The sequence below is a fragment of a genome, unplaced genomic scaffold, assembly GCF_019419815.1.
Source record: "Pyrus x bretschneideri cultivar Hongxiangsu unplaced genomic scaffold, Pyrus_bretschneideri_v1 Contig76, whole genome shotgun sequence".
Taxonomy (NCBI): Eukaryota; Viridiplantae; Streptophyta; class Magnoliopsida; order Rosales; family Rosaceae; genus Pyrus; species Pyrus x bretschneideri.
The window spans coordinates 489,617-700,419 of NW_025999816.1; the positions used below are offsets into that span (position 1 = coordinate 489,617).

Here is a 210,803-nt window from a genome sequence, read left to right on the forward strand (position 1 = left end):
TTTGAAAATAAATCAATCTTAAGTCTCGGCTGAGAGTTCTGCTTATGGATATATTGTACTGGGACGAACTCAACCTTCCCTTTCTCTTTGTTTTTAGGTAGATGAGCATCCACCATGCCAATTGTCATTGAAGGAAAGGGATTGATATCAATCGCCATCTGTTTCTCAGGAAATTTTAACTTACCTTTATCAATCCAACTTTGAATCACATCATGGAACATGACGCAATTATTGGTGGTATACTTGTTTGAATTATGATACTTGCAATATGTTTTGCCTTTCAACTCTTCGGCCTTAGGGATGTTGTGTCCTGGCCGAAGTTTTATGATCTTTGCTAACAACAACTGGTCAAAAATTGCATCGGCCTTGGTGATATCGAAAGTGTAGATTTCGATGTTTTAATCGTCTCTTCAGAGGCCGAGCAAGTTTTGGCATCCTTGGAATTGATTTGAGTTAATGCCTTGCAAACATATGGTTTATCTATGACTATTTCAGCCGCGTCGACATTGGCGTTTTGGGGATCCTCGTTTTCGGCCAATGCGTAACTAACTGTGGGATTCTTGTATATCGTTCCCCGGGATGGGAACTTTGAGATCTTTTTTTCTCGGAGAAAATAATCATACTGCTCAACGCACTGTGCCAGTTCGTACATATCTCAGATATTTTCCCCCAGGAATTTCTTTTTGTATTCCACATCCAAGCCGTTTCGAGTGATTCTAACGAATTCAACTTTAGGGAGAGGTACTCGGCACTAATTTCTGGCCGACTTGAACCTTGTCAAGTATTCAATTGGCGACTCGTTTGAGGCTTAAGCCATCCTAGCTAATGATGAGACTGACATTTCCATTCCCGGTTGATATAATTGTTCATGGAATTTTTCGACCAATTCCTCCCAACTCTGGACGGAGTTAGGTGGAAGGTTGATGTACCAAGCAAATGTTGAACCTGTTAGTAAGAAGTTGAATAGTCGTAGTTTATGGAAGTCGCTATTAACGTCTCCACATTGCGCAGTCAAACGAGCTACATGTTCTAACGAAGATAAGGATGATTCTCCAGCGAAAAGACTGAAGTCTGGGATCTTGAAGCCTTTAGGATATTCGAACTTCTCCACATAAGCCGGGTACGGATGGATGAACTTTGGGAACTTCGACCCCTTTTTTAAGGCTGAGTCTATCATCCTTTGGACCTCGATCATATTGACGGATGTTGTCTCTATTCCCTGGTCGAGCCCGTCTGTTTTACTACTAAATCCCCCTCTTTTTTTCCAAGTCAATTGGTTGGAGTCGAGCGAATTCTGTCTCGGCTTGTAGTAGAACATTCTTAAATGGAAGTTGTCGAGGTTGGCCGACATGGCCATCTTCGAAGGCTTTAATGACCAATAGTTCAAGCAATCTAGTCTGCGTATCACTATTGTTTTGTATTGCTTCGAGCAAATTGTTCATTTTCTGGCCAATTGGCTGTTCAACTTACCGACATTGCTCATCAAGTCGTCTTCGAAGAAACGACCTAGTCGGGGGATCAGAACCTTCCCCACCATCTTCATCGCAATCTTTCATTATTCCTTCGATGAAAATGCCTATAGTTTTGTTGGGAATTTCTGCGTTGCGAGGCTGGCTGCCGAGACAAACTTCCTATTCTCGGTGTGTCACACTTGCATCCTTGGGTGGCATAGTAATAAGGGGATTTTGCAACTGTAACAAATCTTGTCCAAGGCCTTGTACTGGCAAGTCTGTTGTTGACTTTCCTATGACTGTTTTCTTTTTACTGACCGTGTCTCGATAGTCATGAACTCCGAAGGTTTTAGCATTGGGTCCCACCGGGTGTGCCAAAATGTTGACCCTAAAAATTACAAAGCCTACGTGGCGCACATACCGAATAACTAATAAACTAACTATGTCCTTCGGTAGATGCGGGACATGACAACTAGTCGGCCGAGCTTAGCCAAGGAGTAAAATTTGTTAATGTTACGTTGAGCGCGTTGCTGACTCCTTGATTTTGCAACTGCGGCCGAGGAAGGAACAAATCTCGACCTTTGGGTTCTCGAGCCTGAAGGCAAGGCTGCTAGTTTTGCGAAGTTCACGAATCGTCGGTGCCGGATTCGGTCACAGTGATTATATTCGTAAGAGTATAAGCACGTCGAATCGACACCAGATTATATGGACACAAGTACTCAAAAGAGATGTATGTCTTGATGGTGAATGTGGTTCGGCTGTCAGAATGTCGAACTCTGAAACTCACTTGTGAGTATCCAATCATAAAATCACTCGGCGTTCAATGCGCTAAATGTAGTAACTTGTAACACCTTACTTCACTGGGAAGACTAATAAGATGACCTTTGCCAATAAAAATTCGGAAACCCTTCTCGACCGAGACTTGGATAGGTAACCAATCGGCCTCGACGCAATTCTGTTTATCTAAACTGAAGGTGCTCATCGGTCGGCTGATTCTACGGCAACAATGTTGTTTATCCAAACTGAAGATGTTCACTGGTTTCCTTCACATTGCTGTTTATCCAAACTAAAGATGTGTTGGAGGAAAAAGAAAATAAAAAATCTCAAGATGTTTGAGAGGTTTGCGCAGGGCAATTGTATGTTGAATTGGAGGTCGTCTGAATGATGCACTCTGCTCTTTATTTATAGCAACAAATCTTCCTTGAGATCAAGTTGAACCCACATTCGGATTAGAACTTCTTATTCTGTTCCAACTTTATCTCAACCATTCCTACTCCTATTAAGACTTTGAACTCACCCCCATTTTCAGGCCATATTCATTGCTGGTCAAGAATCCATATTGCACTAGGCCCCCTTATTGTATTGGGACTTCTTTGACCCATCTACTCATCCAAACTACTCTTTCTTGCAATAGGACTCGACCACCTTTACTGAACAGCCCGGGACCACCAGGCAGCCCATAGTATATCTGGAAAAGCTTTGGGTCGAACCTACGCTTGGCCTAAAAATATTATTTTGGGCCCAAACAAAAACTTATATAATTGAGTGGTATGTATAATTATAGGCAGGATGGTTTTTTTTTTTTTTTTTTTTTTTTTTTTTTGTCGTCGTCTTGAAATTCTAATTCATGATCAATGAACATGCTCATGAAGAAAAGATGTAGCATATTCATAATGAAGCTTGTGCATTACATGCTTATAAACCAATTTGTATGCAGAACCTATGCATACCTGCTCAACCAAATCCCTCAACTTTTTCCCGATCATACTTACACATTCAATTTCATCTAATGATGGCCAACTGCCTAGAGTGGACTTGCCCCAGCATGAGGTTCTCTATTGGAGCTTCATGTAAAAGAACTTCATATGTGAATAACACCCAAATGAAAACCCAAAAAAAAAAATTGACGGTCCATGAAACATTACTTAGACATCTTTAGGCTAGGCATTTCAAATATTATGACATATGTAGGACTAAACTATCACTAATTTATTTGAATTTTTGCACAAATGATATTGAAATGATGATTTAAGAAATAAACAGTTTTGATTATGACATATTGTTGACCTTAAAAATTACAAAGCCAACGTGGCACGCAGGCCAAGTAACTAATGAGTTAACTACGTCCTTCGGTTGATGCGGGGTGTGCCAACTCTTCGGGTTCTCGAGCCTGAAGACAAAGCTGCTAGTTCTGCGAAGTTCATGAATCGTCGATGCCGGATTCGGTCACAATTATTATATTCGTAAGAGTATAAGCACGTCGAATCGACACCATACTATATGGACACAAGTACTCAAATGAGATGTATGTCTTGATGATAAATATGGTTCGGTCGTCAGAATGCCGAACTCTGAAACTCACTTGTGAGTATCCAATCATAAAATCACTCAACGTTCAATGCACTTAATGTAAACTTGTAACACCTTACTTCGCTGGGAAGGCTAATAAGATGACATTTGCCAATAAGGATTCGGAAACCCTTCTCGACCGAGACTTGGATAGGTGACCGGTCGGCCTCGACATAGTGTTGTTTATCCAAACTGAAGGTGCTCCTCTGTCGGCTGATTCTACGGCAACAGTGTTGTTTATCCAAACTGAAGATGTGTTGGCGGAAAAAGAAAATAAAAAACCTCAAGATGTTTGAGAGGTTTGCATAGGGCAATTGTGTGTTGAATTAGAGGTGGCCTTCTCAGCATTCAAAGCCTTGTATTTATAGAATTCGTAGTGCCCCGTTGCCAAAATAGATTTCCCAATTCCACTCTAATTCTTCTACATCCGGATATTGTTAATAAAACCCTTTGATAATATCACTTCACCTTAGTCAAAGTGTCAATACTGTGCTCCAATTTGTATTATTAGCTTAACATATTAATTGGAAAGATAATTAATTGGAAAGACAGTTCACTTCCCAAAACAATCACCTTACTTTTCTCAAGAATCCGTATGCCCCACATGTTGGAAATGCCTATCCAATTTGCAATTCGAATTCATCCCATCTGCAAGTTACCCATGCATACATGAAGACCACGTATCCCAATTTTGATCAAATTGTATTGCCACCTTATCACCACCACGTGTAAAATCTTTTCCCATTGTTCCACGTGGCTTTGTACGCGAGTCCATTCAACCATAGACCCCATGCAGCCGACTAGATACCAAGCTGACATCCATCACCTAACCTTATTAGGTTTCCTATTCACCATTATCTTCGGCTTGCATATCCATGTTAGGCCATGTGAAGTGTCTAAGAATCTGTATAATTTATTTTGTATAAGAAAATTAAGATAATTTATTTAAAGATAATTATTATGATTAAAAACCATAATATTATCTCTTAACAATAGCAAATTATCCTAACTTTCTTATTCGACGATTAAGAACCATGCTTACTCAACGGCCTCGATCGCTTGGGCCGATTGTGTAAAATCGGGTCCAAACACATAGGTATAGGAAGGATTCGTTATGTAAAAGGAGGAGGATTGTCCCCTCCTATTTTTGTCTCCTCTCATCCCCAACTTTTAATTTTGACCATTTAAAAGCAATCTGATGGTTTAAAATTGTGCCAAATATTTAACGAGCCTTATTTAATTTTTCTTATTGAACAAAAACAATCAAATAAATAAAAAAAGGCTCATTAAATATGTGACATAGCTTCAAGTCATCAAATTTCTTTTGAACTGAAAGGAAGGGATGCAACGGGACAAAAATGGTAAGGAAGAGAATTTAAAAAAAAAAAAAATTGATCCATTTATAATCCTCCGTCATCAGTGGATGCCACGGGACAAAAATGGTAAGGAAGAGAATGTAAAAAAAAAATAAATTGATCCATTTATAATCCTCCATCAATTGGACTAATGGATCATCCAATTGGAAACGATAACCGAATGCATCCAATTAACCCAGCGACAGCCTTCCAATCCTCCAGCTTTAGACCATGGGCGAAAGCCTGGCGGAATAATGCCCCTTGGAGGTGGAAGGTCTACGAGTCATGAACTTCTTTTTCTTAGAGAATAAGCAATGAGGGTATCTGAGGACTTCATTTATAATTCTTATAATTAATTTGTTGTGACAATACATATCTTGTCTGAGCACTAAACTAGACGGTTGGTATCATAAAGTTACGGTTTTTTTTTTTTTTTTTCTCGATAAAAAAATGAGGGCTACCACGTTGACCCTTTCCGATCGACCGTTTAATCACTTTGGGGTTTAAGGTTTCTGTCGATATTAAATGTGGCATGATGTCTTTCGTCGTCGAGTTCAGTTCGTTGGGTCGGTTTAGTTGCAAGGTTTTGCTCCCTTGGTCAGTGGTAGGTCGAGAAGCTTTTCCTTATCAGCCGTAGTTCAGGTGCAAGTCCTATTAAAAAGGGTGGGACGAGGAGTTTCAATGGTATGATTTTAGTTTTTATTGTAAGCTTCTAGTCACACCCAATTTTAACTCTTGACGCTGAGCAATCTCTTCACATCCAACACCATTTTAAATGTATAACTTTTCATTAATTTCCTCAATATATTGGTAGTATGAGTTTACTAGGTTGGAGAGTTGATATTGGAGATCTTAAAACTTATAATTTAAATTCATATTAACGAGTTTGAGATTGGTTGGGTATGAATACAGCTTGGATTAATTATGTAATGTTTAGGATTGAGATAAAGTGAAAAATACTTGTTTGAACAAAAACTTGAAATCTAGTCGCCAAGGGCGTTCGGACCTGGTTGTGAAAACATATTGTTTGAATACATAACCAAAAATATATTGAACTTTATGAGGTGCCCCTTCAGATCTAAATTTGTGGCTCAACTCATTCCGATATATATAGGTCAAATTCACCTCTATTAGAGAGGCAGTCAATAAATATGGTACAAATAATTTACTAAAAATGGGTATAAAAATGATTCTATTTCCTTACTTCCCTAGTGTTTACAAACACATAAAATAAATACATAATTATCGACTCTTCCGTGAATTTCATAATATAATCCAGTTATAGAAGAGTTGGGAATTAGAGCAACTAGGAATGCTAATTGATTCATACTGATTCCTTCTTTTCCTTCTCCGAATCATGATTTTTTTTTCTATTTTAGATAAGTAAATATGAAATTAGTATCAGTTGAATATCATGCATGTATTCAGTAACTGATGGTGTGATTGAATTGGACTGCCGTCTTCGTGTAAGGAATATAATTCAAACTTCAAAAGTTGTAACATGTGATGAACCGAAAAAAAAAATGGTAGTAACATGTGTCATCTGGAGTATTGATTTTTATATTGAAACGTAAATCTGTGTGGAAAAAGGTTTATATGAACTTGTTGAATTTGGGGAGGTGGGATCTGCGACCAAAGAACAACCTATCAGTCAATTGAGAACAATATCACGGTTTCAAATCAAATCCGTCTCCCATGTCCATGTCATATGCCTAACTTAGAAACAACGTGGCACGTATTGGGCGGTGCGATTTTTGTAGTTTTGCTTGGTACCCATTTGCTTGGTACCCACGTTGCATGTAGATTTTAGCTAATGGTCTGCCTGGTACAAATTTAGAACCAAATTATGGCATATACCCTTTGACAGGTAGATCTCTTCTTTTCCTTTTCTTAATTTTTTTTTTTTTTTTTTTTTTTTGGTACAATTCAATAGCTTGAGTAGATTAATTTGTTCAATGGTGGAAGAGAGGAGGATCGGCAGGATGAAATCTACACTATAGTGCATAGATATTATTGTCCTCTGCTACTGCAGTAAAACGTCATTTGCCTTCTTTTCTTCCCTCTTCACTTTGATTTATACACACATATATAGGGAAGTGTTTTTCACATACCCTTTTTATCTTCTTTCACTCATGTTTAATTATTATCATTTATTTCGTTTAATTTGATCACACTCTCCTAATAAAATTTAATTTCTTAATTTATAGTTTCTTATGAATGCCCATGAGTTTTAACTTACGTAATCCACGAGATCTGATTTCTCTTATTTTGTTTTGCTGAGTGAGCCTCCAACTCATGAATCTAGACATTAGGACCAACCTAAAATCTAATAACATAAATTACAGACTTACGTTACAAGTCTAAGAAGCAAGCTAATAAGATAATTGTGCTTTCAAAATGTGATTTAACGAGGCTTGCTAAGCAGGTGTTGGTGACGAAACTTTTAAAATCTACAAGGTACATGAAATTTCTTTGTTAACGAAAACTTTCGACTACTTAGAAGCACCGCAGTCAAATCCATGAAATGAGATATTTTTCTTTTACCACTAGAGATATGCTATTTATGTTACAACCTTTGACCCGCTAGTCATAAGCCAAATGCAATACAAGCCAAGACAAAATTTCATACATCAGCAGCTTGGGCAACCATATATCCAGCTTTAACAGAATAAACACTCTTGCTTTGATGGTGCCTAATCAAATTTTCATAATTTTGTAAACTAGGCAAAGGAATTGACACGACAAAATGGAAGCGGTTTTAGAAAAACTTGGTATATAAGATATAAATCCCAACAACCATGAGCACTTGTAATATCATTAACACAAGTGTCAATCGGTAGGATCTAGGAAAGAAGAAACTCAAAAATTTCAAGATAGTGGTAGGTAAGGATCGGAACAAAGTCTATGGACTGACCATCTCCTACTTTACAAGGAAGCTCATGAGGATTCTCTTCGGATCTTCTTTGTGAGGATCTTCACATCCTAATCGTTTATTGTATATTGTGTGATCAGTTTTCGTTAGGTACTATATGTGTTTAATTTTAAATAAAAAATTCAAATGCCTTCTAACCACATAATGTACGATGAATGGTTATGATGTAAGGATCCTTAAGATCCTCACAATTTGGATTCGGATGGGATCCAAATCCGAGTTTAGAGCCACATTTGTATCCCACATCAGCTAAAAGGAGAGTTATTTAGTACTTTATGATCAATGATACCACACACATATATTGTCGAGGCCTTTTTGTGAAATTCCATACCTATTTCTCTCAGACGGTTAAAGTGGTGGGAATATCGTCAATACCAATGGGAGGAGATCCCCTCACGATCTCTCCTACCAAATCCTAGGGATTCGGAGATTTGGACTCTTGAAATTTGATGGGCTCCTTTAAACGTTATAATAATTGTAACCGTTAAATTAAATTTCAAGAATCCGGATCTCCGAATTCCTAGAACTTGATGGGAGAGATTTGGAGGGAATCTTTTCCCAATACCGACTTGTGTGTGCATGTGCGGTCCGTTGTGTGCTTCTGCACAATAAGCTCCTATTCAATAATTCATATCTTTCCACATGTCAACAAAATTTCATGATGGATGTATATCTCAAAAGTTGTACCTTGATGTGTGTTAACTTTTCTTTTATAGAAATTTATTAGGTAAACTTGTGGGTAATAACGTAAAGCACAATATTAATGTTAGGGAAGTTATCTATTTAGATCATATTTTGTAAAATTATATGATTTGATTATTGATGATTAAATTATTAATTAAGTGTTGATTAATGTGCTTATTTCATATTAGTAACAAATCACATTGTTTATAAATTTAGGCTATAGGTCCACCTGACATTACTCTAACATTAAAATAAACTTATAAAAGAGACTTGAAAAAAGCTAATTGTTGTTACAATGCACGTTTATCTTCAATCGTAGTTATTCAATTTTCTTTTGTTTTTTTAACAAAAAAAGTTATTCAATTTTCGTGTCATTCAAAACTAATTTATTTATTTTTTTCATTTTGTTATGTTTTTTGTTTTATTTGATTAAAGGGATGATTGATACGAATAAGAACTAGAAATAAAATGGTGCGAGGAACTAGTGGAGATCATTCGTGATAAATTCGGATATGAGTTTATTGAATTTGCGGTCCGTCGCCCATCATTATTTTCTAATTTTAGGTTTTTTTTTTTTTTTTTTTTTTTTTTTTCTTCCTTCGTGAATATGCAAGCATCTGTCATTGTTTGTCCTCTTCAAAGTTTCGGACAAAACAAATATTAAGGGAATTTCTTTTGCGAGCCCCGACTAATTTTGTGAATCGAAAAGAAGCGGAGAAAGGCGGAATCGGAGAAAAGTCCGAACAAACCAAAAATATCAGCAGCAAAACTAACTGATTAACAGGTGACCGGGAAATAAAGATAAAAATAATGACGGACAACAAGACAAGTCAAGAACTTGGCAGCTTCAATCATTTAAAAAATAATAAAAAAATAAAAGTGGAAGCAATCTACATCTACTCTTGCAATTGGCTTGTGATTGGACTCCAAAGATGAGTAAGTTCAACACACACACTCTCCCCCCTCCCTGTCTGTCACTCTCTCTCACTGTTATAGTGGTACAGTAGCAGTTGTAGTATTAGGAACTAGGAAGTTAGGAACCCTTTTTAAATGTTCATCTGTCCTTTAAATTAGTACATGAAATTCTGGTTGTGGGTGGGCTCCTGCTCAATTGTTTGACAATTGTCCAAGTTATCCAGAACTCAACTCAGTTGGTAGTTAGAGAGTGAGTGAAGTGGCTGACGGATGTTGAAGGGTTGTTGGCCAACTGCTTCTTAAACCCATCTCTCTCTCCCTCTGTTTCTCTTCTCTCTTCTCTCTAGATTGCTGTGGATCGATCTCGATTGAGAAAAGGAATCTGAGGAGCCATTCTGGATCTTAATCTGCAAATAATATTAGTAAAAAATTGCAAAACTTGAGGCTGGATTTGTCTCTATACCAAGATTCCGCCTAAGACCAGCCAGCTAGCCACCGAAGCCAGTCCTCACCCATCACCCATCACCCATCACCCATTTTTAGGATATTTACCCTGCTGCTCTGGAAGCACAGATTGCAGTGCGTACACACACACACTCACACACACACACACACACACACACACTCTCTCTCTCTCTCTCCAACGGCCCTTTTTATTGAACTCAGTAGTGAGTGATCTGACATAAAGGAAACTCTCTGACCCCCTGAAGGAAGAGGTAAGCATCAAGCATCTTACTTTGAAGTGCTTATGGGAGATGCAATTGCAGACCTATTTACCCTTTTGCAGTGAGGAGTGGCTACTTATGAGCGAGTTGGATCTGGGTCTTGTTTGAATGATTTTTCAAGTTCTCTGATGTGGCTACTTTTTCGTTTCAGGTAATTTTTGAGATTGGGGGTCTCATTCGTTCATTCGTTTGTTCATAATTCATTGGCGAAAAGATGAAGAAGGGAGCCGTGCTGGTGGCTGTTGCTGCTACAATCGGTAACCTGCTGCAAGGATGGGATAATGCCACAATTGCCGGTACTTATCCGCTACAGATTTTCGATATCAATATCTTTTCGAGTTTAAAACTAACCCGTGTTTGAAGTGAATTTTAAGCATTGCCCATTCACAGTCATTTTGCGTGGTTTGTTCATTCGAATCACAGTTTAGAGCCAATATATAGTTATTTCTTGCTTGTACGTTTCCAGGGGCTATTGTTTACATAACGGAAGATTTCTCCTTGGGGAGTTCTTTAGAAGGCCTTGTTGTGGCCATGTCACTCATCGGAGCAACATTTATTACAACTTGCTCAGGAGCCATATCAGATTGGATTGGTCGGCGACCAATGTTAATAGCATCCTCAGTCTTTTATTTTGTGAGTGGTTTGGTAATGGTGTGGTCACCCAATGTCTATGTACTATGTATAGCAAGGCTGTTAGATGGATTTGGAATCGGCCTAGCAGTTACTCTCGTCCCACTCTATATATCTGAAACTGCCCCACCAGATATAAGGGGATCCTTGAATACTCTTCCGCAGTTCCTTGGTTCAGGCGGCATGTTTCTGTCGTATTGTATGGTTTTTGGGATGTCACTAATGGACTCACCAAGCTGGAGATTGATGCTTGGGGTTCTTTCCATCCCCTCTTTGATCTACTTTGGGTTAACGGTGTTTTACTTGCCTGAATCTCCTCGATGGCTTGTGAGTAAGGGCAGGATGCTTGAGGCAAAGATTGTTCTCCAGCAGTTACGTGGCACTGAAGATGTTTCTGGTTTGTTCCTTACTATTGGCTTGCAATATTTTGTTTGTATGCATAGATCCGCTTCCAGATTGCATAGAATCTATCTCTTGTTACAGTGGACCACTTCTTAATTAGCGTTGACTCATTCATTGAATTGCGCTTGGTATTGCATGCTAAACTTCATCATATCACAAATTCATGCAGCATTCACTGAAATTTAGGACGATAAACCAGAACGTTTAAAAGGCTGCATAATATCTCTGTGTGTAAAAGATGCTCGGAGATGCCTTCATTACTTCCTTTGGTTTCCCATTTAATGCTATTTTTATTTAGACAAATAGTTTTTCACAAAATGATTTAGACATTTAGTTAATTTTTACTAATGCTCGTAGGAAACTGTGTTACTTATGAAGAAATTATGTTCTCAGATGTTTTCGTTTAGCATACCACAGCTCTCTGGTTGTTATATATAAACATAATAGAAAAACTAGTATAGGAAGGTATGCACATGTTCACAAGAAGGTCCAATGGTTTATTTCTTTTTTTTTGATCGAATCCAAACGCTTTCTTGAATAATGATCAGATTGTTATATGTTTGCTTCACATAAAAATCTGATTCGTCATCACTGTTTGTACTTTTTGTTTTCACTTTCTTTGCCACGTATAGATTAATGCTCAGATTGTTATATGTTTGCTTCACCTCAATATTGTTTTCGTAAACCTGTTGATATTGTGCTAGACTAGGAGTTTTAAGAGTGACAAGTACACTCTAATATAAGATTGAGCATTTATAGAAATGTCAAGCTTTTCTATTTGTGTAAATCTATGCCCCTTTATTGTAAATCTTGCTAACACATGGTTTATAGGTGAACTGGCTTTGCTGGTTGAAGGTCTTGGAATTGGGGGTGAAACATCGATAGAAGAGTACATAATAGGCCCAGCTGATGAGCTTGACGATAGTCAGGATCCAGCTGACAAAGATAAAATCAAGTTATATGGACCTGAAGAAGGCCTTTCCTGGGTTGCCAGACCTGTCACCGGACAGGGTTCTCTTATTAGTCTTGTTTCTCGCCAAGGAAGCATGGTAAACCAGGGCGTGCCTTTAATGGACCCTCTTGTCACTCTGTTTGGTAGTGTTCATGAAAATTTCCCAGAGACTGCAAGTACCCGAAGCATGCTTTTCCCTAATTTTGGCAGCATGTTCAGCACAGCAGATCGGCCTAAGACTGACCAATGGGATGAAGAGAGTTTGCACAGGGAAGGTGAGGGCTATGGATCTGATGGTGCTGGGGGAGACTCAGATGACAATTTGCATAGTCCATTGATTTCACGTCAGGCAACAAGTCTGGAAAAGGATTTAGTGCCCCCTGCTTCCCATGGCAGTGCTCTAAGCATGAGGCGGCACAGCAGTCTCATGCAAGGAACAGGGGAGACAGTTGGCAGCACAGGCATCGGTGGTGGATGGCAGTTGGCATGGAAGTGGTCTGAGAGAGAAGGCGAGGATGGAAAGAAGGAAGGAGGATTTAAAAGGGTATATTTGCATCAGGAGGGAGGCCCAGGCTCCCGTCGTGGGTCCCTTGTGTCACTTCCTGGTGGTGATGTTCCTGCAGAAGGTGAGTTTATCCAGGCTGCTGCTCTGGTTAGTCAGCCGGCTCTTTATTCGAAAGAGCTCATAGATAAGCATCCTGTTGGACCTGCAATGGTTCATCCAGCGGAAACAGCTTCAAAAGGACCAATATGGGCTGCTCTGCTTGAACCAGGAGTTAAGCATGCATTGTTAGTTGGAATGGGAATCCAGATTCTCCAGCAGGTAGTAAATCGTTACGGATAATTCTGAAGTTTTCATCTCTATCTTTTTATAAAGAATAATTCCAAATACATTCACGGTTAAAGTATCTCCCTTTTTGGGCAATTAGTTAAGTTAATCTCTTCTTTCAGTAGGTAATTAACCTCAATTTGTAATCTTCACTGGGTTAAAGCTAATGACTGAAGTGTTAAATAATTGTGCAGTTTTCTGGCATAAATGGGGTTCTCTACTACACTCCTCAAATTCTTGAAGAGGCAGGCGTTGAAGTACTCCTTTCAGACTTGGGCCTCAGTTCAACGTCTGCATCCTTCCTTATAAGTGCATTCACAACATTGTTGATGCTTCCTTGTATAGCTGTGGCCATAAAGCTCATGGATATCTCTGGTCGAAGGTGATTTATTCTTCTCTACTTTTATCTGTTTTTATAATCTGAGCTCAAACTCTTCGGTTAGGGGCTCACATTCGAGGTCATATCTTTAGCTACATCGCTTATAAATTGGAATAACTGACAAGGAACACGTGTAGAGTTCAAATCTTAACTGGTGCATTCCATGTTGCAGGATGCTGCTGCTGACTACGATTCCAGTGTTGATAGTATCACTCATCATTCTCGTCGTTACCAACCTTTTGAGCTTGGGTTCAGTTCTTCATGCAGCACTATCAACCATTTGTGTTGTCGTCTATTTCTGCGTCTTTGTCATGGCGTATGGCCCGATTCCAAATATCCTGTGCTCTGAAATATTTCCCACAAGGGTGCGTGGCCTGTGCATTGCCATCTGCGCCTTGGTGTACTGGATTGGGGACATCATCATCACTTACTCGCTACCTGTGATGCTTGATTCAATGGGCCTATCCGGTGCCTTTGGGATTTACGCAGTGGTTTGTGTCATTTCTTTTGTATTCGTCTTCTTGAAGGTTCCGGAAACCAAAGGCATGCCCCTCGAAGTCATCACCGAGTTCTTTTCTGTTGGTGCAAGACAAGTTGCGGCTGCCAAAAACGAGTGATTGCAAACTCGTGCAGTGTTTTTGTGGACGTCCATCTTGTTACTTGTAGCGCCTTAGAATATTCAAGCAGGTTTACCCTTCAATTTTGCTGTCTGTATGATAAAGTAGATTTGCCGAGTGTTTTTATATGGGGAGTCAGAGTTCTGGGGAATAGGGGAATGCGGGGTCTGGAGATTCTCCAGTGCAACCTGTCTTAATATGGAATAAATTAAGGGGAGTTTTAATGAAAATGATCTAGCACTATTCATTATTAATCAAAAGGATATTTTGTGTATGAAAAGTCCATAATTGATCAATTTCTTTTCTTTATTTACTTTTATGTCATTATTTTATTATTGTAGTAAGGTCCACCATGATGTTGATATTTTTGTTTGGAAATACATTATTTTACATGATGATATTCGATTTATGCTAATTTGCTGCCAACTTTTCATGCTTCCATCATGTTGTCGATGTTACGCAACTCTTCTTCTGTCAAATTGTTCCAGTATTGTTCATTGTCGTCTACTAGCTTTGTATTTCTTTCTCTATCTTCTTTCACCTTATAGTACATTTTTCTTCTTTGAAAATTTAAGGCTTCCAATAAGGCGAATGACTAAACCTTGTCTTACTGTAAATATGTATTTCTTCTTCTTTTGCTACTAATACCATATCATACCTAAAATCTTCAAACTCATGTAAAGCTAACATTTGGATTCCTCAAAATTTTAGAATATTTTTGTATGAAAGAGTCCATCTATGCGAGGAGATAGGGGATAGTCTAAATGACTCCTCATTAATCATGGATACGTACCAATCTGGAGAACTACTAATAAAGCTTATGCAAATTTCTTTCCACCTTTCCAGATAATGTTCTGTTACTTTTATAAGTTTTTTAGGAAATGATTTTAGTTTGGAAATATGCTTAATGAATATTTTATCAAGATAGTCAAACTCTAATAGTAAGGTCGAGGTAACTTCTATCACGTTATGCTTTTTCTGATGCTCATAACTAAAATGTCATGGTCTAAAATCTCACATGTTAATCCTGACCACAGTTATACTAATTTCTGATTTACAAATACAATTTTGTGTACTATCACAAAGACATGATGGATACATTTTTGTAATAATATTCATTCCTGGTTTTGGATCAAAGATGGACTGATACAAAACACATTGTTATTGTAATTGTAATTGTAATTGTAACTTTCATAGACTGTGATGCTCTACTCAGAATCTCATTTTGCATATCTAGTGACATTATTCTTAATTTTTCTTTTGAAATTTCTTCTAATAGGATATCATCTGTTATTAAGTCTAAACATATATTCCTAAGAAAACTTTCATATATTTTTTTGTTTTTCTTTGTTACTCAGATGTTGATGCTGCTCCATTTCAATGTATTCTTCTAAGAGCTCAATCTTAATCTCTTCTTTGGTCTCATTTGTAACATCCCGTCCCGAAACTAACGAGACGTACATTTAAAATGACAATTTTACCCTAATTTGTTTGTGTACGTTAAGTGTTGTGTAGTGTGGTGTTGTAGGACCACACACACACTCACACCTCACCCTCACTTTCCCGGGATTCCCTCCCTCATTCCCTCACTCTTTGTCTCTCTGTCTCTGTCTCAGTCTCTCTCTCTCTCTCTCTCCCCGAATCCGTCTTCTTCTTCTTCCTTCAACACACACGGCCACACATACAAACATACTCAAACCTGCACCAATTAAGAAACCAAGACCACCCTCGTGCTCGTGAGGTTGTGAGGAGCACAACCATACCAATTCCAGGTAAGAATTCGAACGTTTTCACGTCGTTTCAACAATGGCCGAATTTTACACTGTTCATGCAAACCTAAACTAGCTTGTTTTTGGAATTTCTAAGCTTGTAGATGTGTTTGTGAGGTCCCAAGGAGCCTCGGAGTAGTTCGTTGGGTGAATTTGGACGTCACGATCGTCCTGTGCAAAGTTGGCCGAGTTTTGACCTTGAAGACAGGTGAGATTCTTTAATTTTTAGGTCTTAAAACTAGTCTAACGTTGTTCTACTAGTTCTAAGCTTCATTTTGGTATAAAGAACGTGAAATTTGGTTGAAAAACGAGTGAGAAAACAAAGTTGGAAAATTTCCCAGTTTTCCGGCCACCGGCGCCGGCGACGGCGCCGGCGAAGGCTCGACGGAGAAGACAGGGGAATATTCCGTTAAGTCTAACGGAATATTCCTAACGGCAGTGGACGGAATCTGGTTAGCTTTGACGGAATATTCCGTCAGTTAACGGAATATTCCTGACGGCGTCAGTTGACGCCGTCAGTGTGCAGTGCACGTGGGCCGCGCGTGGGGGCGCGTAGGTCCGTGCGGGGTCAGGCGCGTGGGGGCGCGTGCGTGGTCCAAAAATTTTTCTAAAAATATGGGTGTGATCCTGAGGTTGTGTAGATCACATTGGTATATTCATTTGTCCAATTTGAGCAATGTATGAGAAGTTATTACGAGAAGTTGCTTAGGTGCTTTTAAATTAATGTTTTCGTAACTTTGTCGCGTATAGGTGATTCGTTTTCCGAAGACGAGCGTACACACTCGAGGCAGGGGGGCTACGACCCTTCTAATTATCAGTGAGTGGGCTTTTGTTTTCCGTATATACCTATATACATATTAATTCCCAGAAATTAAATAGAAAAGGTTATATGTTTTATGCCATGCATCATTTGAATATTGTTTACGCATCATTGCATGTATTATTGGTGACATACATACATATATACATGTGTATTTGGTGCTGTGGACGCACAGGTAAGTGCCAGGTAAGCGGTATTCATGTGGTTATACATTTCTGTTTATTATGCGATGGTAGTTTGAGAGGTTTAGAGAGCTCATAATCTGCACCCCCGGTGTTAGTGCTCCCGCCCAGGGCCAGGGCACAGCCTTCACGTGTATGTTCACCAGCACCGCATGCTCGCCTTGGATCCAAGATAGGTGCAAGCCTGTCGTACAGACCACATTAGGTGGTTCCGACTTGTAGGTGACCCGCGATTATCGCACAGCTTCACGTGATCGTAGCACTAGAGCATACATATATATTACACCCAGCTTGTCGTACAGACCACGTTAGGTGGTTCCGACTCGTGTGCAGATTCAGTGATTGAGTTGAGCGTGGAGCTCTAGGTGCAGCGGTACATGTCACGTTAGGTGACTCCCGGCTGCCAGATTATATATTGTGATGTGAATTACGCTTGAGCATTCATATTTGATTATGAGATTCTGAATGGCATATTATGGAGCATGAATGGCATATTGTGGAGCATGATTGGCATACCTATACATACGTATATATGTTCATTTTCTGGGAAGTATACAGGTTTTACGGCGAGGGGTTAGAATGTGTTTTGCTAAAGAGTTTTCAAAGAACTTTGTTTTTGCCCACTCACGCTTTTGTTTTTGCGCCCCTCCAGGTTCTAGTGGTCTAGCAAGTGCGGTGGTTTATCCCAGAGGGCGTCCCGGCATTTCTGACAGACATTCACCATTGTAAGGTCACCTTCGGGTGTAAATTTGTCGTATCTTTTCCTTTTGGACTGTTGTAGACTTGCTCTGAATTGTGTCTCACATACACTAGTACTTTGTATGATGTTAGGTTTTTAATTATTAGTACTTTTATATTACCTTCTTATTAGCTTCCGCACGCGCACATGGCTACGTCACCTTCGTGTGACGGCCAGCATGCCCTGATCTCGGTCGGGGTGTGTCAGCTTGGTATCAGAGCCTAGGTTTGGCAGTCCTGTGTCTTTGTGAGTATTCTAATAGTTGGTGTCTTCTGTCAGAATCATGCCGCCTCGTCGGGAACCACGTCGCTCAGATGAGTCTAGTTTTCCTGATCTTACTCAGTTGGGGGAAGTGATTGCCACAGCCCTTCAAACAGTGATGCGCCCTCCCCAGAGGACTCCTCTGGAGACTATGTATAACCTAAAGTTGGATAAGTTTAAAGGTAACGAGGGTCACGAAGGCGCAGAACGTTGGTTGGAACACCTAGAGAAGACTTTCCGGGTGTTACATAACCAAGGGAACCTTCCGATGGAAAGGTGGGTTGAGACAACCTCTTGGTTCCTGGAGATGGAGTCTGCAGCTTGGTGGGAGCAAGAACTTCGTAGGTTGACTCCAGCTCAGAGGACCGATTGGAATGTTTTCAAGGATGTATTTCAAAGGAGGTTTGTACCCCCTGAGTATATTGACCGTAAGAAACAGGAATTCACTGAGTTGAAACAGCGAAAGATGACGGCTAACGAGTATTATCGTAAGTTCACTGATTTGTCTCGTTACTATCCTGATGTCGCTGGTAATCCGGCGGAGATGCTTCGTCGTTTTCGCTTGGGCACTAGAAAGAGATGGCGTTCTATGGTAACTACTACTCACTGTGAGTCATATCAGGAGTTCTATGAGATATTGTTGAGGGTAGAGGACTCTGAGAATATGTCAAGTGATAGTGACGAAGAGAAAAACGGCAATCGGAAGAAAGACGACAAAGGAAAAGGTCAAACATCGTTGGGGCCTCGCCAAACTCAGAACTTTAAAAGGGGTGGTGCAAGTTCAAGTTCGTCTAGTGGTGGTTTCAGTGCCTCTGGACAAGGACGTGGAGGTAGGTTTTATGGAGGTACTCGAGGCCAGAGACAAGGTGATGGTGGCCGAAACCGACTCCCATTTTGCCGTAGATGTAATAACCGACATTTCGGCGAGTGCAGGCAGATTGGCGGTGCTTGTTTCACGTGTGGGCAGATGGGACATAGAGCGGTGAATTGTCCCCAGGGTCAGCAACAGAAGCCGCAGCAGACCTTTATGCCGCCACCTGCACCGATTCGGCAAATCCAAGGTCCGAGTAATTATGGTCAAGCAGGTAGAGGTGGTGCCTATCACTATCAGGGTGATGTTGTTCCCTATGCTCCAGGACAGTACCAATACCCCCAGGACCCGTATTCACAAGGTGGTTATCCCCCGTATCCCAGCAACTACATGCCGTATCCTCCAGCTCCAACGGGTGGTTCTCAATGGTACCAAGGAGGACAGTATCAACAGGGTGAGAATGCCACTAGTAGTGCCGGGTCTTCGAGGCAGATGGGTCAGCCCAGTCAGGGGCGTGGAGCTCAAGGTCGCGGTGTTCAAGCGAGCAGAGGTCGTGGCGGACGACAGCAGGGCCAGGGGCGTATTCACAATATTTCCCTGCAGGATGCTCAGAACAACCCGGACTTGATAATGGGTACGTTAAACATTCTTGGTTATTTTGCTAGAGTCTTAATTGATTGTGGAGCTACACATTCCGTTATTTCTCATACATTTGCTCAAGTAACGCAACCTCGCCCCACACCTCTAGGGTACGATTTAGAGTTCGCTATGCCTAGAGGAGAGAGGTGTGTTGTAGATCGTATGTACCCAGGATGTCCAGTGATAGTAGAGGGTGTTGTTATGCCCGCTGATCTTATCCCGTTAGATATTGTCGATTTTGATGTGATTTTGGGCAATGATTGGTTGCACTTCTATCGTGCCAACATTGATTGTTACGGGAAAGTAGTTACGTTTCACCGTCCTGGATTACCTGAGGTTACTTTTGTGGGTGAGCAAAGTGGAGTAAGACATGGTGTTATTTCGGCTTTGCAAGCGAAGAAACTGTTGACTAAAGGTTGTCAGGGGTATCTAGCTCATGTGGTGCTAGAAGAGACCGTTCCTAGCAGAATTGAGGATGTGAGAGTGGTTAGACACTTCCCTGATGTTTTTCCTGAAGATTTACCTGGTTTACCCCCAGATCGAGATGTGGATTTCACTGTTGAGTTGCTTCCAGGTACAAATCCTATTTCTTTAACTCCTTATCGTATGGCTCCTGCTGAGTTAAGGGAATTGAAAGTGCAGTTACAGGAATTAGTGGATAAGGGATTTATTCAGCCTAGTACTTCACCTTGGGGCGCTCCAGTGTTGTTTGTGAGGAAGAAAGACGGGACTTTGAGGCTATGTATCGATTATAGACAATTGAATCGGGTGACGATTAAAAACCGTTATCCATTGCCTCGTATTGACGATTTGTTTGATCAGCTGAGAGGTGCTTGTGTATTTTCTAAGATAGACTTGAGGTCTGGGTACTATCAGCTGAAGATTAGTAGGGATGATGTTTCTAAGACGGCGTTCAGAACTCGTTACGGTCATTACGAGTTTCTGGTTATGCCATTTGGGTTGACGAATGCACCAGCAGCTTTTATGGATTTAATGAACCGGGTATTTCAGCCTTACCTGGATAGATTTGTCATTGTCTTCATTGACGATATTCTGGTGTATTCTAAGTCCAAAGCGGAACATGTCCGACATCTTACTTTGGTGTTGAAAAGGTTGAGGGAACACCAATTGTATGCTAAGTTTAGCAAATGCCAGTTCTGGTTAGATCAAGTCGCATTTTTGGGGCACATCATTTCTGCTCAAGGTATTCTAGTTGATCCTCAAAAGGTTGCAGCTGTGGAGAGTTGGGAGCAACCACGAACCGTCACTGAGGTGAGAAGTTTCATTGGTTTGGCAGGATATTATCGGAGATTCGTTAAGGATTTTTCGGTGATTGCCTTGCCACTGACGAGGTTAACAAGGAAAGATGTTAAGTTTGAGTGGAATGATAAGTGTGAGCAAAGTTTCCAGCAGTTGAAGCATTGTCTCACTCATGCACCTGTTTTGGCACTCCCGGACGATAGTGGTGATTTCGAGGTTTATAGCGATGCTTCCTTGAATGGTCTGGGATGTGTGTTGATGCAGCATGGTAGGGTGATTGCTTATGCTTCGCGGCAGTTGAAAACCCATGAGATGAATTACCCTACACATGATTTGGAGTTGGCTGCTATCATCTTTGCGTTGAAGTTGTGGAGACATTATCTTTACGGAGAGAAGTGTAGGATCTTCACAGATCACAAGAGTCTTCAGTATCTTTTCACCCAGAAGGAACTTAATCTTCGTCAACGGAGGTGGTTGGAGTTGCTCAGCGACTACGATTGCACGATTGATTATCACCCTGGTCGTGCGAACGTAGTAGCCGATGCACTTAGCAGGAAGCCACATGGCCGTATTAATGCGTTGTACGCTAGTCGTATTCCTCTTTTGGTGGACTTGCGTGCTACGGGAGTAAGGTTAGAAGCAGAAGATCGAGAAGTGGCATTACTTGCTAATTTTCAAGTTAGGCCAATCTTGGTTGATCGGGTGCTTGAAGCTCAGGTAGCTGATGAACAGATTCAAGAACTAATTCGAGCTCGAGATCAAGGAAGGAGGCGAGATCTCAGAGTTCGTGATTCTGATGGCATGTTGATGTTAGAGGGTAGAATGTTCGTGCCTAGTAATGTGGAGTTGAAGAAGGAAATTCTTGATGAAGCACATATCTCGGCTTATGCCATGCACCAGGGGCAACCAAAATGTATCATACTATTCGACCATTTTACTATTGGCCGGGTATGAAAAGGGAGATAGCTGAGTATGTGAGCAGTTGTGCTGTTTGTCAGCAGGTTAAAGCAGAAAGAAAGAAGCCGTTTGGATTGTTACAGCCGCTTCCCGTTCCAGAGTGGAAATGGGAAAATATCACTATGGATTTCGTGTACAAGTTGCCGCGTACACATAATGGCTTTGATGGCATTTGGGTGATCGTTGATCGGCTCACTAAGTCGGCACATTTCATTCCAGTGAGAGAGAAGAATTCTTTGAGCCGGTTAGCGGAATTGTTTATCTCAAAGGTTGTAAAGTACCATGGTGTCCCTGTAAGTATTGTCTCAGATCGTGATCCACGATTCACATCAAAGTTTTGGGTAGCTTTTCAGGAAGCTTTGGGTACGAGACTACTTTACAGTACGGCATATCATCCACAAACGGACGGACAGTCTGAGAGAACTATTCAGACCTTGGAAGATATGCTGCGAGCATCAGTGTTACAGTTCAGTGATGCTTGGCACCAGCGATTAGATTTGATGGAATTTGCTTACAATAACAGTTTTCATTCGAGCATTGGCATGGCGCCATTCGAAGCTTTGTATGGTAGATCTTGTCGCACTCCGTTATGTTGGTCGGAGGTTGGCGAAAGAGTTTTAGTAGGTCCGGAGATTGTCGAGGAGACTACTCAAAATGTTCAGGTAATTAGGTCTAACCTGAAAGCAGCTCAGGACAGGCAGAAAAGTTTAGCAGATCGACATACTACGGACAGAACGTATGAGGTCGGAGATTGGGTATTTTTGAAGCTTTCACCGTGGAGAGGTGTTGTGCGGTTTGGAAAGAAAGGGAAGTTGAGTCCCAGGTATATCGGACCGTACCTAGTCACAGAAAGAGTTAGTGAGGTAGCTTACAGGTTGGAGTTGCCTCCGGAGTTGGCTAAAGTGCATAACGTTTTTCACGTGTCTATGCTCCGACATTACGTTGCTGATCCATTGCATGTGATACCTCCTCAACCGTTAGAGATAAATCCAGATTTGACGTACGACGAGGAACCGTTAACGATCTTAGATTGGAAAGAGAAGGTTCTAAGGAACAAAACAGTGAATTTGGTGAAAGTCTTGTGGAGGAATCACTCGGTTGAAGAAGCGACATGGGAGACAGAAAATAGAATGAGGGACTTGTATCCTAGATTGTTCTTTGACCAGTAAGGGTGTATTTTGGTTGTTTTGAATTTCGGGACGAAATTCTATTAAGGAGGGTAGGTTGTAACATCCCGTCCCGAAACTAACGAGACGTACATTTAAAATGACAATTTTACCCTAATTTGTTTGTGTACGTTAAGTGTTGTGTAGTGTGGTGTTGTAGGACCACACACACACTCACACCTCACCCTCACTTTCCCGGGATTCCCTCCCTCATTCCCTCACTCTTTGTCTCTCTGTCTCTGTCTCAGTCTCTCTCTCTCTCTCTCTCCCCGAATCCGTCTTCTTCTTCTTCCTTCAACACACACGGCCACACATACAAACATACTCAAACCTGCACCAATTAAGAAACCAAGACCACCCTCGTGCTCGTGAGGTTGTGAGGAGCACAACCATACCAATTCCAGGTAAGAATTCGAACGTTTTCACGTCGTTTCAACAATGGCCGAATTTTACACTGTTCATGCAAACCTAAACTAGCTTGTTTTTGGAATTTCTAAGCTTGTAGATGTGTTTGTGAGGTCCCAAGGAGCCTCGGAGTAGTTCGTTGGGTGAATTTGGACGTCACGATCGTCCTGTGCAAAGTTGGCCGAGTTTTGACCTTGAAGACAGGTGAGATTCTTTAATTTTTAGGTCTTAAAACTAGTCTAACGTTGTTCTACTAGTTCTAAGCTTCATTTTGGTATAAAGAACGTGAAATTTGGTTGAAAAACGAGTGAGAAAACAAAGTTGGAAAATTTCCCAGTTTTCCGGCCACCGGCGCCGGCGAAGGCTCGACGGAGAAGACAGGGGAATATTCCGTTAAGTCTAACGGAATATTCCTAACGGCAGTGGACGGAATCTGGTTAGCTTTGACGGAATATTCCGTCAGTTAACGGAATATTCCTGACGGCGTCAGTTGACGCCGTCAGTGTGCAGTGCACGTGGGCCGCGCGTGGGGGCGCGTAGGTCCGTGCGGGGTCAGGCGCGTGGGGGCGCGTGCGTGGTCCAAAAATTTTTCTAAAAATATGGGTGTGATCCTGAGGTTGTGTAGATCACATTGGTATATTCATTTGTCCAATTTGAGCAATGTATGAGAAGTTATTACGAGAAGTTGCTTAGGTGCTTTTAAATTAATGTTTTCGTAACTTTGTCGCGTATAGGTGATTCGTTTTCCGAAGACGAGCGTACACACTCGAGGCAGGGGGGCTACGACCCTTCTAATTATCAGTGAGTGGGCTTTTGTTTTCCGTATATACCTATATACATATTAATTCCCAGAAATTAAATAGAAAAGGTTATATGTTTTATGCCATGCATCATTTGAATATTGTTTACGCATCATTGCATGTATTATTGGTGACATACATACATATATACATGTGTATTTGGTGCTGTGGACGCACAGGTAAGTGCCAGGTAAGCGGTATTCATGTGGTTATACATTTCTGTTTATTATGCGATGGTAGTTTGAGAGGTTTAGAGAGCTCATAATCTGCACCCCCGGTGTTAGTGCTCCCGCCCAGGGCCAGGGCACAGCCTTCACGTGTATGTTCACCAGCACCGCATGCTCGCCTTGGATCCAAGATAGGTGCAAGCCTGTCGTACAGACCACATTAGGTGGTTCCGACTTGTAGGTGACCCGCGATTATCGCACAGCTTCACGTGATCGTAGCACTAGAGCATACATATATATTACACCCAGCTTGTCGTACAGACCACGTTAGGTGGTTCCGACTCGTGTGCAGATTCAGTGATTGAGTTGAGCGTGGAGCTCTAGGTGCAGCGGTACATGTCACGTTAGGTGACTCCCGGCTGCCAGATTATATATTGTGATGTGAATTACGCTTGAGCATTCATATTTGATTATGAGATTCTGAATGGCATATTATGGAGCATGAATGGCATATTGTGGAGCATGATTGGCATACCTATACATACGTATATATGTTCATTTTCTGGGAAGTATACAGGTTTTACGGCGAGGGGTTAGAATGTGTTTTGCTAAAGAGTTTTCAAAGAACTTTGTTTTTGCCCACTCACGCTTTTGTTTTTGCGCCCCTCCAGGTTCTAGTGGTCTAGCAAGTGCGGTGGTTTATCCCAGAGGGCGTCCCGGCATTTCTGACAGACATTCACCATTGTAGGGTCACCTTCGGGTGTAAATTTGTCGTATCTTTTCCTTTTGGACTGTTGTAGACTTGCTCTGAATTGTGTCTCACATACACTAGTACTTTGTATGATGTTAGGTTTTTAATTATTAGTACTTTTATATTACCTTCTTATTAGCTTCCGCACGCGCACATGGCTACGTCACCTTCGTGTGACGGCCAGCATGCCCTGATCTCGGTCGGGGTGTGTCATCATTAGCCACTTGTTCTATAGGTTCAATAATTTTTTTTTTTTATTATTTTTTTTTATTCTTATGCTGATCAATTTTCAAACCTATTTTTAATTCTCTTTTCAAGGTGTCACTTGCATGTTGTTGTATTCTAAGAGATTGAAGTTCTTGGTTCATTTTGGTAAACTTACTAAGTAATGACTCATGGTCTCTAAAAATGACTTGAAGGTTATGCTCAAGAGAATGAATATGATGCTTGCTTTGATGGAAATTAAAATTAAAGCTATCAAACTCTTATTCTAAGGTTCTTATTAGTTTTTCATGATCTAACTTTATGTTTGGCTGTTTGATTTGGATATTCCAAAAATTATATAGAAGAATCTGCTGCCTATCAGAAAGCCCTGGTATTCTTGACCTATACCTCAGAGTTTGATTTTTGATTCCTTCAACAATATTGCCATTAAAGTTGAAAGTTGGTACTCGTGGTAATGCTAATCTGCTTATACTATTTTAGAATCCATTAAATGGTGGAAGTCCATAGTGCATCATTATGCTATTGACAGATGTCCTTCTGCCTTGTGGTCTTGTGCCAATTGAGGATGATGGTTCATGATATTTCATTCCTATTCAACAAATTAATCTTGATAAGATATCAGCTAATGTATTGTCATTATCTTTTATATGTTCAAAAATTGGTTTAAAACCATTTCTTGTAATTGAATCAACAAAATTAACACATCTTCGGATTGCCTGTTTATTAGCATGTATCTTGTTATAATGAGCAACTATATTTTGACAACCTATTCTAATAGTAAATACTTCATTATGTAAAAACAAAGAAAATGCCTCAAGCGAGTTAATTATTCCTAAAATTTCTAAACTGTTGATGGTAATCTTGATTGTAAATCACTAAATTTTCCTGATGAATATCTAGAAACTTGTTCGTCAGGCTTTGGTGACTCCTTATGCTTTTTTCTGGTATAGTATATATGCTCATCCTAATGATGAAATATCTGTTTCAACTATTTTGTAATTATCATCTAATGATAATGTTAATGGCTTAAGTTTAGTAATTTCTTCTTTTATATTTTGAACTAATTTAATATCTTCACTATTAAAATACTTTTGTCTAGTTTTGCTAGTTTTACTGTGTAATACTGTTATTTTTCTTCCTAATTCAGGAATAAAATTTCTTGCATAATTTAACAATCCTAAGAATGCTTGTAACTGTTTTTTATTTTCTAACTTATCTAGAAATTCTAAGACCTTTTTAGTTATATGATCTTATAATTGTATTGTACCTGACTTGATATACATTCCTAAAAATTCTATATCTTGCTTTTCTAATGCTATTTTATTTTTGCTAATCACAATTCCATTATTAATAAATTCTTGTAAAACTATCTCTTAGTGCTTTCTATGTTCATTTCTATTTTTACTATGTACTAAAATATCATCTACATAAACACTACAAAAATTATCATATTTCTTAAAAATTTGATCTATCTTTCTTTGAAAGATCGATGAAGCATTTTTAAGTCCAAATGGCATAATAAGGCACTCAAAATGTCCTTCTGAACAAGTAAAAGATGTCCACTCAATTGATTCTTCTGCTAATCGTCTTTGTTAAAATCCTGATTTACAATCAAATTTACTAAAATATTTACCCTCTTGAATTTTATTTATAAATCCATCCTTATTCAAGAACTTATAACTATCTTCATATGTATTATAATTTAATCTCTTATAATTATAAACTATTCTAGCCTTACCTCTTTTTAGTTCTGAATGTTTTCTCACAATAAATGTTGCTGATCTATGTCTAGACTTAGAGGATCTAATTACTTTTAAATTTAACAACTCTTTAATTTGTTGCTCAAACTCTTGTTTATCTATTAAACTACAAGGCATGTCAGTTGTCTTAATGGTCAAATCTAGATTAATTATATCTAATTTTGCTATTATTTTATTTTTACTCCAATGTAACTGTGGGTCTTCTCCTATAATCCTAGTTTGTTCTGCTAATTATAATAATTCTTCCAAACTCTTTGATTATTATAGTTCCTTGATCTATCTAATTGTAATGTTTCTATACGGGTTCCTTCTTCTAAAATTGGACATTCATGTTCAAATATTTCTTCATCAAACTCTTCTATATTATTATGCTCATCATTTACTTTTGAGTTTTCTAAATAATAATTATCTTGACTACTAGATTCTTCTATACTTATGCTTTGAGTGCATTTTTGCTCACCACCCTATTTATTACCGTTAGATGAGTTTAAATTTTGAGATTTGTGCTTATCCACTACACGAATATCCAAATTCAAACTCATCTAATAATGATAAATAGGGTAGTGAGTATACACCACACTAAATGGTGGTGAGCAAAAATGCTCCCTTATAGGGTGGTGAGCATACACCACACTAAATTGTGCTTATCCTCTTTTGAAAAATGTTATGTTAGGATTCATAAATAAAAAACCTTGCAAACTTCTCAAAAAATTTAAACCTAAAATGAATGGATATAATCATACTGGTGAAACAAATGTTAATGGTACTCATTATTAATACAATGTGCTAAATAAATTGGTCTTTTATCAAATTATGTTATTCTCATTGGTTTTGCTAATTTTTGTTTATATTTTTCTGGTACTAACTCTTCTTTTATGATACTCTTTGTACTCCATGTATCTATCATGGCTGTTGTTTGTATCTTATGTTCTTTTGCTAATTCTATTTCACAATTTATAGTAATTAAAGAACTATTTTTTTGCTTTTCTATACAATAAACAATATTTCCTAATATTTCAGTACTTTCTTGTGATTCTGCTGAATTAACTTCTAATAACCTATTACTATAACACTTTTCACATAATATCGAATATGTATTATAGTATTTATTTGCAACTAACTTGCTACACTTATGACATTTTTCTGGCCAACCTAAATTAATGTATTTATATTCTTCTTCATGTTATTCTTCTATGAATGCACACATATACTCTTCTAAATCACTATTTGTGCTACTTGAATCTTCCGAGTCTGAATCTATCATATTTATACTCTCTATACTATAAATACTCTCATTATCACGTAAATTATCTAAGCTATATATTGACTGTATATCTTCATCTTCTTCTAACTTAAACAACTCCATTAAATGTATTTTTTCTCTCGGCTGTTTTCCTAATTTTGGACATTTAGGTCTAATGTGTCCAGTCTCTCCCCATGAATAACATTTACAACTACTCTTATCTTTTGGTGCTTTATATTTTCTAATACAAGGTCTGCCATTTCTTTTTCTAAATTGTTTTGGAATATATTGTCTCTTTCTATATGCTCTTGAAGGTCTTATGCTATTTGTAGTGTTTATATGACCTATATTTCTTTTTGTATATTTTCTTATGCTTATTTTTCTTTTGACAACCATATTGTTGTGGTAAATCTATATTTTTACAGCTCATATAAAATTGCTTCCTAATTTGTCTTTTAGCTTTTATTTGACTACTCTTTTGTCTAAGTATATCATATACATGTTGAATTCTAGATCGTATTGCGATATCATTTTTCTTTGGATGCTTTTGTCATTCATTCCAAACTTTTTCACCTATTGGTCTTTTAATTTTTGACATATAAGTATTTAATAAATTAGTATCACTAATTCTACTTATTCTTCCTAAATATTTAAATGAAATATGTAGTATACTCAGCTATATACAGTAAATCACAAATTTGTAATTATTCTAAATTTCTAATTGCTCTTATTTGTTCTTGTTCACTTCTGCCATCTAACCTATTATGACACATCTCGACCTAAATCGAGGCATGCTGGCCGTCACGTGAGAGTGATGTAGCCATGAGCGCAGTGCGGAAGTGATAGTGATATGGAAATGTGGGTAAATAAAAACCAAACTAGCTAATCTATACTAGATAAATATATAAGTGCGAGGGAAAGTGTTTAAGGTGTAAATACACATATTCAGAGCACAGGTAACCAAAGTGCAGTCCAGCATGCTAAATATTAATTATACAGAATATGAAAGAAGTAAAGTTCCTACATTATTTGAAGTCTGTCAGAACCGCCGTAGAATCCTCGTAAGCCACCAACATGAACTTCTACCTAAAACCTGGAGGAACGCAAAACAGAAAGTGTGAGTGGGTAAAAACAAAGCTTTTCAAAACCATTTCTCTTTCCAAAAGTAATAACCCCTCACCGTAAAACCTGTATAATTTCCCAGAAAATAGTAATACATATGTATTTATAGAAATCAAGCTCAAAAGTAACGAAAATCAAGTATATGCCATGTTACTATCTCAGCAGTAAATATGTAAGCCAAGTGATGTAAATCAATGTAAAAGTGATATGCAAACCGGAGTCACCTAATGTGACCTGTGTGGCTGAACCTATTGCTCATCAATCCAGCCGAAGTCACCTAATGTGACATGTACGGCACTAAACTTGCACACAAGTCGGAACCACCTAATGTGTTTTGTACGCATGTTGGGTGTAAATAAGTACGCTCAAGTGCTACGATCATGTGAAGGCTGTGCGACAAATCGCAGGTCACTTATGAGTCGGAACCACCTAATGTGGTCTGTACAACAGGCTGTCACCTGACTTGGATCCAAGTTGAGCATGCGGTGTGGGAGGTGAACGATCACGTGAAGGCTAGGCCCTGGGTACGGGCGGAGCACTAACACCTGGGTGCAGGACAATAAGCTCTACGTGCATCAACTCATAATCAACTACCATGCAACCATACCATCAATATATACTCACCTGAACTTACCTGGGCCTCCGTAGCATCATGCAAAATTATGCAAAGCTATACTAATGCATATGCTAAAATGTAAAGCAAACATGACATAACATTTTAAACGAAATTCCATTTAAAAACAGTTTCTGGGAAACGCATATATATAAACCAAAAGCCTACTCATTAGTATGTAGCAGGGTCGTAACCCCCAAGTCTCGCCTAGCTACGCTTATCCTCCGGGAACGTCTCACCTATATGTGAAAACAATTAATCTAACGTTAATTTTAAGCACATAACCAAAATCGTGCAATAACTTCTCATACGTTGCTCAATTGGTATGTTTGAATATACCATCATGGCCTACTCAACACCACGAGTATCCCTATATTTTTAGAATAATTTTTCAATGTTCCACGCACCCTCACACGTTGGACAAGGCACAGCCACATGCGTCGGCTATTCGCAAGCATGTGCTTGACACACTGACGAAATCCCTAACGGCATTAAGGAATATTCCGTTAAATATTAGAATATTCTATTTAAAACTAATGGTGTTACTTGATGCCGTCAGCATATTCCGCCAAAGTGGACGGAATATTCCCCTTCTTCTCTGGTGGATTCGTCGGATCCACCGGGGCCGCCGTTTGTGTCGCCGATTTCTGGAAAAAACTTCAAACTTCAATATCTCACTCATTTTTCAACCAAAATTCATGAATTTTATATGGATTTGAAGCTCTTAGAGAGTAAAACCTAACCTTACCTATTTGAAGCCCTATAACCGATGAGAAGTTATCGAAAAATTCCTCGAAATTTCGGCTAAACCTAGAAACCCACAGTCGAGCTTATTCTGACGTCAAAACTTAACCAAAACTAGTCTAAAACACCAAGGGAGTTGTGTTGATACCTTTTTGAGTTTCAAAAGCAAGTGGAACCTCGATGATCACGTCGGGGAAATAGGGTACCCCGCGGAGCTCCTAAGTTCTCGAGTTCCCGTGAACTTTTCTTCGTTCCAAAGGTGTCACTAGACTCGTGGAGCCGCAAGGAAGATGATGATTACCTCCAATCACTCGATCCGTGAGTGTTTGATGGTGTTTGAAGGCTGGAGGGGTTGGATTGTAATTACAAACTTGACTTGGCCCTAACTCGCGTCAACACTCTCGTGACGTCGAGTACAATTCAATTACATCCACGGGAAAAATAATTTAAAATTATGTACATGCATCCCCGTCACCAAGTCTCGAGGGCATAATCGTCATTTCCACGCATTCGAGAATAAAATATATATATTAATTCCAGACGGGCCGTCACATATTATGATGTAAAAATTCTTGTTTAATCAAAGTAACAAAACCATCAATATTAAAATGTGTTTTAGCTGCCTGATGCTGTTCTGGATTTTGAACTTTCCATGACTGGAAATAATAAAAAACCAAGCCATCTAAAGTATGTTCAAAATAATCTAACATATTTTATGAATTACTAAAATCTAACATTAATGCTGCATGTACGCAACCTTTTTCCCATCTTTCAATTGTTCTCTCCCAATCTTGTGGATCTGCATTATCTAAATTTAATATATTTCCTGTTATATTAATTTGTTCTAACCCTCTCAAATATGGAATCCTATTTCTTCTAGGTGGTTTTATCATACTTTCGTCTATATAATCTACTCTTGCTTTTTCATTATATTGTTCATTTGTTGGTCTAAAAAATTGTTGATCAATTCTACTTGAGTGTCTTGGATTTTCTACTCTTGATGTACTACTTTCTTCTGCTGGATTACATTCTTCTTTCAATTCTAATAAATTATTATATTCTTTTGATCCTAAAATATGTTATACTCCTATTTCTAAAATTAATTTTTTTCACCTCTTCATCTGAAATTTTATGTAATCCTAAATCATATGTCTTATATTTTTCTAAGTACTCTTCTTCATCTAAATGATCAATATCTTCTATAAGTTTATCTACAAAATGATCAAAATTTTGCTCAACTAAATTAATATCTAAATTATCAAAAGTCATATGAATACTCTCATTTTTTATCTCTCTCATCCTCTTCTATATTTTCTAGTTTCTTGTAATTACTAAACCTAATTGTTGCTTGACCTGTACTAATTTCATATATTTGTACTTTATCTGGCTGTCTATTTCTTGCTATTTGTAAATTAGGTAATGTCCACTGAGTTCCTTTTAAAAAGCTATTATTTACGGGTTTTGCTTCTATTATATTTACATGTTTACTACCAAATGTTTGAATTAAATTTTGAAATTCTAAATTAAACTTATGATTATATCTATTAGACACTTTACCAATATACATTAAGCTAATACACAAATTTTTATACTTTCATTTCATATTATAATTTTTTGTTCTTATACTTACTTTAATATATTTACTAAATTCACTAATTGTCATCACATAATTTGGAATACATCCTATGACTGCTAAGTTTGAACTTAAGTCTACTTCAGCTGTTACTATTGCTGCTTGTTGGTGATTATCCCATCTATCATATATATACACACACACTAAAGTTTTTGTGTATACTTGTGCTCTGGTTAATCTTGCTAGTCCAATTAATATTGTTCCTATATGAATCTGACTAAAATATGATTTTCTCAAATGAGTAACTGCTTCTTTACTAATTAAATTAAGTGTAACTTTTTTATCAATATAGCTAACTTCATGTTGACTGATGCTACTTACAATTCTGCTTCTATTTTCAAATAAACCTAATTGATACGAACTATATTTATTTTTATGTGTTCTTTCAAAACCTCTTCTAATAAATTCTTGTGCTTCTTCTTCATTTGGTAAATATCTTCAGCTCTAACAACTTCTTTTCCTTTTCTCTTAAAGAGTTTCATTTTCTGTTATCAAAAGGATTTATCTTAGGTCTTCTAATATGATTATTTGTACTTAAAGTTAAATTTTCTAATTTTTCTAACAAAGATAGTGGAAGTGATGAAGATGTTTTATGTAAAACTTGGTTTATTTCAGCTATATGTTCTTCAACTTGATCTAATTTTTCAGCCAAACTTAAAAGTTGTCACATCGACAAAAATTTAATCAGTAATCTGAAGAGTTACTCACGAATCGATACGTATAACTTGAAATCATATATGATTAATAATTAAGATTTAATTATGATAAGGTGTCTTATGAACTAAAATCTTATGTGGAATCTTGCTAAATGGTTCTCAATTCTACACGTGTCATATCTGAAATCATATGTTGAATGTATGAGTAATACATAATAGTAGTTTAATTATTTTAAATAATACATAGTAGTTGAATCACGTGAATAATACATAATAGTAGAATGTATAAGTGTTTTACCATAGTTTTTCTCAATATACTAAAAATCAACAAATATTGAAAAGACTAAAATATAGCTCCTACATAATTGGAAATGAAATTATAATCCGGCACTTATTCTTTAAAATATATATATTTTGATGAAGTAAAATGAAAAAGAGCTCGGTTCTATATTTAGCTTGGCACTGTTGGAGACGTAAAGATTTAAGGGAATTTTTATGAAAAGGATTTGGGTTAAGTTTATTTTAATAAAAAACAATGCTATAGTTTTATTTAATGAAAAAGACATAATTTTAATATTAAAAAAATTAAAACAAAAAAAATTGACGTGTACAAACTGTTTATGAAACTTACTAAATTGTTTAGGAAACTTAACAGTACTACACTGTTTATGAAACTTAATACACTGTTTATAAAACTTAATACATTGTTTATGAAATTTAACAGTAATATACTATTCATGAAACTTAACGGTACTCCTCTGTCGGTAGATGAAGATTAATTATATATGTAGTTATATAATAATATATATGTGTAAAAACAATAGAAAATTCCTAATCCTCCTTTAGTGTATGTAATCTACAAGGGACGAATGTGACTAAATTCTTGCACAAGCAGTCTAAACACATTGAATGTCGCTTTTGTTCCCGTTGTTCTTCAACATACACCTCTTTCCCCCGCTTCACATTATGGGCAGTTTGGTTTAGACCATTTCAAAACACCCGAAGATGGAACTGATAAAACATTACGTATCTTTGTACAAGATTGCAGGTTATCAATTTCGTAGTTGGGATCAACGACATAAACGTGATGGCCGGGGCCATTTTAAAAGTAAATGTACTGTCGTCTTTCCAGATCTAAAGAACAGTTGAATAAGGTAATGTTCTCCTAAAACTCTTTTGAGAAGTGGAAATGAGAGATTGAAATGTTGAGGATCTTTGAAACTTTTACCAGCAAGCAATTATCTGAGTCGTATAGATGGACTATACTTATAATCAATGATTTTGATAGAGAATTTGGCCGGAATTGGAGGAGAAAGGAGATGAAGAATAATGAGGCGATGATGAAGTATTGCACACGCTGTACTTAGGTTTTTTTTTTAATTATTTTACTCTTATTATTAAATAAAGTTATAGGATGACTTTTGATTAAAACTCAAAGTTTAGAAACCATTTTCATTATTTTTCCTAAGATTGGATTTTTAATCCTTTCTTCTTTTTTTTTTTTATTGAATCCCAACTTCAAATGATTCAACAATCTAACATTTCATCTAACAAATCTATCGTTTGACGAGAAAAAAAAAAAAAAAAACACGATTCAACGATTGCTCAATACACCAAATTAATGCTTTATATAATTAGCTAGCTCGCGGCATGTGCATATTTTTAAGAAACTCGACCCTTATCTGGTCATGAAAACCTTCCTCTTTGATCTTCTCGTAGCTCCATCTCATCCAAAGCATGTCAAAATGGCAAAGCAAATCGTTCTAAGGCCGGCAAGGCCATCATTATATCGAGGTCAAAACAACAATAAACATGTGGATGGTTCAGTTTCACCTTCGCTGTATTCAAGCACGGAAATCAGTAATTTTAAAGACATAAGATAAAGTAAGGGAGTACGCAGCGTTCAATACTGTGATCTACGAGAACAGTAAGAAATGAAACTACAACACCGTTCAATATACATTTCATCCTTTACTTTAAAACCGGTATCTGAACTAGCTACATCATATCCCAAAACTTGAAATTCAATTAACATCTAGACCTGCTAATTACATTCAATTCAGAATTCCAGCTTGTTTAGCAATTTGACGGACGACAAATACAAACACAAGCCAAGATCATATTCAGTCATGCATTTCCTCAGAAGGCGGCACACTGCGAGATGAATTTGGGGCATGTTCTGATAATGGTGGATTGAAGTTACCTGCTTGCTTATTGATGCGGCTTTCTTCTCCACGGTCAGGTGACTTTGGACCTGACTTGAACGCATTCGTAAAATCACTAGCATCGGTAGAGTCATTCACTAGCCTGTTCAACTTTTGCTCCTACAAAAAGAAAATCCGGAAATTGGCAAGATGAATTATTGCAATATTAGTCGAAGCAATGGAAATTCCTTTCCCCTTGTGCTGAAAACTGTGATGATGTATTACAGATACATACCCTCTGCAGTGCTTCATGCTCAGCTTGAATTCGAAATGGAACACCATGTTTTTGATACACATTGTTTTGTGCCAAGTCTTCGTCAATGTCACCAACTGTGGTTGCAAAAGGATGATTGGCAGGAATCCACCTAACCGTATCAGGGTCAACATCCGGCGGTATTGAATCCCCTTCCTTAAGGAAAATTGTAGGTCTCTTCCACTGGTAAGCGCGCGACCTCCTTTTCTGATGGACAACTTGCTGCTCTTTTGTGAGCGTAACAGGGGCTAGGCGGTAAACCTTTCCGCACATCTCTACAGTTGAATTTCCTTTACCAAGCTTGACCAGTGGATTATTGAATGGGTCATCATACTTGAGAGGCGTTGAACTGTGAAATAAACAATCGGAATTTAAGTCTTCAAAGTTATCGTCTCAACAAAGATTATTATACAAAGACCATGAGAAAACAAGTGTGATAAGGATTGAAATCATACATGCCTCTTCTATCAGACCTAAGCTGACCGCGTCTAACAAGATCAGCGACAGAGCCAGGGCGGTCGTACTTAGATTTCCTAACCACAAACACTCTCACGGCAATGACCACAAATGCAGTTGCTATACACAAACCAATTGCCAAATCGAATCCCTCTCGTTGTCGCATCTGATCATTATCCCGAAAAGAAAGCATATTACAGTTAAACCGGTTGCAATGCATAGACCGCAAGCCAATGTACACGTTGTACAGACACTGAAACAAAAACCCAGCAAGAAAAAAACATTCCCATAACAGAAACCCTAAAATTAGTAATGAAAATGTTACCGAAAGGACCAAGGGGGTGACGGAGCTGATCATTCCCTGCAATTTTCCCATTGAGTCTTTGTGATTTGTTATGGTAATTTTGTTCTCAGTCTTCGCTACCTCACCATTAGGAGATGTGTGGTCGTCACCAGCAGAACCAACCGAGCCGTCAATGGCTCTCAGTCGAAACCTCTCACTGGATTTCAGTCGCCGAACCCGGCCGAATTCGGGCCTAACTTTCAGTAGGAGTGAAGGGGTCCGATGGTTTGAGTCTGAGCCCCAAATCGAGGGCTATTATTCGGAATTCAAAGCCAAAATTAAAACGGTGAGAAATTGAAACAAATAAATTTGTGAAATTTGGTATCGTGACTGCAAAAAGCGCCATGTATGACAGAGGAAATGAAAGCGTGTTCAGAAACATACCTGAAAGGATAGCAACTGGAATTGGAGAGAAGAAATGGAAGCCATTACATTAGAGGATGACTGGGTCTAGTGCTTCAGTATCATATCTGAGAATCAATTAGAGCAATTTATTTTAATTTTTGCTAAATTAGCTAGTAAATAGTGTAAAAATATATATACATATATATCTTGGCTAAGTATTTAATTAGGAGTTTAAAATTTTTAAACAACTTTACACATATTAATCAATTCCCACGATTCTATATGCATTCAATTATGATTGAATTTTAAGACATTTTTAAAAAGAAAAACTTTAAATATAGAGATTTTATAATGTTTTTCAAACGTTTAGAAAATTACACCTCAACTTTTAGTAATTTTACTTAAAGTTCACATAAAATGTACGAAACTTCATTAAACTTTATGAATTTATAAATCTTTCATAATCTTTCAAAATCTTAAAACATCTCCATCATTGAAACACGGAGATTTAACTGAATAATTTTTAGGTATTAACTAATTTTTTTCTCAAAAAAATAATAAATTTATTAAAGGAAAAAAAAAAATCTAGGGCCAAGAATAAATACTTGATCAAATCACTTAATTTTAAATAAATCAGTTAGCTTTAATTATAAAGATTCACCAAAAGCACCTTTTTCCTTTCTAGACCTCCCAAATGAATTTTTATCTTAAGATAAATAAAGAATATTAGTGAATTTTTATCTTAACAGTGGAGTTGATTTTTTTAATTCTTTCTAAATTATAAGTAAAAACTCATTTAGAGAGCCTATTAGAGATTTAAAAATGGAGAAAAGTTACCAAAATAACACAGGGCGGCCAATCCTTTGAGATAAATTTTAAGCTTCTATTATACATGGTACGATAATAGTTAAGAGAGGTTGAAATGCCCTAATAAATTCTTCTTAGCCTCTTAAAAAGTTGGACTGATTTGCCGAGTCCCCCAGCTAATCTTTTTTTTTCTTTTTTCTTTTGAACAAATAATATCATCTACACTAACTTAACGTGATTCAAATTTGTTGTTTCGAAATTGTGTTTTGGGAAATTGACAGTAATTCTCCGAAAAATTACCGCGAAGCAAAGTTTAGCAAACACCGATTTTTGTATGTTTACCACCACCGTCGCTGAAGCTGTCTCCTTCTCCTTCTCCCTCAGATTCAAAGTAATAATTCTACTTCCTTGAGATTCAATATCAAACCTTGAGAAGCCTAGAGGGCCCAAAAGCCATGGCAGCTACTTACACTGCTCCTTCCTCGCTTATGCATTTGCTATAAACCCTAATCCCAATTTCCTCCTCACCCACTCAAATTAATTGTTTCTCCCTCAAAATTCAAACCCTTCTGAATTTCCTTCTCTGCTACACGAACTTATGGGCACAGGTATCTCCTATAAACCCTAATTATTCGTTGCTTTTTCTTCATACCCATTTGCTTTTACTTCTTCGCATTTAGATGCTATAATTTGGTAATGTATTTTGATGATTTTTCGAAACAAAATTTGTGGTTCTAATTGCATCAATCATTTGCTTACTCTTGCTTTAATTTTTTATTATAAACATTTTCTAATTTGGTTGATGAATTCCAGCTCGTAGTTTGACGGAGGAAGAGAGAAAGAGGGGCAGGGAAATTACTTGGGATGATAAGGAAGTCTGCGGGCACTATTTAGTTCGGTTTTGTCCGTTCCATCTCTTCGCCAATACTCGAAGCAATCTAGGTGCATTGCTTTTAAATTTCGTGTTGAATTGCACCTGTTTAAACTATTTAGTTGCTGAGAAAGAGCAAGCAAGAAATGTTTGAATTGGGATTCGATTCCCATTTCATTTGCTTTTCGGATTTTTGGAGAGTATAACACATCACTGACACCAAATCTTTTGTTTATGAATCAGGACAGTGCCCTAAAATCCATGACCCGAAGTTGAAGGAAAGGTGACTAACTGGACATTTTATTTAGATTAGGATTTTCTTGTGGGAAGTGATTCTTGAGGTGTCATATTGCCCCTTTTTTATACATCTAGATCGAATGCAATTAAAGGAATTATCTTTTCTTCTTTCATGTTAAGTTAATTGGTTGTACTGGATTGGCTACAAAATATCCATTTTATGCATGCAGATTCATACGTGTGAAGTAAAACTTCAAATTACTTAAACCAATTGCATGTCGCAATACTTCAATGTCGCTCCAATGTATGCATACTTAGCAGGTTCATACATGTGTGTACAATTGCTTTCATTAAGCGTTTATAAGAGTATGCAAGACTGTTTGTTGAAACTCAAAGTTTAGTTTTCAAAATCAGATGATAATCTGAGGTCATTAAATACTCTTTCTTCCATTTTATCAGAAATTTACAAACTTACTGACTGCCTTTTCATCATAAATCCATCAGCTGCTGCGTTTTATTTTCCTTCAAGGACCCCCTTTTTCTACCTGCTATTGGACTGATTATTTTCTCCCTTCTAGTTTTAAGTGTTACTTTTTATTTTCTTATTATAGTTTTGAGAAGTCACCACAGCATGATGCATATGTGCCCAAGTTTGAAGCCGAACTTGCTCAGTTTTGTGAGATGTTGGTAAGTTGCACTTCTTTCCATTGGGTGATGATCAGAAATTATTCACCTATATTTATGCTCAATGAAAATAAAAATATTCACCAGTATTTCTTTGTCATATCGCAGGTGATCGATTTGGATAGAAGAGTAAGGCGTGAGCAAGAACACCGTCACCAAGAGGTGGAACCTGCACTACCACATCCACTGTCAATTGAAAAGTCCAAACATTTGTTTATTCTGGAGGAAAAGTTAAAGAAGTTGCTTGAACAAGTGGAGGCCCTTGGTGAATCCAGCAAGATGGATGAAGCTGAAGTGTCCATGAGAGAGGTGTTGCTATTCTTTCCTGATGTATATTTTATAATGTTAAGCATTTGTTTCCGAGTTTTGGAAAAAAAATAAAAGAATAAAAAATGGTGTGGACTAACAAATATTTTAATCCTATGACAGATGTCTAATAAAATTGTTGTGGAGAATCCTCAAGTTGGTCAGGGCCGTCAGGCTCAGGGTGGTTCAAGTGCCCCTACTCTTTTTGGTAATATCCAAACAAACTGGTCCAGTGTTATACTCCAGCAGATCTCAGTCTACGGTATAGCTGCTGGTTACTGCTTATCTGCCTCATTGCTTTCCATTATCAACAAGTGGGCTGTCGTGAAATTTCCTTATCCTGGGGCCCTAACTGCTTTACAGTATTTTACAAGTGCTATGGGGGTCCTTGTATGTGGCTGGCTTAAGTTGCTAGAACATGATTCACTTGACCTTCTTACTATGTGGCGCTTCCTACCAGCAGCAGTTATATTCTACCTCTCTCTCTTCACCAACAGTGAGCTCCTTCTTCATGCTAACGTTGACACTTTTATTGTCTTCCGTTCAGTTGTCCCAATCTTTGTTGCAATAGGAGAGACTCTCTTCTTGCACCAACCATGGCCATCAATAAGGACATGGGCCTCACTTGCCACTATTTTTGGAGGAAGTGTGATTTATGTGCTTACAGATTACCAGTTCACAGTCACGGCTTATAGTTGGGCTCTAGCTTACTTGGTAAGCATGTCCATAGATTTTGTCTACATAAAGCATGTGGTAATGACCATCGGCTTAAACACATGGGGTCTTGTATTGTATAACAATCTTGAGGCTCTTCTATTGTTCCCGCTGGAACTACTTGTAATGGGTGAATTGAAGAAGATTAAGCATGAAATCACGGACGAATCAGATTGGTATTCTTTTGATGTGCTTTTGCCAGTGGGGTTATCATGTTTATTTGGTTTGTCTATCTCTTTCTTTGGGTTTTCTTGCCGAAGGGCAATTTCTGCAACTGGATTTACGGTTCTTGGTATAGTGAATAAGCTATTGACTGTCGTGATTAATCTGATTATTTGGGACAAGCATTCAACCATAGTTGGTACAGTGGGGCTGTTAATATGTATGCTAGGCGGTGTTATGTATCAGCAATCTACAAGCAACAAGCCTAAGGTTGTAAATCAGGTGAAAGCACAAGAGGCGGAGGAAGAACAACAAAAGTTAATTGAGATGAACTCCAGCTTAGAAAGCAATAGCAATGAGAAATGGAATGCTGAATCGGAACAGGGAAATTGAGAGAAGGAATTTTCAAGAGGTAATATTGTTCTATACTTTGCTTCTGGGTTTTAATTTCCTCTGGTCCAAAATTTATTGATTAGTAATTCTCCGGTGGGAACTTCTCATCGAGATGACTTGAGTTTCAAGTTTCACAGAATGCCTGTGATGGATATGTGGACAAAGATAAGCATTGTTATGACAACTTGGTTAATTGAATTAGTTGTTAGCCAGAAACCTCTCTGTACTGATAAATTTATTGCTCAAGTCCAGTATACTACATTTATTCGCCTTGGGAACACGCTGTCAGACAAAATTTTGCGTTCTTTTGTTTTGTAAACTTGTATTCATCAGATCAGATAGTCTCGTCTCAATAGCAATACCATATTTCTTTCCTATCATCATAGATTCATAGCTTATTGCTTTTAACTGTGTACTTGTTAAAGTTACTGAAGACAGTGTTGGCTTTTAACTGTCTTTAATTCGATTAAAAGTTTTGAGTCAGCATGAACGGGCGTAGTTAACTAGTTTTAAATTACCAATTTGTAATTGAGAGGGAATTTTTTGTTATATTTCCGAATATGTTTTTGTTTACATTTTTCGTTGTCAAATTTCAAATCTTCCTCTCCTCCCCTACATAAAGATAATTAGACAAAGGCTTGGTAAAATTGTTAATGTCATAAATTATTTGCACTACCCTATCTATAAAACTAGTACTTTCAAATGTTTTTAATTCAAAAGGTGATTTGCTACCTCCGTTGGGGGTGGGGCCATGTCCTACTGAGGGCTTAGGATGTAATTGTATCTCCACATGAGGGGAAATTTTTTATTATGACGGGAACACGGATGTTACATCACGTGTTTTTCTATAAACGATGGAAAATTTTATTTTTTAAGTTATTAACTTTTTAACACATATATCCTATCATTTGTATAGTGATATATAATGTACCATCTCGTATGTCGGTCACACTGAAAAATCTCTTCAACATTTGGTGACAATGAATTGTTCATTCATCATATGACCGGTCATTTTAAATTCTACTAGTTACAAGCCTACTCGACTCGGCATTCATAAAACCCAGGTCCATTTAACCCATTTATTTTCAATAAATATCCATGGGCAATGATCACAGAAAATAAAAGAAGAAAAGGAGAAACAAGAGGCGGCCACTGACCCTGGCTGGCGACGGAAGGGGGGCGGGAGGAATTTAATTGGAACTTCGGAAGCTGGTTAGGTTTATCTTTATTATTCTTATTTATTGAAAAAAATGTTTCATTCTTAAAATCATAAGATAGTACAAAACTCAACTGTGATTATTTTTGTTTTATTTAAATGTCGAAAACTGGTTAGTTCATTTTTTTTTTAAGGAAAATTAATGAAAAATGTTTGAAATATTTACGTTTTAATGACAAAGACAAAATAAAGAATAAAGTGAATAGTATCAAGATTGACTTTTTAGTGTAAAAATATAGTTTTCCGTTAAAATGAACAATACCGATGTTTTTTTGTTAAAGTTCCAATTTTGACATTCCGGGCGTTCAATACACTATCTATATATTGTAGATAAGATATTGTGCATCATTCCATTTCAACTATTCACTTTTGTTTTCTTGTGTTTCTAGAGTGGCTAATTTCTCTTGTTTTAAAGGGTGTTCTAGAGAAGATGTCAAAATAATGGGGTTACTTTGATAAGTTGGGTGGGTCATAAAGCTTGTTTACTCAACGGTTCCGAAGAGAAGGGAATAAATGGCTTGTGAATAAAGAACTGTTAGCATAATATAGAGGATCTGCTTAATTTTGTCTGTTTTAGGATAAATATGCCTTCTAAGTTAGTGGATTAGCGAATATTAACACATGGACATATCGTTGAGTTGTTGCCTTGTATCATTGGAAGAAATTTCTAAGTTAGAATTTAACATATAACTCATACAATGTAATTGATTTGCATGATTTGGCTTATTTTAAAATTTAAGTGAAAACACGGCAATAAGTAAAGAAACTTCAAATTTAAACACAAACCAAACTGATAAAACACAAAATGGAAAAAAGGTAGGGTTTTCAAAACTTTCAATGTGAGGGTGATTCGCTTCAGAATGTGGAAGCGCCGAATGATCCATCTCTCAATCTGTCTTTGGTTAGACAAATTGTGGAGGACATCAAGGTGTTATTCCCAACAATCACTGAGGCTACCTTTTTTTCGTTCTCGCCGTCAAGCTAACGTTGTTGCCCAAAAGCTCGCACGTTTGGTCTTTCTTTGAGTCAAGTTTGTGAATGGTATACAAGTTTAATCTTAGATTTACTTGTTGAGGAAAATTTGTTACCTTGATTTGGCTTTTGTAATGAATCTCTGTAATGTGTTTTGATTAATGAATCTACTATCGTTTCCTTAAAATAAAAGAAAAAAAAAACCTTGATATTGGACTGATTCTGAACAAAGAATATTAGCTCTTCACTAATGGTCCTAGCTTCTGATTTGAACAATACCAAGGAGTGGGTTGTATCAATACAAATACTGAAATACAATAGGCCCACATTTGTTTTTCTTTTTGAAATGAATATAGCAATCACGTTGAGTCATGTTCGAAAAATCAATCATTTGTCCAAAAGAAGTTTGCATGAGAGAGTATCTCTCATTATTTTGGTAAGTGTAACTTTCAGTGTTAATTAATTTGTAGCAGCTAATTACAATTAACATTAGATCAAATCAAATGTCTTCTTAATTCGGTACACGAAAAGATAAACTTAAAAAAAAAAAAATTAATTCACTAACGCCGTCGTTCTGTTAAACAAATATTCAGTACTTTAACCATTTCACTAGGAAAAAAGAGATTTTAAATAACAAACTGAACTTTACAAATTGAGAATAAGATGATCAATTGTAGTGAACATGAAAAATTGAATTAAATTAAATAATAGAAAAATAGAATTGGGTAGAATAATTTTTATTACTTTATACAGAGATTCCTATGATCGAGTACACTGTACAACAAACAATGGAAATAAAATATCACAAATCAATTACAACAAAATGAGGTCTAATTAAACTCCTTGAATGGTGGGATTATGATTTTGATCATCATCACCTTCCAACGGATCTGAGTGTTAAAAGCAAATTAATTAAGAGTAACCCCCACACTTGTGGCACTTACTAGAGATCTCCGGAACCTGACGGCAGGACGGGCAGGACGAGTGCGATCGGAGCCACGTGTCGATGCACGCAACGTGGAAGCCGTGGCCACACTGCGGAAGCTCCCGGATCTCGTCCCCGGAGGCGAACTCGGTGAGGCAGATGGCGCACTCCGTGAATTTGGAAGTGCAGTCCGCCGTGTACGTAAGCTTCGGGAGAGAGCGTAGGACCTTTTTCTTCAGGCCCTTATTTGGCGGCTGTGGCGGAGGAAGAGGAGGTGTGGTAGTTGTGGCGGCAGCGGTGAGGCGGCGAAGCCAGACGCAGCGAGCGATGACGACGAGGCCGAGGACGCAGACGAGAGCGCAGAAGAGGGCGAGGAGGACTAAAGCGGAGTCTGAGCCCGTGGTGGCGGAGGACGAGGGTTCATCTTCCGGTCCGGAAAACAGCGAGGAAGACTTGAAGCCGCTTAACAATCTCAAAGGACGAGTCATGTCGAGAGATGGGGTTTGTTGAGTCAGTTGGTAGTTGCGATAGTGTACGAGAAACGTTTTTATAGGTAACAATCAGCTTTGGCTGTTGAGTCCTTGTCAACATGCCTTGTCAACATGTCGGAGCTGGATCCTTCCTATTGCGACAAATAAGAAAATAAATGAAATCATAGAGACAAACTGACCTACTTCTATCATTTTCGATATCACACTTTACTGCTTCTAATTATGAACTAGTGACATAGCTGTCTTCGGATTTTACTAGCGAGTAATGTTTTTCAGACACACAATGGTAACATTAAAATAGAATTCAACATTTCTAAATTTCAAATCGAAGAATCATACAAATGGATGAACCAAGCCGATTTGGAGTTAATATTTATTCACTTCGGATGAAAAACCATAGCAAATGATATATCAAACTGTAGATGATACAAAAATATAATCAGAACGGTACAATTTCTTATCATCATTTATAGATGATCCTTACAAAAGAAAATATCCGAACCATAGATTTGTAGTCTTCAAAATGTATAGAACGAAATAATGGTGTTAGTGCCAAATAACATACTCTCGATGAATAGTTCATTTATTTTATATATTTAGATAATGAGTAACAACTGAAAAGTTACATGTATGAAATCAGTACTGTAAAAATAAGTTATTTGCAAAGGGTGAATATGCATTGAACATCAATTTATTTGATATATTTAGATGACTAAATGATTTTCGATTCGAATTGAATTATTTTTTGCAAAAATGATCTGAAGATGATGATTAAGAAATTGAACAGTTCTGATAATTTAATTTTTGCGACAGAAATACCTAATTCACAAAGTATAAATATTGTAACATGTCGGTGTCAACTATTTCAGTGTATTCAATGACTTGATCATTTTCCAAATGAACTAAGCACGTTTTTTTCATTTTATACTTCAAATACATGGATTTCTTACGTGAGCTATTTTGTATACAAGAGAATACCATCTCCCCAGTCTCCACTAGCATTCTATCCTTTTATCTCACTTATTAATTTAATTATATTAGGTACAGAGTTATCTGACTTATTAATTTAATTATATTACGTACAGAGTTAATGGTACCGAATAAGTGTAAAAGGAGAATGTATTTGTTTTATATACAAAAAAGACAAGGCAAGGCGTCTCCACCATCCCTTCCCTTCCCTGGTGTTTGGGAAGTGGACAATAGTATAATACGATTCGTCTTTGTATCCCAATGTGGTTTGGAATGCAGCTGGACCGTTAAATGTGCTCAATTACGAGTGCTGTTTGGTTCAAAACCATTTGGGATCCTTTGGACGGTTTGGTGGCATGAATAAGTGCATTTTTGCTCCCTACCCTAATTTATAAATGGTGATAATGCTTATTATTATACTAATTATCATTATATTAGTTTAAATTTTAAAATTTGCTCACTACCCTAAATTATAAACGTGCTCCATGGCCCAAGAGTTGGGTACCAATCAGCTCGAATTGGAATATAATTATGAATAGTTAGTGCTTGTTATTGCTGTTTTGATCTTAGCTTTGTTGTCTGTTTTTCTTATTGTTGCAGCTCTCTTTGTTGCGTGTTTGTATTTTCAGCTACTCTTTGCTACTTGTATTCTCTTTTTCTTATCGATACATTTTACTTATCCAAAAAATAAAATAAAATTTCCTCTCGAATTGGAGGGATATGCAGCCTTCGTTGTTGCTGCGCTCTCTCTTCAAAAGGATGATAATATGTCTTTGTGGGGAGCTATAATTCAGGAGACGCGTTATTACCTACACTCCATTCCTCAAACCACAATCAAGCATACGCGGAGAGGGTCAAACAAGGTTGCTCACAGATTGACGCAACTGGGATTTACTCTAGATCAAAGATGAGTTTGGTTCGAGGAACCGCCTGATGTACAATTTTGTCTGGGTTGAAATCTCCGACAAAGTTTTTATCGAGGCCTATTAAATATGCACCCTATCCTACTATTTGTACGACTTCTATATTATATCAATTAACACTGTACTCTTTATCAAAAATAGATAGATTAAATTGAACTCATCCAACAATAATTAACAGGGTGATGAACAAAAATATTTCCACAAATATAATATGAATAGAGAAATTAAAATGGACTAGAATATCGGAGATGTTGTTTGGTAGTGTTAAAGTCCCACTCTCTCTCATCCACTTGAGTCGAATGGATGGCGATTGCAATCGATTCGGCAATTGATTCAATTGAGAGTTTCAAACAACGAGTTTCGAGATTTTGAATTTCTTTATTAACATATATGAGATTATTTACACTAAGAGGTGAAGAAGTGAGCTAAGCCTCACAATCGGATAGCCATAATAATTTAGTTCGAATTACCTTTGACGATAATCGAACCTAAAATCTTTCACTTACAAGTGAAAAATAATATCACATGATGGTAGTACTAATTGACTTTTAAGGAGTTACACATGACCTCAGTACCTGTGTGCACCAAACACAGGACAAGACTTCCCATCTTAGCACTCCAACACTAACCCATCCCTTCCAAAATGGAGGTGAAATCGAATCAAACAGAAAGTATGAGAAATCAAAATCAAATTGAAACTCCGTCACCAAACAATAAAATGGAAACTTCATCGCCAGCCAGACCATTCTGTTTTCTAGGGTACAGCTACAATCAAATTTTCAATCCTAGCCCAAACTCACAATCCGGTTGAGTTGCCTGCACGAAATTGAAACTCTCAGCCGAATCCCAACCTAATTGGTCCGAAATACAGTCTGATCCCTATCGAGACCGAACCAATTCTTTGGTTTAGTGCGTGTTATTGGGACTCCAAAAATCTCATTTTACACTTCTCACAAGTGTATTTTTCTTTCCAAATATAGAAAGTTTGAAATGTAAAATGAGATTTTTGAAGTACCAATAACAATTCCCTAGCGCTTTTACCATCAGTGGATTCCAATATGGTAACTCAATTGAACTTTCAGCAACTATGGTATGGCAAAAGCTATGAATATAAAAAATATAAGCCAAAAGAATCGGATAATTGACCACTAAATGTTGCACTTTGCTTTTCAATGTCAAGTTTTAGCACAATAGCCTGCCAATTATAAGTAAATACAGTACAACAACGTTTTGCAACAACACATCTGACCTACAAAAGTTCCCCCTTCTCACAAGTCAAACCTCACATTCCATTTACCATTACCATTGGCATTGAATGTCCAATTGTTTTCCCTGATCTGCATATATGGAACCTGAAAAAGGCGGAAAAATAATAAATACGAAGTGGAAAGTTCAATGTCGCCTTTAACTACAATTTACAAGGAAATGATTCAAAACTGGAACTGAGTTTTTTGACAAGCAATAGGATAATTAATTAAATTCATCTAACCTACAGGGATGGGTATTCGATATTGGGAACTGAGATTGATCAAATTAGCTCTAATATTTCATTCAGTCCACCAAAAGTGAAATACAAAGAGAAGATGTATACTAATCTTCTAGCATAAACGTAAAATTCGTTCGTTGCTGTTGTCTTATGATATTAGTAATTATCTATTCAATAGAAGATCTATTGATAAGAAACAAGATATTGTTGAATATATGAGTTCATATGAAATGATTCCAACAATGTAAACAAGACCCGCACAACAAGTCATAACCAAGTTTGAGCTAAGTAACAATACCTTGTCCAACAAGTCATAACCAAGTTTGAGCCTGACATCTTGGTCATTTTGAAAGTTCAAAATGCACCACGAAAATTCAGCAGCTCCAGTGGAGTTTCTCTGTGGAAGAATTAGAGCCAACATCAACATACAAAGGTTCTAACTTCTAACTCTAAGAAGGGATGACAAACACGCTAGAGAGCAGAGATAGAGAATAGAGAGCATATATTTTATTTTTCCGGTCTCAAGAGAGCGCATGTTTTGATTCAGCAATCATATAAAACGGGCACAACCGCACAAGTGTTTGCAAAGGTCAAAATAAAAGCAATTGAACTAGTACCAACCTCTTTAAATTCTTTGTCAAGATGACATCTTCCCTTAACATTGAAGCTGAACAGGCCATCTGTTGTCACAGGGAATGACTTCTTCGCACGGATAGTGTAGTGCAGTTTCTCGCGCTTATCATATTGCAATCCCACTCCAAGGCTTGCTGAAAACTACAATTGATTGTCATTGTCATTGCCAAATTCGCCAAGCATATCAACTATCCATTATTAATGATTAAATTTCAAAAAAGGAACAACATCGATGTTAGCCTAGCCTGGCCATAAATTGCACAAATAGATAATTCTATTTGATTGTTCTTGAGCTGCAATTCTAAATAAACTGCTGTAACCAGAACTTGGATATTGGAAAAATTGACATACGTCGGGGTAGAAGCGCCTCACTACCGCTCTCAAAAATGTTGGAACTCCAAATTTAGTATCTAACTCTCCAAGAATCTGACACACACGCACAGAAAAAAAAGGTCAAGCATTTGAGCACTGAATTGAATTCCCCAACATTGTATTACAACTCTAATGGCTACAAACTGGGAAATTTACTAATATTCAGTGACCACAGAAAAATGCATGAAAATTTCAACAGCAAAGCAATCAACCAAGAAAGCAAAACAGAGAGAGATTAAAAATTGAAGAAAATCGGGAGAAGAGAGGACCTGCAAGTGGGTTTTGGAATCGAGGGCGAGCTTCTGCTTGGCGTGGATTCTCAAAGCTTTGGCATCGCCGCCATATCTCAGAGAGGTCTCCATTTCACCACCGAAATACGAATCCGAAACCCTAGCTGGATATGGCGGAGAAGTCAAGTGAAGAGAGGACAGTCACCTACTCACACTACTCTCCCCACTCATCCCCGTTATCTTAAGGATTTTGGAGAGAAGACCATCACGTGCGTTTTTCGTTTCACACCCAATCATTGACGGCCACGCCATGTTTCAGCACGTGTTCTGCTTCAAAATTGGGCGAATTGGGCCTTGTCAAAGTGAGATGGGCTCAACTGGTTCCAGGATTTCTTCATCTGTTTTCCCATCCTCAGAGACGACGTACTTTGGAGACTGAAGAAACCCAAAACCTCTGCGAACGGCTGCTGCATTTGCTTTGGGGAGAGAGGGAAGGAAGAGAGAGATGCGAGAAATGGGTTTGAGAGTGGATGTGTTTCTGCTGGCACTCGCCGTCGTGTGGGCGCCTGTGTTGTCGGATCTGGTGATCTCCAAGGTTGACCGACGCGTAAGTCTCGTCTCCCTCCCTCCTTTCTCTGCAATTCAGCCTTACTCCATTCCCAGAATCCCTGATTCCATGAATTGGATTGTGTTTTTAATGTTTGCCTGATCAATGTTGTTGGAGATCTCCAGCTTCTCATTTATTGTTTCATGTTCTAAATCGAAAATTCTAGTTTTCATTCATCGAAGTTTGTTTGTTTTTTTTTTTTTGAGGTTGTATTTGGTCTTCGTTCGTGTTTGAATTTGACATTGAGCTTTGGTTGTTGGTTGGTTGGTTGGCTGCAGATTGATTTGACATCACAAATTGCGCGGATCACTTCCACGCTGAAGGTGACCCATCACTACCCTTTCATTAATTGAATTGTTAACATTTAATTGATTATTCTTGAATTTATTTGAGACTTAATGAAATTAGTTTCTCGGCTCGATTCGACGGGTGTAGGAATCACGCCAAGAATGTTTGGAAAGTTTTGCTCCTTCAAAAAATGAATAACAGATAAGAAACCATGTTTGCATATATCTTGAATTTGAATTGTGTGCCTTTCATGCTCTGCAGGTGGTAAATGAGGGAAGCAGTTTGGTTACAGAAGTTCTGTTGGCGTTTCCCGAGAATCAGGCTAAACATTTGGCACATCTGACGGCAACCCCCACCGAAGGCAAAGGAAAAGCGAAAGGTTCTAGTATTGGCTACCCAGTTCAAAATGTTCATCCGAAAGACATGCCTCCTGCTTTGACATTTTATTCTGTTGCTTTACCAAAGGGACTGGGCAAGGGGGACAGCTTCACTTTTGATCTATTGGCTGTTTTCACCCATGTATTGAAGCCGTTTCCAGAGAAAATTACTCAGGCTGACATTCAACTCCTAGTGTTTCAGGAAAGCGCATACTACCTCTCTCCTTATGCGGTCAAGGTGCAAACACTCAGTGTTAAATTGCCTGATGCGAGAATTGAGTCTTATACAAAAGTAGAAAATACAAAGAGTGTTGGTTCAGAGATCAAATATGGTCCTTATGAGAATCTTTCTCCCCTTTCCTACTCACCCATAGTTGTTCATTTTGAGAGCAATCAACCTTTTGCTGTTGCTGAAGAGTTGGTGCGAGAGATAGAGATTTCCCATTGGGGTAATATTCAAGTAACAGAGCATTACAAGCTTGTCCATGGAGGTGCTCAAAGCAAGGGAGAATTCTCAAGGTCCCTTTTTCTTTTACTTTTAATTGTCTTGTTGGTCATTTGGTGCTGTGCCATTCGGGAGCTTAAATTTAACTTTTGTTCATTTCTTCTGCAGACTTGATTATCAAGTCAGACCTCATGTCAGAGGTCAATCAGCCATTAGGCGTCTTGTTGCGAAATTGCCACCAAGAGCTCATTCTGTTTACTATAGGGATGAAATAGGCAATGTTTCAACATCCAACTTATGGAGTGATTCTAAGAAGGTAACTATTTTACCTCGCGTGGACTAATATTCCCAGTTGTTATTCCTGATTGTACTCAACTTGTATGTATGATTGCAGACAGAACTGGAAATCGAACCTAGATACCCTATGTTTGGTGGTTGGAGAACTGCGTTTACCATTGGATATGGCTTGCCGCTTCATGAATATCTGTTTGAATCAGATGGAAAACGTGTCCTTAATATTAGTTTTGGTTGTCCCGTGAATGAGATGGTCATTGACACCCTCATTGTGAAGGTTGGTAATGTGATGATTTATTGATACTATGTCCTTTGACCCTTTAATTCTTTTTTCTTCAGCTTGTGTACTTATTTGTTAGATAGTCATACTGAGTTGCTTTCATATTACTTCCTTTTAATGTGTAGGATGTGGTATATCAGAAGAATGTTTAAAAAGCATGATTTAGAGTCAGATTATGTGAAAAGAATTAATTTCCTCCTGCATTTTTTTTTATTTTTTATTTTTGACTGTGAACTGCAGGTTGTTCTACCTGAGGGCTCTAGAGATATATCTGTATCTACTCAATTTCCTCTGAAACAAGGGCGAGAGGTATTATTACTATTATAGACCAAGTTATAATTTATTATTTCTCTTTTGCCTCATCTTTTTTTTCTATTTGGAAAAAAAGCTTCATTTTCCTTTTCTTTCCTTTTTTTTTTTTTTTTTTTTTTTTTATTCTGATTAAATATGTGTACGACTCTTACAGACAAAATTTTCCCACTTGGATCTTGTTGGGAGACCAGTGGTTGTACTCGAAAAGACTAATGCTGTGCCTGAGCATAATCAGAAATTCCAGGTAACTATATTACATTTTCTCATAAAAGAGGAGATGACTGAGAATATCAAATTAGAATGTTTTTTTATTTTTGTTTGCTAAAATATTACATTTACTTAGTTTCTAATGTTGATTATTGTTTTCGACACCAATGTACATTTCTAGCGGTCTATAGGAAACAAGACGTGACATTTAAGTTTCCAGTATTGCTTAAATGAGATTGCAAGTGTCTAGCGATGCTTGTAGTGGTATCAGTTGTGGATATATTTTCCAAGCTTTCTGCTTCATCTTAGTCAGATTTAGTTTCTGTTTTAGGTGCCTGATTTTCTTTACCCTCTCTCTGGTAATTATGAATTTATCATGTATAATCAATCATCATTTTAATACTTTATTTATCTATTTTATAGAAAAAGTTGTCAAAAATAAAAATGTTGGTCAGCTGCTGTGTTGCCTGCCATGTAGTGTGTCATCTTCCCTGTCTTCCCACTGTTATCCTGCTACTCTTTTGAGGTTCCTAGTAATATATCATTTCCGTGAATGTTGAGATCGTAGTTCATAGATTTCATAATTTCTGCATGATGTATTATGTATTATGTTGGACTGTCTAATATTAACTTTCATGCTTCTTTTCTGAAATTAAGGGTGAAGTGAATCTCCGTACATGTGTTAAGACTTTGTCCTCAATTTTCTCTCAACTTTATTATCCTTCCTTTGCAGGTCTATTACAAATTCAACAGCCTCGCAATGCTTACTGAACCGTTGATGTTGATTTCTGGATTTTTCTTTCTTTTCATTGCTGGCATTGTATACATGCATGTGGACATGTCAATATCCAAGTCTTCTCCGTCTTATTTGGCCAAACTGCAGTGGGATGAAGTAAGTTTTTGTCTTGTATTTTTCTTTCTTAAATAATTTCAATAAGAAAACAGTAATTATTGTCTTGTTCTAGGTGCAAGCAGCAATTCAGAAGATCCAAAATATCATCAACCGATGCCTGCTGATACATGATAAGCTGGAAGCATCATTACGTAATCTTTCCCGGACAGGGGATGTCCAAGCTTGTAAAGCTGCTCGGAAAGCAGCTGATGGTTCGTTGAAAGAGCTTTCAAAAGAGATGAAGCCCTTGTTGGCATTCTTGCAATCTTCTCAGCAGGCTGCACAGATACTACCCAAGGTTGGTTCGCCTTTTAGTTGTAATTATAATATCTTTTTGTTTATGTACTGCCAACCACCGAATTAATTGGAACACTTCTCGATACACCGGGTTTTCGTGGCATGCAGAGTGTTATCACAGTACTGCTATGCATCTTTTAATTATAGCATTTATTATTTGGTTGCTCAAACAGGTGGAGGAGCTAGTTGTGAAGGAGAAAGATTTAGAAGAAAGGTTAATGGCGAAACACTCTACAGTTGTGGATTGCTATGAGAAGAAGTATGGCGGAAGGGAAATCGAGAGCCGGGTTGCTTCACATCTGCAGAAAATTACCGCCTTGAGGCAGGAGGTTGACGATCTTCTGGAGTTTATTGACGAGATATAAGAAATAGGCATATTTTGCGCTTGTTATAATATTCTCCGGAACTTTAAAGTGAGTGAAACCCAAGACTAGTTGCTTGTAGTTTTGTTTTGACAATGCATTGTATTACGAGTGCGATGGACTTGATTAAATTTAGCTTTGATCATATTTATTCGCATAAGTTACAACACGAATGATTAGGTACGATGAAGTTCAAACTAAGTTGTTCTGTTAGCAACTCGAAATGTCTGCATGTTTTTAAGGTGTAGGTTTCTGCAAAGCTCAGTCGACCGCGCTTATTTTTGACAGGTCAAGAAGAATTCTTTGTGCTATATACTGAATTCATTCAAACGATTTTTCGAATTAATCGACACAAATATGTTGCGTTACCATTTTAACCAAACGAGCCAGTTTCATACAGCAATGACAAATTGCTATAGTCGTCCAGATTACGTATTGAAAATGCAGATTCAATTGATATGAGCCATATGACCTTTACAAACTTTCCGTTGCGTACACAAGTCTCTCTCAAGTTTATCCCTACTCTTTGAAAATGGCGGTTTCAACTTCCAACTCATCCCCATTCTCCCACCGAAACATGAGACGGGAGATTGTCGAGCGAAAATAAACTACTGTAATCAACCTGTGCCAGGCTCACTTTCCGTCTGGCTGAATTACTTGCAAAAGCTCCAGATTTAGCTCAAACGTTGCACCAGGCTGCAGATTTGTGTGGAAAACATTCATTGTCAAATCTATGCTCAACATATTTGTTATATACAGCAAGTGATTTGCACATGTACGTAGCACTACAAGCTAGCTAGTACACATTATAACATGATCGATCAGGACTGTCTAAGAAACAAACAACGCTTCAGATCTTTTGAAGATTTGTCCAAAATTAACAAAGATTCGAGTTAAGCAGTGTATTAGACAATAACGATAGCACTGCAGTACGAAAATGCTCTCATGAACGAATAAAAGAATGATAGATGTTGTGATGCCTAGCCCTAGGGTAAGGTCTTGGAGTCAACTGTCAAGACTAATAAACGGAACAAATGATCGATGTTTAGAGGCGCTTACAGGGATCTCATTCATGCCCCTTTGGCCATAGCCAGCCTCTGGAGGAACAATCACAGTTCGCTGCAAGGATACCAGAAAACAATGACAAAAATTCAAGGAAACGATGAAACTAGATGGAATAAGTACCACATTTGTTGTATTTAGGCATAAAAGGAGGATTCCATCACCTTTCCCCCGACTTTCATCCCCTCAGTTACCGAGTACATTGCTTGAGGGGGTTTTGGTGCAGCTTGTGCAGAAAATAGACCATTGGCATTGTCCACAAACTCACGCTTTCGTTCTTTCCCCGGAGTAGCTCCAACTTTGAACACGTATGGCTAGTACAAAACAAGGAATTACGCGTTGGTAATTCATTCAAAAAGAGGCTGTGCATGATATGAACACACAGAACACACCCACAAAACAAAGAATAGAGTTGAGAACCTGCGCGATACTACGATTTCCGGCCAAGAGTTTAGATTCCCTGCTTGACACGGCTGTAATCCCCCGATACAAGCAGTCAAAGTGGACCTGCATTCAAGTACTTTATTGAATAAGAAAATTAACATCAATCAATCTACTTAAATTAGAAACACAAATGCATGTATGCACCTCAACTGTTGATCCTTTCTCAGCTACTGGACCCCTTCCCTCAACCAAATCATAATATTTTAATCCATCAGCTGCTGAAGGAACAAGAAATCAAGCAAGCAAAGATGGGTTAAACTTGTTTGGTAACTGTTCAGTTTGCAATTTTCATATTGCGGAATAAATTGTGGGTTGACCATTGCACCTAAATATAATCAACCAATTTTACCAATGGATAAATACAACTTTGTACATAATTATCCTTCAAAATCAACAACAAAATTCAAGAAATTGAAACAGTTAGATATGAGAAAGTGAGTAATTAAGTAACTTACGGGTTGTGCGGTAGTCTTCAAGGGGGATGATTTTCCTGTTGCGTCGCTCTCTCGCAAGTGAAGGCGGAGGAGGAGACGCTGCTGAAATGAGGGTGATAGGCAGCCAAGTACTAATGAGAATGGCAGCACATCTTCTTGAACAAGAAATCAATGACGAGGAAATGGGCAGCACTTTTTGTACTACTGAAACTTGCTCTACTTGCCCTTTAGTACTGCTGCCGCCACCTTTTGAATGAGAATGATGACGACTGAGACGCTGATTAACGGTCAAGCACCTTACTGATGCCATGGCCGTTGGAAATATAGCAGCAGGATGCCTGTTTTTTCAACCGCCCTTTCTATACCATATCCATATCCTTTTTTCTTCAATTTACCATAATACCCATACTACACTCTTTCTTTATTTGGCAAAAGAATATGGGATGAAATATTTTGTTTTATTAAGTAGGCAAAAGTGAGAGAGAACCTTTGTTGGGATTGGAGTGGAACAAGATCATATCCCATTGTCTTGCTATTTTTACTTGTTTTGGATATGGAAGATGAATACAAAAGAAAAGGAGTGAAAAAAAACTTATATGATTTCTTTCTGCTATTATTTGCGCTTTGTGTTCACAAAGGAAAAAGTAGAGTTGGCTTTTCGATCGTGTTTGGGGTCTCAAAGTGACCCCTTCATATAGAAAAGTTCACTGACAAAACATGTACAAACTTACACAACCATACACCAAACTTGTTGTAGTAAAATAGTGAAAACCATCTCATCGTGTGCAAAAGACTTCAGTGAATAGTGAAGACTCAGATGACATCCATTCTTACAACATTTGTTATCTTTTAAACGATGGTATGAATCTGACTTTCATCCCCTGGAAATTACTTTGACTTTAAACCCCCCCTAAGTCGAGTTTGCGAGTCTCACATTATCCTCTACTCTTAATGTATTTTTTGCCCAATGTAACGTGATACATGAGTGACCGTTTCTTTTTTCTTTAAACTTGATGTTGGAAAATGATTCATAGAACACTAGCTAATGGACAATTTAAATTACTATATTTAAAACTTTATTAGGGAACATTCGTATGATCTAAAATAGAACATGCTAAATTTCAGGTGTTTGTGTTAATAACTCTAAAATTTAAAGAACACGAAATCAATGTAGTTGATTGATACTTTTGGTTTTAAAACAAAACATTGAATGAAGAAATAATATTACATAGAAAGAGAAGGGGATCTTTTCACCAGAGTCTTGAGCTGATGGATTGTTCTGGCCTACTACTTGTACAAGATTAAGTTCATGTTAACTTCGGAGAATTTGCAAGATGTCATGATGTGACAAATCATATGCACACAGTTACTCATAAACAATAGGGATATTTGGTATTCTTGCCGGCCTTAAGTTGCTTGCCGGAGCCTCAAGTTTTGCAATGTTTTATTTCTCCCACATTCACCGCCACAATTGCGAAAATCACGGTCCTGATAGGAGGTCAGCGTTGTTGCCTTGAATATCTACGCTGGCCGTGATGTTTGCTGTCTGTTCAGGAGTTGATGCGTTTTTGTCCATCTTAGCCTTTGGTGGTGGCTTTGTTACTGAGTCGCCACCCGAAGATGCTTTACCTCCCGACTTCCCACCAGCCTTCTTTGCAGCAGCATTTTTTTGCCATATCTTTAAAGCCTTGTTAGTTTGTTCATCAAAGATCGACTTCTTCATTGTTGATCCCATCTGCGAATGTAATTTTAACGTCTTGGTATAAGTTGAATTCCACATGAAGAATCATAAAAAGAGTAAAAACGGCACGGAGAGGAATCAATGATTAGTGATTGTACCTGCGTAACCAATGCATATAGCGGAAGTGTGATGTAGCTGCACATAAACTGAACTGCTACCCTGCTCACATACCGTTCATTATTCATTATTTTGTATACGTAATGATACTCTCTTTGTTCACTACAAATTAATTCAAATGATATTCTGCGCTCTACACATGAAATGAATAAGATATCGCCATAGCACCTTGGATAGAACATGTTGAGGATAATGATAAATGTTCTCTTTTTAAATTAGTTTGTCCAGAATATGTTCTTTAAATTCACAGTCAAACAACATAAGCATATGTTTGGCGCGAGTTACTCTAAATATATAATGTATTGCGAGAAGTTTATGATCAAGGGATATTCTTCGTTTAGTGCATTCTCGCTGTAGAATTAGCAACGAGGAAGAAAAAAGAGAGAAGGTCGACGTACCCAAGTGCAACTCTAAGTGCTGTGAGAACGAAATTGTCATGGAAACAAGATCTCAGCCCAAACTCGTACTGCATTAGGATTCAAGAGAAAGCTTTTAATTTAGAATGCTGTTAGTGACATATATAATATAATATAAACATATATATACAAAAAAACAAAATACAGAAAGAGGCGATTAGCTTGATTATTACCCATATCCAGAAAAAATATGTAATCTCAAATGCATTCTGCACAAGTATAATGCAAAATTAGAAATCTTTATTATGAAAAATTAACCCACAAAGAATTTGCAGAGACTTAAGACATAAAAAATGTACCTGAAAGAGGACAAAATGGATCAGATGAAGAACTAACTGAGGCCAGCCGAACCAAAAATGCTCGTCTGAGACTTGCACCAGAGGTATTCCTTGGACTACAGCATGCCTTTCTTGGATTTCAAGTGCCATTTGTGTTATAATTGCTTGCAGCTTTGTTCCAACAGCTAAGATTATCTTCAACCAATCAAATAGTTAGTCAGTTTTTAATCTTTTTAGAGGGCAATTACCTCCCATAAAGAATAAATCATCATAAATATTCCTCGATCCGAAGGCAATTTCTCCAAGATAACTTTTTTGAAGTGCCAATAACAGTTCATATTTTACTTGTGTTGCAAGGAAGAATATTTTAATGAAATCATCTATATTAAAGAATACTTACAATTAGAGGAAGTATGGATAGCACAAACATAGCTTCCCATCCTGAAACAAAGAAAAGGCAAACTCAGTTAATTACCTAAAAGAAGAAAGAAGAAAGAGACATACATATACATATATATATATACATATATATATATATAAAATATGAATAACTTACCATGAACATTGAGAAGCAAGTAGAGAGTCATTGTAGTCCATAAGAGTGGACTGTCAGCATCAAGAGAATATATATATATAGTTAAGAAACAAAACATTTGAGATTAATTGCACAAATTTGAAGAAATTAAGAAATTTTAGTAGTAATTTTCTTACGTGATTCCCACAACCACCTTAAAGTCATCTTCTAATGACCTTTTGATATATTTTTGAAAGTCAAACTTACTTCCAGGTGCTAAATGAACCTATATAACAACAGACCAGCAGCCAGTCACCTTAATTGTTAAAGATTAATACAGTATTTCAAGTGCAAAATTCTTAATTTCAAATAATCAAAATTATTAAGCTAATTAATACTAATTAAGAGTAAAGAAGCTTACAGCGATGAACCCATGCCGCATGGTCAAGTAGTCAGCCCTACGAACAGACCTAAAGAATTGTCTGAAAAAGCTTACCTGAACAAATTCAATATTCAAGAACCACCCAATAATCAAGAGTATGTTATGATCTTGTTAAACAACAAACCAAATTAAGTTATATTGAAGCTCCTTCCTGCGTTGATTACATAAAAGTGGGAGAAAGTTGTCATCATTTAAAAACAAATGCGCACATCCTCCCTAGAGCTACTTCAAATGCAGTTCAGTAGTCGGAGCCGTCTATGTTAAAATAATTTTCTTTCAAAGATCACATATCTATGGATGAAAAAAATTTCATGTCGGAAACTATTTGGTCATCCAAAAACTAGTTTGCCGGAAAAATGAAATGACAAGTATGATAATCAAATAGCTAAAAGCCTAAATGATTTCTCATTTCACGGACTCATTAGATGGATGATGATCCTTGAAGGAGAATCTAAAGTACAGACGGTTCTAATCATTAGATTGCAAGCTGGAATACTTGAAACTTCCTATATCAAAGGGTATACGTAATCGTATGATTGTAAGCCCTTAATTTAATTACCAAAATTCGGTTTCCATGAAAAGAATTCTGAAAAGAGGAGTTAGTAAACTATTCTTACAAGATAGAAGGTGACTGGTGTTTTAGTCCAACACTTGGTGTGGTCTCTCACAAAAGATGTCTCGTGAGTGAGCCTGAATTTTGTAGGATCTGATTAAAACATAAAGTTCCAATTTTAGAACTCAACACAGAGAAGTCAGAAATATGACTAATGATGATTTATAGCAAATTATGGAAGACACTTAATTGTAATTAGTAGAGGTTGTGTTGTGGAATGATTTACCATTGAATTCATTATCATTTTCCATCTCTCGTTCCCACACCTTCCAAGCACGAATCTGCAGAAGTTAAGGGGATTCAGAATTATACTACTCCTGAAGATATACAAGAATTCAATATAATTCCCTCAAAAAATAAAAAGGAACTGAATAACGATCAAGTGACACAATCTCCAGCATCATCTGGAATCATATTCGATAATCCCATAATTCCACTGGGGGTAGGGATAAGAGAAGAACTTAATTTGTGCCCCCTTGCACTATATCTATATTCAAAGGAAGTTTGATTCTCAATATGTATACGAAATTTTGGGAAACTGGCCACTTAGACGCACAAGAAGATTTTTGCCTCTATTTTCAAAATTCATCAAAATTTGCCCTCTTTCAAGCGTGAAAAAGTTTGACTGATCCTATCGATTAAATGCATTCGAAACATAGCTCCCATTGCTCAAGAGTCAAGATCCTCCGACAACAACTTGAGCTCCTTCTCGAGAACAACTCGAGTGCCTGTCGAGCCACCTCTCTTTTCTCGAGTATTATATCTGTTTGCTGCAATATTACTCAAATGGTGTCGACATGAGCTCGAGTTATTGTGGGGGTGATCTTGAGCATTGAAACCTCAGAAATAGTTTTAAATGCAATTCTAAGAATAGGGTTTGCAAAATTTTCATATACAAAAATTAAAGGGCAAATTTTTTCAAACTTCTAAAAGTGGCATAATATTTCTCGAAATTTTCCAAAATTCCTATCCTTATTCCTTAAGGCCTCATTTGGTAGATATGGAGGATTGAATTGGAATGAATAAAACACTATTCTCAATGTATGCTGAAGGAAGACATATGGAAAAAATTGTGACAAACTTGTAGGTATACAGGAGATGGATTAATCAAGAAGAAAATTTATCCATTCAATCATCCCCAAAATGCTAGGAGTAGAAGAGAGGAATTCTCGTAATGTCTAATCCTCTTCACCTATAAGTGAGAGGTCTTAGATTTGAATGGGGTGATGGCAAGTTTAATTAATACCAATTTATTCCCTCACCCCTTAGTGTAAATATAACAAAAACTCTTCTTTTAATCCCCTCAAATACTAAATCATTTTATTTTACCTTCAAGCTGTCTGGAATTTAAAAATATTCTATTCCAGTCAATTTCTCTATACCAAACAAGGCCTAACTTCTATCTTCATGTCCATTAGAAATATGACGGTTCAAACTAATTCTATTCTGGGTTTTAGTAGTAAAACTTCCAAACAAAAAGTTATGACTTTAAATATCTGATGAACATATCTTCAGAAAAACAAAAATTTTCCTGTAAGGAAAATTTCAAATATAGATAGAAAGGTAAATGTATATACCCACCTTTAATCTTCCAAGGGTCATTGTTAACGCACCGTAAAAAACGTGAAATATTGCTAAAAAGAATATGAAGATGTGAAGTTGGTGTAATCCATTTAAAGATATCAATGGCACTTTTCCCTGCATCACAAAAAATTAAAAAAATTAAAAAATCCAACATTTCGATTAGGCAGAAGAAATGAGTGCATTACATTTAGCAGTAGCGTTATTATGTTTATCATTTTTTATCGACAAAATGTTGTGTGTTAAATTTTATCTCGTGACCTTCTTCAATAAATTAGAGATTGGGTGTCACTTATGTTGTACGTTATCAACAAAGGTAAGGATTCAAATATGTGCATGGTTTGAGCATATTTCAAGTAAAACATGCGTATTTAATTCAAGTATAAGAAGGTATTCATTTGTTATGAAGAAATTGTTTTATCAATTGTTGGGGTAATAAACTTATTAAATTGAAATGAAAGGAGGAGAAAGAAAAAGAAATGAGTAATATAGATTTGGTGTGTTACCGCTTTGCAGCCAGGACCTGCGCTACCACCAGCTAAATATCTGCGTTCATACCATAACAGCCTACGACGATGGTCACCCCCACCACCACCTGCTTCTTCGTCAGGGTCTCTGTACGGGCAAGGCAACATTGTGTCTGCAGCCTCTATGGGAATACACACTTGAGATATATACTTTTGCCCAAATGTCAATAACAGAGATATAAATCCCAAAACCATAAGCTCTGCGTGATGAAAGCAAAAGACAAATCAGAAACAAAATGAACGAAATTAGATTACTGATTATTTCATTCAGGACTTAATTACAAACACATATATATACATAATACATGAAATGAAAGCGTAAGATGTTTATATTGTCAGAATGGCAAGCAATTAAACATTGTCAAATATATGTATTACATACCCCCTTTCACTTTCTCAAGAGCTTCAAGCAACCCCACCTTCTTTTTATGATGAAAAAACTGCAATTGAAAGACGGGATAAGTGTATGCATGAAACCCTCCAAACGTTTGAATAAGAAGGTAAATTGAAATATAAAATCAACCGCGCTGTTTGAACCTCGATCGTGTCCTTGCGTTAATACAGAGTTGGAATTAACAATGAAGATGAACATATTTTAAAAGGAAATGATTAAATTAAATGACAATTTAATAATTGCATACATATATATATATATATATATGGATGCATGCATGCATGCATGGTACGTACCTCTCCAACCATGTGAAGAACCTTTTCCAAAACGATAGAAATAATAATGATAAGGAAGCAGACGGCGGCCAGAGCCCATGTTGGCGTCTGATCGAGTTCTCTGCCGGCATTACCCCCTCCTCCACCCGCCATTTCAAACTCAACCCTACGCCGCGGTACCTAGCGTGCCTTTAATTGTGACCTTAATTATTTAATCTCTTGTTAATTCAAACAACAACCAAACCCGGAGGATTTGTTAATATAACTACTGTTATATTATCAGAAATTAATGAACAAATGATCGGAAAATCAAAACTAGCTCTCTCTTTATCTCCATATACATATATATAATACAAATTAATTCAGGTCACGAATTAAAACGCCTATATATAAAGCTAAGAATATGACCTGAGGAGGAAGGAATTAGGAAAAGAAGAAGAAGAAAGATTATGTAATATGGTCGTCACAATCAGCAGAGGTACAAGCCAGGCTTCTAACGGTCTTGAACCGGAGAGGAAATGTACGGAAGGCTGGCCGTTACTCAACTGGCGCAACGCATGGCGGTGTGGCGCGTAAATTGGGATTCTTTGCCTTAAAATCTTTTGAGGCCGAGACCCTGCCACGAGAACCACAAGTCAATGGTCAGTAATCAAACAACAAAAAACCAAGTGGCAATGCTGACTTATGCCACCCTCCTATAAAATCATTTAAACAATAGGATCGTTACACTATATTTAGGGTTGGGGATAATACACGTAATTCATCTAAATTATTACGAGTAGGGAGATTTTAATTTGAAAGCAGAAGATAGGGAACACTACTTTAGTCAACTTGGTTAAATTCATGTCTATGCTAACTTCACAGATGACGTGAACGTGAAAACCGACTTCAATTTATTATCGATGTCATTACTTAATGCTAATAACCTAATTGAAATTGAATTTTCAAACCATTAGATTGTTATTTGAAGTATTTAAAAGATTGACATCAATTTGGAATAATGCCTAAAGAGTGGGTTGTTATCTATAAACTCTTTAAAATACTTCGCTAATTTTAACAGTAATTTAAGGTTGCGAGAAATGGCATTGGATAGTATATGATCTCTATATATAGTTCAATAAATTTCAGTTTAGAGTGTACAAGACCATTGAATTAGGGATGCTCCTAACCTCATATAAGGTGTAAACGTCCGCTAAACGAATGTGTCACGGAAGCAATTCATCTTAATTTGTCCCAACAATTGAATCGATGGAAGAAACAAAAGATAAAAAAAGCTCGCAACTAAGGTCAACAACACTTAACAGTGGAAAGGGTGTTTATAGTTGTTTGTATGACTATTTCTTATTGAAAGATAAATAACAAAAAAAAAGTAAAAGAAAAGCATTGACTTTTTTATTTAAAAACTTTCTTCCTTTTTCTTTTGTCGAACGATACATTTTTGTTACATTAGGAGCATGTTTACCAAAGGGGGATGAAACGATGGGAATCAGAATTGCACATATCCCCAACCATTCCAGCGTTTACTAAACCATCAGGAATCAAAATGATTGTGGGACCCGCATAAAATCAGGAATTCAACTTCTGGCCGGAGTCCAATTCTTGAGTGGGAGGAGCTATATGGATTCCTGGAAATGGCTTTCATCAAGAATCCAAATTTTATACCGGTAATACACTCAAACTCCAAAGATGAGAACAGTCTCAGTGTTTGCAGCCCTTGCGATGGTGATGGCTGGCCATAGGTGCTGCCTTCAAGCCCTTGCTTGACAAGGCTCGCGTTCCTGACGAAGACCAAAGAACAGGGAAGATGGTGGTCTCGCGATCAGGGGTGGGTCGACAACAGAGAAAGATGGGGAAGAGACGGGGACGAGAGAGAGATGCCTGGAGAATTTTAGAAAGGGGTGGGTTAGCAGAGAAAGATAGGGAAGATAGGGGAAGAGAGAGAGGTGCTGGGAAATTTCAGAAATGGATGGGTCGGCACGGCATCGAAGAGATGGGGGAGAAAGAGGACAGGAAATGAATTTTTTTCTTTTTTCTCTTTTTTTTTTGGGTTTGTTTTATGTTGGTAACTAGTAAGGAGCAATGAAAGAATAAAAGTTACTAGAAAATAAAAAAATAGTTATTCTCTCTACTGAAAAATGAAAGAATATAAATTTTATTAAAAATAATTAGATATAAAATAAATTAGTTACAAAAGGGGTATTTTAGTAATCACATTAATTTTCATTCCGATTCATGTGAATTAGTAAACAGTTTATATAAATCAATATCATTTATACTCCGATTCCAGCCAATTTTAGTAAACATCTTTAACAAGAATTTGATTCTGATTCCACCTCATTCCAATTCCTCCTCAATCCAATTCCTTATCAATTCAATTCCTCTCAATCTGATTACGGATTAGTAAATGAGCCATAGGTGTTAAATTAGACACTGATGGAGTTGAAATCACGACGTCATGTAAGAGCTTAACACATTTCCACCACTCTGTGATAAGGGGTCACTTGCTTTTTATTTAAAAACTTTCAACTAACCAGTAAAGCAACAAGGTCGTTGTAGTGTAGTATACTGGTAAGTATTTCCGCCTGTCACGCGATCGTGATTTCTGCCCATATTCTTTGCATCTTTTTGAATAGATGTACGCTATTATTCATTAAGTACTTTTTCCGGCAATTAGTACAGGAATTACCTCCAAAAGAACAGAAATTCATACACACATCTCTAATAAGTTACACCATTTCGGAATCTAGTCAAAGAAAAATGCCGAGACTGATGTGTTCATTTAGTACAACATGATGCAAACGATGCACTGCACATGATAGATGCTGTGAAACGAAAATCGAAAAACGAAGAAAAATCCTGGGTCCAAACTCTATGCATGAATAAAAAAGGTGTACTCAAAAGTCAAACCAATCTTGAAGAAGAAAAAAACTGGTTTGTTATGAATCGCTTGGGACAAAGACAGGAAGCTGGCCACCCCTCTATGCTCTACCCTGCTGGTAGATCCCCTCTCCAGACCAGAAGCCAATGAACTGATATTCCTTGTTCCTCTGCTTGGCTGTTCATTCAGAACAGGCCCCCAAAAGACTAAGATCTCGCTTTTTTTGGCAAGACCCAAGTTACCCTTTTTCATAGGAAGTTGTCCTATGTTTCCATTCCCATTGCTTTGTTCTGCTGACCGCGGAGATTGATCTGTCGATGACAGATAAATGGGATTGAACTGATCTATGTTTGAAGCTTTCGGCTCTAGCGGCGACGTGGTGAGGCTAGAGATTGGTCTGTTTGACTATCTTACAACAGCACAACCCTAAGTTATTTTCTTGCTGGCCTTGATCCTGTGTTCTGTGAGTGACATTCTTAGGAAGACACCAGTGCCCGGGATTGAAGAATGATACAACATAATCCGATGCGAAGCCCAACGACAAGTCACTATGCTTGGAACCAAAGCTTTGGCAACGGGACATGGTCTCTAAGACACCGTCCGCTACAGCTTCTCGTTAATCCCGCATTGAAAAGGCATACAGAAGAAACATGCTTCAAACTCCCTGGTTTCCCCTGGTTTCCTGGAGTGGATTGTTGTACAATTCAATTGTACCATGTGGATGATTTGGCATCAGGGCGTGTCAATCAGCTTCGTAGTGGTGACAGGAACAAGATCAAGACAATTTCGATATGCCATCACCGACTGAGACATGCATTTTTTGGTCATTTAAGAAAGTTACTCTCGTCATTATTTAGTGATGTTTCAAACTATACATTTTAATGTAGTGATTGTATTTTAGCTGAAAGCCATCGTGCTTCGTACTAGTTAAGATTCAATAAAATAACCACACCATTTGAGTTAATACATTCCGACGTGTGGGCCCCTCCTCTGTTACTACACAACACAGAATACGTTGGTTTGTAATATTTACGGGCCTCTACCATTGACCGTTTCGGGAAAATTGGAAGGGACCCTATACCCCTGTTCCAATTTGTAAACAGGCGCGACCTCGTCTTCGTAAAAGTCGTCGCATCGATCAAACCTCCAGTACAACTCCACAGCTCTTCGACTCGAATCATGGTGTCGGGGCAACGGTCCAAATTTATTCAAATAAGATTTTTCGTATTCCACAATTTCCAGATCCAAACCCAATAACTAATCAAAGCTTGAATTAAACACGAATTGGATGAAACCCAGAAGATGAAAAGAGGGTTACGCATTGGAACTGCATGATAAAATAACACAAATAAAGGGAAGAATAGTAAAACCATCATCGGCCAGCTTTGCCAACAACAATAAAAGCTTATGGTTCAGCAAACTTACCAACACCACCATAATTACATTTACAACCAAATGAATGGGAAGAATAACAACTCCGGAAAGCACAGGTTCCGCGGGCATTCTGATAGGCGGGGTTGCTAGAAGGTTTCAAACTTCTACCTTTATTCACCAGTGGTGTTAGATTGAACTCTCTCAAACAAGCGATATATCAGAGTAGATCTCGACATCTGAGGTTCTCTCTCTAGGACAGCAATCACATCCTTAACAGATATACTACGAGCCACCTTCGTTTGAGGCACATTAACTTGGTTCTTTCCACATTTTCTAATAGTCCCAGCTACGGAAAATAATTTAAATAAATTAATATATAGCTCAAACATGCCTAATGAGAATAATTGTCCAAAATATAAAAAGAAGAAAGAATAGAAAGAACATATAATTAGCGAAGAGAATGCAGAAGGTCTCAAGTTAGAAGAGAAACACCGCCAGCCTCAAGCTTCCGTAATATCCTATCCACAGCCTCCACAGTGTTGAAAATTTAATGGGCATATAGCACTTTATATGCTTTTGTATTTTGATTACTTCATACCTAGGGATATGCTTGTAAATGCAACTCAGGATATGCTAATTAAGGCACTTAAATACAATGACTATTTAAATTATGTTACTTGTGCAGAACCAAGGTGACGCAGGGCAAAAGCGTTAAGCTAATGGCCATCTGTTGTAGTGGTGTCAAATCACAGAGGAAAAATTCCGGCAATATATAGAAAAATAGAGATAGAAGGCAAAACTGAAGTTGGAATGAAGATACTTGAGTTCTAGGGAAAACGGGACCCAAAAGATCATTTTAATATGATTTTCTGGAATAAACTTATAAAAACTGCATGTACAAAGCGTCTTGATAGATTAGTTATACTAGGACAATAACCAAAACACTTAATAAATCCTACCCCTCCTAAGTATTTAAAAATGTCACATGACCCATGAGAAAGATAAGGGATATAACTTAGGGTATGTTTTAACGAAGGAATGGGTATGAGAAGGAATGGCATGGGATGAAGAAACCCCCCTTGGTTATCGCATACCTTCATTTTTCAGATATTGTCAACCCAAAATCAATGGGACCCACCTACTTTTTTCATTCCGGTGGTTGTTAATAAACACACGAACAAGAATGGTACCCATTCCTTATCATCTACCAAAACACAAGAGGCTAAAGAAGTGAAAAAGAGAAGAAAATAACTAAAATCCCAAACTAATTAGAACCCTAGCCTAGTTGGCTAGCTGGCCCTATTAGCAGTCTTGTAAAGCCTTTTAGACACTCCTGGTGCAGGCATTCTCTACTAGCATCAATCTCATGACCTTTGCCAATATAATTCATATTAGCACTGACACAGTAGTACAGTACCAACTACAGTGGCATACTCTATAGTACTTCGAATCTTGTTTGGTGCAGCAGTATCCCAGGTAATGGCTATGGATACTACAAACTATAAAATCAAGATCAGACAAATGTTCAAGCTTAATGAAACTTACCAGCTGAAGCAACAGGAGTTCCACCGCTCCTTTTCTCTGCTTCTTGATTGTCCTTCATAGTTCTTCCAGCTGATAATGTAGGCTTGCGGTTTACATCTTTACCTGGCTGGGACCCAGATGCTACATCAATCCCACCTTCACGTTTTTGCCGGGCTTGCTCAGCCATAAGTTGCCATTTTGACAACATGTCATCTCCTCCAACAGCAGCTCGGGCAGCAACATTTGCTGCTGTTGTCCTCATTTTGTCATCTTCCTCTTTGTTTGGCTATCAAATAGAAAGTTACAGAAGATTAATTTCTCTATTTATTGTAGAGGTAAGCATATAAATGCTGTTCAGGATTTTAATACCTTAAATGATTTCGAACGACCTTCATCTTTGTCCTTATCACCATCAACTCCGTTGCTAACCTCAGGCTGTATGTAGTCAAATCAAATACTTATGAAAAATAAAACACACCTACACTCCTACAAAAATATTTTGTGTGTGTGTTTAGCACACTAGCAGTTTACACCATGGTTGCCTAGTAAGAATAGCAATGTAGGATGCATACAAGATACTCACTTCATTAAGCTTTCGAAGCTTTTCTGCCTCGGCTTGCTTTTTTTCAAATTCTTCCCTGGCATTCTGGTTGAGATTCATAACTTGCTGCCGAACATCAGAGGTAATAATAGTGCAGTGTCTCGGCTTCTCAGCATCAACTCGCTAGCGGAAGGAGATTCACTCAAAGTCAGGAATTATTATGATGCAAGAGAATTCATGTTCAGCAGAAGGAAAAAATAAAAAACAAACCTGCTTTGACAGTCTGATCAGATTATTTATTAGTCCCCTCATTCTTTCCTCCACACACTGAAGATTCATTTGTCTTAAGAGTTAGATAACATGGAAGTTTATCACAATAGAAAAGAATATAGCAGCTAGCACCTCACCAGTGACAAGCACCGCTCCACATCATTGCTTACACTTTTCAATCCACATTTGATCACTGCAAGACCAACCAGCATAAATTCCAGATCAATTTCCTTTGTGAGATGAACAAATATGGAATTTTAACATGGGAACTGTTATTGGCACTCCAAAAAGGCAAAATATGCCTTATACAATTATAAAAAGTGCAGGATGACTTTTTGGTGTGCCAAGCGCCCTTTCAACATCTAAATGATAAAAAGATAGTGTCTTAACTAATTTCTGCCAACTTTTTCTGCAAGGGTTCCTTCTGCAAAATCAACCTCTCTTCTTCTTCTTGCACAAACTTTCGAGATGCTTCTGAAGCTCGACTATCCTCCTTGGGCCCAGAAAACAGCTGCTCTTCCTCTTCCTGTTTAAATCAAGAATTCAAAAGGTTCTGAGCATGTTACTTAAAGAGAGAAACTGTTCATTTAATTAGCTTATCCTCCATAGTAAGATGATTTGAAAGGACACAATACTGTACCCTAAGATTAACTCCACTAACAGCAGTCACATCATTCAGTTGTTCAATGCTTTGATCCAAAAAGGTCCCGGATACCTTTTGCTTCTTACTGAAAAAGATCCAAATGTGTAAGGGTTTAACAGAAAGTTATGCTGAAGAAGCAATGAAATCAATCATCCACAAGATACGACACAACAATATGGATTTATTTTACCTTGACGGAGGTGGAGAAGAACCAAGTGCTTCAAGAGGCTTCTTTTGGCCAACAGAAGGCTTTTTTGGAGGTGCTCTATTACTAATCCCAGCAGGAGAAGTTCCAGAGGGTATTCGATGGCCTAACTGGCATAAATAGATAAGTACGAAAATGAAAAGACAATCAACATATCAAGTAACACATGATTTTATAAAATACATACATTTCAGCACAAAGCAAATGAGGCAAAAATGGATTCAACATGAAATTAGTCCATCCAACCATTTTTTCATGTTACATTTTAAGGCTGGGACTGATTGTGATGTAAAAGTAGAACAATAACCAGAATTTAGAATATAGACAGGGATTCCAGAACAAAACTAGAACTAGGATTCAAGATACGAGAAATACAGGAACTTTAAGACTAGAAGACAGAAAGAAATAGATAGGCCGACAAGAATCCAAAAAAAGATACAGGATTAGAAACAGAACTGTTGAGAAGAAGATCAAGATGGAATAGACTCAGAGACCAAGATACTCGGGGAGAAAATTTGTTTAATCAATCATTCAAGTCTGTCTATAGAACTACAAAGCACATTAATAAAGTAATCCTAAATCTACTAGGAACAAGAAAGTAATCTTAATTCTATTACAAACTGGAAACTAAATAATATATAAATGAAGTTAAAACAATCCCATTTCAATTCCCTAACCCGTCCAGCATCAGAGAGGCACAATAAAACAACATAATGTGGCCACAAAGCATATTGTTATGGATTAACATATAACAAAGCCTGCGCAAGTGGATAAATTACAAGACACTGTAACAAAATAGAATAACTCTTGTTTTTCCACAATTAGTTTTAAATAGAGTACTACTTAACAACATAACAATGCATATTTAGCAGAGAACCATAGATGAGTCAGCAACACGACATAACAATGCATATTTAGCAGAGAACCATAGATGAGAAGAATGAAAGTACCAAGACATTGGGATCAGCTTGCGTTGTTACGGAAGAAGAAACAGAATTCGGGGGCACTGTGCTTGTAGAAGATGAAGCCCCAATGCTTACAGATGCTGGAAACCCCATTCTTGAAGATTGCTTATCTAACGGCTCGTCCATTGAAATTCCAGGTGACCCATTCCCCTGTTCAAGTTTCGCAGCAGAAGGCAATTCCTGTGAATTAGATAATGGGGGTTTGTGCTGCTGCTCGGCAGTCTGATCAGTCAGTTCCTGTTTTGCAAAAGGAATTGATGACAAAGGACCAGAATGTGGCTCTTTATTTGAGGATTGCCAAGGAGCTATATTCTGTTGTAAAGTTGAATTATTTGTAAAGTGCGAAAGAGATCCACCCTGCAGTCTACTAGGGTCCTTCATCGAATTTTGCCTCTCCAAATTGGACACACCCATGACGTTCCCTCCCTTTGCTTCCCCACCTGACTGAGCTGAACCCATGCTTTGATGTTGTGGTATTTGTCTAAGTTGTGAATCATGAGGTTGCTGTTTGAGAGGCAATGTATTGATACTTGTCCCCGTATATGGGTGATAATTACCACCAGTGCTTCCATACATGGAATAGGATGATTGTGGATACTGCAACTGTTGTTGCTGTTTATTAAGTATTTGCATAGGACCTGATGAGCGCTCCCTTTCTTGATTCCCAGCTACCACACTAGAAGAAGACATTTGGCTTACTTGCATTCCATGAGAGTCTGACTGACGTTCTGCCTCCCGCAGTTTTTTAGCACTGTTTTCAATGACTGAATGGCTTGAATCAGACTGCAGTTGAACTGTTGAAGATGGAATGTGCGATGGGTCTGTCGGAGAGTTGGTGCCTCTCTGATTAAGTGCAAATGAACGAGGATCAGCGAACTGTGTGGAACCTGCACTAGCGGATGGCATCCTAGGAGACTGTTGCTGCACTGAAGCCTGAGGCAGTAACTGGTGTTTAGGACCTGGCTGCAAAGTTTTTGTATGCTGGTTTTCAGTTTATCAAAAAAGGATACATTATAACATTTTTCAAATTATATTAATTAAACCCATGATACACATACCTGCGATTGTACTTTCATTACTGCCAATTTGAGCATCTGGTCCCCAACAACACTTCTAATGTGCCGAACAAAAGCGTCTTTTGAGATTTCATTATTCTAGAATAGAGAAACAGTCAAAAACCAGAAGATTTAATAAAACACCCAACACCTTGATATAGAAGTGTAGGACCAACCTTGAGTTTGCCAAATAGAGTATTAAGTTGCATGGCCCTGTCCTTATCAAGCTGGGGCAATAGGACAGGTAGTAACAGGCCAAATGGTACTTGTTTACTACGATTCATTGGGTTGCTTGGCTGCTCAGTGATCATTGACTGTTGACTGCTCATCCTCTGAAGCTTTAAGTACTGAGATTCGCTTTGCGAAGTAGATGTAATGTCCTGCTCCTGTTTGGAGACGGGAATTTTTCCAGAAATCGGCGTGCCAGTTGTTTCATGTACCTGGAGGGATTTTTGTTCTGCTTGCCCTTGTTGAAGATCACCTTGGGGTTGCTTCTGGGACAAAGAAAAGTGACTAAGTTCCTGTGAGGCATCACTTTTTAGCTGCATATTTTCAGCAACAGATCCTTGTTGCTTTAGCTCCATTTCATATGAATGCAGTTCTCGTGGTTGTGCAATTTTTTCGTCATGTTGCATTTCGCAAGCTGTACTTTCATCCTGACCAGTTGTTTGGAACTGTGGTAATGGCTGACTAGAAGTATTATTGCTTCCTTGAGACAAAATCGCTGCATTATTCAGTTGCACACATTATTCTGGGTATGAATATATGCAAACTTCATGACAATTAACTAGAGATTATGGGCGCAACAGTTGATATTTTAGGGTCAGAAAATGCCCATAATAAATTGATAATGATGTAATAAGTAGAAGTTGAATAGATTGACAAAATAGAACTAATGGTCAAGGTACATTAATATCAGTGTCAATGGAAATATCGAAGGTTCTACACTGACACTGACAAATATTATTAAAAAAGTGTGGACATTTAAAATAAAGAATCAAATGATGCTTACCTAATTAGTTATCTATAATTTTTACCCAAAAATATTTAGAAAACATTTAGATGCATATATATGAACTTTACATGATTTAAGACAAATATAACGAACAACGGTAATCCTTGTTATTCAGAAAATGTTTCTTTAGGTCTATAATAATGTAATAGAAGTCAACATTTTACCTTTCATGAAGACATCCCCAATTTTTTCATGTAATTTTTTTCATCACGATCTTTTTTAAAAGAACATTACCTTTTTTCTAAGTGAAAAACGACACATTAATACTACAGAAACTACTGGAATCCCTAAGAAAGTTGTTCCATCATCGTTTTTGAACTATCTGTTCAAAATTTGAAACATGATAAATGAACTTCTAAAAGCTATGATCATAATCTTTGGGTCAATCAATGTAAATAAAACTTGTGGCCACTGTAGAGGCAAACTTCAAACTATAGCAACTTACTTTATTTTAGGGAAATAAATTTAACACACCCTTTTTCTCCCCATGAACACCCTGCTTATTTGTGGCGTTTAGACCAAATAAAACAAAGGTGAATCAAGGGGCAAATATAAACAAGTGTGTGGAGAAGGAGAAAAGGGGAGTGCAGAAATCATTTCCCTTATTTTATAGCTGGATAATACTCTGTCCCATGAAAAAAGTGTCTCTGTCCAAGCTCATTTATGACTCCTAAGCTTTGCCCTGATACCACTTTGGATTATAGTACTTCAACTTGTCCAAGCTCATTTATGTTTGCTGATTACTAGTATTCTTTCAAGTAGTGTATTGGGTGATGCATATTTGTTCTGTTCTCTACGTTATATAGTGCATTCATGTTATTATGAGTAAAAATTTCTGGTGTTTTTCCAAAAATGCTGATTGGCTTAAAGAAAAAAAAAAACCCTTGTTCTGGATTTTTCATTTGGTGCTTATAAAACAAGGGTGCTGTTATAGGCACTCCAAAAATCTCACAGTGCACTCCAAACTTTCTATATCTAGGAAGAAAAGGTACACTTATGAGGAGTGCATGAGTTTTTGGAGTGCCAATAACATCACCCTAAAACAAAAGTGAAAAAGATCATACTTCACTCAAAGCGGCTTAACTTCAAGGTCTTTTGGATCTTTGTAAGTAACTAAAGAATGAATTACTTTAGCTGATTACCTTTATATTCTTAAGACAAAATTAAAAGTTTGTCTTTTTTTCATTTCATCTTTAGAAAAGAAAAAAAAATTAACTTCTTTTTCTATTTGAAGTTAGGTTAAAAGAACTATCTTGACCAATCCAGAGAAAATCTGCATCATTTATTCAAAATATGATTCGATCCTTCCATGCAAGTGCAACCCGTAAGAAAAGTCAGAATACCCACATAATTCATGTTCCAACATGGATATGGTGTTTCGGGAAAAAAAAAATGTGGAAGCTCTAAAAAACGGAAGTGTTTAATCAACAACTGGGTATGAAATCTATAAAATATGCACCGTAATGTCTGGCCAATTACATAGGGCCCTAGATAATCCAAAACATACTAATTCAAAATAAGTTGTCATAAGTTTAAGTTCCAGGAGTAAAAGTGAGATATAGAAGAAAGTTTGAGAGGCATTGATGAGAGGAGTACAAGATGAGAATTTCAAGGCATTGACCCTATTGGACACTGACAGAAAGATGAAGATGTTTAGTTTCAATTTTCAATTGATAACCACTTACAGTAGAAGAACCAAGGATCCAAGTAGAAGTAAAGATGGCAAGTTACACTATACGGCTTAAATTAAATAGCGAAGGTAGAATGAGGGTGAAGAGTAACTTCAACTCAACTCTGTCGTAAACCAAAAGAAAAAAGGATGGAAAGTTGCAACCTTTTCCATACTGATGTAAAAAAATGCCTTCTCCAGGACCTTGTTTTCGATAGACTATCATGACTCACAATTAACCAAGCACAAAGAATAAACAAACAACCAAAACACCACACACAAAAGAAAAGGCATACACCATGAACCCAGAATTATAGTGGTTCGGCCAAAACTTGCCTACGTCCACTCCGGTGATTACTGAGATACTCCACTAGTATGAAAGCCCCTTTGGTTTACAAGAAAAACCCCATTTGCTGTTACAAATCCAGGTCTTAATATCTCTTGCCCCTCACACTCTCTCAAAGTGTTTCACTCTACCGTTCATGTTAACAGTCAGTCCCCAACAAGCCTATTTATAGTACATAGACCGATGGTTACATGCCTATTTTCTGATTAAGTTTCCTATTCTATATGGAATAGGAAAGTACACTTTCTTTTTCTGATTAGGCTTCTCAAATTCCTAATCTAAATTGTACAAGGAAACTTAATCTTTCCTAATTCTTTTAGGACAAGAATCTCTGCACCTAGCTTCCCTAATACAATCCTAAACAAATTAGGACACCATCATTCACGAGACAAATTCCTAACACATACAGACCCAAGTTTCGGTCTACAATTTATGGGGTCTGCACAAAATAAAAAATGGAAATGAATACTATCCTTCCTAAGATCATATTTGAATAACTCATGCTGAACACTATTAACATAAAAAGAACCATGCAAGCAGGATCAATTAGAGTGGAAAATCTGACCTAAATTTTGTTCCAAGAGATATTAGAATCGAAACAAAAATCAAGTGGAAAATTGAAGCTTTTCTATCCAATCCAAGATACTCATGCTTTCCAAAAGACAAACACCAAAGCTAACAAATTATGAAAAGTAATAAAATTGTAACAAAGTGTTGAGAGTAATCAGCAAAAGGTTATGATTAAGGTGTTTGAGTGAGAAAAAAGGTTAAGGAGATACCGGAGTCGGAATCAGATGGCTGGGAAGCAGAGGCATCTCCTTCAATGTCCCTATTGAGGGCAGCCTGGAAGGCCTCCACATCCGCCCCCGAATGCATGGTTTCGTCCTTCGCACAATTCAAACCAGAAAAAAGAAAAGAAAAGAAAAGCTTCAAAATTTAACACATGTAGAGACTTAAATTAAGAGCTACAGATGTGACAGAGACACAGAGAGAGAGAGAGAGAAGAGAACCTCATCGTCTTCGAGCAGCTTCTTCATAATGGAGGGGTCCATGATGAGATTAAGATATATGCTGCTGGTTCCCCACTACTCAAAGAATCAAAACCTCTCTCTCTCTCTCTCTCTCTCTCTATATATATATATATATATATATATATATGCTGTTAGCACTGTGAAGGCAATCGAGCACGGCCACAAAGGCAACCTGTAGATTTAGAAGAAAAAAAGCAAAGGAGTTATCGAAAATAAGATGGTCATAGAAAGACAAGCAACGAAGCAATTGAATTGGAGCTGCAACGGATTTACCTCTCCAATTCAGCAAATGTTGATATTTACAGCCACATCAATCAAGCATCGACTATCGAAGAAGAAGAAGAAGAGAAGGAGGGAGGGCGGCCGGCCGGCTGCGTAACTGGGTCCCACAGCTCGCGGGTGAGGAATTGAACAGAAAAAATCAAAGCAAGGAAGAAGAAGAAGTGAAAGAAAAGAATTCAAAACACTGATTCTGTTTAATCGAAGAAGGAGAAGGAGTAGAAGAGCAAATCAAAAGGAGGAATGGAGGAGGAGGAGGAGAGAGGGCTGTTAAAGGGTTAACACGCGGTTGGGCTCTGCGTCTCACAGATGGGCCGGGGGTTGGCTTTGGAGGTGGGCTATGGGCTGTTGCATTTAATTTTATTTTATGGGCTGGGTTTGGTTTTTTTTGTTATGACCTCCACTGCTTATGACTTGGTCGATAAAACCGGTGAAATTGAAATTCGTCTCGGTGATTTTCGGAAGGATCGGGTAGGAAACAAGGTTTTTAATAGAGTTCATTGATGCAATGTCAATAGTGCTCTTTTCGTGTTTGTTTGAATGTGCTTTTAAAATTATTGAAAGCGTTTTTAGTGAAAATGTTTTTAGAACCAATCCTTAGTAAAAAAAGCAAGTAAATTCTGGAAAATCACTTAAAGTGCTTCCTAGAATAAGCACATAACTAGTGGTTCTTGCAGAAAGCACTTTACGTGCTTTTGGAACCAAAAAACATTTTCACTAAAAGCGCTTTCAGTCATTTTAAAAGTACATACAAACAAGTTCTTATTTATGTTGTGGAAGTTCTTCAGAGTCTATTGTGAATTTGTTTCGTGATTGTGCCCATGTGATTTGCTTTCGGCTTGCTAGTCTCTTGGACCTACGATCGAGTGGATATGGCAAAAATTTATTACAAAAGATTAAATGATGTTGATCAAAAGACGCAAGATAGAGCAATGTTATACTTACAATCTATTTGTACCACGGTCTTATAATCTTAGATGGCATTCAATGTGAAATTTTAGATGGATAGCCACATTATTTAAAACAAGGGGCATTTAGATTCAGGTCCAAAAAATCAGCTACTTTTGGATTGAGTCCAGTTAGATATTCTTCCTAGTTTAGGTCTAATTGATCTCATCTTATTCCCGTTTTGCCCTTTATAGTAAAAATAAATATATATTTAAATTTCCTAATTTATGTATTATTTACTCAAATTTGAATTTCAAAATTTGATTCTTCGAATTCCTCAGTCTAGCCACAATTTAAGGAAAAAAAATTTAAAAGTAAGTTCATGTGTATGACTATAAACCCACGACTTAAGTTGAAATGAATGATATATATAAAACATATGAAAAAACCTATGAACAAAAACCTGTGATATAGGTAGACTATGAACAAAAACTTGTAATATAAGCAATGAACAAAAACCTATGGTATAGGTAGATAAATACTTTTAATTTGAATTAGAATATCAAGAATTAATGTGTGTGTGCACTATTAATCCATGGTATAAGGTAGATAGAACAAGATAACCTATGATACAGGTAGATAAACACAATTAACTTGAGACAAATTATCAATAATGTGTGATAGGTAGATAATACAATTTATCCATGACACAGGTAGTATAAAACACACAGAGGTAGATAAGAAAAAAGATGTGATATATATACCAAGAAGATCCATAGAAAATGATGAATAACAAGATGATGCTAAGGGAGTAAAACACGAAGAGGTTTAGAATAGAAAAAAAAAAAAAAAAAAAAAAAAAGAACAGAGAAACATGGAAAAAAAAAAAAAAAAAGAATTAAAGCATACAAGATTGGCTAAATTCTACAAATCAAACCAACAATAGAAATTTGAGGTTGGACATCTTTGATCATCTACGCTTGGGAGCAGGGAGGAGGGAAAAAAAGAAGATATCATGAGGGATGAGAAGGAGACATCGTGAGGGAGAAAGAGAAGGAAGAATAGGAAACGTTTTAAAGAGAATTAAATTCCTATACTTAATCCGATCATTAAGCATAAGATAATCCTATGAACAAGGATTAAAAATCATCATAAATATAAAAAAAGTAATAATATATTAATTACTTAATTAGTCAATTTAGGGATAAATTTGGCAAGAGAATAAAAATAAGTTGATGTGTACAATGAGCCATTGGACCTAAGTCAATAATCAAGCAAAATTGGACTATACCTCATAAAGGCTCACAAAATTGGACTCATGTCAAATTTTCCCTTAAACACAATCGATTTTTTAATTTAATTAGAAATTAAAAACCTAAAGAAAAATAAAAAATAAAAAGAAACCCTAAAACCTAGCAATGTGAAGCCCGTTTGCTTCTGTCGTCCTCCTCATCCCTTCCCCTCCTCCTTCCTTCCTTCCTTCGCATACCCTTTCATAGTCACCATTTTCATAGTCAATATCACTACCTTATTATTCTATGGAACATCAATCGATATGTAAATATGCCAAGAATAAATATAAAAAGCTAAGGATATTAAACTACATGCAAAGTCTAATATATATATCGTTATACAAACAAGTTCTTTTGAACATCATCTAACTTTAAGGGTTGATCAACAAGTATATTGTACATCAAAATGACTTGGAGTATTTACTCATAAACTCAAAGTTAGAGTTCGAATGTTCACATCCGCTCTATCCTCTTTTGTATAAAATTTGAAGAGTACTTAATTATTCATTGTTTTAAGGACAAAAATATCAAGGTCGACTAGCAAATGTAAAATCAACAGTATGTGATCCTTCTTTCATTTCTATTGCTGTTGCAGGTTGGTCTCCTTGTCTTCTAAAACCATTCCCTTCATGTGCGGAACCTTCCATCTCCGAGAGCTCAGCGTCAGATTGGTAAGATCTTGGGGAATTGAGGACGCTTTCAAGGTCGGATTGATTGGACCTGAGCTTTTGGTTGTGAAGCAGATGCAAGGGTGATGTACCCCGACTTGGGGTATTTTCCCCGCTTACAAATCCTGAGGAAGAAGCATCTCCTTTAGTATTCCTCAACTTCTTTCTTTGCTTTGCAGCCTTTTGCCAGTTCTTAAGAGCCTTCGCCGTTTGCTCCTCAAAAATTGCTTTCTTCATATGAGATCCCATCTGCAATTTAACATAATATGCATGCATGCATGCATGCATACACATAGGTTACTAAATAAAATATAAAATTCTTAATTTTGAACAATAAAGGGCAAAAAGAAACGTCTTTTTTTCTTTTTTTCCTTTGGAAATTAAAGTTGAAACTTTTAATCAAATTCCTCAAATTTAGAGGCTGTTATTTGAAAGAGTCCTCACTTAACTAGCTGGTGTAATATATGGTCGAATCAAAGCATGAAGAAATGTTACAAAAGGGCAGTTAACTCACTTGTGTAATCAAACAATAAAGAGGGAAGGTAATGTAACTGCATAGGATCTGTAGGGCTACCCCAAGGAAAACCCTTATCAATATCAGAGGCAAGTTGTCGTGGAAGCATGATGTGAACCCAAATTCAGACTGCATCCATACATATATAAATATTAGTTATAGTATATACATAGTTGGGAGGTGCAATAAGATATAAATATAATTTTATATGGGATTGTGGTAACTTACAGATATCCAGACGAAGTACGCCATTTGGAATGCGTTCTGTGCAACAAAAAAATGAGTTCTTAGATATCATATTGGGCGGTAGCTTCTTATACGACTATATACATATGGGGTTAGATTGAACGACACAAGCTTTTCACACATTTTGACACAAATTTTGTAGGCTCACTTTGTAATGTATTTCAACCATTCGAATTGTTCATATTTTAGTACATATTTATAGATCATGTTTGCAAAAAAAAAAATTAGACAAATCCAAAAACTAAACATGCAAAAAATCATGGTTCATTAGATAAAATTGAAATGAAATGTATGCAATCAAACAACTAAGTACTATTGATTTAATCGCTTTCTGGCATGGATATTTCTTTTAAAAGAGAATCCAAAAAATAAATTGTTCCAATTATTAAACCACATCACAAATTTAGAAGAAGCATTCTTATCTTGTTGTTTTTTTTTTTTTGTCAAAATTCTTATGTTATTGTTTGATGACTGAATGTTTTGTTGTTGGAGATCCAACGACCGCTATTCAAAATTTCAATCTTTTTTTATTTAATTCTTATAGAGATTCTAATTCTTCAATTGAAGTACTTTTAGGACCCCTAAGATTCCCCTGACAACCTAAAAGAGTCTTTTAAAGTAGTGGTGGAGACCCTATTACCTTAGGGTCTTCCATTGTATATGCCTAAGAAGCTTAATTTTGTAAGATAATTTGCCTAAAAGAAGATGATAGGTAATTTGACATGAAAAAATAACCAACTCTAAGCTTACCTGAAATAATGTAAAATGAATTAAGAGAAGAGTCCACTCAGGTCGGTTAAACCAAAAGTACTTGTTGTTTGGCTCCACAACGGGAGCGCCTTTAACAACTGTATTCCGATCATGCATTTCTTGAGCCATCTCCACGATGATAAGCTCAAGCTTTGTACCTACCAGAAGAAGAATCTGCACGAACAAAATTAAATAATTATTAATCAGATCATCTCCATATATAAAAGATGAGAATATGAACAGGAACTTGCAGCTAGCACACTACAGAGCTTTGTACTTCCGCTTTCGAAAAACTAAGGGATTGTTTGGTATCTTTCTTGAAACTAATGATTACTACATAGTTTAATTGCATTCATTTTCAAATTGAATACCAAACAACATATAATATATATTAACTCGATCGTTGCTAATGTGATGATATCATTGTCTTACAATGAGAGGAGCCAACGACAACCAAGTGAGCGTGTACCATTCTGTTGCATTAACAAAGTAGAACAAGATACCAATTGATCAGTATTTAACGATATTCGATTTTCATGGCCAGTAAGAAATCAAAATGTGCGGTTCATGATCTTGGTCTGTGTGTGCTAAAGAGAAGCAGCTTAGAGAGATAGAGAGGGAAAGAGATTACTGTAAACGTTTAGAAGCAAAAAAACGACGGCAAAAATCCATAGTGGTAAACTGCATGCAAAATAAAGAAATTAAATAATTAATACGTTGTTATTAGCGTAAGAACATTATCAAGAAGTTAACAAACACATCATATATTTAGGAGAGAGACCTGATTCCCACGACGACCTTAAAGTCATCTTCCATGGATCTCTTAATATACTTATGGAAGTCAAATTTGCTATTTGGAGCAAAATGTGCCTGCATGCATGCATTAGCCTATTAATGCCAGAAAGAGAGCGAGCAAGGTTCGACAAATGAGTGCATACTAATTTTGAAAAAATAATAATAATAATGCTACACTTAATACATTTTTTTTTATATTTTTTTTGTATCAACTCTCTAATATAGGTAAAGCCTACCAACACACATAGGTCTAATATGGTAAAAGTAATGTGGAGACCGTTTAGCTATCAATATGTGTCAAACAAATTGGTGCTATGGTAACAAGTAATATCCCTCATGATTAACTGTCAACTTTGTTTGATCCATATGGATGAATAAACGGTCTCCAAATTAAATGAAATTTTCTTAAGATGATCTTTAGATAATGATAAGAATTGAACAATTGAAATTTTGATGTTTGTATAATAAATGATGTCACATTGTTATATAAGTTGAAATGACACTTTAGTTACACGTAAGGTGCCAAGCTGTGGAGAAATGTTTTAGAGTATCCAAAACATGGATCAGTACATCACGTATTATAATAAAAAGGGAGGAACACTTGAAAGAAAAAAAACTCTACTACACTTATATTTTGACAAATAATATACCGACTCAAGCTCCAAAAACACTGAAAAGTTTCTCCAAGCTGTGTCCATGTTACATTTAAGCTTTAATTATTACTTACATTAATAAATCCGTGGCGCATGGTCAAATAGTCCACCCTTGTTACTGAACCAAAGAATTGCCTGAAGAATGCCACCTACAATGCACGAAAGAGGCTCTCATAAGGGGGGAGCTTTGATCAAGGTTTTTTCTTCTTTTTGTTTTTTCGTTTGATTTTTGGTGGGTGTGTGTAGTAATTTAGGACAATTTTCTCAACAAGTTTATCCAAATAACATTACTCAAATATTATACACATGAATCAACTCACAATCCATCTTATTCCAGGCATTGTAGAAAAGCCAGAGTGACGCTTCACAAACGAAGTTTGTCGAGTAAACCTGAATCTTGAAGGATCTGCAACATGATCACTATGTCATTCTCAACTCTTTAATCACATTAGTTTACACTAATTAATAATGTTAAATGTTCTAATATTCGTTGTGGCCAGAAGGCCTATAGAGTAAACCACCAAAAAGAAGCATATGCATATATATACATATATATAGGGAAGTGTTATTGGCACTTCAAAAATCTCATTCTACACTCTTAAGAAGTGTATTTTTGTTTCCTAATATAGAAAGTTTGGAATGTAGAATGAGATTTTTGAAGTGCTAATAACAATTCCCTATATAAATATATATATATATATATATATATATATATATATTACATATATAGAAGTATATATATGTTGGCCAGCAGAATAAACTAAGAAATAAAATATTGATACCATTTGTAAACTGATATTCCAAGGACGATGTCTCTGATTCCCAAGCTTTCCATTTCTTCATCTGGTCAACACTCATACAGTAAGAGCATTGTTAAAGCTGATTAATTGATTTTGATTTTGATTAATTAATTAATTAATTAAGAAATATATAATTGTAATTAACGCTGGCTTTATCGTTTCTTCTTCATCTTCTTTTTGAGGTAGGTGGTCCTCATCTCATATCATGATTTCCATTAATTTTTATGGATGAAGTACTGGCCGGCTGGCCGGATACCAAGCCGCAGAAGAAATTACGAGTAGAGAAGGCCAAATGTAAACATGTTTTGACATACATGATTTCATATTATATGATTGATCCCATTCAACTATTTTACAATATTAATAGGCTAATTAAATAAGATTTTATTTAAAAAAAAATTAATATGCTAATTAAGTATTTTTAAACTTGCAAGTTAGACTACCTCCATCCTCTTGTTAGATTTGTCTGACAGACCAATCTTTATATTGCGAGTGAACTTGGACCATATATATCTCCAGGAAACAATTAACATCATCAATGAGAATTTAAACAGTAATTAGGTTGGCACTTTGGTAAAGGAACATATTTCTTTATGCAAGTTACAACTAGCAGCTTCCAAATATGTTATGCTTGTGCTAAGGTACAAGTTCTGTAGTGGAGAATAAGTGAGAAAAACAGTCGGGGAAAAACGTGAGGTAAAGTTGAAATTGAGTAAGTACCCTTGTTTTTTAAATAAATAAATAAATAAACTAAAACTCGATCCTTTAATTATAGGTTATAATATACATTGAACTCTTTTTTATTGATAAGGAGAATTCTCTTTATACTTTTATATAGATAAAAGATTTAGACACTTACGCGTAAAAAAAATTAAAATGTTTCTTTTACGCAATGCCTGGGTATATATAACCACACCAATAAGTGATGCATATATGGATGGAACTTACTTTGGCCTGCGCAAGTGCCATAGTGATGACACTGTAGAAAACATGAAAAACAGCAAGCACGAAGATGAATATATGCAATTGGTGCATCCCAGATGCAGATATCAATGGTACTTTACCCTGCACAGTACATGCATGGACAAATCAATATGGAAATTATATTTAAAAATTAATTGAAGAGTACACATTATATAGCAACTAATAATGATTAATTACGTGTTGTGTTAATATGTAATTAATGACGTACTCCTGCGCAAGAAGATGAATCTCCTGCACTAGGGGCTAAAACCCGACGCCAGATCACGTTTTCAGCATGTGACAGTAACTTTCGTCGTCGATCATCGTCGCCTCCTCCTTTATTACCTTTATCCTTGCCGCCATTGTCACTATACTTAGACTCGTTTAACTGACACGGAAGCATGGTATCACCATACTTGGTTGAGATGCATATTTTTGGAAGAAATCGTGTTCCAACAGTAAGCAGTAGAGATATGAACCCCAAAAGCATTAGCTCTGCATGCACACACAATATACATATAAGCAAATATTTTCAGTTTCTAACAGAGATATCATCACATATCACAACATGTCATCAGATTATGTAATTAATTAAATTCTTGTTTGAATATATATAAACATGTGTGTGGGCTTGTGGGGAGTGGGTGTGGTGTCTAGAGAGAGAAGACATACGACATAAGAAAAAGAAAAAAAAACTTTAATTAGCATAGTGTATCTAATGATAGTAATTAAATTTGAACTGACCAGCTTTTATTTTCTCCAAAGCTTCAAGCATAGCTTTCTTATTGCGTTTCTGGAACCACTGTCATTGTAAAATTAAATTTTATATACAGTTCTCCATGACCATATATGTATTAGTAAATAACTAATAGTAAGAAATATTTCTGGCATATACTGCACGTGACGTATATACATAGGTACATACCTTTCCAAGAGCATGAATTGCTTGTTCTATGATAACAGAAATAACTATGAAAACTGCACAGGCGATGGCAACAGCCCATGTTGGCGTCTCCTTTAAACTTCTTTCTCCCGCAGCTGCTGGTGCCATGTCTGCCTTAAGAAGCGTTTGAGTATGTACTCGATCTCAATCCCGTTATAAATTAAACAGTACTTCTTACACTTGAATGATCAAACTAATTAATCCTTTCTAGCCAGCTTGGCAACTGTTAAGGATAATGAATGTTAGTATATATATACTAGCTAGCAAAACGACCAGTTCAAATTTCTGGGACAGATTTCCTTTAGCTAGGTTAGGGAGGGAGAGAGAGAGAGAGAGAGAGATCACTTTGTAAATCTATATGTGCTTTGTTAGCTTACGAATTAAATAAGCCAACTTAGTGTGATACAACATATGTGTAGCTCATTTTGGTTAATTCAATATGTATAGAATCAATCCCAAAGCTATATAAACTTGTCACATGCTTAATGTTTGTTTGTGCCTTGTCCTAAATGGTAGGTTATCAGTAGTCCGGTTGTGGAACAATCCACTTCATAGTTTTAAATGTCAAATTAATTGTAAATATGGAACAATTTAAAATATTGCCGGCCGGCTTATTGGAGCCAAAAGGAGAATGCATGCATGACATTTATCTTCACTTAATATTATAGTTTACTGATATTTATCTTCACTTTAAGGGGTAGGTTTGAATCTCTTGAATAACAATTAATTTTAATACGAATTTAGCCCCACACATCTTAGTATAAATATGTATATTGTTGCCTCTTGAAATAAAAAAATAAAAAAATAAAAAAATAAAAAATAAAAAGAAGAAGAAGAAGAAGAAGAAGAATACGCGTATCCGAAAATGATATATGTTGCTAATAAAACCAAAACCTATTAGTTTCATTTTCAATTAAAAAGATTCCTTAAATTTGCTCAAAGAATGTAAGTGACATGGCGGAGAGATATTTCTAAATTTTTATGTTTTCGGAACATGAGTTGATACAACACATATCATGTTATAAGTAGAGAAAAAAATTTTCAAGTGTTTATCTACCTGTATTTTTTTTTTTTCGATAATATAAACTAAAAAATCTAATGAGTATATAAACTCACAATGCACTAATTAATTGTTAGATTGCGCTTATATGCATGTGTAGGCAACTCACAATAGCAAAAGCGTATCTTATTGCAAGCACTTAATTAGAAACAAATGAATTCAGAATAATCTAAAAATGCGACACTTAAGGAGTATTGGAGTAAGGTTGGTTTGGGATTGTGGTGTTTGAAAAAAAAACAGCTTATTAAAAAATTTAGAACATAAAATGTGTTTGGTAAAACAAAAAAATAATTTTTTATTAATTGTTGTCGGTGACAATAAAAAAATAGAAGCAATGTATACCATACTTCTAAAAAAAGTGTTTTTGCTTTCAAAACGTAGTGTTCAGTGCCCATTTTGTAAGATCCCACATCACCCAGGGGAATGGATCTTGTAAGCCTTATATGTATATTTCCATCTCTACCTAGCACGAGGCCTTTTGGGAGCTCACTGGCTTCAGGTTCCATCGGAACTCCGAAGTTAAGCGAGTTCGCCCGAGAGTATTCCCAGGATGGATGACCCCCTTGGGAAGTTGCTCGTGAGTTCCCAAAAACAAAACCGTGAAGGTGTGGTCGGGACCTAAAGCGAACAATATCGTGCTACGGTGGAGTCGAGTCCGGGATGTGGTGGGGGGCCGGGCCGGGATGTGACACATTTAATGAAATTTTCAAATAACAAGTATACTCCCACATAATTTACAAAATTATAACCTTTGCCCCTACATTATTCTTTAAGTGCTACTAGACCCACTCCAGTGTCTTATTTTCCCACCCACATGATAATCCCACCCACCATAGAAAATTAAAAAAGTAAAATGTTATTTCCCCACCCACCATTATTCCCAAAATAATCATAATATATTTTTTTAAATAACTCTAATATATCTTTAAATAATATTATAAATAAATAAATAAAAATAGAAAAAAAAATGAAAGAAAATGCAAGACCTAAGACCTAGACATTCATCATCTCCTTCACACCTAATGCCGCTCTGTAGAGACGCCGGATCCCTAAACCACTCTTCTTCCTCCAAAACCGCAGATCTCACACCCAATTCTCTTTTCTCTCCATTGAAGTTTCTCGCCTTCATCTAGCACACGCCCATTCCTTCCTCCAACCTTTTCGTTGATTCTAACCCAAATCTTTCCCAACCTCTTTCCACCAAAGATATCACACCCCACCCACCATTATTTATTTATTATTTTAAACTTTTTTTTTTTTTTCAAAATTTTAGTACTAAATTAAATAGGGGTTTAAGAGTCTTCTTTTAAAATGATAAATATGTTATTAACTTTTTCATTAAATGGTGGGTGGGGAAATAAGACACCGGAGTGGGAATATCACCACTCTATTCTTTTTGACAATTATTATATCATATTAAATACTATATCATTTTTAGTCATTTAACATAGTTACAACATATAAATAAAAGGTTACCAATATATAACTTTCCAAAAAATGCTTGCATTTCCCCACTGGGGGAATGAGCTCACTCCACTACTTTCAAATAATGTATCTTTTCTATAGAATTTTATAATTGAAGTCGTCCAAATATTTAATCTTCATTAAAAGATCATTCTTACAAAAAAAAAATATGAATCGGAGTTCGTTTAGTCATTCAAAATATATCATATACATTAACAATATATTTACCAATTAAAATATTTATTAATAATTATCTATTTATTTGATATATTTAAATGACTAAACGAATTCTGATTTGAATGATTTTTTGTAATCTTCTAATCAAAATTAAGAAATTGATCGGTGATTATAAAATTTTCACGAAAAAGATATGTTATTTGAAAGCCAGCTCATTCCTCCAAAGGAAGAACGCAAGCATAATTCTAATTGTTCACAGTGTTTCCTTCGTTCAATTATTTAATTAATGGTTATGTATAACGATTATTTTTTCTTTTCCATTTTCTCCTTTCTTGATGGATGATGGTTTTAGAACTTCGAAACTACCGAAGTGATGAAGAATATTTCATGAGTAGACCTGTTTTGTTATTTGACCCAGTCTTCTTCCCAAATTTTGTAGTTGGAGTTTTGTTTGCGTATCGTCACTTTGCTGAGTCCACCATGAATCGTTCAAACTATATAGTAATTACATGAGCTTTTTCTCCAAGCATTGTAAAACAAACTTTATATGTCCGATTATAATTGCAAACGTTTCGTCACGTTTCCATTTCTTTCTTTACAATGATTAGGGAGACGTTAAGTACAAGCTAGTGAGCTCGATGTTGATTTATTTTTGGTGATCAAAGTATTTTTTTTGTTTCTGTTTGTTAGATATTTAAAAATCAATTCCATGGAGGAGATTCTGATTTTATAGAGCCATAGATGAAGTGTAACATGGTGTTAACTAAACCCCCATTCATTATAATGTTAATCCTTTGAAAACAATCGTAAAAAACACTTCATTTATAACAAATATTCAACCCATTAGTTTGTTATTGGGAGTTCGTCATAAAATAGTTCTTGAAATTTACTAAAATCTTCTCTTTGATTCTTCAAGTATAAATTTGATCAATGTTGTCCTTAAAATATAGCGCAAGACAAATTCATGTCATCCTTTCGTTAAAAATTATGTTAGTTTGGTCACATGACACGCGGATGAGAGGCCTACTGTTTCAATAATTCAGTGCAACGTGGATTACACCAAATATAAATTTTATACAGAACTTTCAGGGAGCATTTGTGATGAAAATCAAATTATGGCCTCCTGTTTTTGGGAAAAAAAAAACATAGGCGCTCTCTTCTTCTCTCTACCAAAATCCTAGATCTACAAAATTCATAGTCGTCACCCTCTTGCTTCGGCCTGGTTTAGTGGCAACCCACTCCCCCTTTTCCTAGTCTTCATCCATCATCTTCCCATGGATTGTTGCAGATCTATTTTTCGTTTTAGTATTTCAATCAATAAGTGCTTTCTTGTGAGATTATTTGTGAGTATTTTAAATTTGTATTGGTGTATTATTAGCTTCTCCTAGGTCTACTTAATTGTTCATGGTAGCTTCATGAATGGTGTTGAGCACACAATTCATGTTGGTATGGACATTGTCACATCCCGGCCCAGGTGGGACCACTTCCTGGGCCCGACTCCAACGTAACATGATATTATCCGCTTTGGGCTTACCATTCCCTCACGGTTTTATTTCTGGGAACTCACACGAGAACTTCCTGATGGGTCACCCATCCTGGGAATGCTCTCACGCACTACTCGCTTAACTTCGGAGTTCCCATGGAACCCGAAGCCAGTGAGCACCCAAAATGTCTCCTGCTAGGTAGGGATGAGAATATACATATAAGGATCACTCCCCTGGACGATGTGGGATGTCACAATCCACCCCCCTTAGGGGCCCAACGTCCTCGTCGACACACCACGGCCAGGGTTAGGCTCTGATACCAAATTGTCACATCCCGGCCTGGGGCGGATCCACTTCCCGGGCCCGACTCTACCGTAGCACGATATTGTCCACTTTGGGCTTACCATTCCCTCACGGTTTTGTTTCTGGGAATTCACACGAGAACTTCCCAATGGGTCACCCATCCTGGGAATGCTCTCGCGCGCTACTCGCTTAACTTCAGAATTCCCATAGAACCCGAAGCCAGTGAGCTCCCAAAATGCTTTATGCTAGGTAGGGATGTGAATATACATATAAGGATCACTCCCCTAGGCAATGTGGGATATCACAGACATTAGTTTGTTCGTTATAAAATATTTTTTTTGGAGTCATCATTGCTCGTTGTGAAAGGATATCTTCATGTTAGTTACTAGATAAAATCATAGAAAATTAAAAATACATCATTAATTAGATATTGCTAGTAATATGTTCACCCAAAACCACAAATGCATTAAAAACATAATACCCTCTTTATTCCAACAAATAAAAGTATCTCCAAACATGGTCTCTATTTTTTGTTAAATTTTAGCTAAAAGGACTATAAAATTATTTTAGAAGCTTCTTAAAATAATTTTACTCCAATCATACTCACTAGTTAGAGTTATAATGATTGTGAACCAATAAGAATAAAGCGTTTATTTAAAATATTAATTAAATATTGGTAATTAATGTTGTGAGCTCCTTCCTCACTCCCTAGATTTAAGAGCTCCTAAGAGAATCTCTATCTCAAGAGGTGGATAGGGAGCATGATTGGAGATGAATTTTTCCAAATCCTCCCTAAAATTTAGCTAGTAGCTCATTTGGCGAGCTCATTAAAGATGCTATAAATGCCACTAATTGGTAATAATTCGCTTTATCTCAGAGCTCCATAAATACATTTGCGAATACATATGCATCAGAAATTCTTTTGGCTTTAGAGTGTCATCTCAGTCTTTTGAGTTTGGATGTGCATGATTTCAAGACTTGGAAGTGTTACTTTGCTTATTCTTGGGCCAGTCTGGCTCTCAATTCCACCAGTATGGTGACAACTAGTTTAGCCAAGTTGACTTTTTATCTTCTTTGAATAAAAAAACCTATTGGATATTATTCACAAAATCCTCTTTGATATTTGCCCAAGTTGGCCCCGTTCTGCTCAAAATCAAGCCTAACGGCCCCATAAGAAATTTCAAACCCAATTCATGATCAAGTGTTTATTTTTTCTTAAGATCATGATTATTTGTGGTGCAATTCAATCCCTATTAAACCAGGACTCACCAAATTCTTGAGATTCCATCATAATCAAGATCTAATTAAGTTTTCCATTCTTGGTAGGCAAGTAATATCCTCAATGGAATTAGCTTCATCAATCACTTTAGACCTATTGGATCTCCCAAATTTGTGTAGTCTGGTGAGCCATATCCAGCACTGCTTACAACTAAGGGTATTCCTAGTTGTTTTGACCATAGCAATTGCCACGTGTCATGATCCCAAAAAAAACAATTGTCCAATAGACGATGAGCTAACTCCAAAAACTCGTTGTCAATTCAAATTGTAGGCTCTAACTCAGCTAAATGAAGTCGAAATCACTAGTAATCGCCAGTTAGTCATGCGATGGTGATTTCATTCCTAAGCCTTGTACACACCGTTCATCACACTATGGGAGTTGGCCTACTTGAAACTTTTTTCTCAATTCTTAACCACAAGAATGGGGAAGACATCAAAGGCAGAGCTAGTGATCAGAGTGAAGTCGTAACAAGCTAGTCATATTGCAAGGTGCAGCTAGATCACCATAGTCGGGTTTCTTGCACAATGGATCTCTCTCTTTCTTTGGATCAACGAAGTGCAACCTGCCAACGACTATTGATTGATGGAGGGTGATGATGGACTACGATCCTAGAGTGTATATGATCTCCACCAAACATACGTAACACTTTAACTAGTACACGAAAGTGTATACCATGATTCTTCTGTCATACAAGTAGAGAGATTCATTCATTGATAAGAAAAAGAAAAAAAACGTGAACACAAATAAATAGCACAACTCTCTAAGTTTTACAACCCCTTATACAATTGAAACATCATTGTATGGAAATATTTAGAATATTCTAGGCCTTTAACCAGTGATCGTTGTTCACATTCGCTAGGTGTACTATATCGGGTCACTTTTAATCAACGTGTGCCTTTACTCCTTGTTTCATTTCACTTGTCTCATTTCAATCAAATGGTACTAGGAACCCCCAAAAATTATTGATGAGTCGTTATTATTATTGTATATCTTACCCTAATCTTAGTTTTAATTTATTGATTATTTTGTGAGAACTTTGATCTTTTGAATTATATTTCCAATGTAGGACATGCGACTTCCTCTTGAGCAAAGAGTGATCAAACAGATGAATTTTGGAGTGATTCCAATTATAGGATGTTCGTGAGTCTCCCAACTTGTTCGTGTCAAAGTTTTAGATTGTATCTTTTGGTGATGGGCCTTATGGAGATATGTTTAGGACATCTCAAGCTTTAAAAAGTCATGTTGGGCATGTTTTGGAGCTATTTTGAGCCTAGAACATGACTGATCAGTTTGCTGGGCATTTCTCCATGTTTGACTTGGAGATTATTTCCTAGTTTCTAACTTATTATGTTTCTTAGTTTTTAGAAGACCTTTTATAGGAAGGATTTTATTTTGTAGTATAAATAAGGCTAATTATCCATTAGGGTTCTCAACGCATTACTTTGAAGAATTCAAGTTTATTTTCAAAGTGTTTTCTATCCATATTCTTAATAGTATTTTGCGTTATGGTTGTGCGTAACTAATCTCTTTTGGCGAGGCCACGATCCTTAGCAATAATATGTAGTTTATTTTCAATTTACTTACGATATTTCTAGATTGGAGGTCCAAGTAGAGCATGCTTTAGGAAAATCTAAATATGCATAGAATGAGGGTGAGCTTAGCTTCACAATGGGCTAGGAATAATGTGATTCAAATTCACTTTTAGCGAGAATTGAATCTAAGACCTCTCACTTATAAGTAAAGAGAAATATCACTAGACCGTTGTACTAAATAACAATAATTAATAGATTTGATTTTTATATAAATTGTTTAGAATAATCATGTGGAGAACAACCTTGCTAAAACTGTTTATACTACAATTACTTTGTTCTCTTGCAAGTATTTTTATTTTAACAGGTGGTAAAAATCCCAACAATTAACCCACCCACCCCCACATGCCACCCACCACTCCCCACTCCCCAACCCTAGGGTGCGAAAGGAAAAAAAAAAAAAAGTCTTAACGAAACACTCTTTATACTGTTTACTTTTAATGTTAAATACATTTTTATTTTAAAAATTCACTTACAACACATTTTTATCATTCTGATTAAAACTCAAAGATTTCAACATCTTTTTATTAGTTTTCTTTAAAAAAAAAACTCCCTTGTCGAAGGGCATAACGTTTGTTAGTTGAGTAATGTTATTCATATCATGTTTTTATATTACATTTCTATATCATTTTAGATGACGTTTGATGTGAACAGCTAAATCAAATAGCATCACACTGGCCAGTTGCCCGTTGCCATTTGCCATAGCGGCAGAGCCCGTCTCCTTTATAATCGTTAGTCACTACCGATAATTAATAATTAATTTCTTAATCAACATTGGAGAGAAGCAGCATTGCATTGTTATTACCGAACCAATTAAACAAGTCGTCTTCTTCTTCTCCTCCCAACACAAGAGTCGAACAACACTCGTTTCCACTCTCTTTGTTGGTGAGGTGTGGCGTGCAAAATCCAGACCTCAAAGCATTAAGCATGGCTGCGGTTTCGAATTCGCTGGCTTTGACAGGTAAACTCCGCCCCATGATCTAACCACCGCTTTCTTTGTTGTTTTCTTTGCTCATTTTTTCCCATCTTTTTATCGATTTATGATTACTAAATCTTAGTTGTAGAATTAACGATTAATGTGCTTTCTGACAACCGTTCTTGAATTCGATTGAATGATTAATGTTCTTGAGTTCGATTGAATTATTAATGTTGGGTTAGTGTATATGTTTTGGAACATTGCACATTCATAAACTACGGATTCCCCGATGTGTTCTGTCATGTTTCAAGGTTTTTGCTTGAACCCAAAAACAACAACAGGACGAAATCTGAAATCATATGTTTCCCAGTTTTGGTGGTGCATTGGTTTGGTAGCCCCGGAGAAGGCCAAGTTTGTCTACAGCTCTACTGAGCTCCTTTTTTTTTTTGGCCAAGCCTTTCCTGAGCTCCTATTAAATTAATAAGCATTGCACAGGACTTTATGGCTACTGCTTTTGCATCTAACCTGAAACTAATCGGAAATTTGCCGAGAGACCCATGATCTTATACCTTATTATGCTAGGTTTAGAGTTCTCGATGCGATATTCTGTAATCTGGGAGTAAACTGATGTAGCTAACTGGTATGAACATGGTAGTCTAGTTTATTTAAAATATCCCCACCTGGTCTAAGGGTTTTAAATAATATTGGTTTCCATTATCTAAGTCATTAGAATTAGAACTCGTTTAAAGTTTTTTGTGACATTTTCGCTGTCAGAAATAAGTTGATTTGTGCACCGTGTGTCTGTTTTTGAGCTGGATTTGGAATGATGTTTCCTTTTCTGTTCCTGTGAAATTCTTCACCAGGATCTTCTCTGAAACCATCACAACAGTATCTTGGGAGTGTGACCCCGACAAACTTTTCACTGAATGCAAAGCTTATTGGGAAAGTTCAACTTTCTAACTCCAAGCGGTCCATCTCAGTTCAGGCTGCATATAGGTATTCTGTTTGGTCTTGCGTTGTGATCACTAGTATTTTTCAGGGCACGTGCTAGTAGTTTAATGCAAAATGCATGGTTGCTGCTGATTTAATTTCCTTAAGCATGACTTGCTCAGTGATCATACGAAAGTCCATTATTGTATGTCACATTGTGTCCTCCTCTTGTGATCATGGCCCTGTAACCCTGTTTAATTTCATTTTCTCATCATCCGATTTAGTATTCAGTAGTGAATAGTATTATTTTGATTTCCCATCCGTCAGTTGGTGGTGTTTTCATGATCGCAATGTTGAAATCTAATTGGTCCTTCGAAAATCAATTATGTATTTTTAACCTTTATGTAATATTCAATTATATCACATTTTCTTTCAGTAATATTCTAATGTCAATCTCTAATTGTGTAATTACAGTGATGGTGGCAGGTCAAACAGTTCAAGCATCTTTGTCAGTGGCTTTGTATTGGGAGGACTTATAGTTGGCACACTGGGTGCTGTGTATGCACCTCAGGTTACTTTTCTTCTGTGATTAAAAAATTGTTTTTTTTTTTTAAATTTTGAAAATTCAATCATTATTTTGCTCCATGCTACTTTGTGTCTATGTTATTCATCAGTCAATTTTTTTTACTTTTCTTAATGTTTACATTTTGTGAGTAATGACTCATGAGTTATCCACTTTAACGAAATGTAAATGTATACTCTACCGCACAATTTTGCAGTGGATGGTGCTCTGTGATGCGTAAATGTTGCAGTTTGTGGGCTTTTGCATTAAGCTAATGAAACCATTTTTTCCCACTGAGCTTTTTCCTTTTTAATCAACAGATCAGTAAAGCACTGGCTGGAGCTGACCGAAAGGATCTGATGAGAAAATTGCCCAAGTTCATATATGATGAAGACAAAGCTCTGGAGGTGAGAAGTTTCGGTTGAATGGTTTACCCTTTCTTTCCATAATCAGTTACAAGGATTATTTGAAATGGCCGTTTTCCGTTTGATATTTTTTCTTTGGTTTTCCATATGTTTTAAGCATTTGTTGGAAATGCTGAAAAGCTAGTTTGTTGTTATTGTGGGTTTGTTCGATCAATTATCTTCACTGACCATTACTTGCGAAAACGTTTGGTTAATGTTGGCTATAGGGAGACAGACCATTGTGATTCTAGTCTCATAACGGTCATTTTTTATTTATGTATTTGTAAACTCACAACATGCATGTGTTTTTGCACCACAGAAAACACGAAAAGTACTGGCTGAGAAGATAGCGCAGCTAAACTCTGCAATTGATGATGTTTCTGGTCAGCTCCGACCAGAGGATGACCCAGATGAAGTACCTGTGAACTCGGAAGAAGTTGAAGCTTACCTGTGAACTCGGAAGAAGTTGAAGCCGTCGTATGAGTCCTCTGAATTTCGTGTATTTCAGCGTTTCGATATTTTTCTCAATAATCAGTGTAGTGTTTCTTTTCTGTGGGAGCTCATAGTTCTGGTAATGTAATTGTACCCGCTGTGATCCTAAGATTGCTAATATTTGGACAACGCCAAATATAGGATTCTTCTCCTTTTCAATTGTATTTTGGTTAGCTTGTAATTTGTACTGTAAAAATAATATTTGGGATAAGGCTTTGTTGTTGATGTAGTAATTCGTACCGTAAAATAATACCATATCCTTTTTACAAAAACAAGAAACAAAATAGTGATGCTGAACTCAATTCAATGGTTCATGCTCTTCTGAAATTAGTTATCCATGATTTGTGGTTGAGATTTTCAACCCTTAGTGTTGTGGCTATTACGTGTCTTTTTTTATATAAGCAAGACTGTAAATTCATATAAACTACGGAGAGGGAAATTCGAACTCAAGTGCAAAGGAGAGCATACTGCTCTAACTAACTTGGTTGCATGCATTTTTCTTTCTTTTCTTTTTTGGGAAATATGTTTTCTCCTCTTTTTGCCTGTTTTTCGGTCGGATTTATATTCATCTCGTGACAAAAGAAATTCGACGGAAGGGCATTTTAGGAAGGGACGGGTGGAAATAATTTGCGGTTCATATTTTGAAAGTGTTAGCCATAGACATGATCTTATCTCCTATATCTTCATGTACCATGCTATAACCACAAGTTCCTTTAATCCAATTGCAACCATAATTTAAAACAAGGTAAAGTCCACAATGCCAATGGCAAGGAGTTCAACTGTATATATATGTTGGCAAAGTCAGTCCATTAGCTCTAGTTGCTTGCAGCCATGGCCTCACACGCAGCTCTCGCCTCTTCGCGAGTCCCGGCTAACACCAGGCTTCCCTCCAAGCCCTCCCACTCATTTCCCACCCAATGCTTCTCCAAGGTCTCTCTCTTTCTCTTGAACGGAGTTCATCGCATCGTGTTATTTATTGGCTTTGCTAGTTTGGTATAATTTGCAAACTTTTTTTTTTTTTGGCTGTGCAGAGGCTTGAAGTTGGTGAGTTTTCAGGACTAAGATCGAGTTCATGTGTGACCTATGCAAGCAATGGCAGAGAGCAATCCTTCTTCGATACTGTCGCTGCCCAGCTTACTCCCAAGGTTTTATCTTCCCATATTCTTTCATTTCATAAGGCAATATATACAATCTGTTTTGCATTTCATTAGAACATCTCGTATAGATATGATTCCTTCGAATTCTTAGCATGCTTCTAAGCTTCAGTTGATTGACTAGACCAGTACCACAAGCACGATAAAGCCATGTCTGAAAACCTTCACTCATATGAGCACTTAACAAACTGAAATGAAGGTGTGGTAACACAGTACAAACTATAAGTGCTACCTATGCCATGCTTACTAATCGGCTACAGCACGTTGGTTCATTACAAGAGGGTTACGTTTCCAGAAAATGCATTTGTGGACTCTCGGCAATGACCAGTATATTCCAAGAATGCTAACGTTTGATCAACGCTATGTTATTGAGTGGTTTTTCTGCTATGTACTTTATTAACTGTTGTTTGTTCATAGCAGACTGCAGGACCAACTCCTGTCAGGGGAGAAACAGTGGCAAAATTGAAGGTGGCAATCAACGGATTTGGACGTATTGGCAGAAACTTCCTCCGATGCTGGCATGGCCGCAAGGACTCACCCCTCGAAGTCATTGTTGTTAATGACAGTGGTGGTGTCAAGAATGTAAGGGAACTTATGACTATTATTTCCATTTAATATCCTTCTGGAGAGTGGAGAGCCAAAGTACTGGAAAATGCATTACTGAAATTTAATTCAATCCGAATGCAGGCTTCACACTTGCTGAAATACGACTCAATGCTGGGTACTTTCAAAGCAGATGTGAAAATCGTTGACAATGAGACCATCAGCGTTGATGGTAAGCCCGTCAAGGTTGTCTCTAGCAGAGATCCCCTGAAGCTTCCATGGGCTGAGATGGGCATTGACATTGTTATCGAGGTAACCGAATGCTCTACTTAATACTTGAATATCAATACTGAGGATGCCTTGGATAATATTGTAAATAGCAACTTATATAACAGAATTTGAAAACATACAGGGAACAGGAGTCTTTGTCGATGGCCCTGGTGCCGGCAAACATATCCAAGCCGGTGCCAAGAAAGTCATCATTACAGCTCCAGCAAAAGGTGCTGACATTCCTACCTATGTTGTCGGGGTGAATGAAAAAGACTACGGCCACGACGTTGCCAACATTGTAAGGTCAGTATTCTCGGATAGATTAGCAAGACAGAGAGGGGGAAATGCAAAAAGGAAACAGGAGTAAATTCACTTCATATTGTAAAGGTATAAAAGTTATATATTTGTGTATCTGCAGCAATGCTTCTTGCACCACAAACTGCCTGGCTCCTTTCGTAAAGATCCTGGATGAAGAATTTGGTAAGACGTCATTTGTATGTTCAGCGTGAATCGAACAGCACACCTTCTAGGACTAATAATTTGCTCCTCATGGAACTTGCAGGCATTGTCAAGGGAACCATGACAACTACTCATTCCTACACTGGAGACCAGGTAATGGATGGCGCCTACATTCTCCTCTGCTTACAGATTCCATTCTTTCGTTTACGATCAAGCATTGACATTTTGATATCGTTAAATCTTATGATATTGGAGTTATGTGTTATTTAATGCTTATTCCAATTTCAGAGGCTCTTGGACGCTTCACACCGGGACTTAAGGAGAGCCAGAGCGGCAGCACTAAACATAGTCCCCACAAGCACTGGTGCAGCAAAGGCTGTGTCCCTTGTGCTGCCTCAACTCAAAGGCAAGCTCAACGGCATTGCCCTCCGTGTGCCAACACCTAATGTATCAGTGGTTGACCTTGTGATCAACGTTGCAAAGAAAGGTATTTCAGCAGAAGATGTCAATGCAGCCTTCAGAAAGGCAGCGGACGGACCACTTAAGGGCATATTGGCAGTATGCGACGTTCCTCTTGTGTCTGTGGACTTCAGGTGCACTGATGTTTCCTCCACCATAGACTCCTCCTTGACCATGGTCATGGGTGATGATATGGTCAAGGTGGTGGCCTGGTACGACAACGAATGGGGATACAGGTGAGGTCACTAGTTACAAATCTACAAAGGGTTTTCCATTAAACAAAGCTAATGTTGCATTGAATGCCAAGTCTAGTTCGCTCTTCACTATTTATGCGATTGAGTCTTGATCTTTCATGTCGATTATTATTTTTCGCAGCCAAAGGGTTGTGGATTTGGCACATTTGGTTGCAAGCAAGTGGCCAGGCGCGGCAGTAGTGGGAAGCGGAGACCCATTGGAGGATTTCTGCAAGACAAACCCGGCAGACGAGGAGTGCAAAGTCTATGAAGCATAGACTAATGTTTTCGGCAGGGTTTAGCAGCATTTGTTATCAGCAAATGCTTAATTTGTAATGACAATTGAGGAGGGGGAACAAAATCATCAAGTAAATTACAAATTAAGACAATTCTCTGAATGATTATCTTATAAAATAATGATTATCATCATCATCAGAGTTTTCTGTGCAAAACTTTGATCAGATTTTGCACACCAGAGAGAATGAATGACTTTGTCCTGTAGTTCAAGTTAATAAAAAGATTTCTCACATCTCAATGTCTTCTAAGCTAAATCTTCTTGAGCAGCCTAAAACTGATGGGAGCAATTGAGCACAAGCAGTCTACAAAGTATAGGCTAGCTATTTTGTTTTGATAAATTATTGACTTGAGACCTCCGACGTATAAATGGAGAAGAATATCAGTGCTAGTTACAGTTCTTTAATTAGACTTTATAGACTTTGATTGCTCTCCTCATGATTACTTACCAGGAATGTTTGCTTCTCACAGCTAATATTCTATGTTTACTTGCCAGGATTGGGAGGAACTCCATAAATCTGGGCCCTTTCACGAAATTTCGTGTTTATGATCGGAAACGTTCATATTGTAAATTACACTGTAGATATCATCTCTACAAAAAAATTAATTAAAATTAAGATCATTTAATTATTGAACTGTGTAAAATCAATGGATGTATTTGGTTAAACAAATATGAACCGTATATTTATTTACTAAAATTGATTAACTAAATGATCTTAATTTTAATCGGATTTTTTTTTTTTTTTTTTTTGTAAAAATTATTTTTATTGAGTAATTTACAATATAAATAGTTCAAATTATGATTAAAAAGTTCTTTCAATAAGCCAATAAGTATTTTGATAACTCCTCCTCAACTTTAAGGTGTCAAGCTTTTCTCGCGAGTGTCAGGAAAAGAAAAAAAAAAAAAAAAGGCAATTTATAACACGTGAACGACTTTATCTTTGGAGAGTAACAGTGAAAGCATATGGGCCGAGATCTTGGCCCATTGGTCAGCCTTAAAAAGATACTCGATCTGGAGAGAGAGGGAGACTGAAAGCGGAAGAAGTGTAAGAAAATGAGAGGGTCAATGGTGGTGAGGTTGGCTTTGATCTTCACCATTTTGTCGATGGCTGCTTCCATCGACGACAAATGCACTGCTTGCAATGCGGTCGCGGTAAAGTCGGAATCCTTTCCTTCCTTGTCTTCTTCTTCTTCTTTCCCTCTTTTTGTTGGTCAAAATCTTCTTTCTCATTTCCTTGATCTGAAAAATGGAAAGAAAAAGTAGAAAAAAAAGTAGTAAAGATTTCTTGGAATGGAATTTAATTCGGGTTTGAAATTGGGTTGCAGGAGGAGCTTGAGCTGGGACTTTCCAACGTAAGATTTTCGATTATCCTATGTTTTTCGATTTCGCAATTCTACACATTACATCATTAGTTACCGGATGCAGTTTCATAAGATTTGTTTTCCAGGAAAAACCCAGAAACCATTTGGATATGAGACACCGTTTGGACTCAACCGGTCAACGGAGAGGAAGGGTAATCGATTACAGGTACTACCTGCTCTGCATTGCCTTCTCACTCTCAATTTTACGCTCGCTCTTGTATAATTTGTCATGAATTTACAGCCCAAATGCCCCACATCCCCAAATTAGTATTAAAACCCTGAATTTAAGGGGGTGTATTCAATTGGGAATTTGGGAGATTTTAATGGATTTATAAATCCATGGATTTTTATGGAATTTAACTGATTTGTAGAGATTCTATGTAAAATTTTGATTCAATTCCTTCGAAATTTCATGGGAAGATGTGAGATTTGTAGATATTTAAAATACACTACAAAATCTCTCCAATTCCCTCTAATTCCTCAACTTTTCCAAGTTCTTTAAATTCAAATTTTAATTGAATACACCTGGAATGTTATAAACTTCTTTAAAATTCTAATTGAATACATCCAGATTTCTAAGGATTTTAATAAATTATCTTAAAATTCTGATTGAATACACATTAAATTTTAGAGAATATTGAATACCCCTAGATTCATTAAAAGATTTAAAATCCATACACGCCCAAAGTTTCGAGTTTTGCCTATACTTCTTAACATGTGGTGTCAAACTTCGTGAATGGGGTGATCTATGGACTGATTGCATTTAAATGCGTTTGGTGAAATTGTATATATGTACATAGTGCTTAGTCTTATAGCATTGGTTGGCGAGATCATGACGATGACTATTTGTAGTACAAGTTGTTTTTACTTCACTTTCTTTTACAAGTGGTTGGTGACTATTTCCGCAATTGTTTCCAACAGAGTCAGCGAGCTAAGAGCGGTTGAACTCCTCGATGGACTTTGCGATAAGATGCAGGAATACACTCTTCACAAGGTCAATGCAACTAAAAGGTTGCTTTCTTCTTATTTATTTTCGTATTTTGTTGGGAAACATCCAACTCTTGTTTTTGTTTGTAGAAAGAGTGGGTCAAAGTGGATAGCTGGGATAACCTCACGATAAGTAAGTATTTCTTCGTCTATATAATCCATTCTATAGCTGTTGTTTTTTTCCTGATTCATATTTGCATTCTACATGTTATCTTTGTGACTGACATATCGATTCAGTAAGCAACAAGCGGATGTGCTGCCTTTTATTTTAGTCAAAGCGAACAAACTAATGGTCCAAGGGAATGATTAAATAGATCCTAGAATAGTAGAAAATGCAGAAAAGTTTGAAATAAATTTAGATCCAACGTTGCGAGTTGATTATCTGTACCATACATAAAACGAAGGGAGTTCTTATTGATTCAAAGATGAACCATTTCATGAGATTATGATATTCTGAACAGTGTATGTGTGTTTTTCAGGTAAACAAGAAGCTAAAGCATATTCAAAGGATTTGTCGACCTATTGTGGAAGGTGAGATTCCAACTTTTTTCCCAATACCTATCGTTTACGGAAATTTTAATATTTTATCTTTCAAAACTCTAAACTGATTGTACTCTTATGAACAATGAGCATTTTTATAAGCCAGTTAAGGCTCCCATGATTCAGAAGCCTAACCAGTGTATTTATTTTGGACAGATTACTTGAGGATACAGAAGACGAGGTGACTTAATACTCCTATATTTTTGGTGTTGATGAAACAAATAATTAATGGTTATCTGTATTGTACATTTAACATCAATGCTTTTTGTCTGCTAATTTTAAATTATGCTTGCAGTTGACTGAATTGATAAAGAAAGGGTCTGTTAGAGTAGGGGATGTAAGCAAGGTCCTATGTCAAGATCTGAGTAAACACTGCAGCAGGGCAAGGTACACTTTGTTTGCCATTCATCGTTCGGTAAAAAATATGAGTAGCAAAATTAGATAACTTCTAACTCCTCCCAGGCCCCCAATCATATCATACCATGATATCAACAATAGATGCTAACAGTTTTCTTTTAACACTGGGCCCTTACTTAAGGGCCAGCTTGACAACCATTTTGTTTTTAATTTTTGGTTTCACTTTTCGTGCTTGAGACAATAGGAAAGTGTATGGGGGGAAAGGAAGAATGAAGAAGGGTGATGGGAGAAAGGGGAAGAAAATGAAGAAAGGAATGGAAACAAAATCTTGTGAGAACAACGTAAAATAGCTTTTGGTTTTTAGTTTTCATTTTGTGTGCCTTTCCGTGTACATGTCTTCTACAATTCTACCATCATCCTTCATCAACTTTTTCTTCGTCCCTCCTTTCCTCTATGTAACCAAAAGCGAAATGGTTATCAAATTGGCCCTAAATTTCTTTTGTTTTCGATTTTGGGTAACGTGAGCTTAAAGGTTTTGACCACAGAAACTCATCTGCTTTCTGGAATTATTATTAATCCTGACTTTGTCTGGGGATTGTCCCCGGTTAGAAGGTTATTCTCGATAGCAGGCTTCCCCTTTTGTATAATATCCTGAAATTTTTATGGTGTCTGTGTGCAGTGTATCAAATGGATCAGATGGAGAACTTTGAGTTAACCGAGTTTACATACTTCACCAGCAAGCAGAGACGATGAGCCAGTTAACTTTTACACAATGTTTCGTCAGTTTAAGTTGGCTTTGTTTATGAAGTGTTATGCTTGAGAGACATTTTGTTATTCTGTAATACCAGCAAATTTTGCTTCTGAACTTATGCCATTATGTACCAATTTGTGTCAACTAATACAAGACACCAAGTCAATGCATCTCTTATACAACTGAATTTGAGTTGGATTTTTGTCTCGTCAGTCGCACTAGTTCTTTATATAACCAACATCTGCAGTGATTTTAACACGTTTTAGCTTTGTAAACTACTGCATGAACATCCCTGTCAACTTTCGTTTCTCATGACGAAAAAGGTCGAACAAACGGAGAATAGCAAGCAACCTATTTGCCAGAAATCAAACAACGAAGATGAATACTTCCCATTCGTAGAACATAGCTTTGTTAGATGTACAGAATATGCAGCATTACAAACAACCTGACTTTTAGTAACACAACAATCAGCAGCTTATGCCTTCGGGTTGAGAAAAAAAGAGCCCCCCCATGTCCGTTTCAGGCCCTTTCGCTTCTGTACAGAACTCACTCATTGGACCATGTCTTTATTTCATGAGTTACAGTCCAGTACACCCTTCAGTAAATTGAGCCCTTCTAAAGATATGCTCCTTCGAACTCTGGTTTGCGGTATCTCTATTTTAGGGGGAGGGTCCGGTAGGAAACAAACCACAATAACAGTTAAATTATCACATGTGTTGCGCATGAGCGCCTCCCTGACCAGTTCTCTTGAGCATCTCTCAGGATCATTGTGGACCATCAATTCTTTCCTCGTCATTGTGACAGCGCATTGGCTGCTCATTACGTCCCACAAGCCATCACACCCCATTATCAAAAACTCATCATCTTCAGTTAGGCGTGTCTCCTGCAACTCTGGCTCTGCACTTAGAGGACAGGCAGAACCTTTTGCACCCTTCATGTGCCAGTCTCCTAGAGCACGGGCCACAGATAACTGGCCATTGAGATAGCCGTCATATATGACACCGCCAAGATTCTCAATTCTTAGTCTTTCAGATTTACAATTTGGTTTGTGGTCTTTTGACATCTCTACTGCTCTACCCCGCCTCCCCAACACGGCTCGACAATCCCCAGCATTAGCAACTATCAGGGACCTACAAAAGTACAAAGTATGTAAGACTAAGACATGAAACCTAATTAAGATTCACGACTTCTAAATGCAAGGTATTTAGAAGCAATTCTACGCAAACCCAATGCTCATCATTCAATTTCTTTCTTCTTTCATAAGTTACGTAGAGAACTATCACAAACATAGTCAGATAAAGTACGCCTTATCTATAGAAATCAGTATAAGCACGAGATGTCCTAGAACCTGGGAGTTAAACTTGTGCCTAATTAAAACAACTGTAAGAAAAACTAGCAAAATGTTCATCAGCACCAGTAGCATCCCAAATGCAAATATATACTTAAAAAGTAGCAAAAGAGCGGCCTTACCTTCCCCAAATCAGGGAAGTCAGAGCAGTAGTGCCAGAGGAGATGTCAAGAGAATTCGCATCTGCAAATGCATAATCAGCTTTCAGATAAGCACTCTTAATGGCCCTGTTCAAACACCTTGGAAAATGGGAATCCTCAACTATGTATTTAAGGATGTTTTTTCTGATAAACGATGCTGCATCTGTGCCTCCATGACCATCAAATACCTGTTTACATGTGTATAAATTAATATCACGGAAAAAAGCTGTATAAACCGCAATGTACGCCACTTTTCAAGATCACTGTTCAAATTTACAAGAGAGGGAATGGCAGACACCATTGAATTTAATAAAGTATGTAAAAACGTAAAAAAAGACTATTAACAATTGAAAGTCCAGTATACTAATTTCTCAATCCATGGATTCAGCCAGTTTATCTCCAATTAACATATACTAATCTCTCACTACAGGGAAAATATTCATTACAACAATATTAACGACAACATTTTGTGTAAGGGAGATGAAATAAATCATTGGAAGTCAGTGATACTACAGAGTAAAAAATTGTTTAACTTGGAAAAAGACTGATGATGATCAAATACTTCTTGGGCGAAGCTATATGGTGGTGGCCAGGGGAGCACGTGCCCCCTCACATTTATTGCAAAGTAAACTTCTCCTAATATGCTGTCTTTCTAACCATTTTGATGATTTTTATTTGGTCTTTTTTCTAAAAAAATTATTCTTTTTATCTTTTGCAGACAGCAACCTTCCTTGGTCCAATATATTTACATTTCCTAGTTCGCAATTTTTTCTCTTCCTACACATCTCTGTTTATTTTTGGGCGTTGAACTGGAGAAATCATTTAAAAATCAAGGGAAATAATAAAACAAAGGTGTGCAAAATGATAAAGGGTGTACGAAAACCATTTCCCTTAGGAAAACTTGAGTTTTTTTCCCTTCTGAAAATTGATTTATATTAGGGATACAAGTTGAGGGTGCCCCCTATGTATAAAACTCCTGGCTTCGCCCCTGCTTTTCAGTACGGACTAACAAGAAACAACCCTGCCATATACTCTACAGGAACCACAATGATAAAGAAGCAGACAAATTACCAATGTTACCATCAACTATCCTGCCTTAAGAAGGGCATTAAAATGTCTTCTGACTAATGAGCAGTTAAAGTGGTATGGTAAGAAGGGGACACTCACCCCATAGAAAGCTCCAGGTGAAGAGAAGTCATCAGTTTCACCAAAATGATCAATAAGATTATCTATGCATACGTGTTCATCCTCCATGTACTGTTTAGGTCCTCTTTCAGCACAACGTCCTGAACGGAACACAGGGAGAAACCCTGACTTTTGATTGGAGGGCGACTTAGTGGATAAGCTATCATCATCCAACTGGACAAAGGTGATAAAGTCAGTTCAAATGAAGTCCTGAAATTTGATGCCAAAAGAAAACAGAAGGGAATACTGAATACAATAAAAAGAAATTCACTCTTTTAGATGCGAAAAGACAGTGGAAAAGAAAAACAGAACTTGGATTCTTACAATTTTTGGAATTGCATCAGTATTATAAAGATTCCAAGCATGACTTTCCTTTTCAAGTTAATTGCACAAAAACAGAAATCAAAGCAAAACATTACAAGAACGATATGCAAGGATGAAAAACGAGCTCACAGTAACCTTTACATTATCCAAAACACCAATCTCATGAAGCAATTTTATCAAAGACAAGTTTTTACACACAAACCACATACTGCAAAACGAAGTTTGGGTCCTTTTGCATGTGATGAAAAGATATAGTTATTGATCTTTGTTTCATGCTAAAAATGAACAAATTTGTACTCCTATTTTGTTCAAAGAATCTGTGACACAAAGTTGACACTAGGGCTACATGCAAGTTATGATACGGGCATAATGCCGTGACATTTGTGAGCTTGTGGACATGGTTATTTCATTAAGCACACATTAACAAGTAGAAGTAATCATATCGAACCCAACCACTATGAAAGCGTGATTTTACCAGTCTATGTTGAATATTTATGATGACATTGGCTTCCAAACTTCTACTCTCCAGTACACAATTTCTGTAAATTTAATATTTGACCTATCCATCGATTAAAGCTCAAATCTGAAGCCAATTTTGATTAACCTGTTATGTTTTTTCTCTCTTTTAAAGCCAATTTTGATTGACCTATCCATCTATCCGCCTAATTGTTAGATTCTAGACATTCAATACATATTGTGGATAAAATGGATCACCAAAAGTCAAAATTTACGCGAATTTGACATTAGATTTGTTGAGTGATTAACCCATTCTTTTCTTATGTTCTTGTTGTTTGGTAAAAAAAAGGTTTCGGGGGAGGGGAAGCTACCCCATCCAAGGCCAGGGCACGCCACAAACCTCATTGAGGACTTTCAGAGGGGGTCTTAGCCCTTTTTTTTGGTTTTTACAGATCGCCCACCAGGATTGTCGACAGCGGATCTCGAACCTAGGCCTTGGATTGCTTTTGTTTTTGGTAAAAATGACCTTGGATTGCTTTCAATAGGCTACAATTTCTTGTTTCTTATATGAAAGCTTTTTACGGACTCTGTTTGCTCGTATATACTCTATCCATTTACAGTAATCATACACTAGAACAGGAGTTACTCTATGCATTTACTTCAACCATATGAATATTGATAACTTAGCAACCAAGAAAACAAAATGCTTACCAAATCATCTGCTGTCCGATGCCCGATGGAGCTCATGCTGTGCCGCAAGGCTGAGGAATACCGCGGAGGCTTTCGATTTGTCATTTGTTTCAAATCACTCAAACTATCAGAAACCTCATCTTCCAATGCCGCTGCATTATCCTTATTGCACCCAACTTCCAGCACGCTAGAAGGAGCCGAAAATTCAGTACCGGCCGCCATGCTCACAGGCAGATCAAAAGTCATATCACATATGCTTCAATTCAACACAAACCCCCGAAAACGATTCCTTCCAGAATTTTGCAAATGGAAGCAAATACGCAGCAGAAAATTGTTGACACAAATGTCCCAAATTAGAAGCAATAATTACCAAGCTAGCAAACCAAAAGCATCAACAATTTACCATGTACCATTTACTGAAAGGATTCCAGTTTCATCCAATAACCAGAGAGAATTCTCAAAGTAAACGCAATACTTGACAGAGAAATTGGACAAGGCAATTGCTTTGAAGAATGTGAAAGAAATTGGAAAGATATCTGAGCTTTTTTAGAATGATGGAGGAGAGAGAACGTTGAGTTGGTTAACTTTGCTGGTGTATTGTTGGCCACCGGCGATTCTAGGTAATCCACCGGATCTCGTAGCTGGACGTACGAGTACGGGGAAGGATACCGACACGTACGTTTTGCATTCAATTCAAAGATCTGTTTGTTGACGTGGATGTTACCGACAAAATGACCCCAACCAAATTAATTCGGTTTTACAATTTAAACTTAAGAAAATTGAACCGGACAATAATTTCGGTTCAGTTTTAAGCTAGAAGCCAGACCCATATGAACCAAACTCGGCCCTATGGCCTGATTGGTTTGAGATTGCTCCTCCAACCGACAAAAATATTTATACGGAAACGACTCGGCTACAGTCTCAGTGGTGTTGGTTCTGCTAAAACAATGTCATGTATAAATTTATCAACATTTGAAATTGCATTGGATCATGGCGTCACGCAACGGTGAATTTATTCAATGTAAATGTAAATCGTTCTCCTTCCAATAATGTTCAAGTTGTACCTGTGGAAAGGATGTGTTGTTTTCATTGTCTTCTACTCAAAAAGCCTCGTTCATATTATGCTCAATTTAGCTACATGTATAATTTAATAGATGTGGAGTTTTATAATAAGGGACGTCAATTTAATTAGAAACAAAACACTTCAATATGAGTCTTATATATATACTTCTTTTTTCTTTTTGAAAATTTGGCTGTTATAGAAACATTTCAAATATTGGTTGCTACAATAGAAATAGTACATGCCCACACACAAAGCGTGCGTGAAATATTTTTTGTTTTTAAAATCGAAGGAGTGAGGAAGAGAGAGAGAGAGAGAAGTGGGAGTGGGGAGAGAGGGAGAGAAGTTTATTTGTTTATTTGTTTATTTCTTTAAATTAGACATGATATAATCACTTGTAGGTAAGGTTTAAAAAAAATCGCAAAATTTTGTTTTGTAAAATTACGTTACTGTTCTTAACTTTTTTTTGTTGTGATAGAAGACAAAAATGTCTTTTCACTCTCTTTTGATTGACAAAGTGGATTTCATTAATATTATTGGGAGATTACAATGCCGTTTATGGAAGAGGAATTGGATATCACGGAGATCACCTTACATAAAAGTAATTTAATTATGGTTAGACTCGGAGATGACAAAGAATATAAAAGGAATTCTCATTATGGTTTAAGAGGATTGGGTCATGTTGAATTTGATCTTCAAGCCTTTGTTAGGATGTGCGATGTGGAGAGAGAAAAAAGTTTGTGAAAAAACCTTGAGGTTTAACCATAACTAGTTTTAATTAAGAATCGATTAATAAGAGTTTTTCTCACACTATCTCACTAATTAGTATTTAATGAAATGAATTGCACATATATTAACGTGAAATTTTGGAAAAACTAATGAAAATGATATCAACTCAATTAGTTTTTTTTTTTTTTTTATCGAACTGAATTAGTTAATTAAATAGGTTATGATTGACCAAGTTTTTTACTTAATTTTATGAATGAAAGACGCTGTATTGGGCCTTAAAATTAGTATCAGGTTTCTAGGCCTATTGAGCTTGTTAACTTAAGTTGTGTATGACAACTTAAATAAAATGGATCTAAAGGCCCAAGGACACCATTGACCCATTATACGGGTTTTAGATGGCTAGAATTTCACATATGACTCATCTATATAAGTAACTTTATGGCTCCATTTAGACTCAGGAGTTTTTGTAGAGAAAAATGAGAAGGATGTAATTCAGTATCTTAGTAGATTAGATGCTGAGTTTCTACTCTTGATTTCGAGTTCGAAACTCTCCTTCCCTGAAATAATATAATAGTTTTAAACTTTCTCCCTTTCTCTTAAATCATCTTCAGCCCTTAAATTAAAGGAAGTTTTAACGAAAATGCCACTGTACTGTTCACTTTAACGAAAAACAACATTTTTACACTGAAAAATCAAACCTGCTATATTCACTTTACCTTTTATTTTAAGGAAAACTAATGAAAAGGGTTTGAAAACTTTGAGTTTTAACGATAAGGATAAAATAAAGGGTAAAGTGAATAGTGCCAGGATTGACTTTTAGTGTAAAAATATGGTTTTTCGTTAAAGTAAACAGTACCATGACCTTTTCGATAAAACTCTCTTTATTTTATTATTTTCGTTAAAACTTAAAATTTTCAAACATTTTTTATTAGTTTTATTTAAATTAAAATCTAAAATATTTTTCTTCTCCATGTTGTCCAATCAAAATGGAGCTATTGAGATTGCATATGGGTGGCTGGCAACCCATCAGGCTGGGCCCCACTTCCACATTACACTGTTCCCTTTGCCTTACTTTTGGTGCGCTCCCTTGCGTTTGGTGCGTTCCCTTGCATTTTCTCCCGCTTTTCTGGCGCGTCCACGCGCAGGCAGTGCGCCAGGCCATTTACCCTTGACGGTTTCTTTGGTTAAATTTAACCAAAACTAATAAAAATGATTTGAAATTTTGAATTTGAACGATAAGGATAAAATAAAAGGTAAAGTAAATAAAATCAAAATTGACTTTTTAGTGTAAAAATATAGTTTTTTGTTAAAGTGAACAGTACCGCAGACTTTTCGTTAAAACTTCCTTAAATTTACCCCATAAATCAGTTTTGGAGGGTTGGAGTAAATTGGGGGTTTATAACCTAAATTTTAGATTCTAATTCAAGGATTGGAGTGAGTCTATCTACACTTTTTTTTGAACAAATGATATTATATAAACTAAAAGAGGGAAGAGAGATGAGTTTAGCGTCATAATAGACTAGTAATAAATGGTTTAAATTCGCAAATTAAGGGGGGAGGGGTGGGCTTAAACCTTACAATGACCTAGCAATAATGTGGTTTAAATTCATTTTCAATGAAAACGAAACTTAAAACATTTTATTTACAAATAAAAAAATACAACTATATTATAGTACTAATTGACAATCAAACTCCTTTATTTACAAAAAGAAAAGTTAAAAAAATGCAAGCACAGTTTTTACACAAAGTAAAATTTCCCTCTTTTCTATGGGCCCGCGTGAACTTTCACTTTAAGACTTTAAGTCCAAACCCAAAAGTACTGGTGGAGGATTCTTTCCCTCTTTTAGCCTCTCTCTCATTCTCTCCCTTTATATTTGAATTATCATGCTTCAACCATTTTAATATTTTATATTAATTTTTTTTTTAGAAGAAGACGTAAATAGGAGGAGACAAATTCTACTCCAAAGTATAGGCAAACAGGTAGGCCTTTTCGTCAGAGAAAGGAAATTCGTTGATTGGCGAGGAAGAGAAGAACAATTCCCTCCTCTCTACACTATTGATTTCACTTGGCTGGGAGCTTTACTTGTCAGGTTAAAGCATGATTCTCTTCTGCACATCAACCGGTTGAGATTTAATTAAATTAAATTTTTAAGTTAAATCTCAATTGCTTTTTATCGTTTTTTGATGCTTAGACCATCTCCAATGGTTTGGTTAAAAGCCAAATATTTTAGTCCGGAAAATTTAGCTTTTAGCCCAGAAGCAACTTTTCTGCTCCAACCGTTATAGTCTAAAATTTTAGCCCGGAATTATTAAAGAATGAACTTAGGCTATTTTTTTTCTTAAATTAATTTTTTTTAAAATTAAATATGAAGACTATCGTAAATTAATTTTATGAACATTTTAATCTAAAAAAATTTAAATTCCGATAAATATTGAAAAATCACTAAATTTTCTACAAAGCAAGCCTTCAACTTTTACCAATCTTTCAACCCTGGGCTAACTTTCAATTTACCAACTTTCAACACCAAATTTTCAATTCACCAACCGTTCAACACCAAACTTTCAACTTTCACCAACCATTCAACACCAAACTTTCATCAATCATCCTCTATATAAACATATGTCCAATATTTGTTGATCACACAACATTTCAACCTTCAATCATCCTCTATATTCACCAATATTTCAACTTTCAAAGAGTTTTTGTTTCCTAAAAATCCTCAATATCTCATCAATGGGGGATAGAAGAAGGCGTAGTACAGCAATGCAGATGACATAATACCAAGCAAGGATGGAGATTGAGGATGCAGAATTGTTCAACGCTGAAGTTGAACTTATCAACTCGTTTATGCAATATGAGCACCATAGCGAATCTAGCCATCGTGGTTCTGTCACAGGACGTTCATATGTGCAGCGTGATAGAGAAGAGTGTTACGATCGAATGATGAAAGATTATTTCATCAAGCGTCCGAGATTTCCTGCTCATGATTTTCGGAGGCGGCTTCGGATGAGGAGAGAGCTTTTTGAAAGCATCTTGAATGCCGTTGTCAATCATAACCACTACTTTGAAAGGAGGGTAGATGTCGCAGGCCGACAAGGTCTATCACCTCATCAGAAGCTCACATCTGCTTTTCACATGCTAGCTAATGGATGCTTTGCAGACTCAACTGACGAGTATTGTCGACTTGCAAAAAGTATTGCTATTGAGAACCTGAAGTGCTTCTGTAAGGCAATTGAAGACATATATGGAGCCACATACCTCCGCAACCCAAATCGTGAAGACTTGAAGAGGCTTCTACGCAAGGCAGAAAAAAGAGGCTTCCCTGCCAAGCATAGAGCAACATCTTCCTCACAAGTCCAATGGAAAGAAATGGTAGAAAGATATATTGAAAGAATTGTAAGAGAAATTTGAGTTTTTAAATTATTTTAGCCGTTAGATTTAAATTTGGGCTGTTAGATTTTTTTTTTTTACTATTAGATTTGATTATATTTGATCTCAGCCGTTGGATTCAATGTATTTTAAAATAACATATTTTAAAAAATCAAATTTGAATCTGGACCGTTGGATCAACCAACGGTCCTTGAAAAGCAGCCATCGGATTGAAAATGTAGCCATTGGAGGTGGTCTGGGTGGCCAACAAACCGCTGACAGCGGGGCCCACCCTGTCGGGAACAAATTGCATGCGCTTCGCGTGGGGCGCGTTGAAGCGTGAACGGGCCGAGACTGGCCCAATGGCCAGCGAGTCCAGTCGCGCGGGGAGGGGGTGGGGAGAATTCTGGGGGGTATTTGGCCCAACTTTACCTTTTGGCATTTAGCCAAATGTCTTAGCATGAGTTGGAGATGGCTTGGGGGGGAAAATTTGGGGGGTAATTTAGCATTTAGCCCACCATTAGAGGTGGTCTTAGACCATCTCTAATAGTTGGGCTAAAAACCAAATATTTTAGCCCGAAAAATTTAGCTTTTAGCTTAGAAACAACTTTTCTACTCCAATCGTTCTAACCTAAAATTTTAGTCTGGGATTATTAAAGAATGAACTTAGGCTATTTTTTTGTTAAATTAATTTTTTTTAAATAAATATGTAGACTATCGTAAATTAATTTTATGAACATTTTTATCTAAAAAAATTTAAATTTTGATAAATATTGGGTGGAGTCCACTCCGATTTCTGGGCTAAATTTTGGGGAGAATTTGGCATTAGTTTAGCATTTAGCATTTAATCCAAATTTTCCCCTTGGGTTGGAGTGGGATTGGGGGAAATTTTGGGAGGTAATTTGGCTTTTAGTCCTGAGAGGGTAAAACTCCAGTGTAATTATAATCAGTACTAGCAGCAGAGTAGACATTGGGATTCTCTTGTTTAATCCGATTACTTATGGCCGAATCAATCACTGTGTTTTTATAAGTGCTTTTCCCGAAAGCTGTTTCCCATGTAGTTGTAGTGGTTTTGAGTTTGGGTTTTTGATTCTCCTCAAAATCAAAGACTCAGAGCAGAGCTTTCTCTTTAGTGGGAAATCCAAATTCTTCATAGAAATAGTTCATTCCCAATGAATTTAGGTTTTAGGGTCTTTCATTTGGTGTTTGTGTGTGTTGTTTGTTGGGTTTTGCCATTTGGATTTGGGTCTTCAAATTCAAGTTCAAGACCAGCGGTCGTGAACATTGGAGCAATTTTCACCTTTGACTCCACCATTGGAAGAGTTGCCAAGCTTGCCATCCAGGAAGCGGTCAGAGATGTCAACTCCAATTCCAGCATTCTCCATGGCACCGAGCTTGTTGTACATATGCGGACCTCCAATTGCAGTGGCTTTCTTGGAATGGTTCAAGGTGACCACTTTTTTACGCAATTTTTGGTTGGTTTTTTTCTGTTTTCTAGATTTTGATAGTCAAGAATTCTATTTCAGAAATTGCTTTGAGATTGTACGTAATTCGTTGTTGTGCTGCTAATTAAAACTTGTGCTAATTACAGCTTTGCAATTCATGGAGACTGATATTGTGGCCATTATAGGCCCACAATCCTCTGTTGTTGCCCATATCATATCCCATGTTTCAAATGAACTCCAAGTTCCCTTATTGTCATTTGCAGCCACAGACCCTACTCTCTCGTCCTTTCAGTTCCCCTTTTTCGTTAGGACTACACACAGTGATTTATATCAAATGACTGCTGTGGCTGAAATCGTTGATTATTATGGTTGGAAGGAGGTTATTGCCATTTATATTGATGATGATTACGGACGCAATGGAGTTTCAACTTTAGATGATAAACTTGCCGAAAGGCGCTGTAGAATTTCATACAAGTTAGGAATTCCCCCTGGACATGGAGCTACCCGGGGTGAGCTCATGGATCTTCTTGTTAAGGTCTCCCAATTGGAATCTCGAGTTATAGTTCTTCATGTCAATCCTGATTTAGGTCTCAATGTTCTCTCTGTGGCACAATATCTTCAAATGATGGGTGATGGATTTGTGTGGATAGCTACAGATTGGCTATCGTCTCTTTTGGATTCTGCTCTTCCTCTTTCTCCTGAGATCATGGATACGATGCAAGGAGTTCTTGTGCTGCGCCAACACACACCGGATTCTGATAGAAAGAGGGCCTTTTTCTCCAAGTGGAACAAGCTAACTGGTGGTTCCTTGGGACTGCATTCTTATGGGCTTTATGCTTATGATTCCGTTTGGCTGGTTGCTCATGCTATTGATGCATTTTTTAACCAGGGTGGGATTATTTCGTTCTCTAATGATTCTAGGATAAATTCTGTAGACAAAGGTGGTAGTCTTCACCTTGCGGCAATGAGCATATTTGATGATGGTCCGCTCCTATTGAAAAATATATTGCAGAGTAGTTTTCTTGGGTTGACAGGCCCTGTGAAGTTTGATTCAGAGAGGTCTCTTGCTCTTCCAGCATATGATATTATTAACGTGCTTGGTACTGGGTTTCGACGAATTGGTTACTGGTGCAACTATTCTGGTTTATCAACTGTCCCCCCTGAGATGCTCTATTCAAAGCCACCTAATCGTTCAAGTGCAAGCCAAAAATTATACAGCGTTGTCTGGCCAGGCGAGATGGTGTCAAAGCCCCGTGGTTGGGTTTTCCCAAACAATGGGAAACAACTAAGAATTGGTGTGCCTATCCGGGTCAGTTACCGAGAATTTGTATCACAAGTTCGGGGGACTGATAACATGTTCAAGGGTTTCTGCATAGATGTATTCACAGCTGCTGTAAACTTGTTGCCATATGCTGTTCCATATCGATTTATCCCTTTTGGAGATGGCAAGGAAAACCCAAGCTACACAGAGCTTGTGACTTCCATTGCAACGGGTGTGAGTAAATATATTATGCATTTGGTATTTGAATTTTAACTCATAAAAGGGCAAGTTTAATCAGCTAATGCACTTATGTATATGTGTGTGCATTCATTAGCTATTTCTCTCTTATACTAATTGCAGGTCTTTGATGCCGCTGTTGGTGACATTGCCATTGTTACAAATCGTACAAAGAATGTGGATTTTTCACAGCCATACGCTGCATCTGGACTTGTTGTAGTTGCTCCGTTTAAGAAATTGAACTCCAGCGCTTGGGCTTTCTTTCGGCCATTTACTGCACGTATGTGGGTTGTCACTGCTGCTTCCTTTCTTGTTGTTGGTATAGTTGTGTGGATTTTGGAGCACAGGATAAATGATGACTTCAGAGGTCCGCCTAAAAAGCAATTAATAACCATCTTGTGGTAAGTTCTATATTTAAGTTTCTCATCATGATATTTGCTAACTTGCGCAAACTCTTTTATGTTTTTTGGCCAACTTACAAACTGATTACCTGGTTAGTTTTTCCTTTGCTATCTCACTATATCACTGCTTAGAGCACTACTATCTTCAGGTTGTCTGTGATATATGACGGAAAAGAAAATTTCGGAAATTTAAATATGATAGATATATGGAGGACATGGCAGCTGATGATTTGATGTTTATTTGAAGCCAAAATAATGATTTTGGTGCACTTTCTCTGTCACTTCGGTAACTCTCACTATTCCATTGCTTAGAACACTACTATCTTCATGGTTATGTGTATATATTATGAAAATTGGAGCACTTTCCCTCTAAATGCCTTCAGCAGTCATGATGTTTCCAACCCCTGTAACCACAGTGGGTCGGTATTAATGGACTTGCCTCAACCCATTTGGGATTGCTTTTGTAGTAAGCAATTCTGCTCATAAGCACTTGCGATAAAAGTGCTTTTATTAGAAACACGTTGAAACTAAAAGACCTTTCCCTTAGAGCTTGTTAGAAACTGTTTTCCATGCTGAAACTTTTCATGGAATCTTCGAGTAGGTTGTGGAACTTAATGTTCCTCAAAAGAATGGAGGCAACAGAGGAAGCTAGTGATGGTAGGAGTCAATCGTAGAAAGCTTCTGTACAAGAGATGAATTTCAATTTTCTGTAAAGGTTTTTTTCCCTTTCTAAAACGGAAGAGGGCTGAGGTCAATATGTGTTTAATCAGAGCTGTGTTAAAATTTGTGAGCGCAGAAACACCTCAAATGTGACTACATACCTCCTTGATGTACCATTTTTTTTATTTGGTCAGGGTGTGTGATTCGTTTTGCTTCTTATTGGAAGAATCCTGAGTGTTTGCATGGGTTTTGGCCTCCGTTTGCGAATCTGTCCATTGTATATGTCTAGAGCATGTTATAGTGCTAAGCCAATAATTTGTTTTTCACCTGAAGTCCAAGACACTTGCTTCAACATCAAATATTGGTTTCTTTTCTAATTTACTGACTTGTTTCTTAACCTTGCAGGTTTAGCATCTCTACTCTGTTCTTTTCCCATAGTAAGTGAGGCTTAGATTCTTTCTTCAAAATCCGGCTTATTTGGGCTTTATTGAAACAAATTTTCATTTATTATCTGACTTGCTTCTGTGCCCCTTCCATAGGAGAGAACACTGTGAGCACCCTTGGTCGCGTAGTGCTAATCATATGGCTCTTTGTGGTTTTGATAATCAACTCAAGTTACACCGCTAGTCTGACATCAATACTCACAGTGCAGCACCTATCTTCTCCTATTAAAGGAATTGAATCCTTGAAAAGTAGCAATGAGCCAATTGGTTATCAAGTTGGTTCCTTTGCTGAACAGTATTTGAGTGAGGAACTTGGGATACCCAAGAACAGGCTTATCGCTCTTGGGTCTCCTCAAGCATATGCGCTGGCGCTCCAGCTTGGTCCTAAAAAGGGAGGTGTTGCTGCTGTGGTTGATGAACGCCCTTATGTTGAACTCTTCCTCTCATCCCAGTGCAAATTTAGGGTTGTAGGACCAGAGTTCACCAAAAGCGGATGGGGATTTGTAAGTATTCTTTCTTAGAACATTCTTATTTTGAAAACAGGAGCATTAGATCTTTTCGAAGTTAGCCGAAATGAGAAACACAAAGTTTTGACATGTCTTCCTTTTCTTTGCCATAATAGGCATTTCCGCGGGACTCTCCATTAGCTGTTGACATGTCAACTGCAATTCTACAACTATCAGAGAATGGAGATCTGCAGCGTATCCATGATAAGTGGCTAATGCAAAGCTCTTGCAGTTTAGATACCACTGAACTTGAGTCAGACCGGCTTCATCTTAAAAGTTTTTGGGGCCTCTTTCTCATATGTGGAATTGCTTGCTCCGTTTCTCTCTTCATATATCTTTTGCAAGTTTTGAACAAGTTACGCCATGCTGAAGTCACACAACATATTTCAACTAGTCCAGGCAACTCCCAATCTGGGCGTCTCAAGAGATTTTTATCCATAATTGACGAGCGGAAAGATCAGTCCAATAGTGGAAGCAAAAGAAAGAAAATAGTTAGATCATTCTCCGACAATGTTACTGATGGCAAGTTGGAATTAAAACAAACAGAAATGACTGCTAGGAGTGACATTAATTCCGACAACTAACTCGTTCATTAGATCATCATAACTGTATCAATACATGTAAGTTCTCATCTTAACCATACCTAAGCATTAATATTATTTTGAACCATCTGCAGTGTATAATTTGTATTCTAGGAACATATTCTGGATCTATATTTATTCACTGAAATGGAAGGAATTCTGCCGTATCTCTCAATCATCGCTATGATTGTTTATATGTAATATTTGGTGTCCAAATTCAAGTTTTTGTTTCTTGATATCTCATGTTTCGTCTAGCTTTGCTTTCAGTTTTGAATCCTTGTTCTTATTTAGTTAAACATCCAGATTCAGTACCACCAGGAAAAGAAACGAAAGTTAAATATTCTGAAAAGAGTTCGTCTGCAATGTTTATTAGTCTAGATGCTGTCAGTATAAACTTACATTTTACTCGTGCACCGTTTATCCGTCGCCGTATTTGTTATATAACCTTAAGAACTACAGATCTTGTTGTATAGTTATTTTGAATCATCCAATTGTCGTAAGTTGAGTTGATCAATAGCATGACTTGTAAACTCGAGATCTTCAGATTTCGAAACTCTTTAAATATTTACCGTAGCATTACTCTTTGATGAAATCCGAATGCCAGATCAAAACATACAATTCGTTATCCTGGAAATTACTTTCTCGCTCGCTTTCGTGTGAATTCATGTTTTTTCTTCCCTTTGAATTTGCGGACTTTTTCAGAAATTCTCATTTGGTTTCAGATGAGGATTTAAGACCAGAAACTCACTTCCCTTGAAAAAGTACACAGTGAAAAAAGATTCCAAATCACAAAAGAGGCAGGACTTTATCCGGACAGAAAAGCCTTTGATTGGGGGGGCATGTCACTTTTAACCATGTGCGGTTGTGCACCCAAAGAAAAAGACCCCTCCTTTTTAGGACAAAACCAAAACCTGAACCCACCCTCAAATTTCAAACTCCTCCTCCTTTTCTTCTGTTTTACATTGGGATGGGATGGTGACATAACAAAGGCTGTGTCCTCATCATGAACATAAAAAACCAAATAAGTCTTAAACCCTAATTTTAGAAATCACAAATAGTACTCAGCATTGAAGAGTGAAAAGTCAAGATCTAGCTGTCTCTGTGTTGTAAACCACATTGTGCCCTCCTGTCATTCCTCCCTTGTTCATTTACTGTTGAGGATACCGGCATGTCCCGTAAGCTGATCGGAAATCGGAAATCACAAATCACATAATCAGTTAATAACAAGGAGGGAGATTCGAACTTAGATGCAAGGGAACGGTCACATTTGGCGTTAGTTAAAATTGTGATATGAAAATGGTAAATACTTACTTGGATCACTGAAAGTAACCAAGCCAGTGCCCTTGAAGTCACAATTCCAGTAGTTCCTGCCATGCATCTGATAGTAAGCATTCATAGCATACGATGCATGAGCAAGCAGCTTATCAGGCTCGAAACAATCACCGTGCTCGTAAATCTCCCTGCAGTCCACACCACCTGCTCCGCAGCAAAAATCCAACACAGCTTGAAGCACCTTATCATCGGCGTGTGGCTTAGCCACGCACCAAACTGACGGTCCCCTCAACACTCCCGCTACTTTCTCACCAAATCCAGAGCCTCCACCGGATCCACTTCCGTCGGTGTTGCTGCAGAATTGGCAGCTCAAATCCACATTGTACACCTTCGATCCGTCCCCATTGAAAATCCCAAAATTTCTCTCCGTCACACCCCCGTCTTTTTTGTTCTCGTTGAACAAAGCAAACACAAATATTTCAACCTTGTCATTAGGCTTCATAGGCGTCCCTTTGTTGGACTGGGCACGCTCAATCAACCTCGTGTTGTAAGTCTTGGCATTATCTGGCGTAGCCGCCATATCTCCGGAGTCACCTTTGGACGGCCACCCGGATTCCGACACCATGATCTCCACCTTCCGGTGGCCAAGTCCCAGTGCATCAATGGCAGATCGAACAGCATCAATTTGTGCATCCAGCATGTTGGTGTATACATAGCCCTTGGGGTCACGCACGCTGGTCGAGGTTGAGTTACCCAGTAATGCGTACTGTAGATTGACCATGTCGGGGTTGTCCCGGTAGGCGAAATAAGGGTAGGCATTGACCATGAAAGGGGCGTTAGTGTCAGCCAAGAAGGCGGCTATAGAGGTCATAGTTGGCACGAGATTTGTAGTGAAAGTGGAGGCTGAAGGAGGAAATGAGGATGCCAAAACCGCCATGCTGTGCGGCGTGGTGACCTTGATCTTGCGGTCCAGCCCTCGGGCTATAAGCACCGAGTGCAAGTTCTGCATTGCTTGGACCAGAGCTGCTGGGTCCGATGGGTTTGGGTCCTTCTCATCGTTTCTTGCGGCAGCCCCAGTTGTTAAGTACTCGTTTCCTACGGCAATGGCAGTGATGGAAGTGGCGGGAATGAATGGCAGGACGCGAGTGGCGAACCACTCGTCCGCGGCGGCCACTTCCGTGCTGATGTTGGGGACATGGCTGTTCTCCACAGCGACAATGAGGTCGATCCCGGTGTTGGAAAAGGCCTGGAGGATTTCGGGGTTGGTGTCGTAGATTTTGACCTTGTCTATGAGAGTGGCTTGGAGGAGCTGAGCTACTCTCTTTGGCGGTGGCAGGTTGTTTCCGAGAGTGCCGTAGTTTATGCCTACAGCTGAAACAACGGCGTTGGGGAATGGGCTGAAAATCAAAGGGTGGAGGAGGAGGAGGAGGAAGAGCGAGAGAGAGGTGGCCATGGCGGTTCAAGTTCAAGCAAGTATTGTGTTTAGGCGCTGCGGCATGAATTGTGGTGCATTGATTCATATAATATGCATCGGATCCCAATTTTGCACTTTTTACTTTGCAGTGGAAATTGTCTCACACTGTTATTTTTACAAAATTACAAGATTAGCCCTGCTATTTCAATTTTATATTACATAGGAAATGGATAGCTTGGACATTTCAGCTCGGAATATCTTCTGGACATGTCACGTGGTAGGAAGTCAGGAAGACAAATCTTTGTTGCAGGCTCCCTTCCTAAATGCGTGAGCTTGACTGATTCCAGGATTATGATATTTTTACCAATTTAATTAAGAGAGGTTTAACAAAAAGCCCACAGTTTACTTTAACGAAAAATCATATTTTTATACTAAAAAGTCAATCCTAGTACTATTCACTTTACCCTTTATTTTGTCATTATCATTAAAACTCAAAGTTTTCAAACTTTTTTCATTAGTTTTCCTTTTAATTAAGTGTTTATTTTTCCCTTTTAACTCTGAATGAGCAGCCACAGTAGCATTTCCGTTGCAACAAAGTTCTTCTCCTTCTCGTGGAGTAGACATCGATTCATGCTTCAATTTCTGTTTTTCGTTTTTTTCGGTTTTATTTTTGTTTCAATTAAGCCATTCCAAATAGACTTAAAGTAGCAGATAGAAAATCGGGAGGGTGAGACAAAAAGGCCTAGAAGTAGGAGAAGGATTTGCATAAAATATATTTATCGCCACAGCAAAATTCTGATCTAATAATACAATATCATATGTAAATTTCTTCTCACATAACATTACATTTCTGGTCCAATAATACAATATCATATGTAAATTTCTCCTCACATAACACTACATTATCGGATAAGGAGTCACAACACCACAGTGGGAGTAAATCCCTTCCATAACTTTTGCTTAATGCTTTCAAATTATAGCTCTCTAGCAACGAAATGCTATAACTAGTAATAATTAATAATCACGTTCATTCATCGTGGCACTGTTAGTGTTTATACATATGATGCAATTTCCAGCTACAATTTTTAAGTTAATTCATGGAAACAGGTCAACAATGTGGAAGGTTGAAGACAGCTTTTCTAGAGAGCAGTTACATCTGATTGCCTTTTATATACTTACAGAAGAACTCTTCCTCTTTGCAGTACCTGTATAACACTATATACACCTCGATTAACAGTTTGGGAAATCGACTTGAAAAATATCCGTCAAACCCCTCAGGAACTGGACCCAATATCTCCTTAACTTCCTCAGGGAGTTCCCTGTAGTGATTTAACTTGTTCCGTATCACTCGTAGTAAATCACGAACGCTATCAAACTTGTAACGCCTGTATCGTCCAATGTTATTTATAAATGCAGATTCCATCTTTTCATCCCACTTCCCATTTAAAGCCACCGCTGCAGTACTTTCTAATGAATTTAGTAGTTCAGACTCATTCTCCCTATCTTCCAATTCAACCCGATCACTAGCATCTCGAAGGAATGAAAGTCTTGTCTCCGAACTCCAGAAGAAAGGATGATGCAACACATCCATGGATGTTGGCCTGGAGATCATTAATTCAGTGAGAATGAACGATTTAGAGCCAAAAGGGTGTCCACATGGATGTAATGTGTCTAGACTCTAGGGGTGTGTGCGTAAGAAGAGGGGGTACTCTACATAAAATTTAGTTTTAAGTTGATGGATAGTGAATAAAGAATCTTACCGAAGATCAGGGTTGGGATTCAAGAGACGAGTAAAAAGGTCTACAGCTTCTGGTATAGTGTCTACTAAGAACAAGTCTTTGCGGTCATTCACTATATTTACATCACGCTCGATGCTATCACCATAAGGGTGTTTGCCCCCAGTGACGCAGAAAAAGAGTAGACAGCCTAAACTAAACAAATCCACTGCACGCGTTTGGCGCAGATGGAGAAGTTGTTCAGGTGCTTGCCAGCCTGAACTACCATAACCTGCAGCCAACAAACAAGTAAAGAAATAGAAGGAAATTTTAGTATCAATTAGAACACAAACAATGAGTCGAGGTTCATCAGTAAGAAAGTCTACCCAAATACTAACAGAAGTGATAATGTTGAACCAAAAGGCCATGGAAAATAAACATCAATAAAAGGTTAACTAATGGATAATTCCGGGTTGTTTTCAAATTCAAACTCACCACATTTCATCATTAGAACTCATTCATACGGGCCTAATAACCATATCTAGCACATGTTTGCCTCGAACTCAATGAACATGACCATTCAAATAGTTCCTACACTTACCAGTAGCATGCTGGGTTATGGAAGACTTGTCCCCTTGTAGGCGCTTGCTGATACCCATATCTGAAAGCTTGGCACATAAAGACCTGCCCTTTATTATCAAAACATTTTGAGGCTTTAAGTCCCGATGTATAATTCCAAGTTCATGTAAATGGGCAAGCCCAGAAACCAGATCACTGCAGAAAAAATGATTATGTCAAAATCTTGAGTACTTTATTCAGCTCTTTTCAAGACTTTTCTTTTTTCAGAATAAATCTTCACAAGATTCAAGGAACACATCAATATTAATGGGATCAAATTTCTTCATGAGCTATTACTGAAAATCAAATCTAAGATGTGCTTTCACTAAATAGGAGCAAGTACAAACTTCAATCCCTCACTTAAAACAACAATTTCAAAGGGAAATAAATTGGGAAAACAAAAATGCTGCTCTTACCACATTTTTCATACCACATTTGTACCACCTATCTGATAGAGATGGGACCCACATGTGTTGGTGGGCCCTACCTCTATTAGAGAGGTGTTACAAACGTGGTAAGTGTAGCATTACTCTTGGGAAAATAAGTTTCGATACGACAAAATTACACTAAGTCCCCTTATGTAAGTTGCCAACATTTTAAGGGATGAAGCATTAGCTGGAACAGTTTGATAAAATGAAAGATGAAGGCTATTGCAAGACATTAAACTAACCTCATTAATTTTAACAACTGGGGTGAAGGGTATCCATTTGCCTTCCACAATTCAATGTCCTTGTTATTTCCCATCATGGAATGCAATCGAGTGTTATACTCAGTCCAAAAGCGGGGTTCCTGATCCGTGGTGATTTGGCTTTGAATGGACCCAGAGTGAAAATAAATAAGATCATATAAGCTACATGTACAACGCTCCAAGGATAGATAAACAAAATCTTGATCATACTCCACTCCATGCCAACGTACAATATTTGGATGCTGATCAGAAGCAATAAGATTCTGAACCTCTTTGGAAGCCACATCATGATGAGTCCTCACAAGACGCTTAACAGCTACTGGACGACCATCATAGATTCCCTCAAGTACAATGGTACCATTACTTCCCTGAGCAATTTCATTGTTGGAAACACACAACTTGCCAATCCTGCGTCCCTCTATTTGACCATCAAGATGATCAGCTGAGGTCAAGAGAAACTTCATTTCACTTCTTTCATTTTGTATGAAAAATTTAGATTCTCCAACCTTATCTTCATGTGACGTATTGCTCATGTTCTTAACATCAATGGAATTTCTCTTATTGTTTCCCAGTCTACGGGTTCTCTTCTTCTTTGGAACCCCAGCTTGCATCTTAGTTTCCTCAGCCACCTGTTTGAGTTTATGTTGTTTTCGAAATGCTCTTGGATAGCGAAAGATACAGACCACAATGGACAATAGTGTGAGACAGAGAGACAGTAATTTTGTTACAGCTTGAGCCATTATGCCTTCATTGCCGCCAGATGGATGATTCTCGTCAATAATCGCAGGAACATGAGATGGATGATTCTCATCAATAATCACAGGAACATGAGATGGATGATTCTCTTCAATAATCGCAGGAACATTGACATTAGGGGAACGATCATAGGCAGAACTGTCTCCAGAATGGCTATCATTTATCCCAGCATATTTTGAAAGATACTCTGTCAATATGGGATCAAGAGTACGGGAGATATAAGTTTTGTTCTGACTAGGCAAAATTGAGTCGGAAACCCTGCTGTGTCTTAAAGCAAGCTCATTTCCAGCATTAGATATTTGAGGGCGAGATTCAAATGTAGCAAATGTCACGGTCCAAACAACCTTACCAGAAGAATAATGTGTGATTTCATAATCTGTTCTCACGATGTAAAGCATATGTTCAACGGTTTCCAAGCCTATGGAACCGGACTCTACCAACCCGTGAGCATCTTTCACTTTCGGAGACAGATCACTTTCAGTACTCCAAACCACTAACTTGGACGGAGTGTCAGCGGATTTATACATGTGAATTAGTTTTCCGGTTTTGGCATCAACAAGGAACACAGTGTTCCTCCTTGATCCCGTTGTGACTCCTCCCTTTGACCAATACGGAGCACCTCCTATGAATTCTTCTACACTCGATGACAATTTCTGTCATATAATGAACCATAATCAGATATAAAACAATGCAACCACAACAAAGATATTACTACAACAGAGATCCAAGCTGTGGAAAACCATCCAATTTACTGACGCTTGAATGCTGCCCACATAATCTTGGCAAAGATTGAGATCACGACTATACAAATGATTACCATAAATCATCAACGTAAAAACTAAATATCCATTACATTACATTACAAGCAAAAAAGACATATTCGAATATAATAGAAGTAAAAAATGAAACGAAAAAACGGAACACGGATTATCAAAGGTGATACTGTGAGCCGGCATACCTCTTTTCCGCTGCGGGTATGGCTATAGAGCGCCCCGTCTTCGCCCAAATCAATGAAGTGATCATCACTCCTAGTATTGTTTAAAAAACTGGCATCCTGATACGAAGTATGAATTGGGGCCCCAGAAGAGAAGCCCCACAGGATACTCCATGGGTTAGTGTTGACCATATATATGGTCCCATCCAATGCAACAACCAGCGTTATATCATTTCCACTGCATCAAATTTCAGAATTCAAAAGTTTAGGAATTTCCTTGAAATTCGACAAATTAAGCCGAAAAAATTGAGACTTTGAGAGCAGTATGTGCTTACAGCTTCGGCAGGAGAGAATTGAAGCGGTTGGAAGGCGAGGAATGTGGAATGGAGAGGGCAGTCGCGGTCTCTGGTTCTGGGACTGTGATGGCTGCTTGTCTGGTCAAACATTCAATTAGCGGAGCAAATAGGAGAAGGAAGATGAGAGGTCGTCTCATTTCTTAGATCCAAACGAATCGAGTAAATCAGAGATCTTTCAATTGGAGATTTAGGGTTTTGTGGTGACCTGGGAAACCAATTGGGAAATGGAAATTGGTGACGACAGACAGCTAAGAGGCCAATTTCAGTACGCGTATTTTGACATTTACGATTTTGATGTTTGGGTTGGATTTATTTTGTGTTTTTTTCCAACTAGGAATTTGATTAAAATAAGTGAAATTTTATTTAAATTCATATAACTTCTATCTACATTTAATTTAAATTTTAAATGTTAATTGTCTATTTCATCTTATTGCATAATTACTAAGGGTGTAAATTTTTACCAAATTACCATACCAACCGCCCTACCAACCATACTATATCAAATTATTACCAAATGGTAATGGTACGGTATTTGTACCGTACCATATTGTTTCGGTACGATACTTGTGACAGCCCGTCCCGAATTATTTGTACCGTAGGTGTGAAATGACGATTTTGCCCCTAGTGGTTATTTCTTAATTGTGTGGTTGTTTTGAGTGCTTGGTTGGTTGTATCTGAGCCACACATCCATTCTCATCTCCATCACCTTCTCCCGTATACTTTCCCTGTCCCGAAGACTCTCTCTTTCCCTCTTCTTCCTCTTTCGGACGGACAAGTACCAAAACCTTTGAAAACGTTGCGGATCGAGGTAGAAAATTATACCTTTGTGTTCGTGAGGACCATACGAGTTCAACCATACCAATTTCAGGTAAGGAATCCTTCGATTTCACGTCGAACCATGAATCTCCGTTTTGGTCACTGTTCATGCACACATGAAATGTTGTGTTTCAAGGAATTTGAAGCCTGTATGAAGCTTAGTGAGGTCCTTAGGAAGCTCGGGGTGGTTCGTTGGAAGGATTTGGACATCGGGATCGTGAGTTGCAGGTTTGGCCGGATTTTGTGAAATTTCTTCGGCGAGATTCCGTGAATTTCAGGGCTTGAAAGTGGCAAGGTTTTGTTCTACTTATTATAAGCTTCATTTTGGTACCAATTTCATGGAATTTGGTTGCAAAAACGAGTGAGAAACGAAGGTTTGAAAATTTTCATGTTTTTCAGCGACAGCGACGGCACAGGAGGTGTGCCGGAGAAGAAGACGAAATATTCCGTCAGTTTGGACGGAATATTCTTAACGGCGTCAGGTTAACTTTAATGGAATCTGTTAGTTTTAATGGAATATTCTGTTAGTTTTAATGGAATATTCCTGACGGCGTTAACTGACGCCGTCAGTGTGCCTAGCATGTGGCCGCGCGTGGCTAGCGCGTCTAGTCGTGCCTTGGCCGGCGCGTGAGATGTCAGAAAATTATTTTAAAAATATGGGGATGTTCGTGAGGTTGAGTAGATCACGTTGGTGTATTCGCATACCCTATTTGAGCATTGTATGAGAATTTATTACCTAATTTTGGTTATGTGCTTTAAATTGACGTTTTTATAGTTGTTTCGCATATAGGTGAGACCTATCTCAAGGACAAGTGCAGTCACTCGAGGCAAGGGGTTACGACCCTTCCACATACCAGTGAGTGGGCTTTTGGTTTTCCGTATATACCTATATACTTGTGGTTTTTTCCAGAAAATGAAATAGAATATTTATATGTTTTAAAATGCCATGCTTAGTGTGTGCCTATTTATTTATGCATAAGTAGTTGCATATATGTATGTTTGGTGTTGCAGACGTATAGGTAAGTGCTAGGTAAGTTATAGTTTATAGTTGTGACGTAGTAATTATGTGATATGCATAGAGAGCTTTTAACATGCACCCCCAGTGTTAGTGCTCCTGCCCAGAGTAGGGCACAGTCCTTCACGTGATGTTCACCTCCCGCACTACACACTCATCTTGGATTCAAGTTAGGTGCACAGTCCTGTCGTACAGACCACTATAAGTGGTTCCGACTCGTAGGTGACCCGCGATTATTCGCCCAGTCTTCACGTGATCGTAGCACTTGAGCGTATTTATTTACACCCAATCCTATCGTACAGACCACTTTAGGTGGTTCAGACTCGTGTGCAGGTAGTTAGTGAGTTGGGGATTTGAGCTCTAGATTCAGCCGTACAGGTCACATTAGGTGACTTCGGCTAACATGTTATGTGCATTGTTTGACATTACGTGAGTTACTTACAGTTTATGTAGAGGCATTCGACATGGCATATTTCTGAGCCTGTTTTCGATATATGTGTATATTCTATTTTCTGGGAAACTATACAGGTTTTACGGCGAGGGGTTAGAACTTTTGTTAATAAAATAATTTTGAAAAACTTTGTTTTTGCCTACTTACACTTTCTGTTTTGCGTCCCTCCAGGTTCTAGTTTGGGTTGCTCTTTTGGTGGCTTACGAGGAATCCACAGCATATCTGCAGATTATCACTAGTGTAGGACCACCTCTGGGTTTGATTAGTTAGTATTTTTCTTCTGGACTGCACTTAGACTTTCTGTGCTCTGAATATTGTTTTTCAAACTTACACTTGCACTTGCATGTTAACTACATTGTTTAGTAGTTTGGTTTTATTTATTCATACTTTTATTATTATATTTTGCTTCCGCACTGTGCACATGACTACGTCACCCTCACGTGACGGTCAGCACGCCTTGATTTCCGTCGGGGTGTGTCAGTACTGGTATCCAAAACCAGTACCGGTGGTATACTGTACCTACCAATATTATTAAAATTATATTACGTATTTATTCATATAATTATTTGAGGGCAAAATTAATAAAATTAATAATAATTATTGTAGAAGTGTAAAAAATGTAAATATATATATATATATATATATGTATGTATGTATGTATATACAATCACTCATAGTGACAATCTTTACAACTTTCATGAAGAGGTCAAACTTCAAAATCCAACACTTTAATCCATAAACCTTAAATTTATATTTAATCGTCAATTGTCATTTACGCTTTATTCTTCTTACTGAATTTTATTTTTTAAATTTTATTTTTTGAAAACATGATCATCCGGCTGATGTAAGAAGATGAACGGTTTAGATATTTGATATCACGTTTCGATAGTTACGGTTAACTGAAATATGAGTTGATGTCATATAGTTTGTAGAAACTTTATAAACATCAAGCAATATTTTCACTAACCATAAAACTCTGAACATAATATCAACAATCCAAACTGTTCATCTTCTTGCATCTTCTAATAGATCATGTTTTCAAAAAACAAAATCCGAAAAAAACAAATTTTGATGAGAAAAATGAAGAGTAAATGTAAACAACAATCAACGGTTAAATTTTGATCTATGATTTATATGATTATAATGGCGAATTTCAAAGTTAAGCTTCTCACGAAAGTTGTAAAGCTTGTTATTACGAACGTTTATATATTTTTTCTACATTTTTTACACTTCTACATTAATTAAAAAAATATTAGATTTTGGGCAAACTAAGTGGTGTAAAACAAAGTGGCAATTACCATTGGCATACTATACCAACCAAACCATTTGGTATACCGATATTTGGTATAGCGAAAGTTTGGTACGGTAATAGTAATAGATTTTGCCGTACCAAATATTTGGTATGGTAATTGGTACAGAGATTTTGGTACGGTAATGTACCAAAACCACCCCTAATAATTACTATTAAGCACAAAATGAAATTAATAATAAAACTCAAATTTCTCAATAAATCCAGACACTATAATTAAACCATAGCATCACTCTTTGTTTATCACATGTTCATTCTGGTTAAAACCCTAATAGTTTTGATAGAGAAGAACAAGTTTTTCTATTGATAGATAGTAATTTTGAAGTTTTAAATCCTCCAAGTGTGACTCGATTTATGAATGTTTTGTTTCTTCTTTAGATTAAATTTTGTACTTATTATATTTTATTGTATTTGTTTTTCTTTGCCTTCTATCTGCGCCCCAAAACACTATTGCAAGGACTTTTGATTAGTAGTGCAAAGACATATAACTTGATTCTTGGTGTAAATAAAGATTGCACAACCTCATAAACCTTGACCACTAACTAGCGGGTGACATGTCTCCATCCAAATCCAAAGCATCAAAGTCAAATGTTTTTGGCAAAGTGATGGACTAAACTGGAGCTTGCATTGCATTCTTTGGCAATTTCAAATCTATGGAAGGATCTCTTGGATCCTAAGTCTATGGATGAGTTTGGTAGCAGAAAAAAAAACAAAAAAAAAAAAGCCATGGAAATACTAGTCATATGCAATTATACAGGGGCAAAGGACGCCTCTTTGAATAAAAGAAAAAACATTCAATTAGAGATGTTATTTTATAAAGGGAATGGGTATAAAAATAACTTTACATTTTGAATTGGGTTTGAGAGGGTAGTTTAGGTAATAAATTTGGGTTTAAAGAGATATTAATTCTTTACTAAAAAAAAAAAAACAATATGGGTGAAAATAGTAAGTTGGGTGTAGAAATAAGTTAAATGGGTTCAAATAAAATTTCTCTTAAAATAAATAAGTAATTTTGTTTTATTTTTTATGGAACAGATTTGTGACACTATTTTTTTTACACAAATTTTACTTGATTTTGTGGAGCACATTTCGTAATGTATTTTTTAATGACTCAAACCGTCTGTCTTTTGAGTCCTCTCTAAAAGATCATGTCAAAAAAAAAAAACACCTAAATCTGAAACTAAATGACTATTAGATTAAGTGTTTTGTTTTCTTTGTAGAACCATATTCCTTTATTTTTTTTATTTCACTACAAATGAATGTGTTAATGGTTTTGAATTTGTTTAATTTTTTGCAAACATAATCTATAAATGATGTTCTAAAAGATAAACTGCTCAAATCCTTAAAATACAATAAGAAGTGGGCGTTACAAAAAATATGTGTAAAAAGTTAAGTAAAAAATAGTTTCATAGATCCGCTTATATATATCTTTATATATAAAGCCAAGGGTCCAATGAACAATGTTTTTTTGGTGTCACAAGCTTTACAAAAAAAAAAAAAAAAAAATTAGCCAAAAATGCCCCTTAAACAAAAAACTTCAAAAGCAATCCAAAATAATGCTTCAAATGTGGCAGGGCTAATTGACACACCCCGAATCTAAATGTGGAGCGTGCTGGCCGTCACGTGAGGGTGACGTAGCCAAATGCACAGTGCGGAAGCAAGAGAGTGAAAATAAAGAGAGAAAAAAAAAAAAGTCGCCAATATAATTAACAATAAAAGATCAGTGAGTGCTAGTGACAAACATAGAAGGAAAAATGCAAAGTAAGAGTTCAAGTATCCTATGTGCAGTCCAGAACAAACAAACACTATACAAGTGACTACTAGAAAATCCTACATGAAGGGTGCTCTGTCAGAACTGACTCGATGCCTCTTCCGTCACCCACATCTTTGCTACCTAAAACCTAGAGGGGCGCAAAACAGAAAACGTGAGTGGGCAAAAACAAAGTTGTTTTTCAAACCATTTCAATGTCAAATACTAACTCCTCTCTGTAAAACCCGTGTACTTTCCAGAAAATATTATACATACTCGTATATCAAATCATGCTAAAAACGATAAAACTCATATATGCCATGCCAGATATATGCCGTGCCAAAATATCCGATCGACAATATAAGCATCAAGCAGGTAAGATAACACAAATCATAATATGTTGATAATATTAACACGTCAGCCGGAGTCACCTAAAGTGACATGTACGGCTGAATTTATAGCTCCTTAACCACTATCCTGCACACGAGTCAGAACCACCTAAAGTGGTCTGTACGACAGGCTAGCGCCTGCCTTGGATCCAAGGTGAGCGTACGGTGGTGGAGGTGAACGATCACGTGAAGGCTAGGCCCTACTCTGGTGGAGCACAATCACCGAGGTGCAGGAATATAAGCTATAACTCAATCTCATCAACACCACATCTATCACTAACAAACATACTCACCTGACTTACCTGAGCGTCCGCGGCACCAAAGCATACATATATGCAACTACTAATGCATAACTAAATATGCAAACACTATGCATGGCATTTTAAAAACATATAAACGTTTAATTGCATTTTCTGGAAAATTCTCAAGTATATAGGTATATACGGAAAACCAAAAGCCCACTCACTGATACGTAGAAGGATCGTAAGCCCCGAGCCTCGCGTGGCTGCAGTCGTCCTCCAGATAGTCCTCACCTATATGCGAAACAACTATAAAAACGTCAATTTAACGCATATAACCAACCTTAGATAATAACTTCTCATACATTACTCAATTGGGGTGTTTGAATATACCAACGTGATCTACTCAATCCCACGAACATCCCCATATTTTTAAAATAATTTTCTGACCTCCCACGCGCCGGCACGCGTGTGGAACCCTAACGGCGTTAAGGAATATTCCGTTAAAACCCTAACAGATGTTAACGGGCATTACCTGACGCCGTTAGAATATTCCATTAACCCTGACGAAATATTCTCCTCCTTCTCCGGTGAGCCTCGCTGGTCGCCGCCGTCTGTAACTCGATTTCTTACCGGAAAACTGGAAAATTTTCAAACTTTAATATCTTCTTCATTTCTCAACCAAATTATACGAAATTGGTACCAAAATAAAGCTTACAACGAGTAGAAAAAAAACCTTACCACTTTGGAGATCCAAAACTAATAAAATCTCACCGGAAAAACTCACAATATTCCCGCCAAACCTGCAACTTCCTGAAACTGGGCTTCTCGACGTCTAAAACACTTCAAAATTTTTTTTCGAGCTTCGTGAGAAGGTTCCAAAGCTTCCTAGAACCTTAAAAACTTCTAAAAACCTCACAATCACGTGTGCATGAACAATGCACCAAAACTGGGTTCACGGGTTCTAGGGTTTTCGAAGGTCTCACGTCAATTTAAGGGTATGGATGAGCTTCTGAGCTCACAAGGAACACAAAGGTAACCTCCTCGATGTCGATCCGTGACAGTAGAAGATAGTTTGGGGTTCGTCCGTACCTTTGCAAAAGAAATGGAAGAAACTGGAAGAAAATTCGAGAGAGAAAAGGTCCACGGGTGTGTGTGATCCAGATGACAGCCACAAACAAAAACAATTCAAACAACACCCTACAATGCTAAATAACGTCCAGGGGCAAAATCGTTATTTCACACTAATGGTACAAAAATTGGGACGGGCTATCACAATATTTTCATCATTTAAACAATATTTTTTTAATAATTAATTTCTTTTGTATAGTTTTATTTAAGGAAAACTAATGAAAAAGGGCTTGAAAACTTTGAGTTTTAACGATAAGGACAAAATAAAGGGTAAAGTGAATAGTACCAGGTTTGACTTTTTAATGTAAAAATATGGTTTTTTGTTAAAGTGAATAGTACCGCGGGCTTTTAGTTAAAACTCCCTTTTATTTATTTATTAATAATTAGTACCTCACTATAGGCTAGCAATAATGTGATTCAATCAATTTTTCATTAAATATTATTTTCTCTATTTTTAAATATGTTCAAAACATCTTAAGAGGAGTGTAATGCCGATTATAAAAAAGTCTTTCGCACACGGATAATAATGTGATTAAATTAGTTGTCTAATAATTGTTTTTTCTTTTTTGAACAAACAATATTATCTACACTAAGGAGAAGGGGGTGGACTTAGTCTCACAATAAGCTAGCAACAATATGATTCAATCAGTTGTTTATTAAATATTATTTTCTCTATTCTTAATATAAATTCAATAGAGACCGATTTTATTATGTGGATTTAGCTGCTTTAATTGGTTTATGAGGGATTTCTTCTAGCATGATCTAAGATTATTCATTTACTTCAAATATTTAACTTTTCTTTTGTCAATTTACCTATATAAATACATTTAAAATATGTAAATCTCTTATAGCATGTCATGATTCGAAAAATGTTTTCTACACACACTCATACGTGTACATGAATTCTAATACACACACACATACACTAATTACTAACTTTTATGTTTAATAGTTGCAACTTGAATTCTTTAACATTGATTTGATTTATGACCCTAACTTTTATCTTTCTGCATGATTTGACTTTCTAAATGTGTGTGAATAATGAAATTAAGCAAAAATCGGTTGGGCTAAAAATCAGATTTGGGCCCCCAAAAACGCATAATATCGAATTGATAAAATCCAACTATCGTACCACGCCAACTAAATTTTGTGACATACTGAAATTTAGCATACCAAAAACTTAGAATAGCAGTGGTACTAGATTTTGTCACATCAAGGGGTTGGTATTGTAATTGAAACCGAAGTTAGGTTACAGTAATTGTACTGTACCCACCCTTTTTCTATAAAAAATGACATCAATTTTACCAAAAAAATTAATTTAAGAACTGAATTTTTAACTAAATTGTTAAAACTACTTAAGAATAAATAACTTATATTGAATGGTTTCACTTTTAATTGTACCGAGTCTTATGGTGTAAATTCCTACACTTACCTACTTGCGCAAGTAGTAAAGTTATAGATTGTTGTATATGTCAATTAGTAATAGATTATTAACCTGATTTTGAAGTTTGGACATAATTATTTATATAGATTATTAACCAGACTCTAAAATTTAAACATAACTATTTTATAAACACGTGAATGAGTAATGCCATTAAAATTATATCTTAATTGCAATCTAAAAAAAATAAAAAATTGATTCAATTCCATCGTAAGTTATTAAAAAAATAAAAAATAAAAATAAAAAACACGAAAATAATACACTTAAATCTTTTGGATCTCTTTTGATTAAAAAAATTCGAAAAATTGAATTTGATAATCCGAGAATCTCATCTGCTTTTTCTTTCTTCCTCGCTTTACCTTCTTCACCATCATTCAATCCCATTGAATAGCGCTCAGATCGCTCACTGCAACAGTGCTGCGCTCAATTGCCCGTTTGCTTTTCAAATCTTTTCCTTTCCCTTTCTTTTCTCCATTTCTTTTTTAGCTTTTCAATTTATTCCATATCAGTCGATTCCAAATTCGAAATCACTCCTCCCTTCTCTCGTTTCTCGGCAGCCAAACCCATTCGTATCTGCAAATTTCGATCTCATTAGGGTGTTGATTCCCGGTATGTTGCAAAATTCCAGCTCCTATTTTATTTATGTAATTATCAGCAACCAAATGAGCTATATATATATGTGTATATTTGTTCATTCAATTGGATTTAAATGCTATCGGGTAATCTGGTGAATTGGAATTATTGATTCGATGTATTGTTGCCTGTATTTTCTTTGCCTTTCTGTTTTAGTATTATACTGGAGTCCTTCTATGGTGATTTTGACTAAATATGGTATTCTACCCATTGTTTATTTCGATTTTGTAATTCTTTGCTCTATGTTTGGTTGCCCAGAAAATTGAGGGAGAACTTTGCTCTGTGTTTGGTTGCCCAGAAAACTGAGGGAAAACTTTGCTCTGTGTTTTCTCACTTTATGCAAGTGTAAGTATCTGTCTTTTATCGGTTAATGAGATGGAAATGACTTTAGGAGGATTCTTGTTGCAAAGATTTGCGAGGTTGTAAAATTTGAGAAATCAAATTTCTTTTCTTGTGATTAGAAAAGGAAATGCTGAAAATTAATCTCTTATTTTTCAAGGGCATAGTTTTAAATAACCTAACCAAATCTTAAGTATGCTGCTGCACATGATTTCACCGCTCGTGTTCTATATGAGTTTCTGGGAGTGCCAAACTTATATGGATATGCATGCTTATGTTCACTCTTATGCACTCTTGATTTGTATCTTATACTTGTGGTTTTGCTTCTTCTTTTAGGGTTCATGACTCTTGCAAGAGAGTGCTTTTGCTTGCTAATGACTATAGAACAGAATGTACTCTGGGAGACCGTCTGGTGAAGAATCTCTTCATCAAGATTTTGAAGCTTTGAGTGTATCGAAGTGTCTGATGAGAAATGTTAGCCAGAAGTTGAGGAAGAAGAATCAGAGGTCTGTAGGAGATGAGGACGATGGTGTGAGGGGAATAGCTTTGAGATGTCTTACTCTGTATGGAAGGGGTGGAGGTTGCAAAGTAGGTGCTGACACATGTGATGATTTTGGAGATACGAGTAACAGGAGGAGGTCAAGTGCCAGCGATGAAGGCAAGGGATACAGACCAATATGTGGTACCGAGGAATCTGGAGTGGATTGCTTCTCGTATGGGGTGAGGGAGAAATTTTGGAAGAAACATAACAGAAAGGATTTTGAGCTTGAAGAATCAATTAGAAATAGCAGGATGCACATTTTTCTTCCAGACGACATACTGGAAATGTGCTTGGTGAGGCTCCCACTAACCAGTCTCATGACTGCACGCCTCGTGTGCAAGAAATGGAAACACTTGACTACTACTACTCGGTTCCTGCAGATGAGACAGGAAGGCTCACATCAGACCCCATGGTTGTTTCATTTTGGTGCTGTTAAAGATGGTTATTGCTCTGGTGAGATACATGCATTGGATGTGTCTCTAAATCAATGGCATAGTATAGATGCTGAAATCCTAAAGGGAAGGTTCATGTTTTCTGTTGCTAGTGTCCAGGATGATATTTATGTTGTTGGGGGTTGTTCGAGCTTGAACAACTTTGGGAGGGTGGATAGGAGCTCATTTAAGACACACAAAGGGGTGATGCTGTTTAGTCCCTTAACAAAATCTTGGCGCAAAGTTGCTCCAATGAAGCATGCAAGATCAATGCCTATTTTAGGAGTCTCAGAGGTCACTTCAGATTTTTCCACCAGTCAAAGTTATCAAAGTCGCCAAGATAGACGTATTCCCAGATCACGGGTAGGTGGAGTGTCAGAGGTCTATGAAGATCCTCACAGGCTTTCTCTTAGGCGTCAACACAGACATTCTGCTGATGACAATGAGTCTTTGGTGTTGCCCAATAGAAAGTCGTATAAATTTATGAAACAAAAAAGTGATCACTCATCCATGAAGGGTTGTAGAAGGTTTGTGCTCGTTGCTGTTGGTGGTCTTGGCTCCTGGGATGAACCTTTGGATTCTGGAGAAATATATGATTCTGTTTCAAGGAAATGGACAGAAATTCAGGGGTTCCCTGTGGACTTTGGGATTGCTTGTTCTGGGGTTGTTTGTAATGGGATGTTTTATGTTTATTCTGAAACTGACAAGCTCGCAGGATATGACATAGAAAGGGGTTTCTGGATTGGAATCCAAACCACTCCCTTCCCACCCCGTGTTCATGAATATTACCCAAAACTGGTATCTTGTAATGGCCGGCTCTTCATGCTTTCTGTCTTCTGGTGCGAAGGGGATGGTCAGATAGGCCGGAGAAACAAGGCTGTTAGAAAGGTATGGGAGCTGGATCTCATGCACCTTAACTGGACCGAGGTCTCAGTACATCCTGATGCTCCAATGGACTGGAATGCTGCGTTTGTGTCAGACGGAAACATGATATTTGGTATTGAGATGTTCAAAATATTTGGTCAAGTATTGGATTTTTTTACTGTATGTGATGTGTCTGATACGGGGATGAAATGGAGTCATATCTCAAGGAACCATGTAACTCGCGAGCTGGATGCCTCTTCATGCTTGACCAAGTCAATGGCTGTGCTACATCTGTAAGTTAAAGACTGTAAAGTCCTCTGTACGTTGTAACTCACAGAAACAAAGTATTACACACAACACATGATCATCATTGGTCAATGCTCTCGTTCTCCCTCCCTTCTCAAGAGCATTTTGGGCGTACCTGCTACCGTCAAGTTCAGTGTTGAATCCATTGGGCAAAGCATTTTGTGGTGAAAAGATTTGAATGGAGATTCTTAATAAAAACCCCGACCATTGGAGAAATACGGTATGCTCGCTCATTCACTCGCTCATGTAGTCTCGGATGTAATGTAATTTGTTCACCAACATTCATGAAATTGATTCTGTAATTTAAATCTCACGTCTTTGTTAATTATTCCCACCTCATCATATTCATATGTTGCAACTCTATTGAATTGAATTTGGTCCCTCCTGCTGTTAATGATTTTGAATGGTGGATATCCTATTACTTCTAAATTGATCGACGGTTGGTCAATCTTAAAGAAGCGGTTGTTGAAATGCACTGTTAAGTTTTCCGTTGAGCATTCTGATTCTTTTTCAACATTGTATTCACTCGATCGCGCCATCAAGAAACTGAAAAAAATGATTTGAGCAAACCTCTCTTTGTAACACTTCAACCGAACCAGCAAGATTTCCCGATGGTGAGAACCAAATTCGCCTAGTTATGTATTACGGTTCGTATCATGCCGATAATTGGGCGAATTTGTGAAGATGTGGGTGCAGAGGCTCCGTGGAGGGATTATCAGAAGAACCCAAACAAGCAGACTATGCGGTCCTGGGTTGGCGAGTGTATGCGATGGTGGCGCCTCAAGCAGACAAAGCAAGCAGAGTGAGGAGAGAGGGGATGCGACTTGATTTTGGGTTCTTCGAGATTTGAAACGAGCAGACAAAGAGATTCTGGGTTCTCCCTCTGCGATTTTGGGTTGGCAAGTGTAGGCGATGTTGGCGACGCGAGCAGAGAGGAGAGAGAGAACGCGACGCGAGCAGACGTAGCAAAGATCTTAGCAATCCCATGGTTTTCAGGGGTCTTGCTAAGACCTTCTAGTGAAAGAGTCCATGCGAGTCCCATTTTATCCCATTAAACTTAGTCCGTATACATGACAAACGTAAGATTTCTTGTTCAGTTCAGTCCAGTCCAGTGAGAGTTAACGAGTCCAAACAAACGCACCATTAGTACACTTAAATTTGATGATTAAAATTCCATCCTCAAATGAAAAAATTATAATCTGAGTTTCAAGACCTTTTCAATATAATCGCCTGAAAAGAGAGTTTCTAGGTTCCGATTAATCCATTTTCAAATTTTCCTAAACTTTCTCGGTGACCAAACAGCAGAACGGAGACTCAAAACAACGATCTTTATCAACTTCTACTCCATATATATAGAATAGCCAAGAAAATAAAGAATTTAAAAGAAAGGATCGGAATAGTTACCGTTACGGGGATCGGTAAACGCTTCCGGCTTCGGACATCAGAATCGCGGAGTTGACAAATACTAAGCACACCCACCCATAGACTGTCCTATTTGGCAGCCATGTTCAGGAGAATAACTGCGGCAATCAATCAAGAAAAAAAATCGTAAGAGAAACATGTATGAATGAAGTTACAATGCATGCGTTGTCTTTTGTTTTTCCCGCTTTTTCCCGGGAACCAACCAAACAGGAACGGAAAGTGTACGAGAAACTGACCGAAATGAAGTTCAAATGTAGAGACGGACGACGTCGGAGCTGCGCTGTGGATTAAAAATATAGAAAAGCTAGGGTTTGTAGATTGACCTTTGGAAGGAGGAAGCAGAGAGAGGCTCGTTAGGTCGTCGGTCCATCTTGCATGTTGCACCACTCCCTTTTTCATGAATGGAGGAAGGACTGAATGGCTTGCACATGGGGATTGGGGCCACTCTTTTTATTTAATCTTTCCAAATAAAAAATTATTTCCTTTCAAATTTGTTTATTTTTTCGCACCACCACTTAACAATCAGTTTGATAATTGATTAACGGAGATCTATTATTGCAAGAAATTTTTAAATTGATGTATGACATTGCAATGTTTAAGATGTAAGGTATGAAATTATTATGCGGTCAAAAATTAAGATGATAAAATGTAATTTAAATAAGTAAACTCTAGTTTAGGGTCAAATTTGGAATATTTTGAGTTGCAATGGGTTTCAAAAAACTTGCAAATTCAAATAAGTGTTCAAGAGTCACTTAGTACTTCTTCACTTAGAAGTGAGATATCTTAAATTCGAATCTTATAGATGACGAATTCAATAGCAAATAAGGTTGTCCATCGTGTAGTTTAGCCGAACTCCTCCTCTCCTTAATATAAAAATGCTAAAAAAAGTGTTTTGAGAAGTACGTGTTCCAGAATTGAAATCTGGGTGTAACAGAATTTTCCTTAACAATTTGTACACAAAATGCAGCTGATTAACAGAAACCAAGTAGATGGAGACACCACCATCCTTAAAAACAAATGAAAAATCTGCATACAACAAATATATACCCCCTCCAATTGCAGCTTTGCAAACTATAACAATAAAAACCACCGGGGAAGATGCCTATCCTGCGTTCGGAAAGACACCAGAGAAGTTTGGTAACCTGTCAATGTGCTTCAGGGCACGTTCAGCAGTCTGCCGGGTTCGATAGTCACCATGCTGGAAGGCGTCAACAAGTGCGGTGCTCACGTTCGGATCTCCAGAAACTTCATAGGCTATCTCATCACTCCGCAATAGTCTTTCAACTACCCAGACTGCCCTCCTCCTCAGATTCTCTGTCCGTTTCTCTAACAACACGTCAAGAATAGGCTTCACCCCCTCTGCCTCACACAACACCATAACCCCTTGTTCGATATCAAGCCCATCATCCAACAGAGTAGAGAGTGCTGCAAGTGCTGCTTCGACCACCTTCTCGTTTGTGTGGTCGAGAAGAGCTACCAACTTTTCCACAGCATGTCCCTCCAAGAGACAAAAACTATCTCTAAGTGAACATGTCCCACGATGAAGCCGACACAAACCATTTATGGCAGGTGGGTTACTAAAACAGGAAAAAACTGAAGCACAGAAACCAGGTGTAGGCAACTCAGGCAATCTTGTCAAATTTTTGGATTCTTGTGATAAATTCTCCAATGCTGCTGCTGAACTCATCTGTACATTCTCCAGTCCGTTGGCCTGTAGAAGTTCAATGAAAAGTGCAGCAAGATTAAGTTCACGGCACAGAGAAACTGCACCTTGCTCATCAGCCAACACAAGTGTAACCCTTGCTAAAACTCGTACAAGTCCTTCTAGAAATGGCGTCACAAAGCGGCCACCCTTACTCCCCCCTTGGCGGATCTTAAGTACTCTAGAATGTACCAGCTCAAAGGCACCGTCATCTAGCATCTGCCTGGCAAGGCCTAGATCCCTCTCCGGAAGTTCAGCTAAGATGCCAATGGCTGCTGCTTGCTCTTCAGTGATTGAAATATTCTCTGATATGACTTTTATTAGGCTTCCAAGTTGGCCCACTGTGCCACGTAGGGCGTCAGCTAGCTCCTGGCCCACATGTGGGGAGAGGTTCTGGAGAAGTTTAATGGAAGCCACACGTAATTCCTTTTGTGAAGCCTCAATAAACTGCACCAAACTAATAATGGCACCGGAGCTTTTAATGGCGGCAACAACACTCAAAACAGTTGAAGGAGAGCTAGTGAGTCCAACAAGAACCTGGAGAAGCTTGCTCTCGATTGCTGGTCCAGTGTTGCTAATGAGATGTAGTAGGTTATGGACAATGTCTTCTGAGACTAGCGTTTGCTGATCAGGTCCAACCAAGATGGAATCAAAATCATAGTCTGTGCTAACAACATTAGCAAGAATTGTTGCAGCAACCTCTTTCAGTCGCATAGGAAGCTGGTTAGCCCCAACGATAAAAAGATCTTTGACCAGAGACGGAAGTATTCCTGCCTCTATCAGTACCTTGGCACTTGCCTCACAAGATGAAATTTGGTTGAGAGCTTTCAAAGCTGCTTCTCTTGACTGCATATCACCACTTCTCATGATGTTAATCAAAGCTGAGCCCACACTTTTAGCCACTATCACCTTTACATCATTGTCCAAAACTAACTCACCAAGGAAATTAGACATCGAAAGTTGGGTTTCTGGAGGGCCTGCGATCATATCAGCAAGGAAAATTGAGTTATGCTCAACATTTTTTTTTAAATTTTTGAGAGAGAAAAAAATTATCTTCATTTGAAACAATAAAAGAGAAGTATAGATCAAACTAATACCAACAGTCCACTAAATAGTAAAGCCCCCCATAAACTAAAATAATCAGAGGTGGAGGTAGAGAAAATTAATCTGTACTCGAGTTTAGACCAAGAAGTCATAGGCGGGACAGCTACATTTAATTATTAAAAAAAATAACGAATGGATAGTTGTCTCATAAGTAGGAAAACTCGTCTTGGATCAAACACTAGCAGAATCATGCAAGCTGCGGTGGACTCGAGACGCTAAGCAAGGTGCAGAAACTACAATAGTTCAATTTAGCAGTTAGCACGGTTTTTTGTTTTGTCTTTGAAAAAAAAAAATTACAAAAATGAATGTTTACCATATTTGCAGGACATGTAGTGCGAAATAAATTATCCAAAGAGCATTGGCTGTTTGGTTGTCCTACTTCTAGCAACATGCTAAGTGTAAAGATAAGAGAAAGTACAAGTACCTTCACGAATTTGTGTCAGAAGAGGCTGCAGTCTACCATTTTCAGCCATCTGTCTCACATTGTTCTCACACTTCTCCAGATTCTGTAATGTTTTATTAGCGTTCTCAACAGTCAAAATGTTATCTGATTTGCTGCTTGTCATTCCAACCAAAATAAGAATCGCTCCATTAATTGAACCAATCTTCTCACATAAGGCTTCAGATTTGGATAGTTCATACAGCAAAGAGACAGCTTTCTCCCTCTCTTTGGATTGCTCGTGATACAAGAACTTCACTATAGTTCGTACTGTATCCCCATCAGCCAATAATTCCTACAACCAAACAAATATTAATATGAGGCCCTAGAAACATCCATGTTAGCAATTTCATGGAAAATGACGAGAGAAACAGAAAAATCTAGGACTACCTTATTATCGGAATCATCCTCCACCACAGTTTTAAGGGTTTCCAAAGCTTTGCACCTTACTTTACGACTGCTCTTCAACATGTCAACTATCATAGGAATCAGCCCTGCATTGCGTGCAACGTGCTTATTTGATCTTGTTTTTTGGCAGATTTGCTGGACAAACTTCAAGGCCAAAAGAACTTCACTTTCTGAGCTGCTCAGATTCAATGACTTACGAGCCATATCAAGCTGAGCAGCTTCATTTCTGGCATTCCACTCTTCAATGGTGTTCCTCAAAGCTATGCTAGGCTTTAGATCAGCGCATTTCAATTCTTTTAGTGTCAGTGGGCAGACCAACTTCCTTCCACTCTCCTTGCATTCCCTAAACCACTTTTCAATTGCTTCTCGCTCAAATGTTTGACCGTTTTCTAAGGTAACAGGATCACGCATAACTTGCTTTGTTAAAGGACAAAAAAATGCATCATAAATAGGCTCAATGTGCAATCGCTCAAACTTATGGCTGTCATCTGATGGACTGCCGGTGTCATAATTTCCATGCCAACTTTCAGCCATCTGACCTAAATCCTCCTACTGCACCAAAGTAATACAGCATACGGTTAGAACAGCACACCAACAATCACAAACTAGCGGTAAAACCGAATCAGCTCTAAAATCAAATGGGGAACCAAAATGAACGCGTGCAAAGAGTATCGGAAATGAACTGAACTGTTTTCTAACTCCATTTCAATGCAAAAAGGATTACTTTGGATGTGCAGTATACTACAAGTGTTGCATTGCACGAATGTTCTATACAAATTATAATAGATTGGGTCAGTAAGATACACTAGAGCAGCACATTTGCAGCAAATTATCATGTTCGACTAAGAACTGGACGTCAGAATCAAACATTCAAAATTTCCTATATCCTGCAGATCATCAAAACTAATATGTGGAATCTCTAAAATCCAGGTGTTGGACGAAACACCAACAGCTTGATGTCAGCTTCTAAGGAAGAAGCTACAAAATCCAATATTTACATTTCCCACTTGAACTACAAGCGGTAGAAATAGGGAGCAAACTAAAGTAAAACACAATAAGAGGATTGGATCGATAAGATAAAGCACAACAACACAATAACAGTAACCCAGATAGAATGTGGTCTAAGAAACTGCAAATTAATGATCTTTATGTTAGTTTCTTCCACAGGGCCGAAGCGGATACAGATTGATCTCCGCGCAAATCAGGGTTTCGATTAGATTAGATAAGATTAGATTAGGGAATTACATATTTATGAATGAAAATCATGCCCAACTATTAAATTTAGTAAAAGGTTTATGCTTTCAACTAAATTACCGGGGAAAAAAAAAAGAAAAAAAAAAAAAAGAGCACAAGAAAAGAAACAAGTGCATACCTTTGAGTAGTTATGGAGTTGTTGTGGCCAAAGATGGTGTTCTAATTTAGGTCTGAGAATTGCTGACAAAATTTGAATAAGGGTTGAGGAAAGCATGAGCAAATACAAACCTAATCTTCTTCCATGGATCAAAAAATCAGATAATTTCTTCTTTTTCATTAAAATAAAAAATAAAAGAAATGGAATTGGGGTTTTCTTTTATTGTAATATGTGGTTGTTGATGATGGTGCAGTGTGAAAGTATGAAGTTCGATGATCTGAGGAAAAGGGAGAGGGAGAGAGAGAAAGAGGAGAGAGAGAGAGAGAAAAGAAGCAAAAGCTAAAAACCCAAAGGCAAGAAATCAACGAGAAGAACAACAGCAGCAAATACCAACAAGAAAAAAAAATAAAAGGAAGACAAAAATTAAATTTGATATTAGTACGCAACAATTGAAGAGAGAGAGAAGGTTGACTCGATGAGAATAGTCGTCTCTAATCTTCCAGCTTCTGCGTGTGAGAACCAGAGCCTCACCCGCCGCCCGACCCCACTTTAACCAGGCTGGCTGGCTGGCGACTTCACCCGGATGCCAACGACTATTTAACTACCGGTTAAAATTAGAACGCCAAACGGTGCCGTTGTGTCATTTTATTTTTCTACACAAGCAAACAATACTTTATTACGGGATCGAATGAACTTGTCATCTATAAAAATTGAACCCAAAATACCTTACTTATAATTTACAAATGAAATATCACTAAACGGTAATGTAATTGTCGCTTACTTTTGCATTTTCAATTGAAAAATAATATACGTTTTTCTATTTGTGAAATTTTTTCCTTCTTATTGTCACCACACCGTAAGAGGCAAAAAGGAGTATTAGGTACGTGACTTGACTTGGTTTCGAATTGGAGTAGAGTGGGTGAGTAGAAGTGGAAGGAGAATAGAAAACTTTAGCAAGACTATCAGAAATTGAAATTTTTTGAAAGTAGAATGAATACGTATATCATAGATTTTATTAAATTAAATGTTAAATTAGTTATCGATGGGTTCGAACCCACACCGTCGTGCAAGAGTGCAACTCTTTTCCACCGTTGTGATAAAGAGGCACTTGCCATCAGTCAAATAATTGAATATATATGATTGCTAAAAGGCTAAATTGAGTGGCAAAATTTAAACCTAAGTAAAGTCTGGGAAGAAGCGTATAATTTGGACGACAGCAGGACCCCAGACAGGCCAAACTTAAACTTTGTTTTTATTGGGGCTTACATATTACACCCTTTAAGTTGGGATTGATTTGAATCATGAGATTTTAAATTTTTCACATTTTAAAACTTTATCTATTTATGCCTTTTTTCTAACGAATTATTTAAATCTCAATTAAATTGATTATACGGTGAGCATGAAACATTGAAACTCTTAATTTGGGTGGACATATATAAGCCACATATGTACCAAGTTTACTAAAAAACTCATCAATTTAATGAAGAAATAGACATCAAACAGACAAAAGATGTAAACGGATACAAATTACAAAATTTTAGGCTGCATTGTGAGGAAATTGAAACCTCATGGCCATTCTAAACATTCAAAAATGCAGTTTTATTTCTTTTGCCTTTATGTAGATGTAATAAAAAAATAAAAAATAAAATAGAATTATGGAACTTGATTGAATGAATTAACTGGTGTGCCCTCAAATAAGCAACACCAGCAAATTCATCTCCATCTTAATTATTTCAAAATATTCATGTCAAACAACCAGGTCACGAATGGACAATCTTATACCATTGATCCTATCTCTAAGGAGTACATCAAGGAGATTTATGGAGAAAGAAATGACGTGTGAACGGGAAAATATAAAAGGAAAATTTCGGGATAAACAGTGTGCATCGCTGTCATAAAATTGCTTCAGCATAGGAAATCATGGCTCCGGTTGCATCTTCTCACATTCTTCTCTGATTGACTGGAAAAGAATTGTGGAGAGATAACGTTCACCAAAGCTCGGAAAGACTACCTGGAAGCAGTAAAATTCTCAAGTGCATTAATACACACAGAATTGAAAGCAATATAGTTTTGAGTGCGTGCAGATCAGACAACAAACAGCCCGAGAAAGTAGTGATAGTGTGAACAACCAGGACTACCAGCCCGTCATTATATCATGCTTCTCTATTCCATAAGCGAGATTTTACCTTGACTGCGTAGAATCCAACCAACAAGCACACATGCAAAACATGGAGTGACTTTTATCTATTTTACCAAACTGGTAAAAAGTAAGATGTCACGTGCACAATCGAATTAATTCCTCTGGGAATTCCCTAGTTTTGACTCTACATGAATTCCACAGACCTCTTGTGACAAGCTAAGTAAGATCCATGGCCTCTTTTTCTGGACAAGATCTAATCTAATATAAGAGCCAGCAACAATTGTAGGAACTATGCATCCAGGGAAACCATCTCAAGCCATCTCACATGAAAAAATTCGAAGAAAAAGTCTACATTTTCATAGTCCCACCTCAGTTGTAGGATATAAATTCTAGAGCCTATGCAATCTTCTGCACTCGGTATAATGTTGTGTGTGCGTGGTCTAAAATGAACACCTTTTATATCTTCCCAACTTGCAGTACGTAAATTCTATGCAAAAAGAATTACTTTAAGAGAAAATAGAGAGAGGATGATATACCGCTATAAGCTTCCCTGCATTCTCAGGCCTCTTACCAACCTTGATTGCAGCAGCAGCAGCTGCTCCTGAAGAAATCCCAACCTGATATGAAATAATTATTAGAAAATATTCTGAAATTGGATCTCAACTCTACATTCTACTCCATGGACTTTTTCCCTACTTGGTTTCATTCATGGGCTGTGAAAGAATGTCGCAGATGGAGAGGTTGAGGAAAGAAAGTTCATTTTTGCTCCATTGACAATGAAAAAGGTTTCATATTGTCCACTGAATGTGCTAAAATGTGCTGAAATGTGTGCAAAAAAGTGTCCCTTTAATCTAATCGTCTAAAATGTGCTTCCAATTCTTCTCCGGTTGTAATCTAAAACCTATGTGTGCAAAAAAGCATCCCTTTAATCCAATCGTCCAAAATGTGATCTCCCACTTAAGGTGATTAATCCCAACACCCAAGAATGAGGATTAAGTTAATTTTTCCTTCGTCTAAATATAAATTTAGATGAAAAGTAGAAAACACATACCAACAAGCCTTCCTGGAGTGCTAATTGCTTTGCAGTTTCAACAGCTTCATCACTTGAGATCTGCCAAAACCACAATCTGTGAGAAACAACTAGAAAGCAATTCCAAACAGACCTGATGTAATTAATGATACATAGACAAATGACAAGAAAAATAACATTTGATAGGATCAATTACAGAGTAAACATGATTTGTATTGCAAACGTCAACGTAAGCACAATTGATTGTGTAACTTGGAAAGCTAGCTTTCATGCAAGGATATTTATTTCAAGTGTAAAGAGAGAAACAAGTATAAAGAATGTAACTAGATTGAGTTGGAATAAGATCTTAGACCTCTATAATTTCATCGACAACATCCTGGTGCAAATTTCTAGGTATAAATCCAGCTCCAATCCCTTGAATCTTGTGGGGACCTACATTTTCGACAATGAATAGTAAACAAGCATGTAATTAACGAACAAATGACAGAATATTTTAGGAAAAAACACTGCATTAAGACGATCAGAATGCTGCTCTACTATCTTACCTGGCTTTCCACCTGAAAGGATGTTGCTTTCCGTTGGTTCTACGCCAATAATCTGTTAATTTTTAAGATCAGATGGTGGAAACAAAAATAACAGAATGGAAAACAAAGAAAGGCGGCGAAAAAGAAAAGGAATGCAAATGAAGAAAAATCCTCTGTTTAAAAACAATTTTCCCTCCAGCCAATACAGATATAAACCAGGATATGATTCGAGTTAACTCTTCCTTATAATTGACACATTTAAGGTGAAGCTATCAGATCCTGGTTGGTCAGCATGTTTGCGTGTATGTCTTGGAAACTGTGAATCAGAAAAACAACATACCTTTACTTTAGGATTTTTCTCTTTAAGGAACCGTCCTACACCAGAAATGGTTCCACCTGTTCCAATTCCTCCGACAAATATATCCACCTTGCCTTTTGTATCTTCCCAGATCTCTGGACCAGTTGTCTCATAGTGTATCTGCATATAGAACATCCGATATAAATATAGACATCTAACTGTATTGGAAGCCAGAATGTCATTACACTACAACTAGTTAGAAGATCTCTCTGCCAATTTGCTATCCTTATGGAAAGGTGACAAAGGTCAAACTCACATGCTTCTGGATGCCAAAAAAAGTAAAGTAGGATGCAAATGATCAAAACATATAAAAGAAGAGTGAACGTATCTACTATCTAATAAGAAAAATAATCTCCCAAGAGACAATTTTCTCTTTCTTGTGAATATCTCTGGGATTTGAGTTGAATATTATCCAATTTTCCAACTCCATATACTTCCAAGGTTAAGCTCATACACAATGTTCTTTCCAAGGTTAAGCAAAGCACTATTCTGCTTTTTGACATATAATGAACAAAATTTGGGCCGCAGGTGTTTCAGTATACTTATGCATCAAGATCAGCACTGTACAAATATTCCCATGGACAGGATATAAACACCACGTCCACCATCACTGTGGATATGTAAAACGAAACTAACATGAATTCTCTGGTCTTTTGCGTAGGCATATGACAATTACAAAAAGACAAAGAAAGAAAACCAAAACTGAAACCTGGCAGTAAATGCAAATGCAAGTGGCCGAATAGCCTAGATGCTAAAACGACCCGTGTTAAATAATAAACAGAGAAGAGATAGGAAGCCAAGACACCTTAGGATTAGCAGGGTTGTCGAACTGTTGAAGCATGTATGCATTTGGAGTACTATTGCATATTTCTTCAGCTTTCTGAACTGCTCCCTTCATTCCCTTTGCTGAATCAGTCAAAACAAGCTCAGCTCCAAATGCCTTTAAAAGAACCCTTCTCTCCAAACTCATTGAAGCTGGCATTGTTAAGATGAGTCTATATCCTTTAGTTGCAGCTATAAATGCAAGGCCAATGCCTGTGTTTCCACTCGTGGGTTCCACCAAGACACTCTAAAAAAATACGGGAATAAAACGATGTCAAGAATGTAAAGAAACTATGAAAAGGAAACAAAGTGAAGCATCACAGGCATGTCTGATTTTACATGAACCAAAACAACAAATAGCTAAACATGTGAACCATGCACTCATTTCAAGTTTTAAACAGCCAAGACTAAATTATGGGAAAAAGACCATTGCTACATGATTCCATGATTTTTTTTATAAATTTTGTTCAACACAAGTCTACACTCCACCAAGACATGGCAACGAAAAGCAGCCAATATTTGAAGGACATCCAATTACAGGTGGAAAATATAGCATGAAGCATGCACAGAAGGCCAGCATTGCAATTATGAATTATGATACTATTTAGTATATAGGCATCTTTTAGAACTAACCCTCTGCAACAGGAACCCTAATTTGAATTGAAATCAGAACCAAAGAACTAATGGCTGGTCAGAGAGCAAAAACTTAGGGAATAACCAAGGAGCCAATTAGCAATGCAACCTAATTAAAAACCATCTTACACATTAGCGCACATGCATAAGAGCTATATTCTTTTCTTAGTCTTAAAACATCATGAGATTTATATCCATAATAAGCCACCTGTCCAGGCTTTATGAGTCCTCTTTGCTCAGCATCAGTTATCATACTGTAACCTATTCTGAAGATGAACATCAAACACATTAGTAATAGTAGGAATATAAAACATATGATATTTACAATAATCAAAAGACAAATAAACACATTAGCTTTCATCATAACAAGATGTGCCATTACACAATACTCATACAAACACGACTAGGGAGAAGGCCAGTAGTGCACATTTATTGCCATAAGCTTTTGAGTTTTTTAAACCAGCAATTATTATATATGGAAATTTGCTCTCCATAACTGCTATTTATTGAAAGCTAAGCAATGAAATGTAGAGTTCATTATCAAGTAACTATGTCATTTCACATATCAATCCAGGGGTTTGTTTCTCTCATATCAGTCTGAGAATAATGTTTCAGAATCACGTTAAAAAACCAAAATAATCCTAGTGCTGAGTACCCAGACTAACAGTCAATGCTTCCTCACCTGTCCTTGACACTGCAACATGGCTCCATAATCTCAAGCTTGGCAGCAATATTTGCAACTGACCCCTTTACAATATTATTCAGGTACACCATTGGTGTTTTCCCAATAAGCTGCATCACCAAAGTAGCGATTGTAACAAATGAATTAAAAAGAAACATAAGCACTTCAAATTTAGAACAAAAAAACACATACACGTTGTAGTCACATGATTTCTAGTTATGTCTATTAACCAGAAAATGGAACGTTCAGTACTACAGTACTCAGTGTTAAGAAGGGAAATAGCATTTCCAACAAAATTCAAATAATACCATCACATAGATCAGCACTTCAACTCAACCCAAGTAACTACATTTTCAAGACTCACACCACATCAAAAAATTTCACTCATTCTCAGCTATTTGTGTTTGGTATGACATAAGGCAAAAGAACTGCCATGCTTTACTTTGAATCTTGATAAAAATATAGAAGAAAGAGATGAGTGCTTTTCTACGAACTATGAATTCTCATATTGGATTTTAGGGTGGACTGGAACAGGCCTCATCAAGGGAGACAAAACTAATCCTTTTCAGTATACTATACGTATTGAAATTTTCTTTCCCCGACAAAGACTTCTCGGTAAGAAAAACAGCTTGAAGCATCTGATATAGTGATTGAAAATATTCTGTCCCTGCACAAGAATAAATCTAAACGATATAATCACATGAAGAAACATAGTTTAAGTTTCTCAGATTTTAAAGTTCAATGAACTCCAATTTTTTTAGAGCCAATATTTATATAGAAATATAAAATAAGCATACGATTCTAATTTCCATGCAGCTAAACTAAATACTCTGACTTCCATGGATTATTCCAGAACTTCCTTGTATAACTAGATCTTGCAGCCTATTTAAGCATGTTCCAGATTTTCACAAAAGGCGATGTCTATTCATTTATTCAATCAAAAAGCAAATGCTACCCTAATCTCAGCAAGGGCCGACCTTCTCAATTCCTAATAAATTCAATTTCTAAAATGTCATAACTTTTAAATTTTTCTGATTTAAAAAAAAAAAAACAATATTGCCCATTTATAGTTTGAGAGAATTATTTACTCACCAAGTGACAGTTGATGGCATGGGAATTATCATCAAGTAGTTTAAAGGGGTAGAACCCCATTGGTGCTTTCATTAAAATTTATTTAGTTATCAGGAATATAGATAACTACATAATTTGGCACAATGCTGATTAAAATTATTTCGAACTTCATCCTTCTTTGTCTAGTGTGAGTAATCACACAGTTACCACTCTCCAGAAAGATCTCGATATTGACGATAATAACAATGAAATGGATTCACTTTCAAGCAAAACAGCTACAAAGATGACATGCTCCATCAACCTTCTGAATTTTCTTGGAGATCACGAAACTGTGCAACCTAAATAGTGGGTTAATTGAATAAAACAAAACATGAAAGATACTTTATTTGGCTATCTGTATCAAATTAACATTCCTAAGTAAGAGTTGACCATATCAAGTACACTAAATAAAAATGAAAAACAAAACTAGAAGGGCGAAAAGTACCTCTCTCTTGTTCTTACAAATGATCCTAGTCCTAGATATTGTCAAGTTTTTCAAGTTAATTAAAAGGTATCCACAGTGAATAGTAGACCTGAAGTAACTCACAACATCGTTTCTTCTCTCCACAAGGAAATCAAACCCCAAGTGAATCCACAGTGAGAGTTGACCTCACAAGCATCAATCAAAGCATCCCAAAAGTAAATAAAAACAATAACAAAACCAGTGTAAGAAAGGTAGATATTCCTAACTTCCTTATTCCGAACTTGTAATGGAGAGAAATTTAACCTTGCCATCTACAGTTTCAACAAAGCAAACCGACCATCTTCACAATTTCGATCAATTGCATGGAAAAAATGACAGTAATTCGTGACCGTTGAGCTTCACACGTGGACAACCTTGCTCTGATACCACCGTAAAACCAATTGGCAATATAAGGAGTAGCCTAAGATCATATAAGCACATGGCAAACCTTGTCCCTCACCGATATGGGACAACTCTCAACAAGTAACAAGTAAGCAGATTAAACTAATTAAATTTTAAATCAAGAATCGCATTCGAATATTGACAACAAACGTAGCAGCCAATTACCCACTGGAATTCGCATTTCGCAGAGAAAAAAAAAAAGTGAAAAATGGTTATACCTGAGTGACATCTTCGGCAATGTTGAGACCTTCAACGGCAGTTTGCGGCTTCACAGACACAGCCTTGCACACCACAGACGAAGACCAAGACTTGCCTTTCAGCCTCAAACCATTCATCTTGGTTATACTGGTGGACCTTAGGCCGGTAGTCATGGTGGGGCACGCCGCCCAGAACCGTATGGGAGCAGCGACCTCCGAGGGGCCGGAGAGGGAGGATGATGTCAGCGGATTGATCAGAGAAGCGGAAGAAGAACCCATCTTTCGTTGCTTTCGCTTGTGAGCTTCTCTGTGTGCGCGTCAACTTGCTGAGTGGTGTGGGTGCGGATTAAGGTTGTATTTAAAACCCATTAAGCCAGGCCAGCAACAAAGTTCTTGACCCTTTTGCCCTTTGAAAAACTACAATTAACTCCAAACCCAGCAGACTTTTCATTTCGTCCACGACCATTTTTTTCCATGTTGATAATGATTAAGACAGAAAATAAAACCGGAAAGAACCGAACTGCTCGAACTGTGCCGAAATTGACCCGATAAACCGGTCTAACCCGCATTGCAAGGCTGAGAATTCAAGATTGTCTTTATTTTACGAAAATTGTTATTAACACTCCAAACTTTATTGTACACTCAAGTAAACCGGTCCAGGCTAAGAATTCAAGATTGTCTATATTTTTACAGAAATTATTATTAGCACTCCAAACTTTGATATACAACAAGATTGATTATTCTCGTCAATTATTTCATATCAAATGAGAGTAATAAATTGTACACCGTATTGAACAAATATAAATGGTCTGTCATCAAATAATACAAGGCCATACAAACAACAATACAGGTTCTTCCAAGCCATACACTTACACAGAATTTATCACACAAAAATTTGGCTACCATCAACAAACCCTCAACCCTCAAACAAAATGGAGAAAACAAGTAACGAATTTTCGGCTTTTTTCACGAGGTACAGTGGATTTCCCGTTAGAAAGCGCTCCAGTTATCAGATCCTTTCTTCGATGTTTGACTCTCTGATGAGACCTTAAATGGCCCAGAAGAGCCGAATGGATCTGTCTCGTCAAAAGAATATGCACCCTGGCCAAAATCTTTGGTGCTGTCTATGGAGTCGAACCTTGTGAGCTGCGGCTCGCGACCATGACCAAAGTCCCTGCTGCTGCTCATGGAGTCAAACCGACCAAAGTCCTTGCTGCTGCTTATGGAGTCGAACCGTGTGTGGCCCCCAAAATCTCTAGTGCTATTTATGGAATCGAACCTCGAGAACCTCTCAGGCTGGGAAGAAAAGCCAACGTCATGCCTGTTGCTGCTGAAGGAATCAAACCTTGATAAATTGTCAAAGTGGTAGTCCCCAGCCTCGCTGTATCTTGGAGAGTTCTGAAATTTGGAGAGCGGAGTGCTGGGAACAGAGTCTTCAAAGAACAGGCTCTTTTTCTGAAAGCTGGTTTCTGCGTGGGGGGAACCAGTTCTTATTGGGTTGAGACCAAAGTCATCCGATCCAAAGAAATCCTTATGCTTCTCAGCCTCTGAGCCCTGCAGGTTGACATCAAATATGGGAAAGATTAGTATGTTTGGTGTAATCTAATAATCAGGAGCTAGAATGGTGTGCTTCAGCATGTCCAGGAGTACCTTGGTGTTAAAACCCCAGACGGAGTCAGTATCATCATTATTGTCAAAGGCGCCACCCCAGGTCGATTCATCAAAACTTCTGTCACCAGAAATTTATAAAATCAGCGTCAGGACTTATGGGGGAGAGAGAGTGATAAGTAAAGAAATGAATTAATTCCATACCCATGTGTTTCTGCATCTGCTTCAGAACTTTTAGCATAATGGATGTCAGAGAACTCTCCTGACGGGCTTTCTGGAGCATTCCTGGCAGCTGGACTGCCATTTGAGCTTCTTCCATATTCATCTTCACCATGGGCGAAAACAGATTCACTTCCAAAGGCATGTTCCCCATTCCTTGATTTGCCATCAGCAAATGATGATGTATCAGGAGTGGAACTACGATCAGGGGAAGTATGTTCCCTCTGAACAGATGCAGATTGTGCTTTTGCCGAGGCATCAATTTTCAGATCATTGCCAAATCCTGAAAAAGTTGTTGACATGTCCACATATAAGAATGAACAAGTATTTCTGTAACATCTCTGTTGGATTACCATGCTTTAAGTGCATCTGATCTACATATTGGAGAATAATTACTAGATACTAACTCATTAAAAAAACAAAAAATAAAAATAAAAAATCTGTGAACAATAGGACGAACCTTCATCTTCAAACTTATCCCAATCTTCATCCCAAACAGCGGCTCCCTCTTGAATTCCAGGTTGCCAGCCTTAAGAACCATCCCATGCAAAAAATGTCAGTTAAAAAAAAACCAAAATACAAAGGCTAAATTTTGGGACTTCGTAATGAACACATCAATAATGATAAATTCAAGCATAAGTGCAAAGGGTTGAACAATATATAAAGTTAGTTTCTCATATAAAAAGGGTGTGAGATTAAAGCAACTCGGAGTTTTCTTCCTTGGAAGTTTCCACAAAACTTTCCCATGCACAGGGCCACATTACACGTGCACTTTTTTTAAGGCATTAAGACTTCCATGTAGATAAACCCACATGGATAATTGTGTTATATACTAACAAACAGGCTAGTGCATCTCTTAAACTCAGTTGATGGTCTTAAGCGGGTTAAATGAGTTGGAAGATCTATGATTGCACTTGACTTGTGGAGTGGTCTTACAAGAGTGTCCCTCAAGTAAGCTTATTTGAAGGATCCCTGAACCGAAGCTCACTCTAAATATATCTGATTAGGTTATTCCTTTTCTTTATTATGAGTATACAGTGATATACTAGATTATTTGTATTCTCCTTGAATATGGGACATTGCTTAAGTGAAATAATAGAGTACAGGAAAACGAATGTGACTGTAGTACCAGTTGGAAGCTCAATTATTGCACTTGACTTCATGTTTAATCCATGTTTCTTGCATCGTTCTGTAAGAGCCTTTACTAGCTCCTCAAGATCATATTGTATACGATCAGCACGGACCTATCGTAGACACAATGCATCAGAGACAAACAAAGTTACACGCATAGTTCACCATAGCTAATGAGAAGGAGTTTACCTGAAGAATACCGTCTGCACTACCTCCTTGCTCCATTTTAACAATTGCTTGATGCAATTCCATTTTCCTCTCCTGAGAATGAGTCGAGTAATATATAAGCAATGAAATTGAAGGTTGTTGTAAAAAAGGCACGCTTCAAAGTAATAAAAGCACTCATTATACAACAAAACATTTGAATAAAGCAGCTACTGGGGGGAACTGCGTATTATTACTCGTGTATGAAAACAGCAGAAGAAAGAAAAAGAAATACATATATATGCCTGCAACAAATGGCATGGCTGCAATAAACCAATACTCCTGAAGCAAGAATATAAATACCTGAACTTCGCGAAACGTGGCCTCTTCAATGGTTAACTTAGATGCTATTTCTGCCACTTGTTTGTACTTCTCCTCATATTTTTTGGCCAGTAACTCAGCCTGCAATACAACTCATTAACATGAATTAACGGGAAACCATTCTTGCTAAATGTTAGTAGTACAATTCATCTTTGTAAGAAAATACCTCACGCTTGTCAGCAATTGCCCTTTCTGTGATCTCATTTAATCTGTTATCACATCTGCTTTTATACAGAACCTGTAAGAAATGACCAAAAGAAAGTTAAGAGAGGCAGAAACCATGCACTATGGCCAAAATTCCACTGCTTTAGAAGCTTATAACAATACCAAGCAGAAACATAGAACCAGAGGCAATGCCTGAATATTATACCTCAGAACTTAAAAGTGGACAAAGTCACTTGATTGAATTCAAGGATCCCAGTAGGAAGGTTACTAAAATCACTTTCTATAGCAATTTGTTATTTATGATCCCACACTACCATAACTAACATTATAGAATCACTAGACACCAATATAATGTGAAACAGAAGGCATTTCAACTACCCCCATGAACAAGCCCTCTATTGTCAGATCCTACGGACAAATCAATATATCAACATATACAATTGAACAACTGAGCTATACTGTAAGGAAATTTAACAGTACTCTAGACCAATGACCAGAAGAAAAACAGCCAAGGACAGAGCTACTAACAAGTTCCTGCATTTTTGTGCGATAGAACTCCATCTTCTCTCTCGAGTCCAAAATCACATTCTCAGTTTCTTCAACCTGCCATGATTAAAAGAATGATTTCTAATCCCATGAAGACAAAAATTAAAAATCTGAGAAGAAAATATAATTATCAAATTATCAATAATATGAAACCTGACAAAGCACATAATTTTCTGCAAAATCATATAAAAATTCCTCCATTCTAAGACGGGTTGGGAGAGGAATAAGAATGATTGAGTAGTGAGTACTCACAAATTTAAAGGCAAGAGACACTCAACTCCAAAAATATGTCAACACCAACAATATTGCAGGAAAATAAACAAAAAGCAAATACACGAAGCATGTAAAATAAAGAAAAATCAAGGTTGAAACAATAACCAACTTCAAGATGTTATTCTTAAACTGTTTGACTGAGGATTAATTATTTTAACGAGGAGCAACTTCCAAGACTGTTGTGCTTCATCTCCTCTTTTTTTCCAAGACTGGAGGTATATCAGATGATTCAACAAAATATTCTGTCTACAAAATATTCCTGAGATCATTTCCACATAAACAAATTTTATGAGGTTCAAAATGATATTAAGATAACAGTAATATCTCTGGTCTTTCCTTGTTCAAGATGTTGGATTGAACTGGAAATTTAGAGTGGACTCAATTTGCAATCTAACTGTTGAACAGCGTTCTATACAATATAGGACTGTACTGTGCATAATATTGACCTAATGTGATCAGGTAGGACGCTTATTGTTTTCTCATTTAGATCTCATAAAGATACTTTTGCGTATTAGAATGGCTATATGCTAGTCTTTCAATTTATAAGTTACTTAGACTTTCAAAACTGAATAAACCTTAGGCTTTCTGTCTCTGTAAAAACTAAGTTTCTTAAGTGAAAATTTTGCTTCAATGAAATGATTTATCATGCTTAGGACTTAGGAGAAAAGGAAGAAGGAAACTTGTTCGGGACAACATGACCCACTTCGAGGGGAAGGAGAGGCGGGTTATGAACTTCCTGTCTGAGATTGTTGAGTAATTCATATTTGTATTACCAATATATCAAATGACACCGCAGAAAATAAAAGAGACTGTTAAAACTTGAAGCAAGACTCTGTACGTTGGAATAAAAAGAAGAAAGGAAATTGCCTTTTTCCCTGCATCTTTAGGCTCTTTAGCTGAATCATGCTTCCCATTATCATGTTGGGTTGTATTCAAACCCTCCATCCCTCGCACTCTCAAATTCTGCTGATTTGGTTGCAATGCACCATCAGCCTGGGGAAGACTTCGTTGCATTGGTGGCCTCAAACCTGCAGCAGGTGCCACACCCTGCATTCCTTGATGTTGTCCACCTTGCATCCCTTGATGTTGTCCAAAACCTAATTTCAAGGAGAATGTGTATCTAATGAGAATCTAACGAGGCGAACACTAAATGTAAAAAGAGAAATCTAGCCATTACCAGGGTTGGGACTCCAAGCTGCATTTCCATAAGCCACTTTGGGTTGACCAGTCATTGAGAGTAGAGTCTCATCATGCATCACATTATGTGGAAGTGTGTCTGGAAGAGGACGACCTTCCCTGTAACGTTCCATCAAATAGAGAGAAAAGCAGAACTCCCTCAAGGAAAGCATGCTGTCATTATCTTGATCAGATAAGTCCCACACCTGCTTTAAAACCTCTGAGAAATGCAAAAATGGACATTATTGAGCATTTGTTGAACCAAACAGAGTCTTCAAAAAGATTGTCCAATTACATGTAAAACAAAAAGCATAATTCCATCGATACAAACATCTTGAGGGTAACGAAGATCTTGGATCAAAATTAAATTTGGCCACTGTATAAATGTAAATTAAGTGCTTGACCTGTCCAATGACGAACAGTTAAATTACTGTAAAAGTAAATTGAATGTCCATTCATAGATGAATGGAAAACTGATTTGAATCAACCACATCACCACCAAAATGTACACCTTCATCCTGAATATTTTCAACGCTTTTACTAATATAATTTTTCACATATGAAAATCCACCACGTCACCTACACAGTTTACCACTACTGAACCCCAAATATCCTATTCAAATCAGTCCCTTCACACATGTTCAATGATCACGAGGTTGAAATGTGATCTACACATTACCAATTTGATCCACTAATTCCAAGAAACTCTAACAAATAACCATATGAAATGCTGAATGATGGACTTCATTTAAAGAAAAATTAAATGGGTTACTTATTCTCCTTTTTCAAATTGTTAAATTAAAGATTAGTCATCTGACCTAGTGCATTAGTTATGCTTACATTCAAATCAAAAAAACCTTACCTCTTGGTAACCTCCAACTCAGAAACAGATTCCGTGCCTGCTCACCAGTGATTCTCCCATCTCTGTCAGTGTCTACTTCCATAAACACTTTTGTATATTTCTGGATATCAGATGGCTTCATCTTTGGCCAAGGAATCTGCGAATTTCCAGACGTAGAGTTTCCTGCTCCCACTGAACTCCCAGATGATGGAAAAGAGGAAGAAGCTGGAGCTGAAACCTGCTGGCTTGGGTTCGAAGGTCCCTGCGGCCGCTGAAACTGACTGCCAGAAGGCTGCATGGTGAATGCACTCAATGAATCAAGTGCATTGAGCTTACTGGAAGATTGGGGCCCACTGGAAACTGGAAGAGTGGCTGATGGGGTAGGTATGCTTCTAGCAGAATATATAGACCCAGAAGATTCCTGTTTCGGTTGACTGGGAGTTGCAGAAAATAAATCACCTGATAAAGCCGAACTGGATGCAATTCCATTGCCAGAAACAACTAATGCTTTGGAGTCACCAGTTGTCGGCAGGGAAGGCATGGAAACTGGACGCTGTGAGTTTGGTGTAGATGAGGGCATGGAAGGACTAACCCCTCTGGGCCCAGCAGGAGATGCACCAGCGCTTCCACCAAGCCAATTATTTGAGATGTTTGCGTTTGGAACATTGGGAGGCCCCATACCACCACCAACACCTTGTTGGGGTGGACGAGAATTCACGCCAGTAGGCATTCCAGTCGGCATGGCTTGAGGAGGTCTCATGGACTGATTTTGCTGGGGTGGAAAATAATTCTGGTTCGAGGATGCATTAGGAACTCCTGGTCCTCTAAATCCAAAATTTTGAGATGTTGGCGGGGTTCCCATACCCATCGGTGGCCTAGATGCTGCAGCCACTGGATTTGATTGAGGTGCAGATGTGGGTGGAAGATTAATCTGAGGAGCAGGAATTTTTGCAGCAGCTGGACCATATAATGCCGCCTTGACAATATCCGGAGTTAAATCTCTCTTACTCTGTGCAACAGTCACAAGTCTGAGTGCATTGTAAAATTCTGGCCGACCAAGAAAACCAGTTTTGTTCTGATCAGCATGCATCCATATCTGCAGCTCGTAAACATACAACATTTGGTCAGCCAGACGTACCATGCTAAATCAAATTCTGAATTCTATAGATTAAATAAGTCCGAATATAAGCACAAGCAAGAGCAACACAGAAAACTTTCCAACAATCTTAAGCTGTTACAACACCGTGATGTATAATACTAACAATAAGATGAACAGAACACAGAGACATATGACCAACTAGGCACAATGTTCACTGAATATCAAGTAGGACAAATAATAAACTCGTTCCAAAACAATGAAGTCGTAAAACTGTCAATTAGAACAGGGTGAGAGGAATGTGAAGTTGGTCTATAGCAATCCATTCTCTGTAACTTCCCTAGTTTCTCAAACGACAGAATTCATGCACTAATTACTATTTGTGGTAATTCAGATAGATATTCAATCTTATGAATCCACATATACACACACAGATGGATGATGATTCAAATATATATATACATAAATAGAGAGAGAGAGAGAGAGAGAGAGAGAGAGAGAGGAACCTGAGCAAGAACTGGTTTGGGCAAATTGGAACCCTGGAAGAAAGCGACGGCTTCAGCTCCGCTGATCCTGCCATCTCCATCCAAATCTGCTCTCCTGAAGTAGGCTTCCAGCTGATCCGCATACGGACCCGCCATTTTCCTCCGATCTCACACCAGATCACCACCACACCCGCTCAACACAATCGCAATCCCCGAATCCCAAATCAAATCATACAGGACGTATACCACACATATACATATAGATACACAGTGGATAGAAATTGAATCTCTCTCTCAAAAATTTCTTACAGAAAGAAACAATGGCAAGTCGAATCGAATGCGTGGGAACCAGAGGTTGGTACTTGCAGGCTGGATCGAAGAGACGACGGAGAGAGAGATTTGGATATTTATTTCTATTTAAAAATATAAACAAAAAATATTGAGAGAAAAATGTAACTACAATGCTTAGCCATGCTGGGTTGACCTCGCCCGACCCGAGACCCCGTGGGTCTTCCTTGCTTCTACAGACAGTTGGGGCGGGGCTTATTGGGCCCACTGGACCTGCAGTCCAGAACTCAGAAGAAAAAAACAATTTTATTTGTTGGGCCACGAGCCCCAATAGTTTTTGGGCCCGCTACCCGCCTTATATTTTGATCTAATATTTTATTCTTTTTCTTTAGACCGTGACGTATATCTAATAGTCCTCTAGATACTCATTCTAGAGTCTGAAAGCTACCCAAATTCACTCTACTTGTACTATACTGTATATTGTGTTTGCTTGCAGGTCATTAAAGTCAAATTGAAGTTTCGAATAAGCGTCGTTGAAATCTGAAGTTTTTGTAAATCAATATATTCATGAAAACTTGAAGATTTTCATGCTAAAATTAAACCAAACATGTATAATAGAATCGGAGTGTTCAATTTTTTTTATCTATAGATATCTTTTTTAGTACTATCCACAATCTTATTCCTTAGTCACAACGATATGTCAAACCTTACCAAACTTAATTTTACCGCTCCAAAAGTCTTTGGCAGAAACTTGCTCAAATACCTGAGGAATTTGTGGCCTCCTTGACATTTACATGTTCCTGGTTCTTATGCAGGGTTCCAATTACAGATAGGAAGCCTAACATGGGAACTTGGCAGGTATTTAAAAGTTAAAAACAATAATTTTACTTTTCCCAGTTTTCTAATTGTAAATTGCTTGGATCTCTCAACCTTGTAATCATGGTTTATACTAGGGGTTTTTGAACATTAGTCCTTGCAAAAGATTAAAATTTTAAAAAAACTTGGTGCTAGATTACATATTCAATTTAATCCATTAAAGTGTACTTTTATCAAAATTTATATTCAATTTTTGTTATTTAATGTATATTTTTATTTAATCTCTCCACATTAAATTTGAATTTTATTAATATGCACATATTTAGTTCTTTAATTATAAATGAACATAAATGAGAAAATATTAAAAGAAATTTGTGATACAAAATATATAAATACATGATTGTGCTGTGCCGAAATATATATAATTGACTTTTTTGTACCTACATGATTGTATCGAAAAATATTATAATGAACCTAAATGTGTAACATTCCACATCGCCCAGGGGAGTGGATCATGTAAGCCTTATATGTATATTCCCATCTCTACCTAGCACGAGGCCTTTTGGGAGTTCACTGGCTTCGGAGTTCATCGGAACTCCGAAGTTAAGCGAGTTCGTGCGAGAGCAATCCCAAGATGGGTGACCCACTAGGAAGTTGCTTGTGAGTTCCCAGGAACAAAATCGTGAGGGTGTGGTCGAGGCCCAAAGCGGACAATATCGTGCTACCGTGGAGTCTAGCCCAGGATGTGGTGGGGGCCCGGGCCGGGATGTGACAATATGAACTCCGAAGCCAGTGAGCTCCCAAAAGACCTCGTGCTAGATAGAGATGGGAATATACATATAAGGCTTACAGGATCCACTCCCATGAGCGATGTGGGATGTTACAAAATGTATGTACCGAAATGTATTATATTGAATTAATGTACCTAAATATCAATATTGAAATGTACGTACCGAAATGTATTATATTGAATTAATGTACCTAACTGTCAATACCAAAATGTATGTACCAAAATGTACATACCGAAATGTATGTACCGAAATATAGTATCATTGAATTAATGTACCTGAAAGTCAATACTCAAATGAGAGGTATTATGTTTGAATCTCGTGGATGGCAAATTCGATACCAAATTAAGTTGTTCATTGTGTGGCTTAGCCAAACCCCCCCTCGCCTTAGTGTAAAATATATCGTTATACTAAAAAAATAAAAACTCAAATGTGTGTACCAAAATGTATGTACCGAAATGCATATATATGTTTAATGTACCTATATGTTTGTATCAATGGATATACTGAAATATTCAAATATATTAATGTACCTAAATGAAGAGAATGCAAAATTGTTATTGGACTATATATTATAAAAATAAAAATAAAATTAGTTGCCTAAATGTAGACATTAAAATATTATGATAAATTAAATTTAAATGTAATTAATACATTAAAATAGGAATAAAAAGATAAATACAACATCAAAATATAACTAATAAATGAGATGATTAAATGTATTAGGGACTAAAATTGGATTTTAATCTTACACAACGTTAAAGTTTAAAACTCATCTTTTTTAAGGATTAAAATGAAGTTTTCTATTTATATATTATATGTGTGTCTGAATATGTTCAATTTTTCTATATATTCTTTGGTTCGTTTGTTCATGTTGAGGTATGTTGTTATTGTTGTTTCCGTAAAAGCAAATTCAAATTATGTGCCTTTGTTTCGTATGGAATCAATCAAAATATTTCAAGATTTTAGTTTCGTATAGTAAATCGTGTTTTCTCTTTAAGCATGTTGTAATGTGTAATGTATTGCTATCATCATGTGTTTTGATCAAATTTCAAGTTTTGCACCATCACCGTCAGCCTATCTTATGCAAACTTCACCTCTAAGCCTGCAACAAAAAATATCAATGTCAAGAAGCTTACAAACTTTTAGTTTATTGGGAACAAACTCGCGGATTTAACCTTTGCATATATTCTTAGCCCATTCTGTGCAATATAATTTTTGCGGTCTTTCACTTTGATGATGCTTTTTATTATTACTGTTGTTTCTAACAATGTATTTCCGTTGCCTTCCCTACCACATTCTCATTCCCAGTCCATTTCATTAAATTGCTACATCATGGTTCGGATCCTTGCTTTCCACTACCATGGAATTTGCATAACTTCTTTTGCAAGATCAACTTGTAATTTGTATATGTGATAGGTTTTGATTAAATTGATTGATTTCTGTAAATGATGTTGCCTTTCTATTGATTAAAGTCTTATTTTTTTGCTACCTCCCTTGTAACTCGAACTTAATGTTTCTTTTTTAAATTAAAATATCGCCACTTTATACCTAAAACTCAATGTTCACTTCATTGTGATGGGATTTCGTCAATTCCTGTTACATATTTGTTAAGTTGCTTAGTTGACACAAGTCTAATGCTGACTTATGATACCATCCAATAAAAAAAGCTACCTGTCATACTAAAAAGGAAAAGTATAAACACCCCATTAAACCCAAAAATCTTTTAGCACCACCACCCCTCACTGTCGAAAGTCAAGGACATAACAAAGAACAACGTCAACTTTCTCAAGTTTTTGATTACCAAAGATGAAATTTTTAGTTTTTCAAACTTTTTTAGGTAGGGGTCTGTACCCTGTGATGTTTTCTATTTTATATGAAGAAAGTGTTAGTACCTTCAAGGAAATATTAAACTTGGAAACAAAGAGAGAGAGAGAGAGAGAAGGCATGGATGAGAGAGGAAGAAGGGTTCATCGAAAAGGATGGCGTCTGAATCATGAAACAAACATGATTACATATCTTGTTTTTGTCTATTTATTCGCCTTTAATTTATTCAAACTTACTAATATTAAAACAAGAACGAAAGTAAGACGACAACAAAGGAAGAGCGGAAAAATCAATTCCTTGCTTTTAAACCGTATCGTGCCAATGTTAAATTAGGTTATTCCAATTCCAAAAAATAAAATGAAACTTGCACGTATCATGGGGCTGGCAATATACAAGTACACCGGACTTGATTTTGAGATTGTGGTAATAAATTAGAGGGGAGGAAGGAAAGCAAAAGGGAGTATAAGTGATATTTATGATATACAGCTACTTATCTGAGGATTCAATGGTTGAAAATGATGTGTAATAAGTGTCTTAGTTTTGTTTCATTTCGATGCATGTGGATGTGGTTGCCATTTTTACCAATTGTAATTAAGGATGGTATTGGTACGATTATCATACCAAAATTCATGTACCAATTACCATACCAAAATTTTGATATGACAAACTATATTACCATTACCGTGCCAAATTTTCGGTATACCGAATTTCAACATGCCAAATAGTTCGGTTGGCATGGTATGATAATGGTAATTACTATTTTGTTTTGGACCATTCTTTTGGGCGAAATTTTGATTTTTTTTTTTTAACAACCCAATTTAAGGCCCAAACGTGTTTTGGCCACTCCCTTTGGGTATCTAAATTTTTTTTATTTAATTATGAGAATTTTATAGAGATTCATTTAAGAAATAAGAAGTAAATAGATAAAAGAATTGCTAAAAGAATCTAGTATCCCCATAAAAATGGTACAAAAATTCCTAAATTCCATCTCTACATTCTTTAAAATTGTACAAAAATTAACTTTATAGACGAAGCCAGGGAGAGACATCCCAATTTGATGAAGGAGAAGATGAGATGGACTCCGGAGAGAGAGAAAGAGAGTCGCCAGAACTGGAGCAACAAAGATGAAGTTGGTGGCTAGATGAGTGAAAAGATGAAGAGTCGCAAAACAAGAAGGCTAAGGTTTTTTTATTGGGAAAGCAGGGATTAGAGTGTGAGATGATTGGATAAATGACTAGGAAAAAAATATAAAGTGCATATATAATGATAATAATACCTAATTATATATAAATAAATAAATAAATGATATAATATTAATAGTAGTGGTATGGTACGGTATACCACTGATAATGATTTTAAATACCATTACTGTACAAAAAATGTATGGTATGGTACAAATACTGTACCATTACCAATGGTACAAATTTTTTGGCACAACTTTGGTATGGTATGGTTGGTAAAACTTTTTTATTTAATTATGAGAATTTTGTAGAGATTCATTTAAGAAACAAGAAGTAAATGGATGGAAGAATTGCTGAAAGAATCCAATATCCCTAAAAAAAATATTGCAAAGATTCCTCAATTCCATCTCTACATTCTTTAAAATTGTACAAAAATTAACTTGATAGACGAAGTCAGGGAGAAAGACATCCCAATTTGATGAAGGAGAAGATGAGATGGACTCCGAAGAGAGAGTCGCTGTAACTGGAGCAACAGAGATGAAGTCGGTGGCTAGATGAGTGAAAAGATGAAGAGTCACAGTGCAAGAAGGCTTAGGTTTTTTTATTGGGAAAGTAGAGGTTAGAGGGTGAGATGATTGGATCAATGACTAGAAAAAAATATAAAGTGCATATATAATGATAATAATACCTAATTATATATAAATGAATAAATAAATGATATAATATTAATAGTAGTGGTACGGTACGGTATACCACTGGTAATGATTTTGAATACCATTACTGTACCAAAAATGTATGGTACAGTACAAATATCGTACCATTACCAATGGTACAAATTTTTTGGCACAACTATGGTATGGTACGGTTGGTATGATAACTTAGCAAAAAATTCCACCCCTAATTATCATATAATTTCAGCATTGTATCCTTATAATTTTTTAGAGGAAAGACACATGCAATTTTGACCTAAAAGTGAGTAAGTCATATGTGCTAAAAATTTTCAAGACAAACACATCCACTCAAATTTTCACAAATTCACCTCAAACTCAATTTTGGCATTCGCCGTCGTATATCTAAAAAATACAACACTTTCACTACAATGTGACGGTTGAAACTAAATATTAACACACTACAAAGTCTGAAGGTAGATCGAACTTGAAATTTCTTCTCCTTAGAAACATCCGTTGTGAGATCAAAATCAAGCTAATTGATGAACTATATAGTTGTGGCATGTTTTTTATTTAAATATTTTTTCCTAAAGTATAGCATGTTTTTTACTTGAAGACACTGCACATTGCCCTTCACCCAAAACAGCCATTTTTGCCAATAATAGCAAAAACGAGCTGTTGGTTTCTGATTGTCATTTCCGGCAATCGAATTGAAGTAAAAATGGCAATCATGGAGCACTTGAAACCATACCCTTCACCTACATTCTTCCGTCTCCACCGAATTCTCCTCCACTTTGTCCAAAGGCCATGGAGCATTCGAAATTCTGTGAAAGGGAACCTACTGCTCCCTGCACAGAAATTCTTTTGTCTCCTCCGAATTCTCCTCCACTATGTCCAAAAGCCATGGAGCACTTGAAATTCTGCGGAGGGGAACTTACTGCTCCTTGCACAGAATCTGGGGAGAAGATGAAAGGTATCGACTTGGATGATGAACGTGCTGATGCAGAGCACTTTCACACTGCTCTTGCAACATGCAATTCATCCGCTTTGCACTCTTTGAGGAAAGGCGATACATTCACTCTCGGGAGTCTAACGTTCAAGGTCACTAAAACTTTCGGAGAACGTTGTGTGGTTTCCCCTAAGATCTTTTGTCAGGGGGAACCAGTGAGAAGGGAGGATGACGTCGATGGTGTTTTGAACATTAGTCCTTGCAAAAGATTAAAATTTAAAAAAAAAACTGGTGCTAGATTACATATTCAATTTAATCCCTTGAAGTGTACTTTTATCAAAATTTATATTCAATTTTTGTTACTTCATGTGTATTTTTATTTAATTTCTCCACATTAAATTTTAATTTTATTAATATGCACATATTTAGTTCTTTAATTATAAATGAACATAAATGAGAAAATATTAAAAGAAATTTGTGATACAAAATATATAAATACATGATTGTACTGTGCCGAAATATATATAATTGAGTTTTTTTGTACCTACATTGTACCGAAATATATTATAATAAACCTAAATGTATGTACCGAAATGTATTATATTGAATAAATATACCTAAATATCAATACCGAAATGTATGTACCAAAATGTACGTATCGAAATGTATGTACCGAAACATACGTACTGAAATGTACATACCGAAATGTACGTATCGAAATATACATACCAAAATGTATTATATTGAATTAATATAATTAAATGTCAATGCTGAAATGTATGTACCAAAATGTACGTACCAAAATGTATGTACCGAAATATAATATATTGAATTAATGTACCTGAAAGTCAATACTCAAATGAAAGGTATTAGGTTCGAATCTCGTGGAAGACGAATTCGATACCAAATTAAGTTGTCTATTGTATGACTTAACCGAACCCCTCTCACCTTAGTGTAAAATATATCGTGTACTCATATAAAAAAAAAACAATGAAATGTGTATACCAAAATGTATGTACTGAAATGCATGTATATGTTTGTATCAATGGATATACCGAAATATTCAAATATATTAATGTACCTAAATGAGGAACATACAAAATTGTTATCGGACTATATATTATAAAAAAAATTAGTTAACTAAATGTAGACATTAAAATATTATGATAAATGAAAAAAAATAAAAATAAATGTAATTAATACATTAAAATAGGAATAAAAAGATAAACAAAACATCAAAATAGAACTAATAAATGAGATGATTAAATGTACTAGGGACTAAAATTGGATTTTAATCTTACACAAAGTTATAGTCTAAAACTCATCTTTTTTTAAGGATTAAAATGAAGTTTTCGATTTTTTCTTTCTTTTTATTTACATTTCTTTCAAATTTACCTTTTTTAATATTGCACCGAGAAGTGTTATTGATATTCCAAAAATCTCATTCTACACTCATCACAAGTGTATTTTTCTTTTCAAATATAAAAAATTAGGAGTGTAGAATAAAAATTTTGGAGTGCTAATAACAATTCTCTATTGCACCATCGACAATATCTTATGCTATCCTCATACCCTAATTACTTGAAAAAAAATAAACAAGCCACAACTATAGGGTTCATCAATTAGCTTGCTTTTGATCTCACAACGGATGTTTCTAAAGAGAAGAGATCTCAAATTCGATCTACGTTCAGATTTTGTAGTGAAAATTTCGACGGGGAATACTTCAAGTTTGACCCACCTCAAGAGATCTCAAGTTGTTGTATTTTTTTTTTAAAATATCTGACAGGAAGTACCAAAATTGAGTTCGAGGTGAATTTGTGAAACGTTGAGTGGATATTTTTGTCTTGAAATTCTTCAGCATGCATGATTCGCTTACTTTTAGGTCAAAATTGCATGTGTCTTTCCTCTAAAAATGATAACGAGACAACGCTGAAATTATATGACAATTGGTGAATGGTAACCACATCCACATGCATGTAAAGGAAACAAAACTAGGCACTTACTGCACCTTGATATGTGGAAGTTTTATTTATTTTTTATTTTTTTGGTATTGGAATAGTCTAATTTAACATTGGCACAATACTGTTTAAAAGCAAGGAACTGATTTATGCGCTCCTGATTTGTTGTCCTCCTACTCTCATTCTTGTTTTAATATTAATAAGTTTGAATAGAATAAAGGCTAATAAGTAGACAAAAACAAGATGAGTAGTAATACAAGCACAACATTGATCCACCTTTGGCGGGATTTGATAATCAGGAAATTAAACATTACAAATATATTACAAAGATAATTCTGAATAGAATAAAGGAGATTTTAAAATAATTACCAAAGCTTTCCAAGCTACAGGTTACCACGATATGTAATCATGTTCGTTTCAAGATTCAGACCCCATCCTTTTCAATGAACCCCTTCTTCCTTTATCATCCCCGCCTTCTCTTCTCCCCCATTATCTTGAGCTTATTTTATTGGGTGGTATCATAAGTCAGCATATGCTTGTGCCACATCAAGAAGTGAGCCCCACTTATGCAACATAAGCAAACGTAGCATATATGTAACGAAATTGACAAAATCTCGCCCAAATGAAGCGATTGAGTTTCCAGTTGTAAGTTGGGGATATTTAAGTTTTAAGGAAGAAAGTGAGATCAAGTTCGAGTTTCAGAAGAGATAACAAAAAATAAGACTTTGATCAAGAGAAAGGCATCATCATGCACAAAAATCAGTCAATTTAATCAAAATCTATCAAATATACAAATTACAAGTTGATCTTGCAAAGAAGTTATGCAAATTCCATGGTGGTGGGAAGCAAGGATCCGAACCTAACTTAATCTTCTCATGTAGATCTTATAACGTACATAACAAGTTACAAGTTGAGAGCTCTAACAATTTCAATCTAAGTAGGAGTATTCATTCTGAGAGCGTCGACAGCCATGTCTATTTCAGACCCACAAAGGATTTAGAAATGTAGCCCCTCAGATTCAGACGGCTTGTAAATCCAACCTTGACATGGTTTCATAATGAATCCAGCCTGAGAAACTTCGGAAAACTCATTGATCAAAGATCTACATGCAGCATCAAGTAGCTCCCCATCATCGGGATCAGGTAGATATACTCTTCCACACTCTGCAGATGTCTGAAATTCCTCAAGCAAGCCTTCAACGCTTCCAAACTGATAGCCTTGTACCCACAAGGTACGATCCAACGAAAAGGGCGTCTGTGTTCACATTCACTGCTACGCCATGTTATGTTATCCACTGGTTGACTCCTATTGCAATGGCTGCCAATTTCTGGTTTCCTGAAGAAAAATTCAAATATAAACATCACAGAAAAATTCCAGCCGCCAGTTCGAGTACCAATATTCTTGGGGTTTTTTTTTTTTTTTTTCCCTCTCTAAACACGACTAAATTAGGGAACAAGGAACCGTTACTTGTAAGGGAAGCTATGAGAGCAAAAACTCGGTACTGGCAATGATAATAAGCTATAATACAAAAGGAAGGAAATACATAATGCCTTTGTTTTAATAAGCATACCATGCCAAACACCAGCATGAGGCCCTCAAGCCGCGAAGCCTTGACGCAGAATGTCTTTGAAAGTGCACGGATGATCACCTCCTCAGTCAAAGGCGAAGCCTGTGATTTACTGATATGGCACTAGCACTACTAAATTAAACACTTTGAGCGACAAGGGACACTTTGTCGTGCAAAGCATCTTGAGGTCGCACAAAACCTATGGCGACGGATCAATCGTCGCGCAAAAGTCGTGAAAAAAGACCTTGCGCGACAATGAAGTGGACATTCGTCGCGTACTATGCACCGCTTTAGTACAAGTCGTGCGAAAGGTATACGGACAAAGGCTTTCGTCACACGACATAAAAGGGTACAAGATTGCTTTGTGACAAGAGAAAATTCTTGGGACGTCTACAATTCGTTTTTAAATATTTGCGCGACGAAAAACCTTAGACGCTCGTGATTTTGAGTGATGATTGCACTTGACTTGTGAAGTGGGTCTTAAAAGAGTATCCCTCAAGCAAGCTTACCTGAAGGATCCCTGAACTGATGCTCACTCTATATATATCTGATTAAGTTATTCCTTTTCCTTATTATGAGTATACAATGATATACTAGATTATTTGTATCCTCGTTGAATATGGGACATTGCTTAAGTGAAACAATAGAGTACAGGAAAAAGAATGTGACTGTAGTACCGGTTGGAAGCTCAATTATTGCACTTGATTTCATGTTTAATCCATGTTTCTTGCAACGTTCTGTAAGAGCCTTTACTAGCTCCTCAAGATCATATTGTATACAATCAGCACGAACCTATAGTAGACACAATGCATCAGAGACAAACAAAGTTACAGACAGTATTGTTCATCATAGCTAATGGGAAGGAGTTTACCTGAAGAATACCATCTGCACTACCTCCTTGCTCCATTTTAACAATTGCTTGATGCAATTCCATTTTCCTCTCCTGAGAATGAATCGAGTAAAATCTAAGCTATGAAATTTAAGGTTGTTGTGAAAAAAGGCACACTTCAAAGTAATAAAAGCACTCATTATAGAAAACATTCGAATAAAGCAGCTACTGGGGAGAACTGAGTATTATTTCTCGTGTACGAAAACAGCAGAAGAAAGAAAAAGCAATACATGTATATGCCCGCAACATATGGCATGACTGCAATAAACCAATACTCCTGAAGCAAGAATATAAATACCTGAACTTCGCGAAACGAGGCCTCTTCAATAGTTAACTTAGATGCTATTTCTGCCACTTGTTTGTACTTCTCCTCATATTTTTTTGCCAGTAACTCAGCCTGCAATACAACTCATTAACATGAATTAATGGGAAACCATTCTTGCTAAATGTTAGTGGTACAACTCATCTTTGTAAGAAAATACCTCACGCTTGTCAGCAATTCAAGGATCAATTGAGCCAGATGTCTCCCGGTAGGAAGGTTACTAAAATCACTTCCTATAGCAATTTGTTTTTTATGATCCCACGCTAACATAACTAACATTATACAATCACTAGACACCAATATAATGTTAAACAGAATGCATTTCAACGATCCCCATGAACAAGCCCTCTATTGTCGTATCGTATGGACAAATCAATATATCAATACATACAACTGAACAACTGAGCTATACTGTAAGGAAATTTAACAGTGCTCTAGACCAATGACCAGACAAAAAACAGCCAAAGACAGAAGCTACTAACAAGTTCCTGCATTTTTGTGTGATAGAACTCCATCTTCTCTCTTGAGTCCAAAATCGCGTTCTCAGTTTCTTCAACCTGCCATGATTAAAAGAATGATTTCTTATCCCATGAAAAAAAAAAGATTAAAAATCTTTGAGAAGAAAATATAAATATCAAAGTATCAATGATAACCTGACAAAGCACATTATTTTCTGCAAAATCGTATAAAAGTTCCTCCATCTCTAATATGGGTAGGGAGAGGAATAAGAATAATTGAGTACTCATAAATTCAAAGGCAAGAGACACTCAACTCCAAAAATATGTCAACACCAACAATATTGCAGGAAAATAAAAAAAGCAAATACACGAAGCATGGAAAACAAAGAAAAATCAAGGTTGAAAAATAACAGTCGTTGGTCCCTTTCAGACAAAACCTTTTTTCATGTTTAAACAATAAGCAACTTCACGATGTTATTCTTAAATTGTTTGACTGAGAATTAATAATTTTAACGAGGAGCAACTTCCAAGACTGTTGTGCTTCATCTCCTTTTTTTTCCAAGACTGGAGGTATATCAGATGATTCAACAAAATATTCTGTCTATGACATATTCATGAGATCGTTTCCGCATAAACAAATTTTATGAAGTTCAAAATGATATTAAGATAACAGTAATATCTCTGGTCTTTCCTTGTTCAAGATATTGGATTGAACTGGAAATTTAGAGTGGACTCAATTTGCAATCTAACTGTTGAACAGCGTTCTATACAATATAGGACTGTACGGTGCATAATATTGACCCAATGAGATCAGGTAGGACGCTTATTATTTTCTCATTTAAATCTCATAAAGATACTTTTGCGTATTACAATGGCCATGCTGGTCTTTCAATTTATAAGTTACTTAGACTTGCAAAACTGAATAAACCTTAGGCTTTGTGTCTCTGTAAAAACTAAGTTTCTTAAGTGAAAATTTTACTTCAAAGAAGTGATTTATCATGCTTGGGAGAATACGATTCGGGACAACATGACCACTTCGAGGGGAAGGGGAGGGCGGGTTATGAACTTCCTGTCTGAGATTGTTAGAGTAATTCATATTTGTATTACCAATATATCAAATGACACCCCAGAAAATAAAAGAGACTGTTGACACTTGAAGCAAGATTGTGTACGTAGGAATAAAAAGAAGAAAGGAAATTGCCTTTTTCCCTGCATCTTCTTCAGGTTTTGAGTTAGCTGAATCCTGCTTCCCATTATCATGTTGGGTTGTATTCAAACCCTCCATCCCTCGCACTCTCAAATTCTGCTGATTCGGTTGCAATGCACCATCAGCCTGGGGAAGACTTTGTTGCATTGGTGGCCTCAAACCTGCAGCAGGTGCCACACCCTGCATCCCTTGATGTTGTCCACCTTGCATCCCTTGATGTTGTCCAAAACCTAAATTCAAGGAGAACATGTATCTAATGAGCAATCTAACGAGGCAAACACTAAATATAAAAAGAGAAATTTATCAATTACCAGGGTTGGGACTCCAAGCAGCATTTCCATAAGCCTCTTTGGGTTGACCAGTCATTGAGAGTAGAGTCTCATCATGCATCACATTATGTGGAAGTGTGTCTGGAAGAGGACGACCTTCCCTGTAATGTTCCATCAAACAGAGAGAAAAACAGAAGTCCCTCAAGGAAAGCATGCTGTCATTATCTTGATCAGATAAGTCCCACACCTGCTTTAAAACCTCTGAGAAGGGAAAAAATGGACATCATTGAGCATTTGTTGAACCAAACAAAGTCTTCAAAAAGATTGTCCAATTACATGTAAAACAAAAAGCATAATTCCATCGATACAAACATCTTAAGGGTGACAAAGATCTTGGGTCAAAATTAATTTGGCCACCGTATAAATGTAAATTAAGTGCTTAACCTGTCCAATAACAAACACATTCATTAGTGTAAAAGTAAATTGAATGCCCATTCATAGGCGAATGGGAAACTGATTTGAATCAGCCACATCACCACAAAAATGTACACCTTCATCCTGAACATGTTCAACGATTTTACTAATATAATTTTTGACATATGAAAATCCACCATATCACCTAGACAGTTTACCACTACTGAACCTCAAAGATACTATTCAAATCAGTCCCTTATCACATGTTCAATGATCACAAGGTTGAAATGTGATATATTTGATCCACTAATTCCACGAAACTCTTAACAAATAACCATATGAAATGCCGAATGATGGACTTCATTTAAAGAAGAATTTAATGGGTTACTTATTCTCTTTTTCAAATTGTTAAATCAAAGATTAGTCATCTGACCTAGTGCATTGGTTATGCTTACATGTAAATGAAAAACCTTACCTCTTGGTAACCTCCAACTCAGAAACAGATTCCGCGCCTGCTCACCAGTGATTCTCCCATCTCTGTCAGTGTCTACTTCCATAAACACTTTTGTATATTTCTGAACATCAGATGGCTTCATCTGTGGCCAAGGAATCTGCGAATTTCCAGACGTAGAGTTTCCTGCTCCAACTGAACTCCCAGATGATGGAAAAGAGGAAGAAGCTGGAGCTGAAACCTGCTGGCTTGGGTTCGAAGGTCCCTGCGGCCGCTGAACCTGACAGAAAGAAACAATGGGCAGGTCGAATTTAACGCTAGATGCGCGGGAACCAGAAGTTGGTACTTGCAGGCTGGATCGAAGAGATGACCGAGAGAGAAATTTGGATCCTTATTTCTGTTTAAAATATAACCAGAAAATGTAACTACGATGCTTAGCCATGCTGGGTTTACCTCGCCCGACCCGAGACCCCGTGGGCTCTTCTTTGCTTCTACAGCCAGTTGGGGCTGGGCTTATTGGGCCCACTGAACCTCCAGTCCAGAACCCAGAAGAAAAAAAATCAATTTATTAGTTGGGCCAGCAGCCCCAATAGCTTTTGGGCCCGCAACCCGCCTTGTATTCCGATCTAATATTTTATTCTTTTTCTTTGGACCGTGACGTATTTCTAATAGCCCTGTAGCTATGAGGATCCTCGGCGGATTCTCTTTGTGAGGATCCTGAGAATCTTCAAATCACATCTGTTCATTATACATCATGCGGTCAGAAATATTGTAAATTTTTTTATTTAAAATTGAATATAAACAATATTTGACGAAAATTGACCGCACGATATACGATGAACGAATGTGATTGGAGGATCTCCGGGATCCTCTCTCGTCATGTAGATACTCATTCTAGAGTCCGAAAGCTACCCAAATTCACTATACTTGTTATAGATTGTATATTGTGTTTGCTTGCAAGTACCCAATGAACTGGCTCATTAAAATCGAATTCGAAGTTTTGAATAATCATCATTGAAACCTGAAGTTTTTGTAAAACAACACACCTATGAAAACCTGAAGATTCTCATGCTAAAATTAAACCAAACATGTATAGTAGAACCCAAATGTTCTGCCTTTTTGTCCATCGATATCTTTTTCCATAGTACTATCCACAATCTTGTTCCTTTTATTACAATGATATGTCAAATCTTACCAAATTCAATTTTACCGCTCTTGAAGTCTTTGGCAGAAACTTCCTCAATTACATGAGGAATTTGTGGCCTCGTTGACTTTTACATGTTCTTGGTTCTCATGCAGGGTTAAGGATGGGAAGCTTAACATGGGAACTTGGCAGGTATTTAAAAGTTAAAAACAATTATTTTACTTTCCCCAGTTTTCTAATTGTAAATTGCTTGGATCTCTCAACCTTGTAATCATGGATTATACTTGGAAAGATTTTCACTTATGCTATACTTATTACATATTTGGAGAATGGCTCATTATATCGAAGGAATAGAACTTAGAAGTAAATTATGGAATAGAACTAAATAAGAATATATTGCTAAAATATTTCAGTTATACAATGAATAAAAAGTGCAGTACGAGAGTGATAAAACCGAGTGAAGAGTAAACACTGGGCGGAGCATTATTTGGTGTACTCGCCCTATCCTCAATAGTGAAGTTCTTGTAGAAATTTTCCCACACCTTGGTATCAAGGGTGAAGGAAAAGATGCCGTAGTCATTTATTTGCCACTTGCAACGATGCATGCAACGTTTTTGATCCCTCTTCGGCTTGTATATGTTAAAAGCGGCCTTTACCCATTTCCCATCAGACCTTCGCCACTGCATGTAGCAAAAGAAGAGGGTTCTGTCCCAGAAATCGTCGTGGAACGTAAAGTTGTACGCGCCGCCGTGTGGAATTACATGGTTGCCCAAGTCGTCACTCTTGGATTTGCAGTGAAGTTCAATAACAGTGTTTGATACTAGTGTGTTCTCTACGTCAATATGGATTTTTCCGAAAAAAATTGCTGAAACAAATTGGCCTAGGGCAAGCACGGCAACAATAATGAAAATGGTCCTTGCAGCCATTAGAGTCTCTCAAACAGCTTCGTTAGGCTATTTGAACGTAAACCAGGAACAAATCAGAACAAATTGGAAACAAAAGTAAACCACACCAAAATATATATATATATATATTCTGAGAACAAAAAAAGCCAAATTCAAAGAAAGACAGAAAAAAAAAAAAAAAGAAGCTAAGTGATTGGCCAGCAAAAAACATGCACGTCCTAATTTATATTTTACTAAAGCCCAAATCTGACTGAAACCCACAAAACAAAACCCAAAACATTGCAAAATGCCCCAGACTAGGGATGGAACCGAAATTCCCAAACCGAATTGAAAATCCCAAATCGTTCGGTACCCAATCCCGAAAGGTTCTGTATTATTCGGATCTCAAACTAAACCAATCAATATTTTAATATAATTTTATATATAGTTGAATTAATAATAGTCGTTAGATTTAGTTGAGATTCAATCTCAACCGTTGGCTTAAAACTTAACTCTCTCTCCCCACTTCCTCAGAGACCTCAGAATCTCCGTTCTCTCAAACTTGGAAGACAAGTCCTGCCAAACCCCAAAACCCTAGATCCCCAACCCTCCTCATCTCCTTCTAGTGCCCAATCGCCGCCAAGAGATGCCACGCCGTGGCCAATCTGCTCAGTTCAATCTGGAGTTTTATCAACTCTATATGTCTTTTAATTCTTTCGTTGAAGCCTCCTTGCTGAATTTATACAAATTCTGACTTCTCTGCAAATGGTATGAAATGCCTAATTTTCTGGGTTGATAGAAAATCCCGAATCGTCCCAAAATCCCAAAAAAAGACACTCTCCTCTCCTCACCGATCCATTCATCAAAAAGCAAATTAAAAACACAGAGAGGTAATAGGAATAGGAAAGAGACAGAGAGATAGAGAAAAAAGCATTACCGGCGGAGAAGAAGGCCGAAGAAACAGTCGGAAGAAACAGTCGGAGTCGGCGATTCCACACCAGGCAAACAATAACAAAGGCGAAGCCGAGTGGGAGGCAGGAGAAGAATAGAGAAAGTGTGCGAGAGTGAGTAGACTGAGAAGAGAAAGTAGTCATGAATGCCAGTTTTTACGAGTTCAATTAGGTTGCCGGAAATGGCAATCACAAAGCCACCGATCTGTTTTTTTTGCTGTTATCGGCAAAAACTCTGCGCGCTTCCTTCCCTAACACCCTGACATTACATCACTCCTCTACCCTTGTGGTCCGCGTTGGCAGCATGCATTGGCATCACGCAACCAGTTTATCTGACCATGCATTGGCATCATGCCAAATTTAGGATATTTTGCTCTGTAATTACACTATCAAAATGCCCTAATTTAAATATTTGTATGTACATTGGTCACCTCCTCAAGTGATACAGAATGTCTTTGCAAGAGCACTGATGATCTCCTCAAGTGACCTGAGGTACCGACAAAGATCCATCTTGTGATTTGGTAGATTCAAAATGCATGCATCCAAGGTTAGGAAAACAGACCCTGTAACCAATTAAGTCACATGTTCCAACGGATTCTAATTCCTACTTGACCACCGTGGGCTAACAAGTTCAAATTGCAGTAAGGAACCTTCTCTTCTGCCTAGCCCATGCCTGACTAGAAGGAACCTTCTCTTCTCCTCGCACAAATCGTAGTCGACCTGGTGGGTTCCATGGGACATTACGACTATATGAAATGATTTGGAAACTGAGTCTCTAGTCTCCAGAGAGTATAAGATGTGGACAGCAGAGTTTGAACGTCTGAAACTTTATTCGATTTGGATAAGATGCGCAGAGAGAGAGTGAGAAGGAGTTGAGGAGCGGAGGAGTCGAGCAAGAACAATAAGACAATTTCCATACTAACCTTTACCATGTGGGTTTGATTATCAATTTTTGTAAGTGATATGAGAAATTTGTTGATGATTTAATTATTAATTAAGTGTTGATTAGCTGGTTTTTTTCTATTAATGAGTTGAGGAATTGTTGGAGAGAGAAGCATGATTTAAAAGAGGAGTAATGTTATTCATACTATATTCTTATTCCACATTTTTATACAACCTTAGATGTCACCCAAGAAAATGAAGGAGAAAGACTTCTCGTATACCACAATCATAATTTAATTAACTAGTTTTTCTTAATTATTAGTTTATTAAATGATGAACTAAATTTAAAATTTTGATTAATTTAAATGATGTGGCTGTCCATATCAAATGCCACCTAAGGTGGTATGAAAATGTGGTACAAAAACATGGTATGGATAGCATTACTCTTAAAAGAGTAAAAGGTCCCAAACAATGTAGACAACCAAATTCTTTTACACTATATTTGGATGAGGGAAATAAACTTGGAATTTGGATAAAAGTCAGAATTTATAAATTGACATATATTAATTCCCTTGTTTGGATTCATAAACATAGAAATTTAGAATTTTGGAAAAAAAATTGGAATTTGAAACCTCCAATTCCCAAGTTTAAATTTCATGTAAATAGGTGTCATTTCTCAATTTCTATGATTAAGAGTTTAAAAATAACAAATTATATGTTCAATTCCATTGTTTTTTTAACAAATTATATGTTCAATTCCATTATTCTTTTAGGTTAACCAAAACCAGAAAATTCCCAAATTCTAGAAAATAAAATCTCGTCATTTCAATTTCCGTCATTTTAAAATTTCTTAGTAATTTTAAATTTCTTCATCCAAACATAATGTTAGGGAATTGTAGACAATATTAATGTTTTTCATAATTTTTCAATACAACGTAACCATTTAGAGTCCAACTGATGACATTCCATTTATTTGTATTCCCAGTTGGATCAATTGACTCATAGGCTTATGCAAAAACATCCGTCAAGACACAGTTCAATTCATCAATCCTCAAATCTCCAAGATGTTGACTGTATTCTAAGTACATGATTTATTAGTCAAAATTTCACAAAAAATTCACCTATCATCTAATGACTTCTTCAAAAATTCGATTCTTTCAGATCGAAAAAAGTTTTTGGGTAAATTAACGAAACTCCACACACAACCAAATTTCGAAAATACATTATGCACTATTCGAACATCGGATTGAAGCCTAGCACCTTAGTCGGACCGATATAGGTCTTAAAAGAAAAAAAAAAAAGAAGTAAGAGAATAAATAAAACTTGAGAGAGAGAGAGAGAGAGAGAGAGATAAGAAGAACAGGTAGAGAAAAAAGGGGCGAAATGGAACAATCGAGGAACAAAAAAACAAAAAAGAGAGTGGTGCGGTTGGGAAAGAAGAAAAAACAGGCTGATAAAGAAAGATGGTGGGGTGTGTACCCAAAAGTCCAATATTTTTTGACAGACAATATTATTTAAGACCTCTCATAATAGGTTATTATTAGTATTTTAAAAAGTTTATTCTACATTTCAAATTTTCTATATTAGGAAAGAAAAATACACTTGTGAGGAGTGTAGAATAAGATTTTTGGAGTGACAATAATACTTCCCTAGTAATAATGTGGGTCAAATTTACTTTTAGCGAGAATTGAACCTAAGACCCCTCACTTGCAAAGAAAGAGAAATACAACTAGACTGTAATACGAAGTGGTAAAAGTTAACATATGTAAAAATGGGGATTTTGTAAAACGCCGTGATGAAGCTTCATCAGCTTCACCAGATAAGAAACATAGATAAAGTCGATGCCAAGATGGGAGAGATTAAGTCACAATACAAAGATGAGGGCTTTTCTTTTGAGATTTTAAATTAGTTTCTAAAAGTAATCGCGGCGTTCAACCGGGATTCCAAATAAGTTATTGTAATGTTTTGTAATATTTCAATTTCTATCATTATCATTAGTGCATTTTTTTTATGTGTGATGCTAGGGACATTAAATTTTTAAATTAAATTTGTAAACCAAATGATGTAGTGGAAAATAATTAGATTATTATTTAAGTGTTGATGCTTATTTTCTATTTATGACACATTATTTGATTTAAAAATTTAGTATTCTTAACATTATCATTTTTTTAATTCTAATATGTTTCGAGGTTAACACCCTATTCCTTCAAAATTTTACTTAAAAACAATTGATGACCCACCTGCCACCTTGGAGAGAGTTAAACCTTGCACAGCCCTTGCTTGATTTTAGGGTCAGAGAAATAGTCCAAAAAACTTGGACAAATGAATCATAGGAACCGAATCTATTACCCATTTAGAAGTTGATCAGTAAATTACAAACACCTTTTTAATTACAAGGAAGGAAACCCAAAAAATGGATGTTAGCAATGTTCAAGGGATGTATCATGGAAGAACATTTGAATTTGAATGGTGTGAAGAAAAGAATGAACTATGATTTTGTTCTTTGTTGGGAGAATAAGATGAACAATATTTTCTTTTTATTGTAAGAAATTTGTTACTCAGTACTATGGTCTGGTAGTATTCATCTTCATTTGGAAGTAAGAGGTCTTACTTTTGAATCTTGGATGACGAATTCAATATCAAATTAAGCTGCTCATTGTGTAGCTTAACCGAATTTCCCATTCCCTTAGTGTAAAAAGGTTGACGTACTACAAAAAAGAAACTATTATGATTTGTGTGGCGCACATTGAAACATTATATTGAGGTTGAACTGTTGAAGTATATGCCTTCATTCGTATGTTCACACAGTTTAAAAAAAAAAAACTAAAATTAAATTTAAATGGTGAGGTGAATTTAATTGGTCAGAATAAAATTAATGAAGATATAAAAATAGAGATGGGTCGAATTGCGCATGCATCCCAAAGGTTTATTTATTTATTTATTATTGATCATTTGGGAATTAATTACATGCATATTTTTTATGACTAAATAGAAATTAATTAAATTCTCTCATTTCTGCCACTCATATCCAATATCCCATGCTCCGTTGAATTCATTATACGTAAAAGCTGCAAGTTGACGAATGCTCCACCAACAGTGAGTTATACACCGCTTTTCATCTCTCAGGGCATTGTACACCTCAAAGCTTCCGGTGACATCTTCCCACCACATGGTGCAAAAGAACAATGTGGTGAGCGAGTTAGTTTTGAACTTCCATGAAAACGAGTCTTCAAACATTAAGTCATGCTGGCCAAGGTTATCGTCTCCGGATTTGCAGCTAATCCTCAAAACGATCCCTGGACCTAAATCATTAGTTATAACCACCACTCTCTCCAAATTACCGCTGCATAACATCAGCAATGGCAAGAAAAAGAGCAAGACGAGCAGCATTATCTTCAACATTGCCGGAATTGTATTTCGAATATATGCACACAAGTTTTGTTTGGTCCGCACCCTTTAAATATTTCACGACAATATCTGTTTATGGAATATGACAATTATTGACAAGCGTTATACATTTTTTTTTTCATTTTTGAGAAAGTACGATTTTCTATTGGGGGATCCTAGAGATATTGTTTATTTAGAATATATTGATTTTGTATACCACGTGTTGTTATGATTGATGGTTGAATTCTCTTTTAAAATTATTAAAAAATTAATTTAAGAATTAACCGCTACATTATGTGATTTAGAAAATATATATCAAATAAATGGCCCCTATATCATTTATCAATTTTCTATTGGAAGAAATATATGTTGAAGGAATATGACAATATCTTTTTATACTTTAATTGGAGCTTGGAAGATTCCTGTTGCACAAGGATTGGGGCGTTGGAATTTCAGTGATCTAAAATTAAAAATATTTATTTAAAAGTAGAGGGAAAATGTTGTCATTTAGTATTACAGTCTGATAATATTCCTATTTAATTGTTAGTGAGTTAAATACGTGTTAGAGGAAGAAAATTGGGTTTACTACATTAACACACTAGAGGTTTATCTAGTTTTCACAAAACTGTCTGACGTTTGAGATATTATACTAACACCCATTTAGGTTTTAGTTCACTTTCAAATAACACCTTAAGTAAAAAAATCTAATAATAAATAGACAACTTTACCCCTTATTAATTACTTAAAACTCATAAACAAAAGCTTTATAATTATATATATAAATTGTAAAACATTAATGGTTTCACAGCTGCCAGCATTGCCAATGCCGCTGCAATTATAAAAATCTGATTTCAAGTAAACTTATAGTTATAAAAATTCGATTTTAAGATGGTTACTAAAATTTGTTGGCTCTGGTTTTTTTTCATATCTGGGCATTGTTCTTCAAAGGTATTAATTTGGTTTCACTTTTTCATTCGATTTAGTGGGTTCATTGAAATTTTTGTGTTTTTTTGGGTACTGTTTGCTCTCCACAGTTCTACTCCCAGCTCGAATAGTGGAGGCTCTGAACTGTGTACTGTCTGTCTGCATTTTATTTTTAATTTTTGTTTTTTTTTTAATATTTAATGTTTTAATGTAATATTCTTTTTCAATATATTTATAAATTTTTTGTTTAATTATAAGGGTAAGTTAGTAAACTCATAAGCAGATATTTCACTTAAGGGGTTATTTGAAAAGTGAATTAAAACCTAAGGGGGTATTAATGAAATATCTCAAATGTGAGGGGTTTTGTGAAATCTCAATTATCCTCAGAGGTGTTAGTATATATTTTTTTTAAGAGTACAATATTTCATATATTTCATTCATTAATAAAAAGGCATTACAAATAAATATCACGAAGAATTCGGCCCCAAAATGATCATTGCAAACTAAATCTAAAAATATTACACTAAAGCATCACTAATCGCAAAGTAATAAGTAAACTTCAAGCACTTGTTCAAGTTCTTCCAAAACTGCATGACTACACAGATTAATAAACTTGTTAAACTTTGTGTTACAAGGAGATCATGTGAAAACAAATTCTCAAACCATAAATTGGGATAGAGAGTACGATACCCATGGATCTATCGCATCACTTAATCACCGCCACAATCATAGAACACCATATGAGGTATATTCAACAAATCAAACTGCTCCACCTTTCACACAAGACCCAAAAGGGATAGCACACCAAAACAAAACTTAAAATCAAGCACTCTCCTATAGAAAGCAATCAAACTAGCAAACTCTCATACAAAGATAAATCAAACCAAACTCCAAGATAATTCTTGGAAATTATTAAACATAAAGAAAATAAAAGGATAAAATCAAATGCTCCACGTCCTCCGGACATTCAGAAGGCATATCACTACATCAGCTAAACCCAAAGTGTCGTAGTGGCTAAAATCGTTCTCGACACAATTTGACATCTTCCATGGCACACCGGCAAAACCTAAAAGAGTGTTAGTGTAATTAACCCGAAGCAAATTAGTTGAAATCGAACATGTGCATCAGGTTATATACGAATGACTAAGCAATAAAGCGCAATTTGCAAAATAATATTTATTTTTATTTACATTTGTTTGGTGGTTACATCTAAATTCTAATTAATCAATTTGATTACTTGCAAGTGACTCTTTACCAATAGTGGTGGAAATATCCCCACTTTGCACACTGGAACTCAATATTCGCTCACTTTTATGAGGTTCCGTCAATTCTGTTAAAAGATCGTGACAAAATTGAGGATATTTTAGTTTTAAGAGGAATGTGAGACTAAGTTCTGAGTTCTTGGGACATAACAAAAAATAAGCCTTTAATCAATAGAAAGACATAATCATGCACAGGAATCAGTCAACTTAATCAATATCTATCAAATATACAGATTACAAGTTGTTCTTGCAAAGAACTTGTGCAAATTCCATGGTCGTGGGAAGCAAGGATTCGAACCTTAATCTTCTCATGTAGTTATATCACGTGCATAACAAACTACAAGTTGAGAGCTCTACCAATTTCAATCTAAGTACGCCTAAGTATTCATTCATACGGCGGTTTCTATTAATACTGTTGCGGCAAAAGTTGTTACAACGGTATTAAGAACATCCATCAGGAATTGAATGCTATCTGTATGACCTTATGCTGGGTTGTGACTTCTAAGGAGAGCGTCGACAGCCATGTCTATTTCCAACCTTGACATGGTTTCGTAATTGATTCTAACCTGAAGAACTTCTGAAAACTCATTGATCAAAGATCTACAAGCAATGTCAAGTAGCTGGCCATCATCGGGGATCTGGTAGATCTGCTATTTCAGTCTGCTATTTCATTGAGCACTGATGATCACCACCTCAAGTGACCTGGGGTGCCAATGAAGATCCATCTTGTGATTTCGTAGATTCATAATAGGCAACATCTCCAAAAACATAAATGTTAAATTCAGCCATTGAAGTACCTGATCCAGACCATGATATGTAACCTCCCCGCCACATTCAGTTCGATAAATTTAGAAAGGTGCGTCCTTGAAATCGAAATTAAGAAACTGTTCTGAACTAGCAGTTCCCAAGGTACGACCAAAATCCGTTACAATTGACAACTTACAGAAAGGAACTAAAAGTATATGCAAAAGGTTCAGTCCGCCAGTCTGTTCCCAATAAACTAATAGTTTGAAAGCTTCTTGACATTGATATTTAAGTTAATCCAACTAATATTTCTTGCTGGAGGCTTAGAGGTGAAGTCTGTATAAGATAGGCTGGCCGTGACAGTGCAAAACTTGAACTTTGATAAAAACACATGATGTAGCAATACATTATACATTACAACATGCTTAAAGAGAAAACCCCATTTGCTCTACGAAGCTAAAATCTTGAAATATTTTGAACAAAGGCACAAAATAAGATGAACAATATTTTCTTTTTATTATAAGAAATTTGTCATTCGGTACTATGGTCTGATGGTATTCATCTTTATTTGGAAGTAAGAGGTCTTACTTTTGAATCTTGAATGACGAATTCAATATCAAATTAAGCTGCTTATTATGTGGCTTAGCCGAACTCCTCATTTCCTTAATGTAAAAAGGTTGACGTACTAAAAAACAGAAACTATTATGATTTGTGTGGCGCACTTTGAAACATTATATTGAGGTTGAACTGTTGAAGTATATGCCTTCTTTCGTCCGTTCACACAGTTTGAAAAAAAAAAAAACTAAAATTAAATTTAAATGGTGAGGTGAATTTAATTGGTCAGAATAAAATTAATGAAGATATAAAAATAGAGATGGATCGAATTGCGCATGCAACCAAAAGGTTTATTTATTTATTTATTTATTATTGATCACTTGGGAATTAATTACATGCATATTTTTTTATGACTAAATAGAAATTAATTAATTTTTTCTCATTTCTGCCACTCATATCCAATATCCCATGCTCCGTTGAATTCATTATACGTAAAAGCTGCAAGTTGACGAATGCTCCACCAACAGTGAGTTATACACCGCTTTTCATCTCTCAGGGCATTGTACACCTCAAAGCTTCCGGTGACATCTTCCCACCACATGGTGCAAAAGAACAATGTGGTGAGCGAATTAGTTTTGAACTTCCATGAAAACGAGTCTTCAAACATTAAGCAATGCTGGCAAAGGTTATCGTCTCCGGATTTGCAGCTAATCCTCAAAACGATCCCTGGACCTAAATCATTAGTTATAACCACCACTCTCTCCAAATTACCGCTGCATAACATCAGCAATGGCAACAAAATGAGCAAGACGAGCAGCGTTATCTTCAACATTGCCGGAATTGTATTTCGAATACATGCACACAAGTTTCGTTTGGCCCGCACCCTTCAAATATTTCATGACAATATCTGTTTATGGAATATGACAATTATGGATAAGCATTATACATATTTTTTTTTTTTTTCATTTTTGAGAATGTACGATTTTCTGTTGGGGGATCCGAGAGATATTATTTATTTAGAATATATTGATTTTGTATACCACGTGTTGATATGATTGATGGTTGAATTCTTTTTTAAAATTATTAAAAAATTAGTTCAAGAATTAACTGCTACATTATGTGGTTTAGAAAATATATATCAAATAAATGGCCCCTATATCATTTATCAAATTTCTATTGGAAGAAACATATGTTGAAGGAATATGTAAATATCTTTTTATACTTTAATTGGAGCTTGGAAGATTCCTGTTGCACAAGGATAGGGGTGTTGGAATTTTGGTGATCTAAAATAAATTTTTTTTTTTCAAGTAGAGGGAAAATGTTGTCACTCAGTATTACAGTTTGGTGATATTCCTTTTTAATTGTTAGTGAGTTAAATACATGTTAGAGGAAGAAAATTGGGTTAACTACACTAATACACCTGAGGTCTATCTAGTTTTTACAAAACCCCCTCACATTTGAGATATTACACTAACACCCATTTAGGTTTTAGTTCACTTTCAAATAACACCTTAAGTAAAAAAATCTAATAATAAATAAACTGTTGTAGACCTATTTAATTGAACGATCTAGGGTTTTGAGAGAGAGAGAGAGAGAGGAGTTTGGCGATATTGAGACAGAAGAGAGATTGATTTAATTGCAAGGTATGTTTGATTCATCCCATTTGGCTTTATTTATAGTAGTAGAGAGGGTAAAACATTTCCCTTTAGGATTACAATATTTAATAGATAATCTAATCCTAATAGGAATATTTAATACTTTCTCAAATTCCCTAGGATTTACACAATTACATTCCTATTCTAAATATGATTGCAACACTCCCCCTTGAGTGTGTAAATACTCAACAAACCATCGCATCAGATCTTCAGCAGATAAGGTAGAATAGTTGATGAAGTCATCAGTATAACAGGTGATCGCGAGTCTCAAATTTACTTTGAAGTATGCATTTGTAAAAACTCACAAAAACCTTGCTATGGTAAAACCCAAGGAATGGGGAAAACCCATAAACTAAGGAGAAAAGTAAGAAAATATGCATAATGTCTAAAACACTCGTCAAATTGGAGAAAGGTAGTGAACTCAATGGAGTATGATCATCCCGGGATGGATGCTTTATTAAAACCTAGTTAGGTAGCAAAAACCCAGTGGGAAAAATGCTCCTAATCGTAAGGAAAAAGAGTACATTAAGATCATGTGAGTATGCTTCAATATACTCCCGCTGAGTTAGACATAACTTCTAAATAAGAGAACTACAAGCGATTCAACTAAGATAATTTACGCATATCGATTCTTTGGACGAGCTTCTGAAATGTAGACTTGGGCAATGACTTGGTAAAGAAATCGGCCAAGTTGTCTTGGGAACGGATTTGCTTAACTTCAATGTTCTGATGCTACTATTGCTGGTGTGAGTAAAAGAACTTCGACCCTATGTGCTTGATGTTGTCTCCCTTGATGTATCTCTTCTTCAGCTGCTCAATACATGCTGCATTGTCTTCAAAGATCATCGTAGGAAGGTCTAGACCACTAGTGCTTTGAATATGTCCCATAACTTCTCTCAGCCAAAAACACTCACGCGATGCTTCATGCATGGCGAGAATCTCAGCATGGTTAGACGAAGTCGCAACTAGCGTTTGCTTGGTAGACCTCTAAGATATATTGGTGTCTCCAATGGTAAAGACATAGCCTGTTTGAGAATGTGTTCTATGTGGGTCAGACAGATATCCAGCATTTGCGTAACCAACAAGGCGATAATCAATCTGAGGGCCATAGGGGGCGGTAACATTTGGAGATTCGCGGGTATAGAATAAACCCAAATCCTTAGTACATTTGAGGTAGTGGAAAATGTCTTTAATACCATTCCAGTGTCTGCGTGTGGATGCGTTGCTATATCTACCTAATAGATTCACAGCGAATGAGATGTCGGGTCTAGTGCATTGAGCCAAGTACAATAAAGCCCCAATTGCACTTAGGTAAGAAACTTCGGGTTCCAAAATCTCATCCTTATCCTCTTTTAGACGGAAAGGGTCTTGTATAACATCTAGAGTTCGAACGACCATGGGGGTATTCTCATTAAAATGACACAACACCTTTTGGGTGTAGTTCGATTGATGTACTAGGATTCCATCCAAACAATGCTTGATTTCTAGGTCGAGACAATATCGAGTTTTCCTAAGATCCTTCATCTCAAATTCCGATTTCAGGTGTGCAACAATTTCCTCAAGCTCTGCAGGAGTCCTAATGAGGTTCATGTCATCGACATAAACTACAATAATTGCAAATCCGGAATATGACTTCTTTATGAACACGCATGGGATAGTTCGTTGTTCACATAACCCTGACTTGTCAAATATTCAATCAGACGGTTATATCATATCCGCCCGGATTGTTTCAATTGGTAAAGTAACATCCTCAACCTAATTGAGAGAGTGTTCCGTGGTCTAAAACTATTTGAACCAGTCAATGGAAGTCCTTCTAGAGCTTTCATATAGATTTCTGTATCTAGATCCTTATAGAGATACGCGGTTTCCACATCCATAAGCTGCATATTTAGTTTTTCAGAAACTACCAAACTGATTAGGTAGCGAAACGTTATAATGTCCATTACGGGGGAATACGTTTCCTCGTAATCGATCCTAGGACGCTAAGAGAAGCCTTGCGCTACGAGGCGTGCTTTGTATGGCACTATTTCATTCTTCTCATTACGCTTCTTCACGAAAACTCACTTGTAGCCAACAGGCTTTACACATGGTGGTGTAGGAACGATAGGTCTAAACACTTTACGTTTCACGAACGAATTGAGTTTGACCTGGATTGCTTGTTTCCAGTTTGAAATAACGATTCTACGTCGGCATTCATCGACGGAACGTGGTTCAATGTCATCGCTAAACATGATGTCAATAGCTACTGAGTACGTGAATGCATCGTTGATGATCATCTCATTCCTATTCCAAACCTCATCTAATACTGTGTAGTGGACCAAAATTTCACGACTTTCTGGAGACCGGCATGTTTCGTCTGAAGCATCACCGTAATCTAGAATAACCCCATGCGTTGGAACAGATGAGTGAGCGATGGTCGAATTCAAACTAGGATCACTAGTTAGTGCCATTTTCCTTTTCCAGGTTGTAAATCTTTTAAACTAGAGGGTCTGCCATGCTTCAGGGTCGGAGCAGATGATTTGCTAGTCGCCAATGTACCTTATCGTGTAGAGGGTGCGGCCTCCCCACCTTCGGGGACGGTCTGGCCTTCCCAGACGGGCAATTGATGTACATGGGGTACATCTATCCTTGCAGATGTGTTTGCAGCGGGTATATGTGATCTTGTCACCTTTGCTAGATCATTAAAAACATCTGACATGCTTTGAGCAATGCTTTAAAGATTTATAATTTATCGCACCTCAGTTTCAGACTGGGCAGTGCGGGGATCTAAATGAGAAATAGTGGGAGTATACCACGATAATTCGCGACGTTCTACGAGAACATTAACATGCTTATCTCCCCCTAACGACTCATCAAAGTGACAATCCACAAAACGTGTGGTAAAGAGATCTCCTGTCAAGGGTTATAAGTATCAAATAATTGATGATGAATCATAACCGACATAGATTCCTATTTTTCTCTGAGGACCCATTTTGGTACGTAATGGCATGCTATTAGCACATAAATGGTGCACCTAAACACCCGTAAATGTAAGACGTCAGGCTCGTATCTAGTGACCAACTATAACGGTAAATGTGGTTGGGTAGCGGTGGGCCTCAAGCGAACCAACATAGCTGCATGCAATATTGCATAGCCTCAGCCAGGCAGTTTGGTTCTTATAACCAAAGTCCGAGCTATCAATTAAAGGCGCTTTATGAAAGTTTTTGCCATGCCGTTTTAGGTGTGAACATGAAGGACATGATGTTCCACATCAATCCCTACTGACATACAATAATCGTCGAAAGTCTATGATGTAAACTCTCCAGCGTTATCCAGTCGAATCGACTTCATCGGATAATCATGGTGGTGAGCCCTTAACTTAATGATTTGAGCTAAGAGTTTAACAAATGCTGCATTGCGTGTGGACAATAAGCAAACATGTGACCATATTGTCGATGCATCAACCAACACTATACAATATTTAAATGGTCCACATGTTGGTTGGATAGATCCACAAATGTCCCCTTGAATCCTCTGAAGAAATTTAGGGGGGTCGTGAATAATCTTTGTATGGGAGGGTTGAATATTCAACTTCCCTAAAGAACACACTTTGCATGACGGAAATCCAACATAGGGATGTAATTTATGCTCGTGAGAAGATTTGAGGATACGACGCATCATGTCACGTCCAGGATGTCCAAAACAATCATGCCAAAGCAACAAAGTGTCCTGGAACTCACTGTGGGCTTCTATGCCGCGAATGGTTATGATGTACAACCCACTCGGCAGATGTTCCAACTTTTCATGAATATGCTTCTGGCCATATTTGTATGATGTGATTCAAAGAAATTTAGAACCATGATCTTCAGTGGTTTCAAGATGATATTTATTATCTCGAATATCTCTAAAACTCAGCAACGTTCTGCTGGAACGTGGAGAATAGATTGTCTCCTTAATGGTCAAGATTGTACCATTAGAGAACATGATATGTGCCTTTCTGTATCCTTCAATTAGGTTGGATGGGCCTGAGAGAGTTGTCAAATGAGCTTTCTTGAGTATTAAGTTAGTAAAATAGTGTCGTTCACGCAAGATGGTGTGCGTGGTTGCACTATCTGCCAGACAACTAACTTATCCACTAGATATACCTAGAAATAAATTGATTGAATTGGTCACATGCAAAAATATAAGTCCATTCATTCAATTAAGCAATTCGAGAGAATAATATCCATTCAAATAACAATCCATAATTCAAAACAAACCAAAACCAAACAAATTATTCCAAATACATAGAAAAATTGTTCAAAATTAAACCATAAACCTAACAAAAGAGGGGGGTAGGGCCGGCTACTCCTAGTGGGTTCAGCCACTAGGGGTAAAACACCCTAAAAACATGTCTAATTTATTCATCCATAAGCGCTGATGCCTTCTGAAAGTCCGATATCTCTATGGATGTAGTTGCATCTTCTGGATGATCCACATGTGCAAAGTTAGACTCACGATGAGAATGATACTTGGCAATAGCCTCAGGGGAAGCTCGGCATACGCGTGACCAATGATCCTTGGATCCACAATGATAGCACATGTTCAATTCAGTAGAAGCAACTTGAACGGGAGCTTTGCCCTTGTTCTTAAAGTTTGAGGCCTTAGGGGCGAGTGGTGGACGCTGCTGGGTCACATTTCTTCCCTCAGGTGCGGCACTCTGTTGACCTTAGGCCCATGGTTGGGCTTGTGATGCGATAATTACTTGACACTCAAATTAAACCCTCGTTTGACAATTGTAGTAGAATGGATAAGTGAGGGATCGTTCTAGACCGGGGATTATGAGGGCTTGCTAAAACCTTCTAAATTTTCTTAAGAACGTAAAAACAATATAAAACACTAAACGAGACTCAAAGAATGCAAAACTAAAATTTAAAACATTAAGACAAACCAAAAGACTCAAAACTAATTTTGGACGAATTTAAGATTATGGCTTGATTTAAAATACTTTAAAACATAAACTAAACAGATTCTAAGCACTAAAGAACAAGAAAGTAAAAGGGGGGGGGGGAAGAGTTTTGATTTGACGAAAATTGAAATAACAAAACAAGTTAATAAACTAAGCGGAATGTAAATATGAATTTGTGATGGAATGAATAGAATGAAGGCTAGCTAAGGGGTTCTTCTCCACACATGTTATACTTGCATACAAGATTGATTCTCAGTTGGTCTTTCGATAAATTATGAAACTCAACACTCCGGATTAATTAAGTCCGCTTAAATTAACCGTCAAGTTTTCCTTAAGTTAATGAATTGGATGGGTTTGCGCAACGCAATTCACAACATTCTCCAAAAGTCCTTTACGTGAACAGCACAATAAAGATACAATCAAAGATCATTAAGCATTATGAAAACTATAAGTGTTGACGAGGCATTCGTTACTATGATGAGCATGAAACTCGTGCCAAGAATTCATTTAACGCGATTGTTTATAAGCAACCTCCACTACTTGTGAATATAAGTTCATAACGATTAGGTGAAATTCACTTATATTCTAGCGTCATATTTATGCATGAAAATTAAGCGCGCATTCTTAATAAACATTCATAAATAAGTTATCAATCAAACGGTTAAACAAATTGAATCCAAAACTTATGAAATTCCAACGAAAGTTAATCAATTCATATTGCAAATATAAACATAGTTTCGAATCACCCCCTAGCTAAAGGGGGTTTAGTTCCTCATAACTTTGAAATCAAAGAAACACCTAAACATCCCAACAACTCAAAACTTGAATTGTATGAACGTTTAAGCACTCTTTTCTTCCATTTCTCATACGTACAAAACAAAGAGAATTAAAATGAAACTTTGAAATCAAAGAAACACCTAAACATTCCAACAACTCAAAACTTGAATTGTATGAACGTTTAGGCACTCTTCTCTTCCTCGTTGTTGTAGCACAAGGTTTAAGGATAGGTTGGTTGGGGGGATGGAAGTGTGGAATGGAGTGGAAATGGAGGAAATGGAGAAGGGGAAGTGTTTGTGTATTACAATGGAAAATGAGATGATTTGGTGAATGGAATGAATGGGTATTTATAGGAAGAGAATGGGTGTTAATGGATGTTTGTTTAAGGTATTTGGTGGATGGGAAAAGGTGTGGATGGTGGGAATTATGGTGGATGGATGGTTTAGTGGATGTAATTTAGGGTTTATTTAGGTGAATGTGGATGCATGGTTTAGTGGATGTAAAGGATAATGGGATGGTGTGGAATTAAAAGCTAAAAAAAATGGGATAATGGGCATTTAAGTGTGAATGGAATGGTGGGATGCACTAATGGAAATTATGGAATGGAATGGTGGGATGCACTAATTAGGAGGAAGAATTAGGGTGAAGGGCTTAATGCATGGATTTGGGCCAATTAGGGTGAAGGGCTTAATGCATGGATTTGGGCCTAAAATGCCCCCCCTTGCATGGCAAGGGAAAGGACTTGGGCTAAAGCCCATGGCAATGGCTCTAAAATGGGCTAAGGTTAGGGTTTAGGTCATCTAAAAGCCCAAAGCCAAGAATAGAAACTCACGACAATGGAAACCTCCAAGAATAGAAACTTCCAACTTTAGAAACTTTGGTTACCAATTCCGACTTCCTTGCTCTTCACTTTCATTTCTTCATTTCTTAAGCTCCTTTGACCTTCAACCTCGTTCATTCCTCGTGCTCCATTTGCATACACCACATTCCAGCTCAGTTTTGCTCCAAAAGCTCCCAATTGCATCATTTCATGTAATATGTCCTTTAAACCTGAAAACACATGAAAGTAGCTTAAAAGACTACTTTAACGAATAAAACATAACAAAAATGCATAAGAACTAGCTAACTAAGGCGCATAAATATGCTCCTATCAGCTTGCCACCCATTGCCATGGCCATGACGGTTCATTCATCGTATATGGCTGATAGAATTGGTCGCATGCGCTTCAGGCCTGGCATTCGAGCCAGTGGGTCGAGCTTGATAATTCTTCATCAAAAACCGGTTCTGCTTTTCAGTGAGAAGTAAAACAGAGATCAAATCTGAGAACTTGGTGAATCTCTGTGCTCGATATTATTACTACAGGACAATATTGGTGGCATGGAAGGTCGAATAGGTATTCTCCAGGAGATCTGATTCGATTAGTTCCACATTCCAGAATTTCAACAAAGAACGGATTCTACAAATTTCAGAGTTGTATTCATTCACGGACTTAAAGTCTTGGAAATGCAAATGCTGCCAGTCGTGTCTTGCTTCAGGCAAGTATATGTCTTTCTGGTGATCGAAAAGATCGACCAGAGTAACCTAGATGGTGCGTGGGTCTTCCTCAGCGAGATACTCGTTCTGTAGTGCATCATGGATGTGTCTTCGGATGAAGATTATTGTAGTAGCCTTATGAGCTTCGTTAACAAGTTTATCGGTAATAGGTGCCTCGATGGTGGCTCTAATACCCTTTGCAGTGAGATGGAGCTTCACGTCTTGAACCCACTTTAGATAGTTTCTTCCAGATACTTCTAGAGTGGAGAAATTGAGCTTGTTCAAGTTTGACATGTCCCTAAAACGGAGGGAGAAAACGTGATTAGTCATATGGTAAGTCATAGACATATATCGTAGAACATATAGGTTCTATAGACATGTAGTGGTTTAATTTATGCATGAAAACTTTAGGTTTCATGTGGTATGTTTTGAATGAAAACTTAAGGTTTCAAAGGCACTAAATTTGAAATTACAGGTTCAATTTAGTTTTATGAACAATTAGTTCATAATGAGAAGTTCCTGCAAGAAACACAGAATGCAATATGCTGATTTAAGTATAGTGGATTTGAGTTTCTTCAAGAACTCAAGTGTGAAAGCTTCGTTATTACGAAAGTATGTGACGGTTCAAAGTATAAAAATAAATTATTGAATCATTAATGTCCAAAGTGATCTTCAGGTCAATAATGTTGGATTCATTATCAGATTAATGGACTGCAGGTCACTTTTAATTAATTTAATAAATCAGGCCATACTAGGTCGATTGTAGAAGCAAAATAATATTAAAATAATATTATTGGATCGAAAATATAGCCCCAAAATAATATTTGGCTTGGTGCCGTGGGTTAAGTGGCACGGATTTGGGTGCCTTAAGTATAAGGCAAAGCCCAAAAGACCTCATGGGTGGGCTGCAGGCCACATAAGTGAGGGAGAAGCCCCAGCCGTAACTAGGTTTCAGTTTGGGCTGAAGGGGGTGCACGGGACAAAGCCCATTAGGTGCTGGCATTGTGGGTATGCACGGGGGAACAAAACCCAACCCCATGGGCTGGCGTGTAAGTTCGAATGGGAGCCCAGCTGCATAGGCTGGCTTCCTATGCTGTGAGTCGCAAGGAAACAAAGCCCAATCGAGTGGGCTGGCACCAGCGAGAGTAGGTTTGCAGGCCTGGATATATGCGAGACAAGGACCCAGCAAACAAGGCTTGCCGTGGGTTTGGTCTGGATCCATGAAGGCTGCGGGCCTCCTCAGTGATAGAATTAGGGCTGCAGGCCTATTCTAATCTATCAGGCTGAAGGCTTGGGGGTCCAAGTAGGTGCAGCAAAGCCCAGAGGGCTTCTACCGATGTTGTATCGCAGGGATGGTCCCATCCAATGTCCAATTTCCCTTTTTTAAAAAAATAAAAATAAAAAATAAAAACCCTTAGGGTTTAGGAAACCCTAATATGCTTCGAATTTATTTTATATAATTTAACTCACAAATTTCATATAACAATTTAATTGTGCAATGCATAAAACAAATATATATATATATATATATATATTGAAACATATATGAACATATACAATATATATATATATATATATATATATTGGAAGGAAAATGTAAACATAAGGGGGTTCATGCATCATGTGGAATGTTTTCATGCTTCGTGGACATTTCAAATATCTTCCTTTATTTTAAGCATACCTGATTAGTAAAAAACGAATAAGCCTTTGAATGTGGTGAATGATAGCCTCCTCCTACTGATGCGAGATTTATACACACACAAATTAAACCCTCTTTTTGTCAATTGTAGTAAGGATGCAAGTAGGGATCGTTCTAAACCGGGGATTAGGAGGGCTTGCTAAAACCTCTAAATTGACTCAAAAACATAAAAACAAAGTTAAAAACGTTCACAAAGACTCAAAGGACTCAAAACTGCCTAAAAACACTAACTAGGCAGTTTCTGACCTTAAACACAAATTTGGACGAATTTAAGATTAAAGGTTGATTCAAAACACTTTAAAACACAAATTAAGATACTTTAACACTAAACTAATTTGGACATTAAAGTAAGGGGGGATTGAGTTTTGGACGAAATTAAACTAATTGCACAGATTGTAAAGATGAATGTGATGGAATTGAATGGATGGGATGGCTAGCTAAGGGGTTCATCTCCACACATGTTACACTTGCATAATAAAAAGATATCCAATTGCATTTCAATAAATTATGAAACTCATCACCCCGGGTTAATTAGGTCCGCTTAAATTAACCTTCAAATCTTCCTAACGTTATTGAATTGGATGATTGCATACGACAACCCAAAACATTTCCCACAAGTCCCCTACATGATTGCATAATAGAGATACAAGCAAGAATCATTACGCTCTATGAAAATTATAAGTGTTGACGAGACATTCGTTACTATGATTGCATGAAACTTATGCCAAGAATTCGTTTAACGCGATTGTTTATAAGCAACCTCCACTACTTGTGAATATAAGTTCGTAACTATTAGGTGAAACTCACTTATATTCTAGCGTCATATTCATGCATGAAAATTAAGCGTGCACTCTCAATAAACATACATAAATAAGTTATCAATCAAACAGTTAAACAAATTGAATCCACGACTTATGAAACGCAATTAGAAGTAATCAAATCAAAATGCAAGCATAAACATATATTTCAAATCCCCCCCTAGCTAATGGGGGTTTAGTTCCTCATAACTTTGAAATCAAAGAAACGCCTAAACATTCCAACAACTCAAAACTTGAATTGTATGAACGTTTAAGCACTCTTTTCTTCCATTTCTCATACGTACAAAACAAAGAGAATTAAAATGAAACTTTGAAATCAAAGAAACACCTAAACATTCCAACAACTCAAAACTTGAATTGTATGAACGTTTAGGCACTCTTCTCTTCCTCGTTGTTGTAGCACAAGGTTTAAGGATAGGTTGGTTGGGGGGATGGAAGTGTTGGGGAATTATGGAAATGGATGAGGATTGGTGGAAATGGAAGATGGTTTTTGGATTCTAAGGGAGAGAAACTCACGGCTAGGGAAGTGTTTGTGGTGTGTTGTGTTGTGAATGAGATGAGATGCATATGTTTGAAATGTGTAGATGATTATGAGTATGATAAGTGATAAATGAATGATATGTGGTGAGTGATAAATGAATGGAAATGATAAGTGATAAGTGAATGGAAATGATAAGTGATAAGTGAATGGAAGTGATAAGTGAAAGGTTTGATAAGTGATAAATGAATGATATGTGGTGATAAATGAATGATATGTGGTGAGTGATAAGTGAATGGAAGTGATAAGTGATAAATGGACTAGTTTAAAGGGCTAGGGTTTAAGTACATAGAATGGGCCTAAAATAGGTTGGTTTGCATGGCATAATATGTTTGATTGGGCTAGAGATTTTCCATGGCTCAAAGGATTTGTTTGATTGGGCTAGGCCCTTTGTTTGATGTCCCCAAAGAGCATACAAGGCTTCAATTTCGTCCATCCTCTTTGCTCCATGATTAAGCTATCCAATCCATGCCCAAAAGTGCCCCAAATAGCCTCAAAATGCACTTTCTTGCTCCCTAAGCCCTTAGAACCTGAAAACATACAAAAGAAGCATAAAGGACTAAAATAACTATGAATTACCAACATAGATGCACGAAAACAAGCTAAGTAAGTCGCCTAAATATGCTCCTATCACCTACGATGCGTCAATTTCTCAACTTCTGGTAAGAGCGTGCTGATAACGTGTTGTAGGCCTATTTAATTGACCGATCTAGGGTTTAGAGAGAGAGGGGTTCGACAATATTGAGAGAGAAGAGAGATGAATTTAATTGTGAGGTGTGTTTGATTTACCCCATTGTGCCTTTATTTATAGTAGTAGAAAAGGTAAAACTTTTCCCTTTAGGATTACAACATTTAATAGGTAATCTATATATAATACTTTCTCAGATTTCCTAGGATTTACACAATCACATTCCTATTCTAAATATGACATCAACATAAACAACTTTACCCCTTATTAATTACTTAAAACTCATAAACAAAAGCTTTATAATTATATATAAATATTGTAAAACATTAATGGCTTCATAGCTGCCAGCATTGCCAATGCCGCTGTAATTATAAAAATCTGATTTCAAGTAAACTTATAGTTATAAAAATTCGATTTTAAGATGGTTACTAAAATTTGTTGGCTCTGGTTTTTTATCATACCTGGGCATTGTTCTTCAAAGATAGTAATTTGGTTTCACTTTTTCATTCGATTTAGTGGGTTCATTGAAATTTTTGTGTTTTTTTGCTGCGTACTGTTTGCTCTCCACAGTTCCACTCCCAGCTCGAATAGTGGAGGCTCTGAACCGCGTACCGTCTGTCTACATTTTTTTTTTTAATATTTAATGTTTTAATTTAATATTCTTTTTCTATATATTTATAAATTTTTTGTTTAATTATAAGGGTAAGTTAGTAAACTCAGAAGCAGATATTTCACTTAAGGGGTTATTTGAAAAGTGAATTAAAACCTAAGGGGATATTAATGCAATGCCTCAAACATGAGGGGTTTTGTGAAAAGTAGACTTCAAGCACTTGTTCAAGTTCTTCTAGAACTGCATGACTACACAGATTAATAAACTTGTTAAACTTTGTGTTACAAGGAGATCATGTGAAAACAAATTCTCAAACCATAAATTGGGATAGAGAATACGATGCCCATGGATCTATCGCATCACTTAATCACCGCCACAATCATAGAACACCATATGAGGTATATTCAACAAATCAAACTGCTCCACCTTTCACACAAGACCCAAAAGGGATAGCACACCAAAACAAAACTTAAAATCAAGCACTCTCCTATAGAAAGCAATCAAACTAGCAAACTCTCATACAAAGATAAATCAAACCAAACTCCAAGATAATTCTTGGAAATTATTAAACATAAACAAAATAAAAGGATAAAATCAAATGCTCCACGTCCTCCGGACATTCAGAAGGCATATCACTACATCAGCTAAACCCAAAGTGTCGTAGTGGCTAAAATCGTTCTCGACACAATTTGACATCTTCCATGGCACACTGGCAAAACCTAAAAGAGTGTTAGTGTAATTAACCCGAAGAAAATTAGTTGAAATCGAACATGTGCATCAGGTTATATACGAATGACTAAGCAATAAAGCGCAATTTGCAAAATAATATTTATTTTTATTTACATTTGTTTGGTGGTTACATCTAAATTCTAATTAATCAATTTGATTACTTGCAAGTGACTCTTTACCAATAGTGGTGGAAATATCCCCACTTTGCACACTGGAACTCAATAGTCGCTCACTTTTATGAGGTTCCGTCAATTCTGTTAAAAGATCGTGACAAAATTGAGGATATTTTAGTTTTAAGAGGAATGTGAGACTAAGTTCTGAGTTCTTGGGACATAACAAAAAATAAGCCTTTAATCAATAGAAAGACATAATCATGCACAGGAATCAGTCAACTTAATCAATATCTATCAAATATACAGATTACAAGTTGTTCTTGCAAAGAACTTGTGCAAATTCCATGGTCGTGGGAAGCAAGGATTCGAACCTTAATCTTCTCATGTAGTTATATAACGTGCATAACAAACTACAAGTTGAGAGCTCTACCAATTTCAATCTAAGTACGCCTAAGTATTCATTCATACGGCGGTTTCTATTAATACTGTTGCGGCAAAAGTTGTTACAACGGTATTAAGAACATCCATCAGGAATTGAATGCTATCTGTATGACCTTATGCTGGGTTGTGACTTCTAAGGAGAGCGTCGACAGCCATGTCTATTTCCAACCTTGACATGGTTTCGTAATTGATTCTAACATGAAGAACTTCTGAAAACTCATTGATCAAAGATCTACAAGCAATGTCAAGTAGCTGGCCATCATCGGGGATCTGGTAGATCTGCTATTTCAGTCTGCTATTTCATTGAGCATTGATGATCACCACCTCAAGTGACCTGGGGTGCCAATGAAGATCCATCTTGTGATTTCGTAGATTCATAATAGGCAACATCTCCAAAAACATAAATGTTAAATTCAGCCATTGAAGTGCCTGATCCAGACCATGATATGTAACCTCCCCGCCACATTCAGTTCGATAAATTTAGAAAGGTGCGTCCTTGAAATCGAAATTAAGAAACTGTTCTGAACTAGCAGTTCCCAAGGTACGACCAAAATCCGTTACAATTGACAACTTACAGAAAGGAACTAAAAGTATAAGCAAAAGGTTCAGTCCGCCAGTCTGTTCCTAATAAACTAATAGTTTGAAAGCTTCTTGACATTGATATTTAAGTTAATCCAACTAATATTTCTTGCTTGCTGTGTAGAAAAAGGTATGTAGGCTAAAAATTATATTTGTTATTGATACATGAATGTGGAAAAATGGAAGAGAATGCAAATGGAAGAGAATGCTTATGGAAGAGAATGCTTATTTTTTCATTATCTTTCTCTACAAGATTACAAGGATATATATACATGATACAAATGTGTAGGTAGGACAAGGTAGGACGGCTAGTAGACAAGCTAGGACGGCTAAGAGACAAGCTAGGACGGCTAGTGACAAGCTAGGACGGCTAGCGACAAGCTAGGACGGCTAGGAGACAAGCTAGGACGGCTTGACGGCTGTAGGACGGCTTATTCTTCCAATACTAATATTATATACAATTACACAAGGATTCCAACCATATTCCTTATTTGTCTAACACTCCCCCTCAAGTTGGAGAGTGGATGTCAAGAACTCCCAACTTGCATAACATACCCGAAAACTTTTCTTTCCCAAGAGGTTTGGTAAACAAGTCTGCCAACTGTTGTGTCGTACCCACATGCTTGGTCTCTATTGTGCCATCTACAATCTTATCTCGTATAAAGTGACAATCCATCTCAATGTGACAAGTTCATTCATGAAAAACAGGATTGGCAGCTATATGTAACGCTGCTTGATTATCACAAAATAAAATGGAAGGACCATCCAAAGGAATGTTCAAATCCTTCAACAAAAAACGAAGCCAAACTATCTCGCAACAAGCACCTGTCATGGCCCTATATTCCGCCTCTGCTGAAGAGAGCGAAACGGTTTTCTGTCGTTTCGTCCGCCAAGAAATCAAAGAACCGCCCAAGAATACACAATACCCAGTAGTCGAACGGCGAGTGATAGGGCAACCTGCCCAATCAGAATCACAAAACGCAGTTAACTTGGTCTGGTTGTCAGAACGAAATAATAAACCTTGACCTGGAGTAGCCTTCAAATAACGAACAATACGAAGCGCAGCATCCATATGAGATATCCTTGGCTCGTGCATAAAACGGCTTAGAACATGCACAGAATAGGTGATATCCGGCCGAGTGATAGTGAGATATATTAACTGACCTACTAATCGTCGATACTTTTCAGGATCCTTGAGAAGTTCTCCTTTATCAGATAATTTTGTGTCATCCATAGGAAAAGCAATGGGTCGTGCTCCCAAAAAACCATAGTCCTTGAGAATCTCTAATGCATACTTGCGTTGAGAAATATAAATCTCTTGTTTGGAACGAGAAACCTCAATACCCAAAAAATATTTTAAATCACCAAGGTCTTTTATCCGAAAATGATCACGGAGAAAAGACTTCAGAGAATTAATGGCACTAGCATCATTGCTTGTAATCACAATATCATCCACATAAATGAGCAAAGCTGTGAAAGAAATACCAGACTTTTTAGTGAACAATGAATAGTCAGCTTTGGATTGTTGAAAACCGGTAGAAATGATGGCACTGGTGAATTTGGCAAACCATTGGCGAGAAGCCTGCTTAAGACCATAAAGTGACTTGTGAAGGCGACACACAAGATTCTCCCCCTGTCGCCGAAGACCAGGAGGAGGAGACATATAGATTTCTTCATGTAAGTCACCATGTAAGAAAGCATTATTAACATCAAGCTGATGAAGAGACCAAGACTGACTAGCAGCAAGAGCAAGAAGACAACGCACCGTAATCATCTTAGCAGTAGGAGAAAAAGTGTCATGATAATCAATACCTTCAGCCTGAGTGAAGCCTTTAGCAACCAAACGAGCTTTGTAGCGGTCAATAGAGCCGTCGGAATTGTGCTTGAGTTTGTACACCCACTTACAACCAATGGGAATTTTGCCAGGTGGCAAGGAAGTTAAAGTCCAAGTACCATTAGCATGTAAAGCTTGAAGCTCCTCAGTCATAGCACGTTGCCAATTAGGGTCAGTAGCAGCCTCGGCAAAGGAGGAAGGCTCCATAGTCCGACTGACAGAGTTAATGTAAGAAAAATGTCGGGGAGAGTAACGGTGATAAGAGAGAAAATTACAAAGTGGATATCGCGTACCTTGTGTAGAACCGGGTTGCGAAGTCGAAGATGGGTGGGATGGCAGAATCACCTGCGAGCAAACGTAGTCTTTTAAATAGGATGGAGGTTTATGGGCACGGGAAGAGGTGCGGGGAAGGGGAGGATTGGTAGGTAGTGGGGGGGTAGGGATGTCCGTGGGTAAAAGGGTGAATGGTAAGGAAGTAGCGGGGGGGGGGGGGGGGGGGGGGAAGGAGGGGATGCCGAGAGGGCAGGGGCATGGGGAGGAACGGGTAATGGGGCAGCAAGGGAATCTGTGGGAGGCGTGGAAGGGGAGGAAGGTGGAGGAGGGTGAGGCGTCGGGGGCAGGAAGGGGTGAGTTATATGTAAAGTCCAGAGGGGGTGGGATGGGTAGGGTAGGCGAAGAGGATGGGATAGGAGGGTGAGAAACGGCATAAGGGAAAGTACTTTCGTGAAAGATGACGTCTCGACTAGTGAAAATGCGGTGATTGTCGAGATCGTAAAGGGTATAGGCCTTTTGTCCATGAGGATAACCGAGAAAAATGCAACGATGAGCCCGAGGGGAAAATTTGGTGGTGGGAGTGACAGAGGTGGCATATGCCAGACAACCAAAGACGCGGAAGTGGTCATAAGATGGGGTTTTCGAAAATAGAACCTCAAATGGGGATTTATGATGGAGAAGACGGGTAGGGAGACGATTGATGAGATAAGTAGCGGTAAGAACACATTCCCCCCAAAACTTGATAGGAAGATGGGATTGAAAACGAAGGGCGCGAGCGGTTTCAAGAAGATGACGATGTTTTCTTTCAACAACGCCATTTTGTTGGGGGGTATAAACACAAGAAGTTTGTAAAAGCACCCCATGATCAGAGAAAAAACTACGAAGAAATAAAAATTCACCACCATTGTCAGTACGAATGCATTGGATGGTAGTGCGGAATTGGGTAGTGACATAAGCAAAAAAATCCTTAATTAATTGTTGAGTGTCGGATTTATGTTTCATGAGGAAGACCCACGTAAAGCGAGAAAAATCATCCACAATGGATAAGAAATAATTAGCACCAGAAAGAGAAGATTGACGATTCGGGTCCTAAATATCACAATGAATTAAAGCAAAAGGGAAAGTTGATGAAATTGAACTCAAAGGAAAAGGTTGACGAGTTTGTTTTGCCAACGGACAAACATCACAAATATGACTAGAATCAAAAGTGCAATTAAGAGAGCTAGATGCTAAAGCTTGCAAACGAGTGGAGGAGGGGTGACCAAGACGCCTATGCCAGAGGGAGGAGGGGATGGTAATGATGTTGCAGAGAGGTTGATGGGTGGGGAAAGAAAAGGTAAGGGCCACAAGGTAATACAGATCGCCACGTCGCTTACCCACACCAATCATCGCCTTCGAAACCAAGTCCTGCAAAACACACCAAGAAGGAAAGAAGGTTATGGAACAGGATAATCCATCTGTAAGTTTACCAACCGATAAAAGGTCCACTCGGAAATTAGGGACACATAAAACATCCTTCAAAGTAACTGAGGAATTTAAAGGAAGAGTGCCGGTAAAAGTAATGGGAGCGGAAGCACCACTAGGCAAAGAAACAGGCGGCAAATGTGAAGGAGAACGATTAACCAAACATGAAGCGGAAGAAGTAATATGATCCGTAGCACCACTGTCAAGAATCCATTGACCATGACGAGAGGTGACAGGTAACAAACCTTGGGCAAAATCAGTAGTGAGCACGGCATTGGCCTGAGGAGGGGTGGTGGTGTCACGTAGAGCAGCTAGAACACGGGAGTGCTGCTCGGCAGAGAGGTCAGGCATGACAAGCTGCAAGTCATGCAAAGTGGGCTGGGTCCCGTGCACTTGGTGGGTCGCTGGAGTAGAAGAGGAGGCGAGGGCCTGGGTGCCTTGCACGTGATGGGCCTGGGTGAAATTATGGGGCCGGAAAGCAGAAAACCGTGGCTGCTGGGGAGGACTGGAAGGTGCATGGCTGCGGGAAGAACTGGAAGCAGTGGCACGGCGCGGTGGTCGCCACGGTTGGCCATGGAGGGGATGGCCAACGGGATAGCCATGAAGTTTATGGCAGGTGTCTCGGGTATGATAATCAAAATTGCAGTAGGTGCAGTGGAGGGGAGGACGAGCAGAGGAGGGACGGGACGGGCCACGAACAGCCATGGGAACGACAGAGAAAGCTGCCGAAAAAAAAATTAGGGCTAGGGTTATAAACCTGCTCTGTATACCATGTAGAAAAAGGTGTGTAGGCTAAAAATTATATTTGTTATTGATACATAAATGTGGAAAAATGGAAGAGAATGCAAATGGAAGAGAATGCTTATGGAAGAGAATGCTTATTTTTTCATTATCTTTCTCTACAAGATTACAAGGATATATATACATGATACAAATGTGTAGGTAGGACAAGGTAGGACGGTTAGTAGACAAGCTAGGACGGCTAGGAGACAAGCTAGGACGGCTAGTGACAAGCTAGGACGGCTAGTGACAAGCTAGGACGGCTAGGAGACAAGCTAGGACGGTTTGACGGCTGTAGGACGGCTTATTCTTCCAATACTAATATTATATACAATTACACAAGGATTCCAACCATATTCCTTATTTGTCTAACATGCTGGAGGCTTAAAGGTGAAGTCTGCATTCTTGCTTGCTGGGGGCTTAGAGGTGAAGTCTGCATAAGATAGGCTGACGGTGACAGTGCAAAACTTGAACTTTGATAAAAACACATGATGTAGCAATACATTATACATTACAACATGCTTAAAGGGAAAACCCCATTTGCTCTACGAAGCTGAAATCTTCAAATATTTTGAACAAGGGCACAAAATTTGCATTTGCGGAAACAACAGCAACAGCATACCTCAACAAGAACAAACGAACCAAAGAATATATAAAAAAAGTTGAACAAATTCGGACACACGTATTCAAAAGTCAAGCACCTAGATCAAAACTCCCCGAACTAAAAAGGATGTGTGTTTATCGTTTGTAATTTTTTATTATCTTCCCAAAAATCATGCCCATAAATCTGCAATCTGAATTGCACTTGAAAGACTGAAAAAATCAGTCCAGCAAAGACAATATTCTATTTATACAACCGAGAAGGATGCATGTATAAAAAACATACAATTGCAATATTCATCTCCAATGCTACTCTCAAATATGTATGCTTCTTTCCTTTCCCTTGTGGCATACAATTACACATGGTAACTATAGAAAACAAAAACAAATACAGCAGAGCTATTGAACATCAATACCAACTATAGCAGAGCAAAAGAAAGAGTATGTATGCTCAATTATCTTATTCTCCAAGGCTCCAAGCCACCAGCAATAATTGTCTTCCTGTATCAAAAGACATCACACCAATACCAACTATAGCAGAGCAATTCAACATACGAATAAATGGCCGATTTTCTCCAAGCAAAGTAACTAGGTTAGTTGGTGACCTAAGGCTTTGTTTAAGACACCAAGAGTGACCAGAACAGAACCTGGATAACAGGATCATGGGTAGGCTCAGGAAAATGACCTTTACAACCAGCACACTCAATGTCATGCCAACAGTGAAATGTAATCTGAAGAAATGTAAGAGAGAAGCCGAAAAAATCAGAAGAATCGAAGACAGAAGAAACTGTATAACTGCTTCTTTCATTCAATAATTGGATAATGATTACAGAGTCTTTTTACACTAACTCAACACACTCCCATTGATACAATGACACATTGCCACTCTTTGCACTTGATAGTGAACACTAAACTAAAGAGAACACAATCCTTTTGTGAAAATGTCAGCATACTGATCTGCAGAAGCTACAAACTGCAACAAATGAGTGTCTTTTTGAAATCTTTCACGCACTTGTCAAGAAATTCGTCTTCTTGGGACGTGGCATGCTGCTTGGGCTGTGGGTTCTGTGGCGGCCTTAGCAGTTTTCTGGTCATGCCTTTATTAATGGGCTTGGTTTTTCAGAGGTTTGGGTTATGGTGGAGGTGAGCAGTTCATACAGAATGCTCCTCCTTCTGCACATGCATAAGGTTCCTCCTGTATGAACAAACAACAACAACAAATAATTAGATTAAAACATATAAAAATAAAAGAAACGATAAGTGTAACTACCTCATCAGCTCGAACCTCCTCCACAGCTCGAATGTCCTCCATAGCTTGAACCTCCTCTGCAGATTGAGCCTCCACCTCAAATGCTCCTCCTCAGCTCGAGCCTCCTCCTTAGAGGTTGATCGATATTCTCCCCAATGAAAAATGAAAAGCCCAATCACGATCATTATGACACCCCCAATACTGAAAATTCAATGATGCACTTTGTTATCAATCAACTTCAAAAATAACTCAATTAATGCCTATTAGAATTAAGTTTGCAGATTTTACCTCGGTTTTTTTATGCGATCATGCAAGATCATAGCTGACAGCCCAATAACTAAAATCATGGATATCGGGGTGAATGAGGACGCAAATACAGCATCCGTCTTCTTCGTCAAATTGGTCCCCAAATACTGCACTAGACCAGCAGAAATGCCCTACAAGAGAAAGGTAAACAAAATACAAACTGTAAACTAACATAAGTTGCTTCATAATATAGATGTTGTTAGTTTATGAAACTAACCGCAAATACCCAGCAAAACGTGTTGAAGTCCCAACCCATAACCCACTTGTAGGCTCGTCCACGAGTGGTGACCAGGGCAATAATGAGGCTGGGGATCACAGCTGAAAACCGTACTATAGTTGCAAGCCATAGAGCCTCGACGTCATACTTCTCCATGGTGTTTTCCTAAAAAAATAGAGTTGAAAGAAGAGCTATATAATTTCCACCACGTTTAACAGCCATTAACAAACAAATAGACCAAAACCATTTTAAAGATTATAAATCAACTTATGATCTAAAATTGAAATATTCTTACCATGAGTACATTGTGGCAAGCTGAGCACAGTACTGAAGCGATCACAAGACACAATGGCCACGTCCAGTTTTCATTGACAAGTCGATGAGCTGCAATGGTGGGGCCATTATATTTTCCAATCAAGAACGCCCCACAAAAAGTTATTACTAGACCCCCCAGTTTTGCTTGGTCGCTCTTCTTGCGAATAGAGATCGACTGTATCCTGTTATCACAACGGTAAATAATAAGTTAGCTTCTAATGCAGTGTTATTTAACTTGAACAAGGTTGAAGCGCACCTGAAGATTAATGAGATCAAGTATGTCAACGCGGGGACAACCGATTGCAAGCAAACAGTAAATTGGGCTGGCAAGAATTGGGCACCAAAAGACAACCAAATCTGGGATAAAGGCCTGTTCACGAAATGGAAAACAGTTATACTATAGTTATTATAAAGCTAAACCTGTATTGAAAAGAACTAAATCTGTTTTTCCCTATGTAATTACTTACTCGAATACATGAAGACCCATTATGCGTATGAACAGGGAAGGTGTCAATGTAGGAAATGGTGTCCTGCAGCATGAAATTTAACATTGTGTTAATAAACAAACTAATTCACATTGAATTCAGAAAAGAGAATGTCTGAAATACTAACCCCAAAATGATTGTAGCGAGCAACAACATTAAAAAGGATAGTCCGTTCGTAAAGAAATTGAACACATCAAAAGTGATGCCCCTTGACCTTGTAGACACTATAGTGGCGCTCCCTGCTATTAGTGGGATTGACACACCAATGGTCCATCGGGCAACTCTACCCCATGCGGATCTAAACAAAACAAATTCAAAAAAGTCAGATATATCAGGTGTTTGAACATAAAGGTTTGATATAAGTGTGAACAAACCTAGTAGAAGCAGTGGGCGGCTTTGGTACATCTTCTTCATCAGCACTTTGTTCATCGTTGCCATCCTGACTGCTAACCTCGTCGTCCCCACCACCACTGGCACTAGCACGTTCATCGATGCCATCATCACTTCTAATTTCATCATACCTAGCACTGATGCTGCTCTCTCCACCACTCTCGCCACCCAGCTCTCGTATAAAATGACTAATCATCCCGTATGTATACATAATCTAAAGAAATAACATTGTCAAGTTCCATCAGATACATATTTTAGTTTAAGGGTTCACAGTAAAAGGAAGAAAAAAAACAGAAAATGTAAAGTAATAATTTGCCATCATACATGGAAGGAAATAACAATTGGGTAAATCTAATAATGTATTCGTAGTATGCATGTTGCAACAAAGATTTGAAAAGTATACAGGCTAAAGGATCAAGTTATGTTTAGCAGCATGCTTTTCCAACCCTAATTCTTGACCAAGGGCAAATTCTAATGGCTGAACAAGAACTAGATACAATGTGCTATTTTCCAACACTTATTTCAATCTGTTAGGCCGGTATTAAATTGATGAACGGTAGCTATCAGTATATCAGTCTATCATGACACTTTATCGTGTCACTTTCCAACGCTGGATGCATATAAGCGAAGCATAAAACACACAAATACAGAGAAAAGTCACAGTTTCATGCAAGGATAACAAGAAATCAGAAAAGAAAGACAAGAAACACTCACTGTTTCATGCAAAGCAGCCAGATTGCTTGTTGCAAGAGCATTATGGAAGTGCTCATTTGTTCCACCAGCATAATTATCTCTGACTATTAGTGCCTTTCCTGAATCCGGAAGTCCAGGAAGCATAATTCCTTCTGGAGCTTTCACACCAACTGATGTAAAAAGCTCCGAATAACTTACGGGCAGCTCGATCACTTCACGGATTTGAGCCATTTGCTTCCAAACACCATCGACGTCATCCTCCCTTCTCACGGGTTCCCCCTGGCAAAAGATTTCAGGGTAAACCACACAACGTTCTCCGAAAGTTTCAGTGACCTTGAACGTTAGACTCCCGAGAGTGAATGTATCGCCTTTCCTCAAAGAACGCAAAGCAGATGAATTGCGTGTTGCAAGAGCAGTGTGGAAGTGCTCTGCATCAGCAGGTTCATCGTCGATACCTTTCATCTTCTCCCCAGATTGTGTGCAGGAGTAGCAGGTTCCCCTCCGCAGAATTTCGAGTGCTCCGTGGCTTTTGGACGAAGTGGAGGAGAATTCGGAGGAGACGGAAGAATTTCTTAATTACTTGAAAAAATGAAAAAGAAAAAGACTATTGAAATTCTTTTTTCTTCATTGAAATTATTGGTTAGATTTTATCAAGACCCCAATAAAACGCTCTATCGTCTTTGTATTTATTCATTTTGACCTACATTAATGAATGTCATGCTCTACTTCAGGAAAAAAAATAAATAAATAAAAAACATGCCACAACTATAGAGTTCATCAATCAGCTTGATTTTGATCTCACAATGGTTGTTTCTAAGGAGAAGAAATTTCAAGTTCGATCTAACTTTAGACTTTGTGGTGTGTTTAATATTTAGTTTCAACTGACACATTGTACTGAAAGTGTTGTATTTTTCAGATATACGATGACGAATGCCAAAATTGAGTTCGAGGTGGATTTGTGAAAATTTGAGTGGATGTTTCTGTCTTTCACCACATATGACTTACTCACTTTTAGGTCAAAATTGCATGTGTCTTTCCTCTAAAAAATTATAAGGATACAATGCTGAAATTATATGATAAGTAGGGGTGGAATTTTTTGCCAAATTACCATACCAAAGTTGTGCCAAAAAATTTGTACCATTGGTAATGGTACAATATTTGTACTGGACCATACATTTTTCGTACAGTAATGGTATTCAAAATCATTACCAGTGGTATACCGTACCGTACCACTACTATTACTATTATATCATTTATTTATTCATTTATATATAATTAGGTATTATTATCATTATATATGCGCTTTATATTTTTTTCCTAATCATTTATCCAATCATCTCACACTCTAATCTCTACTTTCCCAATAAAAAAACATTAGCTTTCTTGTTTTGCGACTCTTCATCTTTTCACTCATCTAGCCACCAACTTCATCTCTGTTACTCTAGTTCCGGCGACTCTCTCTCTCTCTCCGGAGTCCATCTCATCTTCTCTTCATCAAATTGGGATGTCTTTCCCTGGCTTCGTCTATCAAGTTAATTTTTGTACAATTTTAAAGAATGTAGAGATGGAATTTATGAATCTTTGTACTATTTTTTTTAGGGATATTGGATTCTTTTAGTAATTCTTCCATCTATTTACTTCTTGTTTCTTAAATGAATCTCTATAAAATTCTAATAATTAAATAAAAAAGTTTTAGATACCCAAAGGGAGTGGCCAAAACATGTTTGGACCTTAAATTGGGTTGTTAAAAAAGAAAAAAAAAAAAAAATCAAATTTTGGCCCAAAAGAATGGTCCAAAACAAAATGGTAATTACCATTACCATACCATGCCAACCGAACCATTTGGCATGTCGAAAATCAATAGACCGAAAGTTTGGCACAATAATTGTAATATATTTTGTCATACCAAAAGTTTGGTATGGTAATTGGTACATGAATTTTTGTACGATAACCGTACCAATACCATCCTTAATGACAATTGGTAAAAATGGCAACCACATCCACATGCATGGAAAGGAAACAAAACTAAGGCACTTATTACACATCATTTTCAACCATTGAATCCTCATATAAGTAGCTGCATATCATAAATATCACTTCTACTCCCTTTTGCTTTCCTTCCTCCCCTCTAATTTATTACCACAATCTCAAAATCAAGTCCGGTGTACTTGTATACTGCCAGCCTCATGATACATGCAAGTTTCATTTTATTTTTTGGAATTGGAATAACCTAATTTAAGATTGGCACAATATAGTTTAAAAGCAAGGAACTGATTTTTCCGCTCTTCCTTTGTTGTCCTCTTACTTTCGTTCTTGTTTTAATATTAGTAAGTTTGAATAAATTAAAGGCAAATAAATAGACAAAAACAAGATGTGTAATCATGCTTGTTTCCATCCTTTTCAATGAACCCTTCTTCATTTCTCATCCATGCCTTCTCTCTCTCTCTCTCTCTTTGTTTTCGAGTTTAGTATTTCCTTGAACGTACTAACACTTTCTTCATATAAAATAGAAAACATCACATGGTACAGAACCCCCTACCTAAAAAAGTTCGAAAAACTAAAAATTTCATCTTTGGTAATCAAAAACTTGAGAAAGTTGGCATTGTCCTTGTTATGTCCCTGATTTTCGACAGTGAGGGTCAGTGGTGCTGAAAGATTTCTGGGTTTAATGGGGTGTTTATACTTTTCCTTTTTAGTATG

General features: G+C 37.2%; 25 protein-coding genes across 33 annotated transcripts; 10 read left to right on the forward strand and 15 right to left on the reverse strand.

Annotated features, from left to right (window-relative positions):
- The first annotated feature begins 10,047 nt into the window (after nucleotides 1-10,047).
- Nucleotides 10,048-14,474, forward strand: LOC103961755 (monosaccharide-sensing protein 2). Of its 2 annotated transcripts, none has more exons than XM_009374345.3 (6): nucleotides 10,048-10,402; nucleotides 10,563-10,707; nucleotides 10,878-11,438; nucleotides 12,275-13,218; nucleotides 13,419-13,606; nucleotides 13,776-14,474. In XM_009374345.3, the coding sequence occupies exons 2-6, from the start codon at nucleotides 10,626-10,628 to the stop codon at nucleotides 14,218-14,220; spliced, it is 2,220 nt and encodes a 739-aa protein (XP_009372620.2). In that variant the 5' UTR covers nucleotides 10,048-10,402; nucleotides 10,563-10,625; the 3' UTR covers nucleotides 14,221-14,474. The 2 variants fall into 2 exon arrangements, with proteins under 2 accessions (XP_009372620.2, XP_048430868.1); XM_048574911.1 differs by lacking the exon at nucleotides 10,048-10,402 and adding an exon at nucleotides 10,470-10,493.
- A 3,824-nt stretch (nucleotides 14,475-18,298) lies between these two features.
- Nucleotides 18,299-20,466, forward strand: LOC125472882. The gene is made up of 5 exons (XM_048574904.1): nucleotides 18,299-18,379; nucleotides 18,614-18,836; nucleotides 19,077-19,352; nucleotides 19,959-20,015; nucleotides 20,453-20,466. Exons 1-5 carry the CDS (start codon nucleotides 18,299-18,301, stop codon nucleotides 20,464-20,466), a joined length of 651 nt encoding a protein of 216 aa, XP_048430861.1.
- Nucleotides 20,467-34,841: 14,375 nt separating this feature from the next.
- Nucleotides 34,842-36,743, reverse strand: LOC103961754 (protein MULTIPLE CHLOROPLAST DIVISION SITE 1). The gene is made up of 5 exons (XM_009374343.3): nucleotides 36,584-36,743; nucleotides 36,182-36,451; nucleotides 35,856-36,022; nucleotides 35,383-35,749; nucleotides 34,842-35,267 (listed from the first exon to the last, which is right to left on the reverse strand). Exons 1-5 carry the CDS (start codon nucleotides 36,626-36,628, stop codon nucleotides 35,067-35,069), a joined length of 1,050 nt encoding a protein of 349 aa, XP_009372618.2. The 5' UTR covers nucleotides 36,629-36,743; the 3' UTR covers nucleotides 34,842-35,066.
- Nucleotides 36,744-37,639: 896 nt separating this feature from the next.
- LOC103961752 (GDP-mannose transporter GONST3) lies at nucleotides 37,640-41,098 on the forward strand. The gene is made up of 6 exons (XM_048574947.1): nucleotides 37,640-37,959; nucleotides 38,165-38,293; nucleotides 38,466-38,505; nucleotides 39,071-39,146; nucleotides 39,252-39,452; nucleotides 39,573-41,098. The coding sequence occupies exons 1-6, from the start codon at nucleotides 37,950-37,952 to the stop codon at nucleotides 40,716-40,718; spliced, it is 1,602 nt and encodes a 533-aa protein (XP_048430904.1). The 5' UTR covers nucleotides 37,640-37,949; the 3' UTR covers nucleotides 40,719-41,098.
- Nucleotides 41,099-43,624: 2,526 nt separating this feature from the next.
- Nucleotides 43,625-44,356, reverse strand: LOC103961751 (RING-H2 finger protein ATL80). Its single transcript, XM_009374341.3, has one exon. The coding sequence runs from the start codon at nucleotides 44,317-44,319 to the stop codon at nucleotides 43,819-43,821; it is 501 nt and encodes a 166-aa protein (XP_009372616.2). The 5' UTR covers nucleotides 44,320-44,356; the 3' UTR covers nucleotides 43,625-43,818.
- Nucleotides 44,357-47,355: 2,999 nt separating this feature from the next.
- Nucleotides 47,356-49,141, reverse strand: LOC103961748 (outer envelope pore protein 21, chloroplastic). The gene is made up of 5 exons (XM_009374339.3): nucleotides 48,975-49,141; nucleotides 48,685-48,759; nucleotides 48,322-48,474; nucleotides 47,999-48,097; nucleotides 47,356-47,566 (listed from the first exon to the last, which is right to left on the reverse strand). Exons 1-5 carry the CDS (start codon nucleotides 49,065-49,067, stop codon nucleotides 47,483-47,485), a joined length of 504 nt encoding a protein of 167 aa, XP_009372614.2. The 5' UTR covers nucleotides 49,068-49,141; the 3' UTR covers nucleotides 47,356-47,482.
- Nucleotides 49,142-49,352: 211 nt separating this feature from the next.
- On the forward strand, nucleotides 49,353-53,443 carry LOC103961750 (dolichyl-diphosphooligosaccharide--protein glycosyltransferase subunit 1A). Its single transcript, XM_009374340.3, has 10 exons — nucleotides 49,353-49,542; nucleotides 49,821-49,865; nucleotides 50,092-50,726; nucleotides 50,821-50,968; nucleotides 51,047-51,223; nucleotides 51,467-51,535; nucleotides 51,693-51,782; nucleotides 52,479-52,637; nucleotides 52,711-52,935; nucleotides 53,108-53,443. Exons 1-10 carry the CDS (start codon nucleotides 49,441-49,443, stop codon nucleotides 53,297-53,299), a joined length of 1,842 nt encoding a protein of 613 aa, XP_009372615.2. The 5' UTR covers nucleotides 49,353-49,440; the 3' UTR covers nucleotides 53,300-53,443.
- Nucleotides 53,444-53,724: 281 nt separating this feature from the next.
- On the reverse strand, nucleotides 53,725-55,605 carry LOC103961747 (peptidyl-prolyl cis-trans isomerase FKBP18, chloroplastic). Of its 2 annotated transcripts, none has more exons than XM_009374338.3 (6): nucleotides 55,258-55,605; nucleotides 54,947-55,017; nucleotides 54,779-54,865; nucleotides 54,523-54,672; nucleotides 54,356-54,415; nucleotides 53,725-53,992 (listed from the first exon to the last, which is right to left on the reverse strand). In XM_009374338.3, exons 1-6 carry the CDS (start codon nucleotides 55,544-55,546, stop codon nucleotides 53,930-53,932), a joined length of 720 nt encoding a protein of 239 aa, XP_009372613.2. In that variant the 5' UTR covers nucleotides 55,547-55,605; the 3' UTR covers nucleotides 53,725-53,929. The 2 variants fall into 2 exon arrangements, with proteins under 2 accessions (XP_009372613.2, XP_009372612.2); XM_009374337.3 differs by having other exon boundaries at nucleotides 54,947-55,020; nucleotides 55,258-55,600.
- A 797-nt stretch (nucleotides 55,606-56,402) lies between these two features.
- LOC103961746 (MLO-like protein 9) lies at nucleotides 56,403-62,500 on the reverse strand. The gene is made up of 15 exons (XM_009374336.3): nucleotides 62,156-62,500; nucleotides 61,848-61,905; nucleotides 61,445-61,665; nucleotides 60,939-61,055; nucleotides 59,584-59,638; nucleotides 59,362-59,450; nucleotides 58,724-58,798; nucleotides 58,500-58,588; nucleotides 58,345-58,394; nucleotides 58,189-58,229; nucleotides 57,810-57,983; nucleotides 57,684-57,719; nucleotides 57,493-57,560; nucleotides 57,076-57,136; nucleotides 56,403-56,971 (listed from the first exon to the last, which is right to left on the reverse strand). The coding sequence occupies exons 1-15, from the start codon at nucleotides 62,285-62,287 to the stop codon at nucleotides 56,717-56,719; spliced, it is 1,521 nt and encodes a 506-aa protein (XP_009372611.2). The 5' UTR covers nucleotides 62,288-62,500; the 3' UTR covers nucleotides 56,403-56,716.
- Nucleotides 62,501-66,310: 3,810 nt separating this feature from the next.
- Nucleotides 66,311-76,175, reverse strand: LOC103961745 (transcription initiation factor TFIID subunit 4b). Of its 5 annotated transcripts, XR_007254833.1 has the most exons (16): nucleotides 75,924-76,175; nucleotides 75,630-75,822; nucleotides 75,399-75,504; nucleotides 71,766-72,313; nucleotides 71,593-71,688; nucleotides 70,520-71,515; nucleotides 69,555-69,679; nucleotides 69,362-69,449; nucleotides 69,112-69,247; nucleotides 68,859-68,914; nucleotides 68,722-68,778; nucleotides 68,494-68,634; nucleotides 68,280-68,345; nucleotides 67,932-68,196; nucleotides 66,438-66,732; nucleotides 66,311-66,339 (listed from the first exon to the last, which is right to left on the reverse strand). XR_007254833.1 is itself a non-coding variant. In XM_009374333.3 (15 exons), the coding sequence occupies exons 2-15, from the start codon at nucleotides 75,669-75,671 to the stop codon at nucleotides 66,557-66,559; spliced, it is 2,898 nt and encodes a 965-aa protein (XP_009372608.2). In that variant the 5' UTR covers nucleotides 75,672-75,822; nucleotides 75,924-76,175; the 3' UTR covers nucleotides 66,316-66,556. The 5 variants fall into 5 exon arrangements, 4 of the variants coding, with proteins under 4 accessions (XP_009372608.2, XP_009372609.2, XP_048430857.1 ...); XM_009374333.3 differs by having other exon boundaries at nucleotides 66,316-66,732; XM_009374334.3 differs by having other exon boundaries at nucleotides 66,316-66,732; nucleotides 70,520-71,497; nucleotides 75,924-76,174.
- Nucleotides 76,176-78,636: 2,461 nt separating this feature from the next.
- On the reverse strand, nucleotides 78,637-84,549 carry LOC103961797 (MLO protein homolog 1-like). Its single transcript, XM_009374409.2, has 14 exons — nucleotides 84,424-84,549; nucleotides 84,243-84,300; nucleotides 83,728-83,993; nucleotides 83,484-83,600; nucleotides 82,518-82,578; nucleotides 82,056-82,141; nucleotides 81,810-81,884; nucleotides 81,069-81,157; nucleotides 80,919-80,968; nucleotides 80,720-80,760; nucleotides 80,288-80,461; nucleotides 79,520-79,555; nucleotides 79,292-79,420; nucleotides 78,637-79,026 (listed from the first exon to the last, which is right to left on the reverse strand). The coding sequence occupies exons 1-14, from the start codon at nucleotides 84,547-84,549 to the stop codon at nucleotides 78,637-78,639; spliced, it is 1,698 nt and encodes a 565-aa protein (XP_009372684.1).
- Nucleotides 84,550-92,562: 8,013 nt separating this feature from the next.
- On the forward strand, nucleotides 92,563-95,326 carry LOC103961744. Its single transcript, XM_009374332.3, has 5 exons — nucleotides 92,563-92,758; nucleotides 93,577-93,709; nucleotides 94,118-94,214; nucleotides 94,526-94,612; nucleotides 94,929-95,326. The coding sequence occupies exons 1-5, from the start codon at nucleotides 92,725-92,727 to the stop codon at nucleotides 95,061-95,063; spliced, it is 486 nt and encodes a 161-aa protein (XP_009372607.1). The 5' UTR covers nucleotides 92,563-92,724; the 3' UTR covers nucleotides 95,064-95,326.
- Nucleotides 95,327-95,879: 553 nt separating this feature from the next.
- LOC103961743 (glyceraldehyde-3-phosphate dehydrogenase B, chloroplastic) lies at nucleotides 95,880-98,748 on the forward strand. Its single transcript, NM_001302308.1, is given in 9 exon segments — nucleotides 95,880-96,031; nucleotides 96,133-96,246; nucleotides 96,676-96,837; nucleotides 96,943-97,110; nucleotides 97,211-97,371; nucleotides 97,487-97,548; nucleotides 97,631-97,680; nucleotides 97,816-98,222; nucleotides 98,362-98,748. Coding segments are annotated over 9 exon segments (1,359 nt in total). The 5' UTR covers nucleotides 95,880-95,932; the 3' UTR covers nucleotides 98,498-98,748.
- Nucleotides 98,749-99,515: 767 nt separating this feature from the next.
- Nucleotides 99,516-102,697, forward strand: LOC103961741 (protein canopy-1). Its single transcript, XM_048574898.1, has 9 exons — nucleotides 99,516-99,666; nucleotides 99,840-99,866; nucleotides 99,962-100,041; nucleotides 100,797-100,869; nucleotides 100,953-100,995; nucleotides 101,342-101,393; nucleotides 101,559-101,583; nucleotides 101,698-101,789; nucleotides 102,439-102,697. The coding sequence occupies exons 1-9, from the start codon at nucleotides 99,568-99,570 to the stop codon at nucleotides 102,467-102,469; spliced, it is 522 nt and encodes a 173-aa protein (XP_048430855.1). The 5' UTR covers nucleotides 99,516-99,567; the 3' UTR covers nucleotides 102,470-102,697.
- A 178-nt stretch (nucleotides 102,698-102,875) lies between these two features.
- LOC103961740 (probable protein phosphatase 2C 27) lies at nucleotides 102,876-107,234 on the reverse strand. Its single transcript, XM_009374329.3, has 4 exons — nucleotides 106,675-107,234; nucleotides 105,166-105,357; nucleotides 103,981-104,186; nucleotides 102,876-103,640 (listed from the first exon to the last, which is right to left on the reverse strand). The coding sequence occupies exons 1-4, from the start codon at nucleotides 106,897-106,899 to the stop codon at nucleotides 103,082-103,084; spliced, it is 1,182 nt and encodes a 393-aa protein (XP_009372604.3). The 5' UTR covers nucleotides 106,900-107,234; the 3' UTR covers nucleotides 102,876-103,081.
- Nucleotides 107,235-111,233: 3,999 nt separating this feature from the next.
- On the forward strand, nucleotides 111,234-112,879 carry LOC103931061. The gene is made up of 2 exons (XM_048574905.1): nucleotides 111,234-111,746; nucleotides 112,874-112,879. Exons 1-2 carry the CDS (start codon nucleotides 111,234-111,236, stop codon nucleotides 112,877-112,879), a joined length of 519 nt encoding a protein of 172 aa, XP_048430862.1.
- LOC103961739 (glutamate receptor 3.3) lies at nucleotides 112,735-117,521 on the forward strand. The gene is made up of 6 exons (XM_009374328.3): nucleotides 112,735-113,261; nucleotides 113,404-114,752; nucleotides 114,879-115,156; nucleotides 116,222-116,253; nucleotides 116,356-116,762; nucleotides 116,882-117,521. Exons 1-6 carry the CDS (start codon nucleotides 112,985-112,987, stop codon nucleotides 117,347-117,349), a joined length of 2,811 nt encoding a protein of 936 aa, XP_009372603.2. The 5' UTR covers nucleotides 112,735-112,984; the 3' UTR covers nucleotides 117,350-117,521.
- A 611-nt stretch (nucleotides 117,522-118,132) lies between these two features.
- LOC103961738 (glucan endo-1,3-beta-D-glucosidase) lies at nucleotides 118,133-120,146 on the reverse strand. Its single transcript, XM_009374326.3, has 2 exons — nucleotides 118,658-120,146; nucleotides 118,133-118,526 (listed from the first exon to the last, which is right to left on the reverse strand). Exons 1-2 carry the CDS (start codon nucleotides 120,069-120,071, stop codon nucleotides 118,495-118,497), a joined length of 1,446 nt encoding a protein of 481 aa, XP_009372601.2. The 5' UTR covers nucleotides 120,072-120,146; the 3' UTR covers nucleotides 118,133-118,494.
- An 891-nt stretch (nucleotides 120,147-121,037) lies between these two features.
- On the reverse strand, nucleotides 121,038-125,388 carry LOC103961737 (serine/threonine-protein kinase/endoribonuclease IRE1b). Its single transcript, XM_009374325.3, has 6 exons — nucleotides 125,079-125,388; nucleotides 124,768-124,981; nucleotides 123,036-124,462; nucleotides 122,349-122,521; nucleotides 121,793-122,039; nucleotides 121,038-121,633 (listed from the first exon to the last, which is right to left on the reverse strand). Exons 1-6 carry the CDS (start codon nucleotides 125,234-125,236, stop codon nucleotides 121,183-121,185), a joined length of 2,670 nt encoding a protein of 889 aa, XP_009372600.2. The 5' UTR covers nucleotides 125,237-125,388; the 3' UTR covers nucleotides 121,038-121,182.
- Nucleotides 125,389-133,995: 8,607 nt separating this feature from the next.
- LOC103961736 (F-box/kelch-repeat protein At5g42350) lies at nucleotides 133,996-136,828 on the forward strand. Of its 2 annotated transcripts, XM_009374322.3 has the most exons (3): nucleotides 133,996-134,249; nucleotides 134,532-134,618; nucleotides 134,949-136,828. In XM_009374322.3, the coding sequence occupies exon 3, from the start codon at nucleotides 135,003-135,005 to the stop codon at nucleotides 136,743-136,745; it is 1,743 nt and encodes a 580-aa protein (XP_009372597.2). In that variant the 5' UTR covers nucleotides 133,996-134,249; nucleotides 134,532-134,618; nucleotides 134,949-135,002; the 3' UTR covers nucleotides 136,746-136,828. The 2 variants fall into 2 exon arrangements, with proteins under 2 accessions (XP_009372597.2, XP_009372599.2); XM_009374324.3 differs by lacking the exon at nucleotides 134,532-134,618.
- Nucleotides 136,829-139,080: 2,252 nt separating this feature from the next.
- On the reverse strand, nucleotides 139,081-143,521 carry LOC103961735 (U-box domain-containing protein 44). Its single transcript, XM_009374321.3, has 4 exons — nucleotides 143,202-143,521; nucleotides 141,812-142,381; nucleotides 141,407-141,716; nucleotides 139,081-140,855 (listed from the first exon to the last, which is right to left on the reverse strand). Exons 2-4 carry the CDS (start codon nucleotides 142,361-142,363, stop codon nucleotides 139,279-139,281), a joined length of 2,439 nt encoding a protein of 812 aa, XP_009372596.1. The 5' UTR covers nucleotides 142,364-142,381; nucleotides 143,202-143,521; the 3' UTR covers nucleotides 139,081-139,278.
- Nucleotides 143,522-144,833: 1,312 nt separating this feature from the next.
- On the reverse strand, nucleotides 144,834-151,881 carry LOC103961734 (cysteine synthase). The gene is made up of 10 exons (XM_009374320.2): nucleotides 151,563-151,881; nucleotides 149,370-149,479; nucleotides 148,896-148,953; nucleotides 148,038-148,301; nucleotides 147,215-147,352; nucleotides 146,896-146,947; nucleotides 146,703-146,782; nucleotides 146,372-146,431; nucleotides 145,857-145,937; nucleotides 144,834-145,191 (listed from the first exon to the last, which is right to left on the reverse strand). The coding sequence occupies exons 1-10, from the start codon at nucleotides 151,818-151,820 to the stop codon at nucleotides 145,099-145,101; spliced, it is 1,194 nt and encodes a 397-aa protein (XP_009372595.2). The 5' UTR covers nucleotides 151,821-151,881; the 3' UTR covers nucleotides 144,834-145,098.
- A 450-nt stretch (nucleotides 151,882-152,331) lies between these two features.
- LOC103961731 (epidermal growth factor receptor substrate 15-like 1) lies at nucleotides 152,332-160,035 on the reverse strand. Of its 2 annotated transcripts, none has more exons than XM_009374318.3 (13): nucleotides 159,628-160,035; nucleotides 158,047-159,121; nucleotides 157,186-157,404; nucleotides 156,876-157,105; nucleotides 155,718-155,792; nucleotides 155,191-155,262; nucleotides 155,007-155,105; nucleotides 154,689-154,760; nucleotides 154,498-154,612; nucleotides 153,829-153,897; nucleotides 153,354-153,651; nucleotides 153,192-153,267; nucleotides 152,332-153,095 (listed from the first exon to the last, which is right to left on the reverse strand). In XM_009374318.3, exons 1-13 carry the CDS (start codon nucleotides 159,760-159,762, stop codon nucleotides 152,532-152,534), a joined length of 3,099 nt encoding a protein of 1,032 aa, XP_009372593.2. In that variant the 5' UTR covers nucleotides 159,763-160,035; the 3' UTR covers nucleotides 152,332-152,531. The 2 variants fall into 2 exon arrangements, with proteins under 2 accessions (XP_009372593.2, XP_009372592.2); XM_009374317.3 differs by having other exon boundaries at nucleotides 153,192-153,270.
- An 8,795-nt stretch (nucleotides 160,036-168,830) lies between these two features.
- On the reverse strand, nucleotides 168,831-175,728 carry LOC103961732 (intersectin-1-like). The gene is made up of 9 exons (XM_048574906.1): nucleotides 175,243-175,728; nucleotides 173,683-173,938; nucleotides 172,836-173,054; nucleotides 172,519-172,754; nucleotides 171,342-171,416; nucleotides 170,836-170,934; nucleotides 170,520-170,591; nucleotides 170,326-170,440; nucleotides 168,831-169,416 (listed from the first exon to the last, which is right to left on the reverse strand). The coding sequence occupies exons 1-9, from the start codon at nucleotides 175,726-175,728 to the stop codon at nucleotides 169,364-169,366; spliced, it is 1,611 nt and encodes a 536-aa protein (XP_048430863.1). The 3' UTR covers nucleotides 168,831-169,363.
- A 29,500-nt stretch (nucleotides 175,729-205,228) lies between these two features.
- Nucleotides 205,229-208,750, reverse strand: LOC125472891 (WAT1-related protein At5g40240-like). Its single transcript, XM_048574952.1, has 10 exons — nucleotides 208,125-208,750; nucleotides 207,395-207,624; nucleotides 207,148-207,318; nucleotides 207,003-207,065; nucleotides 206,792-206,905; nucleotides 206,516-206,717; nucleotides 206,221-206,385; nucleotides 205,986-206,134; nucleotides 205,719-205,898; nucleotides 205,229-205,643 (listed from the first exon to the last, which is right to left on the reverse strand). Exons 1-10 carry the CDS (start codon nucleotides 208,563-208,565, stop codon nucleotides 205,601-205,603), a joined length of 1,758 nt encoding a protein of 585 aa, XP_048430909.1. The 5' UTR covers nucleotides 208,566-208,750; the 3' UTR covers nucleotides 205,229-205,600.
- Nucleotides 208,751-210,803: the final 2,053 nt, after the last annotated feature.

What these genes read in the sequence shown, in the direction of transcription:
- LOC103961741 (XM_048574898.1), top strand. Translation starts at nt 99,568, where the DNA reads ATGAGAGGGTCAATGGTGGTGAGGTTGGCTTTGATCTTCACCATTTTG. An exon ending in GGAAGGGTAATCGATTACAG is followed by an intron (nt 100,042 to 100,796) that starts GTACTACCTGCT and finishes TGTTTCCAACAG; the next exon opens with AGTCAGCGAGCTAAGAGCGG. An exon ending in AAACACTGCAGCAGGGCAAG is followed by an intron (nt 101,790 to 102,438) that starts GTACACTTTGTT and finishes GTCTGTGTGCAG; the next exon opens with TGTATCAAATGGATCAGATG.
- LOC103961734 (XM_009374320.2), bottom strand. Translation starts at nt 151,820, where the DNA reads ATGGGTTCTTCTTCCGCTTCTCTGATCAATCCGCTGACATCATCCTCC. An exon ending in TGTTGCAGTGTCAAGGACAG is followed by an intron (nt 148,954 to 149,369) that starts GTGAGGAAGCAT and finishes GTTCATCTTCAG; the next exon opens with AATAGGTTACAGTATGATAA. An exon ending in TTGTCGATGAAATTATAGAG is followed by an intron (nt 146,432 to 146,702) that starts GTCTAAGATCTT and finishes TGGTTTTGGCAG; the next exon opens with ATCTCAAGTGATGAAGCTGT.
- LOC103961747 (XM_009374337.3), bottom strand. Translation starts at nt 55,546, where the DNA reads ATGGCATCAGTAAGGTGCTTGACCGTTAATCAGCGTCTCAGTCGTCAT. An exon ending in GGATGAAAGTCGGGGGAAAG is followed by an intron (nt 54,416 to 54,522) that starts GTGATGGAATCC and finishes GTATCCTTGCAG; the next exon opens with CGAACTGTGATTGTTCCTCC. An exon ending in GGGGCATGAATGAGATCCCT is followed by an intron (nt 53,993 to 54,355) that starts GTAAGCGCCTCT and finishes ACAAATCTGCAG; the next exon opens with CCTGGTGCAACGTTTGAGCT.
- LOC103961732 (XM_048574906.1), bottom strand. Translation starts at nt 175,728, where the DNA reads ATGGCTGCAAGGACCATTTTCATTATTGTTGCCGTGCTTGCCCTAGGC. An exon ending in ACACAAAAATGCAGGAACTT is followed by an intron (nt 170,935 to 171,341) that starts GTTAGTAGCTTC and finishes GTTGTATTGCAG; the next exon opens with GCTGAGTTACTGGCAAAAAA. An exon ending in AATAATTGAGCTTCCAACCG is followed by an intron (nt 169,417 to 170,325) that starts GTACTACAGTCA and finishes ATTTTTCTTCAG; the next exon opens with GAAACCAGAAATTGGCAGCC.
- LOC103961750 (XM_009374340.3), top strand. Translation starts at nt 49,441, where the DNA reads ATGCGAGAAATGGGTTTGAGAGTGGATGTGTTTCTGCTGGCACTCGCC. An exon ending in TCTCCAAGGTTGACCGACGC is followed by an intron (nt 49,543 to 49,820) that starts GTAAGTCTCGTC and finishes GGTTGGCTGCAG; the next exon opens with ATTGATTTGACATCACAAAT. An exon ending in CCAAACTGCAGTGGGATGAA is followed by an intron (nt 52,638 to 52,710) that starts GTAAGTTTTTGT and finishes GTCTTGTTCTAG; the next exon opens with GTGCAAGCAGCAATTCAGAA.
- LOC103961737 (XM_009374325.3), bottom strand. Translation starts at nt 125,236, where the DNA reads ATGAGACGACCTCTCATCTTCCTTCTCCTATTTGCTCCGCTAATTGAA. An exon ending in CATAACCCAGCATGCTACTG is followed by an intron (nt 122,040 to 122,348) that starts GTAAGTGTAGGA and finishes TGTTGGCTGCAG; the next exon opens with GTTATGGTAGTTCAGGCTGG. An exon ending in AATCCCAACCCTGATCTTCG is followed by an intron (nt 121,634 to 121,792) that starts GTAAGATTCTTT and finishes AATGATCTCCAG; the next exon opens with GCCAACATCCATGGATGTGT.
- LOC103931061 (XM_048574905.1), top strand. Translation starts at nt 111,234, where the DNA reads ATGGAGATTGAGGATGCAGAATTGTTCAACGCTGAAGTTGAACTTATC.
- LOC103961754 (XM_009374343.3), bottom strand. Translation starts at nt 36,628, where the DNA reads ATGGCTTCCATTTCTTCTCTCCAATTCCAGTTGCTATCCTTTCAG. An exon ending in AGGTCTGATAGAAGAGGCAT is followed by an intron (nt 35,750 to 35,855) that starts GTATGATTTCAA and finishes TTTATTTCACAG; the next exon opens with TTCAACGCCTCTCAAGTATG. An exon ending in AGCATGAAGCACTGCAGAGG is followed by an intron (nt 35,268 to 35,382) that starts GTATGTATCTGT and finishes TTCTTTTTGTAG; the next exon opens with GAGCAAAAGTTGAACAGGCT.
- LOC103961736 (XM_009374322.3), top strand. Translation starts at nt 135,003, where the DNA reads ATGTACTCTGGGAGACCGTCTGGTGAAGAATCTCTTCATCAAGATTTT.
- LOC103961755 (XM_009374345.3), top strand. Translation starts at nt 10,626, where the DNA reads ATGAAGAAGGGAGCCGTGCTGGTGGCTGTTGCTGCTACAATCGGTAAC. An exon ending in GAATCCAGATTCTCCAGCAG is followed by an intron (nt 13,219 to 13,418) that starts GTAGTAAATCGT and finishes ATAATTGTGCAG; the next exon opens with TTTTCTGGCATAAATGGGGT. An exon ending in ATGGATATCTCTGGTCGAAG is followed by an intron (nt 13,607 to 13,775) that starts GTGATTTATTCT and finishes TCCATGTTGCAG; the next exon opens with GATGCTGCTGCTGACTACGA.
- LOC125472891 (XM_048574952.1), bottom strand. Translation starts at nt 208,565, where the DNA reads ATGAAAGGTATCGACGATGAACCTGCTGATGCAGAGCACTTCCACACT. An exon ending in TGGCTGCTTTGCATGAAACA is followed by an intron (nt 207,625 to 208,124) that starts GTGAGTGTTTCT and finishes TTATTTCTTTAG; the next exon opens with ATTATGTATACATACGGGAT. An exon ending in TTGATCTCATTAATCTTCAG is followed by an intron (nt 206,718 to 206,791) that starts GTGCGCTTCAAC and finishes TTGTGATAACAG; the next exon opens with GATACAGTCGATCTCTATTC.
- LOC103961740 (XM_009374329.3), bottom strand. Translation starts at nt 106,899, where the DNA reads ATGACTTTTGATCTGCCTGTGAGCATGGCGGCCGGTACTGAATTTTCG. An exon ending in ATCGGACAGCAGATGATTTG is followed by an intron (nt 105,358 to 106,674) that starts GTAAGCATTTTG and finishes ACCTTTGTCCAG; the next exon opens with TTGGATGATGATAGCTTATC. An exon ending in CACCTGGAGCTTTCTATGGG is followed by an intron (nt 104,187 to 105,165) that starts GTGAGTGTCCCC and finishes ACATGTAAACAG; the next exon opens with GTATTTGATGGTCATGGAGG.
- LOC103961731 (XM_009374317.3), bottom strand. Translation starts at nt 159,762, where the DNA reads ATGGCGGGTCCGTATGCGGATCAGCTGGAAGCCTACTTCAGGAGAGCA. An exon ending in GAGTTGGAGGTTACCAAGAG is followed by an intron (nt 157,405 to 158,046) that starts GTAAGGTTTTTT and finishes TGCATTTCTCAG; the next exon opens with AGGTTTTAAAGCAGGTGTGG. An exon ending in AGCTTGGAGTCCCAACCCTG is followed by an intron (nt 157,106 to 157,185) that starts GTAATGGCTAGA and finishes CCTTGAAATTAG; the next exon opens with GTTTTGGACAACATCAAGGG.
- LOC103961735 (XM_009374321.3), bottom strand. Translation starts at nt 142,363, where the DNA reads ATGGCTGAAAGTTGGCATGGAAATTATGACACCGGCAGTCCATCAGAT. An exon ending in AGGATGATTCCGATAATAAG is followed by an intron (nt 141,717 to 141,811) that starts GTAGTCCTAGAT and finishes GTTTGGTTGTAG; the next exon opens with GAATTATTGGCTGATGGGGA. An exon ending in TCTGACACAAATTCGTGAAG is followed by an intron (nt 140,856 to 141,406) that starts GTACTTGTACTT and finishes ATATGATCGCAG; the next exon opens with GCCCTCCAGAAACCCAACTT.
- LOC103961738 (XM_009374326.3), bottom strand. Translation starts at nt 120,071, where the DNA reads ATGGCCACCTCTCTCTCGCTCTTCCTCCTCCTCCTCCTCCACCCTTTG. An exon ending in GGTTACTTTCAGTGATCCAA is followed by an intron (nt 118,527 to 118,657) that starts GTAAGTATTTAC and finishes ATTTCCGATCAG; the next exon opens with CTTACGGGACATGCCGGTAT.
- LOC103961744 (XM_009374332.3), top strand. Translation starts at nt 92,725, where the DNA reads ATGGCTGCGGTTTCGAATTCGCTGGCTTTGACAG. An exon ending in TCAGTTCAGGCTGCATATAG is followed by an intron (nt 93,710 to 94,117) that starts GTATTCTGTTTG and finishes GTGTAATTACAG; the next exon opens with TGATGGTGGCAGGTCAAACA. An exon ending in ATGAAGACAAAGCTCTGGAG is followed by an intron (nt 94,613 to 94,928) that starts GTGAGAAGTTTC and finishes TTTGCACCACAG; the next exon opens with AAAACACGAAAAGTACTGGC.
- LOC103961797 (XM_009374409.2), bottom strand. Translation starts at nt 84,549, where the DNA reads ATGGCACCAGCAGCTGCGGGAGAAAGAAGTTTAAAGGAGACGCCAACA. An exon ending in TGTCGTTGGCTCCTCTCATT is followed by an intron (nt 80,462 to 80,719) that starts GTAAGACAATGA and finishes TTGTTCGTGCAG; the next exon opens with ATTCTTCTTCTGGTAGGTAC. An exon ending in TTTATTGTTTGATTACACAA is followed by an intron (nt 79,027 to 79,291) that starts GTGAGTTAACTG and finishes GTTAAATTGCAG; the next exon opens with ATGGGATCTCATATGAAGAA.
- LOC125472882 (XM_048574904.1), top strand. Translation starts at nt 18,299, where the DNA reads ATGGAGTCTGCAGCTTGGTGGGAGCAAGAACTTCGTAGGTTGACTCCA. An exon ending in ATTGGAATGTTTTCAAGGAT is followed by an intron (nt 18,380 to 18,613) that starts GTATTTCAAAGG and finishes GAGTCATATCAG; the next exon opens with GAGTTCTATGAGATATTGTT. An exon ending in CGGTGTTCAAGCGAGCAGAG is followed by an intron (nt 19,353 to 19,958) that starts GTCGTGGCGGAC and finishes TTTTTCCTGAAG; the next exon opens with ATTTACCTGGTTTACCCCCA.
- LOC103961751 (XM_009374341.3), bottom strand. Translation starts at nt 44,319, where the DNA reads ATGACTCGTCCTTTGAGATTGTTAAGCGGCTTCAAGTCTTCCTCGCTG.
- LOC103961739 (XM_009374328.3), top strand. Translation starts at nt 112,985, where the DNA reads ATGAATTTAGGTTTTAGGGTCTTTCATTTGGTGTTTGTGTGTGTTGTT. An exon ending in TGACTTCCATTGCAACGGGT is followed by an intron (nt 114,753 to 114,878) that starts GTGAGTAAATAT and finishes TACTAATTGCAG; the next exon opens with GTCTTTGATGCCGCTGTTGG. An exon ending in CCAAAAGCGGATGGGGATTT is followed by an intron (nt 116,763 to 116,881) that starts GTAAGTATTCTT and finishes TTGCCATAATAG; the next exon opens with GCATTTCCGCGGGACTCTCC.
- LOC103961748 (XM_009374339.3), bottom strand. Translation starts at nt 49,067, where the DNA reads ATGGAGACCTCTCTGAGATATGGCGGCGATGCCAAAGCTTTGAGAATC. An exon ending in TGAGGCGCTTCTACCCCGAC is followed by an intron (nt 48,475 to 48,684) that starts GTATGTCAATTT and finishes AATCAATTGTAG; the next exon opens with TTTTCAGCAAGCCTTGGAGT. An exon ending in GTTATGACTTGTTGGACAAG is followed by an intron (nt 47,567 to 47,998) that starts GTATTGTTACTT and finishes CGCCTTTTTCAG; the next exon opens with GTTCCATATATGCAGATCAG.
- LOC103961752 (XM_048574947.1), top strand. An exon ending in CTCAGTTTTGTGAGATGTTG is followed by an intron (nt 39,147 to 39,251) that starts GTAAGTTGCACT and finishes GTCATATCGCAG; the next exon opens with GTGATCGATTTGGATAGAAG. An exon ending in CTGAAGTGTCCATGAGAGAG is followed by an intron (nt 39,453 to 39,572) that starts GTGTTGCTATTC and finishes ATCCTATGACAG; the next exon opens with ATGTCTAATAAAATTGTTGT.
- LOC103961745 (XM_009374333.3), bottom strand. Translation starts at nt 75,671, where the DNA reads ATGGACCCCTCCATTATGAAGAAGCTGCTCGAAGACGATGAG. An exon ending in AAGCTGATCCCAATGTCTTG is followed by an intron (nt 69,680 to 70,519) that starts GTACTTTCATTC and finishes TATTTATGCCAG; the next exon opens with TTAGGCCATCGAATACCCTC. An exon ending in AACTCCTGTTGCTTCAGCTG is followed by an intron (nt 66,733 to 67,931) that starts GTAAGTTTCATT and finishes TATTTTCCGTAG; the next exon opens with CTGGGACTATTAGAAAATGT.
- LOC103961746 (XM_009374336.3), bottom strand. Translation starts at nt 62,287, where the DNA reads ATGGCGGGTGGAGGAGGGGGTAATGCCGGCAGAGAACTCGATCAGACG. An exon ending in CACCAGTCACCTTCTATCTT is followed by an intron (nt 58,799 to 59,361) that starts GTAAGAATAGTT and finishes GAATTTGTTCAG; the next exon opens with GTAAGCTTTTTCAGACAATT. An exon ending in TATCCATACTTCCTCTAATT is followed by an intron (nt 57,984 to 58,188) that starts GTAAGTATTCTT and finishes GATTGGTTGAAG; the next exon opens with ATAATCTTAGCTGTTGGAAC.